We start from the raw sequence: 211,746 nt of genomic DNA, 5'->3' as shown, positions 1-211,746 counted from the left end.
ACTGAGAGGATTCCAATTCACTTTAAATATTTTCAAATACAATAATGTTGAAATTACAATAAAGTTATGTTATGTTTGATCCAATACTTGCATGAGGGTATGACTTAGTGCGTTTAAACAGCAACATCAGTATTATTTTCCAGCTCCCCAAGTGTCTGCTCAGGCTGCCACAACAAAATACCATAGAGTGTATTGCTTAATAGAAACTTATTTCTCACAGCTCTGGAGGCTGGAAGTATGAGAACAGGGTAATCACATGGTTTCTGGTGACAGCTGTCTGATTTGCAGATGACCAACTTCTTACTGTGTGCTCAAATGGCATGGCAGAGAGAGAGGGAGAGAAAGAGCATGCTCTCTGGTGTCTTTTCTTGTAAGGACTATCAGACAAAGGCTCCTTCCTCATGACCTCACCTCATCTAAACCTAATTATATCTTGAAGGCCCCTGTAGTGTGAAGGGTCCCAATCAGCTTACTAAAAGGTTTATTTCTGCTGCCCAAACCCTGAAGGCCAGGCCATGAGCCAAGGCCATGTTGCCCAGCCAGAGAGCAGGTGTCCCTGAGAACTCAAACATTCCAGACAGTATCTGAGAACCTATCAAGAAAAAGTCTCATCGCTTAAACACAGTAAGCAAGGAGCCAGAAAATTAGCTGAAAAGTACTTTAAAAATAATAAGCGGTGCAGATCTCTACAGCTGTCCTGCTGTTGTCCCGGAGTGCCTCCTATGTGAATCCTAATAATCTCATCTACTCGCCAAGCTGGACTTCTCCAAGTCATTTCTTGATCTCTTAGCTCACTCCCAGTTTGGGGGAAGGTATTTCTATATGATTCCAGGATTTTCTCCTTACAGCCCCATCTTCAAATACTATCACCTTGGAAGATAGTGCTTCAACATATGATTTGGAGGGTACATGAACATTCAGTTGATAGCATTCTGCCCCTGGGGCCCCCAAATTCATGCCCTTCATGCATGCAAAATCCATGCTTTCCAACCTCCCAAAACAACCCTTATTTCTTTGAGGACCCAAACAGCCTTTGTAGAACTAACAAATTAGCCACAAGATTAGAAATTATGGCTCAGGAGTCATGTAGTCAGAGGTCACAAGGCTCATAACCTCCCTAACTGCTTCTATAGATAGCATCACTATTGTAAAACTTAAGACTGGTGTGCAAGACCCTTCATTCTGTTGGACCAGCTGGTTCCACCTGGACTGGTAAGCTGGTTTAACTGGTCTTGTGATCTGACCCAGGAACTGACTTAGCACAAGAGGACAGCCTCAACCCCCATGACTTAATCCTTGACCCAATTAATGAGGATGACCCCTTCGCTAGCCCCCACCCACCAAATTATCATTTAAAAACCCTAGTCTCTAAATTTGGATCACAAGCACAGTGTTCTAGGAGTAAATTCAAGGGAAAGCTGGTTGAGATAGAATAGGGGTGTGGGGGGTGTGGAGTATAGCACAGAAAGTTGTCACAGCACAACCTTCCTCCTGTCTTGGGACTGAGGTGTGGGGGGTAGGGAAAACAGCCATGTACCCTCCTGAGTCCTGGAGACACCTGACAACCAAACAGCTTCTAAGGTTTTTTCCTTCTCAGTATGCAGGGCAACTTGGTTACTAGACATGCAAGAGAGACCCCCAGTGGCAACGTGTAGAAGTGAAGTATTTTCCCAAAGCATAAAGACCACAAAGAAACATAAGGGTAGAGGATGATGGCTTCCAACCCATTGTCTTTATCAAACTAATGCAGGGACAGAAAATCAAATACCACATGTTCTCACTTATAATTGGGAGCTAAATGATGAGAACACGTGGACTCAAAGAAGGGAACAACAGACACTGGGGCCTACCTGAGTGTGGAGGGTGGGAAGAGGGAGAGGAACAAAAAAATAACTATTGGGTACACGGTTTAGTACCTGGATGATGAAATAATCTATTCAACAACCCCCCATGACAGCAGTTTACCTATATAAAAACCTGCACTTGTTCTCTTGAACCTAAATAAAAGTTAAAAGAGTAGAGGATGATAATGGTGATAAACCATGAGTACCACATAGTGAACATACACTGTGCCAGGCATTGCTCTAAGTGATTTACATGTATTAACTTATTTAATCTCAACAACCCAATGGGGTTAATGCTTTTATTATCCCTATATTACATATGGAGAAACTGAGGCACAGAAAAGTTAAACAACTTACCCAAGTTTACCTAAAATGAGTGGCCAAGATGGGATTTGAACCCAGGCAATCTGAGGTTAAGAAAACACTACACCATATTTTCTCTCCAAAACAGAAAATTAAGAAGTCCCCTCAGTCAACTTAAAGTTTGAAACACTCAAAAATTAATGCTTGCTCTCTTCTTTCTCATATCCACAGGAGAACAGTCAAAGGACATATATATTTCAGTAGGTAATAGCTGAGACAAAGTCAGAGAATTCAGAAGTCCTTACAGCAGGCAGAGAAAGACCTACAGCGAGAAGACCAAATTTGACTAAGATGAGTAAAGGGACAATAGCATTTTCTGTAAACTGAACTCAAAGTGCCAGAATCCTAATTTTTAAGAAAAGTGTTACAGTGCACTCATATGGAAATGTGTAAGATAATTATTGCACTGCTAAACTTGTTTGTATCTTAATAAATGCTTATATGGTTTGACTGTGTCCCCACCCAAATCTCCTCTTGAATTGTACTGTCATAATTCCCACGTTTTGTGGGAGGGACCCAGTGGGAGATAATTGAATCATTGGGGCGGTTTCCCCCATACTGTCCTACCAGTAGTGAGTAAGTTTCACAAGATCTGATAGTTTGATAAGGGGAAACCCGTTTTGCTAGGCTCTCATTCTCTTGTCTTGTCTGCTGCCATGTGAGACATACTTTTCACCTTCCACCAGGATTGTGAGGCTTCCCCAGCCACGTGGAACTGTAAGTCCATTAAACCTCTTGCTTTTGTAAATTGCCCAGTCTTAGGTATGTCTTTATCAGCAGCATGAAAAACGGACTAATACAATGCCCAAAACAATCCACTAGCTTTAAAATGATGCAAGCTACCCAAGTGTCTCTGACTAAAGTATATATTCTGTAAATTTTTGACTTTTACCTTTGTAGCCCACAAAAGAAACAAGATTTTTTTGTTTCTTGTTTCTTTGTAACTTTCTTTTGTGGCACAGAAAATAGATGTTTTTAAGTATTTTTCAACAGACATGGACAATGTTATGGTTTACATGGATGGAGGTTTCCTTTGGTCAAATAGAGAGTAGACTGAGAGAGGAGAAGAGTTTTTAATGGGGAACAAGAAAAAAATCTTAGACAAACAGGTGTATCATTTCCATATGGAATCTTCTTCTGACTAGGAAATAATACCTTTCTATCCATAGCCATAAAGAAAAGGTAAAAGGCGAACTTTTCTCTATATCTTGAAAGGAGAAACCAGAGGCCACATTGAGCTTCACAGGAAGAGGATGATTTTGAGATAAGCTTGGGGGCAGACATTGGGAATAAGCTAATAAGCTTGGGGCAGATAAAGGTCAAGGTGGGACCAGCAACTCTCTGGGTGTTCAAACACATCAACCATCCTCTAAATGTTAGCTGCCCCGCACTTTGGACTAGATTTCTCATACTCTCCCTTATAGTCTCTTTCTGGTGAGGTCATCCAATCACATGACTTCAATACCGTCTATAAAATGTCCCCCATATGTCTACTTCGAAACGTGACATTTTTGCAGCTCCTTGATTCACATTTCCACTTGGATGTCTAATGAAAATCTGACTTTACATGGCATGCATTCCCCGCTCCTCCACCCCGGGGGACCCATGCAACCATCCCCACGGGAGATAATAACACCATCATCAACCCAGGTGCTCAGGTCCAAACTTCAGAACTTACATTATATTCCCCCTCTCCCACTCCTCACCTCCTGTCCATGAGTAAAGTTTGTCTCCCTTTGTCGAAAGTCCATCTGGAACTGGTCGACCTCTCTTCATTTCCTCAGCCACCATCACAGCTCAAGCTGCACTAGTCTCCTACCTGGATCGGCTATACTGGCTCTGCCTGGTCTGCACCTTCAACTCTCTGCCACCCCTCTACATTCTTCAGAGCAGACAGTCACTGCCTTGACATTTGGGGGCATTTATTCTACTTTATATTTATTCTACTTTATATTCAATATCACAAATTTGACCTTCAGCTTTGACCTTATGTTTTTCAGTCCTTCTTTTGAGCTGTTTTTTTAACCAGTTTAATGGAAGAAATGGTACAGTTGAAGGGCAAGATGCAGGAAGTCACCCCATATCTGTGGGGAAGGCAGCCTAAGGCTCAGTCCCATTATCCGTGTCACTCAGGGTGAGCTTGCCAAAGAGGTACTCTGCCATACTGTCCCCCAGAGCCCCCATCTTGCTGCCCAGAAGCAAGAATACTTAGCAATTGCATGTTTTAAAAAGATAACTTTTCATGTCAAGTTAAAGACTATTATTTTTATCCCCGCCCAATCTCATTCCCTTCCCTTCTTCTCCAGAGGCAACCGCTAGGATGAATTCCATACCATGTTTTATACCATACCATGCATACACACCCACAGATACCATGGCCCAAGACAGCACGCCCCACCCGACCCCACCCACCCCACACATCTCACCCCACCCTACCCCACCTCACCCCACCCCATCCCACATGCCCTCAAAGTTTATAAGGGGAAGACTAATGTATTTTCCAGGGGCCCATAAAATACCTTTCCCTTCCACCCCCGCAGATCCTGAGCTGCATGCAGATGGGGCAGGGCTGAATGGAAAGACTGCTGAATACCTACTTTAAACCTGCATGGGGATGTGCCCTGATTCCTAAAAGGTGAGAGTGCTGCAGATACGCATCAGCTGGACACCTTTATTGCTTTGAGAACAGATAACTTTATTGCCAACAACGGTAAAACTGAGAGGAGAAAAATGAAGAGAATGTTCTGAAAAGGGAACATGGACGTCCCGCCTGGTGGCGCGAGCAGGGGAAGGCACCCCGTGGCTGTGGGGCCTGTCTGGGCTCTGGTGTGTTTCTGGCTGCGGCCCAGGGTGAGCTTGTTAAAGAGGTACTCTGCCAGGCCTGCTTCCGGGGCCCCCATCTTGTGCAGGTTGCTCAGGTAGCCACCCAGCTCTTTGATGGTCTTGGCCTGCTGGTTCAGGAAGTCGTTCTCCAGGAAGTCGCAGAGCTGGGGGTCGCCGTTCTCCCTGGCCAGCTGGTGCAGCTCCAGGAGGCTCTGGTTGATGTTCTTCTCCAGGTGGAAGGTGCACTCCATGGCCTTGAGCCCGCTCTCCCAGCCTTGGCCCTCTGGCTTCCTGATGTCATGAAGGCAGATGCGGCCACCGCGCAGGTTCTGCAGGCTCATCAGCTCCTGGGCGTGCTCCCTTTTCTCCTGCGACTGGCGCAGGAAGTAGCGGTCAAAGTGCTCCAGGGCCGCGTCGTCCTGGTCGAAGTAGAAGGCCATGGACAGGTACACATAGGATGCGTGGAGCTCCAGGCTGATGTGGGTGTTGATGGCAGCCTCACAGCTGGGATGGTGGTACCGTCGCACCGGCGACAGCGGGCCCAGGGCGGGCAGCGCGGGCGCTGGGAGGAGGGGAAAAGCAGTGGGTTTGCCAGGGGCCCGGAGCGGGTAGTGGCATCGGCGTGGGCAGTGGCGGCAGCGGCGGGGTCCTCGGAGCACCACCATGGTGGACGACAGCGGCGGCTGGTGGAGGGCGTCGTCCCCCGGGCCCGGTGGTAGTGTGGTCACAGGCTCTGCGAAGGGACCGGAAGTGAGCGGTGGAGACCTTTATGCGGGGAGGAGCGCACAAGGTCGGGCGGGTGTGGGCTGGTGCGGAGCTGCGAGGGACTTCTGACAGGTGGGGGTGGGGGAGCACGCTGAGTTCTATGGGCAGCCCGGGGAATTGGGCACTATCAGACCTCTGTGCTACGTCAATTCTGTAGTAACTTTTCTAGTGTCCAAGGACTTTCGCCTGTCCCCTGATTGTTCCCCTCTATGACAGCTTGTTCTCATTTCATAAACTTCTTGTCTTTCTTAAACTCTGAGAGTATGTTCTGATAACGTTTTCTTCTGTTTCCTGTATTATATCCTTTTTTCCCTCCTCCAGAATTAGTTCTATTTGTGCATCTTCCTCACTTTCCTTAAATATCTGGAAAACGTTTGTCCATTCATGATTGGAATCAAGGACTGGGTTAGCCTCGGTGATGAGCATGGACCTAATGCACAGTTGTGAGTCTGGATGACCAGTAGGATTCTCCCATGAACAGGAGGGTGGAGGGTGTCAATTAGGGAGTGCTCATCTCCTTTGGAGATAAAGGTATAGAGCTCCCAGGCAGAGTAGGAACTATTCTAAATGCCCAAAGCATGGCATTTCTCTGGCACTGGAAAACTTTAGTGGATCTGTCTTCTAGGTAGATGTCAACTTCCCTTTAAATGCTCACCCATGTCTGCTGCACCCTGAAGCTTAATTCTGTCTGCAGGAGGGATGACTCCACATGATAGGGAATGTGATTTCAGATATGTTTTCAGGATCAAAGCTTAAACACCAGAGTAAAGACTCCTTTTTTAAAATTTACTTCGAAAAGTCCTGTATGTTCACAGTTTTAGGTACTCAATAACTAATCCCCGTGTCTTCCCTGCTGAATTTGAAACCAATTAGTAGACACAAGACTCAGCTCACTGAAGAACAAACTTAGGTCTGTAGCAAAATGAACTTGATAGTACTTTTCAAATCTTCCAATTAGAGAAACTCGCTGTGGCAGAATAACTTCACCAAAGCTTATTTGTTTTCATCTTGGTCCACAAGTAACCATATTTTTCAAGCTACTCTTGTGATTTGATGGGGACATGTACTGATTTCTGGCTATTGGAATATGAAAATAACTGATGTATGGCCAAATAAGGCCTAGTTTATAGGACACACCCTGTGCAATCCATGTCTCAAGTGAAGAAGAGGAACAGACCCTACAATATGACATATCCAATTTGGAGAAGGAGCCTGGAACTTTGGAAAACTTATGGAGAATGTCCCCTCATCATTGTCACCACCAACTTGCACTGGACCTTGATAAAAACAAAAAATAAAAATTTACTTTAAAAGCTAAAGAGATTAGAAACATTTGTTACAGGAGATAGCCTCTTCTAACTAATCAAATTAGCTAGTCAAAGAAGGTACTGGATAACCACAGGCTGTACCCACAGGGTCCTGTAGGCTTATGGCACTGGAGTGCATACCAGAACACACCCTCTCAGTGGGAAGGCAGATGAGAAAAAGGAGAGGTTTAGATAGCTCTGGGTTATCACACTTTCTTCCTTTTGCTTACTGCACCAAATACACACACATACACACACACACACACACACACACACACACACACACACACACACACACACACATATCTCAATCCTTCTCCTTTTTTTCCTTCTGGAGAGTGAAATTTAAAATCCCTCATTGGCCAGGTATGGCAGCTTACCACTGTAATCTCAGCACTTTGGGAGGCCAAGGCAGGCAGATTGCTGGAACCCAGGAGTTCAAGTCCAGCCTGGGCAACATGGCGAAACACCCCTCTACAAAAAAATATTTTTAAAAAAAAGGCATGGTGGCACACACCTGTAGTCCCAGCTACTCAGGAAACTGAGGTGGGAGAATTGCCTAAACCCAGGAAGTCGAGGCTGCAGTGAGCCATGATCCCACCACTGCATTCCAGCCTGGGCGACAGGAGTGAAAGACTCGGTCTCCAAAAGGAAAAGAAAAAAGAAAAATCCCTCATGGACTCTTGAAGATCAAGGAAAGATGCTTTCCTTCTGCCTCGATGTCCTGGAATAAAATCAGGCTGGTCCTTGGGTACCTAACCTTAAGCCAGGAACACAAAGCACAGGGGCAGAGATCACGACTATCTGACCCCAGAGCCAGTCAGCTGTGGTGAGGAAGGTGGGACATGTAGCAACATAAAGCTCTCCTGGAATCACATACCTGGAATCTGTGTTTGTGTGGAGCAGTTCCCCAGAAAAGGGGAATGCTAGTTCCAGGACTGGTGGTGGGAGGCTAACCAGGTGGTACCACAGATAGTACCATTCAGTTTTTGCTACTGAGCCATGAGGTCTGCAGAGTTAGGAGGTTCCCACGTCTGTCTTTGTTTCCCACACTACACCATGCCGGCACCTAGCACATTCTTCTCCTTTGGAAAGGAGTATAGTGAGGAAGAAGCAACAAAAGTGGGCTAGGAAAGCAAAGGAACAGATTGTTGGAAGTAACTGTGAGAATGGAAGTAGCGTCAACTCCCAACTACAAATGTGAAATGCCTTTGGGCAGCATGCTGCCTCAATGCTCTGTGTGAGGCCCAGGGTTAAGGAACATGGCCACAGTGAGCACTGGTTAATAAAGATGGCCAGGGGCTGGGCAGGTTGGCTCACACTGTAATCCCAGCACTTTGGGAGGCCGAGGTGGGTAGATCACCTGAGGTCAGGAGTTTGAGACCAGCCTGGCCAACATGGTGAAACTCCATCTCTACTAAAAACACAAAAAAGTAGCCGGGTATGGTGGCATGCACCTGTAATTCCAGCTACTCGGGAGGTTGAGGCAGGAGAATCACTTGAACCTGGGAGGCGGGAGTTACAGTGAGCCGAGATTGGACCATTGCACTCCGGCCTGGGCAACAAGTCTCACAAAAAAAAAAAAAAAAAGAAGGCGACCAGGAAGCCAGTCTCAGCTCTGTCACCAGAGAAGTAGATGATTTAATGAGTCCTTACCAGACTAGATGATTTTCAACATTCTTGGGAATCCTCACAATTTTGTGAGGTAGGAATGGTTATTGTACCCATGAGGAATCTGTGATCCTAAATATAAAGCCCTTGCCCAAGATGATACAGAAACAGAATTCAATGTCAGGGCTGATGCTCAACTAGAACTGTGGGACCACAGTCAGGTTTTCAATGAAATGCAGTGTAATGAGGTCGCTGGGTCGTATAATATCTCATGGCCTCTCTCTGCTTTAGTGAGCACAAAGGTATGTAGAGAGAAGCAGAAAATAGCTGCTGTGATTCCGTAGCAGCACAAACCACCACCCTCTCTTGCCAAGTGTTCCTGGGACAGCCCTTTCCTCTGGCAGGGTCAAGTTTCTCCTATGCAACTGCACAGAACAAATACTCCTTGTTCAATTTCTACTGGGAAATGAGTTTAAGTAAATTGTTTTTAAAAATGTGAGGCTATAGTATGAGATAGAACAAAGCTTTTCCTCAGGAGGCTGCCAAGCCTCTCTTCGTGGATGGGATGAGGAGTTTAGGCTTTTTATCACTCCTCTGATCTGCTAACCCACACTTTAGGATTCTGCTTAGAAGAAGACAAGAAGATGTCGGAAAGTTTGGAACCACCTAGAGACTTGTTGAATGGCCTTGATCAAAATGCTGACAGTGATATGGATAATGAAGTCCAGGCTGAGATAGAATAGAAAAACCCATTTTCTGAGGAGAAATTCAAGCTGGCTGCAGAAATTTGCAAACATAGCAAGGAGCCACATGTTAATAGCCAAGACAATGGGGAAAATGTCTCCAGTGCATGTCAGAGATCTTCACAACAGCCCCTCCCTTCACAGGCCCAGAGGCCTAAGAGAGAAAAATGGTTTCATGAGCTGGGCCTAGGGCCATGCTACTCTGTGGAGCCTCAGGGCATGGTGCCCCTCATTCCAGCTGATCCAGCTCCAGCTGCGGCTAAAAGGGGTCAAGGTACAGCTCAGGCAGTTGCTTCAGATGGTGCAAGCCCCAAGCCTTGGTGGCTTCCACATGGTGTTGGGCCTGCAGGAGCACAGAAGACAAGAGTTGAGCTTTGGGAGCCTCTGCCTAAACTTCCCAGGATATATGGAAATGACTGCATGTCCAGGCAGAAGTCTGCTGCAGGGGTGAATCCCTCGTGAGGAACTCTACTGAGGCAATACAGAGGGGAAATGTGTGTTTGGAGCCTGTGCACAGAGTCCCCACTGGGGCACTGCCTAGTGGAGCTGTGAGAAGAGGGCCACCATTGTCCAGACCTCATAAGGGTAGATCCATCACCAGCTTGTACTGTGCACCTAGAAAAGCTGCAGGCACTCAACGCCAGCCTATGTAAACAGCTGCGGAGCTGTGCCCTGCAGAGCGATAGTGGTGGAGCTGTCCAAGGCCATGGAAGCCCACTCCTTGCATCAGCATGCTCTGGATGTGAGACATGGTGTCAAAGGAGAATTTGGAGCTTTAATATTTATTGACTACCTGGGCAGGTTTTAGACTTGCATGGGGCCTCCGGCTTCTTTGTTTTGGCCAATTTTTTTCCACTTGGATGGGAAAATTTACCCAATGCCTGTACCTCCATTGTATCTTGAAAGTAACTAGCTTCCTTTTGATTTTACAGGCTCATAGGTGAAAGGGACTTGCCTTGTCTCAGATGAGACTTCAGGCTTGGACTTTTGAATAAATGCTGGAAAGAGTTAAGACTTTGGTGGACCGTTAGGAAGGCATGATTGGTTTTGGAATGTGAAAAGCACATGAGATTTGGAGGGGCCAGGGGCCCAGTGATATGGTTTGGCTCTGTGTCCCCACCCAAATTTCTCATCTCAAACTGTAATCCTCACATGCTGAGGGAGGGACCTGGTGGGAGTGATTGGCTCATGGGGGCAGTTTCTCCAGTGCTGTTCTCATGACCGTGAGGGAGTTCTCATGAGATCTTCATTGCCAAAAGCAGTGTTATGAATAAAGTTAACCTTGGAAATTAAATTTTAATCATTTTTGCATTGCCAGTTAACATTTCTAAGAATAGAATAACCAAGTTTTCTTCACATAAATCAAGTGTACACATTCTCCTAGATTTTCTTCAAATCTCTATGTTTGCCCTTTTTCTGTGCAATAAAATATTTATGTATTTTTGTATTTATGTATTGTCTCACCAGGAGTGATGAATATTTTCTTAAGCTTATGTCATCCAACAATGGTGTTATTTAAATACTGGAAAAAGTTACCAGGGAAGCTTCTGTAATCTACTTAAAATATAGTATAAGTGAGAGAAGCTCATTTTACTTCTTATTTTTAATTTTCATGGGTATATAGTAGGTGTATATGGGGTACATAGGATATTTTGGTACAGACATGCAATGCATAAAAACATCATGGAAAATTGGGTATCTATTTCCTCAAGCATTTATTATTTGTGTTAGAAACAATCCAATTATACTCTCAGTTATTTTTAAATGTAAATTTAAATTATTATTGACTATAGTCACCCTGTTGTGCTATCAAATACTAGGCTTTAATCATTCTTTCTATTTTTATGTACTCATTAACCATTCCTACCTCCCACCCCTGGCCTCCACTACCATTTCCAGCCTATGGTAACCATCTTTCTATTCTCTATGTCCATGAGTTCAACTGTTTTGATTTCTAGATGCCACAAAATAATAAGAATATGAAAAGTTTGTCTTTATGTGCTCGACTTACTTTGCTTAACATAATGAGCTCCAGTTCCATCTATGTTGTTGCAAATGACAGAATCTTATTCTTTTTTTATGGCAGAATAGTACCACATTGTGTAAATGTACCACATTTTCTTTATTCATTTATCTGTTAATGGATATGTAGGTTGCTTCCAAATCTTAGCTATTGTGAACAATGCTGCAGCAAACATGGGAGTACAATATCTGTTCGACATACTTATTTCCTTTCTTTGGGTATATACCCAGCAATAGGATTGGGACTTGTGTCCCAAGCCCAATAACGCTGTGGTTTTTGTAGAGTAGTAGAGGTGCTGCCTTGGTGGTTTTGGATAAGATCCAGAAGAATTCTCTGGATTACCGACAGAGACACTTGGTCTTTTCCCTTACTTTCTCCTAAATATATGGGGTCTCCCTCTCTGTGCTGAGCCACCTTGAACTGGGGGTGTGGTGATGTAAGCACCCATGTAGCCACCACTACTGGCAGTGTGCCGGGTCAGACCTCAAGCCAGCACAGCACTGTGCCTTGCTCAAGGTCCTTTCCTTCAGGGTGGCAAAAAACTGACTTCTTATGTAAGCTATTAGTATGAGGAAGAATAAACTAAAATTGATTCTCAATTTCTTTTGATTACTAGCACAAAAAAGATTTATTGAATTTAAAACCTCATACTAAATTCAACAATAAATGTAAAACAACTAAAGCTATGTTATTTTTTCAATACTTATGTGTTTAAACTATGTTTGTGTAAAATGATCTTCTGTATTCTACCTTGATTACATTTTGGGGGCATGAATTGTTTCTTAATTAGGGAAAATTTCAAAACATAAATTCCCATGTTCTCATCTCACAGCTTTAAAAATTATTACCTCATGGCAAACTTTCTCACCTTCTACCTGATATACTATTTTGAAGAAAATCAAGGACATTGTATCATTTCATTCATAAATATTTCTTGATATATTTCTCCAAATGAGAACTCCTTTTTATATTAAAAATTACCACACTCCCATTAATTTTGTTTTCAAATTATGGATTTGTGATTATAAAGTCAAAACAATCACTTTCAAAGATGAAAATTTTGTTGTTAGAAAAAATGTGTGTATTTTATTCTGTGTGAGTGATTGTTGCTGAGATAATGTTTTATGTCAATTAGCAGTTATGTGAGACACTGCTCTAAAAAGCAAAGCACTGCAGTCAGCAAAGGATCAAGAATTATGTTTTCCCCTATTTTGATGGGAAAAATACAACTGCAGAGTTACATATAAGCCAACATAGAGCTACTAAATGTTATATATAAAGTTTTGGTGCCGCAAAAGAAATAGCACTCGAATATAACATTTTCTTTTAATTCTCAGCAAGGCAAGTTACTTCTATAGAAGGGTGCATGCTTACACATGGAGCAATGGTGAGTGCACACTTGGACAAGGGAGGGGAAGGGGTTCTTATCCCTGATGCATACGGCCCCTGCTGCTGTGTCATTCCCCTATTGGCTAGGGTTAGACCGCACAGGCTAAACTAATTCTGATTGGCTAATTTAAAGACAGTGACAGGGTGAGTGGTTTGGCAGGAAAAATGGTTATGACAGAGCAGGTCATCGGAATGAGTCAGGGTGGAGTAGGTAATCGGAATGAGTCAGGGTGGAGCAGGTAATCAGAATGAGTCAGGGTGGAGCAGGTGATTGAAATGAATCAGGGTGGAGCAGGTAATTGAAAAAGGTTGCTTTATGAGGAAGTTAAGTTTAAAAGTAGAAGGTAAAGAATTGAACATACTGACATATTGATTCTTTGAAAATAAATTTAGAACTCATATCTAACAATCCCTCCCCTTGTATTTCCTTACAGCTTTCTTTTCAAACCTTTTTTTAACATGTCTTGGCTTAGCTGTTTTGCTTGATTTTCCAAAAGAAGCTTCTCTGGATAAGGTGGAGGATAGTTAAGGGAGGTTTTAGTATGTGCCGTTTTTATGAGCCTCTGCATCAACCTACGGATGCATGGTATGACACAGCACCTGACAAGAATAAGTACACCCATTACGGCTGCGAGGGAAGTAAGAATTGAGGCTATTATTCCTTTCCATTTACCGAACTACTTTTCTTGCCATCCTGTAAAGGGGTCATTTACCCCTGAGTTGTTGGCTAACTCATTGGACAGAGTAGTCAGACTTTGCAATGCCTTTGTTATACTTCCATCAGTGGTGGTGGTGTTTGGGATGAAGGTACAACATTGAGTTTTCATCATGACGCAAACTCCTCCTCTTTCTGCTAATATCATGTCTAAGGCTGTCCTGTTTTCCCCAGCCATCTGGCTAGTTGCCCCTAATTGTTCAGCTATTCCTTTAACAGCATCTCTAATGTAGTTAATAAATCGCTGTTGGTTGTAGTAGATGTAGTTTATCCAATCTACATTTTTATTAATTGTCACCTACCAAAATATTGACTTAAATCCTGCAGCTATTTGATTTCGGGTTTTAAATTGATCTGGTATTCCCTATGGGACTCCAATTGTGTCTAAATAGACGTGAGAGTCTAAAGGCCCATAAGGGGCTTCTCTCGCTTTACGATGTGTTATTTTTCCTTCCTCTGGTTGATGAAATGCCAGGGTGAAAGGGATAGCCAACTGGGCTAAAGCACAAGTGCCACTCCAGTTATTCAGCAGTGTCCAGTAAAGGTTCACCACAATACCACCACACATCCGCTCGGGGATGAACAAGGGCTGACTGATTGATAAGCTCTTGAAAATTCTTAAGCTCACTGCATCCCTTCAGGTCTACAAGGAATGCTAAGTCTCCTCCCTGTCGTGAGAGACACGAAGTGAACTTAGTGTTGGGAGACTGAAGCTGGATGGCCCTCGGGGGCTGACCCACAGGGTGCCAGACTTCGGGATATAGCAGAGAGAGCTTGGCATGACTTACTATTCCAGGCTGTAGAATCCTGGAAAAGAGCTACCATGCAGCCCATGCCTGGTCGACTGGAGGACCACCTTAGTGGAAAGGGGACAATCTGGGCCTCTGGCCTGCTGTGTGCACAAGCATAACAATTGCTTTTGTTTAACGTGTGGATGGAATATTTGATCCATTCCAACTGGTATCCTGTCTTAATTGCCAAAGTTTGTTTTAAGTCTTTAACTTTTACGATAGCTATCTTGGTCTTGTCGTTAGATGGAGGAGGAGCAATTATTCCGTTGTGAGAGGTTTTGGAAGAAGGCTTAGAGGAAGGTGCAGGCGTTGGGGGATCAAAGAAATGCATTTTAAAGAATCTAATAGGGTTTGTCCCTGAAACCTCAGCCCCTATACCATAAAAGCCAATTCCAGGCTTAAAGAAGGGAACTGGCTTAGAAAAGGGAGAGAACTTTGAGAGTTTGAGATAATAACCCATATAGAATTACATTGGTTTAGCTGACAGTTAGGGGGGAGGGCCGTCCTTCTAGTAAAATGAATGTATGGTTTTAGGAAATTACAAAAACCGTTTGGAGCAGTCCACTCTTGGTCTTTAGTGGTCTACAGAATGTTGGACTAACTACGGCATAAAAGCTCTACAACAGGGAGCAAGACTCCTGGTTGACACTGGGGTCTTTATCAAAATCTCCCCCGGATTAAATGGTGCCAATTCACTAATGCCCAGTCTGAGGAGAGTCAGGAGGGACAGAGGTACTTTTCTGAAGTAGAGAGCTTTGACTTAGCAAGTCCCCACAGGGTATAACAAGGCAAGCATTAAATGCAATAGTTTGAGGTGAAATTGACTTGGTTATGTTAATAACTAGATGGTCAGCAATAGAGCGAGGAAAGAAGAAAGAGTAATAGAATAGATGAAAGAGAGTTAAATTTTTCTTAGCTTTAGTTTGGTAGGGTTTTTCCCTGGGACCATGGCCCACAACTCAGGAGGGGGCGGCACTTTGTTGACTCGGGTGTGATGAGTCCATCCCCTTTCCACTGTACGAACAGCAGTCTCGGTAGTTAGCAGCACAAGGCAGGGTCCTTCCCAGGCTGGCTGGAGTTTTCCTTCTTTCCACCCTTTGATGAGAACGTGATCCTCAGGCTGGTGCTGGTTTACTGGAAATTCTAGGGGTGGTACCTGTGCTAAAAGACTTTTAGTTTTGAGGGAAAGGAAAGTGGAAGATAATCCAAGTATATAATTTCTAAGAAATTGATCTTTTGTTTTAAATGTGGGGACATCAACAGTGGACTTTATAGTCCTTGGTGCTTTCTTACTGAGAAATTTCCTTTAGCACCAATTTTTATTAGTTTTTATACCAAAGAAAGCCAAACACCATTTTATATTTGACAATGCTTCCTGTATGATCTTTATACCAGATAAGCTAAATTTCACCTTTAGTGTGTTATTAATGTTAAACTCAATTTTAATAAAACCTTGTAGACATATTTATCCAATTTTAACATGTGACCATAAGGTAAGATTTTTATAGACTCTTTTCAACCTTTTATAATTTTTGTTAAAGAGCAGGTTAGTGCTTTAAGAAAAACCTGTTGTGCTTTTATTTTAATGTCCAGTTCACAGAAAAACTGGATGATACCTCTTTAACTTTAGCCAGTATGTTTACACACAGAATTTCCTTTACAATTAATGTTTCAAAACTTGCTTAAACCTTTAAAACTATATATATATATTTAACCTTTTAATGTAGGTAAAAATCCACATTCTTATGCCTCCTTATAATCCTTTTACCAAAGGTATATTTTACTTTCCTTATACATCTTGCACATAAACTTTCTTCAATAGTTTTACATTCAGGAGGCCTAATTACTTTTAAATTATACAACATTTCTTGCATAAATTCCCTTTTATAACTTTTTTTTTCACGACTTTCACAGATAATTCTTTGACATGTCTCAACTTTCTCACTTGTTGCAAACATCTGTTTCTTTAAACAACCAGTAGATTTATTTTAGGACAAGAATTTACCATATAACACTCTTTTTACATAAATTCTCTTCCTTTTTTTTTCCAAAGATGATAACCATTCTTTTCCACAGCGAACTTCCTTCATGTCTGTGGACTAGACTGCCTAAGACCACAAGATTAGAAGTTAGGATAATACATGTTACACTGTTAACTTTTAGCAAACTTTACTTTTTGTTGAAAACCTTATAAGTTTGGGATTTCAATTATCCTTTGCTATTAATAAGACCTTGTTTAGTCCAAATTAACTTACAATTGGTATAGATGGTTCCTTCCTGGTTCTGTAAGTACTTTAAGGCTTGGCTGAGTGCAAACAGCTCCCATGTTTGAGCAGACCAATTATTAGGCAATTTTCCTAACTCTGCTTTTACAAGAGTTTCCCTATTAATTACTGAATACCTATTGTGTCTTTTTCCCTCAATTACTCGGGAGGAACCATCTATCTCCTGTCCTGAAGGGAGTTCCTCATAGGTCTGGTCGGACCTTTGTATGGTAATTAATTAAGATTTAGATCCCCTGTTAGGAAACCTGCTGAGTTAAGGGAATTATCGGTGGTTAATTTTAAATCATCTTTTTCTAACAGAATAGCCCCATACTTTAAGATTTTTGAGTTAGTAAGCTACCTTTTTGCTTTTTTTTTTTTTTCCCCTTAGGCTAGTTCTGAACTGGCGAGGTGTGCTCACAATGAGGTTTCTTCTAAAAGTTATTTTTCTACTTTCTTCTGCTACCAAAGCAGTTGCCGCTACAGATTGAATTCACTTGGGCCATCCATGGGTTACTGGGTTAAGGATTTTTGATAGGAAGGCTACGGGTTGTCAGTGGCCTCAGTGCTTTCGGGCTATGCCCTTGTTTACACTTACAACAAGGTGGTATTGGAGTGTTAGAGTGTCACAGAGAAGACCTTCAATTATCAATTATAGGTTTTAAATTTACCCTGGGCTTTAAAGGAATATGGTACATTGTTTTCTCTTTACTACTTCTATCTCTCTCTCTCTCTCTCTCTCTAACTCCCTCTTTGTCTCTTCCTCTCTCTGTTTTTCCTCTCTCTCTCTCTTTTTCCTCTCTCTCTCTTTCCCTCCTCTGTCTCTCTCCTCTCTGCTGGTCTTTCCCTGCCTCTGCCAGCCACTTATGCTGCTGTTCTCCCCTCTCCTTCCCCTTTTACCCCGGAGAATAAAAGTTCCTCTGAGGAGGAGACAACATTAGACGGGGGGAAACAAACAGAGGAGCGAGCAGCCTCTGAATCGACTAAAAAGGTGATAAGCTCATGTTTAGGTCCCACCTCCAAATTTATCAAGGGCTCCTGGTGGGACTCAAGAGACAGAGCCCCTGACCCCCCTATTCTTCCTCGAAAGTTATGGGTGGAAGGGCTTCTTTCTCCTTTCTTAGTTCAGGACATCCTCTCTTGAAGTGGCCTGTTCTTCCACATCTACAGCACCTATCTTGTCCTTCCTCCTTAGTTCTGGGATTCTTTAACCCTGCTCCCCCATACTCTTTAGGGGGCCTGGTAGACGAGGACCTTGGTCCTCCAGATGGAGGCTGGGATCCTTTAAAAGAGGGTTCGGACCCTTTATAGTTTCTAGCTCCCTGGAAACTGTCTAGAAGTACCTGGGTTTGGAGCCATCTGTTGAAAGGTGGAAAACATAAGTTTTGTCTTTTGTTTCTGTTTTTCTTCGTCCCTTTTCATGTATACTCACGTATACTTTCTGAGCTTCCCTGAGAAGCTCACTTAGGGGACGGTCTTCCCAATTGTCTATCTTTTGTAACTTTTTTGAAATGTCTGGCCAACTTTTAGTGACAAATTGGAGTTTCAACCTTCCTTGCCCAAGGGGATCATCCAAATTGAGGCTTTCATATTGCCTCATTCGCTCCCTCAGTCTATCTTGATGGTTTTGGGGTAAGGTTCAAGGTTCAATTTCCCTTACTGATAATTTCTCACTTTTTGGGGTGAGGCTCATTTCCCCCACTGGAAATTTCTTGCCTTTTCTACTCCTGGAGGTTCGTGTGAGGTTCAATCCCCACCAGTGGGGATGTCTCGCCTCTTTTTAAACTCTAAGCCACCCCAGCCAAGGAGTACTTCACCTCCTCCGCTCCCCCCTCACTTTCTTACCTTGGTTCCGACCACCAACGGAATACTTTACCCGCTCCCGTGGCTTCTCCTTCCTTGGTCTGTGCACAGAGTCATTGCCGCAGTATGTGAGGATCCTTTAAGCTAGGTTGCTGGCCAGTTTTTTTTCCCCCCGCGTTGCTGAGAGCTTGGGTTATTCCTCGCACTGGGTGGGTCTTGATTTCTCACCCCTGAGGCCACCACAAGGCGGCAGGCCGCGCCTCCTCACGAGAGAGAACCAGAGACTGTCCCCGGAGGGGAACGTAATCACAGGGGAGCCCCCAAATTGTTATATATAAAGTTTGGTGCCACAAAAGAAATAGCACTCGAATATAAAATTTTCTTTTAATTCTCAGCAAGGGAAGTTACTTCTATAGAAGGGTGCACCCTTACAGATGGAGCAATGGTGAGCACACACTTGGACAAAGGAGGGGAAGGGTTCTTATCCCTGACGCACGTGGCCCCTGCTGCTGTGTCATTCCCCTATTGGCTAGGATTAGACCGCACAGGCTAAACTAATTCCAATTGGCTAATTTAAAGAGAGTGACGGGTGAGTGGTTTGGGGGGAAAAATGGTTATGACAGAGCAGGAGTAGGAATCGGAATGAGTCAGGGTGGAACAGGTGATTGAAATTAGTCAGGGTGGAGCAGGTAATTGAAAAAGGTTGCTTTATAAGGAAGTTAAGTTAAAACTAGAAGGTAAAGAATTGAACATACTGACATATTGATTCTTTGAAAAGAAATTTAGAACTCATACCTAACATAAAGTACTTTTTCAAGTTGCTTTTATGCTTGATGTGTTAAGGAAAGACAAAAAGAACTTGTAGCTTCCCTTTGTAAATATGAAGGTGTCTTGTGAAACTGATCCAGCCATAAATATATCCTAGGAATACTGATTCTTAAGAGTTTCATATTGCTGACCAAAGAAAACAAATCCTATATAAAGGAGTGATTCTTTTTTTTTTTTTTTGAGACGGAGTCTCACTCTGTCGCCAGGCTGGAGTGCAGTGGCGCGATCTTGGCTCACTGCAAACTCCACCTCCTGGGCTCAAGCCACTAGATTCTGATGAGTCATATTTGCCAGTGGAAGACATCTCCCCACACCCAGTGAAAGCAGTCTTCCCAACCTCAGCAGAAGTGGCATACCCACCCCCAGTGTCAATGACATCCTCACTGACAGTAGCATTAGCTTGTCCACCTTCAGTAGTATTGGACCTCCTATCTCAATCTGAGATTAACCCTGCATTGCCTGAGGAAACTATAATGGCCTCCCTCAAGGCAGTTGTCATGTAGACAATGCTGATTCACCTTAGGCTCCACCTTCATCGTTTATCTTTGTTTCTAGACCTATAACTAGATACACACCCCAAAGGTGAGTTACCCGTGAGGAGGTGTGATACAATTCAAATAACTACTTCCGTTTTCTAACTGATAGAGACAGAATCTGGCGAGCAGCTGTAGGAATAGATACTAAGGGTGTAGGATAATAGTGGAAGGACCACAAAGTTTGATCAGGTTAAATTTATTGATATGGGCTCACAAAGCAGAGATTCTGCATTTAATGTTGCAGCTCATGGAATTAGAAAGGACTCTAATAGTTTGGCTAGTTGGTTAACTGAAATATGAATCAAAATATGGCCCAGAGCAAAGTTGAAATGCCTGTCTTGCCTTTGTTTAATGTAAAGGACCAGATTTAAAGTCTTAGGGAAACTGGAGTATTATAGTGGATTTGTCATTCACCCACACTGGGAAGGTCCAGAAGACATACTTTTCACCTGTGGGGAAGAGTAAATTTTTCCCCTGTAGGTTTGACAAAAATGAGTCTATAAAACTAACTGATAATAGATTAACAACAGGTAAAAAGGGCATACAAGTTTATTCATATGCATATGGGCATGGGAGTCACATACAAAGTATGAAGCTCAAAACAGAGATCAGTTGGTTGAAGGTTTTATATTATCCTGAGGTTACAGAAAGAATAGGGACTTGGAACTTGGCAAGACGGGTTATGGAAGGGAGACAATAAGAAGGGCAAGAGGTAAAGTCAGTTTTGTTACGCAAATGAATCCTCACAGGTAGCACCCCTCAGAAACAACAGATGGCAACCTGTGGTTGAATTAATCTTCCCTATCTATACAAGGGGAAGGGCCTCAGAGAAAGCCTGGCTGTTTATTTAATTAATGTAGATTTTTCTCTACAGATGCAAATCTCCTCCACAAAAGGCAGCTTTTCAGAAGTATTCCTGTCTGCAGGCCTTCTGAATAACCGTCTTGAAATAATATGTCACAGTATATTCTGGGGGTGAAATTTTTTTTTTGTTTCCTTTATACCAATTCTGTGAAAAATTTTTATGAGGAGAACCCCAGCATACTTCAAGAGCTCCATGATTTCTCTTCTCTTTAGGCCATACATTACAGAGGGAACTGCAATCACTGAGTTGGAAACTTAAATGCAATAGGAATAATTGGATCACAGGGTGGCAGGGGCCAAGTGGCAGTACTCCATTACCAAAGGCAAGGTGCACATTGTTAACCATAATGGACAACAGAGTCAAAGCCACAATCACAATAGTCTGATTTGCACAGAACTGTAGTGTTGGCTAATTGATCATGGTGCTCCTTGAAGTGAAATAGGTAGGAAGCCTACTAAATTCTTATTTGATCTGTATAAATAGAAAAGTTCTAGCTTAAATGAACAAAAGCTTAACATGAATCATAAAAGCAGAGACTCAGATTCCTCAATCAATTTCCAGACTGAAGCCAGTTTACAGACCCAGAATCCCTTGAATGAAGAGGTTAGGTTTCCTTGAGGAAGGACCCCAGTTCACTACCAAAAATTTATACTTTTAGTTTTTCTCCCAGCCTTCCTCAAGTGAATCTATGACCTTTTACCAGGCTAACTGTGCACTGGGGAAAAGGAAATAATCAGATCTTTCAGGGACTACTATACACTGGCTCTGAACTGGCACTAGTTTCAGGAGACCCAAAACATCACTGTGGCTGACCAGTCAAAGTGGCAGCTTATGGAGCCCAGGTGATCAATGGAGTTTTAGCTCAGGTCCATCCCACAATGGGGCTAGTGGGTCTCCAAAACCATCCTGTGGTTGTTTTCCCATTTCCAGAATGCATAATTGGAATTGACATACTTGGCAGTCTGCGTAATCCCAACATTGGCTCTCTGACCTGTGAAGTGAGAACTGTTAGGGTTGGAAAGGTCAGGTAGAAGCCCCTAGAAATCCTCTACCAAGGAAAATAGTAAATCCAAAGCAATACTGCATTCCTGAAGGGACTGCAGAGATTAGTGCCACCATCAAGGACTTGAAAGAGGCAAAGGTGGTGGTAATTCCCACCACATCCCCATTCAACTTTTCTATTTGACCTGTATAGAACACAGAGGAATCTTGGAGAATGACAAGATTATCAAAAGATTAAGCAGGTGATGGTTTTAAAATCCAATTGCAGCTGCTTTACCAGCTGTTGGTTCATTGCATCAGCAAATTAAAACATCATCTGGTCCCAGGTATGCATCTGGCCTGGTATGCATCTGGCAGATGTCTTTTATCTCCATCCTTGATGTTGACCTAAAATAAGAGGCTGAGGCACAATAAATAATTTAAAGCGTTCACTTGAGCCAAAATGAAGACAGCTGTGAGGAAGATTGAGACACAGGTACACTTGGATATGAGCTCTGTCTGGCCTTTGTTATAAGCAAATTTTTATTTATTTTTTTAATTTTTGTGAGTACATAGTATGTGTATATATTTGTGTAGTACATGAGATGTTTTGATGCATGCATGCAATGTGTAATAATCACATCATGGAGAATAGGGTATCCATCCTCTGAAGCATTTATCTTTTGAGTTACAAGCAATCCAATTATACTCTTTTAGTTATTTTATAATATACAATTATTATTGACTATAGTCGCATTGTTGTGAAATCAAATAGTGTCTTATTCATTCTTTCTAACTATTTTTGTACACATTAACCATCCCCACCTCCCCTCCAGACCCCAGTACCCTTCCCAGACTCTGGTAACCATCCTTCTACTCTCTACGTCCATGAATTCAATTGTTTTGATTTTTGGATCCCACAAGTAAGTGAGAATATGCGATGTTTGTGCTTCTGTGCCTGGCTTATTTCACTTAACATAATGATCTTCATTGTCTAGGGTGACACCCAGAGTTCTTGATCTCATGGCCAAGGAAATCAAGGACGTGGACATACCAAATATGAGGTTTAGAGCAGAAATGTAATAGGAGAAAGAGAACAGTTGTTTGGTACAGAGAAGGGTCCTGGAAAAAGGGTTGCCGTCCCACAGTGAAATGCAGGGGTTTTTATAGATGAGCTAGTGGGGAGGCGGTATCTGATCTACATAGGGCACGAAAAACCGGTTAGGACCATGTGTGCCATCTGCATATGGTGGGAATCTCTGGCAGCCCTCACCCCAACCTTTTATTATGCAGGTGAGTCCTCAGCCTGAGCTACTCCATGTTGCTTGTTTCTTACTGTGCATGTGCTAAAAAAGGGGCAGTGAAACTCCCATGGTGAACATGCCTGGTCCCAGGTAGCCCCTTCTATCCGTGCAGCTGCTGGCATACCCCTCAGTGCAAGCTTCCAGCCTCCTTATCCTTGTTTGCAGCCCGATCTTCCAGGCTGCTCTTTGTTAGAAAAGAAGTGATTTCTTGGGCTGCTTTTTGTTAGAAGGGAAGTTCTGCTGAGGACTCTTTGCCCTCATTATCTGCCTAAATAGTTTCTTTTTCCCTCCTGTGTCATATAGATCACATTTACTTTATCCATTCATCTGTTGATGGACACTTATGTTGCTTCCAAATCTTAGCTATTGTGAACAGTGCTGCAACAAACATGGGAGTGCAGATATCTCTTTGATATCCTGGTTTTTGTTTTTGTTTTTTTCCTTTTGAGTATATACCCAGCACTAGAATTGCTGGATTACATGGTAGCTCTATTTTTAGTTTTTTGAGAAACTGCCAAACTGTTCTCCATAGTGGTTGTGATAATTTACATTCTCACCAACAGTGTAGGAGAGTTCCCTTTTCTCCACATCCTCACCAGCATTTGTTATTGCCTGTCTTTGGATATAGGCCATTTTAATTGGGGTGAGATGATATCTTGTTGTTTTGATATGCATTTCTCTGATGATCAGTGATGCTGAGCATTTTTTCATATCCCTGTTTGCCATTTGTATGTCTTCTTTTGAGAAATGACTATTCAAATCATTTGTGATTTTTTGATTTATTAGATTTTTTTCCTATAATGTGGGTTGAGTTCCTTGTATGTTCTGGTTATTAATCCCTTGTCAGATGGGTAGTTTGCAAATGTTTTCTCCCATTTTGTAGGTTGTCTTTTCACTTTGTTGATTGTTTCCTTTGCTGTGCAAAAGCTTTTTAACTTGATGTGATCCCATTTGTACATTTTTGCTTTGGTTGCCTGTGTACAAGCAGATTTTTAAAGGCAAAAAAGGGGGACAGAGAGTGGGCTGATACAAAGTTGTTTGTCAGGAATTCTCTTTGGTTTATAGAAATAATATTGGTTAGTGATTGGCTATATATTGTTAATCTATAAGGCTTGGGTTATCTTGTCTTGTGCAGTATTGTTAATTTGTAGCTACTTGTGGCAATAGCAAGCAGTTTCTGTCATCAAATCCCAAAATTTTGGTTCACGTATTCAATGCACAGTAAGCCAAACCCTGACCCATCAGTGCTTAGGAGCAGAGGAAGGTTTATTCGATTTAGCCAAAGCAAGAGATCAGGACAGACAGTCTCTCAAATCTGATCTGCCTTTGAACATAATTGGAGGATTTCATGAATAAGGTAGGAATGCGGGAGGTGGGATCATCAAAGTTGTTTGTGCCCCTCGGACTCTAGATGTCATCAGTCCCGATCAAACTTTTGGATGCCATCAAGATCTGCATGACTTAAGGATCATTGTTCTTTGAAATAGAAACAGGTTCATCAATCTTGAGAGCAGGTCCGGGGTTCAGGATATGAAGTTAATCAATTACTAGTGATTACTCTCTACAGAAATGATTACGTACCAGCAAGCATGCACGGATGAGGAAAAGGACAAAGACAAAGGAGACTAAGTAAAACAACCTGATACTTAAAATAAGGGCTCGGTTACAACATCCTCAATGTCATTGTTCCATTTCTCAATCTTGAGGAGTTGGTATGTTGATTCATTGTAACTATTTCCTGCTGGTAAGGGCCATTGCTAGGGGTCCAGGGAATGGCCCTTATTTACCTGCAGGTGAAAACATTCATGTGTTCTGGGACTTACAGAAGCAATTCTTTGCAGTATCATTGAACAAGGTGTTAGGATCCTCTGAGAGAGGTGATTTTGAAATCTTATACATATAGTGCAGCAGCAATATAATCCACAACAAAGGAGTATGCCTATTCCTATAATCAAAGCTAGAATTATTAATTTTTTCCATCAAGAGAGTATAGAGTTGCACCAAGAAGATAACCATTGGTTTAGCAACATCATGGGGTCAGACATGGTATTAATTTGTGAATATCTTTAAAGTTTCCTGTATTGTCTGGGATGTATACAAGACATTTGTTTTTGATTATGGCATAGGTTTCCCTTTGTGTAGCTGTGAGGACATTGAGGGTCATGCAGTTCTGCAAGATTGCCTTTCTCATCATGGTCATTTCAGAGGTCACTAAAGAGATGCCTCTGAATGCATTCTTTAGCATATGCTGCATATAGTTTGAGAGGGTCCTGGTATGCCAGATAACATTTTCTAAACTAACTTAGGGAACAGAAATGGATAGGAGATGGTCATAACAGTGGAAACCAACCTGGTCCATTGGTACAACACATATTGGAGATCTGCAGGCTGTCCATCTGTGTTTTCCAAATGAAACTGGACCCAAGGGAAACCCAGGGTGCACCATTCTATCCATTCAATAAGGTAGTCAGGGCCAAAGATCAGTGTCACATAGCCATTTAGTTCCATTTGGGGCTAGTCATCGAATTCCTAGCCTCTGTGTCCAATCAGTAGAAAACCAGTCAGTTTGTTGCAGCACTAGAGTATGTTGACATTGTTGTGGGGGCATCCAGCCCATATTAATATTTGGGCAATGATCATAAGAGTTATTTTTTTTGTTCCTAAGGTGTCAACTTGATTTAAGTAGCTGGTGGTGGGTGTCATCCAAAGGAAATCATCCCAAACTAAATAGAAACCTTCCTCAGTATAGTGACTGTTAATAGTCAAAACTTTGGGGGTTGCCAAGAACTCATTCAGGAGAGGAGCAGCATATTCAGAAGTTTGTCGAATAGTCTGATTCATAGTAAAAGGTTTTCTGTGACCTGGGTTTTGGAGGGTTACATTAATGACAGGCCATAACCTTTTATTTTCTTGTGTTAGAACACCAGGGACCTGATTTTCTTGTAAATTGTTTTTCATTAAGGTTTGTAAATGTACTCAGTCATTTCCTTGTAGAGGTGAGACCCACCAAGGTAATCCAGAAATGCTAGATATAGGTAGCAGCCCACAAACCCCACAAGCTTCCTGTTGTAGGCTATCTGTATAATGCTGTGCCCATTGTAGGAAAAGATTCGTTTCAGGAGACACCATAAGCCCATATATTATTATGGGGATTAGCAAGAATATCATAATTAAATGATAGAAGGCCTTACTTATTTGCAAAGTTTTCCTTAAAGAGCAGCTTCAAGTTTTCAGTTGGTTCACAGGTCCATTTAGGTTGATTACCTCACACATTGAGCTGAGGAGGGGCAATCTTTACCTGTGGGTATAATGTACCCAAAGTTTAACCACAGCCAATTTGATAGATAAATGAGTGGTCAGGAGGACTTCATAGGGTCCTACCCATTGAGGGACCAGTTGATGATCCAGTCCAGTTTCCCTCCAGGTCTTGAGTAGGACTTGGTCTCTGGCCTGGAAAGGGTGAAGTGGCATGTCCATGGGGAAGGCCAACCTGTCAGAAGCAAACTCTTGAACAGAGGTTACTTTTTAATTTGGCAATTTAATTTCAAAAGCACTCAATTGGAGCCTACTTTAGGGAGCAACCTGAATTCTCAGCAGGGCAGAGGGCAGTACCTTGACCCAAGTTAGACTGGTTTCTTGGCACATCTTAGCAATTGTTCTTTTTATAGTATGATTCATTTTTTTCAGTCTTTCCTGTGGATTGTGGACACCATGCTGTGTAAAGTTTCTATTCAGTGTCTAGGATCTGAGACATTTCCTGTACTACCTGAGAGACAAATGTTGTGTTGTTGTCACTCTGAATATCAAAGGGAGTCCATACCAGGGGATTATCTCTTTAAGTAAGCTGTGGGCCATTTCGGGTAGGGTACGCCTCCATCCATCCCGTAAATGTGTATACAAAAAAAAAAAAAAAGGATATCTATAGCCTTTGGGCACTCACAGCATTGTTGTGAAATCAACTTGCCAATCCTCATATGGAGAATCTCCTCAAGAGTCCCCTGAACAGGGGGTACGGGTCCAATTTTAGGATGGTTTTGAGCACAGAGAGTGCACTGATGGATCATATTTTGGATTACCCATTGCATATTGGGACTAATCAAGTACTAACGTAGCCATTAAAGGGTTGCATCTTTTCTGTAATGGGTGCTTTGATGAAACTTGCTCACTACTTTTTTTTTTTTTTTTTTTTTGGCAGAGTCCTGTCCTGTCACCCAGGATGGAGTGCGGTGGTGCAATCTCGGCTCACTGCAACCTCTGCCTTCCAGGTTCAAGTGATCCCATGCCTGGCTAGTGTTTTTGTATTTTTTGAAGAGACAGCGTTTCACCATGTTGGCCAGGCTGGTCTCGAACTCCTGGCCTTAAGTGATCCACCTGTGTCGGCCTCCCAAAGTGCTGGGATTACAGGCATGAGCCACTGCGCCAGCCAACTCACTGTATCTTTAAGGAGGGCTCCAGGAACCAATATAATGCCTCCCAAATTACATATCTAGCCTGGATGGCCTGGGGCTGGGGACGTAAATCCCCAATCCTTGGGCCACTTTAAGTCTTCTTCAGTATAGCAAGGTTGAGACTTACTTAGTAAGATCAACCTGCGATACAAACAGGGCTAAGAAGGCCTCAAAGTCCAATGTTTTTGCAGCCTGTTTCGCTGCCAGGTTGGCATGTTGATTTCCCCTTTTTGATGGCTAGGATAGTGGATGATAGCCACCACTCTGGGGGCATTTACAGATTCTTATAAGGCCAAAATATCAGAGACATATTTGATTTCCTTGTTATCACTAGTCAAAGGCCCTCTCTCATTCTAAATAGCCCCATGGGCATGTGCCACAGAGAAAGCATATTTAGAGTCTATATAAATATTCCCAATTTTGTTCTTATCCAATTGGATGACAAGAGTAAGGCAATGAGCTCACGCTGTTGAGCTGAGGTACTGAGGTGTCTGGCAATAAGGCTTTGGCTTTCACAGTGCCTTGTAAGGTACCGACCACACATACCCTGCATGATGACTTCCATGGTCCTTGAAGCTGCTTTCATCTGTGAACAGTTTCAGGTCAGGATGTGCCAAGGGCTAATACACCACGTTTGGTCAGCTGGAAAAGATCTGCTGAATATTCTGAAGAAAATTAGGTGTAGCCCTGGCTCCGTTTCTGTAGGCTTTAAGGTAGCAGTGTTAAGAACTGAGACCGCCTTTATTTTTAACTCTGGTTTGTAAAAGAACATAGCCTGGATTTCCCTAACCTCTCTGGAGTCAGCTAATACCCCTCCTTTTTGCTGTAAGAGAGGGAGGATGTGATGCAGTGTGTGAATGGTGATGGCTGTCTGAGAGTTAACTTTTCAGCCTCCTAGAGGAGGTAACAAGTTGCAACTACTGCTTGGAGGCAGGGAAGCCAACCCTTCACCACCTGATCAAGCTATTTAGTGAAATAAACAATTGATCTCCAGTAAGGTCCCAAACTTTGAGTTAGGACTCCCAAGCTCATGCCTTGTTTTTCATGCACAAATACATCAACAAATTTTCTGACATTTGGAAGACCCAGTGCAGGAGCAGTCATTAACTTTTCTTTGGCTTTATTAAAAGAATGTTGGCATTCTGAGGTCCTGACCAAGGGTTCAGATTCCTTTCCCTTTAGGACCTCATAAAGAGGTTTTACTGTAAGTTCAAAATTTGGAATCTAAATTCAACAAAATCCTACTATACTTACAAAACCTCACAGTTGTTTGCAGGCGGTAGGGACGGCTGCCCAGGCTATTGCCTCTCAGCAGTCTGGGAGAAGATTTCTTTGTCCCTTAGTTGGTTCAAACTCCAAGTATTTGGAGATCAGGGCTTGGGAGATTTGGGCTTTTTCTTTTGGAAATCTGATAGCCTCTTTTTGTTAGAAAACTCAGTATTTGGATGGTATTTTCAAGGGAATCTCTAAGAGTCTTACTAGAAACAAAGGTATCATCTTGTAAAAGCATTCTTCTTTCGGTCAGAAATCCCTTAAGTCCCATGCCAAAATTCTCCCAAAGGTTGCGGGTAAATTTTAAAAATCCCTGAGATAACACTCTCCAACAGTACTGCTAATTCACCTGCATTCCTGGTCTTGCCCATTCAAATGCAAAGACCTCTTGTGACTCCGTATCTAGCAGTATGCAAAAGAAGGCATCTTTCAGATCCAAAATTATAAACCATGTAATGATTTACCTTGTCTTATCTCCTGATAAGCTTGTCAGCAAAGTATAGGGATTAGGTACCATAGGGTGTATGTCCTGGACTACTTCATGAATAACCCTGAAGTCTTGCACAAGCCAGTAGTCAGCTGAACAGGGCTTGTGAACCAGCAAGACAGGAGTGTTGTAGGGGAAGTGACAGGGCTGAATTAGTCCTTGTCCCAAAAAGGCTTCCAAGAGCAGCTGAATGCCCTTTCATACTGCCTCCTTTAATGGGTGTTGTTTTAGATTAGGTATTCTGTGTCCCTCATTTATTTTTTACAAGCTTGGCTGTGACCATTCTCCCCAGCTTCCCTGAAGCCCAAATATCTTCCCTTAGCCTCATGAGAATTTTCAGATTATGAGACTGACGCGCTGCCCACTGCGCTAAGAGGGCCTCTAACCTCATGAGAATTTTCTCTGGAATGTCCTAAACTTCTGTATTTTCTGGTTGGAGTTGGAGCTTTTGAAACCTGCAAGCTTGTTCAGGAGGAATCCCTATGTCTAGGTGTCTGGAGGAAAAGACAAATTGAGCACACAATTTGGCAAGCAAATCCTGGCCCAGGAGGGGCACTGGGAATCCAGGCACATACAGGAAACTGTTTCAGGCTGGTCTCTCCTAAATGGCAATCTAAGGGTTGTAGAAAGGGGCAAATAATGGCACCTTCCAATATCCCCATAACAATCTTGGTTTCTCCCATAATTGGGAAGAGACAAATGTTAATTACTGATCATGTGGCAACTTATCATTTAAGAAATCAATCATTCTGTTCCCCAATGTCAATTGTATCTTGGGTTCCTGTGGGGATACAGGTACTGGTCATTCAAAGTCTCAGGGACACCTTGGGCTGTATCAACTTTCATCTCAGTCTTTTCCCCTTCCCATCATCTGATTCTGAGGGAGAGTTGGGCTTGACAGCCACTTTGGTCAGTTTGGGATGGCCCTTTTTCCGATGTCCTTCTTCCTTACAATAAGTGGACTGGTTCTTCCCTAAGGTGGGGTGGATCCTCCTTTTGCTTTGATTTTTTTCATTTCTTTTAGGTTGAAAGTCAAGCACCATCACCAACATGGATACTTGTTGCTTTAACTTGTGCTTTTCCTGATCCTTAACCCAAGCATAGTACACCCTAAAAGCTAACTAGACTAAATGTGTTTGGCAACACAATGGCTTCATCTATCTTTGGCAATTTTCTTTGACTATCAGGGACACTCTGACAGATGAAGCTCATATTAACCATTCTCTGATTTTCCAGTTCCACCTGCAAACTTTTGATATGTCTGATAGTCTTTCCAAGAATTGTGAAGGCCTCATTTGGTTGCTGCTGTACCTCCTGTACTTTATTAAGGCTCTTGGAGGGACCCCTTTCTTTAAACCTTCAAGGATACAACTTTAATAGTGCTCTAAGTGGGGAAGACCTCCATTATTTACATCCTAACTGGGTTCCGTGGTGCGGACTGACTGCATTGGCTCAGGGAGATTATTTCCATCCTCAAGATGGAGCCAGGTTGCTTCCTCTTTAGTTTTTTTCTATGACAATGTTCCTTTTATTTGCTGTGAGCAGTACATTTAACAAAGCCTGGATATCTGCCCATGTGGGATAATAGGTCAGAAGTATGGATGAGAATTGCTCAGCTATTTACTTGGGGTCATCTTGATTGGAGGGATTATTGCTTTTCCAATTGAACAGATCTGAAGTGGGAAAAGTGGAGTGCACCCACATCATATCAGCCAAATGCTCATTCACATTATCCTAACAGGGGATTAGCAGAGAGGAAACTGCCCTACCTAGGGGCCTGTGGCTCACTGGCCAAATTTTGTTACCTGTCAGGTACAAGAAGAAGAATTCATAACCTATCCTGATTTTTCCCCCATGAGGGATTGGGGGTGTCCTCCTCCTGCTCCACATGTTCCATAAGGAGGGGGATGTGCTGGAGCCACAGGTGGCAGAGGAAGGGGCAGAGGACCAGGATGATTATTTGGGGGATTCAAGGTGCTGATCAGCACCTTGTCCTCTACATCTAATGGTGGAAAGTCTAAAACCTTAGGTTTGGGCTATTCTTCCTTTTGCGGCATCAAGTTATACTACACCTTTTTTGAGCAGGTTTATTCTGACACAAAAGCATAAAAATCCGAACATATGGGATCTCATCCCATTTTCTCTCCCTCTTACAAAACAGTTCTAGTTGCATTATAGTAACATAATTTAAAGACCCATTCACAAGCCACTTTACCCCAGAATCTAAGGCATATTGAGGCCAAGCAGTGTAATAATAATAATGAAAACATTTTCTTTTTCCTCATGGACTCCTAGCTGAAAGTGGCCCAATTCTGGAAAACACAGCCAAAGAAGGCTGCACTCTGAGATTGATCCTGAATTTCCCACATTCAATCCTTCCACACACACACAAAACCAAACTACTGCAGGTACACAAACAAGCAAATCAGTATAGGCTACCATTCTACTTACTCTCCCAAATGGGCTCTCTTCAAAATACAAATGGAGAGAATGAGAGATTTGGTTGCGCATGTGTAACAACTTGCCCTTCAAATCAAAACTGAAAATTGAGGAAGCAGTCCAAGGTGTTTCTCTGCTCCAAGCTCCTAGGGTGCCAAGGGCAGCTGACACCTACTGAGAAGGGTGACCCCAGGGCTTACCCCAAGCAACACACCCAGGCAGCTGTGTGGATGCCCATTTGCCCAACCTGACTGGGACCTACTGGCCATGAGCACATGTGTCCTGCTGCAGTCATCAAAATCTGTTATCGATTCCTGAAATTTAGGCTCACGTGCCTGATGCACATTAAGCCAAACACAGACATATCAGTGCTTAGGAGCAGAGAAAGGTTTATTCAATTTGGCCAAAGTGAGAGGGCAGGTGAGACAGTCTCAAATCTGACCTGCCTTTGAAATAACTGGGGACTTTTATGAGTAAGGTAAGAATGTAGGAGGTGGGATCCCCCAATGATCAAATCTCTTTGCACTCCCTGGAATCTAGATCTCATCAGTTCCAATCAAACTTGTGGATGTCATCAAGGAGGTCTGCATGACCTATGGATCACTGTTCTTTAAAAGAAAAACAAGTTCATCGATTCTGAGGGTAGCTCCAGGGGTCAGGATTTCAAGTTTATCAATAACTAATGTCCACCCTCTATAGAAATGACTAGATACAAGCAAGCATGCATGGATAAGGAAGAGGACAAAGAAAAAAGACAATAAATAAAACAAACATCTTATGATCTTTATAATAAGGGCTTGGTTATATTTCAAGAGATGAATACATAGCTCAATGGGGGAAGGAGGGTATGACTGCTGTCTCAATTTAATGCCTCTCTGGACCTGATAATTTAAAATGGCTCACATTCCTCAGATAAAATTGCTTTTCTTTCTTCACTGCCCATATGCCCACCAGAAGCAGTTTGCTTTCAGCTGGAAAGGCCAGCAATATACCTTCACTGTCCTAAATCAGAGGTATATCAACTCTCTAACCCTATGTTATAATTTCATTCTCAGGGCTCTTGATTGCCTTTTCCTTCCACAAGATATCACACTTGTCCATTATATTGAGGACCTAGTGAGCACCAAGTAGCAACTACTCTAGGGTTATTGGTAAGAATTTCGCGTGCCAGTGGATGGGAAATAAATCCAACTAAAATTCAGTGTCCTTTTACCTCAGTGAAATTTCTAGGGGTCCAGTGGTATGGGACATGAAGATATTCCTTCTAAGGTAAGGGATAAGTTGTTGCATCTGGCCCCAACAACAACAACAAAAGAGGCATAATGCCTTGTAGGCCTCTTTGGATTTGGAGGAATACCCAAATGATATTCCTCATTTGGGTGTGTTACTTCAACTCAAGTACTGAGTGACCTAAAAAGCTGCTAGTTTTGAGTGGGGCCCAGAAAAGGAGAAGGCTCTGCCATAGGTTCAGGCTGATCTGCAAACTACTCTGCTCTTGGGCCATATGATCCAGCAGATCCAATGGTGCTTGGTATCAGTGTCAGATAAAAATGCTGTTTGGATCCTTTGGCAGGCCTCTATGAGTGAAACACAGAGAAGACCCTTGGGATTTTGGAGCACACGTGCCACCCTCTGCTCTTTTACCCACTATTTTAAAAGGAGAGTAGGTATCTACTTTCCTTTTGAAAAATAGCCCTTGGCCTGCTACTGGGCCTTATTGGAAACTGAATATTTGACTATGGGTCACCAAGTGACCATGCGACCTAAACTGCCTATCACAAACTGGGTGTTATCTGACCCACCAAACCATAAAGTTGGGTGTGCACAGCAGGACTGTCTGCATCATCAGTTGGAAGTGGTATATATGTGATCGAGCTGAATGGACTCTGAAGGCATAAGTAAGTTACATGAAGAAGTGGACCAAATGCCCATGTTCCTCACTCCTGCTACACTGCCTTCTCACTCTCAGCCTGCACCCATGGCCTCATGGTGAATTCCTCACACTTAGTTGACAGAGGAAAAGAAGACTAGGCTAAGTTTATAGATGATTCTGCACAATATCCAGGCACCACCCCAAACTGAACAGCTACAGGACTATAGCCCTTTTCTGGGATATTCCTGAAAGACACTCATGAAAAGAAATCCTTAGTCTGCAGAACTCCAAGCAACAAACCTATTTGTTCACTTTGCTTAGAAAGAGAAATGTCCAGATGTGATTATATACTGATTTATTCCCTGTGGCCAATGGACTGGTTGAATGATGAGAGATTGAAAGGAACATGATTGGAAAATTAGTGAGAAGAAAATTTGGAAAAGAGGTTATATGAATAAGCCTCTCTCAATGTGCAAGAAATGTGAAGATATTTGTGTCCCATGTGAATGTTCACCAAAGGGTGACCTCAGCAGAGTAGGACTCAAAATAATCAAGTGGATAGGATGACCTTTTCTATGGATACCACTCAGCCTCTTTCCCCAGCTGCCCCTGTCATTGCCCAGTGGGCTCATGAACAAAGTGGCCATAGTGGCAGAGATGCAGGTTATACATTGGCTCAGCAATGTAGAGTTCCACTCACCAAGGCTTACCTGGCTATAGCCATGACTGAGAGCCCAATCTCCCAGCAGCAAACACTGAGCCCCTGGTTTGAAGCCATTTCCCAAGGTGATCAGCTAGCTCCTTGGTGCCAGGTTGATTACATTGGACCACTTCTACCAAGGAAGGAACAGCCTTTTGTTCTTACTGGAATAGCACTTACATTAGATACAGATTTGCTTCCATCCATGGACTTACAGAATGCTTTACACACTGCCATGGTTTCCACACGGCATTGCTTCTGATTTAGAACTTCACTTTGTAACAAAAGAAGTGTGGCAATGGGCCCGTGCTCATGAAATTCACTCATGTTACCATGTTCTCTACCATCCTGAAACAGCTGATACAATGGTAGAATGGCCTTTTGAAGACTTCCTTACAGTGCCAGCTAGGTGGCAATACCTTGAAGAGCTGAGGATAGGTTTTCCAGAAGGCCTCTACTCAGCATCCAATATATGCTGCTGTTTCTCCCATAGCCAAGATTCATGTCTCCAAGAATCAAGTCAAGGAAATGGGAGTGGCACCACTCACTATCACCAACAGCAACCTGCTAGCAACATTTTTGTTTCCTGTTTCCACCACCTTAACCCCTGCTAGCCTAGAGGTCTTAGTTCCAGAGGGAAAAATGCTTCCATCTAGAGACACAACAATGATACCATTGAATGGAAGTTAAGAGTGCTTCCTGGCCACTTTGTGCTCCTCATTTCTCTAATCTACAGGCAAAGAAGGGAGTTTCTGTGCTGGCTGAGGTGATTGATCCTGACTACCAAGGGCAAACCGGAGTACTACCCCACAATGGAAGTAAGGAAGAGTATGTCTGGAATGCAGGAGATGAAAAACTACAACAGCCCAATTCAAGCAGGACTCCTAATGGCCCAGACACTTCAGGAATGAAGATTTGGTTTACCTTATCAGGTAACGTATGGCAACCAGCAGAGGTGCTTGTTGAAGGCATAGGGAAAACAGAATGGGTAGTGGAAGAAGGTAGTTATAAATATCATGCATAACCATGTGACCAGTTATAGGAATGAGGATTCCAATTGTCATGAGTATTTCCTCCTTAGTTTGTAACAAATACATTTGTGTGTGTGTGTGTTTGTGTTAAGCAAATACCTTTGTTTTCTTTCCTCATTTCCTTATCATGTAAGATGTATTACTTTGTATCATAGCATTTAAGTATTGCTAATTTTATATCTTAGTATTTAAGTTATAGGATATCAGGGAGAAGAATAAACATCAATCAAGGACTTTGCCTCCTCTTTTGGGGAAGGGGTTAGTGTATTTTGGGTTGTACCCAGTATAGTTGGATGTTAGATGGAATTATGACCTTATTATTGTCTTTATTTAGAGATTAAATATGGTTTAAGGAGATGTTTATGGGTGACAAGCTGACAAGGGGTAAACTCGGTGATGATAGAAATGATATAAACAAAGAATCAGAACCATTAACATTCATGGTTCTTTCTTATATTAACATAATTATTACAGTGTATGTTGGTAGCCAGTGTGCTATGTTTGCGAGTTAGGAACAACTGGATTAAAAAGAACGTTTTGAACCCCAAGCAGTATATTAGTGGAGGAGATTCTGAAGACTTTTTTGAAGTGTTAAGATAAGGAGCTATGAAATTGGATACCAATAGGAGATGTTATATTACAGTGGCTTTTCAATTATGTTCATCCAATTTTATGGTTTGGAGAGGTGACTTGGACTGACCTGAAATAAGCAGGGCTGATGAGAAAGGTCACAGATGGTGGGATTCAAGCTTCACACTTCTGTAGTCAACAACATTCCCATCTGTGTAATACATTAGAGTTCCATGAAAATTGTTTCACAGTTAGGTCTCATTGCTAAAAACTTAAAAAAATCATAGCATAGACTAATAAAGATGTTAAGTACCATGGGACTTTAGGCAAGAAGAATCTCTGGGAGCTTAAGGTTAGACAACTAGTTAGAAGATTAGAAGGATACCATTTTCGGTCTGATTGAAAAATTCCCAGGGACAAAGGCTATAGACACTATTACTTTCTAATCTCAGTGTTTCACACAAAATAGGAATTTTATAAATATCTATTATCTGGACTGTAGAAAGAAATAAGGTTAGATAAACTCACGGGACCAGATTACAAAGGGTTTTGAAAGCTGCTGTCACGCCTCTGAGCCCAAGCTAAGACAACATATCCCCTGTGACCTGCACGTATACATCCAGATGGCCTGAAGCAAGTGAAGAATCACAAAAGAAGTGAAAATGGCTGGTTCTTGCCTTAACTGAGCGATTAACCTTGTGAAATTCCTTCTCCTGGCTCAGAAACTCCCCTACTGAGCACCTTGTGACCCCCTCCCCTGCCCGCCAGAGAAAACCCCCCTTTGACTGTAATTTTCCACTACCCACCCAAATCCTATAAAACAGCCCCACCCCTATTTCCCTTTGCTGACTCTCTTTCAGACTCAGCCCGCCTGCACCCAGGTGATTAAAAAGCTTTATTGCTCACACAAAGCCTGTTTGGTGGTCTCTTCACATGGACACGTGTGACATTTGGTGCCCTGACTCGGATCGGGGGACCTCCCTTGGGAGATCAATCCTCTGTCCTCCTGCTCTTTGCTCTGTGAGAAACATCCACCTACAACCTCAGGTCCTCAGACGAACCAGCCCAAGGAACATCTCACCAATTTTAAATCGGGTAAGCAGCCTCTTTTTACTCTCTTCTCCACCCTCTCTCACTATCCCTCAACCTCTTTCTCCTTTCAATCTTGGCACCACCCTTCAATCTCTCCCTTCTGTTAATTTCAATTCCTTTCCTTTTCTGGTAGAGACAGAAGAGACGCGTTTTATCTGTGAACTCAAAACTCCGGCACCGGTCATGGACTCAGGAAGACAGTCTTCCCTTGGTGTTTAACCACTGTGGGGATGCCTGCTTGATTATTCACCCATGATTCAGAGGTGCCTAATCACCATGGGCACACCTGCCTTGATCCTTCACATTTAGTGGCAAGCACCACTTTCCTGGGGGGCAAGCACCCTCTACCCCTTCTCTGCGTGTCTCTACCCTCTCTTTTCTCTGGGCTTGCCTCCTTCACTATGGGCAACCTTCCACCCTCCATTCCTCCCTCTTCTCCCTTAGTCTGTGTTCTCAAAAACTTAAAACCTCTTCAACTCACACCTGACCTAAAACCTAAATGCCTTATTTTCTTCTGCAGCACCTCTTGGCCCCAATACAAACTTGATAATGGCTCTAAATGGCCAGAAAACAGCACTTTCAATTTCTCCATCCTACAAGATCTAGATAATTCTTGTCATAAAATGGGCAAATGGTCTAAGGTGCTTGATATCCAGGCATTCTTTTACACATCGGCCCCTCCCTAGTCTCTGTTCCCAATGCAACTCATCCCAAATCTTCCTTCTTTCCCTCCCGCCTGTCCCCTAGGTCCCAACCCCAAGCATCACGAGTCTTTTCAATCTTCCTTTTCTACCGACCCATCTGACCTCTCCCCTCCTCCCCAGACTGCTCCTCCTCAGGTCGCTCCCTGCCAGGCTGAATCAGGCTCCAATTCTTCCTCAGCCTCTGCTCCCCCACCCTATAATCCTTCTATCACCTCCCCTCCTCACACCCAGTCCGGCTTACAGTTTCGTTCTGCCACTAGCCCTCCCCAATCAGCCCAACAATTTCCTCTTAAAGAGGTGGCTGGAGCTAAAGGCATAGTCAAGGATAATATTCCTTTTTCTTTATCCGACCTCTCCCAAATCAATGAGCATTTAGGCTCTTTTTCATCAAATATAAAAACCCAGCCCAGTTCATGGCTCATTTGGCAGCAACCCTAAGATGCTTTACAGCCCTAGACCCTGAAGGGTCAGAAGGCCGTGTCATTCTAAATATGCATTTTATCACCCAGTCAGCTCCTGACATTAGAAAAAAGCTTCAAAAATTAGAATCCAGCCCTCAAACCCCACAACAGGAATTAATCAACCTCACCTTCAAGGTGTACAATAATAGAGAGGAGACAGCCAGACAGCAACGCATTTCTGAGTTACAATTACTTGCCTCTGCTGTGAGACAAAACCCAGCCGCACCTCCAGTGCACAAGAACTTCAAAATGCCTAAGCCTCACATGCCTAAGCCGCAGCGGTCAAGCATTCCTACAGGACCTCCTCCATCAGGATCTTGCTTCAAGTGCCAGAAATCTGGCCACTGGGCCAAGGAATGCCCGCAGCCCAGGATTCCCCCTAAGCCATGTCCCATCTGTGCGGGACCCCACTGGAAATCGGACTGTCCAACTCACCCAGCAGCCACTCCCAGAGCCCCTGGAACTCTGGCCCAAGGCTGTCTGACTGACTCCTTCCCAGATCTCCTTGGCTTAGCAGCTGAATACTGACGCTGCCCGATCGCCTTGGAAGCCCCCTGGACCATCACGGACACCATCGAGTAACTCTCACAGTGGAGGGTAAGTCCATCCCCTGTTTAATCAATACAGGGGCTACCCACTCCATATTACCTTCTTTTCAAGGGCCTGTTTCCCTTGCCCCCATAACTGTTGTGGGTATTGATGGCCAAGCTTCAAAACCCCTTAAAACTCCCCTACTCTGGTGCCAACTTGGACAACGTTCTTTTATGCACTCTTTTTTAGTTATCCCCACCTGCCCAGTTCCCTTATTAGGCCGAGACATTTTAACCAAATTATCTGCTTCCCTGACTATTCCTGGACTACAGCCACATCTCATTGCCACCCTTCTTCTAAACCCAAAGCCTCCTTCACGTCTTCCTCTCGTATCCCCCCACCTTAACCCACAAGTATGAGACACCTCTACTCCCTCCCTGGCAACCGATCACACACCCATTACTCTCCCATTAAAACCTAATCACCCTTACCCCACTCAATGCCAGTATCCCATCCCACAACAGGCTTTAAGGGGATTAAAGCCTGTTATCACTTGCCTGCTACAGCATGGGCTTCTAAAACCTATAAACTTGGTCGGGCACAGTGGCTCACGCCTGTAATCCCAGCACTTTGGGAGGCTGAGGTGGGCGGATCACGAGGTCAGGAGATTGAGACCATCCTAGCTAACACAGTGAAACCCTGTCTCTACTAAAAATACAAAAAATTAGCCGGGTGTGGTGGCGGGCGCCTGTAGTCCCAGCTACTTGGGAGGCTGAGGCAGGAGAATGGCATGAACCCGGGAGGCGGAGCTTGCAGTGAGCCAAGATCGTGCCACTGCACTCCAGCCTGGGTGACAGAGCGAGACTCTGTCTCATAAAAAAAATAAATAAATAAAAATAAATAAATAAATAAATAAAAAGGCAAGTCCATATGGCCACAGCCAAATATGAACTTTTAAAAAGTGATCTATTATGACAGATGTTAGAATCATGGTATCTTTAAGGAAGGGGAATGAGGAAGCCTTCTGGAGTGCTAGAAATTTCTTGATCTAGGTTTTGGGTTTTATGATTGTAGTCATCAATGTGTAAGTTATATAACTTTTAGAAATTGCTATAGATTTTTAAAAGTACCTTTTAAAGACTATTTGAACAACTCTTTGAGGACTTTTGCTTATAAAATTAGACTTATAATTTATATTTAAAATTCATCCTTGAATATGGAGTAAATAATTTTAATTCTTGTTACCATATCAACTCATGTTCTTGGTTAGTGATGTGACAAACCAACTTTTAGTCTTTGAGCTCTACACATAGGAAGATGCCCTTTGGTCACAATGTTTTCATCTTGTGCTTTCTTTTCAAATGCAAGCTGTTCTGCTAAGCAGGAAACAACAGGCTCCTTGGCGTCTATAGACAACACTATTCCCAGGACTTGACAAACTACACTATGCAGGGAGCTCAGTCTATTCCTTTAGAGCAATTGTTTCCATTTTGTATCATGCCAAAGTCATTCAAAAGTAGTATAGAAAGTTCTTTCTTATGCTGAGAACACTCTGAGGTTTTGATCAGATGATTTCTGTTGTTTTTACTGACCTATATTCCCTAAATCCGTAAGAAAAAAGAAACATAACCATTTTACCTTATTAAAAAGAACATAATTAATAAGAACATATGCAGCGTATTTACCACCTAACCATAATATGATTAACACATGGCAGAAAAAAAATCTCTTGGGTTTAAAAATAGCTTTATTTAGCATACCAAAAACACAGAAACATAAGAAAGACCCTACCTAGTATAAACATAAAAATAGTTAAATACCATAATTTAATGTAAACCAAGCATCTTAAAATGAGAAATATTATAATAAAATACATACTATTTACACAGAACCAAGTTAAAGCTACCTCCACAGTTATTGGATCACATCATCAATCTTGAAGTCATCATTAAAAATGAAGCAAACACAACATATCTATCTGTACTGGTCAATAGGAAAAGAAGAAATCATTACATTTACTTTAAGGAAGTATAATTTTTTGTGACATTTAGAGCAAGGAGGCAGAAAGTGCCAATTCTAGGATTCCAGACACAACTACTGCACATGCAGGCATGTAAACCATTCTACAGGAAGACCACTGAGCCTGTTCTTTTATTTAAATGCAAACTGGTTGATTCAATTCAGTTACTCCTTAAGAAAGGTACTAAATATATTCTGTAAAAATAAACTTTTAAAAAACAATCAAAGGTGAATGTAATATCAATCAGGTAAGAAAGACAAAAGCATAAAAAATATATATTATTCCAAACAAACCCCTTAATTTTAACGAATGCTAAGAAACTCAGTTTATAAAACCAGATGGGGTAGCAAAAGGGATTTTAAAAAATATAAAAGCCAAATCAAACTCAAACCAAACAAACAAACCTAAGATAATGTTTCTTGAAGACAGTGGTATTTTGTTTATCCTATCATTATCATGCAACAGCCACCATGAGATCTGTGGCTGATAGAGCTATTACTGTGAAGTAGAATGTTCTTTGACCAACAGTCTAAAAAGCTACAGTCATTGATCAGTTTAAGCATTTGGCTTTTTGGCTTCAAACATCAACATTCATTCTGATACTGCAATTTAGGTGTCTCTAAAAAGCAGCATTATATCCAATATCAGCAGTTTAAAATGTAAAATAAAGTTGCAAGAAATCACACTAACAGAATATCCTGCTCCTATGTCTAATCCTGTAGCTCTAAAACTTTTGGTCTCTGGACCCCCTTACACTTACGCTCTTAACATTTATTGAGAATCTGGATGCCAAAGTACTTTTGTTCATGAGGTTTATATCTATCAATATTCACCATACTAAAAAAACCTGAAAATTTTTAAAGTATTAACTTATTTAAACATAGTAAACCCATTACATGCTAACACAAATAACATTTTATGAAAAATGGCCATATTTTCAAAAACAAAAAAAGAGATTTGTGAGAAGATGGCAATGTTTTACATTTGCAACACTTTTTTTGAGATAGAGTGAAAAGACAATGTCTTCACATTATAATAAAAATATTTTGATCTCATAGTCCCCCCTGAAAGGCTCTCAAGGAACCCAGGGGTCCATTGGCCATACTTTGAAAACTGCTGGTCTAATCTAAAGCCTGACATTAAAGACAAAAACATGTCCACACAAAAGGTGTCTTAATTTTCATTTAAAAATAAAGAAAAAAACCCCACACATACATACACAGTTCACTGGATCAAACACTTCTACCTTTAGCTTTAAATAGAAGCCAAAGATATCTGATGTGTACTCATGGCAAAAGTAAAAATGTCATTTCTGAGACCAGGGTCAAGATACAATCAATCATTTTTAGTCCATAAAAGCTACTAAACCTATTAACTAGCACACACGCCTTACTTCCCTTTCTATCATTTGCTTAAACCTGTTTGTGCTGTGTGGACTATCATCTTTCAGTTGGCACAGTTTCAGAACAGACCAGAGCATGGCAGGGGTTCTCTAACAGCCCACACACTCAGATTAGGAATATGTTACCCATTTATGGGGCAGCCTGCTCTATTTCTCACTGTGTGAAAGCTCTCATACAATTTAGGAAAACAGAGGGGAAAATTCTCCATGAAGCACAATAATAATAACATTACGAACTTAGTGTAGATAGCTCTTCACATTTTACAAATTTCTTACATACACACCATCTTATTTGATCCTTGTAAAGCCCTTAGAGAAGTGCAGGACAAATGATGTTATCCCCATTTTAGAGTTGAGGAGGTTGAGGGTCAGATATGATTCTTGCTCAAGGTACAGTGGTGGCAAGCATGTGATAGAGGGAGATCTGAGTTCAGGTCATCTGACTCCTACTTCAGGATTCCCCTCAGTGTTCCTCCTTCCTTTGGTTCCAGGGCAGGACTCGGGGAGGAGTCTGTAGGGATGGAGCTGGAAGCAGCAGGAAATGACACACCTGAAACCTACATTCCTTCTGCCTGCCTCATCAATCATTTTATCCAACGCTGAAAAGTTTGGAAGTGGTACAAATATTTCCCTTAACTGACCTAATGAATTTGCCATCAGTGCATACAAAATGAAACTTTATGAACAACTGTCTTGTTTTCTTTTATTTCTCAGCCAGCTTATGTTGGCAACCCATTTACAGCCTGTTCTCTCTGCTCCAAGAAAAAAGTAAAAACCCTACAGTTAAAAAAATACCTGATGAAAATACAAAAGGAAGTAGCAACAATGATGAGATCTGTGTGGGGCTATTACTAGATTTATTGTGCACCTAGCATAACATGGACTTTGCAATCTTCTTCTACCACTTGGAGGGCAATATAAAAATCACAGTTGATAATTCAATGGAAAATTACCTCCTAACAATCTTGAGGCAAAGACATCAGCCTATATAAAAATATTAAGACAATAATTTCAAAAATTTTATTTTAACTAAACTCTTAAGGGCTTGAAAATTCTGTGGGAGTAGGACAGAGTGTAGAACGTACAGTAAAAGGCAATAAAACAGTGGGAATAATTTTACCAGCTATGAGTAAAGGAGTAATGGGTATTTACTGCCTGTCATTAATCCACACATATATCCATTTTAGAAATTATTTTGTTGCCTGGAAATCTGTCTCATCAAGATGTTAATATACACCGCAGGAGATATTCAAGATGCTAAGAAAACACTGTTTAATTTTGGAAGTGTGGGGGAGTGGTCAACCAAAAAAAAAATCCCTATTACAAAACAAGCCGAATGCCACCAAATACCTTATTGCTATCTGCTGTAAGCAAGTTATCAGTAGCTTATGCATTATTGCTCACACACACTTTTTCTCTATTTATAACATCAAGAATGACTATGTGTAATTTTTTTCTTTTTAAGGTAGATGAAGAATTATCAAGTTAACAAAAGCCAGTCAGAATTAGAAAACATGCTAAGTACATCCAGTTTGCAAAAATCTACAGCATGTCACTGGCTATTACACAAATTCTTGATACCCTTGTTTTGCAATTTTGGTGAGTAATGCTCTCCTTCCAGGTGATTTAGGTAGAAGTTAATGGATTTTTAAGACAGTTTTACATATACTGTGTTGATGCATACACACGTATATATGCCTATACACACATATATACACTTACATGTATGTCTCATCACATCACAGAAAGACCCCCATTAGTATGTTTTCCCTCTTCATATATTTCCCCTAGCAAAAATGAGCATGGATAATGATTCTATAACAAGAAACAAAACTAAAGAAAATAAAACAAGTGTGAAGTGGTATGCGGTAAGAGTCCAATAAAATAAGTCAATGAACATTTATGTAGTGGTAAAGTGCTAGAAAGTTCTTCCATTAGTATTTTAAAAATGATTAGAGTAAAAAGAAGTTTGCAGCTTCATTTGATGGTGGTGACCACAGGCACCATAGGAATGGCACTGGCTGAGTTGGAGTTGACTATGTCCTCATACTCTGGGGGTGGGTCTAAATGAGGTTCTGTTTCACTCCTCTGCAGGTTCACTTGGCCAGTGGCTTCCTCATAGGTTGGCGGGGGATCACAATTGGACAGGCGAGTAGAGACGGAATCTGAGCGCCCAACTACATATCCCAGAAAGCCTGGAGACAATCCACTGCTGTCAAACACTTCATCTGGTGGGGGGGGTGGGGTGATAATATTAAGGTGCTGAGGGAAAGGAATGTGGCCTTCAGTCACTGTCTGTCTACGAGTTTTGTTTCTTAGGAAGCATCTCCAGATTAGGAAAATGACAAGGAGGATAATGAAGAGGCCAAAGATTAACGGAAAGGTAAGGTAAAACTGAAACCAGTCACTTCCTCGGTTACTCTCCCCTTGTTGCGCTTTTGTGTAGGTGCTCCAAAACTCCTTCTGAAAATACAATACAAAATAAATAGAAAATCAGTATGAATAAAAGATGGAAAATACCAGATGAATAAATGTCTGGGTTCAATGAACATAATGAACAAAAACCCAAAACCAAATTTGCTGAATCAAAGGACCTACAAGTCTATATTTTCCATGTGACAAGAAATTACAAATACATAACTGTGCTCCTTCTGGATCCTCCCTAAAATGGTCAGTCAGAATCCAAGAGTGTTTTTAAAGACTTGGAGTTATTTATATTTTCAGCTATGATACTTTAGAGGGAAAAATAAGTAATGAGGGTTTTCCCCTTTACTAACTATACCAAATAATTTACTGTTAAAATATGTTAAATATCATCACTCTCCATATCCAACTACAAGATTCTCATCACATGATCCCTATCATCATTAATAGTATGTACAAGTTTAGGCAGTTGTAGTCTTTCAGTACTCAAACACTCCAGAAACACCTTGTTTTCTAATGGTTCTGTTTGGGGTTCCTTGCCACCAGACATTCCTCCTCAGCTCCCTCTCCAACCCCAAAGTTTAGTACACAGATGTTGACTGAAGGTCAAAATTATATATTGTTCCTAGGAGAGACCTCAGGCTGGTGAAGAAGCTACATTAGGTTACTTCTAAACCTGGACCTTAATCCCAAATGAAAAGTAGTCCAGTAGTTCAAGACTTTAACGTATGTAGGAGAAGTATTTAAAAGATAAAAAGGAAACTTGACCCAATTACTAGTTATGAAACCTGGTCAAGTTACTCCTTTAGGCCTCAGTTTCCTCACTTGTAAAATGGTATAATACAAACCTACCTTACAGGCTGCCTGTGCATTAAGTGAGATAACATTTATAACATGTCTAATTAAGTCCCTGGCATATAAATACTCAATACATATTAGTGATTATAATTAATTTTATATATTATAATCAAATCTCTGCTTCAAAATGACTGATTACCTATCCCTTACTTTGATACAAAGATCACCCTCAATTGCAATGCTATTCACTGCATTTATCAAAGTGCTTTTCTTACAATCATGTTTATTTGCAGGTATTATGGGTCACTGATAAGATTCGAAATGTCTGCCATTTCATATTATTTAATTATCTGGCATCAAGGGAGGGAGCCCTTGGAATGCAAATTGGAAAAAGAAGAGCTGGGGAGAGGAGTTAGCTCACTAAACAAATGGACAAATAGAGGGAGTTGGATTACACCTGGAATTCTGAACTCAGATGTCCCATGAGGGCATGGAATTTAGATAAAACACCAAATTTGGTCCAAACTAATACTATGGCCACTAAAGCTGCTTGTTTTATAGTAATATATTTTACTTCACTTAGTTATATAGCTTTTTAAAGAACCCTGTGGTCATAAAAATGACTCCTGAATGAGGTCTCTAAGGTACATTATTACTCCAACATTCTATAATTCTAAGAGGAACTGGACATGTTATAAGAAACATTGTATGATTTACTAAAGGCTGTACAGGTTCACAATGAATTTCACCTAAAAATCCAGATGAAAATATGCAAGATTCGATATTTAAAAAAGCCCAAAGAAGAAAAAGTAGAGTCTAGATACAGCATTCATCTCAGGATAATATCGAAAAGCTGAAATTGTCAAAGTACTCATTGGCTTCACTAATATGGATATATATTCACAGGTAAAAACTATTAAATATAGATGTATGAAGACTTTTTACACAATAAATTTGCTCCTAAAATTACACATCATTAACTTTTTATATAACTATCACTTTTAGGATTGAAAAAAGTGAATTATATAAAATTTCACTCCTGTAAAAACAGCAAAAATGGGGCTGGGTGCGGTGGCTCATGCCTGTAATCCCAGCACTTTGGGAGGCTGAGGCAGGCGATCACCTGAGGTGGAGAGTTCGAGACCGGCCTGACCAACATGGAGAAACCCTGTCTGTACTAAAAATACAAAATTAGCCGGGCGTGGTGGCGCATGCCTGTAGTCCCAGCTACTCAGGAGGCTGAGGCAGGAGAACTGCTTGAAACTGGGAGGCGGAGGTTGCGGGTGAGCCGAGATTGCGTCATTGCATTCCAGCCTGGGCAACAAGAGCAAAACTCTGTCTCAACAAAACAAAACAAAACAAAACAAAACAAAACAAAACAAAAACAGCAAAAATGAAAACGAATCACTTGTAGTTCCATCATAAGATGTAAGCAGTACTAACATTTTGGTTTACATCATTTAAAAAATTGCTTTACATCTCTTTCTCCTGTACACTTGCCAATCACAGTTGCACTCCTAAAAAATAACAGACTCTTTTACAAATTTGGAATCAAACCGCACCAAGTAGAATAAAGTAAACTTATCAAGTATCTGATCTATAGTAAATTTTCCTTTATCTGCAGGTGAGACTTTAATCTCTCTCTTCCCAGTCTCTCAGGTCACCACTTCCTTTTACTCTATTTCAATTTATCCAAAAATACCAATAAATATATGTGATTTAAATAATTACATGATGCTAACCTTAGAAAAACACAATAAAATGTAGCTCTTTTATATTGTCTACATTACTTTGGAATACCCAAAGATTAATCTACATGAATGTTTTTTGCACGCTTGCTTGCATAATTCAATTTCTCTGTTTTTTGGCATTCTGGGAAATAAAAAATTTTTAGTCTAATTCTTTCCCCTTTGGAAAAAATTACAGAGAAATAATTGGGCATTTATTTTGAATGGATAAAAACAAAGCTTAGGCAAAAACTGAATTAGTAAACCAGATTTTAATTTTACAGGTAGTAACTTAATCTTTAACACATAAAATACTGTAGGCTCTGTTATCATCCTCACTTTGCAGATGAGGAAAGGGAGGCTCAGAGAGGTTACATAATGATAAAGTCAAGGTCATTTAACATCTGAACATCGGAGCTGGGATTTCAATCCAAGACATCTGGCACCAGAGCAAACCAACAAGCAATCTGCCTTGATGTATAAGTAATTCAGAACCAGTTTGGCTATTTTCCTAAAATTCAATCTTCCATCATTTTCAATGTGTAGTCAAAAGCAAGCTGCCTGATTTTACAGATTAAATACTTTCAATTAAGGTAACAATGATCTGAATAAAAACACAATGACAGATTTATTTGGAAAAGAGACTGATATGTCCTTTAGGCCAGAGGGTCAGAAGAAAATTCATGTGAAATCAGCTCTAATAATTATCATTCAAACAAGTAATTTCAAATTATGTTTCTGTAAGCTATTTATACAGTTCTTTTTCTTTTGAAATCAGCAAAAAGATACTTAGAATAAGCAAATGATTTCAAAACTTGGTAGAGCAGTGCTTTAGAAGGATTTAACATTAGTGGCTGGCAATAATGTGGCACAAATGTATGTGCCTAAACAAGAATTACTATCATAATTGAATCATACTTTTATAGCAATCTTAAGCATGATGTAAAAGAGTGAATGAAGAAAAGAGTCATTAAAGGAACTCTATGGTTTTAGCCTAAGATAAAATTAAAGAAGTGATAAACACAATCTGGAGCTGCCAGAGAGGTCCGACAACCATTTCAGAGGGAAGAGCCCCAAGAGGTAGACGTTTCATCCTGTGAGCTGAGTGCTAGAACAAAATGCACTGGGTGCAAGATTCTTACAAAGAATATTTGTTTCCCTTTTATAAAATGTGTGCTTTTTCTGTTTTGAATGTTCTCACTGCCATTTACGAACACAATTTGAGTGACTCAAGGCCTGACCTCAAGGCTTTCATAATTGCAAAGACAGTAGAGTGGGGCATGTTTTGCAATCTGATCAATCAGGTCAGAACCTACATAAAAAAGTTGGGAAGTGGATGATTTTCCCATTGAGTATGTATTGATGAGGAGGGCCTAGCAGCATTTATATACAGCTCTCCTACAGCTTCTCCCTATCCTTGAAAGAGAATGACATTAAAGGGGAGGAAGGACCTTAGGAGACGGGGGACTAAAAACCAATCCTAACTCCAAAAGCTGCCTTGTTGAGAGTAGAAGGCAGAAATACCCCCAAGTTGGAAAATCCAAGCAAGTGTAGTCCAACTTTTTAAGACTCCTTATCAAAAGTGATACTCTAGGGAAAATGGCTGGACTTGCAAGTCACTGAACATCTTTGGGTCAATTTCTTTGTCTCTAAGGTAGTAACATGTATATCTAAGCTATGAAAAAGTAGAAACAGATCATTTTTAAACTGATACATAATGTGGAGGTGTGGTAGCACAAACCTGTACCCTCAGCTACTTCAGAGGCTGAGGTGTGAGGGTCCCTTGAGCCCAGGAGTTAGAGACAAACCTGGGAAACATAGGGAGACTCTAGCTCTTTAAAAAGTATCTTAAAAGATACGTTTTGTATTCTTTTGTCAAAAAGTAAGGTATTATCTTGAAAACTGTCAGTAGAAGATGGACAAGTTACTGGGAAACAATATTATGCTGGGCATGATAAGCATCAATTCAATTTACTACCAGTTGAAGATGATATGGCTGGGGGATGAAGACCAAAGGTTGGTGGCATGCTGTTTCAATTAATTATGGGCACTATATTTTGTAAGGTGGCACACAGGTTACATAAAGGAAATTCTAGTAATTTAGATGGAATTATTTGCAAATGGTTATGGTTTGGATTCAGGACACTTGAATAGAACTGAAGCAGGAGAATAGGGTCTGGAGATAGGGAGCTTTCACTTCAGCCTGTGATTGGTCACAGGCCAAGTCTTCATTTGCATAGGGTGTAACTCCACTTCAGCCTTCAATTGGTTGCAGGACAAGTCTTCATTTGCATAGGGTATAACTTCACTTCAGCCTCTGACTGCTCACAGGTCAGGTGTTCATTTACACAGGGTGTAACCAATAGGAAACCTCTAAAGGGTACTTAAACCCCAGAAGATTTTGCAACTGGGGCTCTTTAGCCGCCTGTTTCTTCAGCTCCTGCTGTGTGGAGCGTACTTTTGCTTCAATAAATCTATGCTTTCGTTGCTTCGTTCTTTTGTTGCTTTGTTTGTGTGTTTTGTCCAATTCTTTGCTCAACACATCAAGAACCTGGATGACTCGTCAAGACCCTACACTGGTAACAGAACCAAAGAAGTGGGAGGATTGGTACCTGTCCTGATGTAATGAGCAAAAGGAGAAATCCCAAGTCCCAGAATGTCACTAGTGACCAGTATGTAAATTGACTGCTAAAACCTCATTCTTTTATATCATTAAGGAGAGAAACGTAAGCTGCAGGATACTGTGAATTATGTTACTATTTGGTATATATCCATGGCATGCATACTTCTCCATAAAACAAAAGTTTGTAAGTGCTATGGTATGGATGTGGTTTCTTCTTGCTAAAACTCATGTTGGTGTTGAATGTATCCAGGGATTTCAAAAGACATTATTGTTATGGCAAGCAAGATTTAAAAGTAATCATCCTAGCTACTACATATTTCCAAGATTTTTGCAACATATTGAAGAGAATATTAATGAAAACATTTTGAAAGAAATAAAATTAGAGATATTGTTGCATCTCACTTCTCTATCTCAAACTTTTAACCATTTCTTTCCAGAAGAAAAATTTGAAACATTAAGGGAAAACAGTTGGGTAAAAGATCCATTTGCTTTTTGAAACTCTGAATCAATAATTGAGCTAAACTTGGTGCCTGAAGAAGAGAATGAATTATTGCAGCTTAGTTCTTCATATACATTGAAGAATGATTATGAGACCTTAAGTTTATCAGCATTTTGATTAAGGTAAAGGAAGACTTTCCATTGTTAAGTAGAAAGAGTGTCCTGCTATTACTACCATTCACATCTAGTTTGTGTGAACTAGGGTTTTCTATCTTAACCCTGTTAAAAACAAAGGAAAGAAATGGGCTGAATGGTGCACCAGCTATGCGGGTAGCATTATCTTCCTGTGTTCCAGACTGGAATGAATTTATGAACAAGGCAAGCACACCATTATTGTAAATAAAATCTTACCTAGTTTTTGTTTTTGTATTTCTTACTTTGTAGTATTTTTCTGTGTTATATTTAAATGGTACTATAACATTGTATGTGATACTTTTGTTATGTTTTGTTATATTTAATACAATTATTTTATGTTCACTGAAAAAAAAATAAAACTCATGTTGGAAGTTAAATTACCAGCGTGGCAGTGTTGGGAGATGGGCTGTAGTGGGAGGTGTTTGAGTCTGGGGTGGCACATGAATGTCTTGGTGTCCTTCTCGCTGCAGTCAGTGAATTCTTGCTTTGGAGAGACTGGACTAGTTCTCACAGGTATGGATTAGTTTCCGAGAGAGTGGATTGTTATAAAGGGAGGTTCCTCCTCAGGTCTGGTCCCTCTTCACATGTGCCTACTTCCGCTTTGACCTTCTCTGCTGTGTCATGACAGAGCACAAAAGCCCCCACCAGAATCTGAGCAGATACTAGCCCCATGCCCCTTGAACTTCCCAGCCTGCAGAACTGTCAGCTAAATAAATCTCCTCTCTATAAATTAGTCTCAGGGATTCTGTTATAGTAACACACAAAACGGGAAGACAGAAAGGATATATGGAAAACTCCTAAGGAAGGTAATCTTTCAGTGGGGCTGGTATGAAAGACACTTGAGAGCCTGCAGTCAGGGACATGAGGAAGTTCATCACATATCATTTTATATATTTTACTTCTGAACATTACGGATGTATTACTTCTTCTAACACTTAAAGAAATGCATTATTTCTGGGAAGTCAACAGGTACAGGTAACCCATTCTAGAATCCTGGCTATGAATTACAGGTTGAGATAGCAGCCAGTTAAAGATCCAGACAAAGTTTAGGAACCTGTGTAGACTAATTTCAATTTATTACTAGGAATAGGACACATTGTTACTCACCAACCCCCCAAAAAATTCAGTATTGCCTTAATAAGGATGAAGGAGTAAAATGGCTGTTGGCTAAGTAACCAAAAGTATCTTCTATACTCCTCTTACATGGAGGTGCTATATTAAATCATTATCATCTTAGGTTAAATTAATACAGTATATTGCTTTCATTTCTGCTACACATTGTGTTTGATAGGGAAATTACGCACCAAACTGCAATGACCATATTGGAGGTACAAAGACAATTGCACATTTAAAAATATTTGGTGGCTTTAGGTAAATTCAGGGCCTGTGATAAGTTACTATACAATGGGATTGGTAAACATTTTTTTGTTAAGAACTAGATAGTAAATATTTTAGACTTTGTAGGACATACAGTCTTAGTCTTACATACTAACTCTACCTTTGCAGCATGAATCCAGCAACAGGCAATACGTAAATCAACGGCCATGCATCTGTTCTAATTAAACTTTATTTACAAGAACAGATGGTGGGCTATATTTGGCTTCTAGGCCATATGCTTTTAGGCCATATTGTTTCCAACCCATGCTTGTGAAAAAACAAATAGGTTGCCAAATGATTTATAAAACAATGATTAAAAGTGTGCACATGTTATATATGTGTGGAACATAAACAGAAATGAGAAAAAGTTTCCAAGTCTTTCCGGATATTTGTCAATTCAATAATCGTTGTTGAAGTTACAGTAAGTTTTTGGTGTTTGGTGCAGTATGTGCATGGGGGCATGATCGAGTAAGTTGTTTAAGTTCAAGCATCAGTATTATTTTTCAGTATCCCAGGTTATCCCAAGGTACAGCTAGGTAGAGAACCAGGATGCTAAAGCAGTGCTTCACAAACTTCAGTGTGCACACTCATCACCTGGGAGCCTGTTAAAATGCAGATTCTAATACTGTAGCTCTGGGGTGGAGCTTGAGATTTTGCATTGCTAATGAGCTCTCAGTTTAGACTGATACTTTGGTCCAGACCAACTTTGAGCAGTAAGATGCTAACACTGGTTTTTAATGTCTGGGATGCCTAGGTCCTGCCTCAGAAGCTTATGTATTTGATCTAGGCATTGAAATTTTTTAAAACCTCTGCAGGTGATTTGAATGTGCAGCAAAGCTTGAGAGCCTCTTTGCCAAAGCTCATGATGATGTATCGATTTTAGTTATGTTATCAGTGGCTCTAATGTGTTCCCTTTTTCTCATTCTCCTGTCAAGCGCCGCCTAGCCATTCCTCTCCTTTTCAGCTCCAAACATCCAGATGAAGGTGGGGATCTGGGTTAGGATTTCATCCTGTTGCTCTTGTCCATCTCTGAGGAGTGGGAGGAAGTTAAGGGTGGAAATAGGAGGCTCAGGCAACCTGGGTTTGGGAAGAACAAGCACAGTGTTCTAGGGGTGAATTCAAGGGAAAGCTGGTTGAGATAGAATTGGGGGGGATTACACAGAAAGCTATCACAACAAAACCTGTCTCTAGTCTTGAGCCTGTGTGTGGGACAGCAAAAACAGCCATGTACCCTCCTGAGTTCTGGTGGCACCTGACAACCAAACCAGCTTCTAAGGGTTTTCCCATCTCTGTATGCAGGGTGACATGATGGGTAGAAATACAGTGCTAATGTATACAAGTGAAGTCTTTCCCCCAAAGCGTAAATAATACAAAGGATCTTAGAATTGAGTGGAGGGTGATGAGGGTGATTATGGTGATAACTCATAGCTACCACATAATGTACTTACACCATGCCAGGCACTGCTGTAAGTGATTTACATATATTAACTTATTTAATCTCAGCAACCCAATGAGGTTGATGCTTTTGTGATCTCTATTTTATATATGAAGAAACTGAGGCACAAAAAAATTTAATGACTTGTGCAAGTCAACACGAATGGCTAAGCTGGGATTTGAACCCAGGCAATCTGAAGTTAAGAAACCACTGTAGCAAACTCTCTCCAAAGTATGAAAGTAAGAAGAATCCGCAGTGACCTGATGGTTTTAAAAATGTAAACACTCACAAAAAGATGCTCGCTTTGTTCTTCCTCATATCTAGGAGAGAAAAAATATATATGATCTGAGACAAAGTCAGAGAGGGGAGAGATCCTCAAATCAGGCAGATAAAGAAATAGTGAGAGGACCAAGTTAGAAGAGTAAAGGGGCAAGAATACCTTCTGGAAACTTATATGACCATAATCCTCATTTTTAAGAAAGTGTTACAGTTATGAAATAAGGTAATGATTGCATAGCTAAACTTGTTCATATTTTACTACTGTTCAAACCAGTTAGCTTTAAAAAGACTCGAGCTACACATGTAACTTTGAATACTGTATACAAAACCTGTAATTTTTATCTTTTATATAATAATCTACATGTAGCACTGAAGGAACAAAATGTTTTGAGTAGTTTTTCAGAAACATGCATAATCTAAGGTTTACATACTAATTTCATCTGTTTAGGTAGAGAATAGGCCAAAAGATATGGCAAAGTTGTGAAAGGAGAGAGGAGAAAAACGTAGGCTTACATCACTACCATTTCTCTAAGGAATCTTTTTCTTACTAGGAAATAATTTCATTCTATCCATAGCCATAAGACAAGACAAAAGAACTCTTCTCCACATCTAGAAAGGAGAAACCAGAGGTCACACTTACATCAGGACAAGCTGATTTGAAAATACACTAGGAGTGGACACTGGGGGCCATGGTCTGGAATAAGGTAATGGTCAGGTGGGAACAGAAACTCTCTGGGTGTTCAAACATCTCAACTATACCCTAAATGTTAGCTGCCCTGAGCTTGGGGATAGATTTGTCAAACTCTCTCTTACACTTTTTCTGGTGAGCTCATCCAATCACATGACTTCAATACCATCTATAATGTCTCCCTTACGTATATTTCCAAAGCTGACATTCATTTTTCCATCTACTTGATTCACGTTTCCATTTGGATACCTAATAAGGATCTAAGATTTCACATGACATGTATTCCCCAGCCCTCTACCCTAGGTGTCCCCACTGCAAATGTCCTGAGGTTAAGAATAGCACCATCAACCCAGGTGCTCAAGATCAAACACCAGAACTTATTGTCCCCATCTCCCAGTCCTCACCTTCTGTCCATGAGCAAAACTTGTCACCTTGTCCAAAATCCATCTGGAACTAGTGAATCTATCTTCATTTCCTCAGCCACTACCACAGTTCAAGCCACACTAGGCTCTCATCTGGATCAGCTACAATGGCTCTACCTGTTCTGCACCTTCAACTCTCCCCAACCCCTCTACATTCTTCAAAGCAGCCAGTCACTGGCTTAACAGTTGGGGGTATTTAATCTACTTTCTATTCATATCACAAATTTGACCTCCAACTTTGACCTTATATTTTTCAGTCCTTCTACTGAGGTATATTTTTTCCATATTAGTTTATTGGAAGAAATGGCACAATTGAAAGAATAAAAACAGGAGTAGAGGATTTGTAAGGGCAATATGCAGGAAATCACCCCCATATTTGTGGGGAAGCCAACCTAAGGCTCAGTCCCATTATCACTGTCACTCTGGGTGAGCTTGCCAAAGAGGTACTCTGCCTTGCTGTCATCCAGAGCCCCCATCTTGCTGTCTAGAAACAAGAAAAGTTATCATTTGCTTATTTTAAAAAAAAGTGTTCATGAAAAGTTGAAGACCCCCTTTATTTTAATCCCTGCCCAATCCCACTCCCTTCACTTCTTCCCCAGAGGCAGCCACTAGGATGAATTCCATACCATTGTTTTACACTGTACCATGTACATGCACCCACATATACCATGGCCCAAGACTGCACACCCCACCTGACGCCATCCACCCCACCCATCTCACCCCACCCTACCCCACCTCACCCCACCCTATCCCACATGCCCTCAGAGTTTATAAGGGGAAGACTAATGTGTTTTCCAGGGGCCCATAGAATACCTTTCCCCTCCACCCCCACAGATCCTGAGCTGCATGCAGATGGGACAGGACTGGGTGGAGAGACTGCTGGATACCTACTTTAAGCCTGCATGGGGATGTGCCCTGATTCCTAAAAGGTGAGAGTGTTGTAGGCACGCATCAACTGGACACCTTTATTGCTTTGAGAACAGATAACTTTATTGCCAATAATGGTAACACTGAAAGGAAAAAAATTGAAGAGAACGTTCTGAAAGGGCAACATGCACGCCCCCGCCTGGTGGCCTGACCCAGGGAAGGCACACCGTGGCTGTGGGGCCCATCTTGGCTCAGGTGTCTTCCTCGCTGCCGCCCAGGGTGAGCTTGTCAAACAGGTACTCTGCCAGGCCTGCTTCTGGGGCTCACGTCTTGCACAGGTTGCTCAGGTAGTCACCCAGCTTTTTGATGGCCTTGACCTGCTGGTTCAGGAAGTGGCTCTCCAGGAAGTCGCATAGCTGGGGGTCACCTTTCTCCATGGCCAGCTGGTGTAGCTCCAGGAGGCTCTGGTTGACACTCTTCTCCAGGTGGAAGGCGCACTCCATGGCCTCGAGCCTGCTCTCCCAGTCTTGACGCTCTGGCTTCCTGATGTCGTGAAAGCAGATGCAGCCACTGTGCTGGTTCTGCAGCCTCATCAGCTCCTGGACGTGCTCCCTCTTCTTGTGCAACTGGCGCAGGAAGTAGCGGCTAAAGTGCTCCAGGGCCGCATTGTCCCGGTCGAAGTAGAAGGCCATGGACAGGTACACGTAGGAAGCATGCAACTCCAGGTTGACGTGGTTGTTGACAGCGGCCTCGCAGTTGGGGTGGTAGTTCTGACGCACCTGCAACACTGGGGTGGTGGCCATGGCAGGCACCTTGGGATGTGGTGAGCAGGCAGGCGGGAGCTGTGGTAGTAGTAGCTGGCTGAAGGCGGATGGCTAATGGCGGAAAGGGCCGGAAGTGGGTATTTGGGTCCATTATCTGGGGAGGGATGCATTCCTTTTCAGTGGAAGTGGGCAGGGAGGAGAATGAGTACTATGTTCCATGTGCAACCCAGTGAACTCTGCACTGTCTGACCTGTGTCCAGTTTTTAGTTTTGCAGTAACATTTCTAATGTCCAAGGACTTTCTCTTATCCCCTAATTGGTCCCCTCTGTAATAGCTTCTTCTCATTTTACAAACCTATTGTTTTCTTAAATTCTGAGAATATCAATTTGATATTTTTGGTAACATTTTCTTGTTTCTGGTATAATAGCTCCTTCCAGATTTAGTTCTGTTTTGTCTAGAGTTTGCCTTGAGTTTAAATATTTTAAAATAGATGGCCGGGCATGGTGTCTCACACCTATAAATCCCAGCACTTTGGGAGGCCAAGGTAGGAGGATCACTTGAGTCCAGGAGTTTGAGACCAGCCTAGGCAACATGGTGGGACCTTGTCTGCACATAATTTTGTTTTTTAAATTAGCCAGGCATGGTGGCATGCACCTGTGGTTCCCACCTACTTGGGAGGCTGAGATGGGAGGATCACTTGGGCACAGGAAGTTGAGGCTGCAATGAGCCATGTTCACAGCTGCACTCCAGCCTTGGCAACAGAACAAGACCCTGTCTCAATTTTAAAACAATAATAAAATAAAATAGAAAACAGCAAAGTGGAATGCAACAGTTTTAACGAAAAACTAATATAAAACCTAGGTTAATAGGGAATTATAATTTTTATTAATTTATCCCATTTTACTTAATACCCTCCTGGATCTTTATAATCTGTCTTTCAAAGTAATAAAAATGAATCTCTGTAGCATTGAAAATTTTCAATAACTTTAGATAGAACTACTTCTTTATCATCTCTTCTACCCTTTCAAACATTACTCTAGGCTTATAATGAAACCTCATCAGTTTCTTTTAACGAAAAGGTAGCTGCCTTGAACTTGATCTCCGCCTCAAACCAAAAAAGTTCAAAATTGTCTGTTTAAAAGTTCAGATTGCCACTTCCCAGATAACAGGAAATCAGCCTCCTCCTATACTCCTCCCAAATCGGCCTAATTATATTGTAGGTTCTATTAGGTTTTCTTCTCTTCAAGACATTCTGTCTTAGGCTGCAAGTGTGTTAGCTACATGGTATGATGCTAATGAAAACTGGCTTAAGAATCAAAAGCCCCAAGTTCCAATTCCATTCAGAAATTGGAAGTATCACTGGTCTTTTGGACACTTAAAATACTGGTCTAAAGATGGAAAGAATATCACCTGCTTTGTCTATCCCAAAGGACATTGTTCTAAAGAATTTTTAATTAGTAGAGGTCAGGCACGGTGGCTCCTGCCTGTAACCCGAGCACTTTGGGAGGTGAAGGCAGGCGGATCACTTGAGGTCAGGAGTTCAAGACCAGCCTGGCCAACATGGTGAAACCCCGACTCTACCAAGAATACAAAAATTAGCCGGGCATGGTGGCAGGCACATGTAGTCCCAGCTACTCAGGAGGCTGAGGCAGAAGAATCACTTAAATCCAGGAGGCGAAGGCTGCAGTGAGCTGACATTGCACCATTGCACTCCAGCCTGGGCAACAGAGTGAGTGAGACTCCCTCTCAAAAAAAAAAAAAAAAAAAAGAATTTTAAAGCAGTAGAAATTAAAACAAAGGCTAAGACTAAGAATAGGTACCAGCCACCACTTTTTCTGTTTCTATCATATCTGAGCTTGAATAAGTACCATGTCATGTGTCTTTACTACTGGCCCAATAAGGACTGGCATAAGAAGCCTGAAGGTAAATTGTTTCATTGTAAAGCCCCTGGCATAACCATCACTAATTAAACTAGGAGGGCACTGTGTTCAATGAGGAGGAGGGGAGGAAGGGAATGAGGAAGATGGAAATAGATGACCTGGGACCTGGCTCCTATTTTGGGCTTCATCAGTATGCTGTAATGAGAACATGGGCAAATCAACAGTTCTGGGGCTATTTCCTCATTTGTGAAATGAACAGTTTGACCTATTTGGTTTTTGTGGACTCCATGAAAAGATGATTAGAACCAATTCCATAAGTCATTCTTCAACAATGGGATGGAATGAAAAGGCAGCCTTTAGCCTATTCATGATGAGCAGTGATTGGTATCAAATATTAGCTTTTGGAATTGGATACTATCTTAATATTTAAATAATAATGCCATTTTAAGTTATAGCATTAGTGTGACCCTCTGAAATATACAGTTCAAGGAAAACCAGAGCCTTCTTTGGATCTACTGGTTGTTGTAGTTCACTAGGAGACAGATTTCCTGTTTCAGCTTGACAGTACCCAAGACTTGGGCTAACAACATAGGGCTATGGCAAAGTTACAAATTCTTTTGCAATTCCTTTTATTGTACTTTGGAAATGGCTAAACTGAATCTTATTTCTATAGTTACTGATATACCAACCATGAGAGTCATGATCAAATGTCCTGCCCTAGAGGGGACTGTACCCTAACATTGGAAGAAGGAACTAGTGAAACCCCGTTATTAAGGAAATCAGCAGATACCCACTATAACAATAATTGAATTACAGTAGTCACCCCATCCAGATCAGAACCTCTGAGAAGTGAGTAGCAGTGGTGGTTGGTTGCTGTACTTTATCAAATATAACATAGCACGAATTGAAGAGTACACCATTTTTATGTATTAAAAAAGAGAAAAGGGCCGGGCATGGTGGCTCACGCCTGTAATCCCAGCACTTTGGGAGGCCGCAGTGGGTGGGTCACCTGAGGTCAGGAGTTCAAGACCAGCTTGGCCAACATTGTGAAACCTCGTCTCTACTAAAAATACAAAAATTAGCTGGTCGTAGTGGTGGGCACTTTCAATCCCAGCTACTCGGGAGGCTGAGGCAGGAGAATTACTTGAACCTGGGAGGCAGAGGTTGCAGTGAGCTGAGATCATGGCATTGCACTCCAGCCTGGGCAATAAGAGCGAAACCGTGTTTCAAAAAAAAAAAAAAAAAAAAAAAGGAAAAAATTCTGCTTTCAACGAATCCATGCCATGTCATAGTATGTAAACTGCACCTCAATTTCAGAGAAGTTAAAATATGAATAAATGATTAGAGAATCAATGAAATATGATGTTTAATTGGTTTGGTCATCTACTTGCCTGGATACATTTATCAAAGTAGCTATATTTTTTCACCACCCATAATTATTTATACTTTTTAGTAATTTATTTATTTTTTTGAGATGGAGTCTTGCTCTGTCACCCAGGCTGAGTGCAGTGGTGCGATCTCGGCTCACTGCAGCCTCCGCTTCCTGGGTTCAAGTGATTCTCCTGCTTCCCCCTCTCGAGTAGCTGGGACTACAGGCACATGCCACCATGCCTGGCTAATTTGTTTTTGTATTTTTAGTAGAGATGGGGTTTTACCATGTTGGCTAGGCTGGTCTCGAACTCCTGACCTCACGTGATCTGCCCACCTCAGCCTCCCATAGAAACCAACAAAAAAGAAAAAAAAAATGGTATTTTCTGCTGGCTATCAATATCATTTCACAACACCTCTCTCTCATCATTGGTTGAGTGGTTTTTGCTGCTTCTTGTCCTTTTTTAGAGGGAGAGGTTTACTGTATTAGGCTAAAGAATATAATTCCTTAGGTAACAGCTAGCCCCTTATTCTCTGAATTCATAGCTAACTTCTTCCCAGCATGCTATGGGAGACATGTTGACATCATCTTTCAGATGGAAAAATAGATGCCTTAGACATTTACCAAGCAAAGTTGCTGCCCTAGGGTTCTACTCAAATCCCAATTTGAATGTCAGTGTTTTATTGTCATCAATTCCATTGACTGGTTGCAGCTCTGTAATGGATACATGAGCCATTTCCTAACCATGACAGTACTGCTTATTAAGCAGTGAAGGATCCCAAAGCAGCAGCATGATAGGTGACAGGTCCACAAGTTAAATTAAATCCATGGTGCAAATGATTCTACAAGTGACAACAAATAGATCTGTCAGCCTCACTGGTACCCAGTCTCTGAGGATAGTTCTGAAAAAGGTTGGCACTGGTACTGGGAGAGGAAACTTGCTGAGGTAACTTTATAGGTCAAGGTTAACATACTGCTGGCATGGGCAGGAGAGCACCTCCCCCCCCGCCCTGACTGAAGAAGTCTACTACTTTATTAATATCATACAGGCTGAAACTCTCCTAATTCAGTTACTACCATAACCTGACATGAATAATTGACACTACAAATAATTTATAACCTACAAATGGGCCCAACTGCCAGAGACTAAAGTTCACCACTAACTTAAAAACAATATCAATGATATAATCAATAAAAACGTACTTTAAATGAATCATATAAGGAACAACATGTTATTGACCTGCAACAGTCAGACCTCCCTCATCTTTACAGAAGGTAGCTCAGAATACCAGTTGCACAAAATGACATATTTTGGCCCTATTTAACTTATTTTCAAGAGGTTCCAAAAGAAGTAGCGAGGAAGCCTTTGGGAGTTCCAGGAAACCACCCATGTGCCTAAAGGGAAACTTCATATTTGGTTCCCCAAGGAGGGTCTGGGATGCGTCTAGGGAAGGCAGGAGAAGGTCTCAATGGAAATGAATAAGGTATGGCTAGAAGAAGGCCACAGCAATGCCCCATGTTTGCCTCCTATATTTCTTGCCCAGACTGGACTTCCACCTCCCTTCTTTCCTGAATTCTCTCATCCCTAACAACTCTTTAGTCACTAGGGGTGGGGAAAATATTCTGAATCTGGCTCTAGTGCCATCAGCAGATCATGAGAGGCTAAGTGAAATAAGAGTTTCCCTAACAGTGCCAAAGAATCGGACTTTCTGCCTGCAAGTGCCATGAGTAATCTCCAGGACCTAGTGATCAATTTTTAGATACCTCAGACACAGTATTTCTTGTAATCACTAATCCCAACTCACAAGTGTCTACATGCCACCTCCTGCCATGGGCTCTGAATTCCACAATCTCCAAATGTAGTTTTTGTAACATATCCTAGTGTGAAGGGGGACTGCATATCTCTTTCTTCCCCAATAATTTCTACATAAACAAATTTAAATGGTGACACTTTGGAATGAGAGATATTATCTAAAAAGGGATTGCTGAACTCAGATCTCAGATCCTTGGATATCAATAACTCAGTTTCTAAAATATAGCAGCAACTTGGCGGCAGAATGGCACATGGAGTGCACAAGAATGGGATAAAGACTTGGGATGATGCACCCAGACAAAAGAGTCATCCATATCCCTAGAAATACCACCCACTGCAGAGCTCTGAGTATTCTAAGTGGTTTTAGCTAAACTGCTTTCTTTAGAATCTAATAAAGTGTTACCAAATAAGGCAAGTTCCCTGGTCCAAGGAGACTTGTGACCCCTGGACTGTGCATTTTAAAAATGAACTTTCTTATTTTGAAATAATTTTAAATTTACAGAAAAATTGCAAAGATAATACATAACATTCTCCTGTACTCCTCACCCAGTTTCCCTTAATGTGAGCTTCTTACATTAGGATGGTAAATTTGTTATAATTAATGAATCAATCCTAGTCCATTACTATTAACTAAATATAACACTTTTTTTAGATTATATTAGTTTTTCCATTAATGTCCTTTTTTTCCAGAATCTAATTGACATTTCGTCTAATCATGTCTCTAGTTTCCTCTGGTCTGTGACAGTTTCCTAGTCTTTTCTAATTTTTTTTTCATGACCTTGACTGTTTTGATAGTAGTCAGACATTTTGGAGAATGTCTTTTGGTTTTTGGATTTCTCTGTAAGTTTCTCATGGTTAGACTGGGGTTATGAGTTTGCGGTGATGGAAATAAATGATGTCTGTTCTCAGTATATCATATGTGTGACTTAGTAACTTTGATTACCAGGTCAAAGTAGTTTGACAGGTTTCTCCATTGCAAAGTTACCCCACCTCCCCCCACCCGCTGATCCTTCCCATACTCTGTTCTTTGAAAGCTAGTCTTTAAGTTCAAGCCACACTCAAGGGAAGAAGAAAATTAAGCTCCACCATCTGGGGTGGAGTATTTACATACATAATTTGGAATTCTATAGTGTGGATTTTTCTCTTTTCACCTTTTCATTCAGTCATGCATTTATATCATTATATAATCATGTGTATTTATTTTGTGTTTTGGGCTATAATCCAATACTACATCATTTATTTTGTGGCTAAAATTGTTCAGCTTTGGCCACTGAGAGCTTCTTTAGGTTACCTCCTGTGTCCCTTTAACATGCTCCCATTCTTTGGATTATCACACTTCCTTACTTTCTGGTACCACAATGTTCTCCAGCTCATCTTGTATTCTCCACACTCCAGCCCAATAATGAGCCATGTCCCCAGAAAGTCCTGTTTTATTTCACTATAGAATGGAATTAGAAACCCAGATCTGGGCACTAGGTGGGACTATGCAGGTGTGCTAAGCACCCAGACTGTTCCTATGCACGCTTAACTTTGAAGACAACCACTGTGGAAAGTCAAGCAAAATAAACTAGAAATTATATACGATTAAAAGTTCTATAATCATTGTTTTAAAGAATTACTACTATTTTCTCAATGTCAGTGCAAGATTAACAGCTCCAAAATGTAGAGAACCCTCATAGTCTCATAGAGAGAAGAGAGAAAAAGTGATAGTGGTGAAATAATGATTCCTAAATAAAGTGGCAAGAATTCAGCACCTAAAAACTAGAATAAATTATATTTATTGAAAGTTTTCTCTGTTCCAAAAACTATGCTAAGTGCACAGCCTCAAACCTCATACTGTAGGTATAATATCCTCCTTTTAAAAGATACAAAAATTGAGGCCTAAAAGATGAAATGTTTGCGCAAATCAATATAGTCAGTAGATGGCAGAGCTCAGACACCAGATCAAGGTCCATCTGATTCTCAAAGCAGAGGATTTTGGCATGACAACTCAGCTTTATTGAGGTATAACTGACAAATAAAAATTGGGTATATTTAAGGTTTACAGCATGCTCATATAAGCCTTTGTGCATATGTCTGCTGTTTCTATCAGAACTCAAATGCCATGAGGAGCAGCCTATTCATTGTTGTATATACTGTGACTGTTACATAGTAGGCATTCAGCAGATAATGTCTGAATAAATCTGACCCATTTTCTACATGATGAAAATGAGGACCGTGAAGTACAATATGTTTTCTCCCATTGTATAATTAGACTTGTGTTCCAAATTAGGTAAATAATTCCAACAATAAACATTCTACTGAAAGCAGACTTCTAAATTCACATACTTCATGTTTGGAAATGATGAAACCACGTATGAGTAAAAGTATTCTGAGCGATAAATTTTAGTAAACAAAAAGATAGTAAAGATAGTCTAAAAGTAGAAAGCAAATCTCAAATCCAATCATTTTCTTCACTGCCAAGATTAAGATGAAACTTTGCTGGCAATGCTAGATCCTGATTAACAGATAACAAACATTGTTCTGAAACAGATAAAAAATGAGAATGCCACTTCACTTACATTTGCTAGATCAAAGGCTGGCACACCTTATCCTAAATGGGATTGTTTTAATGGCATGAACAAACTCAGATGACAAACTTTAAAGCACAAAGAAGGAAATATAACAACAACATAATAAAAACCATTTTAAAGTCTATTATCTATCAGCCAACTTGGGTTTAAATCGGTTCCTCCCATAAACTAAATTTACTTTGTGATTTGCCAATCCATTCCTTCATTCATCCATCAAATACTTATTTGGCTTCTATTATGTGCCAGCACTGCTTTATATGCTAGGGACCATAGCTATGAACAAAACAGATGAGAAATGTTGCTCTCATGGAGCTAACAGTCCTGATGGGGCGGGGGAGGTAACAATTAAAAAAAAAAACAAATAGATGTCAAATGATGTCAGTGCTTGAAAAAAAGAAAGTCACAGAAGGGACAAGCGGTTGCAATTTAAGGTAGAGTGCTTTCTCACTGTGAAAATGAACTTGAGTGAAGACTTGAGAGTGGTGAAGGAACTCAGACATATCCATCTAGAAGAGGAGAGAGCAAGTGCCAAAGTCATGAGGCAGGTCACGTGCTGTCTGTGTATGTGAGGACGCACAAGAAAGCCACAGCAAAGTGAATAAGGGGTGGGGTGTCATAGGAGATGTGGTAAAGAAATAACTATATATCGAGTGAAGCTGTGGGGTGGAGATAGATGAGGACTGATTGTGTAGTACCTGGTGGGTGATTCTGAGCACTTTGGCCTTTACTGAGGGAGATGGGAAGCCCTTGCAAGTAAGAGAATTTAAAGGATCACTCTAACCTGCTGTTTTGAGAATCAACTATGGGGCAGGGGCCAAAAAATCATACAGATGAGAGGGTTGTGGTGGCTTGGATGTAAAGTGATAACAAGTAGAAAGGTGGCTAGATTCCGAGTATATTTTCATATTAGAACCAACTATTGCAGATGGGGTGTGGGATATGAAAAAGAGAGGAGTCAGAGATGGCAAAAAGCCTGGAGATCAGCAAACATGATGGATGGAGTTACTACTTATTGAGATCAGAGAGGATGTAGTAAGTGTAGATATTTGGGGGAAGGGGTGCAAATTTGTTTACTTTGAGAACCATATTTGATTCTAAGATAACATGTTGAGTAGGCAGTTAGCCATACAAGTCTGTAGTTCAGTTTAGCGCTCCAGGAACTACAAATATAAATTTGGAAGTTATTAGCATTTGAAGTATGAGAAGAGGAAAGATCACCAGGGGAGCAAGTGTAGGCAGAGCAGAGTTTCAAGAAATGAAGTGGTTGTTGGATGGCGATGTGTTAAGAGAGTTTTCTTTTTTCTCTTTCTTTCTGGGGCATGTAGGCTAATAAGATGAGAATGATTCTATAGGAAGGAAAAGGTGATGCCGGAAGTACAGAAAATTTCTCAAGCAATTCTCTCACAGTTGAAGGAATTTCTTCTACTTGCTTCAAAGATTGCTGACATGCAGCATCCTGTCTCTGTGGGTGGGAAATGATATATAGAAGCACTGAGATGGATAAAAGGCCAGAAATGTAGGCATTAAAAACATTGTTCACGGTCCGGGTGCAGTGGCTCACGCCTGTAATCCCAGCACTTTGGGAGGCCAAGGCGGGCGGATCATGAGGTCAGGAGATCGAGACCATCCTGGCTAACAGGGTGAAAGCCGTCTCTACTAAAAATACAAAAAATTAGCCGGGCGTGGTGGCAGGCGTCTGTAGTCCCAGCTACTTGGGAGGCTGAGGCAGGAGAATGGCGTGAACCCGGGAGGCGGAGCTTGCAGTGAGCTGAGATTGCGCCACTGCACTCCAGCCTGGGCGACAGAGCGAGACTCCATCTCAAAAAAAAAAAAACATTGTTCACCATGATGGCCAGGTGTGGTGGCTCATGCCTATAATCCTAGCACTTTGGGAGGCTGAGGTGGGTGGATTGCCTGAGCTCAGGATTTCGAGACCAGCCTGGGCAACATGGTGAGATCCCATCTCTACTAAATATATATATATATGTATATAAAGCCGGACATGGTGGCATGCACCTGTAGTCCCAGCTACTTAGGAGGCTGAGGCACAAGAATCACTTGAACCTGGGAGGCAAAGGTTGCCATGAGCCGAGATTGCACCACTTCACTCCAGCCTGGGCAACAGAGCGAGAATCTGTCTCCAAAAACAAACAACAACAACAAAAAAACATTGTTCACACTGAGAATCAATGATAAAACTTAATCAATACGAGAGTAGTAGAATATACAATTAATACATAAAATTCAAATAGCCTAGAAACCATATATCTGAAAACAGATCCAAACCTAGGATAATAAAGAACTCTCAAAGCTCAATAGTAAAATAAAATAAAACATCCCATCAGAAAGTAAGCTAATGACATGAAGAGAGATTTCACCAAAGAAGAAACATAAATAGAAAATAGGCACATAAAAAGATGTTCAATATCATGAGCCATTAAGGAAGTGCAAATTAAAATCACAAGAAGTTATCACTACACTCCTAGCAGAATGGCTAAAATAAAACACAGTAACAATACCAAGTGCTCATGAGTATGTAAAGAAACTGGATCTCTCAAACACTGTTGGTGAGACTATAAGATGGTAATTTATACAATGACAAATTAGTTTGTCAGTGTCTTAAAAAACTACACATATACCATGCAACCCAAGAATTGTACTCCCAGTGACTTATCCCACAGAAATGAAAATTTATGTCAATACAAAAACCTATGCAATGTTCATAACAGCTTTATTTGTAAAAGCCATGAACTAGAAACAACACACGTCTCTCAATAAGCAAATGGTTCAACAAACCATGGTGTATCAATACCATGGAATATTACTCATAAACAAAAATGAATGAACTATTGATATATGTAACTTGGATTAATCTCAAGAGCATTATGCTGACTCTAAAAAGCCAATATCAAAAGGTTCCACATTATATTATTCCATTTATATAACATTCTTGCAATGGCAGAATTATAGAGATGGAAACAGATTAGTGATTGCTAAGGGTTAGGGATGGTTGTGGAAGATAGTAGGTGTGACTATTAAAGGGTAGTATGAGGGAAAACTTTGTGGTAATGAAATATATCTGCTACTTGATTGCAGTGATGGTTACACAAATCTATACAAGTGATAAAATGACACAGAACTATACATACAGATTGTACCAACGTCAGTTTCCTAGTTTTGATCTTACAGTTATGTAAGATGTAACCATTGGGGGAAACTGAGTAAAGGCTGCATGGGACCTCAATGTATTATCTTTGCAATTTTTTGTGAATCTATAATTATTTCCAAATAAGATGTTAAAAAAATGCATGCATGCATGCATGAATGAATATAAGTTTTCCCTCTCCACATTACAGTATAGATATTACAATTCCGAAACCATTGTGTATTATACAACTAAGCAAATGAGTTATTAATATATTGATGTTTTTGGGTGCTGGAATTCTCATTTTGGAAGAACATCTATAAGGAATTTTTACATCTCTACAAAAGTAGAATGGCTGGAAGAGCCCTGAGGGATTGGATTGCAATTGGAGATCAGCATAATGAATTAGTTATTTCACATATATGTCTACATGCATACATGTCTATATGTTTATATGTTTACATTTCTACATATAGACATATATAGAATTTGTATGCATGTATACATATGTGTGATTTTTTTTTCCTAGCTCTATTGCTGAAAGATCCAGAAGTAACAACATTCTGGTAGCAATGAGCATATTCTAGTTCCCAGATCTCAGTTTCTAAATATTACTCCTAACTAAAAGTAACCAAATGTCCACTGACAGATCACTGTATAAAGAAAATGTGGTATATACACATGATATAGTTTGGCTGTTTCCCCACCCAAATCTTGAATTGTATATCCCAGAATTCCCACGTGCTGTGGGAGGGGCCTGGGGGAGGTAATTGAATCATGGGGGCCAGTCTTTCCTGTGCTATTCTTATGATAGTGAATAAATCTCATGAAATCTGATGGGTTTATCAGGGGTTTCCACTTTTGTTTCTTCCTCATTTTGTCTTGCTGCCACCATGTAAGAAGTGCCTTTCGCCTCCTGCCTGATTCTAAGGCCTTGCCAGCCATGTGGAACTGTAAGTCCAATTAAATCTCTTTTTCTTCCCAGTCTCAGGTATGTCAGCAGTGTAAAAACGACTAATACAATAAATTGGTACCAGTAGAGTGGGGCACTGCTGAAAAGATACCTGAAAATGTGGAAATGACTTTGGAACTGGGTAACAGGCAGAGGTTGGGACAGTTTGGAGGGCTCAGAAGAAGACAGAAAAATGTGGGAAAGTTTGGAACTTCCTAGAGACTTGCTGAATGGCTTTGACAAAAATGCTCATAGTGATATGAACAATAAGGTCCAGGCTGAGGTGGTCTCAGATGGAGAGGAGGAACTTGTTGGGAACTGGAGCAAAGGTGACTCTTGCTATGTTTTAGCAAAGAGACTGGTGGCATTTTGCCCCGCCCTAGAGATTTGTGGAACTTTGAACTTGAGAAAGATGATTTAGGGTATCTGGCGGGAGAAATTTCTAGGCAGCAAAGCATCCAAGAGGTGACTTGGGTTCTGTTAAAAGTATTCCATTTTAAAAGGAAAACAGAGCATAAAAGTTTGGAAAATTTGCAGCCTGATGATGTAGTAAAAAAGAAAAACCCATTTTCTGAGGAAAAAACTCAAGCTGGCTTCAGAAATTTGCATAACAAGGAGCCGAATGTTAATCCCCAAGACAATGAGGAAAATGTCTCCAGGGCACGTCATGGGTTTTCAAGGCAGCCCCTACCCACCCCTATCACAGATTTGGAAGTCCAGAAGGAAAAAATGGTTTCCTGGGCCAGGCCCAGGGTCCCCATGCTGTGTGCAGCCTAGGGACTTGGTGCCCTGCATCCCAGCCACTCCAGCCATTGCTAAAAGGGGCTAAGGTACAGCTTGGCCCATGGTTTCAGAGGGTGCCAGCCCCAAACTTAAGCAGCTTCCATGTGGTGTTGAGCCTGCAGGTGCACAGAAGTCAAGAACTGAGGTTTGGGAATCCCTGCCTAGATTTCAGAGGATGTGTGGAAACACCCAGATGTCCAGGAAGAAGTTTGCTGCAGGGACAGGGCTCTCATGGAGAACCTCTGCTATCGCAGTGCAGAAGAGAAATGTGGGGTCAGAGCCCCCACACAGAGTCCCTACTGGGGTACTATATAGTGGAGCTGTGAGAAGAGGGCCACCATCCTCCAGATCCCAGAATGGTAGATCCACTGAAAGCTTGCACCGTGTGCCTAGAGAAGCCATAGGCACTCAATGCCAGCCTGTGAAAGCAACCAGGAGCGAGGCTGTACCCTGCAAAGCCACAGGGGCAGAGTTGCTCAAGACCATGGGAACCCACCCCTTGCATCAGTGTGACCTGGACATGAGGCATGGAGTCAAAGGACATAATTTTGGAGTTTTAAGATTTGACTGCCTTGATGGATTTTGGATTTGCAAAGGGCCTGTATACCCTTTGTTTTGGCCAATTTCTCCCATTTGGAAGGTCTGTATTAACCCAACACCTGTACCCCCATTGTATCTAGGAAATAACTATCTTGCTTTTGATTTTATACACTCATAGGCGGAAGGGACACGCCTTGTCTCAGATTAGACTTTGGACTGTGGACTTTTGGGTTAATGCCAAAATGAGTTAAGACTCTGGGGGACTGTTGGGAAGGCATGATTCATTTTGAAATATGAGGACATGAGATTTGGAGGGGCCGGGGCAGAATGATATGGTTTGGCTGTGTCCCCACCCAAATCTCAACTTGAATTGTATCTCCCAGAATTCCCACATGTTGTGGTAGAGACCCAGGGGGAGGTAATTGAATTATGGGGGCCAGTCTTTCCCGTGCTGTTCTCATGATAGTGAATAAGTATCATGAGATGTGATGGGTTTATCGAGGGTTTCCGCTTTTGCTTCTTCCTCATTTTCTCTTGCCACCACCATGTAAGAAGTGCCTTTCACCTCCTGCCATGATTCTGAGGCCTCCCCAGCCATGCGGAACTGTAAGTCCAATTAATCCTTTTTTTCCAGTCTTGGGTATGTCTTTTATCAGCAGCATGAAAACAGACTAATACAACACACAATGAAATATTATTCAGCCTTATAAAAGAAGGAAATCCTGTAATTTGTGACAACATTAATAGACCTGGAGGACGTTATATTAAGTGAAATAAGCCAGGCATAGAAAGACAAATACCACAGGATCTCACTTATATATGGAATCTAAAAAAGGTGAACTAATAGAAGCAAAGAGGAGAATGGTGGTTGCCAGGGGCTTGGGGAGAAAGAAATGAGAAGTAGCAAACAGTATAAACTTTCAGTTATGCAAGATAAATGAATTCTGGAGATCTGCTATACAGCATGGTACCTACAGCTAACAATGTTATATTATATACTTAAATTTTGCTAAGAAGGTAGATCATATGTTAAGTCCTCTTACCATACTCACAGAACACAACTACAACAATAATAAAGGGGTGAGAGGAAACTTTAGGAGGTGATGGATATGTTTGTGGCCTTGATGGTGATGGTTGTTTCATAGGTGTATACCTATCCCCAAACTCATAGAAACGTATACATTAAATAAGTACAGCTTTTTATATGTCAAACATAACTCAATAAATTTTTTTTGTAAAAGAATATTATTCACTTGTATAAAGTACTTTTAGAACAATAAATCCCAAACAAGTTCTTACGATTTCTTTAAAGGAGAATGATAAAGTAGGGTAAAAAGCCATTAGCCTTGTGAAAACCATAGTAGAATATCTATAATTTCTATTATTTGATAAAACACAATATCAAAAACCACGTTTTGTTTATGGTTTATAGTAACTTCAGCCAGTTTTTATTAAAAACTTTATGGTGCAAAACACTATTTCTACTACAATCCTATTTTTCTTATTTATGAAGTATCTATGTAGTAAAAATAGGCCAGAATGAGATATACCAAAATTATAAAACTGGTGGTGCTAAAAACTCAAGTGATTTTATGTTACTACATTTTTAAATTTCTCTACAATGAACATATACTATTTTTAAAAAGTAAAATGAATAAAATAAAATAAAACCAACAATGACTAAGCGGATGCAAAGGGAAAAAGCTGGAAAGAAAATAAAAGGTCAACCGTGCTTTGTGATTGCATGATGGTATTATGGATGATATATTCTTTTCCCTATTTCTAACCCTGTGATTTGACTAAGATGTGGCTTCTTCCTCTTACCCCTTTCTTTAAAACTTTTGCATCTGCTGCTCTTAAGGTATATTTAGTATCTTTTTAGCATAAGTGACACCACTTGTTTAGCATCTAGGGTTATTTTCCTGCTGCCCAGGACTGAATCTTTATACAATGGCTACCTCTGGTAACAATTTCCAGCTGTGGAGCAGTTCTATAGACTTTTCACCCCTGCCTTGTGCTGTCCCATTCCTGCTCTCTTTGAATAGCATGTAGTCTAGAGTAAAGAGAAGTAAAGAGGAGTATTCTCGCGGAGTGGGAAGGTATGTCTGGATGTCTTTTCTTTTGTACGAGAAGTAAAACCTTTTAAAACACTATCACCATCCATTAGCTTCCTCCACACTTTCTCTGTAATTAGGCAAAGTGATATTATCTATAACCTTCTAGAACAAAGCTTTGTGCAAATCAAATCCTTCCTACTCGCCAAGATGATAAATCCTCGCTCAGCAGAGTCCTATAGGAACGGGGCTCTCAAAGACAGTCCAGCACAAGGGGAAGTGAACCTAGCTCTCCAACCCACAGAATATTACTAGTTAGATGCCATTTTCCGAGTTCCTAACAAAGGAATTTTTAATTGCTAGCAATGTACATAATTCAGGGATGCAGATTTCAAATATACATCAAAAAGGTAGGCAAATCTGTGCAACTTTTTAATTGCCAACATACTTACAGTTTTTTCATTATTTTCAAAAGCTTCTCTTGCTTCTTCAAATGTACAGAATTCTTCTTTGCACTCACGCTCAATGTTGCCCTGTCTTATTTCTTCAAAAAACCCATTAGCTCTTGGGTAGCGTTTTAATATGGAATTGGCTTTTTCTCCCGTGAGGAAAACTAAAAAGAAATATAAGTATAAAAAACCTATGTGGCAAGTTGATATACCAGATGAAAACTGCTAGATGCTCTTTAGAAAACATAGCCAACATCCTAAACCTCTTTCCGTGAGTCAGCAATGAAGTAACACTTAGCTCCAAACCACTGTATCTGCTATCTTCCTCATGATGTGAGTATGTCCTTTCAATAGCAGTTGCCCTGGGCAGGGACAGTGACATAATTAACTATGTTATATTCAGACTTCAGCACATTCCTGCAAACCATGGGTGTTTAAATATACTAATAATGATAGCACTACTTATACTCATTACTGTAAGTAGATACCCCAAGGCATTCTGCTGACAGACAGCAGCAGCCAAATCAAATCCAGTCTCTAGATTATCAGTCTTTGTCCCTCTACCTAAAAATAAATAACACTTCAGTTGACCTAGTAATATAAACCCAGAGAGCTCTAACTTGTATGAAAAGAATAGGTAAAAAAAAATTGTGAGAAGTTAAATTTGGCCATGATTCATTCTATGGAAATCCTAATAATAATTTTGTTCTAAATGTACTTGAGTTAAATATAGTGTGATGCTTTAACACATTCAACCTCATTTCACTGTCCTTTAGAAAAAGAAAATTCTTCTGCATGATTTACAGAGGCATTTCATATAAACATTCAAAATACATTTATGAAACCATGTAAAAAAGATGCTTTTATTTTAATAATAATAAAATATAAAAAATAAAAAATAAGATGTTTTATTTTTAAATACAAATACATTTTAAGTTCAATTTCAATTACATTTTTCTAAAAGAATGTTGCCTGTTTGGAGAGACAAATATAATGCCACCAGAATTTCATCTCCGTTAATGCAAGAGATTAGAACATTTCCTAATTTATAGAATTCTGACATAAGAAAAGGCACATTACAGATCTTTCAAGATGCTAAAAAAGTCTACATTTTCTGAAAAACATTTTGAAGGAAATGAAAAACTTTTTATGTGCTCTTTTAAAAATGACAATGACAGCCAGCAATGGATTAAAGTTTTGCTTTGTTATAGAAATGAGTATTTTACTTTATAGAATATATGGACTCATTATTTAGGATTCTTTAAAGTATCCAAATTGACACCAGCTAGATGACACTTATACCAGGGTGAAAACCATGATAGGCCTTCAATGAGTATTTCCTTCTGTACCTCATAAAGGGTTCCCTTTATGACCCTTTATGAGGTACAGAAGGAAGGAAATTCAGAGAATAGATTATGATTATGGAATATGAATTCACAGATTCATAGAATATCATTAGAACTTTAAAAAATACAAATTGTGGTTAAGTGTAATGAAGGAAAGCAAAAGGTTACTGTTAAGTTGGAGAATAACAGTAAAATTTTCTAACACTTCTTGCCTTTTAGCCGCATCAGAATCCCTGAAGGACTGATTATCACACAGACTGCTGGGCCCCACCCCAGAGTTTCTGATGCCATAGATCTGAGGTAGGGCTATAAAATTACATTTCTAACCAGTTTCCAGGAAATGCTGCTGCTGCTGCTCCCATTACCACAGTTTGAGAATCACTACCCTAATGAGAGTTCCTTGGAAACATTCTGAGTGAAGTATTTATGGAATGCTAGGGTTAACAAATTTAAAGAGATCTTTCACTGAATGACTTTTTAGGGCCCTTCATATATATTTAGTATAAACAGTCATGCATCACTTAACAATGTGGATCCATTCTGAGAAATACATTGTTAGGCTATTTCATCATTGTGCAAACAGGATGGAGTGTATTTTCACAAACCTAGATGGCATAGCCTACTAGTCACCTAGGCTATATGATATAGCCTATTGGTCCTAGGCTATAAATCTGTTCAGTTTGTTACTATACTGAATACTATAGGCAATTATAACAATGGTAAGTATTTGTATATCTAAACATTGAAAAGATACAGGAATAATATGATATAAAAGATAAAAAATGGTACTGTATAGGGCACCTACCATAAAAGGAGTTTGCAGGGCACTTATCATAAATGGAGCTTACAGGATTGAAAGTTGGCCTGAGTGAGTGGTGAGTGAATGTGAAGGCCTAGGACATTACCGTAGACTACTGTAGACTTTATCAACACTGTCGACTTAGGCTACATTAAATGTATAAAAATATATTTCTTAAAAAAAATATTTTGGCTGGGAGCAGTAACTCATGCCTGTAATCCCAGCACTTTGGGAGGCTGAGGTGGGAGGATTGCTTGAGCCCAGGAGTTCGAGACCAGCCTGGGCAACACAGTGAGACCTCATCTCAAAAAAATTAAAATTAAATTAAATTAAAAAATAAAAAATAAAATTAAATGAAAATAAAAAGAAGGAAAATGTTTCTCCTTCTTCAGTAATAAATTAACCTTGGCTTACTATAATGTTTTTACTTCATACTTTTTAATTTTTTAACTTTTTGACTCTTTAGTAATAACACAGCTTAAAATACAAACACATTGTACAGCTGTACAAAAATATTTTCTTTATATATATCCTTATTCTATAAGCCTTTTTCCTATTTAAAAATTTTATTGTATTTTTTACTTTTGAAACTTTTTTGTTAAAATTTAACTTTTTTGTTAAAAAAAGTTAATTTTTGTTAAAAATTAAAATTAATTAATTAAAAATTAAACTTTTTTGTTAAAATTTAACTTTTTTGTTAAAAATTAAGATACAAGCACACACATTAGCCTAGGCCTCCACAGGGTCAGGATCATCAATATCACTGTCTTCCACATCCACATCTTATCCCACTTGAAGGTCTTCAGGGACAATAACATGCATGGAGCTGTCATCTGCTATTATAACAATGCTTTCTTCTGTATTACCTCCAGAAGAACTCGCTTGAGGCTATTTTATAGTTAATTTTTTTTCATAAGTAGAAGGAGTTTACTCCAGAATGACAATAAATATATATACATACAATATATATAATTGTATGTACTATACTGTTATATGACTAGCAGTGCAGTAGGTTTGTTTACTCCAGTATTGCCACAAACATGTGAGTAATGTGTTAACACTGTGATGCTATGATGTCACTAGGCAATAGAAACTTTTCAGCTCCTAATCTTATGGGACCATCATTGTATATGCAGTCTGTTGTTGACTGAAACATCATTATGCATGCATGTATTTGTAAATCTGAAAAGGAACATGATACATGCATTTGTGATATTTGACTATAGTACCCTTTTTCAAGAGATATTTTACTGATTTAACAACTTCCTAGCCATTAGTCTTATTTATACCCTCTGAATTAACGCATAAGTCTCCTCCATATAACAGGCCAACTAATACATGAAGAAAGACAGTAAATGGTTTCCCGTGGGACTTCTCCTTTCCAGAATAAACATGTCTTGCTTCTTCATCTGTTTGCCATAGAAAATGGATTTGAGTCTGCATCATCTTCCTCTCAAAATACAGTGACCTATGCTGAGCGCAATACTTTGTGTTTGGTCTGACAAGTGCAAAACTGGTCAGGATTATTGGCTTCCTTGTTTTAAAGACAATATATATGTTAATGTGGTCTAAGATATCCCTGGGTTTCGAATCAGTTTTTCTGAAGATAAATCAATCAACATTAATGTATTTTGAACTTTTAAGAGAAAAAAGCTAAATGCTTCTAAGAGATAATTACTTTCTTATATGCTATCCAACTCAAAAAGGTGAGTCAAAGCAAGCCACTGACTCCAGTAACCAGAAAGCAGTCTAATTTAGAAGAATAAGCAAATGGAAGGTAATACAGCAGGACACAAAGCTTCTAATCCAAGTCTAATCAAATTACCAAGCATTCCATGATCATATTCTATGTATTTCTTGTACTGGGCGGCAAGGTAATATAATACTAAGAACTCTACATGGATTCAGCTGGCAAGTAGATTTTATCTCACTTGCCAAATCCAGTCCATTAGAAGATATCACTTAAAGTAAGAATCTGACCTGTAGGAAAGATACTATTATAGATTAGTTATGTCTGCCATTTATTAGGGAACAGGAAGTAGTGGCAGAGAATTTGCCAGTGCTCATCAAAGTATTTGGAAACCTAATGGACCCTAAATGATGATACCAGAACTAGATTATTTTCTTTTTTGCCCATGACACAGCCCTCAGGAGATCCTGAGAACATGTGCCCCTAAAATTAGAATTTTTTAAAATGCGAAAACAAAATAAGGGAGAAGGTGGCAGCTTTGATCTATAGGATGAAATCAGATTATCTCCTCTAAAAACATGGGGCAATTTCCAGGCTGCAAGGGCTTGCGTTAGGATGTTTAACTAAAGCCATGATGTTTGAAACTAAAGTCCATCACTTCCTTAAATTGAGTGATCACTTCCTTAATTGCCTCTTTCTCCTTAAATTGTGTGAGTTAAATTACAGCTATCAGGAATCATGTGCATGCCTTAATCAAGGATTATATGATGTGACAAGTATACAGAATGTAAATGTGCCTTGAGAACACAATACTGAGGTGTTATTTAAAACATGCAGTTTTCCCATTAAAGGAAATAAAGAAAAACCTAAACCTTTTTTCTTCAGATTCGGTTAGGAAATACTCTTATTAAATTGAATATTTCAAACCTAAGGCATATTTACACATACACAGACACAAAATAAGTATATTATTCAAAAAAATGTAACCACTTTTTCATAATTTCAAAATAAATAAGCTCTCATCCATGCTTTCTCTTCAAAAGAAAATAATAAAAATAAATAAAATAAGTGGATGCAACAAGTCACAAAGATGGGTAGCAGATGACCTCTGCCCTCAAGGTTCTTCAGTGCAAGAGGTAACAAAGATATAATAAAAGAGATACACAAAGAGCTCTATTGTAAGACTGAACATGACGGATGTTCTTCAAGGTCAGAAGGCAGGCATATTTCTGGTGGGTGTGTGAGTTTGTGGTTTGGATGCCTTAGTTTATTTATTTATTTATTTATTTACTTATTTATTCACTTCTGAGACAGAGTTTCGCTCTGTAGCCCAGGCTAGAGTGCAGTGATGTGATCTTGGCTCACTGCAACCTCTGCCTCCTGGGCTAAAGCGACCCTTCCACCTTAGTCTCCTGAGTAGCTGGGACTACAGGTGTGTGCCACCACACTTGACTTCTCTTTTTTCTTTTTTCTTTCTTTTCTTTTTTTTTTTTTTTTTTTGCATAGACGGGGTTTTTCCATGTTGCCCAGGCTGGTCTCAAACTCTGGGCTCAAGCCATCTTCCCACCTTGGCCTCCCAAAGTGCTGGGATTACAGGCATGAACCATAGCACCTGGCCATAGGTGCCCTATTTTTGATATAAGACTATACACCAGAAACAGTAGCAAACAGTAGCAAGAACATCAAGAACAGAGAATGAGGACTTTCTACAAATGAACCTAGCATTCCATAGCTCTTCTTCAATTCAAGAGTCAGGGCCTCTCCTCTAGACCTATTGTGCAACCCTGGAGTTATTGGATTTCTTGTGGGAACAAGGTTAGTCAGAAAAGGAATAAAGACATTATGGCATTGATGGGGGGAGCCTTGTGGTTGTTTTGAGTAATCAATTTAATCTTATGGATATCCCAAGCTTGTTAGTGTGCACTAGTTAGAAAGAAAAAGGGTTGTCAGAACAAATAGCCATGTGAAGAAAACAAAAACCTAAGCGTCACTTATTCATCTATAAAACTGAAAAAATAACACCAATCTCAAGTTATAAGTTATAAATGAGTGCTTTGCTCAGGGCTTGACAAAAAAACAGATTTACAATAAGTAGTAGTGTGACTCACTGTCATTACCATTGTGGCAGTTATTCTGTGAAATAAAAAAAATGATATTTATCAAGCTGATAATAAAAATACACTTAGGAAATATAGAATAAATAGGATTAACTTGCCGTGAGTCTGTCTCCTTAACTTCAGGAATGCCTGGGAGTTTGGTCTCCTTGGTCAAGTCTGGGATGACATGTAGTAGCTTTATGAAGTGCTATTTAATGTCTCAAATTCGCTTGGAGGCACACTGTAGTAGCTTGTCCTGAACTGTTTTTGGAAAACATATAGGCTGATTGCACCTGACTAATTGATTACATAGTCTAGTTTCAGCTACATGACCAGTGGGATATCAAAGATCTTCTGTACACATGAGCCTTAGCTCCCGATACCAAGGTTATCTTGCACATAATCTTGGTGGTTCACAATTAGAAGACAAATGTGTCCTGTGCAACTAAAAATGGCCTTGTGAGTGATCTCTCTCCTGCTGTACCATACCTTGAGCCATTATTAAAGCCTTATGAGAATATACCCCGTAGAATCTTATAAGTCTTTTCAATTAACCAATGCTGTATAGTTGCTACAATATACTTTTATGATTCATAAATATTTTGGGGATATCATGAGATTTTAAAATTTCAGAACTTCTTCTCAAGAAATGGTCCAGAAATGGTCCTTATTATAAGGACTTGATACTTATAACAAACTTGTGAGGAAATACCCTTTGCCATAATGTATATGCTTGCTTTTATTAACTTCAACTTTGGTCAAATATATGTTGATAGCTTATCATCACTGGAATTTTAACAACAGACCACAAATAAGCTCTTAGAAAGGATAGATTATGAAAGAAAAGTTACATACATGACAGATATGTATGTTTAGATAATCACAAGTAACTATAACAAAATATGCTTTATTGAACTTTAGGTTGATAGTTTGGGTGGCTATTCAATGTTTTACATAATCACTACAGATATGAATGACAGTAATACCTCGTTTATGCAGAAATGCAAAAGTTGCTCAAATAAACCCATTCTCATTCTCATGAACTTAGACACAAGAGATGACCAAGGTCATACATTACAACTCACTTGATGCTTTATCTACAGGGGAACCTCAACTTCTTACACTAACCAAAGGTCAGTTTCCTCTATCCATGTGCAGGAGCCTGGCTCCTGAGACTTCAAAGCCTCATTGCACATGAAAACTAGAAAGCAAAAGGGGCAGGGTGGGCTGAACTAGATCAACATACTGAAAGCCAACAGAAGTGAAAGCTAATTAATCTGAAGGCAAGGGAAAAGAGAGTCAGAAGGCTCTTTGGGGGTTATTTAGAGTAGGATCTAAACTCCATCACACTGACAGCTCTCAAGGCTATAGACATCAATGATTATGTTTACAATGGTGAATGTGAGTTACCAATAAAGGGCTATATGATGTTCAGGATGATGTTCAAGAAGGCAGTAAATTATATAATCTAATTTAGAGCTATTTCTATAAAAATATGGTTTTTAAAAATCTTTTAAATCATGTTTAAAAAGGTAAGCATCCTCAATCTGCAAAATATATTTGCTCAAATTGAAAATTTTTTCCCAGTATTGTATAAATGTTGCTGTACCACAGACTGAATCTACAGAGTCCACAAATTAACAAGGAAGCCGATTTCTTTTCTGAATAAATCTCTAGTAATCCAGCTTAATTGTAAATTTCTCATACAAGACTATAGAACATGCAAAGCTCTCTGCTTATTCGAGCCTTCTGTTTGTCACATGAAAGCTGCCTTTTGAGATATGTTGTTGAAGTCTAAGAGAGCCAATATCTATTAACCATTTTCACCAACCCTGCATTGAGGCAAGTGAAACTATAGGATAAGGAAAAAGTGTGGTATGGTAAAAAGGCCCTGAATTTGTAGTCGGGATATATGGATTCCTGTTGCAGCTCTGGCAGTAAACTGGCTACCTGATCCTACATTTGTTGCTTAATTTATCTGAACGTGTTTCCTAATTGATGAAGCAAAGGTGTTGGATATGATTTCTTAAGTACTTTCAGTTGTAACCATAAAGAGTTCTATAATTGGAAAGAATTTCAGGAAGTGGGAGTAGTGTATTGGATCCGAATCCTTTTGGGATATTAATACACAATTTTCCAGCCAAGCAATCACCATATCCCAAACCAATAATAAACAAACAAACAGAGAAAATCAAAAAAGCACCCATTCCACCCAATCCTGTGCTTAGCTTTATTTTTTAAACATCTTATGAAGTGTCAAACTCATAATTCTTTGTTTTCTCGCTTGTAAGTCATTTTGATACTATTATTCAGTTGTGTCTGCATATAATGCCTTCAAACTTTTTTTTTCTGCTGAAATAGGTGTTAAATAGGTACTTCTTATCACAGACTGATGGAAACAACTTTTCCTAGGAAATCAAAGTCTTATACTCTGAAGTGACATTTCACTTACTAAAAAACAAAATTAAGCAAACTAAAAAGACACTATTTAAATCATCCTCCTATTTTTACTTAGGAAGGTGGAAATATGTACAATGTCCCAATTTATTTCACCATTGTTAAACTATTTCTGAAAATTAAAAGTTAACTTTTCATAGCTGATATGTTTATAATAATTCAGAATTTATTGTATGGTGGTACTCATGTGCCCAACCAGTTTTTGCAAACTTAGAGTTTAGTATAGCATATAGTATATGTTTACACAGGAATGAGGGAACTGAAACCCATTAAAAAGCTCATATATTTAAAAAATAATTGGAAGTTGCAGGATTGAGCTAGTGGGAGTGGGAAGTCTAAGAGACTGAGAAAAAAATAATGATTATTAATATATTTAATACCTGAAATCTGCCCCCTAAGGACCATACAGTAGTTATGATCATTACCTAAAACTTAAACAAATCTGTAGTACCAGAGGCATACAATGAAATACCAGATAACAGGTAGGTTTCCTGGAAAAAGTGTGGATAATATGCCAGAAATGGATTTCTATGAGAGATGACAAAAGAGGTAAAGTGTGTCTATAAAGTCAGTATTCTTTAAAAATAAAACAAACATGGTTCCCACCAGAGTGACACTAACTATCTCAATATGGTATACTTAAAAGCCAAATTTCAGAGAATACATTCAGATGTCTCTCATCTAATGATTTTATGCTTTGTAAGGAAAAAGGACATAGAGAGAAATGGCGCAATATATTCTCCCACAGAGGAAGGCAAAAGGCAAAGTTTTCTTTAAAGGGGTTTTAAACTTTATAACTACTTCTTATCAAAAAGAATTCGTCATGAAATGGCAGATTACACCAATCAAATTAATAGCAATTATGTAAACTGATTTAAAGGTATGGTATTCTAATACATATTTCTGAACCAAGAGCAATGCCTTGCTCCCAAGAAACAAACAAATATGGAATTATTAGTGTAATTTGTCATGACTAAGCACACAATCAGATGGAATCACCAAAACAGGAGAACTCCAAAGATAGCTAGTTCTACTCTTACTGGTGCCTCAATTGTACCAGCAGCAATATCAGTAGTCTTGATGTTTGCGGTTGTTACAACCGTATGATTTCCTTTCTAGTTTATGGACCCTATCTATACTGATTACATTCTATCTCATATAGAAGACTATGGTAATAGCTGTGACTAATAATCACCATTTAATAGAAAATAAAGACAGGTAGATAAAACTCACAAGATGAAATATAGCTTATAATGCATAATTTTATATTGCAATGATTGCTTTACAACTCATCAGCATAGACTGTAGGATAGGTATTCTATGTGATAGTTGTAATCTAGACTCTAGAAGTGGATAACTGTCCTAGTAGGACACATGTTACATTTAACGAAACAGCCACATTTCTAAGGTAGCTACTACAAACGCATTTGGCTATCTTTCTCTCCAGCCCACAATAGAGCATGATGGATTTAAGAAATGGAGTTTCATTGAGGAGTTTAGTGCTATTGTTAGTAAGCACTAACATGAATTTCACAAATGACTTTTCACTGGTGAAAGACATGTTTTTATGTGAATTTGCTCCAGAAATGACAGCAGCAGTCAAGGGTGTGCCTGAACACAGTAGAAAAATCTAAAGCCTCTGCAGTTTGTACCCTTAGGAATGGTGGCCAAGACTTGATTCCTGAAAGGCCTCATGTTTACCTGCTGATATGAAGGATTCTTGATTGCTTTAATCTAACTAGATGGGTTAGCTGAATACCATTGCTAGAATGCTGTCACATATGCCTTAGATGAACTTTTTATCTAAGATATTGTGGGAGATCCTAAATAAGGAAAGAAATAGGATTTCATAGAGTTTATATAATAAGTTATATGGCAGAACTGTGCCATCTTGTTGATAAATGTCCGTGTATAGCAAAATTCGGCCTAAGACTTAGTTGTAACCTGGTAGTCAAATTGTGGGGAGCCTAGACCTCACATGCCTTTAACTATTGGCAGCTACTGACATTTGCCAAAAAGAATGTAGCAATTGTAAAAGCCAAATTGATTTTGATTATATTCAATAAACTCTTCCTATTGATTCTACATGTACATCAATCCCAAAGGAGGTGGTGGGCTGATGTGTAGAATTCTGGAATCTCATTTGTTTCCAAAGTGGACTGTTAACCACCCATGAAATCAGCACATTTTTATTTATTTTATTTTTTTGAGACAGAGTCTCACTCCATCACCTAGGCTGGAGTGCAGGGGTATGATCTCGGCTCACTGCAACCTCTGCCTCCCAGGTTCAAGCCATTCTCCTGCTTAAGCCTCCTGAGCAGCTGGTACTACAGGGTGCACCACCGTGCGCGGGTAATTTTTGTATTTTTAGTACAGACGGGGCTTCGCCATGTTGGTCAGGCTGGTCTCGAACTCCTGGCCTCAAGTGATCCACTCGCCTCAGCCTGCCAAAGTGCTGGGATTACAGGCGTGAGCCACCGCGTCTGGCTGCGACACATTTTTAATTAATTCATTTATACATATACGATCTAGATGCTTTAAGAAGCCTCTGAACTCAAGGGTTCCCTATGCATACTGCATTTATATTGGTTGAAGTACATGAAATTACAGTTTTTGAAGGCCATTTCATATGGTTCAACGTAATATGTTAAGTGTAGGTTCCTATGGTTCAACCTAATACATAGGCCACATTGGAACAAGAATTATATACTTCAAATCCATGAAATAGAGAGTGAATGATTTGTCACCATCAGAGAAGCACATAACATTAGCTATTCCACTAGTTCCTCTATCACTTTCTTTCCTATCTGTTCACACATTAATACAGCCTCAAAAGGTGGATGGTAATTAATGTTCATGAGTCGCAGATTTTCAGAACTGAAAGAGATCTTTGAGAGTCATTGAATCTGGTAGCTTTCTAAATTTTATTAGTCATAGGATCCTCTGCAAATCAACCTATCATGAAATAAAAACAGATAAAATACAATGTAGTACAGTTGTTCTGTCTGAAGGAGAGGTGTTATGTACCAGGGGCACTTCCTTTTCCTCTCTTCCCTCATGGTGGCCCCTCAGGGGCCCCTTTAGAAGATCTGTGGCTTCACCGAACACATTGGAAACCACTGATCCATCTTAACCCCTTCATTTTGCTGACCAGAACACTACACTGAAATCTATAGGTTAAGTGACTTACCCAAAGCCACAGCTACTTGATGATAGGACTAGGACTGTACCTTGGTCTCCAGAATCATACTCTGCTCTCCTTTAGACTCAACTTACTTCTATAAAAAACACCATTATATCGAGAGAATGAAAAGACAAACCACCGAGTGGGAGAAAACATTTGAAAAAGGTACATCTGGTAAAAGATTGCTATCCAAAATGTATAAAGAACTCTTAAAACAGTAAGAAAACAAGCATATAAAAATGGGCCAAAGATCTTAACAAACACCTCACCAAAAAAGATACATGGATGGCAAATAAACATATGAAAATATGCTCCACAGCATTTGGTCATGTGTCGCTTAACGGCAGGATGCATCATGAGAAATGCATCGTTAGGTGATTTTGTTGTTACGCAAACATCATGGAGTATACTTACACAAGCCTAGATGGCATAACCTACTATACACCTAGGCTATATGGTATAGTCTCATTGCTCCTAGGCTACAAAACTGTATGGCATGTGACTGTACTGAATACTATAAGCAACTTACTGAATACAGTGAATACTGTAAGTAACATAATGTAAGTATTTGTGTATCTAAACATATCTAAACATAGGATAGTTACCGTAAAAATACGGTATATAATCTTATGGGACCACCTTCATATATGTGGTCTGTCATTGAAGAAAACATCATTATGCAGCTCATGGCTATATGTCATCAGGGAATTGCAAGTTAAAACAAGAAGATACCACTACACACCTATTTAACTGGCCAAAATCTAGAACACTGACAACATCAAATGCTGGCAAGGACATGGAGCAATAGAAACTCTCTTTCATTGCTGGTGGGAATGTAAAATAGTAAAGCCACTTAGAAGACGGTTTCATGGTTTCTTACAAAACTAAACATACTCTTACCATATGATACAGCAATGGTACTCCTTGATATTTACCCCCAAACAGTTGAGAATTTACAAGCATCAAATCATGGAAAGACATGAAAGAATCCTAAATGCATAATACTAAGTGAAAGAAGCCAATCTGAGAAGGCTTCTTTCTCTTCAATCTGAGAAGGCAAAATCACAGAGATAATAAAAAGATCAGTGATTGCCAGGGGTGGAGAGGGAGTGGGCAGGAGGCATGAATAGGTGGCACACAGAGGATTTTTTTTTAGGGCAGTGAAACTACTCTGTATAATACTATAATGGTGGGTACATGTCATTCTTTACGCATTTACCCAAACTCATAGAATATACAACAACAAGAGTGAACCCTAATGTAAATTATGGACTTTGGGTGATAATGACATGTCAATGTAATCTCATTGATTGTAACAAATGTACCTCTCTGGTAAGGGATGTTGATAATGGGAAGGGATTAAGTGACTGCTTAATGGGAATAGGATCTCCTTTGGAAGTGATGAAAATGTTTTATAACTGGAAGGTTGCACAGCAACCTTTAGTACATTTTGTAACTATTTTCCTTACAGCACAGCAACCTTCTGGTTACAAAATGTACTAAATGCCACTGAATTATACACTTTAAAACAGTCAAGTCTATGTTATATAAATTTTGCCTCCATTAAAAAAAATCAATAGTGCTAAAGTTGAGAAACCTTTCTAAAATTATGTGCCAAAGGTTATTTTCTTCTTTAATAAGTAAATGGCAGAGAGGATTGCATCAAAGACAAAAAGCATCAAGCACTATAATGAGTTTTTTAAAAGTAACCTCTCCGTTAGTTCTTTTTTTTTTTCTGGTGAGAAAAACTTGCCAAGAAAAAATTATGGCAGTTGTCAGCTACAAGCAAATTCGTATTACTGTTATAAAATTCTGAAGATAAGAATTTATAATAAATTATTGACATCATCTAAACTAAAGAGGCCTGAATATGTCACAATAAAGAGACTCTCAAATCTAATATAGGCCAGAAAAATGAAATAATTAATTGACTTTAAATGGATAACTTCACTTGAACCATAAAGCCAAATAAAATTAGGCACTTCATTATAAGACAGTTACTTTACAGGGCTTGTCAGTTTGAAGGTTCATTCCCTATTTGACAATATAGAGCTGTACACTCAGTTAAAGTTTAGAATTGGCTTCAACTTAACAATAGTTCAGCAGTGAATTAAAGAACTTATGTATTTACTGTGGTGGCTGTAAACCATCTTGCCTTCCACTAAGTCTTGACAACTAGGGGGATATGTTTGAGTTCCTTGGGATAAAGGAGCCCAGCACATGCAAGGACCCAGAGGAATTATGCTGCTATGTTTTAATAAGAAACAAAGACTAACTGGCAACACTACCACTGTTTTGCTATAGCACGACCATAAAAATTCATTTATGCTAAGACATTAAGGTCATGTTACTATTAAGTACAGAAAATGAAAATGGAAACTGACTTTTCATATTAAGATTTTATAGACCTAAGATTTTCTTCTAAGCTAGGTAGGTAAGACCTATTTCCAAAGACTAAATACTGGAAGAGGAGAAACAGAAAAAAAAAATCCTAAGTTATCTTCATATTTTAATTCAGATTATCCTCCACAAAGTAGACCTGCCTGATTGCAATCATTAAGCTATTCCAGATATTGCTTTGTATATAACAAAGCAAAATTAATCCTTTTGAAAATTCATGGCTAAGTATTATTCCTATTTTGTGGAAGATGTGTACGAGCAGCTAGCTCATGATTTGCTATTATCAAGACAACATGATGAACTTCTCCCAGAAGCTCTGCTTTTAAGGTAGACAGTGAAAATAGCCATTAATAACTTCATATGAGGCTAGCAGATACCACAAACTACAGCACTTAGAAGATTCAGTAATAGAAATGTGTTCTGAGATAGAAAAAAATTCAGATGGAAAGTAGCTATATTTTTAAAAATCAAATTCTACCGAAACACTGTAATAAAAACAATAATCACAAAATTTTTAAAGCAAGAAAACTGAAAAATATTCATTGTAGGTAAAGATAATACTTACTGGGAGTACTGGGCCTTTTACCATTTTATCATGAATATGCCAGTTGGTCAGATGAGAAATGAAAAGGTAAAATATAGTTCTAATTACCATTTGAAGATGATTAAAGATAAATATCCTAGAACAGTCATCTGGTATCCACTGGGGATTGGTTCCAGGACTTCCACAGATACCAAAATGCTCAAGTCCCTTATATAAAATGGCATAGTAGTTGCATATAACCTATGCATATCCTTCTGTATACTGTAAATCATCTCTAGATTACTTATAAAACCTAATACAATGTAAATGCTATGTTTACATACTGTATTTTTATTTGCACTTTATTGTTGTATTCTTATTTTTTTGTTTTTTTCTCAAATAACTTCGATCCATGGTTGGTTGAATCTACAGATGTGGAACCTACAGATATGGAAGGCTGATTATATTATAATGCTATGTGAGTCTATACATACACATTTGTAAAATCCTCACATTCTCTTTGTAAAAATGTTCTCTACTAGAATTTTACATATAATTTTATTTATACCTGCTGTTCATTTTTGAACCAGTATCTCATCTTGTCATCTCATGCTATTCTGGTGTTCCATGATGCATTATATTCCTTGTGTCAACAAAAGCAACAAAGATAAAAACTCATCAGTCAAACGGGTGAGTTTCACATAGGCCAGGTAAGCGGCATCAGGCCCTTTACTTTAGGCACCTTCCCTTGTGGACTGTGTAGCACGAGCTTCTGAACTGAGTTGTTTTGTTATCTACTATGGTCACTGCCAATCAGTGTAGCTGCCTTTTGAATTACCACAGACATAGACCACTGCTGCTCAGAGGATTTTAATATTTGAGGCACTCCACCATCTGATACACATGTATTTTAGCTGTTACCCTAAAGGTTGATGAACAATGAGCCATTTCCCTTCGCCTATCTGTCCAGTCCCTCATGATAATATGAACATTGCAGATATCAAAAAATAATTTCTTCCATACCTCTCACAGCAACAGAGAGCTCCTAAGTTTTTAATTGACTTACACACTACTGATGATTAAGATATGCAGAACATGGTTTATTGGAAGAAAAAAAACTGGATGTAACATAAGACCTAGATTTGCATTTTGGCTCTCCATTAGTAGTCTGTGGATTACAGATAAGACTTTTTCTTATGAGCCTCAGTTTTATAATACATAAAATGAGGATAATAATCCCTATTTACAACATAGGGTTGTCTTACAACTCAAGATAATGTAGAGGGAATACCTATGAGTTATAAAGTGCTCTACAGAAATGTGTTAATCTCAGAATAATTATAGATTCTTAAGAGTCCTAAATACTAAGCCCTGTTTAAGAATTCATACATAGTGAATGGGATTTCAGTGCCACACACAATGGACACTGGTAGTAGTAGACTAATAAAAAATTAAATATACAAGGCTGTTCTCATCTTCCCCACCTTAATATTTAAATTTTGTTTATAATCCTTCATGTCACATAAACGAATGATTCTTCTAACACATATGTACAAATAACTTCTTCATCTAATATCAAAGAATGCTAAAAGAAATTCACCTCAGTTTTAATTTCTCACCTAAACTGTACAGTTATCCAAGTGTGTTTTTTGTTTTCATGCATCCTTAATTTATGTTATGAGGCTAGTGTCATATCTTTGCAATATTTTTCCTCTGTGTCCCTCTGTATGATACACTGGGCTACGTTTGTGAGAATCTTTGCCAAGTGCAGGAAAAATTTCATTGTACAGTGCCAGAAAAGAGAAAAATGAGCATACAGTAGCATCTTTTTCTCCCCAATAACAGTGTCAGCAATTAACAAATGTAATCAGGCAAACTAAGCAAAGCTTAGAGAGTAAAGGATAGAGTCTCTTTGAGATTCAGGATATTACAAATACTTTCAAAGTGGTCAACACAGTGAAAATGCTATCACAAGCTTCTGTATTTGTAAAAGCAGCATTCTTTGAAGCACTTCCCTTATCTCATCACCAGCCTGGAAACATGCCTATCTTTGCAGATTACATTACCATGCCCTGTTCTTTAGCAAGAACTACAGTTGACTCTTGAACAACACATATTTGAACTGCACGGGTTAATTTCTATGCAAATTTTCTGCAGTCTCTGCCACTCCTAAGACAGCAAGACCAATTCCTCTTCTTCCTCCACTGATTCAACGTGAAGATGACAAAAATTAAGACCTTTATGATGATCTACTTCCACTTACTAGTAAATACATTTTCTTTTTCTTATGATTTTCTTAATATTTTCTATTCTCTAGTGTATTTTATTACAAGAATACTGTATGTAATACACATAGCATATAAAGTATGTGTTAATCAATTGTTTATATTATTGGTAAGGCTTTCAGTCAACAGTAGGCTATTAGTAGTTAAGTTTTGGGGGCATCAAAAATTATACATGGATTTTTGATTATGCAACAGAGTCATCCCTAGCCCCCACATTGTTCAAAGGTCAACTACTAATTGCCTGACCATTTGAACAAAAAGTTGCTGAGACATCTTCTAAACTAAGCACCTAACAGTCCCTTTGCTAGTGACCTGATGAGCAGTCTAAAAATGAATAGAGGAAATGAGAAAGAACGGGTTTCGTCTCAGTGCAGCTCTCTCCTCTATATGGCTATAGCAGTATCCAACAACCAGAACATTCTCCAAATCCACTTGAAGCTTTTGGGATTGGGTGAGGATCAAACATGATGTTCTAATGTTATAGGAGTTACTAAGAAATTATTTTAGGCAATAGATAGGAAAGGGGGTCCTTGGGAAGTTTTTGTTTCTTTTAAAGCTGCTCCAGAAACGTTTCTTGTCTAGCGGGAAAGCCCAGGCTCTTAAAGTTGGGCCGGCAAGCTTTGATATGCAAATACCTGCCACTGGAAACTGGGTCCACACAAACGTGGCGATTCCCACCATCTTCTTCCCCTTGCCCCAACATGTTCCTGGCAACATGGCCACCCCCACATATCCCCCACATGTGTAGAACATCATGGGGATACATTTGCACATTAAAACGCTAGGGTGGGAGGGCCAGTTTTCTCGCAGGCTATGTCAACGACATACCTGGTCAAACCAATCCCCTGAGCCCTATGCAAATCAGACACTGCCTCCTCCAGCCTCCTCATATAACTGGCTGTTTTCCACCACATTCGAGGTTTCCTCTCTCAGCTGTAGGAGGGAGCTTCTTCCTTCTTTCTAGTCTATTAAACTCTCCACTACTTAAAACCACTCCACGTGTATCTGTGTCGTTTTATCTAACTCGACATGAGACTAAGGACCCTGGAGTTCCCCCAGTCATTGGAGCCGTATCACTACTCTAGAAGCTTCCATTGAGAGCTGATTTGCGGGCAGGACGTGGCACAGATTAGTCCCAGAATTCCGAATAGTTTTTAAAAAGTTCATTTAGTTTTAAAATTTCGAAACCATCAGAGATTGCCATCTTTTGTGAAGATCTGGAAAGAACCAGAATAGCTAGGCCTAATCAATTTCCAAGGGCAGCTCTGGAGAAAACAGGAACAAAAGCTGATTCAGCAAGATTCAAGAAGATATTTTCCATGATTGATCCATAATCCTTAGGGCTTCCTACCAGGGCCCACACAAGGGTGGGGCAAGCAAAGTGCAACAAAAGAATTCTCAGTTGCTTGCATGACCCAAGTCCCAGTCATGCTGCCTACAGAAGCATCTGGTCAAATAACCTCATTTTTATCCATTAAAAAAACAATGAAGATATAGTTAGTAAGGACAGTAATGGGCAGATACCACTGCTGTATTCCATTACACTTTAGAACTCTCAAAACACTTTTACATGTATTATCACATTATGCCAACGACAACTTTCTGAGGCTAGAAGTGCAGAATGTATTAATCCCACCTCAGGGATGAACAAACGAGTTTAGGGAGGTTCTAGGATTTGATCAAGGTAGTAGAGGTGGAACTTGAATTCAGGCCTTCTGTATCCAGTATTCTTCTCACTGTACTATACCACACCACACACCAAATCTTCCTCTGAGATCCTTCAAGGCATTCTAATTTTATAATTGTGAAAATTAATAAAATGTAAAAGCTGTTGGGACCCCCCAAAACACTTTAAGCCTTGGGAGACATGTGACTGTGGTTTCAGTCACATAACATTTTGCAGTTCTGTTTCTTAGGTTATAGTTTAACACTCTTCCTCATTGCTATTGTTTTGTAAATGAATAGCAAAGACCAGAGGCCAGACCTCCCCCTTTCAGTCACTGATCTTTGCTACTCTATTATCCTGTACCTAACTCAGACCAGATGGTGCCCCAAACAGAGACCCCATGACAATCACATCTTCAGTGTGGAATGTTAAATATACCTTTCCTGAAAGAAAAGGACCACCCGGATCAATCAGGTCATTGTAACTATGCAGTAAGCCTTACATAGAAAGATGTTAAAATTCTGTTAAAATATCCTAAACTTTGTCTATTCGAGTGATCCCCAAACTTCTACAACTGGAAACAGTGATTTCCATTCTTTGGAGTCCGTCCTCAACCTTTGCACTCAAATAAACTCTTTAAACTAGATTCTGACCCTTTTGATTATTTTAGGTTGACATGATATACATTAATTAGAATTATTTATGAAGTCCCTGTGGTGGCTGCTTAATATTAACAATGAAATGAACTTAAATTTATCTGTTGTCCACTGCCCATAAACAGCCTTATGAGAAGGCAAAAATAAACAAAAGGAATTCATCTAATGGTTCTTAATGCCGGGCTTTAAAATTTTTAAAAAAATTACAAATCAACCTCACAGATGATTTTTTTTTACTACTGTTATTGGCTGCATAGTAGACTCTCTTTATTTTGTGTTACTAGCAAGAAAACAGAAAACAGAAAAAAGACTTATAAAGAAGCTGGGTTTGGGGAAGGTGTATATATATAGTATCTGTGAGTTATATATATAAAATAGTATATACTATATATATAGTATCAAGCTTGATCCATCTCTCCCTATACTGGGAGGTCTCTACAAAAGAAGAAAATCAAAGATCCAGTGAATAAATGTGGTTGATGGTCTTTCTCTGAAAAGCCCTGCTTCAGACAAAAACTTTCTAACACTAACAAGAAATACAATTTAGGTGTCCACAAATATACTATGAGTTAGAAATTTAATTTCCTGACTATAATAGCTATGGAGACAGTCTGAATTACTTAAAAAGGAAGAGAAACTTACCCCTCCCCATGTTTTCTTGTGGTTTCTGGCACGTCCCTGGATGATGATTCCCTGTACAAAACAGAGCACATACACACAGTCAGATTGATAGAGGCTGAGTGGCTACATCAGATAAGCTCCAGTACAGCTGATGTGGTCAATGTGAGCATTTCATTTCAGTACATTCCAATCTTTCTCCCTTACATAAATGTTTTCTCCCTCACAAAGAGAAAATCTAACCTCAGAGGACAGAAGCACAATATTCTGGAAGCAGGGGCTCTATATCAACTTACTATGACCTTCTTTATCTGGTACTAGTTTCTGCGTGTGCCAAATAACAATCCTCAAATTGGTCACACACTTATCTCTTCAGAAAACAGCAGTATCAACAAAAATGGCAGACAAAAATCCCAAAAGGTCCAATGCTAATAACCAGGCCAGCAAGTTACTAGCTTTCCTGTCTCCGGCTTCCCTTCAATATCATTCTGTGACAAATCCAATACCCTTTAAAGTGTAACATTTTCCCAAACGGTGTAAAACAACAGCATCCCTAATCAAATTAGCCCTGAGGCAAAGCAGCCCACAGAGTTATTTCCAATAAACAGTATGAACCAATGATCATAAACTACTGACAACAGAAACTTTGGAGAAACAAAAAACATACACTGCAATTACAGAGAAAGGGTGTACACAGGGGAGCAGAAATTCTGTTTCCAAAAGATGAAAAAAAAAAACACTCATACATACACAGAAACCAATTCATATCATAATGCTTCATTTTCTCACAGGGTTCAATCATAGAGCTATCATGTATTTATTATTCACTTGTCATGTTCCCAATATGAAACTAAGCGCCTGAAAGGTAAAGCTATAAGACATAAACTATCAGTCCATTAAGGAATCTATAACCTACTTGAAGTTAAGCAGAGACCAATAAGGAATAAATATTAGACTGAGACCTGATAATCAGCTGTGTGACACTTGATCAATCATTTCCTATCATAAATTCTTTGCAAAAGGAGGAGGCTCAACTATATGAGTTTTCCCAAATTATCCTCCACAGCATGTTAAAAAGTGTGTTATTCAAAAACAGAGCTCTTTGATCTGGTAATAGGGCAGAAACTAGTACCAGATAAAGAAGGTCATAGTAAGTTGATACAGAGCCCATGCTTCCCATGTAGGAAATACCGACTTAATTTAATCAGGTTTCTTTATTATAAGACTTTTCAGAGCCTTTAAAATGCTAATGAGCAATGGGACAAAAGTACAGTCTCAAAATATTTAGCTATACAGTCCTTTCTGTAAGCGATGGGCGTTTCTCAGGAGTCTTGTTCTTTGGAGCTCATTTTGGAAAACTGGACAAGATAACTGCTAAAGTTTCTTGCAGCTCTGAAATTCTATTATTTTAATCATATGGAACAAAATTAGCATAAAGTGAATCAAGAAAGAAGTCAAGGGGGCTGGATTCTCAGATAATTTTGGAGTTGAAAGGAACTTTAGAAATCATCTAATGACTTCTCATCAACACATCTTTTTTGAAAGCAGCAGACAGCCCTCAAAAAATTTTATGCGGACCACCAATATATAAAAAATGGGTTAGGGTGGAACTCTTCAGGCAGAATTGGGGTGGAGGGTTGTAGTCTCACCCATTGAGATTTTTTCTGGAGGTGGCCTGGACATACCTCATCAGAAACCTAGCACTATAGGAAGCACAATTTGAAATACAGTGACTCCTGACCCTTCAGATAAAGCTATTCTGGGAAACCTTTAGGAAAGTGTTAGAACTCATACCTTTTTACAGGAAGGTGCTCACCCTTCCCAAGTGTCATCTCAATTTTAACTGTAACCCATTCAAATCAGATAAATGAAATAATCATTATGTCAACATAACTATAAAACCATCCTTACTCCAGGAAATACCAAAAGAAAGTTAATATACTAAAATATAATCCATGTACGAATGAGAAGCATGAAAGAGTTAAACAGGGTAGTGATATAGCTAAATTGGGATTTAAAGAAGACACCTCTGGCAGCAGTAGGGAAAGGAGATTTGAGGTGTGAGAGTGGCTTGACCAGGGACAGTGATATCAGAGATGCTAGGTAAATCTGGCAGGACTTCTCATATTTTATTTTTTGTTTATTCTTTAATATTTAATAAAGTCTTTTAGAAAAGAATCAAACCTATTTCAGTTGTGTTAGGAAAAACCACAAAGGAACGAGCTGTCAGGCATGGGCCAGGATTTTCAAAGAGGAATTGCTGCTCCAGAGGTCAGCATGGTGGAGACAACAAGCATCACTGGAGGCAGCCATCTTCCAGGGGAAGATAAAACCAAGGAGGCAAAAATCAATACTACATGTCAGCCACCTCACCGAGCGTTTCAGTAATAAACTTCCAAAGATCAGCATCTTATTTTAAATAAGACAATTTTCTTAGAGAGATAAAAGGCTCAAGGCCTAATACCCATATCACCTCAAGCCCCAAACTCCCCCAGGCCCAGGTTACCTCCTTGCTTCTTCTGATGGAATGATCTTTCCATTCGGATCCTCTGCTGTTCTAGTCTCTGGTCCCTTCTTTTTTGTCTGTGTGTGTGTGTTAAGATTCATTTTATTTTATTTTATTTTATTTTATTTTATTATTTTATTTTATTATTATTATACTTTAAGTTTTAGGGTACATGTGCACAATGTCCAGCTTAGTTACATATGTATACATGTGCCATGCTGGTGTGCTGCACCCATTAACTCGTCATTTAGCCTTAGGTATATCTCCTAATGCTATCCCTCCCCCCTCCCCCCACCCCACAACAGTCCCCAGAGTGTGATGTTCCCCTTCCTGTGTCCATGTGTTCTCACTGTTCAATTCCCACCTATGAGTGAGAACAGGCGGTGTTTGGTTTTCTGTCCTTGCGATAGTTTACTGAGAATGATGATTTCCAATTTCATCCATGTCCCTACAAAGGACATGAACTCATCTTTTTTATGGCTGCATAGTATTCCATGGTGTATATGTGCCACATTTTCTTAATCCAGTCTATCATTGTTGGATATTTGGCTTGGTTCCAAGTCTTTGCTATTGTGAATAGTGCCACAATAAACATACGTGTGCATGTGTCTTTATAGCAGCATGATTTATAGTCATTTGGGTATATACCCAGTAATGGGATGGCTGGGTCAAATGGTATTTCTAGTTCTAGATCCCTGAGGAATCGCCACACTGACTTCCACAATGGTTGAACTAGTTTACAGTCCCACCAACAGTGTAAAAGTGTTCCTATTTCTCCACATCCTCTCCAGCACCCGTTGTTTCCTGACTTTTTAATGATTGCCATTCTAAGTGGTGTGAGATGGTTTCTCATTATGGTTTTGATTTGCATTTCTCTGATGGCCAGTGATGGTGAGCATTTTTTCATGTGTTTTTTGGCTGCATAAATGTCTTCTTTTGAGAAGTGTCTGTTCATGTCCTTTGCCCACTTTTTGATGGGGTTGTTTTTTTCTTATAAATTTGTTTGAGTTCATTGTAGATTCTGGATATTAGCCCTTTGTCAGATGAGTAGGTTGTGAAAATTTTCTCCCATTTTGTAGGTTGCCTGTTCACTCTGATGGTAGTTTCTGTTGCTGTGCAGAAGCTCTTTAGTTTAATTAGATCTCATTTGTCAATTTTGGCTTTTGTTGCCATTGCTTTTGGTGTTTTAGACATGAAGTCCTTGCCTATGCCTATGTCCTGAATGGTAATGCCTAGGTTTTCTTCTAGGGTTTTTATGGTTTTAGGTCTAACGTTTAAGTCTTTAATCCATCTTGAATTAATTTTTGTATAAGGTGTAAGGAAGGGATCCAGTTTCAGCTTTCTACTTATCGCTAGCCAGTTTTCCCAGCCCTTATTAAATAGGGAATCCTTTCCCCATTGCTTGTTTTTGTCAGGTTTGTCAAAGATCAGATGGTTGTAGATATGCAGTATTATTTCTGAGGGCTCTGTTCTGTTCCATTGGTCTATATGTCTGTTTTGGTACCAGTACCATGCTGTTTTGAGTACTGTAGCCTTGTAGTATAGTTTGAAGTCAGGTAGTGTGATGCCTCCAGCTTTGTTCTTTTGGCTTAGGATTGACTTGGTGATGCGGGCTCTTTTTTGATTCCATATGAACTTTAAAGTAGTTTTTTCCAATTCTGTGAAGAAAGTCATTGGCAGCTTGATGGGGATGGCATTGAATCTATAAATTACCTTGGGCAGTATGGCCATTTTCATGATATTGATTCTTCCTACCCATGAGCGTGGAATGTTCTTCCATTTGTTTGTATCCTCTTTAATTTCATTGAGCAGTGGTTTGTAGTTCTCCTTGAAGAGGTCCTTCACATCCCTTGTAAGTTGGATTCCTAGGTATTTTATTCTCTTTGAAGCAATTGTGAATGGGAGTTCACTCATGATTTGGCTCTCTGTTTGTCTGTTGTTGGTGTATAAGAATGCTTGTCATTTTTGTACATTGATTTTTTATCCTGAGACTTTGCTGAAGTTGCTTATCAGCTTAAGGAGATTTTGGGCTGAGACAATGGGGTTTTCTAGATATACAATCATGTCATCTGCAAACAGGGACAATTTGACTTCCTCTTTTCCTAATTGAATACCCTTTATTTCTTTCTCCTGCCTAATTGCACTGGCCAGAACTTCCAACACTATGTTGAATAGGAGTGGTGAGAGAGGGCATCCCTGTCTTGTGCCAGTTTTCAAAGGGAATGCTTCCAGTTTTTGCCCATTCAGTATGATATTGGCTGTGGGTTTGTCATAGATAGCTCTTATTATTTTGAGATACGTCCCATCAATACCTAACTTATTGAGAGTTTTTAGCATGAAGGGTTGTTGAATTTTGTCAAAGGTCTTTTCTGCATCTATTGAGATAATCATGTGGTTTTTGTCTTTGGTTCTGTTTATATGCTGGATTACATTTATTGATTTGCGTATATTGAACCAGCCTTGCATCCCAGGGATGAAGCCCACTTGATCATGGTGGAAAAGCTTTTTGATGTGCTGCTGGATTTGGTTTGCCAGTATTTTATTGAGGATTTTTGCATCAATGTTCATCAAGGATATTGGTCTAAAATTCTCTTTTTTGGTTGTGTCTCTGCCCGGCTTTGGTATCAGGATGATACTGGCCTCATAAAATAAGTTAGGGAGGATTCCCTCTTTTTCTATTGATTGGAATAGTTTCAGAAGGAATGGTACCAGTTCCTCCTTGTACCTCTGGTAGAATTCGGCTGTGAATCCATCTGGTCCTGGACTCTTTTTCGTTGGTAAGCTATTGATTATTGCCACAATTTCAGAGCCTGTTATTGGTCTATTCAGAGATTCAACTTCTTCCTGGTTTAGTCTTGGGAGGGTGTATGTGTCGAGGAATTTATCCATTTCTTCTATATTTTCTAGTTTATTTGCGTAGAGGTGTTTGTAGTATTCTCTGATGGTAGTTTGTATTTCTGTGGGATTGGTGGTGATATTCCCTTTATCATTTTTTATTGTGTCTATTTGATTCTTCTCTCTTTTCTTCTTTATTAGTCTTGCTAGCAGTCTATCAATTTTGTTGATCCTTTCAAAAAACCAGCTCCTGGATTCATTAATTTTTTGAAGGGTTTTTTGTGTCTCTATTTCCTTCAGGTCTGCTCTGATTTTAGTTATTTTTTTGCCTTCTGCTGGCTTTTGAATGTGTTTGCTCTTGCTTTTCTAGTTCTTTTAATTGTGATGTTAGTGTGTCAATTTTGGATCTTTCCTGCTTTCTCTTGTGGGCATTTAGTGCTATAAATTTCCCTCTACACACTGCTTTGAATGCATCCCAGAGATTCTGGTGTGGTGTGTCTTTGTTCTCGTTGGTTTCAAAGAACATCTTTATTTCTGCCTTCATTTCGTTATGTACCCAGTAGTCATTCAGGAGCAGGTTGCTCAGTTTCCATGTAGTTGAGCGGTTTTGAGTGTGTTTCTTAATCCTGAGTTCTAGTTTGATTGCACTGTGGTCTGAGAGACAGTTTGTTATAATTTCTGTTCTTTTACATTTGCTGAGGAGTGCTTTACTTCCAACTATGTGTACAATTTTGGAATAGGTGTGGTGTGGTGCTGAAAAAAATGTATATTCTGTTGATTTGGGGTGAAGAGTTCTGTAGATGTCTATTAGGCCCACTTGGTGCAGAGCTGAGTTGAATTCCTGGGTATCCTTGTAAACTTTCTGTCTCGTTGATCTGTCTAATGTTGATAGTGGGGTGTTAAAGTCTCCCATTATTATTGTGTGGGAGTGTAAGTCTCTTTGTAGGTCACTCAGGACTTGCTTTATGAATCTGGGTGCTCCTGTATTGGGTGCATATATATTTAGGATAGTTAGCTGTTCTTGTTGAATTGATCCTTTTACCATTATGTAATGGCCTTCTTTGTCTCTTTTGATCTTTGTTGGTTTAAAGTCTGTTTTATCAGAGACTAGGATTGCAACCCCTGCCTTTTTTTGTTTTCCATTTGCTTGGTAGATCTTCCTCCATCCTTTTATTTTGAGCCTATGTGTGTCTCTGAACGTGAGATGGGTTTCCTGAATACAGCACACTGATGGGTCTTGACTCTTTATCCAATTTGCCAGTCTGTGTCTTTTAATTGGAGCATTTAGTCCATTTACATTTAAAGTTAATATTGTTATGTGTGAATTTGATCCTGTCATTATGATGTTAGCTGGTGATTTTGCTCGTTAGTTGATGCAGTTTCTTCCTAGTCTCGATGGTCTTTACAATTTGGCATGATTTTGCAGTGGCTGGTACTGGTTGTTCCTTTCCATGTTGAGTGCTTCCTTCAGGAGCTCTTTTAGGGCAGGCCTGGTGGTGACAAAATCTCTCAGCATTTGCTTGTCTGTAAAGTATTTTATTTCTCCTTCACTTATGAAGCTTAGTTTGGCTGGATATGAAATTCTGGGTTGAAAATTCTTTTCTTTAAGAATGTTGAATATTGGCCCCCACTCTCTTCTGGCTTGTAGAGTTTCTGCCAAGAGATCAGCTGTTAGTCTGATGGGCTTCCCTTTGTGGGTAACCCAACCTTTCTCTCTGGCTGCCCTTAACATTTTTTCCTTCATTTCAACTTTGATGAATCTGACAATTATGTGTCTTGGAGTTGCTCTTCTCGAGGAGTATCTTTGTGGCATTCTCTGTATTTCCTGAATTTGAATGTTGGCCTGCCTTGCTAGATTGGTGAAGTTCTCCTGGATAATACCCTGCAGAGTGTTTTCCAACTTGGTTCCATTCTCCTCGTCACTTTCAGGTACACCAATCAGATGTAGATTTGGTCTTTTCACATAGTCCCATATTTCTTGGAGGCTTTGTTCGTTTCTTTTTATTCTTTTTTCTCTAAACTTCCCTTCTCACTTCATTTCATTCATTTCATCTTCCATCACTGATACCCTTTCTTCCAGTTGATCGCATCGGCTCCTGAGGCTTCTGCATTCTTCACGTAGTTCTCGAGCCTTGGCTTTCAGCTCCATCAGCTCCTTTAAGCACTTCTCTGTATTGGTTATTCTAGTTATACATTCGTCTAAATTTTTTTCAAAGTTTTTAACTTCTTTGTCTTTGGTTTGAATTTCCTTCTGTAGCTCGGAGGAGTTTGATCGTCTGAAGCCGTCTTCTCTCAACTCGTCAAAGTCATTCTCTGTCCAGCTTTGTTCCATTGCTGGTGAGGAACTGCGTTCCTTTGGAGGAGGAAAGGCGCTCTGCTTTTTAGAGTTTCCAGTTTTTCTGCTCTGTTTTTTCCCCATCTTTGTGGTTTTATCTACTTTTGGTCTTTGATGATGGTGATATACAGATGGGTTTTTGGTGTGGATGTCCTTTCTGTTTGTTAGTTTTCCTTCTAACAGACAGGACCCTCAGCTGCAGGTCTGTTGGAGTTTGCTAGAGGTCCACTCCAGACCCTGTTTGCCTGGGTATCAGCAGCGGTGGCTGCAGAACAGCGGATTCTCGTGAACCGCGAATGCTGCTGTCTGATCGTTCCTCTGGAAGTTTTGTCTCAGAGGAGTACCCGGCCGTGTGAGGCGTCAGTCCGCCCCTACTGGGGGGGTGCCTCCCAGTTAGGCTGCTCGGGGGTCGGGGATCAGGGACCCACTTGAGGAGGCAGTCTGCCCGTTCTCAGATCTCCAGCTGCGTGCTGGGAGAACCACTGCTCTCTTCAAAGCTGTCAGACGGGGACATTTAAGTCTGCAGAGGTTACTGCTATTTTTTTGTTTGTCTGTGCCCTGCCCCCATCTGGTCCCTTCTTTCAGCGTGTATGTGTGTGTGTGTGTGTGTGTGTGTGTGTGTGTGTGTGTTAGTTTTTATACTTCTGTAAGCAGCAGTATTTATTTATCTTGATTCTCAGTCAGGTCCCCATCCCAAACTAAACATTACTTCTAAAATAATGACAATACACTTAAAAACAATAACAACAAAGCAGCTTTTAGCCAGACATTAGAAAATCAAATAATCTTTGTTCTATGGATAACCCACCCTGGCATTACATACCCTCTACAAGCAGGTTCCACCTTCCTTAATAGTTATACTACACTCCAGCCAAACCAGCCTCTACTCATCCCTTAAATATGTTTTGAACTGGTCCAACTCTTTGCCTCTGCTCTTTTCCTCTGTATTATCTACTACAAAAATTCCATTCATCCTTCAATATCAATAGTGATATTTTCCCTCATTACCTGAGTAGAAAGTAATTTCTTTTTCCTTTGAACTCTCATAATGCTACCTCATCCTGATGTTCATATCTTATAGTGTCTATCAGACTAATTCTCAAAGAGTAAGCAATTTGTCTTCAACACCTGTATCTAGCCTGTGCAAGGCAGTAGATCATTCCCAAAGAGGATTCTAGTGGCCTACACAAACCAGACTTAGGGGAAGCTCATTTGTGCTTAAGTTTCCCTTAGTATAAATGAGTGCTTCAAACTCCAGTAATTCACATACCACCTTAATCAATTTGATGAGTTGTGTTTAATGTATCTGTTGTGTACAGTTAATGTTTCTTTCAATTAAGTTACTTTTTAACTTCAGTATCGACTTTAGCACTGTCCTATAAAATAGCAGGCAAAAACATGGGTTTGTCATGTTATATATTTTCTAATGTATATAAAATACATAACTATTAAAGTTATAGAAATTTTTCCAGGTCATACCTAGATATTCAAAGCATATCACAAGTGGTACATTTTGTGGGAGACTGTTCTTTCCTGTCTTCAGTCAATCCAAAAATATTTGGTGAGTGTCTTTTATTTGCCACACGCTATTTTATTCTTCAGAGTAGTGGTTCTCAACTGGAGGCAATTTTCCCCCGAGGGGGCATTTGGCAATGTCTAGAGATATTTTTGTTTGTCACAACTGGAGAGGGGTGCTGCTGACATCTAGTGGGTTGGGGCCAGGTACTGCTAAACATCCTACAATGCATAGAACAGCCCCCTACAAGAAAGAATTAACCAGTCCAAAATGTCAATAGTGTCAAAGTTAAAAAACCCTGCCTTAGAGAAAAAAATTGGCAAACGAGAGACAAATTATCTGCTTTTTTTTTTTGAGTTTACAATTCAGTAACAATGTTATACATGATACTCTCAGTATTGTATTAGTCTCTTCTCACATTGCTGATAAAGACATACCTGAGACTGGGAAATTTACAAAAGAGGTTTAATGGACTTATGGTTGCATGTGGCTGGGGAAGCCTCACAATCATGGCAGAAGGCAAGGAGGAGCAAGTCACATCTTACATGATTGGCAGCAGGCAAAAAAAGAAAGCTTGTGCAGGGAAACTCCCCCTTACAGAACCATCAGATCTCATGAGACTTATTCACTATCACAAGAACAGCACGAGAAAGACCTGCCCCCCATGATTCAATTACCTCCCACTGGGTCCCTCCCATAACACGTGGGAATTCAAGATGAGATTTGGGTGGGGACACAGCCAAACCGTATCAAGTATATTCAAGTAAGAGTCAACAATCTACAGTTTTCAGGATTTCTTCTCTGTGTGCATTTCTTGTATATGGAAGTCATATTGGCACTGAACAGATGTCCAGTACCACAGCTTTTAAAATTGTAAGTTAAGACTTTATTGATCTTTATATTGTTCATACAGTTTAGAAATGACAACTTAACAATGCAGAAATGCAGTGTTCAGTACAGTACTTAGGTAGAGCAAACTAATATCCACATTATTAGGAGCCCAGCATCACTAAAACTGTCAAACAACTATATACAGAAGTATGCATCCCCAAATACAGGCTGAAGGTTGCAAAGTGGACACTATGTTTTAGATGGAGATCCAGACTGACTTTATATCAATTTCCTGGGAGCTGCTATCATTTCAGTTCAGAAAATACCAAACAAAATACCACTGTATAATATACAGTTGTTTGAATGTTGATTGAATAATTACTATGTTATAATATACTAGGGAAAATGTTAGGCTCTTTTATATATTACTTATCTTATTAGATGCACTAAAATTTCCTTAATTTGGGACAATAATAGAATCTGTATCATATTTTATCTACCTTTTGGAAAGTATATCTTTTCTGAGAACCATATCAGGTTTGTTTCCTGTTGATTTTTCAGTCTGAATTTTTTTACTATAGTCTTTCTTAATTGTATATATTTAAGGTGTATAACTTGATGTTTTGATATCTTTTTTTTTTTTTTTGAGATGGAGTCTCACTTTGTGGCCTGGGCTGGAGTGCAGTGGTGCAATCTCAGCTGACTGCAACCTCCGCCTCCCGGGTTCAAGCGATTCTCCTGCCTCAGCCTCCCGAGTAGCTGGGATTATGTGCACCCATCTCTATGCCCAGCTATTTTTTTGCATTTTTAGTAGAAACAGGGGTTTCACCATGTTGGCCATGCTGGTCTCGACCTCCTGACCTCGTGATTCGCCCGCCTTGGCCGCCCAAAGTGCTGGGATTACAGGAGTGAACCACTGTGCCCAGCCTTGATATACTTATCTTAATAGACACATACAAGCGTGAGCTTTTAAATGATGACACGTTATATACATCTCAACAAAGAGTTCCAACAACAGGTAAGAGCATGGGTTTTGCTATCATACATATGTGGGCTTGAGGCCTTGTCTGCCAATTACCATCTATCTGATCTTGGGAAAGTTATTTAGCCTCTTTAAGACTTAGTTTCTTCAACCATAATGGGGTTATTAATAGTAGCTCTAATTTCACAGGCTTTGAGGGAGGATTAAATAACAGTTTTAATAGTTCTTAGTAACAGTAAGCAGGACCTATGAGGATACTAACAAAGATTTGGTATTTTTCCCCTCAAAATGTTTTGGTACAATCTGGTTCTTGAGGTTTATCTTCTAGTTGGTCAATATGGTTCAATACATTAAGTGTAACTATTACTACTTCAGACAGAGAGTGATATAAGGTATATTTTGTAAGCTGAATGTTTTAAGTTAAATATGATTTGGCTTCAGCTGCTTTGATGTTTTAAATTTGGAATGATTTAAATTTGGAACTCTTAGAGAACTGGAGGTTCTCTAAGAGTTCCTTTGCCATTTTTGATGTTCCTTAAATGTACTTGCCCCTCTTTCCCAGGCTTCCTGTGACAATAGACTGGAAACTCCTATTCTTGGTAGTTATTCTTCTTCCAGTAATCCTCTGCGATTCAATTATATCTAGCTCTTTATTAGTTTTGAAACACTGCAGGCTACATTTTAATTTGTAGAGGACTTCTATGTTGACTTTACTTTTTAGCCACATGGCTCTCTCATGGTTAATTAGGCAGGTCAATCACTTCACTGTCCACCACAGTGCTTGGACACAACATGACTATAATACCTGGTTACTCTCCTTAAGGCTTTGCCAATCCCAGCCTCTTGCTCTTCCCCAGACCCCAAGGCCCTTCTAATTTTTAAGGGTAAAAGGATCTAAGGGCCCTGTGGCATACTCTAGAGATCAGGCGCTCCCTGGAGTTCATTCCCTCCTCGTGGTGTCTCTTAAAGTCACAACTCTCTTTGGCTATCTAAGAGCTCTTCTGTAAGTGAAAGTTTCATCCTATTTGGCCTCTGGGAGTTTCACCTCTGCATCTTTCTGCTTCTACATCCTTCAAAGAATAGAAATTCAACTGGTATTTGTTGTATATCTATTATGATAAGGCAATTTCACTTATGTCATCAGTGCTTGCAACAACTCTATGAGATAGGTACAAAAAGACTTCTTGATAAATGATAAAACTAAATTTCAGAGAAATGGACTTACTCATGTTTGCATAGTAAATAGGAGGATCTTAGGACTGGGTTTTTTAAAACTTATCAACACATTTACATAAAAAATGCCAACATTAAAACTCGATGACTTTTCACAAACACAGTTGTGTAATTGGCACCTAGATCAAGATTCAGAATGCATTCCCAAGATTTTAACCTAGGGTTTCTGACATCAACCCCAGTGTTCTTTTAATCACATATGTAGTCGTTCAAAAAATATTTACTTACTGCTTATTATATTTCAGTCATTTTGCTAAACATTGGGTTGTTAATGGTGAATAAGGCATCTGCGATCCCTGCCCTAATAGAGCTTAGAGTCTATGGGGGAGTCATAATATTTTGTTTAACTATAAATAAAGGACCTTAAGGTAATAGAGTAACTTAAAGAAGTTCAGTTTGATTTCAGCATAACCAGCAAGGGAGAAGGTGGGAGACAAAGACAAACAGTCAAATCATACAAGGCTTTACTGGCTGGAAAACCATTTGGATTTCCTTGTAAATGCAGTGGGAAACCACTAAGCAATACCTCTGTCTTCATAAAATAACCTATTACCTAAGAGCTTGCTTAATTCTTCAATTATTTTAACCTTTAGGTATTTACTATGTGCCATTCACTTCACAAAGCCTACTGTTTCAAATGTATAAAAACAATAATTGATATAAAAGCTTGAGGTATAGATATATGTAAATTTATATTAATATTATGTATAATTAATATTAAATATAATATAAAATTAATATATTATACATTAACATAATTATATAAAATACATTATAAAAGTATATTATTAAATACTTTAAAAAATGAATGTGTCTGATATGTATATTTATACATGCTGCTCTTCAGTGCTATATACACTAGGGAAGAGCATCAAAATGCTGTTAGATGTTGCTGAAATTCAGAGATACCTCCTACAATCTCTAGAGCAAAGCTAGGCAAGCTATGCAAATGAACAAAGGATACTTTGTTTCTGTTGTCCAATCATCCTCAGAGTTGGATACAGTAATATGTAGCAAATTCAGTGGTTGGTTTCTCAATTCAACAGATATGTAAATACTCAAATAAAATATACATTGTGTGTCTACTACATGCTTAGGTGCTAGAGAATCCAACAGTAAGCAATACAGACACAAACCCCTGCCCTCACTAAAGGTACAATCTAGAGGGAAGAAATAGTTAACCTGTGTCTGTTTATTTAAACAAGCAAAAGTATAGTGTGTAAAACAGTGATAAATAGTGGTACCTATCAAGGAGAAAAATAAGGCAGGAAAAGATGTTATTTAAATAACTATTGCCTGTGTAAGAGAAGTACTTCTGTGGGTTTATTTATTTTGGGAGGATACTTGTCTTTACTAGTTTTCTTTCTTTCTTTTTTTTTTTTTTTTTTGAGACAGAGTCTTGCTCTGTCACCCTGGCTGGGGTGCAGTGGCGTGATCACGGCTCACTGCAGCCTCTGCCTCCCAGGCTCAAGTGATCCTCCCACCTAAGCCTCCTGGTAATTTTATTATTTTTTTTTTTTGTATAGACAGGGTTTTACCATGTTGCCCAGGCTGGTCTCAAACTCCTGGGCTCAAGTGATCCACCCACCTGGGCAAAGCTAGGCAAGCTTGAGCCTCCCAAAGTGCTGAGATTACAGGTGTGAGCCACCACACCTGGCACTAGTTTTCTAATGATACATCAGTTGGTGTATATCAGGGGTCAGTTGGCTTTTTCAGTAAAAAGCTAGAGAATAAATATTTTAGGCTGTGAGGGTCATATGGTCTCTGTTGTAACTACCCAACTCTACTATTATAGCATGAAAGCAGCCACAGAAACAAATTTGTGTGTGGCTATATTTTAATAAAAACTTTATTTATGGCCACTGAAATGTGAATTTTATATAGTTTTCATGTATCATAAAATACTCTTCTTTAATTTTTTTAAAGCATTTAAAAATGTAAAACCATTCTCAGTTCATGGACACAAAAAACTGGCAGCCAGCCATTATTTGACAATCCCTGGTGTATACAATGAAATGGCTTACTGAATTTTCACACATCAACAAGTCAAAAAAAAAAAACAAGGAAGCCCAGTGTAAGTATCATTGAAACAGAGATCCAGCACCATCAATAACAACAGTAAGAGAATTCTCTTTCAAGTGAGAGATACTAATTTTATATGACAGTGGGACTTATATTTCTAGTGCACAATAAAATATTAAAGATAATGGTACAACCATCTAAATAAAATTATCCTAACTATAGAAACACCTCAGTGAATAAAAACGTCATTGCATACCACATCAAACAATCTAGATGCCCTATAAATCACTTCATAAAGTCAATTGTATTCTCTAACAGAAATAGTTTATTTCATCCACAATGATGTTTGAATTTTCCCTTCCATCCCAATAAATCTATACATTCAGCCTTGACCCACCCCTTCAGTTCTACAATTCTAAATGCCTCAGAGAAATCTACACCTGGATATCTTGCCACCACCTGAAATACTATGAATCTAAAAACAAATATTTTCTCCACCACACATATAAACTCGTTTCTCCTCGAAATTCCATAATATTAATAATACTTTTATTACCTAATTCAACCCAAGTTTTATGGAATGACATTTTAAGATGTTAACTAAAGTTGTTTCTCCCAATAGTTGATTTTTTTTTTCTGCTTCTTTCTTTACTGTGTATTTACCATCTGCCCTGCAAGTAGCTAAGCCATTTTGTGTTTATTGCTTCAAATGAAAGACAAGTATGGGTCAGAAAAAGAGAAAAAATAAGTTTTTCTGTCTTTTAAGGTACTCGGGAAAAGCAAGAAGTCTTCTAGCAGATGAAATGATTAAATAAAATAATGACAGCAAAGTTCCTCCTCCAATCCTACCCATCCAAACCCACCTCCCAGGCTAGAAAGTCTCCTCTGGATTGAAGGAAAGAGAGAAATCAGTGAGGCCTAGGTTGGAAGAGTCAGATCTGAAAGGAATCAAACAGATTAAAAATGAAGGAGCATTTTTAGTGACGACCATTTCTTGAATGCTCAGGAGGCCCTTGGGGGTGGGTTCAGCATCTACAGACCATAAGAGCAAGCACATGGTCAGAATCATTCCTGGGGCTATGTGCTGAGGGCTTCCCTTGGGCAGTAGCCACTCCCTTGCTGATGACCTCCCTACCTTAAGGATGCCTACCCATGCCTGAGGCTTTAGCCAGTTGCCATCCAGTTTTTATCCATGCCTGAAGCTTTAGCCAGTTCCCATCCAATTTTTATCCATGCCTGAGGCTTTAGCCAGTTCCCATTCAATGTTTCCTTGTAGATAGCCATCCTTGTAACTTCCCTGGAACTTATAAGCCCTGAAGAAGACGATCCTGGACACTCTGTGACAGTAAGAGTAGTGGTGGTGTCTACAGTGATGAGGACAAGCTCTGTATTTGGAATTAGCAGAGTGAGGAAAGGAGTGGCAAGCACTAGGAATCACTAGCCTGATTTCTTATACCATAAATGAGTTTTATGTTTTTGATCTTCATATAAATGAAATCATTAGTGTATGCTTTTAGATCTTTTTGGCTTCTGCTTAGTATCTTGTTTGTGAGATTCATCCATACTGTTGCATGTAATTGTAGCAGATTCATTCTTACCACTGGCTCTGTATATTATACGCACACACACAGGCACGTACATACACACACACCCCTGTTCATTTTTTCATTCTACCAGTGATAGACATTTGGATTGTGCTATGGTCTGAATGTTGGTGTCCCTCCAAAATTCATATGTTGGAAATTAATACCTAATATGACAGTGTTAAGGAGTGGAGCCTTTGGGAAGGGATTAAGTCATGAGGCTCCATTCTCATGAATGGGATTACTATCCTTATAAAAGAGGCTTGAGGGAGCTTCCCATCCCCTTTTGCCATGTGAGGACACAGCAATAAGGTGGTACCATCTTTGAAGCAGAGAGTAAGCTCTCACCAGACACTAAATCTGCTGTCATCTTGATTTTTGACTTCCAGCTTCCAGAACTGTGAGCAATAAATTTTTGTTTTTCAAAAATTACCTAAAGTATTTTGTTATAGCAGCCTGAATCAACTAAGACAGGTTGTTTTCAGTTTAGGGAAAGTAGTAAAACAAACTCCCATTACACAGGTTTAAAACAGTGGCAATATCCATGGCTCAATCTAACATTACCAATCAGTAAGACCTACTCACTTCCTTTGCTCTAACAGCAGATCCCAGTCTATTCTCACCCCTACAAATCCTAGCCACATCTCTTTAAATTGATAATATGTGATATGGTTTGGATCTCTGTCCCTACCCAAATCTCATATTCAACTGTAATTCCCAATGTAGAAGGTGAGGTCTGGTGGGAGGTGACTGGATCATGGGAGCAGTTTCTCATGAATGGTTTAGCACTATCCCCTTAGTACTGTTCTTGTGAGAATGAGTGAGTGAGTTATTGCAAGATCTGGTTGTTTAAAAGTGTGTAGCACCTCTCCCCTCTACCTATTCCTCCTGTTCCAGCCATGTGAAGTGCTGGCTGCCCTTCACCTTCCACCATGATTGTAAGTTTCCTGAGGCTTTCCCAGAAGCCAAGCAGATGCCAGCATTATGCTTCCTATACAGCCTGTGGAACCATGACCCAATTAAACCTTGTTTCTTTATAAATTACCCAGTCTCATGTATTTCTTTATAGCACTGCAAGAATGAATTAATAAAGAAAATTGGTACCAAGGAGTGCAGCACTGCTATAAAGATACCTAAAAATGTGGAAGTGACTTTGGAACTAGGTAATGGGCAGAGGTGGAAGAGTGTGGAGGGATCAGAAGGAGATAGGAAAATGCAGGAAAGTTTGGAACTTCCTAGAGACTGGTTGAATGGTTATAGTGATATGGACAGTGAAGGCCAGGCCGAAGAGGTCTCAGATGGACATGAGGAACTAACTGGAAAATGGAGCAAAGGCCACTATTGTTATGTCCTTGCAAAGAATTTGACTGAATTGTACCCCCACCCTAGGGATCTGTGGAACTTTGAACTTGACAATGATGATTTAGGATATCTGGCAGAAGAAATGTCTCAGCAGCAAAGCATTCAAGATGTGGCCTGGCTGCTTTTAACCACCTATTCTAATATGTGTAGGCAAAGAAATAACATAAAACTGGAACATATTTAAAAGGAAAGCAGAGCATAAAAGCTTGGAAAATTTGCAGCCTGGCCACGTGGTAGGAAAGAAAAGTCAATTTTCAGGAGAAGAATTCAAGAAGGCTGCAGAAATTTGCAGAAGTGGAAAGAAACCAAATACTATTAGCCAAGATGATGGGGAAAAACTCCTCAAAGGCATTTCAGAGATCTTCATGGCAGCCCCTCCTATCACAGGCCTGGAGGCCTAGGAGGGAAGAACTGTTTCATGGGCCAGGCCCAGGGCCCTGCTGCCCTGTGCAGCCGGGGGACACTGCTCCCGACATCGCAGTTGCTCCAGCTTCAGTCGTGGCCCAAAGGGGCCCAGGTTCAGTTCAGGCCACTGCTTCAGAAGATGTAAGCCATAAGCCTTGGCAGCTTCCACATGGTGTTATGCCTGTGAGTGCACAGAGAGCAAGAGTTGAGGCCTGAGAGCCTCTGCCTAGATTTCAGAGGATGTATGGAAAAGCTTGGATGTCCAGACAGAAGCCTGCTCCAGGGGCAGAGCCCACATGGGGAACCTCTACTAGGGCAGTAAGGAGGAGAAATTTGGGGTTGGAGCCCCCACACACGTCACCACTGGGGCATTGTCTAGTAGACCTGTGAGAAGAGGGTCACCATCTTCCAGACCCCAGAATGGTAGATCCACTGGCAGCTTGTACCCTCAGCCTGGAAAAGCAGAAGGTGCTCAACATCAGCCCTTGAAAGCAGCCAAGGGTGCTGAACCCTGCAAAGCCAGAGGGGTGGAGCTGCCCAAGGCCTTGGGAACCCACGCCTTGTATCACTGGGCCATGGATTTAGGCCATGGAGCCAAAGGAGATTATTTTGGAGGTTGGAGGTTTAAGACTTAATGACTACCTTCCTGGATTTCAGACTTGCATGGAGCCTATAGCCCCTTTCTTTTGATTGATTTCTCCCTTTTGGAAGGGGATTTATTACCCAATGCCTATACCCCCATTTTATTTTGGAAATAAGTTGTTTTTTATTTTACAGGCTCATTGGTGGGAGGGGCTAGCCTTGTTTCAGATAAGACTTTGAACTTTGGACTTTTGAGTTAATGCTGAAATGACTTAAGATTTTGGGGGACTATTGGGAAGGCATGATTGTATTTTGCAATGTGAGAGGGACATGTGATTTGTGGGGGGCTAGTGCCAGAATGATATGGTTTGGATCTGTGTCCCCACCCAAATCTCACAATCAAGGAGGTGGGTCCTGGTGGGAGGTGATTGGATCATGGGGTCAGTTTCTCATGAACGGTTTAGCACCATCCCTTGGTGCTTTTCTTGTGATAGTGAGTTCTCCCGAGATCTGATTGTTTAAAACTGTGTAGCACCTCCCCCCTCTCTCTCTTCCTCCTGTTCCAGCCATGTGAAGTGCTGGCTCTTCGCCTTCTGCCACGATTTAAGTTCCCTGAGGCCTTCCCAAAAGCTAAGGAGATGTCAGTATCATGCTTCCTGTACAGCCTGTAGAAACGTGAGCCAATTAAACCTCTTTTGTTTATAAATTACCCAGTCTTGGGTATTTCTTTATAGCAATGTGAGAACAGACTAATATAGTATGCTTCATAAAGACAATAAATACCTTAATTCTTAGGATCTTTCCTAGAATATACACTTAGTATGTGCTCAAGGAAAGGTTATTATACATGTGTAATCATTACCATCAAAGTGATCAATAACATTTTTTAATGTAGAAATGTAATTTATATTTTGACATCTTGGTTGATAAGGTCTTGGAATTGTTTTAAGTGTTCTATTTTGGGTATCTCTCACCTTATGAAATGTCCCTAAAGCCAAACTCTCCAATACTTAAACAGCCTATGATTAGCTACATACTTCTCCTCACCTTTATCAAGATGCTCAGAGGGAGGTGACAGAGAAGTAGGAATTAAAAAGAGGAGATAAGTTCTGGTAGGCTATTTGAATACAAGGTCCTGGCAACTCGTATCTTTAATATCATCAGGAGAAACTGAAAAGAGGCTTTTAGCATAACAAACCATGGGAATAATAACAGCAGCAGATAATAACATAGTGCTTTGTTATCAGATCATTGTGTTAATTCCTTTAATCTTTGCAATTTTATGAGTTAAATATAAAACTATTATTATCCCCACTTTACAGGTAAGGAATTTGATACAGAGTGGTTAAACAATTTGCCCAGGATCATAATGTCTGCAAAGTGGCAAGGCTAAGATTCTTACCTAGGTAATCTGGCTCTATGATGATATACAATAGCAGGTTCTTGATTGGGGTTGGGGAGGTGGATTTCTTTCTCTAAATGGGGTGAGCATCCTACAATTTAAACAAAATATTAGGTTGAGCTATGTGTGAGCAAATGTAAGTATGGATTTTAAAGACACTTCATATATGCAAATAAAGCTTTTCAGCCATTAAAAAGTATGAGAAGAGGATTACAAAGGGACAGTAGGAAACTTTTGCAGGTGACTGCTTGCCCATTATCTAGATTGTGATGATAAATTCATGAGTGTACACATACATAAAAAAAATCTCCAGTTGTACACTTCAAATATGTGTATGTATGCCAATTATATGACAATTATACCTCAACAGAGCTCTGTGAAAAAGGATAAAATAGATCTACAGATAAGCCAATCAAAAAATAAAAAAGGATGTCCACAATGTATTGAGTAGAGAAAAAATTATAAAACAGTATTCATGATATCATTTGTTAGATATGTATAAACACATATGTAAGAGCATATTATACATATATAAAATGTTATCTGTGAGGTTATTTTGTAGCCTCTGGCAATACAAAGAGCTTTCACTGAGGCATCCCTCAACAGGTACATGAAGAAGCCATCTTGGGCTGGGCACCAGTAGCTCACGCCTGTAATCCCAGCACTTTGGGGAGGCCAAGGCCGGTGGATCACCTGAGGTCAGGAGTTTAAGATAAGCTTGGCGAACATAGCAAAACCCCATCTCTACTAAAAATACAAAAATTAGCCAGGCATGGTGGCAGGCATCTGTAATCCCAGCTTCTCGGGAGGCTGAAGCAGGAGTATCGCTTGAGCCTGGTAGGCAGAGGTTGCAGTGAGCCTAGATCACGCCACTGCACTCCAGCCTGGACGACAGAGCGAGACTCCGTCTGAAAAACAAAAAAAAAAAAGGAAGCCATCTTGGAAGCAGATGCTTCAGGCCCAGTCAAGCCTTTGGATGACTGCAGCCCCAGCCTACATCTTGATAGCAATCTCATGAGAGACCCTATGCCAAAACCACCCAGCTGAGTTGCTCCTAGATTGCTCTCAGAAACTGTGTGAGATAACAAATGTTTATTACATGAAGCTGCTAAGTTTTGGGGTAATTTGTTATGCAGTGGTAGATAAATAATACAGCATATAGTACTGCTCTTTTGTAAAATTATATTATATATATATATACACATATATATCTCATACATACAGAAAAGTATACGAATCATTAGTATACACCTTGTTGAATTTTCACAAAGTGAGTCCACCCAGGTAACCAGCACCCAAATCAAGACACTTAGCAGAATAGTACTAGCACCCCAGAAACCCTCCTTCTGCTTCCTGTCCAGTTACTAATTCCTAATAAGGGTAACGACTACCCTGACTTATTACACGTTTTGTGTGTTTTTGAATTTCATATAAATGGAATCATAGTATGTACTCATTTGGATCAAGCTTCTTTTGCTCAACATCATGTTTGTAAGATTCATCCATATTGTTGCATATAGTTGTAGCTCATTCATTCTCACTACTGATTCCATGTTAGGTATATATCCCCATTTATTTATTCATTCTATTGACAGAAATTTAAGTTATTTCAAGTTTAGGTTTATTACAAGTAGTGCTGTAAACATTCTTGTGCATGTCTTTTGATGAAACTATGTATCTGTTTCTGTTGGATGTATGCCTATATTTCTATTTCTGTTGGGTGTATGCCTATATTTCTATTTCTGTTGGGTGTAGAAGTAGAATTAATGGGTCACATGCTGCCTATATTCAGCTCTACTCATTACTACTAAACAGTTTTCCAATGTGGTTGTACCAATTTACACTCCCAGCAGAGTTTCAATTATTCTATATCTCTATATTCTTACAAACTCTTGGTATTGTCTTTTTCATCTTTGTTACTCTTGAGGGGGTAATGGTATCACATTGTGCATTTTCCTGATAAGTGATGAAAATGAATACCTTTTTGCACATTGGCCCTTTGAATATCTTTTGTGAAGTGCCTGTTTCAAGTCTTTTGTCCATTTAAACATACATCAATTTTTGGATCAGCTAAAGGCCATAATTTCCTAAACTTATGAGTTCTGTATAATATTGTGAAAATAAGAGTCTTGGAGCAACAGAACAGTCATCAAAATAAAAGGAAGATAGAACTAATAGTAGGAATATAGTTACGTGCCTCTTCTAGAAATATAAGAGAAATAAGAACAGCAGTAAGGCAGAAGGAATCCTTAAGGTAGAAATGAGACAAAAAAGAGAGAAGCCATTATGAAGACAATGCATCTGGACAGGATTTGCTTCATTTTGGTGGGTGGGAAGTAAGCCACACATAGGAGATAGCTCAAGAATCTTATGTTAGCCTTAGCCACTGTCCAGAAAGTCTTTTCCATGGAAATGAAGGGACACGGATGAGTTTTAACCCTATTATATAGCGGTATATAACTCAGGGCAGTTCAGTGATAGTAGGCAAAACAGTAAATATTCTGCAAACGGGAAAGTATATCACTTGTAAGTGTGGTTGCATTATATCACCCTTCTCAAAAGAGGAAAAATGGTCATTTATATATACCCTTGAATGGCCAGTAAGTATATACTAACCTTCCTTTAACCTCACAAGCCTACATTAGGCTTTAGTTTCTTTTTTTTTTTTCTTTTATGAGTTACCAGAATGCACTATGGCATTAGGTGCTTATTTTTAGTTTACCGATTAAATTTTAGTAAGATTCTTCAGATAGCAGAACAATCAGTTTAAAAAGTTAATTTTGCTGGACAAGATCAATGCATAATGGACACCATGTATAAGTGAAAAAGTAGAATAAACAATGTGGCTTTGGTTGTATCATCTTAGGCATACCACAGCACAGAATTTTAGCTCCAAATGTAACAATCTGGTGTTTTAAAAGTGATCATATAAGAAGTTCAGGTATTTTAATTTTAAAATAAATAAGGTCAGATACACTAAATTACTTCAAGAGGTCAATATAGACAATTCAACCAGAGAGAAATAGGTTCTCACATTTTTAACTCTCACATTGTCATACTGTATAAGCATGTCACAAAAAAATGACATTGAGAAATCATTGCAAATAGCATATGGGACAAATGTGATATGCCTCTGAGGCCTTAGAAGGACACAGTTATTTCTGTGAGATGTAACACTGTTGCATCACTAGATACTAAATCATGTCACTGTAGTGAATGTTTAAGAATATCACATTACAACTACCAGGAGAACCAAAATGTAATGACTTGACAGAGATAATAAAACATTAGCCTCAATTCTCAAGAATATATATTTTGCAGGATGAATTCTTAAATAAGATTTACATGTTCAATAAAGACTTTCTAAGTAAAGATCCATGTTCTATAAATATCATTAAAAATTATTCAAAGGAAATTTGTCTCAACAAAAAATTAAATTGTTAAAGCTACATAACAATAAGAATTACATCTCATAAAAGCATGAGTGTGGGTTTGTTTGTAATATAAAATTAAAAGGCACGTGCAGAAGCACTTTTTCCCTTTGCAAACTAGTATCTTTTCCTGCAGAAGTAGCCCAGACAAAATTACAAGGATGGATTCCTGGGAGAAGGTGATGTTCTTAGGTTACACTAACTACATAGGTAAAGAAAATCTAAAAATAATGTGGAATTCTAGGCTTGAATTATCGATTTCTTTTGCTTTTAAACTCTTCAACTCAATCTAATTGAACTGGAGTGCTATGAATTCTCGGAGAGAAAGCAGAAGAGAAATGAAACAAGGGTCCTGGAAAGTCCACAAACTAGAAAATGAGCTTAATCACATTTGATTAAAAATGACCAATCCTCAAAGGGAGATTTGATTTTGTAATGATGTCCTATTTTAGTTAATGCTTTCAGAAATCATGTGTATCTTATTTGATGTTATTTCCTCATATGCATCACTAAACTTGACACATACTAGACATGCAAAAATCTATTGAATTAAAAAGATATTTTAATGAGTTGAGCTCATATGTTATTCCAGTTTGTATTCTATGTTTTTATTCATACATTATAAGAATCTTCCTATAAACATGATTCTTAATAGTTGCATTATACTCATGTACCATAATTTAACCATTCCTAAATGTTTTACCATTTGGAAATAAACCTTGTTATATCCATACACTGGAAAATTATGCAGCCTTTAAGATTTGATTATATTTTTGTAGCTGCAAAATATACACATAGCTGTGTATATCATATATATCTATAGCTGCAAGATATACACATAGCTGTGTATATCTTAGTACACTGCTACATTATTTCCTTGGGGAAGAAGAGTGTGAAAACCTAGATCAAGACATCTGGAGACAGAGCTATCTTATTCTTTGGGGCAAGCACGTGCATACTACTGGTAAAATTAAACAGGGGGGTTATCAGCTCTTCACATGTGTCAATTAATTTAACCAGCCTGCCTCTTAATACTTAACTGAAATAAACTACAAAAATTGAAGCTTTCCTATAGTGAAGTGGAGATGGTATGGCAGTGAAAGAGTTAGATCACAAAGGGTGAGTGTGGAATAATTGATTCCGACCAGGCAATACACAACAGACAAGTCCATTCTGTTCCTTCACCAACTGTGAGATATTTTTAGGAGTATGTTTCCTCTCCTATAAAAGGCTTCCAGGTGAAATGTATGAAGACTCAGGGAAGCTTGAGAAGAAAGGGCCAAGATATAATCTGTGCACACTTTGTTTGTTCATTGCAGGGGTTATTATATGCATATGATCAATTGTTGCTTTACCTCACAAATTATCTTATATAAAATTTCAGTTGTTATATATTTCTGGATATCACTTAATTGGTGTCCTAGATTATCACCAAATCATGATAAAAAAGGAAATATGTACACCAATTCAACAAATTAAATTTAATATTTCTGTATCAAATTCACTTTATTCACACTAGGTAGGCCTGTTCTGGAAAGAATTAAACATGATTTACACAAAATCATGTAATAAAAGAAGATAAAATAAAAGTTTAAAAATAAGCATTTGAGAAAAACATGACAAAGGGAAAGATCAATAATAAGAGAGATAAGACAGAGACAGGATATAGAAGGTTCTGTAATTTTGACAAAGTAAGGGGTAAACCTCCTAGTAGCCAATGCCAAAAAAATAATTTGTTACATGAGCTATGGTATCCTAAGATAAAAATAAACCAGTTGCCCAGAAACTTTATTACTTATGATTTCGAGATTAGACAGAAAAATTATCCAGTGTCCTCAAAAGAAGAAATGTAATGAATGATGTCTTCAACATCCTTATAGTATATACAATAACACATTTAATGCCATAATTTCTTATAACTTCTTTCTTATAAGTCGGCCAAGGGCAAGATAGCATAGAAGCAATGTACTCTGTATTTGTATAACATATTTAGAAACTGGCCCACTCAAATGGCTTCTTAAAACAACTTAGACACAATCGAAAGCATACCTAGTGGAATGATCATGCCAAAGGAAACTCATTGCACCTGGGTGGTTCAGACCAATGTCAGATGGTCACTCTATAAACAAAACATAAAAGATCTGACTCACTCTACTGGCCCTTCTCCAAAAAGAACAGCAGTCCTGAGAGAACTGCTGATAAGCAACTCCATGGGCCAAGATAATTCTGATTATTGTTCCATTCTAAAGAATTAAGGGCAAAGTATTATAGTTCATTTGGGGGTAGCCTTGGTTCCCTAAGAATTACTACTCCCCAGAAGCAGTTTGTGGAAATCCTGCCAAGTTGGTTTACAGAATCAGTGCAGCCCTGGGATCAATCAGCCAAAAGAAAATAGGATGTTTGTTATTATATGGTTATAGCTAAAAAGTATCCCCAAAACCTTATACTGGAGTCTAACTGTCGGGAAACAATGTACTAAAGGATATGGTACTGGGTGGAGGGAACATTTTCTGGACTATTACCACTTTAGTACTCCATTTTCAGGTGGATTCAAATCTATCTGTAAATTCCTTCTTTCCCCTAGTTACATATCTTTTCATCAGAGTTGAGGTACAGGAACAGAGGTATGGAGGGAGTTCTGTCTGAAGATTTTTTTCTTGCTCCCCCAGCTCTACATCAAGCACATTCATACCATTTTACTTGATCTGCTCATTAAAAACCCAATGAGTCCAGAGAGGTGAATAATCATACCTGTTTTACAGATGAGGAAACCAAGGCTTAGTTTGGTTACAGAGCTACTACTTATTATAACCTGTAGTACCACATTCCAGGTCTGATTCTTAATCTAATGTTGTCCTCACTAAAGTATTGAACCAAGAATGGAAAATTATCAGCTCTCAGCTTACTGTCCTACAGTAGATTTTCTAATATTAAAATGCCCATTTTTGCAACTTGCAAATTAAAAGCAACAAATATAAAGGCATGCAAATATGAATCAGAGGTTCTAAGACAGGCTCTCGGAGTTCTGGCCCTTTTTATTTGCTTTTCTACTACAAGAAGAATCTTAAAATTTGAGTCAAGCTAGTTCTCTGCAAATGCTGTCTACTTTCCCATCTCCATGCCTTTGTTCACACCATTCTCCTTCATTTAAATATGATATTCCTTCCATTTTTATTTAAATCCTAAAGCCACTGTTAATTACAGTATAATTCTTCTCCTCCTTAGAAATGTATCTTCATCAGCCCAGGAGGATGTAATCACTCTGTCCTCTGAATATCTATGGCATTCAAATCTGTAGTACTCATTTTCGTTTGCTCCCCCATTTTCTGTGTGTATATTATTCTCCCCAGATTGCAAGTTCTTTGAGGGAGGAGGCCATGACTTGGCCTATCTGCATTTGTCACAGCATCCAACACTTAGTTGGCACAGAGAATACACTCAATAACTGATGAATAAGATACCAAATCCCCTGGACTGTCTAAACAAACCAGTTGCCTACTTCACTACCTTTATTTCACTGTAGATTTGAACAATATTTTAATTTCCCATTTTCCTCTTTACTGCTCCTTTTTTACTTTATCTATAACACAAAACCAATATTGGGTTGAATACAGATTATTGTATGATATGGGTCAGGAATATTTTCTGTTCACCAAACTCATATATACTTAAGGCAGGCAATTTGGAAAATGCATAAATTTTAATTGTGACTTCATAGTTCCTTATATAAATATTTATCATTTATTTAATCAGTCCTCTATTGGTTTTAGTCTAGGATGGTTCTATTTCTTCATTATAAATAGCACTAAACATATATCTACCTATGTTTTATACACATTTCTTACTATTTTCTGAGATTAACTTCCTTGGCCGATAATTATTGCTAACTGTTACTTGCAGTGGAACATTTTTCTACTAATATATATACCAGGAATAGACAGATGAATAATAATTGCACTTTCTACTATGGTAGAAAGAAGCAAATAAAAATGCAATAAACCCATCACAGACGCTATAAAAGCAGTAAGTAAAGGACACATTATAGGAAGACTAGTCAGGTCAATTGCACCTAGAAAAGATAAGAAGTCTTCACAAACATGGTGACACTTGAGAGTCTTAAAAAATGAAGACTTGCCTGCCAGGAGCAGAAGGCCAAAAGACTTGCCTCCTGTCCAAAACTGCTGCCTCTAATCCCATGCTAAAAAAAAAAAAAAAAAAAAAAAAAAAGCAAAAAGATGTCGCAATTCAATATACTTCCCATTCTTCCAACAAAAATTCATAAGGACTTACCACAGTCAACTATTGTGCTAGGACTCAGTGATTACCAAAATGACATAAAACCTGCCCTCATGCTGCTGACAGTCTAATGATTTTCAAGGATACCTTAATGAATCAAGCAATTACAACTCAATGGCTGTATAACTCTTCTCTCAGATATACCACTGTATTTGGCCTAAAAGAAGTCTGATTCTCCAAGCCTTTCAAACTAAAACCTAATTTTGTTTCTTATGTACAAATCACCTCACTCCCAGAATAAAGAGAAGGACATCATGTTGTCATTTGTTATCATTAAAAATCTCAGTGCAATTACGAACCTGGCAAAGATCCTAGGAGATCAAATCCGTCTATTGTGTAACTAACAGCTTCAAAACCTCTGGAGACAATCAGAATCCAAGTACTTAAGAAAATTACCTCACTATCCATTCACTTCCTTGGAAACTGCTTCTGAAATGTCTTGCTGCAGTTTTAACTATCAAGGAAAGTCACTCAGGAAAGGCTGCTCCTACATATCAATTTAGTTACTAGTCTGAGGAGAAAATTCTCTTTGGCTAACCATTTCACCAAACTTCATATAAGCATTATAGGATTCTAATATCTCATGCTGCTAATTTTAAAACAGACTTTCTCCCTGTCCTTCTGATCACACAGATACAACGAAACATAGAAAAGTCCTTTGAAAATATAACACCTTACCTCTGAAGCATTCATCTACCTCAGAGATATAAGAGTAAGACAAAGGATAGTAATGTAGTCTGCTACAGAATCAACAGGATTTCAACTGGGTCCTCAGAAGAATAAAACAAACATCCATTAAATTATAATCTTTCAGAATCGTCTGGAAAAAATATTGAATTCTGTGGGTGACATTCATGAATATCCATAAAATACATTCTTTGGCCTTACTCACCTTGCTATTCTGGTCTAAAATTGTTTTTCACATTTTCAGTGTTCACTCATGCAATTAAAGCCTCAGAGCAGCTTGGAGCACTGGATTTCAACCCAACTTACCTGAAGGAGAAAAAGGCTGCATACAGCTTGATCTGTAGTTACAGGTCACTAGAGTCAACAACAGCAAGATGGCTACCCACAGCTCTGTAATGAACCCAGAAGTCTCAACCCTTCTTAAGGTTTCCCAGTCTGCGTACATTACTGAGTAAATGGAGACGTAGGGCAGATAACTGAAGGGAGTTTCTAAATTATGATACTGAATACTTGGATTAATCTCAGGAAACAGTTCCACACTACATCTCTTTTACAATAATCACACTGATAAGTCAATGCCAAATCCCTAGTTTTAGTGAAAGATCAACAAAGCTACTTGGAACTCATTCGTATCCAATACTGAATAGCACCTATAGTACAGCCTATAATTTGCCATAATGACATAAAAACCCCACATAATCTCTTACATGTGCATTAACAAGAGGATAATGGGCTAAAAGTCAAAAGTCTTTCAAGTTGTATTTTGAGGATTTTATAATTCATACTCTGCTGAACATCTTAACCCCAATATTAGAGAAAGTCATTATTTGCTACGCTACACACTTAATTACTTGAGACTCTCTATAAGCCTCCTAATTTTGATACACATCTTTAAAGTGTTCATGTTAATAATCTCATTTACTTTGGCTATCATATGAGGCAGAAACTACAACATGAACTTTATTTAATTACCTGGTCCACTATTCCCTACCGTCTTTCAACAAATGAGTTAAAAAGAAGAAGTAGAAAACACCATTACAGGATTTATCCAAAAACAATTCATTTAAATAGCTTTATCTAACAAAGTATATCATGGACAGATTAATCTTTTATTTAAAATGACTTGAAATATATTGGCTGTGTATCAACATGAATGCAAGATGAAAAATATGCAAATATTTTTATTTAATCATCTTATTTCCGAGATAAACAAAACGTTCACACTTAGGTAATTTATTAGTGGCGAGAAATTTATGGTGAATCCCTAATTAATAGATTCAACTAGTATTTACTGAATACCTAACTTTGTGACAGGCATTGTATTAAGAACAGTAGAAATGAGCATTTGGCTCAAAAAAGTCCTAACTAGGTTAATAAAAAATTTACAGATTCTGTGAAAAGCTACTCAAATTTCAGTATAACTGAGGGAGGTGGGATTATATAGGTTGCTCATAGCCTCCAAAGGTTTCTGATTATCTCCACAATGTCTCCCTCCCCTACTCCCTGTTATATGGAAATCAAGAGGCTGGGACATCACAAGATTCTACCTCACCAAAAGTTACTGAAGGAACACATGGTCCTGGTTGCTAAGAGATTATTCAGTAAAGCAGAGATTTTTTGCCCGCAAGGAAATATTCCTGAAAACTTTCCATTTCTGGGTATGATGAGCTCAGAACCTATAGGATCCTCTCCCTCCTCAGCACATATATATATATATATATATACACTCACATTTCTGACTAAACACTGAACCATGCTTATACAGTCCAGACTTTCAGCAGCCCATCCAAAAACAAAGATCTGAATGAAGATAAGAGCTGCTGCAAAAGAAATAGAGTTAGCTGTTCAAGCCCAGTCAACAAAACTAGATACTAAAACAAAGGAACCAATACTTTTTGGGTGAAAATAACATAATCCAGAATTTCCTCAATTTAGCATTCATAATATCTAAGATATAACTCAAAAGAACCCAGCATACAAAGAATCAAGAAAATAGAACACACTATAAACAGGAAAAAAAAAATCGATGTAGTCCAACTCCATGATGAACCAGATGTTGGAAGTAACATGAAGATTTTAAACTGGTTATCATCAATGAAATGCAAATAGACATGTTTCTAATTCATGAAAACCTGACTTTCATTTTCTGGTTCAGAATGTAAGGAGCTTGAAAGTTATCACTCTTATCCTCACAAGAAAAATGCTAAACAAAGTGAAAATCAACAACTCTTCCTAGATCCATTAGAGGTTGCAATTACAGGGCAAATCACTGCCCCCAAACTATAGAGACAGACAGGCAGATACAGAAAATCCAACTTTCTGAAGCAGAAGCCCAGGAGAAAACTCCAGAACCAGTATCAGGCTAAGAAAACATAAACTGTAGTTTGAGAGTTAGAAACTCCAGGGAGGCCCAATCTTAGACCCATACCCAGTTCTGTGAGTTTTAGCTCCAGGAACCCTATCAGGTTCTTACAGTAAAGATAAAAGAAAAATTATTTTGGGCTTCAGGCAGGGAGAGTTTAAAAAAAAGCCATTTTATGAAGCACTCAAGAACATTCTCTTTCTTACCAAGGCCTGCCCTCAGGTGAAACTATAGTGGTTCCTGAGTATCCACGGATACCTAAATCCAGAGATACTCAACTCCCTTATATACAATGGTGTCATATTTGCACATAACCTATGCACATCCTCCCATATACTTTAAATCATCTCTATATTGCTTATAATACCTCATACAATATAAACGCTAGGTAAATAGTTGCTATACTGCAATTTTTATTTGTGTTATTTTGTATTATTGTATTGTTATTCTTTATTGCTTTTTTTCCCAAACATTTTCCATCCATGGTTGGTTGAATCCATGCGTGTTAAACTCATGGATACAGAGGACCCAACTATATTACTAGAACATAACCAACTGGGGATTTAGCAGACCTTAACTGACCTGGAAGAAGGAAATGCCCAATTCCTGTCCCCATTTAGCCTTCCTATTTCACCTAAGGTGGGAAAAACAAAGCAAAACTGAGAAGCACTTGCGAAGGTCACAGTCTAGGGCACAGGCTCACTAAAAGATTGAGACCCAATCATAGGACCATAGAACACTTCTCTCCCTACACCTTACTACATCAATAGGGATCCTGTATAATAACAGGGGGATACAACAGAAAGAATTACATATCTCAGATCTTAAGAAAAAGTTGCTAGAGGAACTCAAATGTAACAGGGAAGTAAAAAACAAAGACAGCAGAGGATATTTTATTTCCTGACACTTACAGCTACAGAAAATACTAAACACAGCTTAATCCCTAACCAAATAAACATAAAACCTTACACTAAAGGTCTATTCACCTCAGTTCCTTTTACCCAATACATCATTTCCAGCTTTTGACAAAAAAATCACAAAGCATACTAAAAAGGCACAGTTTGATGAGGCAGAACATCAGAACCAACCTCAATTATGACAGAGACCTTGGATTTATCAATTCATGAAAACCTCAGTAGAGAAATAGGAAGCCTCAGCAGAGAAATAAAGGCAATAAAAAAGGAAATTTTAAAATACAAAATATAATTTATGAAAAAAATCACTAGATGGATTTAACAGCAAAATGGACATAACAGGAATAAGTGAACTCGAAGACAGATCAATAGAAATTACACAAGTTGAAGAACAGAGAAAAAAATGACACAAATTGAACAGAAGCTCAAAAACTTAATAGATGATATCGAACAGTCATACATAAGCGAATTTAGTATACCAGTAGAAGAGGAGATAGAATGGGACATAAAATATATTTGAAGTAATAATAAATGAAAATTTCCCAAACTTGATGAATGATAGCAATGAATATATACAAGATACGAAATGATTTCAAAGCAGAATAAATACAGAGAAGTCCATTCTGAGGTAAATAATAAACCACTGTAAGTCAAAGAGAAAGAGCCTTGAAAGCAGCAAGAGAAAAATGACATATCACAGTCAAAACAACAATTCAGTTAATGCTTAACTTCTCATCAGAAACTATGGATCATGGACACTAAAGAAAATAAAATTACAGACAAATATCCCTGACGAACACAAATGCAAAAATACTCAACAAAATACTAGCAAACTGAATTCAATAGCATATTTAAAAGATCATTCACCAGATCAAATGGAATATATTCCTGGAACACAAGGATAATTCAACATATAGAAAGCTATAAATATGACACACTACATTAACAGAATGATAGACAAAAACTATATGATCATCTCAATATATACAGAAAAGCATTTGATAAAATTCAACATTGTTTCCTGATAAACTCTCAACAAATTAGGTACAGAAGAATGTATCTTAACACAATAAAGGCCATATATGACAAGCCCACAGCTAATAGCATACTCAGTGATGAAAAGTTGAAAGCTTTTCCTCTAAGATCAGGAACAAAGATGCCCATTCTCAAAACTTCTATTCAAAATAGAACTGGAAGTCCTAGCAAGAGCAATTAGGCAAGAGAAAAAAAATTAAAGGAATGAAAATCAGAAAATAGAAAGTTAAACTATTGGTCTTATATAGAGAAAACCTGAAGGACTCAACCAAAAAACTGTTAGAAGTAATAAACAAATTTGGTTAAAACAGGTACAGGATACAAAATCAGCATTAAAAAGTTAGTAGTGTTGCTATACACTAATAATGAACTACCTACAAAATAAATCAGGAAACCAATCTCATTTATAGTTGCTACCAAAAAAGAAATCCCACTTAGGAATAAACGTAACCAAGGATGTAAAAGTTGTGTACACTGAAAACTGTAAAACATTGAAAAAATTTGGAAAAGTCATGAATAAATGGAAAGACACACTATTTTCATGGAATGGAAGAATTAATATTGTTAAAATGTCCTTGCCACCCAAAGCAATCTATAGATTCAATGGAATCCCTATCAAAATTTCAATGACATTTTTCACAGAAATAGAGAAAATGATCCTAAAATTCATGTTGAACTACAAAAGACCCCCAATAGCCAAAGCAGCCTTGAGGGGGAAAAAAGCTTGACACATTACAGTACTTGACTTCAAAATATCCTACAAAGCTAAAGTAATCAAAACTCCATTGTGCTGGCATAAAAACAGACACATAGACAAATACAACAGGATAGAGAGCCTAGACACAGACCCATACATTTAATGGTCAATTGATTTTTCAAAAAGGGGCCAAGAACACATAATGGGAAAAGGAGAGTCTCTTCAATAAATAGTGATAGGAAAACTGGATATCCACATGCAAAAGAGTGAAACTGGACCATTATCTCACACTATATACAATAATCAACTCATAATGGATTAAAGACCTAAAGGTAAGACCTGAAACTATAAACCTACTAGTAGAAAACATAACGGAAAAGGTCCACGACATTGGTCTGGGCAATAGTTTTTTGAATATGATACCAAAAGAACAGGCAACAAAAGCACAAAAATAGACAAATTAGATTTCATCAAACTAAAAAGTTTCTGGACAGCCAAGGGAACAATAAACAGAATGAAGAGATAACCCATGGGATGGGAGAAAATATTTGCAAACTATACATCTGATAAGGAGTTAATAGCCAGAATATATAAGGAACTCAAAGAACTCAAGAGCAAGAAAACAAATAGTCCAATTTAAAAATGGGCGAAGTTAGCCCAGCACAGTGGCTCATGCCTGTAATCCCAGCACTTTGGGAGGCCAAGGCAGGTGGATCACTTGAGGTCAAGAGGTCAAGAGTTCAAGACCAGCCTGGTCAACATGGTGAAACCCTGTCTCTATTGAAAATACAAAAAAATTAGCTGGGCATGGTGGTGGGCACCTGTAATCCCAACTACTTGGGAGGCTGAAGTAGGAGAATCACTTGAACCTGGGAGGCGAAGGTTGCAGTGAGCTGAGATTGTGCCACCGCACTCCAGCCTGGGCAACAGAACAAGACTCCATCTCAAAAATAAATAACTTAAATTTAAAATGGGCAAAGTACCTGACAGACATTTCTCAAAGACATACAAACAGTCTACAAGTATATAAAAAAATGCTCAGCATCACTAAGGGAAATGCAAGTTGAAACCACAACTAGACATACCCCACACTTATTAGAACAGCACTTATCAAAACAGTAAAAGACAACAAGTGTTGATAAAGATATGAAGAAAAGGGAAATCTTCAGCACTACTGGTGGAAATGTAAATTAGTATAGCCATTTTGGAAAACAGAATGGAGGTTCCTCAAAAAATTTAAAAAGTACTACCATATGATCCAGCAGTTCTGTCACAGGATTCTTGTGGTGTTGCTTCACCAGCCAGAAACCTCTGTGGCCAGTGGCATCTTTGCCTGAGTTTTACTTGGGCCTGCTGAGCTCATTCCACCCACTCAGCCTGGCAGGCTACACTCGGCTCACACTACCAGCCTGGCTCCCAAGCCTGCCAAGGGCAAGCCAGGCATAGAGCGGTGAGGAGCGTTGTGAGCAAGTATAGGGTCCAGCCTCTGTGCATAGCCAGGCATGCTGGCTGAAGTGGGGCAGGAAACTCCAGATGCTGGCATGGGCGCTGGCTCCCTGCAAGGCTGTGGCTGGGCCAGGCGTACTGCAAGCAGCTTCCACGGCTGGCACCAGGGAACACAGTAGCACCCAGAAGCTTGGAAATGCCAGGAACCGCAACGCCTCAAACAGGGTGTCACAGCCCTGGCTCAGGGAACTCCTAGGTCTGGGCTCCCAGAAGGGAAGCAGCTCTTCTCTCCTTCTCTCTTCTCTCCTTCTTGTTGCCTACAACGTAATGAGCAAGGAGTGTGTTTCAGCCCTGTTTGTGTTACAGCTCTTTTTGCCCTGCCATTGGTGGGTTCCAAGTTCTTGTCCTTTATCCAGGAAGAATGAGGTACATGGACAAATGGAGGGCGAGCAAGGCAAAAAGGAGCTTTACTGAGCGACAGAACAGCTCAGAGGAGACCCACATTGGGTAGCTCCTCTCCACAGGCAGGGTGTCTTGATGAGTGTTCAGCTCTCAGCAGAGAGGACACCCTGGAGTGGGTAGCTACTCTCCACAGCTGGACATCTCATCCTTTCCTTGAGTCTGGTTGATATCTGGGATTTTTATGTGCTTCAGAGGGGAGGAAGTGCATGCTGACTAACTAGTCCATGAGTGGCTATGGGTGGGCTGGGAAAAGCACCATAAGTTCCCACTCCAGTCTGTGTGACTGGCAGCCTGGCTCCCAAGCTTCAGGCCTTCCCTGACTTGAAGGTGGGGCTTCACTGGTGACCTATCCCTTTCTACTCAGGAGCCTGTCTGCCTCCTGCCGCTGTTCATGGCATCCAGGCTGTTTGTGCTGAAGGGTGCCTGCACGCCAGCACCAAACTGCTCTCAGCTCCCCCTTGACCTCCCTCCCATGCTCGTTGGCACCCACCTGGCCAGTTGCAACAGTGCCTGGGCTCAGCCTCAACTTTGCTCTGAGATCAGAGTGGGTACCAGGAGTGGGGAAAGGCCAGGCAGCAGGAGCAGATACTTCTGAGCTGGCAGGCGCATGGGGGGCCTTCCCAGACCACTGAGAGTAGAGACTCCTGGGTCCACAGCCATGGCTGGGCAGCTACAGCTGTGCCTGGGAGGATGGGGCTCCTGTCTGCTCCTGGCCCCAAGGTGCACAGGGAGGCCTGGGTCTGCAGCCACAACTTGGGCAGTTGCAGCTGCACCCAGGAGGGTAGGGCTCCAGCCTGCTCCCAGCCCCCAAGGGCACAGGAAGTCCTGGGTCCACAGCCATGACTTGGGTGGCTACAGCTGTGCCCTGGAGGGCACAGCTCCTGCCTAGTCCCAGCCCCTGCTGGCTCCATGGAGTGAGCAGCCTTGGTCGTACCTCCCCCACTGCAGCCAGTGTCATGGCAGCGACTGCTCTAGGTGGGCCACTGCGCCATCAATTCCACTATGGGGTATATATCCAAAAAAATATAAATCAGTATGTCAAAGAGATATCTTAACTCACATGTTCATTGCAGCAGTGTTCACAATAGCCAAGATACAGAATCAACCTAAGTATCCTTCAACAGATACATGGATAAAGAAAATGTGGTATATACTCACAATGGAATACTATTTCAGCCTTTAAAATGAAAGGATTCCCTGTCATTTGCAGCAACATGGATAAACCTGAAGGGCATTAAGTGAAATAAGCCAAGCACAGAAAGTTAAATATCATATAATCTCATTTATATGAAACCTAAAAAAGTTGAACTAATAGAAGCAGAGAGTAAGTGGTGGTGTATTAGTTTGTTCTTATGCTGCTAATAAAAACATACCTGAGACTGGGTAATTTATTAAAAAAAAAAACAGAGGTTTAATGGACTCACAGTTCCACATGGTTGGGAGGCCTCATAATCATGGCAGAAAGCAAAGGGGCAGTAAAGGGATGTCTTACATGATGGCAGGCAAGAGAGCATGTGCAGGGAAACTGCCCTTCATGAAACCATCAGATCTCGTGAGACTTATTCACTATCAGGAGAACAGTATGGGAAAGACCCACCCTCATGATTCAATTGCCTCCCACCAGGTCCCTCCTATGACACGTGGGGATTATGGGAGCTACAATTCAAGATGAGATTTAGGTGGGGACACAGCCAAACCATATCAGGTGGTTATCATGAACTGGGTGGGGGAAGATCAAAGAGATGTTGGTCACATGATACAAAATTTCAGTTAGACAGGAGGAATAAATTCAAGAGATCTACTGTACAACATGGTGACTGTAGTTAATAACAATGTATTATATACTTGAAAATTGCTGAGAAAGTAGATTTTAAGTGATGTTACCACAAAAATGACATGTAAGGTAATGCATATATGTTAACAAGCTCAATTTTAAAACATCATCTTACACAAATCTATGTAATTTTCATCAATTAAATTTTTAAATTAAAAAAAATGGAGGACTGAAAAACTGTTAAAACATCTTTAAAGCATGAAAAAATGAAATGTTAACCCAGAATTTTATATTCAGCAAAAATATCACTGAAGTGTGAAAGTGAAATAAAGGTATTTTCACATAAAACTAAAAGCATTTGTCATCAGCCAACCTGCACTATAAGAAATGCTAGAAGTTATTTACATAGAAGAGAAATGATACCAGATGGAATTGGGATACTCAGAAATGAATGAAGAAAATCAGAAAGGGTAAATGGTGGAGAAAATGCAAAATACTATTTTATCCTTTTTTTCCTCTATATAAACCAAATAACTGTTTAAAAGTAAAATGATAATAGTGCCTTGTGGGCTGTGTGAGTAGAGGGGAGTTTGTTTTACATGTAATAACTACAATCAAAAGAATAGGGGTGTGGGCCTGGAAATTTGTAAGATTTCCATATTTTACTTGAAGTAGCACATTATTAACTAAGTAAGTGGACTATGAAAGCTATGGCTGTATCTTATAATCCCTAGGGCAGCCACTATCAAAAAAAGTACAAAAAAAAGAATAGCTAGAGTATCAATAGGAAAAATAAAATAGAATTCTGAAAACATTTACGGATTTAAAAAAAGCTGGAAAAGAGGAAGAAAAAACAGAAGAGGCATGTAGAAAATAAAAAAAAACAGATCTTAGGTCTAAACCTAACTATATTGGCAGTTATATTAAAAATTACTGAACTAGATTTCAATTAAAAAGGCAGAGATTATCAGAAGGTAAAATTTTAAAAATCCAAGCAACTATATACTGTTTATAAGACATTCATTCTAAATATAAATATGCAGATGTGTCAACAGTACACAGATGGAAAAGATACACCTCGCAAAGAGTTAAGCAAAAAGCTAGAATGGCCATCAGAAGACAAATATAAAAAACAAATGTATTATAAGAGATAAAGAGGAACAATTCATAATGATAAAAGGGTCAATTCAATAGAAAAGATCATACCAAATGCATACGGATCCCATAATAGCATTTTAAAATACATGAAACAAGAACTGTCAGAATTGAATGCAGAAATCCATAATTCCACAATCATAACTAGAGATTTTAACAATCTTGTTTCAGCAATTAACTGAACTAGAAAAACAAAATCAGCAAAACACAGAAGATCTGAACTCTATTAGCTACTTTTATATAACTGGTATTCATAGAACAATACATCCAGTAATGCCAAAATACACATTCTTTTCAGGGCATGTGATGTACTTACCAGGAAAGATCATATTCTAGGCCATGAAACAAGTCTCAACATTAAAAAAAGGAATCATATGGAGTGTATTCTCTGACCACAATAGAATTAAATTAGAATACAGTTTTGGGGAACCCAGGACCACCCTCAAGTTCGAGGTTCATCAAAACGACTCAATATTAGGTTATAATCAAGGCTAAAATGTATTACAGCAAAAGGAGCAGAGTAAAAGCAGCAGGAAAAAGATATGCATTGGGTAGAACCCAGAGAGGTCAGACATAGGCTTTCTATACGTGCTTTCTCTCTAGTAGCACAATACAGGAACATATACAGAATATCTCTATTTGAAGAAGAGCGCAAGAGCATTTAAGTCTCAGCATTCATAGCTTTTATAGAGGGCTGGCCATATAGGCATATCCAGCTATAGGACCAGCCACAATAACCAAGACTTAGAAACTAGGTATACCTTATCAATCTTGATGTTTGTACAAAGCAATTTTGACAAGCAGGTACCTACATAGTCCATTGCTCCAGGTGTACAAAAAAAAAAATCCACCATTTATGTAAAAGACATCCAAAGGGTCACATTCCCAGTGGCTGGTCAAGAGTCAATCATGATCCAAGTTCCCTTGGAGATATGAAGGAGATCTGCTGAATGTTAACACAGATCTGCTATGTTAACATTTTCCTCTCAAATTTACCTACATGAAAACCAGGAAAACCCTACATATTTGGACAGTAAAAACACAATTGTAAATTAATCATTGAATTAAAGAATAAATTACAAGAGAAAGTAGACAAAATTTTGAACTAAATATAATAAAAATACATATCAAAATCTACAAACACAGTTAAAATAGTGCTTAGAAGGCAAAAATGCCTTAAATGCCTATATTAGAAAAGAATATAATGCAAAATCAAGTATTGCATATTTTTTTACAAAAATGTATACTTTAGAGATTATTCTCCATGTTGCCTTCTATTTTTTCCAGATATTATGCCAAACTAGAAATGTTTTACAGATGCTTATATGGTCAAACATTTGGTTTCTTTGAAACACAAAACACCATAGACTGAGGAGACCACAGGATTGACGAGCAGGAGGCAACCACATATTCAAAGTGCACCATTCTGAGTAGGCCCAAACACTGTTACTGTGCTTCCTTTCTTACCACACTCAGGTAGATGTGTGTGTGAGGGCAGCTTCAGAATTGGTATGGCCCTTCTAGTTGTGTAAATAAGACTTTCCAATGAGCGGGTCTTGGTATCTTCCTTGGGCTGACAATGTGAGAAAAGCAATTCAGAGTAATTCTGATATACAGCTCTGGCCTCTGTCCACCTGCCAAACTGGGGGCTCCATTATGCCCAGAGACAAGTAGAAGGCTCAAGGAATATCCCATAGTACATATACTAGCTGGGTGTTTGGTCAGTAAGAGTCCCACTTTGTTACACAGTTAAACATTACCAAAGCAGCAATGTGATGGCTAACAGGGCCACAAGTATTACTGATACAGCTGTTAGGTTGGCTTGCCACACTTCCATTGATTTGGCTGGTAAAGGAGATTTGGCCCAGATGAATTCAGACAACTGATTACTTACACAGACATCGAAAGCTAAATCAGCATGGTATCAGTTCCCCAAGTCCCTAGTCTCACATCATGACACCAAACTAGAAGATACAGATAACAAATGGTCCAAGCAATGGATCATGGTGCTGTTGAAGAGCCATCTCTAAACTAAACCCAAGAAAATTCATAGGCTTATCCCACACAGGGTATAAGGTGAAAAGTTCTGCATTCAACTGAAACTAGAAAATGGGTGAGAAATGGTATTATGGCAGTTTCCTACATGACAGGGATGAGAAACTGTCTCACAGCAGCTTACCAGGCTTGTTATCTTCCTTGCTCTAGCCAGAATTGCAGGGCATTTCACCAAGAATTGGGTCAGACTACAGTCAAGCATTGCCCCCATATCCTATATTATGTTGTGCAAAGTTGTCAGAGTGCTGCACAGCAAGGCTGTTCTGTAATATGCTGAACTTACCTGATTTTTGGTGAACCAGAAGTACTAGAATAACATTTAATTTCAAAATTTTTGCAGTCTCGGCTGAGACTTGAATTAGTTAAAAGAAAGTGGTAGTGGAGTAGGGTAAGCATAAAGTTTTGAACAGAATATCCTGTCACCTACCATAAAGGCTAATGCAATTAATCACTCAAAATACAGGCACCCCTGAAGCAGGGGACCTATTTGTGGGAGGATATTGCTATGCACAGTGAAGGAAGCACTTGTACTACCTCACCACACACTCTTGGTCCCACAGAAGGATACCCTTAAGGTCTGGTAATACTCCCTGAAAATAATGCTGTTGCTTCTGGTCAAATCAAAGGCAATGGTTCTAAAACAACAGAGGCACTACAATGAGAAATATCTACCCAAGAAAGTGCTAGAACATAAGCTATAAAATAAGATCAAGTCAGTGCTCTCTGAAATACTCTGCTTTAACCCTGGCTGGCTGGAGAACCTCCAACAAAATGAGTTTTAATCACATTTCTTTAAATGCAGATATGGACAGACAGATAACAGATTATTATATAGCAACTAAGATTTACCTATACCAAAAAGGAGGCTAGAAGTTTGTTGGGAGCTGTAAGCTGAATGCTGACCAACTCAGCATTCCACTGGAGGCTATATGATCAAACAGCAAACTGTTTATCATGAATGCAGGATGTGGGCAAACTCACATCTGCACCTGCCACCAGAAGGTATGCTGAGGGCAGTCACTTCCTGGTGCCATGCTCCTTGAGGTTATCTACTGGAACATCTGGAGAAAGTAGTCATGCAGGCCTGCACTAAATCAAGCAGCTGACTGACAACCACCCCTTCTCCCTATTTCTTTTACCCAATAAATACGAAGGGCTCTAGAAGCTCAGGGCCCTTGTTCACCAGAAGCAAGGAGCCCCCGACTCCTTCTTCCAAACATACTCTTTTGTCTTTGTCTTTATTCCCGCATTTGTCCTCCTTTGTTCAGTCCACCAGGGTCCGTGGCAGAAGTTCACTAACTTTTGGCCATCTTAATAGAATTCATAGCTTCCGTCAATACTACATATGGAGCTATATTAAACATTTTTGGAATAAAAAGAATGCAATGCCTCACAAAGTTCTATTTAATATGACTATATGTAGGAAGGGAATACTTTTCTTTGCCAACGTTTTACAGAGACAACATCTGACTTAAATAAGGCTGTTTGGAGACAATTCATATATGGTTTTAGACAAATTGGTCCTGCCAAGTGTGTGATGATGGAAAAAAAGAGAAGCAAAACCACATGCCATTGTAGCAATGTAACATGAAAAAACATTAATACCATCAGTTGAAGTCCAGTAACTACAGCACAAGAAGGATTAAACCGTGGATAGGTCCAGGGAGGGAGGTGAGAGTTAACTCTACCTTTGTGAAGATGGGAAGTAACACGAAAAGGAATCCATAAAACAATTTGTGGCCTATTATCCAGCTAAGAAAGAAATGGAGAATGGGGAAAAAATCCACACAAGCCTTGAGAGTGTTCTGTGGACATGAAACCACAATAAAAATTCAAGAGAATATTATTGTCTTCACTAATTATGGGCTACAGATAGACACTGGGATATCTAAACCTAGAGTGCAGTATAAACTCTCAAAGTAATCTATGAAATCACATGATTATTGCAGTCAATCCAATGTTAGATAAAAGATAAAATGGTTTTAATCTCAAGATTTGCATTTAAAATAAGTTTGGGATGAGAGCCTATAAATGATAATCAGATTGCATTCTCTCACATATGCTTGAGAAAAGGAGGTAATGAGAAAGAGGGCTCACTTTCTTATCATCCCTGCTTGTATCAGCAAGGAGGAGTAGATGGTTAACAGAAAAGCAAAAAAAAGCAGAAACTTTTTTGGAGGGGGTGATATAGACTACCATTAGCTCCTTAATATAGGGGTCCTAACTCTAGCACCAGGACTGTGATTTCTCCAAAGGAGTGGCAAAGGGAATCCCATGTGGTCACATTCCTGTTTATACCCAGGATCCAGAAGTCTTTATCCCAAATACAGGGCCTCCTTCACTATTTAACAAAATGAGAAAAAAAAGGAGAAAAAGCAGACATATAGGTGGGGTGTTAGGTAGGGGGAGAAGTTCTGTTTTAGACAGTTTACTTTAAGGTAGGCAGTCATGTATATGCCTCTGGATCTTCAGGGAAAAATTTTGACTGGGTACAGATGTGAGAATTTTCAGTGTGAAGAATGAGGTGGAAGTTGTGGGAATTAATGGCATTATCCAGGGAAGAGGCAAAAGTCAAGGAAGAAGTTTTGGGGGGTGAATGAGTGAAAGGTCAAGTAAGATGAAACAAGTAAGTGACAGCCTTCTTTTGGAAGCAGAATTCATTATATGATACCAAGTACACTTTCAGGCATCCAAAGGAAAAAACATCCATTTAAACTGATCTTTTCCTTTACTAGACAACTGGATCAATGGCTCAGCTATTTAAATTCACAGTCATCTCTTTTAATGGAAAGATATAGTGGATAATATCATTAATTCAACAATACCTGAGTAGGTGATCTCATCAATTCAACAAATATTTTTTAGCACCAACCATATGCCTGCCACTGTGTTAAGCACAGGGAGATTACCCTTTCTAACAAATTTAGAGTCTCCTCTCATTCCTTTAGTTAATATTCATCAAGCACTAATCCATGTTAGATCATAATGCTAGATGCATGAAATGCATGCATAGTAAATCCTCAATATATATTTTATCTTCGTAAACACAAAGTCTTACTGTATGAAACTGAGAATGAGAAGAGACAGCCCAAAACTATGCTTCATGCAACGGGTCTCCTAAAAAAAAAGCTCCATGCTGTAATGTCAGAGAAACCTGATTTGATATTTCAGTTCTACTGTATACCTCCAAAGTGAGCTTGGGCACTTAAACTCTTTGAACTGCAATGTACTTACTAGAAAATGGAGATAAAAGCCATATATCTTACAGGGTAATAAAAATGATAAAAATAAAATATCTAGTGCAACATAGAATGGTTATTATTATTGTTGTCATTCGTATTATTACTAAGGAAGATAATCCATATGGCCAGGAATTGCTCAACAGATGAGAGGAAAAAATAATTTGGGCAATCTTCTGAATAACGAACAATCACTATACTCTCATGTGAAGAAGAGAACTGTCAAGAGTGGGTTTGGGTCGCAGAGGAAAAAACAAAATCCCATTTTAACACAGGATTTGCTCCAGGCCCCCTCCCAGTCTGCTGAGGACTCTGACACCTTTTTCCTCTTGACAGCCCCAGTTGAAGTAGACTAGAGTCCACCCACTCCAACGGTAAGGATTCTAGGGATATTCAGCATCCTGGTTCCTGGTAGTGGGAACCAACCAGAAACCAAGTAGACAAAGACAATATGATGGTCTGACCCCTGGTTAAATGGGGCTGAGATTCTGGCAGAAAACTAGCCTCAGTTAAAAGGTGAAGAACTGAAATGCAAATGAGGAATGCAAACAGAAAAAACAGAAGAAAGGTTAGGCACAAACAACCTTTGAAAGTGAACAGTTTGATCTGTAGGGCTAGATGGGGCTTTCTAGGAGTAATGTGAAGGGTAGTTCCTGAAGGTTGGAAGCTTTCAATATCTGTGGATGGGCAGACTTGGGTTAAGGACAGGCCAGAAATGACTGGGGAGAAAAGTTAAAAAAAAAAAAATGACTACCATATTAGGAAGGAAATAATGCTAGAACAACAGCAGTAGGAGTGGACTGTTCAAAACTTTGCAAAGGTCAAGTATATAAACCGTGTTAACATTCATAGTTTAGAGAATGAAATATATAAAAAAGTACATATTAATATCTACTATTTGCATTATAAGTTAAAGGAAGTTTAAAATTCAAAGAGCACATGTATTTATTTTATACTATAGTTCATATTTAATGCAACAAAAATATTTGTATTTTTAGACTGTTTATAAACCTAAATAACTAAATTTCTTTTTTTACTTCTATAATTTTTTTGAGAAATCAAAGGAAAAATGACTAAGATACTGAAGCAGGATAAAATTACACAGGAAATTAACTATATCCTTGCCAAAATAATTATTCTGGTCCCATAGGTAATACTAATACAGAAAAAGAAACTTGGAATATATTCTATTCACTTTTTTGCAGCGACAGCAAATTTTAAACCTAGGCTTACGTTTCTGACTTTTCCTGCTTTTTCCCTGAAGCAAACATGTCAGAGAGGATTACTGTGGCAAGTTACTCATATAGATTTTTTTACAAAATTGGAATGCATAATATTAGAAACCAAACCACAAAGAACAAGCACACTGGGGACAGATTGGAGGAGATTCACAGAACATAAAGTGCTTTCAGTAACAAGGCTTTGTCACTGAAAAAGGAGGTGTTTTGTTAACTAGGACTCCAGAAAACAACACACATCTCAGACACAGTTTTGAAAGAAGGGAAGAAATAGACCACAGACAACTTACTCCAACTCAAAGATTAAAATATAACATGTTCTCCCAAAGAAATAATAGGTTACGAATTCTGAGGCACTGAAAAAATGTACCTAAAAGTTCAAATTGTGAAATTGTTATTTTAATTCTAGTGCATTTAATTTGCAAGCCTTTCAAGAAGATAACAAGTGCTATCAAAAACTCATCATCGGTATTTGAATGAGGTTGAAAATAACTATACCAATTATTACCCCACAATAATGGAGAAAGAATAGCAATTATTCAGCTTTTTTTTTTTTTTTGACTGAGTCTCGCTCTGTCGCCCAGGCTGGAGTGCAGTGGCACCATCTCGGCTCACTGCAAGCTCTGCCTCCCGGGTTCACGCCATTCTCTTGCCTCAGCCTCCTGAGTAGCTGGGACTACAGGCTACCACCACCATGCCCGGCTAATTTTCTGTATTTTTAGTAGAGATGCAGTTTCACCATGTTAGCCAGGATGGTCTTGATCTCCTGACCTCGTGATCTGCCGGCCTTGGCCTCCCAAAGTGCTGGGATTACAGGCGTGAGCCACCGCACCCGGCCTTGAGCATTTTTAAGAGCTATGATTACCCCAGCCCTGTGGCACTTTGATTCTCATTTCATTATGCCCAATGACATCTTGAGAAGTAATTATGTCGCTAATTTACAAAAGGTAAAGCTAGCACACACACCCCTTACATACCAAAGGTGTTCAGTAAATGCTGAACTAAGGTTTGACATACAGTTATTTCCTTAGGAGATTCAAAAAGCAACTTGCAATGGCAACATTATTTCTATGGTCCCTCAGGTTTTCAGGATAACCAAATCACTTTGCCATTGTAGGAAAGGTGTTGCAATACAAAGAGGTTGTACCCATGAAGGGGTATAGTGTTATTTGAAGACAATCAGTAAGGAAATGGCTGAACTCAACAGCTTTGATAGTACCATCAATTAACTGGGTATTACTGACATATATAAACTACTTCGTCCAACAACAGAAAATTACACATTTTTCTCAAGCTCATGTGGAATATGCACCAAGACAGATCATATTCTGGGACATAAAACATATCTTAACAAATGTAAAAGAATAGAAATTATGCAATGTCAGCTCTCAGACTACAGTGGAATTAAACTAGAAAACAATTACAGAAGGATAGCTGGAATTCCCCCATATATGTAGAGATTAAACTACATACCTTTAAATAACACATGGATTATTGAAGAAAAAAATCCCAAGAGAAATTAAAAACATATTTTGAACTAAGTGAAAATTAAAATACAACTTGTCACAATTTGTGGGATGCAGCAAAAGTAGTGCTTAGAGGGAAATTTATAGCTTGAATGCATACATTAGAAAAAAAGAAAGATCTGAAATCAATCATCTAAGTTTCCATCCTAGGAAATTAGAAAAAGAAGAGCAAATTAAACCTGAAGTAAATAGGAGAAAAGAAATAATACAATTGAAGCAGAAATCAGTGAAACTGAAAACAGAAAATCAATAGGGAAAAATAAATGAAACCAAAGGCTGGTTTTTTGAAAAGATCAATGAATTCAATAAACTTGCCAGGGTAATTAAGAAAAGAAGAGAGGGGACACAAATTATTATCAGAAATGAAAGAAAGGACATCACTACAGATCCCATGGACATTAAAAGGATAATAAAGGAATATTATGAACAATTTTATCCCCACAAATTTGATAAGCTAGATGAAATGGACCAATTCCTTGAAATGGACCAATTCCTTGAAATGGACCAATTCCTTGAAAGATACAATCTGCCAAAATTCACACAAGAAATAGACAATGTGAATAGGACTATACTAAAGAAATTGAAACAATAATAACCTGCAAAACAGAAAGCACCACACCCAGATGGGTTTACCGCTGAATTCTACCGAACACTTAAGGAATAAACTATACCAGTTCTCTACAATTTCTCCTGAAGTTAGAAGCCAAGGCAATACTATGAGGTCAGAATTACCCTAAAACCAAAACCAGACAAAGACATTACTAGAAAAGAAAACTACAGACCAATATCTACCATAAACACAGATTGAAAAATCCTCAACAAAATATTATCAATTGTATCCACCAACCATATATAAAAAAATTATACGCTATGATCAAGTGAGATGTATGACAAGTATGCAAGGCTGGTTCAATATTCGAAAACCAATTAATGTACTCCAGAACATCAACAGGCCAAAAGGGAAAATTTACACAATGATATCCATATATTCAGAAAAAGCACTTAACAAAATCCAACACTGATTCATGATTTAAAAAAAAAAAAACTCTCAGCAAACTAGGAATAGATGGGAACTCACTCAAATGGAAAAAGGCATCTATAAAAACACTACAGTTGACATCATACTTAATGGTGCAAGACTTGAAGCATTCCCTCTAAGCTCAGAAAAAAGGCAAGGATGTCCCCTCTCACCACTCCTTTTCAAAATCATACTGAAAATCCCATCTTATGTGATAAGACAAGGAAAGGAAACAAAAGGTATACCAATTGGGAAGGAAGAAATAAAACTGTTTTTGTTCACACATGACATGATTGTCTATGTAGAAAAATTCCAAAGAATTGATTGTTTTAAATAAAATCTCCTGGAACTAATAAGTGATAATAGTAAGGTTACAGGATACAAGGTTAATAAATAAAAGTCAATTCTTTTCCTATATATCAGCGATGAGCAAGATCTCCATTGGGAAAACCACAAAACTCTGGTGAAAAAAATCAAGACTAAATAAATGGAAAGATATCCCATGTTCACGAATAGGAAGACTCGATAGTCTCAAGATATCAGTTCTTTCCAACTTGATCTACGAATTCAGTGCAACCCCAATCAAAATCCCAGCAAGTGATATTGTGAATTTTTTTTTTTAAAAAACAACTGATTCTAAAGTTTATATGGAGAGGCAGCAGATACAGAATAGCCAAGACAATATTGTAGAACACCAAAGTTGGTGGACTGACACTACCTAATTTCAAGAATTACTATTAAACTACAGTAATAAAGACAGTGGCAAAAGAATGGACAAACAGGTAAATGTAACAGAATAGAGAGGTATATCCATATCGTCAACTGATCTTTGACAAAGGAGCAAAGGCAAAACAATGAAGATAGACTTTTCAACAAATGATGCTGGAACAACTGGACATCCACATGAAAAAAAAATGAATCTAGATATGGCCTTACACCCTTCATAAAAATCTCAAAATGGATCATATACCTAAATGTAAAATACAAAACTATAAAACTCCTAGAACATAGGAAAAAATCTACATGACCTCTAATATGGTAATGAGTTTTAGTTATAACACCAAAGGTATGATTCATGAAAGGACTGATAAGCTGGATTTAATATTATAAACTCCTACTCAGCAAAATACACTGTCAAGAATATGAGAAGTCAAGCCACAGACTGTGAGAAAATATTTGCAGAAGACATAACATATAAAGTACTATTATCCAAAATATACAAACAACTCTTAAAACTCAGCAATGAGAAAAAAAAAAACATGATTTGAAAATGGACTAAATATGTGGACACCTCACCAAAGAAGATATACAGATGGATACAGATGACAAATAAACATATGGAAAGCCCAACATCATATGTCATTAGAGAATTGCAAGTTAAAACAACAGTGAGCTGGCACTACACATCTATTAAAATGGCCAGAATACAGAACACTGACAACACCAAATGCTGGCAAGGATGTGGAGCAACAGAAACTCATCCACTGCTGGTGGGAATAAAAGCGGTAAGTTACTTTGGAAGACACTTTGTCAATTTCTTGCAAAACTAAACATAAAGTAGTCCTCCTTGATCCATGGAGAATACATTCCAAGACCCCAAAGGGTGCCTGAAATCTTGGATAGTACCAACTCCTATACATGCTATGGTTTTTTGATCTGACAACCTAGATGGCTACTAAGTGACTAATGGGCGAAAGGCATATACAGCATGGATACTCTGGACAAAGGGATGATTCATGTCTTGGGCAGAATGTGGTAGGATGTTGCGAGATTTCATCATGTCAAAATGGCACAAAATTTAAAACTTACGACATTTATTTCTGGAATTTTCCATTTAATATTTTCAGACCATAGTTGACCTTGGGTAACTGGAAATGTGGAAAGTGAAACCATGGATGGGGAGGGGGACTACTATATTCTCATCCAGCAATTGAGCTCCTTTGTATTCAAATGAATTGAAAATCTATGTCCACATAAAATACTGCACACAGATATTTATAATAGCTTTATTTATAATTACGACAACTTGGAAGCAACCAAGATATTTTTTAGTAGGTGAATGAATAAACTGTGGTACATCCAATGGAGTATTAAGCACTAAAAAGAAATAAGCTATTAAACCATGAAAAAACATGGAGGAAGCTTACATGAACGTTACTAGGTGAAAGAAACCAATATGAAAAAGCCGCATACTTTATAATTCCAACTATATGACATTTTGAAAAAGGAAAAACTATGGAGACAGTAGAAGGATCAGTGGGTTCCAGGGGCTGGAAGGAAGGGCAGTTGAAAAGGCAGAACACAGAGAATTTTTGGGGTAGTGAAACTATATCATATCATAATATTAATACAATAGTAGATATGTTATTATACATTCATCCAAATCCATAAGATGTACAATACCAAGAGTGAGTCCTAATATAAACAATTAGCTTTAGGTGATAATGATATGTCAATGGAGGTTCATGAACAGCAACAAATGTACCACTGTGGTACAGGATGTCCTGATAGTGCAGGAGGTTGTGTATGTGAAGAGGGGGTATATGAGAACTCTCTGTACTTTCCTTGTAATTTTTCCATGAACCTAACACTGCTCTAAAAAACTAAAGTTTTTTAATTTAAAAACAAAGCAAAACAATGACCCCTTCTCTTCCCTTATAATGTTGTGATCCATTCCTAGAGTTTCCTGTTTACCCATACCTATCCCATGAATTCTACCTGGAGTATCAAATAATCATCTCTAACTCAACATGGCCAGTATGTAGTTCTTGATCTCCCCATTCAAAAATTTCTCCTCTTGCAATCTTCCCACCACTCCCACAATCCTTCTTGCTTATCTGACTCTATGCCTTATTATTCACCCCTTCTCATTCATGCTACTCCAGCCGCAAAAACCATTTTGCTATATTTAGCTGAAAGGTCTCAAAAAGAACCCACCTCAAGACTTTTACAACTGCTGTTCCCTGTGCTTAGGAAGCTCTTCCTCCAAATAAATGGTTTTCTTATCTTCTACAAGTCTTTGCTGACAGTGAAGTCTTCCCTGATTACCTCCCTCCAACATGCCCTATTCACCTATAGATGAATACCTGTAGGTCCCCCCATTCACCTTCCCTGCTTTGTATTTCTCCAAAGAATGCAGCACCATGTCACTTAACATATATGTATATTTATGTGTATATGTATAGAAAATTATATATATATTTCTTATATTTTACTCATTTACTTTATTATCTGCCTCCCTCAAATACGATGCAAGCGCCTCAAAGGCGGAAATTTCTAATAAAATATAACTGTTTTATATACTGTTGTATCCTCAGTGTTTAGAAGGATGCCTGGCCATTGACAGTCATACAAATATTTGTTGAATAACTGAATGAAAATCATATGAAACTTATGATATAGCAGTCTTACGGCAAGGGCTAGGGCAATAACATTACAACACAGCATGTCTAGACTTAATTTCAAAAAATAATTATTCAAACTAAGTTGAAGAAAAATACACTTGTAGCCATTAGTGGTAGCTGGAATAGCTGAAATTATTGATTTATTTGCTAGCATTATTAAACTTGAAAAAATCCATTCCACTTAAGAGTTCAAGACTACTTAAGTTCCACTGAAGAACAGTAGTGTGCAAACAAACCTCCCTTAAAGAGAGTTCTTTCAGCTTCTCCCACTTCCATCTTTAAACTTACTTTTTTCACTCCTTTCTCCTCTCTTTTTATGGTACCTACTAATTCCATTCTCTCCTGCTCTCCTGCTCCAGTACTGTATTCCATCAATTATATGTTCATAACATTACACATTCAATCGCTCCTTGACTCCAGCAGGCTTTTCACCTTTACATATTCCCATTTTCTTGAACTCCAAAAATCTTCAAACTCCAGTCTTTTTCTTCTATTCTCCTTTCACCAGCAATTTACCAATAAAACTATTTTCAGTTCTTCCATATTCTGCCCAACATTGCTGAAGAGATGGTTCTTAACCAGGGAATTTTTTCATGCCTAGATCCCACACCCTGAAATCCAGATTTTATGAGTCAATATTGTGGGGAGGGGCACTAAACTTAAGTGTATTGTTTGAAACAGCTCCCTATGACAGTCTGATGCACACACCAGATTAAGAACCATTACCTCTATGTCTGAGCATGGTGGCTCACGTCTGTAATCTCACCACTTTGGGAGGCTGAGGTGGTAGGATCACTTCAGCCCAGGAGTTTGAGACCAGCCTGGGCAATATAGTGAGACCTCATCTCAAAAAAAAATTTTTAATTTAAAAATTAGCTGGGCATAGTGGCACATACTTGTGGTCCCAGCTACTCAGGAAGCTGAGGTGGGAGGATTGCTTGAGCCCAGGAGGTTGAGGCTTCAGTGAGCCGTGTTTGCGCCACTACACTCTAGTCTGGGCATCAGAAAGGCCCTGTCTCAAAAAACAAACAAACAAACAAAAAAGCCATTACCTCAAATACCTGTGATATGTTCTCCTGGTCACAATAATGATAATATAATACCAACTGAGAAGTATAATTAAACCAACAATCTGCACCTGAAACACACCAAAAACAAACAAAAGAAAACCTTGTGGTCATCAAATCCAAGCATCTTCTGTCAGTCCTATCCTCTCTACATTTTAGAGGACACTCTAAACAGTCTTAAAAGCACTACCGGCCGGGCGTGGTGGCTCACGCCTGTAATCCCAGCACTTTGGGAGGCCGAGGCAGGCGGATCACAAGGTCAGGAGATCGAGACCATCCTGGCTAACACGGTGAAAACCCGTCTCTACTAAAAATACAAAAAAATTAGCCAGGCATGGTGGTAGTCGCCTGTAGTCCCAGCTACTTGGGAGGCTGAGGCAGGAGAATGGCGTGAACCCAGGAGGCAGAGCTTGCAGTGAGCCGAGATCATGCCACTGCACTCCAGCCTGGGCGACAGAGTGAGACTCTGTCCCAATAAAAAAAAAAAATAAAAAAATAAAAATAAAAATAAAAAAAGCACTACCAGCTTAAAGTGCACTCTGTTCTTAATTTTCATAAATTTTTGGTCTTTTGTTCTCCTCTCCCTTCCTCTCCACCAACCTGTCTGAATGCCATACAGTTAAATGCCACTCAATGTTTTCCCAGGGACAGCAGAATCACCATCATTTATGAACTTATTAGAAATGGAAATTCTTAGACTCTATCCTAGACATCACAAACTTTGGGTATGGGGTCCAGAAATCTATGCATCTTGTGATTATTGTACATGCTGAAGTTTCAGAACCACTGTGCTAAGCAACCTGTTGGAAATACATGGGAGTTATCTACAAATACAGAACTGGAGCTCAAACAGGGTGGGAAATATCAATACATCCACATTCTGAAGTTAATTGCTATTGAAATAATGGGAGCTCACAAGAAACAGCAGACATAAATAACAACAGCTAACATTTTAAAAGCACTACTATGTGCTAGACATTATAAGCTGTTAACAGTCATGCATCACTTAACAACTGGGATATGGTCTGAGAAATGCCTTTAGGCGATTTCGTTGTTGTGTCAACATCATAGAATGTACTCACACATACCTGGATGGTATAGCTTACTACACACCTAAGCAATATGGTATACCCTATTATTCCTAGGCTACAATCCTGTACAGCATGTTACTGTACTGAACAGGCAATTGTAACACAATGATGTCTGTGTATCTAAACACAGAAAATGTACAGTAAAAATAGGTATAAAAGATAAAAAATGGTACATCTGTATAGGGCACTTACCATGAATAGAGCCTGCAGGACTGAAAGCTGCTCTGGGTAAGTCAGTGAGTGAGTGGTAAGTGGATATGAAGCCCTATGACATTTACTGTACACTACTGTAGTCTTTATAAATAGTCTCCACTTAGGCTACACCAAATATATAAAAAATGTAATTCTTTCTTCAATAATAAATTAACCTTAGCTTACTATAACTTCTTTACTACATAAACTTTTTAATATTTTAAACTTTTTGACTCTTTTGTAATAATACTGAGCTTAAAACATACACTGGACAGTTGTACAAAAACATTTTCTTTCTTTATATCCTTATTCCATAAGTTTTTATCTATTTAATTTGTTTAACTTTTTAAACATTTTTATTAAAAACTAAGACACAAACATACACATTAGCCTAGACCTACACAGGGTCAGGATCATCAATATCACTCTTCCACTTTCACATCTTGTTCCACTGGAAGGTTTTCAGGGGCAATAACATGGGTGGAGATATCATCCCCTATGATAACAATGCCTTCTTCTTGCCTTCCTGAAGGACCTGTCTGAGGCTGTTTTACAGTTAATTTTAAAAAATATATAAGTAGAAGTATACTCTAAAATAATAATTAAAAAGTATAGTATAGTAAATAAACCATTAGCATAGTTATTTATTATCAAGTGTTATATACTGTAATGCATTGCACTGTGACATTACAAAGGCTACAAAGTCACCAGGTTTTTCAGCTCCATTATAATCTTATGGGAACCACCATCACACATGTTGTCCATAGTTGACCAAAATGTCATTATGCGTCACATCACTATATACCTGATCTTAATTATCAGGTAAGTATTATAATTATCATTTTTACAAGTGAGGAAACTAATGCTCGGAAAGAAAAGTTTAACTTCTTGTCTTGCCTCCAATTTTCGATTTCTCCAGTTTCCATGCCCTTGACTCTTGTGCATACAGTGAGAAAAAGAGTTTTGAACAGAACCCTGAGAAGACTGTGGAGGTGACTGAGGTTAACCGGTCAAAGAATTAGAGAAAAAAAATCAGAAATATGAGAAGGAAGTCTAAGAGGAAAGTTTTAAGAAGGAAGGTATAATCACAATGGTTGGTTTGGAATATTTTTTCAGTCAGTAGGTCCACAGATGATGTAGAACTTTAAAAAAGTTTTATGGATGCTACTACTCTTCCTCCCTGAGTTTTGAGTTTTAGTCAAAAAAAGAGACTAACTTGAAGTGTTTTAGGAACAATGACTAATGCTATTTTTAAAAGTGAAATGAAAAAAAGTGCTTTTGCATTTAGATGAATAAGGGAGAAATGAAAAATAAGGGTTACTAATGCTCATAGTTCTCTGTCTGCTTTGCAGGCACAGAAGGCTAGACTAAGCAGGTAGCCAATTCTGACTTATTTTTAAACTAAAGAACCAATTCCATTCTTTTATAAAGTAAGTGATCATTTGTTCATGGTATTTTCTCAAATACATATATCCATTCAGGAGAAGAAGGCTGGAGGTGAGGAACAGGGGGAAGATAATTCCTGTTAGGAGCCAGAGGTAACTGGAAGGCCAGTGATCCTGGTGGAGTTAAGAGAGATGTCAAAGACAGTTTGGCAGAAATGGTTAGACCAAGCCTATCAGGGAACTGTAACATGAAGAGACCCATTAGCCAAAGGCCGAAAATACTTTAAGATGTAAAAGAAGTATAATACAACTGGTTAGATTACAGCTTTCTTTAGTTACATCACCCTTCAGAGAATACCATCTGGCAACCTGATTCATTTGTAGTACTTCCTAAATTCCAGCAGCAACCTATTTGTGTCTTTCTACAAATAGTTAATTTCACTAGTTTCAGTATCAGAAACTGGCCTTTTTAAAAACTTCACCTTTTTCTGATCCCTATTTTCCCTTTATCTGTAGAGTTTTTGCACCTCTTTTTAGAGGGATAAACTATGACTAATACATGAGAACATATTTCCACACAGTACTTATCCATATTCCAAATAATGCTGCTCAAATATTAAATACAATTTCAGAATTCTGAATTTCTTGTATTATCCCATGAACTTTATGCAATATGAATTACTATCTTTTTTTTCTTTCTTTCTTTCTTTTTTTTTTTTTTGAGACGGAGTCTCGCTCTGTAGCCCAGGCTGGAGTGCAGTGGCGCGATCTCAGCTCAAGGCAAGCTCCGCCTCCCGGGTTCATGCCATTCTCCTGCCTCAGTCTCCCTAGTAGCTGGGACTACAGGCGCCCACCACCACGCCCGGCTAATTTTTTTGTATTTTTAGTAGAGACGGGGTTTCACCATGTTAGCCAGGATGGTCTGGATCTCCTGGCCTTGTGATCCACCTGCCTCAGACTCCCAAAGTGCTGGGATTACAGGAGTAAGCCACTGCACCCGGCCTATGAATTACCATCTTTCTAACAGCATTTATTAATATATATCTGTAAGTTAGTTTATTAGGTGCTTATCACATGCCAGGCAGCTCTAGGTACAAGGGTAACACAAAAGACTGAGGTTCTAGTAGTAATGGAGAAATAAGGCAAGTTATATAAATTTAACAGAAAAGGGTGTGATTAATTCACTCTGGAGAAGATGGCAAAATTTTTCAAGAAGTGAATCAGGCTAAGTCTAGAAAGATGAATAGGAGTTCATCAGGCACTAGAAAAGAGAAAAGGCATCCCTAACACTCCCCGCCCTCCACCTGCCCCAAATTTGGGAAAATAGAAAAAGAAAGAATAACATAACAATAAAACCAGAAGAAATCCTGTTCACCTCATGCCTGGGGTTGGTGCAGGGGTGGGGGTTGGGCGGGGTAATTGTGTTTTTAAGTATACTTCAGATCAGAAAGTAAACGTTTATAAAACGGGATTTACAATCGAGGGAAAGGGGTGGAGAGGAGGAAGTTCAGTTTATTTTGTTGTATTAACTTAAAACAAATGAGTAAAAATATCAACATCTATGCTTGGGAACACATATACTATCTTTCATAAAAGTCCCTAAGTTTGAAAATGAAAGCATATGGAGCTTTATCCAATATTACAATATTTGCCCTAATGTTTTGTATCCTTAATATTATTTTCAAAGGTTCTAAAGTGAGTCGGCCCAAGATCTTGACAGCACATCCACACACATGCCCAATAATCCACTCTTGATTGAAACAATCAACAGTAGCCTAACCAACTTTTCACTTACCCTGGCTTGAACACCTTCGCATCCTTCAAAGTCTGGCTTTATAGTATGACCATCAACAGACAAATAATTAAGCTCTAAGTTTTGTCACTCAACCTCTTCATCCTTTCATTCAATTATTTCCTCTCAAATCCCATTAGTTTCGCTTTTCTCCTAAAGGGACTCGTAGAAAATACTTGCACAGCACAATCACAAAAACCAGTGGCTGGAGCCAGAGTCCAAACGCGCACACACTACTTTCCAGTCATATCCCTCTTGGGGCTGTTCCTACCAGTGATCAAATTCAGCGGACCAGGAAGAAGGAAAAACCTGAAGCAGGAAGACTGTTTCTCTTCCTTTCACTTCCCCCCACGCCGCCTCCCCCTCCCCCCGCTCTCCCATCCCCCAGGGCCGCACCGCGACCGACCTCGCACGCACCCCCTCCCACTGTCACCCGCCACTGCCTACAAAACAGTCATAGCCTTTGTTAAAATGTCCACGGGCACAATGGATCAGAAGAGGGACACATTCCCGGGGGTGGGTAAAGGAAAGTCACACGAACGCCACGCCCTCCTTGGGACTAGCCCGGGCCGACAGCCCACCGCCTCCAAATCCTTTCCCCTCCGACGGGGAATGTTTCTAGCAACTCTGCACCAGAGAAAGCAGCGCTGGAGGAAGGGATGAGCTTGGGACGTCCCTCATGGGCACCAAGCAGGGGACTGAACTTGAAGCTGGGACACCCTCCAGCACCGTTGGCAAGCCTCGCGGTCCTGCCCAGTCTGTGTGCGGACTTCCAGCCTGTAAACCCCATTCCTTCAATTTTTTTTCTCGTCATACCCACCCTCACCCACTCCCGCTACCACGCACTCCGCTCCCCACGCGGCCCTGGCCGGACACCCACAGGCAGCGTCGCTACCAACGCTACCGCATATCTGACGGGTTTCTCCTCGCAGAACCGAAGTCACCCCCACACACCCCAATCCTTCCTGGGGCGCTTCGCCTGGATCACGTTTCCCCAGCTAGGAACCCAGCGCGGCCGCCACACTCACAGCGGGTCCCGCTCCGCTACTCGCCGTTCTGCGAGCCGCACGTCGCGCCTGCGCGCTCCTATTTCTGCCGAGCCTAGCTGGAGCCAGGAACCGGGAGCGGACTGGAAGGGAGGTGGAAAGAGGCGGGGGCTGGGCTGGGGCGGGGTTAAGAGAGAAGGGGCGGGAACAGGGTGGGGCGCGGGGGTGGGAAACGAGGGGCGGATCCTCCACCGCTTCTGCTGGGAAGACCCAGGGCTCAGGGCATCCTGCTGGAGCTTTCCACTATTGGGGTTTATTTATAACACATACAGAAAAGCCGTCGAGGCCCCTCTGTGCACTCCCACACGCACCGTGGAGAAAGCCTGGCTCGGCGCGGGCCCAAGTAGTCAGCCGTTGGGCCGCCACGTCTCTCCTAGCCACCGCGGGTCCCCGCCAGCCTTTTTCTCTTTCGCATACATACCTCACCACACATTATTCCTTTTCCTAGTCATTTCTCCTCATCGCGTACTCTTCAGCCCTGGTGAAGTGAGGGGCATAGGGATTTCTCATCCACAGACCGCCTGTGTAGGGCATCCTAGTTAATATACCTCTTTGCTATGTGTGAGCCCAGATCGTGGTTGGTGACTATTCGACCATTGTCCACTGTTACAGCTCAGAGAATTGCACTTTCCTTGAGGAATAATTCCCTTGCCACTGTTTCCGGACAACTCTTGGTGACAACTATCTGCTTTTTCTAAAAAAAAAAAAAAAAAAAAAAACCGTCTTGTACAAACTTACCCAAATATCTTGAGAAGAAAACCCATCTTTGACCTCGCTTTTTAGGTAGAGCTATCTTAGAACTTGAATCTTAAACTTCTACAAGCCCCTCTAAGAAACAGAATAAAAGGCTTTTGCTATTGTGTAAACTTTGACCTAATGCTTGGAGGTTTTCTGGCATTTTGCATCATAAGGAGTCTAGCTTGATTATTATTCCATGCTGCATGCGTGCTTGGTTTTAACTTGTATGCTTTTCTGTTTACAGTCTGGTCAGCTGTGGCATCTCACATGCTTTCAGATCAGCTATTAAAATAAACACACGCCTGAGTGAATCCAAAGTGAATTGGGCTGTGGACCTGAAGTGATTTATTCCAAACTAAGTTCCCCTTCTTTTTACTTTAATTGTGATGGAATTAAGAAACATTTGGCTTATTAAGAATAAAAGAATTGCCACAGGACCACACCAATAGTCTTTCCTAGCAAGCATTTTAACTGTGATGGGAGCATTTTATGGGAGAGTTTGGTGATTGCCCTTAAAGATCTGAATATCCCAAAATTCTTCCATTTAACCTTTCTTGTCTTCCATTCATATATTTTACAAATCAGATTTTCTAGAACTCATTTCTATCTTGCACTTGTCAAATAAGCCTAGGGAGGATGTAGAGAGATATATTGCCAAAAGGTATATTGGTAATGTAGGCACAAATTTTGCAGGATTAGTAAGTCTGTAAGTGCCTGGAAGCAGGACTTTGTCCTATTCATTTCACTAGTAAAATATTTCACATACATGTTCTTAAAAAAATTGCTAGGCTAATAAAAGTAAGATTTGCATCCTTAATAAATGTGCATATGTGTTTTTTTAAAACTTTTCACTTGATTATTTTTTTCTTTTTTGTCTAAATTTTTCAGGATATTTTGGTTGAAATGACAAAAACTAGATTGAAGTAGATCAGGCAAAAACAGGAAGTTATTGTGTAACCCAAGTTGTGAAAGGGTAGGTCTATGATTGGCCATAGGATTAAATGGAACCAGCAACAGGAATGCTTTGAATTCCAGCTCAGGCTCTCAATACAGACAGGGTCATTCTAACAGAACATCTCAAAGTCATGTTCTGCTGGTTTGGCACCGTAGCCTGTTACAAGTTGCTCACACCTACCAAGTTCCTACCAGAGAGAAAGTATCTCTCTTCTCTCACTTCCAGTTTTTAAAGCAACAGTTAAAACATCTGATTGGGTAGAATTGAGTACCGTAACCACTCCTGAAGAGAAAATGCGTATGTGACATAAGAATGGGACCCAATTAGAACCACATGGTTAAAGAAAAAAAAATAAAGAGAAAAATTTCTAAATGAAAACAAACAGTAAGGGGGAGATGCCGTTTTCAGAAGAGACAGGCAATGGACAGACAAAAAAAAAAAGATGTCCACCATCGAAACTGTATTTAAGGAATACAGCCTTGGAATTACCTTTGACCCCTCTTTCTCTCCCTCTCCCTGCCTCCCCAAGTATTCAAGTATTAACAAAGCTGGTTAACAGTGTCTGTGTATTAGTTTTCTGTGGCTGCTGTACAAAAATTACCACAAACTTCATGATTTAAAACAACACAAATTTATCTTATGGTCCTGGAGGAAGTCTGACAAGAGTCACACTGGACTAAAATCAAGGCGTCAGCAGAGTTGAGTTCCTTTATGGAAACTTTTTGGGAGAATCTTTTTTCTTGCCTTTTCCACATTCTAGAGACCTCCCACATTCCTTCATTCATGGCTGTATTCCATTTTCAAAGCCAACAATAATATTACTCTGACACACTGACACTTCTGCCTACCTCTTCCACATGTAAGGACCTTTCTGATTATATTGGGCACATTAAGATAATCCAAAACAGTCTCCCTATCTGAAGGGCAAATGATTAGCAGCCTTAATTATATCTGTAACTTTAATTCCCTTTTGCCATGTAACATATTTTCACAGGTTTTGGGTACTGGCATGTGGATATCTTTTGGGGGGCATTAATATCCCTACTACAGTCTTTCTTTACATAAAAGTAACAAAGCCTAAGCCACTGCTTTTCAAACTGAAACACTTGTAAAAAAAATACTGATATCTGGATCCCATCCCCAGATATTATTATTTAATTGACCTGGAGTCCCTTGGCCCCTCTAAACACACACAGAATTAACTGGATCAGGATGGAGCATCTCACCCATGCTGGGCCACAGAACTTCCCTGGGGATTTAGAATAGTAGCAGGGAATTGGTAACACTGGGTGTCTGAAGCTATAATGTGTCAATTTAGGAACTATAACATAAGGAGAATCTTAGGAAAACAAATCTGGAGTGGATGGAAGAGGGGAGAAACAGAAAGAGGTAGACACAGTGCAGCTGAGCCTGGATCCTCAATGGTTGTCTGCCTCATAGTTACAATGGCATTCTTATCATTGGCTTCTATGAGGAACCACTGAATCCTCATAAGAAGGTATCTTATTTTGCTGAAGCTAGCTCAAGTTAATTTCTCTTGCATAAACCATAAAATATTCTAATTAATGTAGGATGAGAGCTTAACTTTCCTCCAATTACTTTTTTTCTGATATGTTTTTTGTTAAATAAATAAGGCAGGCTTAAGAACCAGACTTTTAGAATTGGTATTCCAGATCTTCTGTCTACTTCACCAGCATCCATCTCCCAGTTACCCCATATTATTCCACTCCTCCTTTCACTTTATAGTTACTCAAAGGCCCAGAAAAGGCCTCATAAATTATCTCAGCCTAATCTTCATCCAATAGTCCAAGTCTCCCTTAGACATACCAGTTAGGTATAAATCCAGTTCTCTTCTTGACTGATGTCAAGTCAATATTAATGACTTGCAAATCAAATCTCTCACACTAATCCCTCTCCTGATTTTCAGATCTCTAGTTACCTGGCTAATGGATTATTCCTCCTCAAGGTATAAGAAATGAAACTCAATTTCTCTTCCAAAATCTGCCTTCCTTCTTGCATTTGATTTTCTTCATAATGAAAATACTATGCACCCCGTCAAACACATTAAAAGTGGTAAATCACTCATGACCACTTTTTCTCTGTCCTCAGTTTTCTATTCATTCTACCTCTTACATGTTTCACATATTAATTCATCTTTCCTGCCTCACTTCAGATATATCACCAATCACCTGAGCTACCACATGGTCTCCCAGCTGGTTTCCCTGTCTTTAGTTTCTCCCGAATCCAGTCCACCCTTCCCAGTTCTGCCAGATAGCTTTATAAACACAAATGTGATCAAGCCACTGTACTACTTAAAGACATTTCATGACTCCTGTCCACTTTACCATAAAATGCAAACTTTTTCAGCACAATCAAATCTTGTTATCTGGCTGCTTTGCACCTTTGCAAACTCATTCCCCTACCCATCATATGCACCCTAAGCTGCTAGCTGTATTTACCTTATACTTTCGTGCTGTTAGGACTTTCCCGTTCTCTCTCTCTAGCAGACACGTTCTTACGGATCCAGCTCAAAGACAGCCACTATGTAAATTCTTCCTGGTGCCATTTAAGGCAAAGTAAATCAGCTATTGATACTCTGCTTGCTATCTCTGTACTGGCATCCCCCTTCCTAAGGCTTATGCTTTAATATATTTATGCCTACATCTTCCTCTTCACTGAGAGATCTTTGAGTGGAGAGACAGACAGTGTAGCTCTAGCATTAATCACAAAGCATAAAATATTCTGGGCTGGAAAAAAACCTTGTGAAAAAAAGAACAAAAGGAAGGAGGAAGAAGAGTCCACGCTGTCTTCTGCTCATGAATTGCCAATGCTTTTTAAAATCCCTTGTGCTACTAATCATTTCACCAACTTCCAATTCAATAGTTTATGCCAAACACCTATTTCAAGACTCATGTCTAAAAATATTGGAGGGGTGCATACCCTGAATGATCCCCTACTTTGATAAATCTTTTCTTTTCAGACTTTTAATCACTTATGTATTCAATTCATACTAATGATGTAATTTTAGCCCTTCCTGAATGTCATATTGTTCGGCACTTTTACATTTTTAACTCCCATGTGGTTAGTTAACTGCAGGAAAGCAGGGTTTAATTTTTGTATTTCTTTTGTATCTTCTCAAAAATTCTTAGTAAACATTCATGTAGTAAGACAGATTATATGATAAAACCAGGGTAATAAATTTAAAAGGATTTAAATAAAAAGCATGTGCTCTAACTACAATGAAATTAAATTAGAAATGTGTAGCAGTATCATATCTAGAAAAATTTCCTATATTTGGAAATTAAATAACTTAAAAAAACACATTTTATATACTAGCACAGAATTAGAAAATAATTTCAGAACAATGTAAGAAAAATTTGATTTATAATAACATCAGAAACTATAATATGGCTAGAAGTAAATTTAATAAAACTATGCAAGACTTCTTTATTATAAGCTACAAAACACTGCTGAGAGAAATTTATCAAGACGTAACTAAATGAAAAAATATATCATGTTCATGGATGAAAAGCTTTAATATTATTAATATATCATTTATCCCAACATTAGTTTTAGTGTCAACACATTCCCAATTATAATCCAAGCAGACTTTTAAGGAAGTAGACCAACGATATAAGGCATATAGGAAAATAAAGGCATATAGACATACAAAGGAAGAACCTAGATTATGCAAAGTAATTTTGAAAAAGAACAAACTTAAAGGATTTATAATAATTGCTTTTTAAGATCTACTATAACATAATGGCAATCAAGACAGTGTAGCATAAAAACGAACAAATATGTCAATAGAGTTGAATAGAGAGACTAGAAATGTCTCTCCACTTATATATTCATTTGATTTTTTGACAAAATAGCCAAGGCAATCCATTGGGGACAGAAAAGGCTTTTCCATGAATAGTGCTGGAACAACTGGGTATCCATATGCAAGGAAATGAAACTCAATTCCTGCCTCATGCAATAAACAAAAATTAATTTGAGACAGAACAATAGACCTAAATGTAAAAAGTAAAACTATAAATCTTTTGTATGAAAACATAGACTATCTTTGTGATTTGGAGATAGACAAAGGTCTCTTAGAACAAAGAAAGCAATAATTGTAAATGAAAAATAATGAAAAATTAAACTTCATAAACATTTAATACATTTACTCATCAAAAAACACCATTACAAAAATTAATAAACAAGCCTCAGTGTGGGAGAAAAATTTGCAAAACATGTATCAGATAAAATACTGGTATCAAAATATGCACAAAATCTTTGGAACTCAACCATAAATAAATTAAAAATTAACAAAAACATTGATAGAAAATTCAAAAGGGAAAAGATACAGCCAATGAATACATGAAAATGTGTCCAACATCATCAGTCATAAGGGAAATCCAAAATAAAATCACAGTTAGCTAACATAGCACACTCACCAGTTTGGCTAAACTTGAAAAGACTAACACCAGCAAATATTGGGGAAGATATGGAGTCATTGGAACATTTATATGTTGTCGGTGGCAGTGAAACATCATACAATTACTTTGAAGAAAGATCTGAATTTTTTTCTAAAGCAACACATATACTTACTTTATAATCCATCAATTCCCCTTATCAGTATTTACTCAAGAAAAATACATACAAAAAATTACTAGTACAAGAAGGTTCTAGCAGCTTTATTTATATCAGGCCATAATCTAGAGAACAATGGATTAAAAAAACAGATATCTTTACACAAAGGGACACTACTCAGAAATAAAAAGGAATGAACTGCTGAAATAAGTAATAATGTGGATGAATCTGAAAATAAAAGGTTGAGTGAATAAAGCCTTACATGAAAGAATATGTGTTGTTCTATTAATAGGAATTTCTAGAGCAAGCAAAAATCATCTATAGGGGGAAAAAAAGAGGGGTATTTGTATTTTCCTGTGGAGTGTTGGGAGATTGGCTGGGAAGTAGTACAAAGGCTTGAGATAACTTCCTGGGGTATTATCAATATTCTACATTTTGGTTATACAGATTTGTTCATTTGTAGAAATTCATTGAATGGTACACTCAAGGCATTATGCATTATTTTGTGTGAAAATTTTATCTCAAATGAAAAACGCACACACACACACACACACACACACACACACACAAATACAAGGTGGGTGGATCGCTTGAGGCCAGGAGTTTGAGACCAGCCTGGGCAGCATGGTGAAACCCTGTCTCCACAAACAATACAAAAATTAGCCAGGCATGGAGGTATGCACCTGTAGTCCCAGCTACTCAGGAAACCTAGGTGGGAGGATCACTTGACCCTGGCGGGGGCAGAAGTTACAGTGAGCCAGATAGCACCACTGCACTCCAGCCTGGGTGACACATTGGGACCTTGGGGAAAAAAAAAACCACCACCACACCACCATACACACACAAATAAATATAGTTGTTCCTTTGTCTCTCAGTATCAGCAAAGATTGTTTCCAGGACCCCTGCAGATATCGAAATCTGCCCATATGGTCCTCTGTTGACCCTGTGGAGCCTGCAGATAGGAAAAGGTCGGCCTTTCCATGCCTGGTAATTACTGAATTTTTGATCCATGGTTGGTTGAATTCATAGATGTAGAACCCATGGATACACAGGGCAGACTGTATTAAACTGTAGTTAATTCTTAGGTATTTTAAGAGAAATGTACTGATTTATCAACCTACTTTCAGATGCATTAAAAATAAATTGAACTGATGTAAAGACAGATAAATGAATATATGGATGGAAAAAATATGATAAAACAAGTGAAGTTAAATGCTATTTGTAGAATACAGGTGGTGAGTGTTCACTATACAATTCTTCCCACTTTTCTGTATGTTTGAAAAATTTTATAGTAAAATGTTGGAAAAATACTGAGCAAAATGTGGTGTACTTAGGAAATGTTAAATAAATGAACTGTTTTTGCTAGCCATATTTACTAAGTCTCATCAGAATACAGGGAACTTCTTTTGGCTACAGAATACAGAAGTTAGTTACATAATAACGATGATCATCATTTAACTAGTGATTAAATTTCTTAAATCTTTAGTTTATCCAGGGAACCAATATTCACATATCTTAAAATGTCTTAAAGTGAATTTGAAATTCCAGTATATATCTGTATAATCAATCTATCTGTGCACATGTCTCTGTAAAAATATTTGTGAGAGAATATATCTGGTTTGCTGTTACAATGAATAATCAGAGTATGGCTTTTCATTTCTAATGTCCATGGCACATTTTGATTACAGCATTCATTATATCATACAGTAATATAAAGCCATAGCCTATCATCCTGAATTTGGTAAAATGCGAAGGCAGGTATGAAACATATTTCATTTTCAATGAATGATTTATATGACTCACAGATGTGAAGGGTATATTTTAAATACTCTTTTATCACATTCCAAAAATGTGCAGTGATTCTTTGTTCATTACAATTGCAGTATAGAACTTCTTAGAATATACTTGGAATATACAGATATAGCTTCTCTTCTCAAACAACTGGAAAACTAATAGAGCATGTTGGTTTTGCATCTAAAATGTGCTCGCAATAACAAAAATATTATTTCAAAATTACGAATTTTAATTTAATGAAAAATATGGATGAAATGTTATGGTTAGTTATCTCAGCATTTTAAATGCCAACTTTATTGTTATATTTGAGAATACAGGAAAGAATATTTTACTTAGTTGCCTTAAAAATAAAGTAAATCAACTTTAAATATATATTTTAAAATCCTCTACTATAATTTGTAATTTGTTATGTAAAATTAGCAACTCAAGAATTTGGTAAAGTATATACAAGAAAATATATAAATGCTTTAAATTATACAATTTAAAATTATGTCAGGTATGAAAAACAGAAAAAACTCTTATTCTAATAAAATATATTGAAGGTATATATATTATGGGAAACTCTCTTTGGCACTCATTCTGGTACACCAGTCAGATCTTCCGTCAAGAAAGAAAACTGCTGTTTAGTTACAAGGAGTAGAACCATCTTCAAAGTATGCATTGAAAGCCAATGCATACTTTTTGGGCAATTTCCACCAACTGACTGAGCACCATGGGGTACTGATGCCTGGCCATTTCTACCTAGTGCAGCACTTCTCTAACATCAGTCTTTGCTCCCGAGCTCTCTCTTGGGTTGGCTGAGACTTTATCAAATTTGCACCTTTGTCTGAGGTTTTCATTGACTTGCTTCCTCCCCACTTGCCTTTCAAAGGTATCAAATCAACATCTCAGGCTTAAGGCTTTCTCTGCCCAATCCTGCTTCTTCCCCCATTTACCTTTCACAGAAGTTATTTCTCTAGCATTCCCCAAAACCTCTTCTAATCCTCATTGAATTTGGATCATCTTCTTGGTGGCTAAACAGTTCTGAATTGTTGTGGGGTAGTAACCAGTATTAAGACAGTATAGTTAATATTGGAATGAAAGCTAAAATAATAATCACACATATAAATTGTGTTTCTGCACATTCTTGTATTCCCAAGGTTAATTGTTTAATTTAAAAGTAGACAGAATGGGTACTATGAAAAAGTTATTCACAGACTCTGGATCTTCACATAGAAAAGTTAAGATCTGTGATCAGAAATTTGATTGATTGACTAGGGTGTGGTCACTTGAGGACTTGCTCTGGAGTACCAACATTTCTTCAGAGGCTGAAAAAATTATAAATAATGACTTAACAATTGCTCTCCTTTAATCACCTAATGCCATCAATTCTGACATGTGTTCCTTTTTTGCCAGTCTCTCTGACCTCATCTTTAACAAATGGATAGATAAATTACAGCTAATATATTTTTTTAGCTGCCAGACACAGTGCTATGCTCTTTACATACATTATTCCTTCTAATCATCACTTCTACCTATAATAGTTTGGTTCTATTATTATCCCCAGCTTTCAAATAATGAATCCAAAACTAGGAAAGGATAAACACTGCGTCTAAGGTTCTAGATTAAAGCCCAATAAATGTTTGGTCCCAGTGAACTCATCTCTGAGAGAGTAAGAGATTTCATAAATTTCACCTTGATACATGGTAGAGCTGGAACTAGAATCCAAATCTTCTGACATCTCACTTTGTGCTATTACCTCTGAACCGTGATTTTCACTTTTAATGCTAAAAGCTGTGATTCTTAATCTAAGACATTTGAATCCTGAATTCCTTTAGTCAAACAAACATCCAGCTTTCAGAACAGAAACATAAAATTGGCAATATTTAGTAATTTTCTCTTTTCTCTCTACTTAGTCTGAATGTTTGTTGGCCATTCTGTCTTCAGCTCTAATGTATCTTAAGTTTCATCACAATCTGAATTAATTTTCCTTAATCTATTAGTGCTGGGAGAAGGAGCCAAGTCTCCTATAATCCTTGGGAAGAAGCCCAACAAAGCCTGACCTTAATACATACTTTTGGATGATACTTTCTTCCTTCCCTTTTGATAATCAGCTGTAGGCTTTGGGGTATTTTGCCCTAATCCAATCCAAAAAGTAGGGAACAGTTTGTCCCCAAATAATTACAAACTTCCAATATAAAACATTTGAGTAAAGCCCAATTCCTAATTACTAAAACATTGAGATGATTTTACCAGAAGCAACCTGGGATCCCACTACTCTTTTCACTTCAGTCCTTTATTGTCTAACCATAAGTAGTTATTATTATCCCAAAGAAGAAAAAAGAAATTGTTTCTTTTGTAACTTTCCTGTTTTCTGTTTCTGTTCAATAGGCCTCTCTGGGTGATCCTGGGCAATACAGCAAGCTAGGTCTCAGGATAGCTCTAAAACCGTCTATTTCAGCATGGTTCTGTAAGGTAAGATAATAACAGAGATTCAACAACATTGAAATGTTTGAAAGCAGATACAAAGGGAATTCTTTTGGGCCAGCAGAAGACAATTTCAGCTTGAAAGGGCTTTGACCCTTGTATAAGATGAGTGGTGCATTGAGACAGAAGAGAAGAATCAGAGTGGGATGGGGTGTTATGGGCTGCAGGCATATTGTTTCATTGTTTTAGACTATTAATCTTAAAAACAAGGATGAGAAGAAAAGATTGGGTGGAGTGATGCTTATATGTCACAGGAGCTTTGAATTTTCACAAAATTTGTGTCTTATATATGTGTTTTAAGCTAATAATTTACAGAAATTTAAATCAATCTATAAGAAAACCCTTCATCAGAAGTGATTAGGATTGGAACTGGTTTGTTAATTGGCAAAGTTGGCCAAAGAAGAGGACTGAAAAATTTATTTTAACGTAAAGATAACATGTGAATTTATTTATCAGGTTTTTTTTTTTGACATAAAGCCCAAGCCTCTTCTTTGAGTATGGTTCCACCAATAAATGTTCCAGGTAGTCATTCTTGAATTAACCACATAAATGGTAGCAGTAATAATATTAATATTAATAATTGAGCACTTACTATGCACTAGCTATTATTAATCCTCCCACTATCTCTTGGAGGTAGCAACTATTATTATCCTCATTTTACATATGAGGGTAAGAAACTTGCCTGAAACTTATGATTAGTAAATGGTAGAGATAAAATTAAAGCACAGGATGTCTGGCTCTTAAGTTGTGCTCTTAATCAAGATAACATCATCTCTGATTTCCATTTTTGGATGTCTTTAGAGGAGGAACTTTAAGAAACTAAAGACATTTGGGAAGCAATCTAAGTATGGAACCCTTCCAGATTTTTTATGATTGCTTTAAAAACTTTTAAGTTGTCTCCCCCATACATACTTTAGCAACAATTTTTAGTAGCTATTCATTAGCATTAAATCTTTCCAAAACATTTTAAGGAAACAAGAAATTTCTTTTTAATTTATATTTATCATTTTAGTCAAATTATGTAATTAAAACTGTGTATAAAGGATCACAATATTTATGATCAAATTATAGACATACAATTAAAGTAAATAGTTTGGGGATAAAATACAACTCTTTTTAGAACACAGCACTTAAGTGGAGGGATCAGAAGTAAGCAGGAGTATTATTGTCCAAGAATATTCGAGGTGCTGTGAACATAAGTTTCTATGTGTTACAGTTGAAACGGAGATCATCACTTAATCTACAACTACTTTAAGAGAAGGTCAGTTAAGAGAGTTTCTGCCGCATTTGTATTTCATCTGCGTTTTACCACTATCACAGTGGTATAGCAATATTGCATATTATAACAGTACCTTCACATGATTCCAGGAGAATGTGCTACAGCACTGTAATTATTTTCCATTTTATATTAAAAATCCAACATGTCAGATGTCAAGTTTAAAGATAGATAGATAGATAGATAGATAGATAGATAGTTAATGATATGCCTCCATCTGTCTATCTATCCATCTATATCTCCATATATATATATAGCCTTATATTATATGTATGTAATAGCCTTTTCTAAAGCTTTCAGATCTATTCAAACTGACTTACTTCCTATTTCCTACTGTTGCTGTAACAAATAACCACAAACTTAGACACTTAAAACAACATATATTTAATATCTCACAGTTCTGGAGCTCAGAACTGTCTAAAGTCCAAAAAAGTCTAAAATTAAGATGTTGGCAGAGTGTGTTTCTTCTAGAGGCTTCATCAGGTGATTTGCTTCTATGCCTTTTGCAACTTCTGGAAGTTGCCAGTATTTCTTGGCTAATGGTTCCCTTCATCCTCTTCCTCACATCACTCCAACTTCTTGCTTCCATTGTCACATTTCCTCTTCTGTCACCAAATCTCTTCTTTTTCCTTGTTGTAAGACCCTTTGTGATTATGTTTAAGGCCCATTTGAAGAATCCAGTATAATCTTACCATCTCAAAATCCATAAGTTAATCACATTTATGAAGTCCCTTTTTCCATGTTAGATAATATATTTGCAAGTTCCAAAGACTAGGACATGTATACCTTTAGTGACCATTATTTGGTTGGCTACACTTGGCTTGATTAGAGACAAATTTCCAAAAGTAAACTAAAAAGTTAATCACATTGATATTTTAAGCAGGGATTATACCTAGAATGCCTAAACTATGAGAAAATAAGCAGTAATCTCTTTTGAAAGCAATTTAAGAACTTTGGTAATGGAGATTTTCAGATTGAATTTGTGAACTTGTAGCATACATGGCCCATTTCCTTTAAAAACAACATCTATTTGAATTGTAAAGAAAAATCCTCCCTACTTCTCACATGCCTTCCCTCTTTCCCTCCTTTGTTTTCATCTTCTTCCCTATCTTCTTCCTTGCGTTCTCTCAATTATGCTCCCCTGCATATTATTTAATGACTCTGTGTAAGTTCTTGAGCTTTTACAGCCATTTCTTATTCAATTTTGAATTCAATAATAAGTAAAATCTAGCCTGAGTGTGCATTTTTCTCTGTTATCAATCCCAAATGGAAGTACTCGTATGAAAAAAAGATGCTAGACATACATATAAAATATATAACTAAGATAAAAATAAACAGAATAACTTATTTTTCTTGCATCCAGTGAGGAAATTGCCAGATTGCTCTTTCCCCAACTTGGACCATAAAATTAGATTAATTAGTTTTACCTCATGCTCTTCATTTCAGTTGGGAAGAAAACTCTGACTCACTTTGGCTATGCTGAAGTCCCAGTGGGCTCTTAGGGGTAATGTTACTTGGTTTAGGGGTGACATTATTTTTTTTTCTATATTGAAAGCTAATAAACTATCTCTAACCTTTTCCATCAATGAACTAGCAAGAGGGATTCTTCTTGATTTAAGGAATTTTGCTTGTGGCTTACTACTTCCTTTACTTTTCCTTTTAAATATTTTAAACCCATATCTTTATAACATTTTCACTCTGTTTCAATCATTTGATTGCTTTATGCTCTTCTAATGTCAATGTCTCAAATCTCCCACTCTATTTCTATGAACCACCTACTCAGCTAACCAGCTGTTCTTGATTTTATACTGAATTTGCTCTCTATCCATTTATAAACATCATTAAATTCTCAGTGCAAAGTTTTCTAAATATTAAATAGTGATTGAATGATGGGATTATGAGTTATGTTTGTTTATCTTTTGACTATTGGGGATTATTTTTCATATACTTTATCTTACATAAATTCTATAGTAGAAAATGCTATAGACTAAAAATAATATAATTTTTTTTGCTAAAATTATCTATTGTAGAAGAGATGTTGGCTTTTTTGGAAAAATCGTTTTTGATACTTTCTCTACAAAAATACCATACTATATATATCTTTTACTTTCTCTCTCTACTTCTCTCCCTGTCTTTATGTGTGTATGAAAGGAGTTTTAAAAATAAAACTAAATATGTTAAGTACTAACTAAATAAAATTGAAAAAAGAGTTTAGACAGTTAAAGAAACCAACCAGATAAACCTCTATGGAAGTTAGCTAAGATCTTCTAAATAAAACAATAATAATAATAAAGTCAACTGTAACAGTAAAACAATGGATGCATAATAAGTCCAAAATCTAATGCAGGGAATGCTTTTAAGGAGAGATCCAGTAATCTAATCAATGGAGGACCTTGCAGGCTTTGAGGTTTCTGAATGGATTACATGTAGGTCTCTCTTACATGCCAAGACAGAGAGACATAAGAAAGATCAAAGCAGGCCGCCAGCCTCCTTGGGGATAAAGGCCAATCAGTATGAATATAGCCCCAGCTGCACCAACTCTCAGTGACAGGTCTCCAGTGCTCCTAACCTCCATGTAGGCTATAGATTACCTTTGTAAAAACGCAGAAATCACAAACCCTTTATCTCTTATACAACAACCACACATTCTATATTGCTGTTGTAACATAGAGCAGGTTGCTAAGAAGACTGCTACTAAGAGGGAGCAGCAATGACATTTAAAATGCCAGAAACTCCCAAAATATTATTCTGCCTATAAATAAAGATATTACTCTTTATTCCTTTGCTCCCTTTAAATAAACTCTATAAATACTTTTTTCTGAGGTAATCTTGTTTCTCTCAATGTTCTTGGTAATATTGCACAAAAAGTAGCAAGTTTCTTTCTGTGGAAAGAAAGTACTATCTCTACCCTTATTGAGAAGAGAAATTTGGAGTAAAAATCATGTCTTTTTACTTCTGCTGCTAGACTTGATTAAAAGGAGAATGTGGCATAGACATGCTATTTGTTCACCAAACTACCTTCTTTTCCTAGACACACAAAAGAACATCATTTTCAGCCTCTTTTGCAGATGCAGTTGCATTAGGGCCATTTCACTGAGTTCTAACCAATGAGAGGTAGGCAGAAGTGGCATGACATTTCCAGGTCTAGCTGTAAAATGGCTGCATACAACTCTCTGGCACTCTTTTCCCCTGTAGCAAAGGTTATGGAGGTAGCATGTCTACATGGCACCATCACAAGATGGTGGGAAGCTGGATTCCTGAGTCACCAAATGTAGGAAAGCCCCTGCCAACCCACATTAGACTTTGAGGGAGAAAATGTACACTGAGTTACAATGTCTTTATCTCCAATGACTTAGAATCAAGGTCACAGTCTTTTCATTTACTTCTCACCTTATGGCTTCTGTAATGCCACTTATTCGTCTCTCAGATATCCTTAATTTATAATGTGAATTACCAAGTAATTATTTTTCCATTTACTTCCTATTTTTGTTTTATGGTCTTCTGAAAAATTCTATTTCAAAACTTTAAATAGCTTATAGAAAGGCTGTATTTGGTAGGCTCACCTTTATTAGCTGTATTAATGATTTAAATTATTTTATTATAACATCTGACTAGCAACTAGCAAAAACAGCACAGAAACTTTTACAGTCACAAAGTTTATTTTACAATTGTAATATTTGAAATCACATAGAGCTGTAGAGTTTGGCTATTATTAATAGTATAGCTGAGTAGCTCTACCAGATCCAACCCTGCCACGGAAAACAAAACAAAACAAAATTTTGGAAGAAAATATCCAAAAGGAGACTCGAAACTTGAATGAAAGAACAGGGGATAGGGTTAGTTTTTTACCATTTAGCGTTAGGACAAAACAAAGGTGGCTCTACACGGAGTGGTTGAAACTCTGATAGAAAACTTGTAGTATTCCTGGCCTGAAGATTCAGAGGACAGAGTTCCGGGAAACCACAGGAAAGGGAAAGTGAGGGAGTGACACGGAAAAGGAGACAGAGGGGGAGTGTGCCAAGTTCTCTCTATAAACTTTCTTCATTTCTGTGGCTGAACCACAAATGTGCCAGGTAGGCTCAAGTTAACACGGCTAAATCTAAATAAACTGAAATTTGAACTGTTGCTGCTTCAGAAAATGGACCACGCACTTTGAGACCAACCAAATGTTGTGCCTGATTAAAAAAACAAGCCGACAAAACCACATCGAAATCAACTCTTCAGGAGGGTATAACAGAATCTACAGTCTCCACAACATAACATTCACAATATCCTGGGTAAAACACAAAATTACTCAATAAAACAAAAAAAGTGGCCCATTTTATTTTTAGTAGAAAAGGCAATCAACGGAGATAAACCCTAACATGACGCAATTGTCTAAACTGTTAGGCAAGGATATTAAAGGAACTATTTTAACTATGCCCAGGAAAGTAAATAAAAATACTCTCACAATGAATATAAGGACAGGGAATCTCAGCAGAGAAATCAAACTATAAAAAAGAACTCAATGGAAATTCTAGAATTGAAATCATTACAGTTGTAGTTCTCCTGTCAATTATGAATTAAAAAGGAAAAACAATTTTTATAACATAGCACCAAAAGGAGTAGAGTATTCCTATAACCCCCTACATTTTCCCCTTTCAAATTCCTATTATGGAGTAAGCACTGGGAAGAGTCGGGGAATGTGCAGATAAAAGTACAAGCAAAGAGTGATGAATTCATTTCCCTTTCTTAAAAGAGTTTAAAGTCAAAATTTTGTGAAGCCAAATCCATACAACTTTATTAAGAAGAGTGTAACAGAAACAAAAATGTCATTGTTATAAATGATTTATATATTCTAACTGGACTGAGAGCATTGAAACAGTATCATTTTAGGACAATATTAAAATTATTTGATAGACAAAATTACTTGCCACAGCACTGCAATTTTAATGACAGATCATTTTAATAGGCTTGCCATTACAATTAGAGTAATTTTATGATAATGATAAAAATCTACAGTCCTCAAACTGTTTATCATTCTCATTAGCTTTCTTTGAATTCTATCCTCTTGCATTTCCCCTTAAGGCCAGTATGTTAACTTCTTCTCCATTAAGAAGCCATTAATTTGTAGGAAAAAAATAAGGTGACATAACGTAGTAAGTGGATGGAGAGGGGAAAAATAAAGGGGGTAGATGCCAAGGATGCATAAATGTCACAGGAATCTTAAAGAATAGGAAAATAATTTGGAGACATACTCTCAATAGATTAAATCTCTGTCTTAAATTGCTACTCATTTTCTGGAAATGCTCTGTGAAACTACATGAAATGTGTTCAACACTGTCATAACACTACATTTTACTCACTCTAAAAAAATCACATTGGTTTAAAGGATGAGAAAAGAATTACAGTGGTGTTTAAAAGATGTACATGGAGTTATTGTCTCCAACGTGTTATATTGTGTTACAGTAGCTCTTTGTGACATATTTATTATGGAATCAGCATTTTAATTTAATCTGATAGCAGGAATATTTTCTTTTGATGTGATGATCTGTTTGAACACCCTGCTTTCTTCTTTTCTGTTTTCAATTCAATTTCAAAACATAGAGTAGGAATATTTTTGCTTCCTTTGTTCACAAATATTCAACAGCTCTCCTACATCTGAAAAAAAGAGCAGACAGAACACACCGACAATGTAGCAAACGTGGTTTCTGTAATTTTGAAAGACAGCATTAATTAATAACATGATTCCTTTCTATCTCTGCCTACTTTCTCCCTCAGCTGGTATTTTTGGAAGTCCACAAGAGATCTTTACATGGCTTCTTAGATTTTTTTTCTCACATTTCTCAGAACAAAGAATAATTGTGCCCTAAGGATAAAAGAACAATGACACTTGTGCTTATTTTTCTTTAAAAGTCCACTATTGTTTCTGCTGTGTACATCCACTGCCTTCCTGATTTCCTTCCGTTTCACTGTGCAAAATGCCCATTGCAAAGTGATGTATTGAAATCACATATTGCGAATATATTTGGAGTTTATTTATATTATCAGCACAGTCGCCAAATGCCAAGTCTCTCCACAAATTTCTGATGGAACATATTAACCCTGTACTGCTTTTTAAAGTCTGTGGAAGTAAGATGCCTATGGAAAGTGGCTGCGTCAAAGGTCTCTGAGACCCCCCCCCACGTTTGGAAATTCATTAGAAAAACTCATGGGACTCAGCAAATAATCATACATATGTGGAAGATTTACTAGAGAAATAGTATAATTATACAGCCTGATCATAAAGGGAAAAGATTCAGGCAGAATGTGGACAAATCTATGTGCTAGCCTCTTCATGTTCTCTTCCTCTCATGAGGGGTTACTCAGAGCAAACTCTTCCCCCAGAAAAAAAAAAATGCAGCAACATGTGTGTGACGTTTCTGCACAGGGAAGTTCACTAGAGACTCAGCACCCAGGATTTTGACTGGAGGCTGGTCATGTAGGTATCATGCACCAAATTTCCAGACAAGAAGGAAAGCAGGGGTTCAGCATAAACCACATTGGTTGTACACACAGTTTTGGCGCAATGAGCCACTTTTATCAGTTCTGGGAATGTTAGGAACTCTCTTGAAATCCAAGTTATCAGATGCCAGCCAAGGCCCAAAGTTACAAGCAGACATTTCTTAGGATAGAATGCTAAGGCATGGTATCTCAACTCTTTTCTGCACAGTGGCTAACCAAGATAGCCTTTGCCAATAGGAAATTCTTGAACACCTACAGTTTGCCTAAAAATAAATGCCCTTTATACTGCAGGCTACCTGCCTCAGCAAAGTTACTGGCTTAGCAGTTTGTTTTCTAGTTACAAATATAGATTTTTCCCATATAATGTATCAGCTTATTTTTATGAAGGGAATAGAATTGGAAAAGCTTCAATAAAAACAATTGATCTTACATTCTGTCAATGGTCTCATGAACTAGATTGTCAAAGTATGCAATTAACAAGATGTTGGAATTAATCAGAGTTAAAATGTAATTTCTCTCTGATCCTACGAAAACTGAAATCCGATTATGACACTCTGGCTACTGTAAGTTTTATGGCATAGTAAAGTTCACTTTTTGATAGGTAAGTTGAGGCTACTACATATTCTTTGCTGCTCATCTCAATTTTAGTAAACAAGCTTTTAGTATACATATCAGTTTAACTTAATTATTTTTATCGTTATTTCTCCTTTAACATAAAGAATTCACCTAATTATAATTAACCTCAATTGTTTGTTTTTCTTTTAACTTGTGAAAGCCTTCTACTTACTACTTAAATACTTTAAATGCAGATCTTTATATCAGGCTCAGTCATACCTACTCTTACTTCTTGGATGTACTTTGGCCCTAAGTAACTCCTTTTAAATTTTTATTTATTCAAGAATCCCAGGTGAGTAAGTTCAACCGGATAATCAAAATTGTCCTATTTCTTTTTGTGAGGCTTGGTGCACACAAAGGAAACTTGGTCCTGAGAATAGGGTGGGATTTATGAATACCAATTCTGATGCCAGGGAGATGGGAATTTAAGTGCTTTCTATGCCACTTTCTAACTGTGTGACCCTGGGTAAGTCCTTTAACCTATCCCCAATCTTCAAATGTGTAAAATGGGGAGAAAAATAACAGCTCCTCCTTCCGAGCACTGAAAGGATTAAATTTTAAAAATGTATAAAGCACATAGTATAGTCTCTGCTTAGTACCTTTTAGAAATTATTGTAATTACTATTATTTTTCATGACCACGGATGAGTCAGAGTTGGCTTTAAATACAAACATTGCATTGTATAGCTGGTACTATCCATATTAATTAAAATAAAATCTATAATCCATGCTTGCAACCCAGTAAACTTTATAGACTTTCTCAAAAACATACTTGCTAGTCAAAGTACATTTTTGAGGGGTTACTTTGAATTAAAGCAATACAAATATATGTACACACACATTGAATACCTGGAACAAAATGCATTATAGAAAAATGTACATTAGGAATTATATATTTATGAATTTCAGATGATACAAACAACTCAGGAAAAAAATTCTACTTATCGATTTTCCTGAAGTGGGAATGAAGCTGGCCTTTATATGCAGTTCTCTCTTAGACGACAGAAATATCTGAAAATTAGGTCATTCTGCTTATGATAATGGTTTTGGAAAACTGTACTAGTTGTGTAAATATTAAAGACTAAAAAAATCAAATTTATATCATTTGCAGTCAGGGTTGAAATGATTCATTTCAGGTTTATTCCTGCTTTTTATACTGCTAACTATCAAATTCATATATATATAAATATATATTAGGTATGTATATTTTTAGGGTTCATGTGATATTTGGATACCTGTACACAATGGGTAATAATCAAATCATGGTAATTGGGATAACCATTATACCTCAAACATTTATCTTTTCTTTGTGTTGGGAATATTACAAATCTTCTAGCTATTTTGAAATATATAATAAATTATTATAAACTATGATTTCCCTACTATAATATCAAATACTAGAACTTATTCCTTCTAACTATATTTTTGTATCCCTTCATTAACTTCTTTTCATGCCCCCCCCCTTCCTCCTTCTTTTCCTAGCTTCTGGTAACCAATGTTCTACCCTCTACTTGGATAAGATCCACTTTTTTAGTTTTCACAAAGTAGGAGAGAACATGCAATATTTTTCTTTCTGTGCCTGGCTTATTTCACTTAACATAATGACTTCCAGTTCAATCCATGTTGCTGCAAATGACAGGATTTAATTCTTTAATTTTATGGCTGAATAATATTCCATTGTGTATATATCAAATACTTTTAATTATTTGTTTTGAAACAACAGTTTATAAATGTTTACGATTTTTTGAGTATGGCTTCAAAGATTTAATGTACCCATCAAAGTGTCTATGAGAGGACTTTTATTCAGTATTTGAAACTACATTTATTAATGTCAAGTCAAATTAAAGTCAAAACAAAAAAAGAAAAAAATAAAATAATTTTTCAAATATTCATTTTAGTAACTGGAGTTAAGACTGGATCCAAATATTATTACTGAGCATTACAGACTGTGTTAGAATAAGTACACTGCAGTTTAACTATGTCTTATATATAAACTTGGTTTTATCCAGAATATAAACTAGGTAGACTATGTATTGCAGCAGTAAAATATTTTTATTGGATTTTTTAAAACGCAAATGTAGTAAATGAAAACACAATTTCATTTACAAAAAAAATGGTTTATAAAGTAAATGGTGAGATTAGTCTAGTACATACTGCCATAACAATCTTGAAATCTCAGCGGTGTACAAGAAAGGTATTATACTGTTTGTGTTTAAACATGATCCTTTCGAGAAGATTGTGTTTTACTCCCTTTTGTCCATACAGTAGGACCCAAGCTGCAGATGCAGCCTATACCTGGTATAATGCAGGCAAAAGAGAATACCACAGAACCAAGATCTTAACTTTCATAATGAATCTTCTCTATCATAGAAACACATATAAAATCGAGTTAGACAAATAATGAAAATGGCATTGATATACTTTATTTACCCTGATTATTTCAACATGTAACAGTTTAATGGCATGAAACAAAGTTCACTATAACTAAATCAATATGTAAGCAAACATTATGGGATGTTTATACATAGAAAAAAGGCCACTGAAAAAATTTGATGAAATATCATCCTTCTGAATTTAAGGTGTATAAATATCCTATAAAAGGTTCAGAATGTACTCCTCATCTCCTTGTCTTCTTTTCCCCCCTCTCCACTTCAATGTAAAACAATCTAGCAGGACCAGCAGCAACTTTACAACAATACAACCATGTGCATAGCACCACTCGAAATGAAATGATGAATTTGTGATGTGGCATTTATCAGAAAAAGAAGAGAAGATAACTATATAAGCCTTCAAGCAAATAACAATTATGCTTCCCCTGTGCTACCTTTCACTTCCTCACCTCCAAACCTACAAGTAGTTAGATAGCTGGGTAAGGGGAGATAAGTACCTGAGAGAATTATTTTAGATAAATGTTATTTCAAATAAATATTAAATTTGTGGCATCTTCTCCTATCTATTCCAGGAATGTAGACAGGGAAATGATCTGATCTATCCTTAGATCCAGAGTAAGTGAAAGGACTTGTGTTCACATGAAAACAAACTCTGATCAGAATACTATAATTACATAGAAAACAGGCACTGTCTGTATATGGATACCTGTATCTATATATTTATATATATAAATAAAATTATTTTGTCTGCAATTTTTACTTTATAAATGACAGTTTTATGTTGTGTTATACCAGTGACTGACTCTGATTAAAAATGAGATTAGAGACATGTTCTGGTGAGAATAATTCTAGATTTCTGAAGAGAATGCTAGAGAGTTTTGTTCCCAAAATAGCAATTTCTAAAGTAATTCATTTTTAGTATATGGGTCACTGTTATTCAAGTAAATACTGCCATGGTTTCTCATAAAATTACCATGAGTAAAGGTTGGATAACAAAAATCAAGCAGGGCATTAAAAAGGTTCATTCTAAAAAAAAAAGTGGATCTAAATTATTGAGCCTTTATAAATTTTAATTTTTGTGTGTACATAGAGGGTATATATATTTATGAGGTACATGAGATGTTTTGATACAGGCATGCAATGTGTAATAATCATGTAATGCAAAATGGGGTATCCAACCCCTCAAGCATTTATTCTTTGTGTTAAAAACAATCCAATTATACTCTTTTAGTCATTTTAAATGTACAATTAAATTATTATTGACTATAGTCACCCTGTTATACTATCAAACAATAGGTCTTATTCATTCTTCTATTTCTTTGCACTGATTAACCATCCCCATCTCATCCTCACCCCCTCACTACCCTTCCCAACCTGATAAACATCCTTCTATTGTCTGTCTCCGTGAGTTCAATTGTTTTGATTTTTAGGTGACACAAATAAGTGAGAACATGCAAAGTTTGCCTTTCTGTGCCTGGCTTTTTTCACTTAGCATAATGACCTCCAGGTCCATCTATGTTGTTGCAAATGACAGGCTCTTGTTACTTTTTATGGCTAAATATTACTCTATTGTGTATAAGTACCGCATTTTCTTTATCCGTTCAACTGTTGAAAGACACTTAGGTTGCTTCGAAATTTTGGCTATTGTAAATAGTGCTGCAACAAACATGAATGTGCAGATGTCTTCTCAACATACTGTTTTCCTTTCTTCTGGGTACATACCCAGCAGTGGGATTGTTGTATCATATGGCAGCTCTACTTTTAGCTTTTGGAGGAAGTTCTAAAGTGTTCTCCATAGTGGTTGTACTAATTTACATTCCCACCAACAGTGTACGAGGGTTCCCTGTTCTCCACATTCTTCCCAGCATTTGCTATTGCCTGTCTTTTGGATATAAGCCATTTTAACGGGGGTGAGATGATATCTTATTGTAGTTTTGATTTGCATTTCTCTGATGATCAATAATGTTGAACACCTTTTCGTATGCCTGTTTGCCATTTGTATGCCTTCTTTTGAGAAATGTCTATTCAAAACTTTTGCCTATTAAAAAAATCAGATTATTAGCTTTTTTTTCCTACAGAGTTGTTTGAGCTCCTTATGTATTCTGGTTATTAATCCCTTGTCAGATGGGTAGTTGGAAATGTATTATCTCATTCAGTTGGTTGTCTCTTTACTTTGTTGATGGTTTCCTTTAGTGTGTAAAGTTTTTAAACTTGATGCGATCCCGTTTGTCCATTTTTGCATTGGTTGCCTGTGCTCGTGGGGTATTACTCAAGAAGTTTTTGCCCAGACCAGTGTCCTGGAGAGTTTCCCCAATGTTTTATTGTAGTAGGTTCATGGTTTGGGTCTTAGAATTAAGTTTTTAATCCATTTTGATTTGATTTTTGTGTACGGTGAGAGATAGGAATCTATTTTCATTCTTCTATATATGGATATATCCAGTTGTGCCTGCACCATTTATTGAAGAGACTAACTTTTCCCCAATACATGTTCTTGGCATCCTTGTCTAAAATGAGTTTATTTTAGGTGTGTGAATTTGTTTTTGTATTCTCTATTGTGTTCAATTGGTCTATGTATCTGTTTTTATGCCAGCACCATGCTGTGTTGTTTACTATAGCTCTGTAGAATAATTTGACATCAGGTAATATGATTCCTCCAGTTTTGTTCTTTTTGCTTGGATAACTTTGACTATTCTGGGCCTTTTGTGGCTTTATATAAATTTTAGGATTGCTTTTACTATTTCTGTGAAGAATGCCATTGGTATTTTGTTAAGGATTGCATTAAAGTTGTAGGTTGCTTTGGGTAGTATAGACATTTTAACAATATTGATTCTTCCAATCCATGAACATGGGGTATCTTTTCATTTTTTGTACATCCTCTTCAATGTCTTTAATCAGTGTTTTATAATTTTCATTATAGAGATATTTCACTTCTTTGGTTAATTCCTAGGTACTTAATTTTATTTGTGGTTGTTGTAAATGGGATTACATTTTTTATTTCTTTTTCAGATTGTTCACTGTTGGCATATACAAATGCTATTGATTTTTGTATGTTGATTTTGTATCCTGCAACTTTACTGAATTGATTTATCAGTTCTAGTAGTTTTTTGGTGGAGTTTTTAGGTTTTTCCAAATATAAGATCATATCATCTGCAAACAAGGATAATTTAATTTCTTCTTTTCCAATTTGGGTGCCCTTTATTTCTTTCTCTTCTCTGATTGTTCTAGAGCAATCTGGTAGATTGAATCTCATGGGACTTCCAGTATTACGTTGAATAACAATGGTGAAAGTTGGCATTCTTGTCATGTACCAGAACATAGAGGAAAAGCTTTCAGTATTTCCCCATGCAGTATGATACTAGCTGTGGGTCTGTTGTATATGGCTTTCATTATGTGGAGGTATGTTCCTCCCATACCCAATTTTTTTTAGGGTTTTTATTGTGAAGGAATGTTGAATCTTATCACATGCTTTTCCACATTCATTGAAACAAACATATGGATTTGTCCTTTATTCTGTTGATATGATTCATTTGTGTAGGCTGAACCATCCTTGTATCCCAGGGATAAATCCCACTTGGTCATGATGAATGATCTTTTTAATGTATCGTTGAAATTGGATTGCTAGTATTTTGTTGCAGATTCTTGCATCAATATTCATCAGATATACTGGCCTGTAGTTTCTGTTTTTTGTTGTATCTTTGTCTGGTTTTGGTATCATGGTTATATTGGCCTAATAGAATGAGTTTGGAAGTATTCCCTCCTCCTCTATTTTTTGGAATAGTTTGAGTAGCATTGGTATTAATTCTTCTTTAAATGTTTGATAGAATTCAGCAATGAAGCATTTGAGCCCAGGCTTTTCTTTACTAAAGAACTTTTTATTATGGCTTCGACCTTGTTAATTGTTATTGGTGTGTACATTTTTAAAAAATTTCTCCATGGTTTAATCTTGGTAGGTTGTATCTGTCTAGGAATTGGTCCATTTCTTCTAGATATGCCAATTTATTGGCATATAGTTGCTCATAGTAGCCACTAATGATACTTTGAATTTCTGTGGTATCAGTTGTAATGTCTCCTTTTTCATATCTGATGTTAATTATTTGGATCTTCTCTCTGTTTTTCTTAGTTTGTTTGGTTAACAGTTTGTCAATTTTATTTAGTTTTTTTAAAAAACCAATTTTTTGTTTACTTGATCTTTTGTATTGTTTTCATTTCAAGTTCATTTATTTCTGCTCCTTTTTTTCTTATTTCTTTTCTTCTACTAATTTTGGGTTTGGTTTGCTCTTGCTTTTATCATTTTTTAAGATGCATCACCCAGTTTTTTCTTTGAAGTTTTTCTTCTTTTTTGAAGTAGGCACTTTTAGCCATAAAATTCCTTCTTAGTACTGCTTTTGCTATATTCCATAAGTTTTGTTATATTGTATTTCCATTATGATGTGTTTCAGAAAATTTTTCAATTTCCTTCTTAGTTTCTTCATTGACCCACTCGTCTTTCAAAAGCATATTGTTTACTTTCCATATATGTGTATAGTGTCCAAAATTCCTCTTGTTATTGATTTCTAGTTTTTTTCCATTGTGATCAGAGATGCTTAGTATTATTTCAATTTCTTGAATGTTTTAAGACTTGTTTTGTGACCTAACATATGGTCTATCCTTGCGAATGATTCATGTGCTGAGAAGAATGCGTACTTTGCAGCTCTTGGATGAAATGTTCTATAAATATGTATTAGGTCTATTTGATCTATAGTGCAGATTAAGTCTGATGTTTCTTTGTTGATTTTCTTCTGGCTGGGATATCTCTCCAAAGTGGAAAGTTGGGTGTTGAAATCTCTAGACATTATGGTATTACAGTCTATCTGTCTCTTTAGCACTAATAGTATTTGCTTTATATATATGGGAGCTCCAGTGTTAGGTGTATATATATTTAAAATTGTTATATCCTCTTGCTGAGTTGGCCCCTTTATCACTATATAGTGACCTTCTTTGTCTCTTTCTATAGTTTTTGTCTTAAAATTTATTTTGCCTGATATAAGTATAGCTACTCCTTCTCTTTTTTTGGTTTCTTTTGCCATGGTATAACTTTTTCCAACCCTTTATTTTTAGTCTATGTGTGTTTTTATAGGTGAGGTGTACTTCTTGTAGGCAACCAATCAATGGGCCTTTTTTATCCATTCAGCCACTCTATGTCTTTCTATTGGGGAGTTTAGTCCATTGACATGGAGTGTTATCTTCTGCTTGTTTTGTGATTTTCTCTTCCTCCTTTTTTTCCTCCCTGTATTCCTTTTAGTGAAGGTCATTTGCTTTGGTGATATGACTTACTTTCTTGCTTTTTATTTTGTGTGTATTTGTTTCGTGTTATTTGCATTGAGATTGCCATGGGGCTTCCAAATACTATCTTATAACTCATTACTTTAAGCTAATAACAACACAGTCTGCATAAACAAACAAGCAAAAGAGAATTAATAAAGACTCTATCCCTTAACTTTGCCCCTCCACTTTTTAACTTTTTGTTGTTTCTATTTATATCTTATTGTACTGTCTATGTCTTGAAAAGTTTTGTAGTTACTATTTTTGATTGGTTCTTTATTTAGAATTTCTACTTAAGATAAGAGTAGTTTACACACCAAAGTTGCAGTGTTATATTAATTTGTGTTTTTCTGTGTGCTTACTATTACCAGTGAGTTTTGTACCTTCAGAGGATTTCTTATTGCTCATTAACATCCTTTTGTTTTTGACTGGAGTACTCACTTTAGCATTTCTTGTAGGACAGGTCTGGTGTTGATGAAATCCCTCAACTTTTGTTTGTCTGAGAAAGTCTTTATTTCTCCTTCATGTTTGAAGGATATTTTCAGCAGATACACTATTTTAGGGTAAAAGTTTTTTTTGTTTTCCTTCAGTACTTTAAACATGTTATGCTACCCTCTCCTGGCCTGTAAGGTGTCCACTGAAAAGTCTGCTGCCAGATGTACTGGAGCGCCATTGTATCTTATTTGTTTCTTTTCTCTTGCTGCTTTTAGGACTCTTTCTTTATCTTTGACATTTGGGAGCTTGATTGTTAAATGCATTGAGGTAGTCTTTTTATTGAGGTAAATCTGCTTGGTGTTCTATTGTCTTCTTATTCTTGGATACAGATATCTTTCTCTAGGTTTGGGAAGTTCTCTATTATCCCTTTGAATGAACTTTCTACCCCTGTCTTTTTCTCTGTCTCCTCTTTATGGCCAATAAATGTTAAGTTTGCTCAGTTATTTACTAGATGTTGTAGACATGCTTCGTTGTTTTTTATTCTTTTTTTCTTTTGTCTCCTCTGACTGTATTTTCAAATAGCTTATCTTCAAGCTCACTAATTATTTCTTTGGTTTAATCAATTCTTCTTTTAAAAGGCTCAGATTCTTCAGTATGCCAATTGCATTTTTCAGCTCCAGAATTTCTGCTTGATTCTTTTTATTTTGACCTTTTTGTTAAATTTGTCTGTCAGCATTCTGAATTTCTTCTCTGTGTTATCTTGAATTTGTTTGAGTTTCTTGAAAATGGCTATTTTTAATTCTCTGTCTGAAAGGTCATATATCTCTGTTTTTTGAGGATTGGTCCCTGGTGCCTTATTTAGATCATTTGATGAGAATATGTTTTCCTGCATGATTCTGATACTTGTAGATGTTCTTCAGTGTCTGGGCATTGAAGAGTTAGGTATTTATTGTAGACTTTCTAGTCTCTACTTCTTTGTACCTTTCCTTCTTGGGAAGGCTTTCTAGATATTCAGAAGGGCTTAGGTGTTGTGATCTAAGCTGTATCTACTTTAGGGGGCACTCCAAGTCCTGTAATGCTGTGTTTCTTGCAGACTCATCGAGGTACTGCCTTGATGATTTCAGACAAGATCTTGACAAATTCCTGGATGACCCGGAAAAGACTTTTGTTCTCTTCCCTTGCTTTCTTTCAAACAAATGGCATCTCTCTCTCTCTCTCTGTTCTGAACCACCTGGAGCTGTGAGTGGAGTGACACAAGAACCCCTGTAGCCACCACCACGCAGACTGCACTCGGTCAGACAGCACAGTACTGGGTCTTGCCCAAGGCCTTGTATAACCACTGCCTGGCTACTTCCTATGTTTGCTCAAGGCCCTGGGGCTCTACGATCAGCAGGTGTCACAGCCAGATAGGCCTGTGTCCTTCCTTTCAGGGTGGCTAGCTCCCTCAAGCCCCAGGCAGGTCCAGAGGTGATGTCTTAGAGCCAGGGACTAGAGTGAAAACCTTAGATATTTACCTGGTGATCTATTGTGCTACAGCTGAGATGGCACTCAAACCACAAGATGCAGTCCTTGCCACTCTTCCTTCCCCTTTCCAAAGGCAGTGAAGCCTCATCCTGAGACCACCAAAACCACAGGCCCACAGGAAGTACTGCCAGACTACTGCCAATGTTTTTTCCTTTAGGGTGCAAGAGCTCTTCAGTCAGGTTGTGGTGAATGCTGCCTGGCCTAGGACTCACCCTTCAGGAAAGCGGGCTCCTATCTGGGCCAGGGCAGGTGCAGAAATGCCATCCAAGAGCCAAATCCTGGAATTGGTGCCCCCAAAGCCTGTTTAGTACTCTACCTCCCTTGTGGCTGATACCTAAAATGCAAGACAAAGTCCAATTTACTTTTCCATCCATTTTTCTCAGGCAGAAGTAGTCTCATCACATAGCCACCACAGCTGGGAATGTGCTGAGTCTCACCTGAAGCCAGCAAGTCTCAAAGTCTCACCCAAGGCCCTCAAAGTAGTATCTGGGTATTGCTGCTGGTTATTCAGGGTCCAAGGGCTCTTCAGTTAACATGATGAATCCTGCCAGGACTGGGTCTTTTCCTTCAAGACATTTCTAGACACACCTGGGCCGGAAGGGGTGTCCAGGAACTAGGAACTGGAACAGGGACCTCACGACTCTGCTCAGTGCCTTATCTTTCTGTGGTTGGGCTGGTATTCAAGATGTAAGACAAGGTCCTTCCCCCTCTTCCTTTTCTTCTCCTCAAACACAAGGAAAAGGTCTCTTTTGGAGCCATGAGCTGTGAAGCCTGGAGTTAGGGGAGGGGTGATGCCAACAGTCTCTTAGCCACCCTGGCTGGTGTCTCAGTAGGTTGTGTGCCCCCCACAAATCCACTGGCTCTGGGCCCAGTTCAGTACTAGGACTCACATAGGAGTTGTAGTCCTTGTGGCCTAGAGTGCCTTCGGGTTTATTTAGGGACCCAGGGCACTTTTGCCTGTGGTCAGGAGGCTTGCAGGAACTCATGTTTGAACCACTAGGATCAGTGATTCCCTTCTAGCTAAGTCTGGTTTAAATGGTCCTTTAAATGCCAGGCATTAGCTGAGTTTGATGTAGTTTTGTTTTCTGCTATAACAGGGCATCACTAAGTTCAATGCCTCACAATTGCTAAGCTCTCTCTCTCCCTAGCACACAGAAATGCTTTCTGTACCATGCTGTCAATGCTAGGGGATGGGGGAAGGGTGGCATAGGCAGTTTAAGACAGGTTTTCCTACCTCTTCAGTGCCTCTTTCAATGATGTGAAGATAAAAAAAGAGTACTGTGAGTGCTCACCAGATTTTTGGTTCTTATGAAGGTGCCTTTTCTTGTGTAGTAGTTGTTAAATTGGTGTTCTTGCAGGGGGGATGATTGGTGGAAACTTCTATTCTACCATCTTGCTCCACCCAAGTCTCCAAGCCCTTCATTTAATCAAACTTATTCCTACTGAAGGAAACAGAATATAGTAACAACAAGATGCTCATCTAGGGATGTTTAATACAATATTTTTCAATCTAATCACATGTTCATGAATAATCACCCTGTCACAGTGAATGCAACCTTAGTATTTAAGGATGGGGTCTCAGCATATGTCAATGTTTTATAGCACAATTTACAGGAAGAGCAGAGATAGTATGACTCTAATGGAGTTCATTCTTTTTAGAGGCCAGGCACATGTATGAGTTCAACCATGTCCTTGACCCCTTTCTTTCCCTATGCCTGCCACATTCACTCACAATAAATTTATTCACTCTCTGATTGGTTGGACAGATTGCCAGCTTCACATCCAAATTCAGCCAAAGGAGAAGCTCACTGTGTAGAGAGGGCTCACGGTTGCTGTTTAGCCTCTTAATTTTGTTCTGCACTTGCCATTTCTTGTCAAATCAGTAATAGCACCTTCCACATCCTGGGCCATGAAGGAAACATTGACAGATCTCCCAGAGCCTCCAGAGAAGTGTCCAAGCTGGCCATGATCTTGATTTCAGCCTTCTGGGACCAAGAGCATAGAAACCTGCTGATCCAGCCCATACTTTTGACCTACGTGACTGTGAAATAGCAAATTTGTATACTGTAAAGCTGATAAATTTGTGGGAATTTGTTAGGTCAGTCATAGAAAACTAATACAGAGAATAACAGAAATTAAAGTGAAATATACATTTTAAAAGATATTTAAAATCATGTTTTGGAAAAAAGGGTAACTAGGTAAACTGAAGAGGAGTACAGGGGGAAAAATATTTCTTTCCTTACCCATTACAAAGTTCATAGCTCAGATTAACAAAACAAAAGCATACACATTTATTTAATATAAGTTTTATGTAACATGGGAGGCTTCAGAAATGAAGACTCAAAGACCCAGAGAAAACTGTATATTTTATGCTAAGTCTAATGAGGAAGTGGGTAGATGTAGAGAAACATGATTGGACAAAATGAGGGTATGGGGCCAGGCGAGGTGGCTCACGCCTGTAATCCCAGCACTTTGGGAGGCCGGGGTGGGCGGATCACTTGAGGTCAGGAGTTTGAGACCAGCCTGGCCAACATGGTGAAACCCCATCACTATTAAACATAAAAAAATTAGCCAGGAGTGGTGGCGGGTGCCTGTAATCCCAGCTACTTGGGAGGCTGAGGCAGGAGAATTGCTTGAACCTGGGGGGACGGAAGTTGCAGTAAGCCAAGATTGCGCCACTGCACTCCAGCCTGGGCGACAGAGTGAGACTCCGTCTCAAAAAAAAAAAAAAAAAAAAAAAAAAAAAAAAAAAAAAGACTCTGCCTAAAAAAAAAAAAAAAAAGGGTATGACCTAATGGTAATAAACTTTGGAGTTAGGGGGTGGAAATGTAGCAAGGCTTGTTTGTTCAGATTCTTCTTGGCATCCTTGGGTGACATTCCTTTCCTCCGGCATAGGGCAGGACCCCTCTGGAATGAGTCTTATGACCTATTTTCAAGGAAAACTCAGCTAGGTTTTATGGCTTGATTTAGGGGAAAAGGAACAAAGGGGAATTCTTTTTAGCTTTTATTGCTTGCTTCTGCTATTTCCTCAAATGCCTGGGTGCCATATTTTGGAGTAGTATGTCCTGAATCCTATCAAGAGCCACAGAATTCATTAAGAAAAGAATGATTTGAATATATGTAATGGGTTCAAAGTGTTTATTCAAGAGAGTAAAGTCTTATGAATCCTGGGATTCTTAACAATTAGCTGGGCAATTAGCTGGGATTTTAACTGAATTTGTGATTATCTGGCTATTGCCCTCTTTAGCCCCAGCTTAAAAAGTTGTATTTCTGCATTGGATGCTATTCTATATTTCTGCTCCAGTCAACCTTCTAGTCCCTAAGTCTTTTTGCAAGAGCAGCAACTCCACTGTACTCTTTCTTGAGGATTGGAACTCTGCTCCTGATTGTCAGAGATTGATGGACTACAGTCCAAAGACTCACCTTTTAGATGCCAACTGCTCTTCTCTACTACCATTTCTGAGTCTTGGCTCCTTCATAGCAGCAGGAATTTTGCTTCTTTCCTAGTACTGACTCTTTGCCTGAACCAAACTAGACAAAGTTCTACCCCTGAGGGAGCAGTCTTTCAATTGAAAAATATTTACCGAGCATTTCTTCTGTGTAGGGTGACCATAAATTAAGCAAAAACACTTGGGACAGTGAAGAGACTGTCATTAATAATCCTGCCAGAACAATAGGCATAACTGGAACTGTCCTGGCAAATCTGTATGAATGCTCACCTTGGCTATATTCCAACTGATAGTCCAGGGGCCTGGATTAGAGTAGTGAAAAGCACACACCAGGCAAAAATTAGTGCTCTCTTGGAGTTTTACATTTTACTAGGGAAGACAAACAATAAACAAAGAAAAAAGTACTATAAAATGTTAGATAGTAATAAAGGACTATCAGACAAATAAGATATAGAAAGAAGAATTGAACTGGGTATATAACTGTGTGGGGGTGCAAAATAAAAAGTGCTGGTCAGGGTAAGCCTCAGTGAGAAGCTGACTTCTGAGCAGAGACCTGTAGAGGATGAGGGAAAGCACCATAAAGAAATCTGTGGGAAGAGAGTTCCAGGCAGTGAGGAGAGCAAATGCAAACACCTGAGGAAGAAATGTGCCTGGTGGGTTCTAGGTAAGAGCAGGTAATGGGTCAGATCAAGGAGGGCTTTGCAGGCTATTGTGAATAATTTTCCTTTACTTTGAGTGAAATGAGGACCCAAGTGAGGGTGTGAATCAGTGGAGTGATTATGATCCAATTCCAGTTTCAACAGGATTTCTTTGGCTGCTGTGCTGAGAGTAGACTGTGAGAGCTAGGGGTAGAAGGAGCGAGACACATGTCTTATTCACTTGAATGAACAGAAGAACAAACCTAATAGGACCAGCCTCACAAGCCCCGACACATGTGGTCCCTCCCCTTGCCCCACAAGCCATCAGGTGGGCCTGTGCCCATCAGAGTCCCTCCTTGCCAGTCCACTAAGCTGTGACTAGACAGCTATAGCTCACTGACAATTGCCATAGGTCAGGATGAGACATGAATCAAAGCTACAAATATATGTTTGTATTATAAATGTATTACCATGCTGACACCCACATTTTATTTTTCAGCTGATCTTTACAGGAGATTGTGGTATTGTGATATAATAAGAAATATATATTTCGTCTGTGTCCCCAGTTCCTGGAATAGAGCTCCAAAACCCCTGTAATTTCCTGACTAATAGGAGTGCTAGTTACATCTTTTGTTCTGATACTTGGTCTTTGACCTTGGTTCCTGACACAGAGTTCCTAATCGCTTGGAACTTCCAGGGTGATAGGAGTATCTTTTGTTCTAATAAGGTGAGTCATGGTTGACACCTGGATAGGAACTGGTCACCAGAAAAACCAAGCTGTGATTAGAGGGCTAGTCCAGCTTCATCCCCCATCTCCCAGGAAGGAGAGAGGGGCTAGGGACTGACTTAATAATTGATCATGTGTATGTGATAAAGCTTCTGTAAAAATCCCTAAACTATGGGGTTTGGAGAGCTTCTGGGTTTCTGAACACATGGAAGTGCTGAGAGGGTGACATGGTGAAGAGGGCATAGAAACTTTGCACCCCATTGCACATACCTTACCTATATATCACTTTATCTAGCTGTTCATCTGTATCCTTTATAATGAATCAGTAAACGTAAGTAAAGTGTTTCTCTGAGTTCTGTGAGCCACTCTAGCAAATGATTGAGCCTGAGAAGGGGGTTGTGGAAATCTCTAATTTGTATCCAGGCTGGCCAGAAATTGTGGGTAACCTGAGAATTCACTACTTGCAATTGGCGCATGAAGTGGGGAGCAAAATTGTGGGACAGAGCCTTTAACCTGTGGGATCTGAACACTATCTCTAGGTAGATAGTGTCAGAATAGAGTCAAACTTTAGGAGCACCCAGCTGGTATTGAAGAATTGCTTAGTATGAGAAAAAATTCATGCATTTGGTTAGCAGAAATGTTCTTTGTTGAGTGTGGTGTCAGAACTGAAGTGTGCTGAAAGTATTGCGTGTTGAGAGTATAGTAGGAGAAAAGTTAATTGGTTTTTTTCCGATTACACAGAGATGCTTGCTCTTGAAAAGAAAGTTTCCACAGAATATCTATGTGAAATATGTAGGTGCACTCGGTCTACATGCTGAGCCAAGGTGAAAGCATTGTGCCTGAATCTTTCTTTTGTTTCAGCAAAAAAAGAAACATGGCCTCTCATCCAGCCTTTCACACAGTGGCAGAAGTTGCCTGAAGCAGCAGGCAGCCAAGCCAACAAAAGAGACATAGACATTAACTGTAACTTTGCTGAAGACAAGGAGGAAGGCTTTTCCTGAAGTGTGAACATCTGAGACTTAAGCCAAATGAACATCTGTGAGGGTCCTGTTGCCATCTCCTCCCACACTGAAGTGGAAAGGTAGCCCTTGATGCAACTGTGCCATGAAGATGTAGAAAAGTGATCCCACTTCTCAGTCAGGAAAAATAAAACCCCAAAAAATCCAGAACAGAGAGAAGTTAATAAACAATCATTTCAAATGCCTGGCTTAATGCTCATAGCATTCCACACTTTCTGCTGTACTCATTTTCCTCATTGTTGTAGATAAGGACCAAGATAGTATGGATACTGTGGTTTCCTGAAGTCAGAGCTATGCTTCTGAGAAGCTCCCTGTAAAAGGCAGCTTGTGCTTATTTTCATGCAGTCATTCAACTGTAAAAATCCTGCTGCCATTTTCTGGCAGTAGGAATCTGCAACCACTGACTACAACTGAATACTGCAATATTTCCCTGTGGGCTTTTCAATTGAAGATTCACATTTTCTTCACACTTGAATATTCCTGGGCTCAGACTATCATGTTGACGTTAAATTTCTTCAAAGCATAGTGAAGGGTTCCCTTTAGGGCCAAGAAGAAATTGTTTTCACTTTTGGTTAGAAGAGTAAATATCTCTATGTTACATAAGTGACTAATTTACAGATTTTGATATGAAGAGAGTTTCATTCACTTAGTATTTATTGTATACCTTCTAGTGGAGAGACAGGCAATAAACTCTAAGCACAATAGCATGGTTATATATTGATAGTATCTATCAATCAGTTTACCCACCTATCTATCTACCTTACGACGTAAAAAATACTATAGTAAAGAGAAAATTAAAACAAAGTAAATTCTAGGAAAAGTCTTTCCAAAAGGGAGGAGAGGAAGCAAGCAATGTAGATGTCTGGATGACGAGGGCTCCAGACAAATGCAATCACCAGTGCAGAGGCCAGCGTATGTTAAAATTTCACTCCCTGGATTAAAACCTTTCAACACCTCCCAAATTACAGAATAAAGGGTCAGCTTCTCCCTCTGCTGCACAAGCAAGACCTTCATCATAGGCTCACAACCACATAGAGATAGCTCTCCAGCTCCCATCTCTACCAACCTCTTTATACATCTCAAGCTCCAGTGAAAACTGGCTGGGGAACAGCAGGGAGGCCATGTGGCTGGAGCTAAGGGCATGTGTGTCCGGGGACGAGGTGGAGTCGGGGGAGATAGGGCTGTGGTACAAATATCAGAGCAGAGCTTATTCAAGCTTTGGAGGGCCTGAGGCTTGCACAATTTCAGGCTTCTCTTTAAGAGAAAGAATTAAAATGTACAAACACAAAATTAGGTGCATATTTAAGTAGAATGACGAAAGAAATGGCGACAAATTACACACTTTACAAAGCTGAAAAAATAGAAAACCTCAAAAGTCCTGAAGTATGGTGCAGTGTTTAATTGGATGTGCTGCCTTTCCCGTGTGTTTCTTACAGGACAGAACTTCTGTTTAGGCAAGCGTTGATGTGGATCAACCACTCTGTTCATGATTTTATATGTCCGGTGATTAGAAGATATTCCCAGAGACTGGCTCCTGGCCCTATACACTTCAATGATTGCCTCCCTCCCTCTAGCTATCTACATACTTCCAGGTGCAAGAGCCATAGCACATGTTCTTTTCATCAAACACTGTAGGCCTTGCATTCTCACATCAGCACAGTGGGCAAGAGAATTCCTGGAAGCTATCCCTTACACTGGGAAAGCTGGAACTAGCTTGACTCTGTGTAGAGTGGTGAGGCACATGAATACATCACAGAAATCCAAACAAGGTGTATGCTCTTGACTAGATTTAAAATACTCCCTGGCGATTCAAATGACAAAACTCCTCTGTGACGAAGGCATAGTTGCTGCAGGTGGGGACAGAGAGTGAATATGGCACTTTGTAGGACATGAAAAGGACTCTGGCAAGTTCAATAGGGAGCCCTGGAGGGTGTGACATGACCTGACTTATCGACCTTTACCTCTTACAAGACACAATTTTTCTAAATTTTGCACATCTTAGATTGAGGTTGCTGGGATTATCTTCCTAGAAACTGTCTTAAAATTGTTGTTTGTCATGTATTAGTTTAGACATAGCTGTTATTGCCTGGGCACAGAGGAACTTGTTCAGGGAGGTTCTTATTTCTTCCCTTCAGTCAAATTCTGTGCATAATCAGTACTACACCTGTTGATTTTATTTGCTTTATGAAATGTCATCCAAAAAATTATACAACAATTTGGTATTAAAATGAAAGTTAAGGTGAAACAGAAAGGCAGTGAAACAGAGCAGTAGGGTATGAATCTGATACTAGTGAAGGGAATGTTCCTCGTTGGAGGTATGATTAAAAACCCATAATTTCGTGGAAAGCAACAAGCAACTAAGTGCTTTAAAAGTCTAAAAAAATAGATCCACAAGTAGATGGACTTGTGTTTTCTTTTGTTCCTGATATATGTGTGCTAAGATTGCCTATCAATGAATCAAAGAATGCATCTAGACACAGTTAAAAAATATCCTGGTATTGATGAAAGCATTTTCAAAGCAGACAGAATCTGGTGGGATTAAATGATGCTTTGCACAAGACTATTATTAAGGCACAATGTCATAGTTTATTTCATGACAATGTCACTTACGCGTACAATAAGTCTGCATCATACAAATAAAGGCATCTTAGACTCAATAGCATATGGTACAACAACCAATATTGCTCTCATGCTGGTTGACAATAGACCCTAAGAGGGCAAGGATAGGAGCAGGGAGGCTATTTAGCAGCTGATTTTGGTGATCCAGGCAACTTGGAGCAGGTGGTAACAGTGGAGTTGGTGAGAAGTGGTCAGATTGTGGATCTATGTTGAAGGTAAAGGTAAGAGGTTGAATATAGGGCATGAAGAAAGAAACATGAAGAAGATTTTCTCAAGGCTTCTTACTTGAGTGACTGGAAGAGCGACAGTGCCATCCACTGAAATGGGTGCACGGGACATGGAAGAGATTTTAGTGACAGCATCAGAAGTTTACTTTTAGGCAAGTTCTGTTTGAATGTTTATTAACAGGTGGAAGGGCAGAGTATACGAGTCCAAAAACTGGTAGGTGTGTAGATAACATGGAGACTGTGAAGTCCTCTTCTGATTACTTAGGCTTTCTCAATGCTGTAGGAATCAGGACAGTAGCTGAGAATAGCGATGAGGGAGGAGGTGTTAAATGTTTGAACAGAGATGCCAAGGTATAAAACAGTCATCCAGGAACTTGTTACTCAGGGGCCAGCAGTGTCAGCATCACCTGGAAGCTTGTTAGAAATGCAGGTTCTCAGGGTCCACAGCAGCATCAGAAATTGTATTTACTAACATCCCCAAGTGGTTTATAGCACACTAAAGTATGAAATACACTTAGAGGAGCATGAATAGATCAGAGAAGAACAGTCTGATAGACCAGCTACATGAAGAGCCCGTTTGAGGTTTGCAGCATGAATTTAAAGAGAGACCTATCTATATGGTTATGGATTTTTCTCCAGTCAAATGCAGTAGCAGGGCACAGCTGCAGAGTAGGCAGAGAGCTAGAGTGATTAGAGTTGTAACTGTTTTAAGGAAGTACATTTTAATAAGAGGGAGTCAAGAGAGTTGTGAATATATGTAAATAAATGCATAGACACATATTGGGGTTACATACTCAAATACATGTGTGTGTGTATGTAAATGTGTGTGTATATATGTGTGTGTATATATATATATATATATACACACACATATATCTGCTGATAATATATGTGATACAAAAAGTTTAGAAACACCTGGTTTACATCATATTCTCTGAAGCATTACCTCCCCTAGAGGACACTTTTTTTCAATAGGGACTTCTGAAAGTCAACTCATTTTCAATTTCCACAAGAAAATGTTTTGATGGTTTTATCCAAGGAGTTCTGGTCAATTGGGACTAAGGAACTTGCTGATGTCCCCTGAAATCACACCTAAATTTAACAGTGTCCTTCCTTGAGGTACTATTTTGATATTTGCCACATAATCCTTTAAGATTTTTTTTGAATGTGGAAATTCCAAGCATGAGTATCACCAATGTGAAAGGTTTTGTCTCCAAATTTAGGGGCCATCTGTATAAGGAAATGTTACAGAATGAGCCCATAGTGCTCGTGAGCGTTTTGATTGTTTCTGCTGTAACACTCAGAATAAAAATCAAAGACTCTGGACAAAGATTACTCTTGTTGGACTTTGACTATTCATTGAACAGTGTTTAAGCCATAGGCACAACAGAAAATGTCTAAATTACCTTAACCATAGAGTCAAGGATTCTAGAGTATAGAAAGAATCTTCAGGTCTTCAGGTTCAATGTCTCATCCAGTCTACAGATAAATGTTCATCCAGCAGCACGAATACTTCCAGTACTGGAGAACGCCTTCCTGCCAAAGTCAGCTAATTCAATTGCTTTTTATATTGACTCTGTATCTGTCTCCCCAAAGCTGCTACCATTGGCCCCAGATCTGCTCAAATAGAGCAAAAGAGAATAGCTATGACTCATTTATAAAGTTTTCAAAACCTCAAAAAATAATAGGCAGAAAGAATAAATAAGACCGAGTATTTGATAGCATGACGGGGTGACTATACTCAATAATAATTTAATTGTACATTTACAAATAACTAAAAGGGTATAATTGGATTGTTTCTAACAGAAAAGTTAAATGCTTGAGGAGATGGATACCCGATTTTACATGATGTGATTATTACCCATTGCATGCCTGTATCAAAACATCTCATGTGGCTCATACATATATACACCTACTATGTAGGTGTATATTAAAATAAAATTAAAATTAAAAATTAAAAAAAGAAAATTCTAAGACTGCTCCTCTTTCAGTGTCAGCCTTGAAACTCACACTGCCCACTGCATGTTTCTTATTTATTCATATCTCTATTAGGATAAGGACCTTAGAAACACATACATCTGTCCAAATGATGTTTGACCATTTCAGAATACCATGGGAGTTCTACCTCCATTGATCTGGGCATGACATTCCCACTAATTTAGAATAAGTTTCCATTAGTTTTCCAATGACTCAGTTAAGATTGTTAATTCATAATAAGGAACAAACCCACCTGGGTGTTTTCCACATTAGTTACTGTCAAGCTGTGTCTCCTCCATCCGGTACTAGTGATCAATCTTTCAGACTTTAATGCAAGGCTCTTGTTTTCCCTTAATAGGCTTCACCTTGTCGGTTTCACCTCATCATTCTATCCCATCAGGTTCCGTAGTAATTCTGTTTCCATTTTCTGAGGTCTAAGCCAACTCTCCTATGCAGAAAAGAGTGAACATGGCAAGCCTTAGAAAGGCCTGCTTGTAGGGACATGGATGAAGCTGGAAAGCATCATTCTCAGCAAACTAACACAGGAACAGAAAACCAAACACCGCATGTTCTTAGTCAGAAGTGGGAGTTGAACAATGAGAACACATGAACACCGGGAGGGGAACATCACACACTGGGACCTGTGGAGGGGTTGGGGGTGGCGGGAGGGACAGCATTAGGAGAAATACCTAGTGTAGATGACGGGTTAATGGGTGCAGCAAACCACCATGGAACGTGTATACCTATGTAACAAACCTGCACGTTCTGCACATGTATCCCAGGACTTAAAGTATAATTAAAAAAAAAAAAAAAGGCCTGCTTGTAAGCTTTGCCCATGACTGCTTTCTGAGAGCTTAGATCTGGGAGGGGGCTGTGGCGGGGGGGAGGTGGGTTCTTAACATTCCCCAATTGACAAGGGTGTTTACTGTCCCTGAACTGTTTGTGCAAACAATATGGTTTATTCTGAGCACCTGCTATCCTTCTGGGCATCTGAATTTCTGGTACACGATAGTCAGAAGGTGCTCATGCTGCCAACTCCAGTAGAAACCCTAAACTGAGTCAGAAAGTGATTCCCTCAGGCAGAAACATCACACACATTGCTGCATTTTTGTTGCTGGAAGAAGAGGATGTTCTACGTGACCGCTCACAGGAGGTATGAACATAAGGAGGCCTGTACAGGAGGTACGAGCATAAGGAGGCCTGCACAAGACTCCACCTATGTCTTTTCCCATTATGACCTGACAAATTCCCTACCATTTGCAAAATCAACTGATATAAAGCCAAACATATTAGTCAGTACTGGCCCTGGTGCATAGGAAGGCGTGGTCAGGCCGGGCGCTTTGGCTCACGCCTGTAATCCCAGCACTTTGGGAGGCCGAGGCAGGCGGATCACAAGGTCAGGAGATCGAGACCATCCTGGTTAACACGGTGAAACCCCGTCTCTACTAAAAAACATACAAAAAAAAATTAGCCGGGCATGGTGGCGGGCGCCTGTAGTCCCAGCTACTCAGGAGGCTGAGGCAGGAGAATGGCATGAACCCGTGAGGCGGAGCTTACAGTGACCCGAGATTGTGCCACTGCACTCCAGCCCGGGCGACAGAGTGACACTCCATCTCAAAAAAAAAAAAAAAAAAAAAAAAAAGGGAAGGCGTGGACATTCCCAGAAAGAGCATGAGAAACAGCAAGAAGAAAGTACTCTGCCTGGGTCTCTAAGAGAATATTTGTTAGTCCTGGAATGTCAAAAATGGAGACAAAATGCAAAGAAACTAAAACATCCCTATTCAAACTCCTCTTGAAGATTCTAAGCAAGTACTGGTCACATTATTTTTCAAAATTTACACATAACTAAGAAGTCAGGGAAAAGAAGGGAATGGACACATTACTAGAATTCAGGATTAAATCTGACTACTCAACTATCATTTATTAAGCTTTGACTGAATACATGTATCACTGTAATAAATGTTGAAGAGCTCCCCCTCACCAATAAAACATACCTCTCAGAAGCTTTATGGACTAACTTAATTAAATGGTAGAAAAGAGGAAATAAAAATACTAGAAATCTATTCTATAAACTACCAAAATTAATCACAATCCTTTCTGAGAAGCTTATAGTCATAAAGTTATTTATCTGGCAAGTCCCAACCACAGAACTAAGAGCAGCGTTTAAAAGAGAGTGAAGACAAAACTGCTCAATGACATGGAAACTGAACAACCTGCTCCTGAATGACTACTGGGTACATAACAAAATGAAGGCAGAAATAAAGATGTTCTTTGAAACCAAAGAGAACAAAGATACAACATACCAGAATCTCTGGGACACATTTAAAGCAGTGTGTAGAGGGAAATTTATAGCACTAAATGCCCACAAGAGAAAGTAGGAAAGATCTAAAATTGATACCCTAATATCACAATTAAAAGAACTAGAGAAGCAAGAGCAAACACGTTCAAAAGCTAGCAGAAGACAAGAAATAACTAAGATCAGAGCAGAACTGAAGGAGATCGAGACACAAAAAAACCCTTCAAAAAATAAATGAATCCAGGAGCTGGTTTTTTGAAAAGATCGACAAAATTGATAGACCAGTAGCAAGACTAATAAAGAAGAAAAGAGAGAAGAATCAAGTAGATGCAATAAAAAATGATAAAGGGGATATCACCACTGATCCCACAGAAATACAAACTACCATCAGAGAATACTATAAACACCTCTACGCAAATAAACTAGAAAATCTAGAAGAAATGGATAAATTCCTCGACACATACACCCTCCCAAGACTAAACCAGGAAGAAGTTGAATCCCTGAATAGACCAATAACAGGCTCTGAAATTGAGGCAATAATTAATAGCCTACCAACCAAAAAAAGTCCAGGACCAGAGGGATTTACAGCCAAATTCTACCAGAAGTACAAAGGGGAGCTGGTACCATTCCTTCTGTAACTATTCCAATGAATAGAAAAAGAGAGAATCCTCCCTAACTCATTTTATGAGGCCAGCATCATCCTGATACCAAAGCCTGGCAGAGACACAACAAAAAAAGAGAATTTTAGACCAATATCCCTGATGAACATCGATGCAAAAATCTTCAATAAAATACTGGCAAACCGAATCCAGCAGCACATCAAAAAGCTTATCCACCATGATCAAGTGGGCTTCATCCCTGGGATGCAAGCCTGGTTCAACATATGCAAATCAATAAATGTAATCCATCATATAAACAGAACCAAAGACAAAACCACATGATTATCTCAATAGATGCAGAAAAGGCCTTCAACAAAATTCAACAACCCTTCATGCTAAAAACTCTTAATAAACTAGGTATTGATGGGATGTATTTCAAAATCATAAGAGCTATTTATGACAAACACACAGCCAATATCATACTGAATGGGCAAAATCTGGAAGCATTCCCTTTGAAAACTGGCACAAGACAGGGATGCCCTCTCTCACCACTCCTATTCAACATAGTGTTGGAAGTTCTGACCAGGGCAATCAGGCAGGAGAAAGAAATAAAGGGTATTCAATTAGGAAAAGAGGAAGTCAAATTGTCCCTGTTTGCAGATGACATGATTGTATATTTAGAAAACCCCATTGTCTCAGCCCAAAATCTCCTTAAGCTGATAAGCAACTTCAGCAAAATCTCAGGATACAAAATCAATGTGCAAAAATCACAAGCATTCCTATAAACCAATAACAGACAAACAGAGAAGCAAATCATGAGTGAACTCCCATTCACAATTGCTTCAAAGAGAATAAAATACCTAGGAATCCAACTTACAAGGGATGTGAAGGAACTCTTCAAGGAGAACTACAAACCACTGCTCAATGAAATAAAAGAAGACACAAACAAAAGGAAGAACAGTCCATGCTCATGGATAGGAAGAATCAATATCATGAAAATGGCCATACTGCCCAAGGTAATTTATAGATTCAATGCCATCCCCATCAAGCTACCAATGACTTTCTTCACAGAATTGGAAGAAACTACTTTAAAGTTCATATGGAACCAAAAAAAGAGCCTGCATTGCCAAGACAATCCTAAGCCAAAAGAACAAAGCTGGAGGCATCACGCTACCTGACTTCAAACTATACTACAAGGCTACAGTAACCAAAACAGCATGGTACTGGTACCAAAACAGAGATATAGATCAATGGAACAGAACAGAGCCCTCAGAAATAATACCAGACATCTACAACCATCTGATCTTTGACAAACCTGACAAAAACAAGAAATGGGGAAAGGATTCCCTATTTAACAAATGGTGCTGGGAAAACTGGTTAGCCATATGTAGAAAGCTGAAACTGGATCCCTTCCTTACACCTTATACAAAAATTAATTCAAGATGGATCAAAGACTTAAATGTTAGACCTAAAAAAATAAAAACCCTAGAAGAAAACCTAGGTAATACCATTCAGGACATAGGCATGGGCAAGGACTTCATGACTAAAACACCAAAAGCAATGGCAACAAAAGCCAGAATTGACAAATGGGATCTAGTTAAACTAAAGAGCTTCTGCACAGCAAAAGAAACTACCATCAGAGTGAACAGGCAACCTACAGAATGTGAGAAAATTTTTATAATCTACCCGTCTGACAAAGGGCTAATATCCAGAATCTGCAAAGAACTTAAACAAATTTACAAGAAAAAAAAACCAGCAACAAGTGGGTGAAGGATATGAACAGACACTTCTCAAAAGAAGACATTTATGCAGCCAATAGACACATGACAAAATGCTTATCATCACTGGTCATCAGAGAAATGCAAATCAAAACCACAATGAGATACCATCTCACACCAGTTAGAATGGCAATCATTAAAAAGTCAGGAAACAACAGGTGCTGGAGAGGATGTGGAGAAATAGGAACACTTTTACACTGTTGGTGAGACTGTAAATTAGTTCAACCATTGTGGAAGACAGTGTGGCGATTCCTCAAGGATCTAGAACTAGAAATACCATTTGACCCAGTCATCCCATTGCTGGGTATATACCCAAAGGATTATAAATCATGCTGCTATAAAGACACATGCACACATATGTTTATTGCGGCACTATTCACAATAGCAAAGACATGGAACCAACTCAAATATCCATCAATGATAGACTGGATTAAGAAAATGTGGCATATATACACCATGGAATACTATGCAGCCATAAAAAAGGATGAGTTCATGTCCTTTGTAGGGACATGGATGAAGCTGGAAACCATTATTCTGAGCAAACTATTGCAAGGACAGAAAACCAAACACCGCATGTTCTCACTCATAGGTGGGAATTGAACAATGAGAACACTTGGACACAGGATGGGGAACACCAGGGCCTGTCATGAGGTGGGGGGAGGGGGAAGGGATAGCATTAGGAGATATACCTAATGTAAATGACGAGTTAATGGGTGCAGCACACCAACATGGCACATGTATACATATGTAATAAACCTGCACATTGTGCACATGTACCCTAGAACTTAAAGTATAATAAAAAATACATAAATAAAATGGAGTGAAAAAAAGAAATCAGAGATGACTTAAACAGAAAAATATTTCATGCTCATGGATAGGAAGAATAAATGTCATTGAAATGGCCATACTGCCCAAAACAATTTATAGATTCAATGCCATTCCTATTAGACTACCAATGACATTCTTCACAACACTAGAAAAAAAAAAAACTATTTTAAAATTCATATAGAACCAAAAGAGTCAAGGCAATCCTAAGCAAAAAGAACAAAGCTGGAGGCATCATGCTATCTGACTTCAAACTAGACTACAGGGCTAGAGTCACCAAAACAGCATAGTACTGGTACCAAAACAGACACATAGACTAATGGAACAGAATAGAGAGCCCAGAAATAAGGCTGTACACATACAACTATCTGATCTTCAACAAAGCTGACAAAAACAAGCAATGGAGAAAGGGCTGCCTATTCAATAAATCGTGTTGGGATAACTGGCTAGCCATATGCACAAGATTGAAGCCCCGTCCTTACACCATATACAAAAATTAACTCGAGATGGATTAAGGATTTACATGTAAAATGCAAAATTATAAAAATCATGGAAGAAAACCTAGGCAATACCATCCTGGACAGGGTAACAGTCAAAGATTTCATGATGAAGACACAAAATACAATTGCAAGAAAAGCAAAAATTGACAAATGGGATCTAATTAAACTAAAGAGCTTCTGCACAGCAAAAGAAACCATCATCAGAGTAAACAGACAACCTACAGAATGAGATAAAATTTTTGCAAATCATGTATCTGACAAAAGACTAATATCCAGCATCTATAAGGAACTTAAACAAATTTACAAGAAAAAAGAAACCACCTCATTAAAAAGAGGGCAAAGGACATGAACAGTGTGAATTAGTTCAACCATTGTGGAAAGCAGTATGGCAATTCCCCAAAGAGGTAAAAGCAGAACTACCATTAGACCAGCAATCCCATACTGGTTATATACCCAGAGGAATATAAATTATCCAATTGGCAGCAGGTGAAATTACATGGCTTTCCAAATGACTGCATTGCCAACCTATCTTCTCCCAGCTAAATGACTGATTTCTATCACTGCTGCCTCCCAAGGGGGTCTCTTGCAAGGACGTGGGTGTTGATGATCCTAAAATGGCACTTAAAACTTCTGACAACCATCGGTTGGTGCAACCATATAAGGGGCCTTTTAGAAAACACTAAATAGGGATCCCTTCCTGTCTGGAGACGCGGAATGGGACACAGGCTTGGCATTGCAGAAAAACAAATTATTGGTTCTCACTAAGTTAGCGTCATAACAATTTTGGGCCTCCATTTATTCATCTGGAAAACTGGAGACTGCCTGTTTAAGGTCTTCTCTCAACCTGTGGTTCTCTGAACCCATGTGAGCTCTCTCTGTGTGACATATTCAGCACTCTATTAACCACAGAAATAGAGGAGGGAGCCCTGAACACCCCCAATCCTCTCTAAAACAGGAGGCAGAAGCAGTCACAACTAATATCTAGTAACATATTCAGCACTCTGCAGACATAAACTCAATGTTCAAGAGATATAAGTGTAAGATCAGGATAGGAATCCACAATTTCAGGTACACCAAAAAGCTACAACCATCTGTGACTGGTATTTGTTCCATAAATGAGCCTTGATAGTTTTCTCAAATGTTTTTAATGTCTGTGCAGCCTAAACTCAGGGCTGAAATGACTGCTCACCTGCTTTCCAAAGTCCCTCAGGTTTACCAGATCATAAGAGGGTCTCCACCATTTTTGGGAGGTGCCAGACCCCTTTGAGAATCTGTAACAGTTCCAGGGGCAGTCAGTCCTTAAGGTACTTTGCACATGCACATAGACATATCTCACACATGCAATTGACTTAGGTTTTATGGGTCTTGGGTGCCATGGGAAACCTTCTTGTTCTGCCCAACGGCTCCCCTCCATGGCTGACCTGCATCATGACATTGTTCCTCATGGCTTCAACCCCAGTTGGCACCCTCACCCATCCAGCCACTCAACTTGAAAGTGAATTCCTCATTTTCAGGTAAATTTTGCATCTTCTTATGTTTATCTCCCTCAGATCTCTTTTTCTCCATACTCCTCTGGGCTTCTCTCTTAGGTAAATGCTTTGTAAATCCAGGGTCACATTGAAAGACTTTAGAATAGATTGGGGATATCTAAGTCTCACAGTCTTTAGAGCTGAGTCCTAAACTTTGCTCTAAAATATCCCTGTCCCTTCCTTCCTTCCTCCTTGCCTCCCAATCTTAGAAGCACATACAGCAAAGAACCCTCTATATCCCTAATTGTCATGTGGAACAGATTTTTTTCCTGACTACACAGGACTTCTAGTGCATGGCTATTCTAAACCAGTGTTCCAGACTCCTGTCCACACGAGGAGCAGCAAAACAAGGGCTGTGGCTCTCATGAGCAGAAGAGAATCTATCAGATACTTTAAGCTGCAATAACATAAAACCTGTCTTATAACAGCTTAAACAAAGATGGGATATATCTTTCTCTTATAACAGAAATTCTGAATAAATATGGCTGCTGTCCTTAATCCAGAAACTTGATGATTTTCAAGCCAGCGTCATGTACTCATTTGACTTTTTTCTCTTGTTTGACTCCTTGTTATTGTAAGATGGCTCCACCAGCCCCATAATTTTAGCAGACCTAAGATAGTATAAACAGTAAATTCAAAAGTAGGGTTTCCCAAAGCTGAGTGACCATGGAAAAGTTACTTAATTACCTGACCCTCATTCCTTAATTCAACAAATATTAAATGTGATATGCTGAGCACATAGATTAGCAAAAACAGTGATAGTTGGTGTTCTCAAGAAAGATACATTGCAAATTTTTTTCTTTCAATGTATTTTATTTTGATGAATTACAAAGGTAGATAAAAAATACTTTTTATAAAGTACAGTTAACTGACTTAGGAAAAGAGACAAAGCTTCTACAGTTTTAAAAATAAAATAAAGTTTGGCTTCCATCCCAAGATGGTTGAATAGGAACAGCTCCAGTCTGCAGCTCCCAGCGTGATCGACACAGAAGACGGGTGATTTCTGCATTTCCAACTGAGGTACCTGGTTCAAGTCATTGGGACTGGTTGGACAGTGGGTGCAGCCCATGGGAGGGTGAGCCAAAGCAGGGTGGGGCGTTGCCTCACCCGGGAAGCACAAGGGGTCAGGGAATTTCCCTTTCCTAGTCAAGGGAAGCCATGACAGACTGTACCTGGAAAAATGGGACACTCCTGCCCAAATACTGCGCTTTTCCCAAGGTCTTAGCAACTGGCAAACAAGGAGATTCTCTCCCGTGCCTGGCTCAGTGGGTCCCATGCCCACGGAGCCTTGTTCACTACTAGCTCAGCAGTCTGAGATTGAACTGCGAGGTGGCAGCCTGGCTGGGGGAGGGGTGTCTGCCATTGCTGTGGCTTAAGTAGGTAAACAAAGTGGCCAGGAAGCTCAAACTGGCAGAGCCCACCACTGCTCAGCAAGGCCTACTGCCTCTATAGACTCCACCTCTGTGGGCAGGGCATAGCTGAACAAAAGGCAGCAGACAACTTCTGCAGACTTAAACATCCCTGTCTGACAGCTCTGAAGAGGGCAGTCATTCTCCCAGCATGGCGTTTGAGCTCTAAGAATGTACAGACTGCCTCCTCAAGTGGGTCCCTGACCCCCATGTAGCCTAACTGGGAGACACCTCCCAGTAGGGTCCGACAGACACCTCATATAGGCAGGTGCCCCTCTGGGACAAAGCTTCCAGAGGAAGGATCAGGCAGCAATATTTGCCATTCTGCAATATTCGCTGTTCTGCAGCCTCTGCTGGTGATACCCAGGAAAACAAGGTCTAGAGAGGACCTCTAGCAAACTCCAGCAGACCTGCAGAAAAGGGGCCTGAGTGTTAGAAGGAAAACTAACATAGAGAAAGAAATAGCATCAACATAAACAAAAAGGACATCTACACCAAAGCCCCATCTGTAGGTCACCAACATCAAAGACCAAAGGTAGATAAAACCACAAAGACAGGGAGAAACAAGGTCAGAAAAGCTGGACATTCTAAAAACCAGAGCGACTCTTCTCCTCCAAAGGATTGCAGCTCCTTGACAGCAATGGAACAAAGCTGGAAGGAGGATGACTTTGATGAGTTGACAGAAGTAGGCTTCAGAAGGTCGGTAATAGCAAACTTCTCCAAGCTAAAGGAGCATGTTCAAACCCATCATAAGGAAGCTAAAAACCTTGAAAAAAGGTTAGACAAATGGCTAACTAGAATAAACAGTGTAGAGAAGACCTTAAGTGACCTGATGGAGCTGAAAACCATGGCACAAGAACTTTGTGATGAATGCACAAGCTTCAATAGCTGAATAATCAATGTAGAGAAGAACATATATGATCTGATGGAGCTGAAAAACACAGCACCAGAACTTCATGAAGAATACACAAGTATCAATAGCCAAATCGATCAAACAGAAGAAAGGATATCAGTGATTGAAGATCAAATTAATGAAATAAAGCGAGAAGACAAGGTTAGAGAAAAAAGAGTAAAAAGAAACCAACAAAGCCTCCAAGAAATATGGGACTGTGTGAAAAGACCAAATCTACGTTGGATTGGTGTACCTGAAAGTGATAGGGAGAATGGAACCAAGTTGGAAAACACTCTTCAGAATATTATCCAGCAGAACTTCCCCAATCTAGCAAGGCAGGCCAACATTCAAATTCAGGAAATACAGAGAACACCACAAAGATACTCCTCGAGAAGAGCAACCCCAAGACACATAATTGTCAGATTCACCAAGGTTGAAATGAAGGAAAAAATGCTAAGGGCAGCCAGAGAGAAAGGTCGGATTACCCACAAAGGGAAGCCCATCAGACTAACAGCAGATCTCTCAGCAGAAATCCTATAAGCCAGAAGAGAGTGGCAGCCAATATTCAACATTCTAAAGAAAATAATTTTCAAACCAGAATTTCATATCCAGCCAAACTAAGCTTCATAAGTGAAAGAGAAATAAAATCATTTACAGACAAGCAAATGCTGAGAGATTTTGTCACCACCAGGCCTGCCTTACAAGAGCTCCTGAAGGAAGCACTAAACATGGAAAAAAACAACCGGTACCAGCCACTGCAAAAACATGCCAAATTGTACAGACCATCGATGCTATGAAGAAACTGCATCAATTAATGGGCAAAATAACCAACTAACATCATAATGACAGGATCAAATTCACAAATAACAATATTAGCCTTAAATGTAAATAGGCTAAGTGCCCCAATTAAAAAAGACACAGACTGGCAAATTAGATAAAGAGTCAAGACCCATCAGTGTGCTGTATTCAGGAGACCCATCTCATGTGCAGAGACACACATAGGCTCAAAATAAAGGGATGGAGGAAGATCTACCAAGCAAATGGAAAGCAAAAAAAAAAAAAAAAAAAAAGCAGGGGTTGCAATCATAGTCTCTGATAAAACAGACTTTAAACCAACAAAGATCAAAGGAGACAAAGAAGGCCATTACATAATGGTAAAGGGATCAATTCAACAAGAAGAGCTAACTATCCTAAATATATATGCACCTAATACAGGAGCACCCAGATTCATACAGCAAGTCCTTAGAGACCTACAAAGAGACTCAGACTCCCACACAATAATAATGGGAGACTTTAACACCCCACTGTCAATATTAGACAGATCAATGGGACAGAAGGTTAACAAGGATATCCAGGACTTGAACTCAGCTCTGCACCAAGCAGACCTAATAGACATCTATAGAACTCTCCACCCCCAAATCAACAGAATATACATTAGTTGGTTGTGGAGGTGCATGCCTGTAGTCACAGCTACTCAGGAGGCTAAGGTGGCAGGATTGCTTGAGCCAGGAATTGGAGGCCACAGTGAGTTTTGATCATGTCATGGCATTCCAGTCTGGACACCAGAGTGAGATGCCTCTAAAAAAATAAAAATAAAATTGAAGGACATTAACATTCCAGACAGCATCTAGAAACCAATTTTCTTGTTTATAAGAGATCAGCATAACCCTACAGAATGGCTAAGAGGCAGCTTTGGAAGAGCTTAAACATTAATTGTGAAATGTTTTACATAAGGCTTTTCTTTTTCTTTCATAAGTCATTATCCCACTCTGTATCTTCAGAAATAATGAAGTATGTTTTCAGCCTAAATTAGATGAAATGTTTTATTAATATTTCCTTAATAATCCTGTATGTATTTATGAATTTATTAAAATTGTGTTATTGAAAAGCATTTCTAAACAGTCTAGTGAGATAAAAATAAATAACAAAATATTATCAAACGTAACCTTTATCAAAGACAGTACGGAAGTTAGTAAGTAACTGTAAAAATCATAGCTATAAAATACAGAATGCAGGTGAATTTAAAGCTTTTTTTTTGTCTGACAAATCTTCCTGTATAATTTCTTTGTCTTAATACATTCTAAACAGCCAGCTGGAGTTGACTAAGTCAGGTGCAATTGAAAAAATAGGTGTTTTCTTATTAAAGGGGATAATCCTTTCCATCCCAATAGAAAAAAATATATTTGGGTTTGATACAAAAACAATTAAAACCAAAGAAAGCCCCTGAGGGCTTAATCCATTCTTTTATTAGCAGAATGACAGAAGATGTAGGGAGACCCCCTGAAACTATTGCTATGGAATAAAAGATGAAATGCTCCTGATTATTGTAAATACAAAGTTGCATGCAGGATTGTGTAAAGACAATGCCAGGTTGGACTGCCAGAATGAGCCAACAGCACGTGATGTGCTTCCCCTTGCGGAGAGCCTATGAATGGACGTGCAGTCAGGGAGGTTTCATATCACCAAGATTCCTATCCCAGAAAAGCAGATGTTCATAGCTCTGGGAATGGAATGTGACCCTTGTGGAGAGCCTATAAACGGACGTATGGGGTGGGGGGGGGCGCCTGTCTGTATGGATAAGATAGGGCTATAAACGCCCTCATCTTGCCATGGCTCTTCTAGGCCTCTTTAGGGTTAAGGCATACTCCCTTCTGAGAATTTCTGGTCTAACCAGTTGTCTAGCTTCACGTCCTGTTTCTATGGATTGTTTGTAACCAGCTTTTGCTGCAACTGTTACTGCTGATTAATATCTTGCTAATTATAGGTTATGGAAAGACTGTTTCTGTTTTAAGGCTCTGTTAGAAATTACTGATGCACACACTATATTGTAAATTCTTATCCCTGTATACTGTACTTCCGCATACAGATGTTATGTTAAAGAATTACTTCATCCCCATGTGACCATCTCACCTCATAATCAAATGACCCTAAATCCCTCACTAACCTACCCCTGCCCTCACTAAACTTAATAATAAACGCTGGTATATCCAGTGCATTGTTGGCACCGCAGGACCAGAAGGCGGTGACCCCCCTTGACCCAGCTTTCACTGTCTTGTGTTTGTCTATTATTTCTCGACCTGCCAATCCACCTGGGAACAAAGAGAGAGCCCCACTGCATTGCAGGCTGCTGGCCAGATCCCGCAATAAAGAAGACATTTAACTTATTCCTCTTTTATTAAAAAACACATTAAAGAATGTGTATCACTCTATACCTTTGCTGTGTTATACATTGTATATAGTAAATTATTACCATGGTTTTTCTTAAATTATCTGATATGGTTTGGTTCTGTGGTCTCTGCCCAAATCTCATGTTGAACTGTAACCCCCAATGTTGGAGGTGGGGACTGGTGGAAGGTGATTAGATCATGGAGGTGGTTTCTCATTAATGGTTTAAAACCATCCCACATGGTACTGTCCTTGTGATAGAGAGTGAGTTCTCATGAGATCCGGTTGTTTAACAGTGCATAGCACCTCCGCCCTCTCACTCTTGCTGCTCCTGCCATGTGAGATGCCTTGCTCCCTCTTTGCCTTCTGCCATGATTGAAAATGTCCTGAGGCCTCCCCAGAAGCTGAGCAGGAGCCGCTATGTTTCCTGTATAGCCTGCAGAACTGTGAGCCAATTAAATGTCTTTTCTTTATGAATTACCCAGTCTCAGATATTTCTTTATAGCAATGCGAGAACAAACTAATACAGAAAATTGATACCATGGAGTGTCGCATTGATACAAGGATACCCAAAAATGTGGAAGCAGCTTCGGAACTGGGTAATGAGCAGAAGTTGGAAGGGTTTGGAGGCATCAGAAGAAGACAGGAATATGAGGGGAAAATTTGGAACTTAACTAGAGACTCATTGAATGGTTGTGACCCAAATGCTGATAGTGATAAGGACAAAGATGGCCATGCTGATCAGGTCTCAGATGGAGATGAGAAACTTATTAGGAACTGGAGCAAAGGTCATTTTTTTGTGCCTTAGCAAAAAACCTGGCTGCATTTTGCTGTTGCCCTAGGGATCTGTGAAAGTTTGAACTTGGGAGTGATGATTTAGGGTCTTTGGCAGAAGAAATTACTAAGCAGCAAAGCACTCAAGAAGTGCCCTGGCTGCTTCTAACAGTCTAAACTCATATGTATTAGCAAAGAAATGATGGAAAATTGGAATTTATATTTAAAAGGGAAGCAGAATGTAAAAGTTTGGAAAATTTGCAGTCTGGCCATGTGGTAGAAAAAAAAAGCCTATTTTCAGGGGAGGAATTCAAGCAAGCTGCAGAAATTTGCACAACTGAAAAGGAGCCAAGTGCTAATAGCCAAGACAATGGGGAAAAGGCCTCAAAAGCATTTCAGAGACCTTCACAGCAGCTCCTCCTATCACAGGCCTGGAGGCCTGGGAGGGAAGAATGGTTTCATGGGCCAGGCCAAGGGATTCACTGCCTTGTGCAGCCTCAGGACACTACTCCTGGCATCCTGGTCACTCCAGCTCCAGCCATGGCTCAAAGGGGCCAAAGTACAGCTCAATATGCTGCTTCAAAGGGTGCAAGGTATAAGCCTTGGTGGGTTCCATGTAGTGTTAAGCCTATGAAGGCATAGACTACAAGAGTTCAGGCTTTGGAGCCTCCCTGTAGATTTCAGAGGATGTGTGAAAAAGCCTGGATCTCCATGCTTCATGGAGAACCTCTACTAGGGCAATGCAGAGGAGAAATGTGGAGTTGGAGCCCCCACACAGGATTCCCACTTGGGCACTTCCTAGTGGAGCTGTGAGTAGAGGGCCACTGTCCTTCAGACCCCAGAATGGTAGATCCACCAGCAGCTTGCACCTTCACCCTGGAAAAGCAGCAGGTGTTAAATGTCAGATCTTGAAAGCAGCCACAGGTGCTGAACCCTGTAAAGCCACAGGGGTGGAGCTGCTCAAGGCCTTGAGAGTCCACCTCTTTTATCAGTGGGCCGTGGATGTGGGACATTGAGCCAAAGGAGATTATTATATTTTGGAATTTTTAAATTTAATAACTTCCCTGCTGGGTTTCAACTTGCCTGGGGCCTTTAGTCCTTTTCTTTTGGCCAATTTGTCCCTTTTGGAATGGGGTTATTTACCTAATGTCCATACCTCCATTGTATCTTGGAAGTAACTAAGTTGTTTTTGATTTTACAGACTCATAGGTGGAAGGACTAGCCTTGCCTCAGATGAGACTTTGGACTTTGGAATTTTGAGTTAATGCTGGAATGAGCTAAGACTTTTGGAGACCAGCTGGGCTTGATCCATTATGGGCTAATGCCTGTAATCCCAGCACATTGGAAGGCCAAGGCAGATGGGTTGCTTTGAGAGTTTGAGACCAGCCTGGGTAACATGGCAAAACACTGTTTCTATAAAGAATACAAAAATTAGCCAGGTGCGGCAGCTCACGCCTGTAGTCCCAGCTACTAAGGAGGCTGAGGCTAGAGAATTGCTTGAGCCTGGGAAGCAGAGGTTGCAGTGAGCCAAGATGGCATCACTGCACTCCAGACTGAATGACAGAGTGAGAACCTGTCTCAAAAACAAAAGAAAAAAAGACATTGAGGGACTACTGGGAAGGCATGGTTGTATTTGGCAATGTGAGGACATGAAATATAGGAGGAGCCGGGGTGGAAAGATATGGTTTGGTTTTGTGTCCCCACCCAAATATAATGTCAAAGTGTAATCCCCAGTTTTGGAGGTAGGGCCTGGTGGGAGGTGAACAGATCATGGCAGCGGTTTCTCATGAATGGTTTAGCACCACCCCCCTTGGCACTGTTCTCCTGACAGTAAGTGAGTTCTCATGAGATCTGGTTGTTTAAAAGTGTGCAGCACCTCCCCCTCTCTCTCTTCTTCCTCTCTCACCATGTGAGACACCTTGCTGCCCCTTCACCTTCCACCATGATTTTAAGTTTCCTGAGGTCTCCCTAGAAGCCAAACAGAAGCTGTTATGCTTCCTTACAGCCTGCAGAACCATGAGCCAATTAAACATCTTTTCTTTATAAACTACCCAGTCTCAGGTATTTCTTTATAGCAATGAATGCAAGAATGAAATAATACATTATCCTTATTGGGATAAAGTTTGTGCATCCCCATACCATAACATGAATAAAGATAGTGGCTTTGAGATCCATGTTTGGGATATAGTTTGGATATTTATCCCCATTCAAATATTATGTTGAAGTATAATCCCTAATGTTGGAATTGGGGCCTGGCTAGAGGTGTTTGGATCATGAGGGCAAATCTCTTATGAATGGCTTGGGCCATCCCCTTGGTGATAAAGTGAGCTCTCACTCTGAGTTCACGTGAGATCTGGTTGTTTACAAGTGTGTGGTACCTCCCCTACCCAACTCTCTCTTGCTCCTGTTTTCACCATGTGAAGAGCCTGCTCCTGTTTCACCTTCCACCATGAGTAAAAGCTCCCTGAGGCCTCTCTAGAAGCTAAGCAGATGCTGATGTTATGCTCCCTATGCAGCCTGAAGAACGGTAAGCCAATTAAACCACTTTCCTTGATAAATTACCCGATCTCAGGTATTTATTTATAGCAATGCAAGAATGACCTAATACAGTTTGCGATTACTTTTGGAAGATCTTTTTTTTCTTAACCAAAATCTTCATGTGTTAAAATTAATTTGAATAAAGCATTGTAAAATAAAAATCTATAAGATAATCCTTAGAATACTTAAAAAGAAATTATTTCTAATTTGTACACGTATAACCTTCTAACAACCTTTGTGTGTTGATAAAATTCCAAATGAAGACTAAAACATAAAAGGGAATTTTAGAAAAAAAAACTTTGGTTGTTCCCATATCATGTCTTATGATGATTAAAATAACAATCATGGATTTTGTCAAATCCAAACAAAACAAAAACGATCTATCCATCCATCTTATCCATAAAATCGCTGGCATACAAACTTGAAAATAAAATATAAAATGATGCAAATATTCTTAATATTAAGGAAATCTAAAAATGCCTTTTTTATTTGTAAAATTGAAGTAGAAGAAAACCTATCTGACTTTGGGAGGCTGAGGTGGGTGGATCACGAGGTCAGGAGATCAAGACCATCCTAGCTAACACGGTGAAACCCCGTCTCTACTAAAAATAGAAAAAAAATTAGCCGGGCATGGTGGTGGGCGCCTGTAGTCCCAGCAACTCGGGAGGCTGAGGCAGGGGAATGGTGTGAACCCAGGAGGCGGAGCTTGCAGTGAGCAGAGCTTGCGCCACTGCACTCCAGCCTGGGCAACAGAGCGAGACTCCATCTCAAAAAAAAAAAAAAGAATAAAACCTATCTGATTATGTGATCGTGTTGTCAGAAAGTTTGATTTGGAAACCTTCTAATCATTTGGTGGAAATTCTCATTATCCATTATGCTGTCACCTGAAACAGATGCAATCAATTTATTCAGCAAAGGAACAATATCTAAACTAATAAACTACATGTAGTCATCATATATTACAACCAAGTATAACTTCATGACAATAACAGGTCATAGAGTATGTCAAAATTAGTTACGTTTTTAAATTCTTGCTCCGAAGCCAAACTACCAATGGAAACATTTTTATCAGCAGGCACAGACAATGGGTTTCTTTGTATACTGTTTTCTCTAACTTTGTATCATTAATTGTATTTGTTTACTAAGGGTTACTACAACAAAGTAACACAATCTGGGTGGTTTAGAACAACATAAATTTATTATCTCACAGTTTTAGAGGCTAGAAGTCCAAAATCAAAGTTTTGCTAGGTTTGGTTCCTTTAGAGTGCTATGAGGGAAGGATCTGTTTTAGGCTTCTCCCTTTGACTTGAAGATGCATCACCTCAATCTCTGCCTTCATGTTTAACGTGGACTTCTCCCCAGGTGTATGTCTTTATGTCCAAATGTCTCGTTTTTGTAAGGATACCAGGCTGAATTAGGGTCTACCCTAGTGACCTCATCTTAACTTGATTACATCTGCAATGACCCTATTTCCAAATAAGACCACATTCTGAGGTTCTGGGGATACAGGAATTCAGTATACAAATTTTAGGGAGACACAACTCAACTGACAACACTAGTTGATAACAGATTAGCATTGAGATAACTCTAGCTGTAGATGAAGCAAGAGAGTAACTGTTGCAGAAGAAACATTTATTTGTCTTTCAATTAAAGTTTCTCAATGAATTCTTGAAGTGGTGCCAATTCTTGCCTATCAGTCAAATTGAACTCTTGAACAAATAAAATAAGGTACTTACCATGAAGCAGATTCACTGTGCACTGGTTACCAACTTGTCTGAGTTCAGTGAAACTGAATGTCCATGCACACAATGAGTTACAGAAGAGGGTTTATTCCTTACAGATAGGCAGCAAGGGACCACAAAGCCTAGGATTCACTGTAAGCCAGCCCCCTAAGGCTCGGGAATGCTGCCTGTGGTAGATGGAGTTTTGTCTGCATGTACTCCACTTTCACCACAGCGGAGGGACCCCAGAAAGTTGCCCTGGGTTTTATACCCCAGAGATAGAATAATCACTGGGCTGAAGTATTGAAGGACATCCTGTTTCTAGGGCCACTGGAACAGAGCCCTATCTGAAGATGTTGCATTCTTGGCACCGTCTACAGTTATTTTTCAGAACTACAAACGAGAAAGGAGAAAGAACTCGACTGGTCCAAAGCCACCCTGAGAACTGTCCTTCACTTGAAGAAGGTGTTGCCATGGGAGTTTTCTTGTGGTTGCACCACAGACCCAAAGTGCTAGTAAGAAATATGGGCGTAAAATTTGAACAGACACTTAATAGTCTTGGCCACAGACATAAAATTCTTGGAAAATAGGACACCAATATTAGAAGAAAAAAAGTTTCATGATCAATATAATCCTAAAGCTAGGCCATCAAATAGTCATTGTATTTTGGAACAAAAACTTTGACTGGATTATTAATATTAGTACCACCTGCTCCATAATATTCAGATATTAGACCTGAAGACATGACTGAACAGCTTGCTTCAGTGTAGAGTTCTGATCTGCATGAAGAAATCCAAAGTATTAACTGTCATCCATTGATCGAGAACTTCTTCTAGCAACATAGCAGCACCTTTCACGTTCCCACTTCCAACAATATTTCTGCATGTTTTAAGTGTTCATACTGATGAAACCTTTTAGAGATATTCTTTTTTGACTTCAGTGGGGGAAAGACCTTCATCTATGGGTGGGTGTGAGGCTGCTAGCCAGGTGAGGTGCAGTGGTTCTGTCCCCTGGTCTTGGTGCAGCAGCATAAACCCTAGGAAGGTCCATCAGCTGAGGACATCAGTGAAGAGTACAGGAATCTTTGGTGGCCAAGGCTGTATGTGTCTGCAGTAGCAGTGAAGGCTTCTGGTGTCTTATTTTCCACCATAGGGGGAGTCACCACTGAGGGTGTCCATCTTAGAGCTGGGGTCCAGGGTGTGAGTGTACACAGTGGTAATGCTGGTGTCTGGGAAGTAGGCAGATAAAGAGTGGCTGTGGCAGTGGGGCCCAAGGTATGGGCATGCATAGAACAGTGGTGGTGCCAAGGTCTGGGATGCAGGCACAACTGTGGCAGCAAGTGGTGCTAGTTTCTGGGGTACAGGCCTCAGTGGAACATTGGTGATGCTGGAGTCTGGGGCATGGGCATGCGAGGAGCAGAGGCGAAAGTACCTGGGGATGTATGTTGAATGCTAGTGCAGAGTTGATAGGCAAAAATGGGTCCTTCTCTGAGCAGTGATGACTGAAAGGGTCCTCAGTAGCGAGAGATCCTCTCCTTTTCTCCCATGGGGAAAAGTCATGGCCAATGGAATCCTTCTTGGCATCAACCTGTGCCAGACTGGCGGAGGTGGTGATGTCGGAAAATGCTTCCGATACATTTTTATGCTGTCATCTTAAGATTTCGTGCTCCAATTTGGTTGCTGCAGCTTTTTCATTGTATTCTGGAACTCTCCCAGAGCTGTTTTTGTCAGTAAGTAGTTGTTTAATCATTATTTTTCTGGGGAGGTCAACATTCGGACCTCCTAGTATACCATGTTGCTGACATCAACTCCTCAATGTTGGCCCATTTAATAAGGAAATTGTTATTTCCCCTTATAGGTTTGCATCAGGTTCTAAAACCACACTGAGGCTGGGCACAGTGGCTCATGCCTGTAATCCCAGCACTTTGGGAGGCCGAGGTGGGTGGATCACTTGAGGTCAGGAGTTTGAGACCAGCCTGGCCAACATGGTGAAACCTCATCTCTACTAAAAATACAAAAAAAACTAGTCAGGTGTGGTGGCTTGTGCCTATAATTCCAGCTACTCAGGAGGCTGAGGCATGAGAATTGCTTGAATCCAGGAAGCGGAGGTTGCAGTGAGCCAAGATAGAGCCACTACACTCCAGCCTGGGTGACAGAACAAGACTCTGTCTCAAAAATAAAGCAAAATAATAATAATAAATAAAAATAAAAATAAAAACAGACTGAAAACTGCTTAACAAAATTATAGGTTAAACTTTGGTTTTGCAGTTTTATACTTCCAGATTGAGTATATATAAAGATTTTTATCATATTCATAAAAATTTACCACAAATGACTATTTTCATATCATATAACACAGATACAGAATAGCAGGGAACTTCAAGTCCTTGACAAACCTAGTGTGCAAAATAGGCCTGTATGAGCAAAGCTGCACAGCAACCTCAATATCTTCATATATCTATTCAAGTGCAGTTAATCTTTGCATTTCATGAGTAGAAATGTAAAATTCACTCATAAATTGAAGATATCAAGCAATTTCTTTATATTTTCAAAATAACGGGTAAAACTGTCTGAGGAAAATAAATTGTTTGCTTCAGAAGTTTGTAACACAGATTTGAAGTGTATTTCTGTTTCCAATAATGAAGGAATCCATCTGTAAATGGAAGTATATTTATATATTTCATCCTAGCAAGAGGGAATGTGTATCTGTTTATGTGAAAATATTTTGTTTGTAGTGCAGCTTGCCTGTAAGCATCATATGCCTGAGGAACTAGGTCTTTTCTAGGTAATTTTGTAAGCCAAGTCCCAGAATTTCCCTCAAAACCCACCACCATAACTTGAAGTTCGTGTCACCACTATATCTTATTGTATTTCTGCAATGGTTTCCAAAATAGCCTTCTCCTTGAGCATATTTTTGTAACATGAAGATCTGGTGAAATTCACACTCCTGCTAATCTTCCAGGCTCATCTAAACTTACCAAACTTACCTACACGCGCGCACACACACACACACAAGCATACACACACACACCGCCACACAGCCACACATACATGCTCCTGCATTCCAGACTCTATTCAATATTTCTTTTCTTACCTCTATGATCTTCCCTATTGTTAAGACTTCACTCTGGCCATGTGATCCTGTTTCATTTCTCTCCCCACCAAGGCCAATTTTTTGATTAGTTTTAGTAAGATCTTGTAATCTTGTATTTTCAGACAAGGAAACTTCTTTTTTTCAGTTGCTTTCTATGGAAAAATTTAATCTAATATTCTAGATAAGTGATTTGATGTTTTCAAAATCTACGAAATTCCGTTACTTGTTTATGCCTCAGAGGGGTCAATATTATACCTTCTGGATCAGTGTTAATTGGTTTCTGTGGTTTTTCATCAAACTCTTGTGTTTCATACAGCAGTGTTCACCCTTATACATTCAATGTTTGGTTTCTTTGAACAGGAGACATATCTGACAAAAGTCAGCCTGATCATGGCTATCTCTGTATTTCATAGTCCATTTGTCACTTCTAAATTATTTTATATGAGGCAGACATTACCTGTGTTTTAAGTAACACTCAACATGTTTGTCTTCCTCATCCCATTCACTCTGTTTAATCTCACACCTACGTCTCTTAAACTGACAACTTCCTTTAAAACTCCTTTGTCTAATTTGCTTCTACTCATACTTTAGATTTTATATCCTTTAATAAGCAGTCAACAAGATTCAAAATTGGCTTTGGTGACTTTTATATATGTTACTATAAGCTATTTTGTATTTCCTACATGCAGTACCCACCAGAGAAACTCCATAGGCTCAAATAGTCAATTTGTCTTGCAGAAAGCAATTGAGCATACTTGGCCGTAGATCCACCTAGAAGGATATAGGGTACGAAACACAATATGCCAGAAGGGCTGTGTTAGGTGTGTCTTTTATATCAGAGTGTTTGTAGTAGTATAGGGTTAGCTAGTTTTCTTTGTCCTCAAAGTACAAATTCAACTAGGAAGCAGTAGGATCACGTAGGAGAACATGGAGGCGATCCTGACTTAGAAGTCCAATGCTCCATAGGGGTCAATATCTCTTGTACCAATACTTGAGAGCAGCACTCCAGGATCTTGGAAATGGACATAGCCAGTTACAAAATTCACCACACTCAGGTGTCATATTACAATCCTCCTGGTCCAGATGCAGTTTGCCAGTAAGGAGTCATGTTCAACAATATAAAGTTGTCTAGTAACAATGCAGGTATTCCACTTTTATCAGGCTTCGTGGGACACAGAACTAGAAAGTTAACCAAAGGTAGGTTTTCATGAAGATGAAAGGGTGAAACAGGCTTTGTTTATCCTTTATCCACTATATATATATATAAAAATTTGGATATATAAAAATTTTAAAAAATATATAAATATTTATACATACAAATACATATAAAAATATATATATTTATATATACAAATATATGAAAACATATATATTTATATATACAAATATATAAATATATATATATTTATATATACAAATATATAAATATATATATATTTATATATACAAATATATAAAAATATATATTTATATATAGAAATATATAAAAATATACTTATATATACGAATATATAAATACATATTTATGTATATGAATATATAAATACATATTTATATATATGAATATATAAATACATATTTATATATATGAATATATATATAAATATGTATTTATATATACGAATATTTATATACACAAATAGATAAATATATATTTATATATATAAATATTTATATATATTTATACAAATATATAAATATATATATTTATATATACAAATATAAAAAATATATATTTATATATACAAATATAAAAAATACATATTTATATATACAAACATAAAAATATATATATTTATATATACAAATATAAAAATAAATATATTTATATATACAAATGTATAAATATCTATATTTATATAGACAAATATATACATATTTATAAATATAAATATGTATACTAATATATATTTATAAATATAAATATGTATACTAATATATATTTATATAAATAAATATAAATATAACTATATATATCTAATATATATATTTATATCTGATATATATAAATATATATATTTATATCTGATATATATAAATATATATATTTATATCTGATATATATAAATATATATATTTATATCTGATATATATAAATATATATATTTATATCTGATATATATAAATATATATATTTATATCTGATATATAAACATATATATCTAATGTATAAATATACATATTTATATCTAATATATATAAATATATATATTTATATCTAATATATATAAGTATATATATTTATATCTAATATATGTAAATATATATATTTATATCTAATATATGTAAATATATATATTTATATCTAATATATAAATATATATATTTATATCTAATATATATAAATATATACATATATATAATATATAATATATACATATATATTATATATAATATATATATGAATATATATAAATATATATTTATATATTAAATATAATATATATTATATATAAATGTATATATTATATATAATCTATATAAATTTATATAAATTAAATATAATATATAAATATATATATTATATGTAATATATAGTAATATATATAAATTATATATAATATATATGATATATACAAATATATATGAATTATATATAATATATAATATATATCATATATTATATATTATATATAATATATATTATATATTGTATAATATATATGATATATATTATATAATATATATCATATATATTATCTATTATATAATATATATCATATATATTATATATTATATCTAATATATATTATCTATTATATAATATTATATAATGGATAATATATATCATATAATATACATAATATATAAATATATATTTACATATATATATACATAATATGTATATACATAAATATATAATTATATATAAATATATGTGAATATAGATTTATATAAATTTATAAGTATAGATTTATATATAATTATATAATATATAAGTATAGATTTATATATAATTATATAATATATAAATATATATATTATATCAGTTATAAATATATATAATGTAATGTATGTATATGTAATATAATATATATATTATATGATATATGTATATATATCATATAATATATATTATATGATATATGTATATATATCATATAATATATATTATATGATATATGTATATATATCATATAATATATATTATATGATATATGTATATATATCATATAATATATATTATATGATATATGTATATATATCGTATAAT

The 211,746-nt window shown here is 38.6% G+C and overlaps 1 protein-coding gene and 3 pseudogenes across 5 annotated transcripts, besides 5 other annotated features; all 4 read right to left on the bottom strand.

Moving 5' to 3' along the window:
* FTH1P19 (ferritin heavy chain 1 pseudogene 19) lies at positions 4,864–5,627 on the bottom strand (annotated as a pseudogene).
* Positions 20,329–21,166: an enhancer, noted in NCBI's record as "OCT4-NANOG-H3K4me1 hESC enhancer chrX:37335671-37336508 (GRCh37/hg19 assembly coordinates)". NCBI's record gives its function as "activates a minimal SCP1, AML or CMV promoter by ChIP-STARR-seq in primed H9 embryonic stem cells {active_cell/tissue: H9 hESC(primed)}" and the evidence as "EXISTENCE:reporter gene assay evidence [ECO:0000049][PMID:30033119]".
* Positions 28,170–28,760: an enhancer, noted in NCBI's record as "H3K27ac-H3K4me1 hESC enhancer chrX:37328077-37328667 (GRCh37/hg19 assembly coordinates)". NCBI's record gives its function as "activates a minimal SCP1, AML or CMV promoter by ChIP-STARR-seq in primed H9 embryonic stem cells {active_cell/tissue: H9 hESC(primed)}" and the evidence as "EXISTENCE:reporter gene assay evidence [ECO:0000049][PMID:30033119]".
* Positions 36,141–36,888: an enhancer, noted in NCBI's record as "NANOG-H3K27ac hESC enhancer chrX:37319949-37320696 (GRCh37/hg19 assembly coordinates)". NCBI's record gives its function as "activates a minimal SCP1, AML or CMV promoter by ChIP-STARR-seq in primed H9 embryonic stem cells {active_cell/tissue: H9 hESC(primed)}" and the evidence as "EXISTENCE:reporter gene assay evidence [ECO:0000049][PMID:30033119]".
* On the bottom strand, positions 40,293–148,220 carry PRRG1 (proline rich and Gla domain 1). 5 transcript variants are annotated; one of them, NM_001173489.2, is made up of 5 exons: positions 148,115–148,220; positions 110,895–110,985; positions 91,325–91,375; positions 71,584–71,744; positions 40,293–44,448 (listed from the first exon to the last, which is right to left on the bottom strand). In NM_001173489.2, exons 3-5 carry the CDS (start codon positions 91,332–91,334, stop codon positions 43,963–43,965), a joined length of 657 nt encoding a protein of 218 aa, NP_001166960.1. In that variant the 5' UTR covers positions 91,335–91,375; positions 110,895–110,985; positions 148,115–148,220; the 3' UTR covers positions 40,293–43,962. The 5 variants fall into 5 exon arrangements, with proteins under 5 accessions (NP_001166960.1, NP_000941.1, NP_001166961.1 ...); NM_000950.3 differs by having other exon boundaries at positions 148,189–148,220; NM_001173490.2 differs by lacking the exon at positions 110,895–110,985.
* On the bottom strand, positions 55,342–56,147 carry FTH1P28 (ferritin heavy chain 1 pseudogene 28; annotated as a pseudogene).
* Positions 147,402–147,912: an enhancer, noted in NCBI's record as "H3K27ac hESC enhancer chrX:37208925-37209435 (GRCh37/hg19 assembly coordinates)". NCBI's record gives its function as "activates a minimal SCP1, AML or CMV promoter by ChIP-STARR-seq in primed H9 embryonic stem cells {active_cell/tissue: H9 hESC(primed)}" and the evidence as "EXISTENCE:reporter gene assay evidence [ECO:0000049][PMID:30033119]".
* Positions 147,913–148,424: an enhancer, noted in NCBI's record as "H3K27ac hESC enhancer chrX:37208413-37208924 (GRCh37/hg19 assembly coordinates)". NCBI's record gives its function as "activates a minimal SCP1, AML or CMV promoter by ChIP-STARR-seq in primed H9 embryonic stem cells {active_cell/tissue: H9 hESC(primed)}" and the evidence as "EXISTENCE:reporter gene assay evidence [ECO:0000049][PMID:30033119]".
* On the bottom strand, positions 206,027–206,379 carry MOB1AP2 (MOB kinase activator 1A pseudogene 2; annotated as a pseudogene).

Source organism: Homo sapiens, chromosome X (genome assembly GCF_000001405.40).
Source record: "Homo sapiens chromosome X, GRCh38.p14 Primary Assembly".
Lineage (NCBI taxonomy): Eukaryota > Metazoa > Chordata > Mammalia > Primates > Hominidae > Homo > Homo sapiens.
This window is presented reverse-complemented; position numbering and strand designations above follow the sequence as displayed.

Excerpts from the sequence above, each read along its gene's own strand:
- PRRG1 (NM_001173489.2), bottom strand. Across the intron at positions 44,449-71,583 it reads TTGAAAATAATGAAAAAACT|AAGGAGTTTTGGAGCACCTA; the intron begins GTAAGTATGTTG and ends TTGTATTTTCAG.